General features: G+C 37.9%; 8 protein-coding genes and 1 long non-coding RNA gene across 20 annotated transcripts; 3 read left to right on the top strand and 6 right to left on the bottom strand.

Annotated features, from left to right (window-relative positions):
* Window positions 1-52,891: 52,891 nt before the first annotated feature.
* cbln2b (cerebellin 2b precursor) lies at window positions 52,892-60,198 on the bottom strand. 3 transcript variants are annotated; one of them, XM_077509730.1, is made up of 5 exons: window positions 60,064-60,198; window positions 59,439-59,602; window positions 55,061-55,560; window positions 54,056-54,175; window positions 52,892-53,945 (listed from the first exon to the last, which is right to left on the bottom strand). In XM_077509730.1, exons 3-5 carry the CDS (start codon window positions 55,337-55,339, stop codon window positions 53,748-53,750), a joined length of 597 nt encoding a protein of 198 aa, XP_077365856.1. In that variant the 5' UTR covers window positions 55,340-55,560; window positions 59,439-59,602; window positions 60,064-60,198; the 3' UTR covers window positions 52,892-53,747. The 3 variants fall into 3 exon arrangements, with proteins under 3 accessions (XP_077365856.1, XP_077365855.1, XP_077365854.1); XM_077509729.1 differs by lacking the exon at window positions 60,064-60,198 and adding an exon at window positions 59,670-60,038; XM_077509728.1 differs by lacking the exons at window positions 59,439-59,602; window positions 60,064-60,198 and adding an exon at window positions 55,787-56,680.
* Window positions 60,171-84,490, top strand: LOC144009834 (uncharacterized). 5 transcript variants are annotated; one of them, XM_077509725.1, is made up of 5 exons: window positions 60,171-60,379; window positions 60,706-60,775; window positions 63,626-63,709; window positions 79,552-79,667; window positions 81,603-84,490. In XM_077509725.1, the coding sequence occupies exons 4-5, from the start codon at window positions 79,598-79,600 to the stop codon at window positions 82,412-82,414; spliced, it is 882 nt and encodes a 293-aa protein (XP_077365851.1). In that variant the 5' UTR covers window positions 60,171-60,379; window positions 60,706-60,775; window positions 63,626-63,709; window positions 79,552-79,597; the 3' UTR covers window positions 82,415-84,490. The 5 variants fall into 5 exon arrangements, with proteins under 5 accessions (XP_077365851.1, XP_077365850.1, XP_077365848.1 ...); XM_077509724.1 differs by lacking the exon at window positions 60,706-60,775; XM_077509722.1 differs by lacking the exons at window positions 60,171-60,379; window positions 60,706-60,775; window positions 63,626-63,709 and adding an exon at window positions 77,859-78,478 and having other exon boundaries at window positions 79,555-79,667.
* LOC144009831 (uncharacterized) lies at window positions 64,983-73,792 on the bottom strand. The gene is made up of 4 exons (XM_077509719.1): window positions 71,933-73,792; window positions 69,842-71,201; window positions 68,466-68,581; window positions 64,983-66,930 (listed from the first exon to the last, which is right to left on the bottom strand). Exons 1-4 carry the CDS (start codon window positions 71,958-71,960, stop codon window positions 65,777-65,779), a joined length of 2,658 nt encoding a protein of 885 aa, XP_077365845.1. The 5' UTR covers window positions 71,961-73,792; the 3' UTR covers window positions 64,983-65,776.
* Window positions 84,491-87,259: 2,769 nt separating the features above from the next.
* Window positions 87,260-89,526, top strand: LOC144009835 (uncharacterized). The gene is made up of 3 exons (XM_077509727.1): window positions 87,260-87,386; window positions 88,545-88,817; window positions 89,066-89,526. The coding sequence occupies exons 1-3, from the start codon at window positions 87,384-87,386 to the stop codon at window positions 89,507-89,509; spliced, it is 720 nt and encodes a 239-aa protein (XP_077365853.1). The 5' UTR covers window positions 87,260-87,383; the 3' UTR covers window positions 89,510-89,526.
* Window positions 89,527-91,027: 1,501 nt separating this feature from the next.
* LOC144009832 (uncharacterized) lies at window positions 91,028-95,343 on the bottom strand. Its single transcript, XM_077509720.1, has 3 exons — window positions 94,838-95,343; window positions 93,742-93,848; window positions 91,028-93,649 (listed from the first exon to the last, which is right to left on the bottom strand). Exons 1-3 carry the CDS (start codon window positions 94,959-94,961, stop codon window positions 91,508-91,510), a joined length of 2,373 nt encoding a protein of 790 aa, XP_077365846.1. The 5' UTR covers window positions 94,962-95,343; the 3' UTR covers window positions 91,028-91,507.
* Window positions 95,344-99,107: 3,764 nt separating this feature from the next.
* On the bottom strand, window positions 99,108-110,468 carry LOC144009204 (serine/threonine-protein kinase 17A-like). The gene is made up of 7 exons (XM_077508797.1): window positions 110,007-110,468; window positions 104,814-105,026; window positions 101,721-101,868; window positions 101,522-101,648; window positions 101,399-101,447; window positions 101,144-101,320; window positions 99,108-100,607 (listed from the first exon to the last, which is right to left on the bottom strand). Exons 1-7 carry the CDS (start codon window positions 110,186-110,188, stop codon window positions 100,250-100,252), a joined length of 1,254 nt encoding a protein of 417 aa, XP_077364923.1. The 5' UTR covers window positions 110,189-110,468; the 3' UTR covers window positions 99,108-100,249.
* Window positions 110,469-110,834: 366 nt separating this feature from the next.
* On the bottom strand, window positions 110,835-203,989 carry reck (reversion-inducing-cysteine-rich protein with kazal motifs). 5 transcript variants are annotated; one of them, XM_077508794.1, is made up of 25 exons: window positions 203,719-203,989; window positions 191,011-191,123; window positions 149,903-150,060; window positions 148,026-148,146; window positions 147,688-147,850; window positions 129,976-130,037; window positions 127,444-127,518; window positions 127,028-127,064; window positions 126,827-126,912; window positions 126,691-126,738; window positions 125,987-126,020; window positions 125,203-125,400; window positions 124,865-125,129; window positions 123,450-123,623; window positions 122,951-123,163; window positions 121,878-122,014; window positions 121,603-121,746; window positions 121,339-121,527; window positions 120,219-120,341; window positions 118,887-119,058; window positions 116,666-116,855; window positions 116,368-116,578; window positions 114,378-114,451; window positions 114,011-114,166; window positions 110,835-113,920 (listed from the first exon to the last, which is right to left on the bottom strand). In XM_077508794.1, exons 3-25 carry the CDS (start codon window positions 150,034-150,036, stop codon window positions 113,699-113,701), a joined length of 3,228 nt encoding a protein of 1,075 aa, XP_077364920.1. In that variant the 5' UTR covers window positions 150,037-150,060; window positions 191,011-191,123; window positions 203,719-203,989; the 3' UTR covers window positions 110,835-113,698. The 5 variants fall into 5 exon arrangements, with proteins under 5 accessions (XP_077364920.1, XP_077364919.1, XP_077364921.1 ...); XM_077508793.1 differs by lacking the exons at window positions 191,011-191,123; window positions 203,719-203,989 and adding an exon at window positions 158,405-158,454; XM_077508795.1 differs by lacking the exons at window positions 191,011-191,123; window positions 203,719-203,989 and adding an exon at window positions 154,541-154,634.
* Window positions 203,990-228,760: 24,771 nt separating this feature from the next.
* On the bottom strand, window positions 228,761-230,360 carry LOC144008982 (uncharacterized). Its single transcript, XR_013280797.1, has 3 exons — window positions 230,109-230,360; window positions 229,714-229,763; window positions 228,761-229,304 (listed from the first exon to the last, which is right to left on the bottom strand). It is a non-coding gene; the product is annotated as an uncharacterized LOC144008982 (long non-coding RNA).
* A 1,981-nt stretch (window positions 230,361-232,341) lies between these two features.
* LOC144009451 (polypyrimidine tract-binding protein 2-like) lies at window positions 232,342-242,207 on the top strand. Of its 2 annotated transcripts, none has more exons than XM_077509191.1 (14): window positions 232,342-232,614; window positions 234,320-234,347; window positions 235,147-235,207; window positions 235,517-235,689; window positions 235,829-235,969; window positions 236,112-236,267; window positions 236,388-236,498; window positions 236,592-236,787; window positions 236,927-237,042; window positions 239,034-239,067; window positions 239,568-239,660; window positions 240,718-240,934; window positions 241,037-241,114; window positions 241,198-242,207. In XM_077509191.1, the coding sequence occupies exons 1-14, from the start codon at window positions 232,607-232,609 to the stop codon at window positions 241,325-241,327; spliced, it is 1,542 nt and encodes a 513-aa protein (XP_077365317.1). In that variant the 5' UTR covers window positions 232,342-232,606; the 3' UTR covers window positions 241,328-242,207. The 2 variants fall into 2 exon arrangements, with proteins under 2 accessions (XP_077365317.1, XP_077365316.1); XM_077509190.1 differs by having other exon boundaries at window positions 236,592-236,799.
* Window positions 242,208-243,803: the final 1,596 nt, after the last annotated feature.

Genomic DNA, 243,803 nt, shown 5'->3' with positions numbered 1-243,803 from the left:
ACTATGAACAATTTAGACTCGTTCAAGAACTAACAGAGGTGGGCGTCCATCAAGCCGTCAATGATGGACGGCCAATTTGTTGATGAATGGCGGGAAACTTTTGAAAAATTGACAGACGAAATGGCTCCGCAATATCCATCTGGTACCTCTCCACATTTTGTCGGGAAAGACGGGACATTGTGTACAATACTTCGAGCTGATTGGACGAGGCGTCATTCTACACGTTTGTTTTAACCAATCACGGCCATGGGTGAAAATGTTGTCTTGTTCTTGCCGAAGGGGGGAAAGCACGAACATATTACCAGCTAGAAATGCATGAAGCGCCTCTCGCTGTTCAACATTCAACAAGGAATCGGTGAGTAATTCTGCGAGAACAGAATTAATTGCAGCGTCCATTCGTCCATGTTAGGTTTGCTTGTTAGCTCCGGCGTCGGCGCTGGCTTCCTGGTTTCGTCACAGTTGTATATCCCGCCCCCCAAACACCATGTTGCTCTGTGATTGGTCCGAACTAACGACGGTTATCAGCGGGAGTGGTACAAGATGTATTCTCTGGGGTTTGTGAACTCACAAATAGCGAGAATTCATCTTTCGAGAGCAAGTTTCTATGGCAACATTAGTGAAGAAAAGAATAGTAACGTAAACAGTGTCTGTCATGGTTTGAGTTGGGTTTAAGTTGACATTTTGTCTTAGAGTCTTTCTAGTTAAGTTACGATCTGTTTATTCTGTTTATCTTATGTGTCCCGTAGTCTTGTCAAGCGTTGTCATGGCCACCTGTTAGCCTGCCCTTCTTCATGTGTCAACCAATCAGCACCCTCTGCCACTCGTGTCTTGCCCTGGTGTGTATCGTGTCAATTAGTGTGTGTGTATTTAGGTTCTTGTCTCCCCTCTGTCTGCGTCGATCCATTGTTGTTTCCCCCCCGTTATTCTGCGGGTTTTTCTGCCTAGTTGTTGCCGTTGTTTATCTACGTCTCGTCTCGCTTAACCTTTTTGGACTTTGTTGTTTTGGTTTCTTAGTTTGTACCTCATTTTTGCCTCCTCGTTTTTGTTTATTAAATATTTTGGACTCCATTCTCTGCCTCCTCGCCCTGCTTTTCTGCATTTGGGTGCACCACCACACCTCAAACCTGACGGTGTCAAGCAAAAAATAGTGGTGACAAAATGTTATTTAGCATGACGGTTAAATAGTGTTGACATGCGGCCATGAAATTTATTGTCAGTCCTTAAAATAGTGGTTGTAATTTAGCTTTTTTTTAAGTCTAGAAATGCACCTTTCCACTATTATAAGTCACTCAGAACTTTGATCTTTGTTAGGGTAGGTGGGTGGGAACTTGTGGGGGTTGTTTCCACAACTATTCATCATTCCACTTGTCAAGTGTCAGAATGTGTGTTTATTCCATGCCTCCTGTGCCATATTGTGGAAGTCAAGAGTACTGTGAAGTATAACTTCTGATTTTTTTGTCACTGAACGTGAATACTAAGGGAATTTTCTTGTTTGAAGCTCATCTCTGCAAAGAAAGAATGGAAAACTGTATTTTTAAGTTTAATGCAAAAAAAAATTCTAGAGTCCTAATTGAAATACATGTACATTTTATTTTTAAACGTACCGTACATATACGGATCTTGACATTTCTGTGAAATGAAATGTTTGTTACTTTTGTTAATGTTGGGTGGTTGGATAAAATAGAGAGCAATAACTTTTTATATTTGTGCTTTCTTTGCTATTTAACATACGGTATACTGTACATTACTTTTTTTTGTCCTGCTGCTGAATTGAATGAATCAACTTTGATGACCAAATATGGTTCCTTACATGCTAAAGCAGAGAGGCGGAAGCAAAATGAAGCTATATATACACAACCTATGGCCATAATTAATACATTGTCATACTGTCAATAGAAATGGAAGCTGTTTTGGAAATGCTCATTTACAGAAATGGGTTGCAGTGGTGGCTGGTCAGTGCACTATTAAGGCATTGGTTGTACGTGATTGACACTTATTAATCACACATAGAACATTACTGACATTTCATTACCTATGCTATGTTTTTAATCTGCTCATCTAAAAATACATATTTTTTGAAGGGCTAGTATTTATATAATAAAAGTTGTGCTGTCAAACAATTAACTCATTTGCTCCCAATAACGTGTAAATACGTTTGTTTGTTTTTTATGTTTTAAGTGTCCCAAAGACGTTTTTTGTTGTTTTGTTGTTTTTTTTTATGCTAGAGCATACAGAAGGCTTTGATGCAGCCTCTCAACTGCAAAGAACGGTTGCAGAAATGGTAGTTATTACACAAAAGGCCAGCAGGTGGCAGCAGAGCAAAGGAGATCAACCAGGGCCATGTAGAAAAAAAAGCTAAATTACTTGGAATTTTAAATAGATTTGTGAAAACTGATGAAACTTAGCTCTCTTCTAATGCTAATTGCTGCAAAACGGAAACAGATAGAAACATACTTTTTTTCTCCTGATGAAAGAAGAGACTTTAATCTTTCTTTCTTTTCCATGCTTTTATAGCAATAGAACACAATATTCTGTGGGCCATGCAAAATCAGTCAAAATTCAGTAAAACAGCCGGGAGCGAACCGGACTGCTTCTGTGAAAATGGCTGCGAGTGAATGAGTTAAGATAACTAAAATTTTAACTAATTAATCACACAATTTTTCATTATTAACCACGATTAATCATATTTTCTACTTCTGCTTCTACTTCCTTCTTCCAAGTTTTTAATTGATATTTACTTTAGGAAACGCTTTAATTTGGACAGCCCTCACAAAAATATATTTTTAATTTGTAACTAACGTAGCTTAACTGACTAAATCCTTATTGGCTTCATGGTCACTTGTGCTGTGTGTTCATGTGGGCAGACGGAGGATTGTTTGTGCTCGTAATTCAACAGGCGTGAGTGCGCCAGGGTCAGGGTCTGCAAACATCAGTGAAGTCGTGGGAGAAGGTTGTGTTTGTGTTCGAGGTGAAGGGTGTGTTGAGACAAGCTTTCCTCAAATCCTTTGACATTCTTCATCACACACTTGTTCATGGTGAGTGACAAATTCGGTATATCGTCACACAGTTTCTTAACTGTACGGCCACTCTGCCACACATCATCATCATCTTCTGAAACTTTATAGTGGTCACATGTTATTGAGAATTTTCTGAATTGTGTCCCTTTTACCAGGCGTCTTACTGCCAACTTGTGTCCAGCGCCTAACTCCCTGTGTATAAACATTAACCTCAGGACATCGTCAATTAGCAACAACTCACACTGACAAATTTGCATTTACAGCCATCTGGCAACTTTGGTAATGAGAACAAACGACCGATGTTTATTGATGCACATGCGAGCTCACGTAGTTATCATAACGGCTTTGGCGAGGCTGTAACGTGCTCATTTTTTTTAATTGCTTTTAAAGGTTTAATGTCATATCACAAAGTAGGTTAATTTGAATGTATAAGATTGTGAGATTACTGCTGATCATTTTTATTTTGAATTAAATGGTGTGGCAGCAACATACACCACTTAAGGCCAGATTTATTAAGATTTTGGCAGAGCTTGTAGCAGGCAACCTGAGCTCTGCAAGAAGAATGGCAGCTGTTGGTGAATCTTACTTGAACTGTTTTCTAACAACACTGCAGTCACCATTTTGCAACTGGACATGAATATAGACACCTCCCAGTGGAGGTTGTTCGACCAGATTTTCGGAATTAAAAACCATGTCAATATAATTTATCTGAAAATCAAATATACAATAATTTCTCACCAGGAACTATTTATTGAACAAATTTAATCGCTAGTCAATATGGTGACCGGCGGTTATGTTATTGCTTGAGCTAATGCTAAATGCTATCTTGGTTGCTTGGTTGACAGTAGTAAACAAGTCAATGTACTCGCCATTATCCAACATTTTTTGCTTGGTCCCGGCAGCTATTGGAAGCTGCCTGTGCCGTTTATTTACTTTGCGCCGGTCCTGCATGGTAATATTGGAAATATGCCACCAGAAAAGCTCAGTTCGCGTTGGGTCTGGCAAGTGACGGGCTAGCATGACTACATTTCCCATGAATCTTAGACACAGGAAGTAGTTCTATTTCCGTTATGATTAGAAACTTGTTTGTGACTGAATAGATGTAGTTAGGGTAGTTGTATGAATCACTGTGAGAACTGTGTGATTGACATTCATATGGCCCAAACAATTGGCTTGCTGACTGGACTAAAAAAAAAAAAATAAAATAAAAAATAAAATAAAAAAAATTTAAAAAAAAATAAAAAAAATAAAAAACTCAGGACCTGCATAAAAGCATGACAAAAAAAATGGGTCTGGCGAAACTCGAATTGGGACACAAGGCTCAAACGGGACCGTTCCGAATAAATCGAAACGTTTAAATTGAGACTGTCCCGTATAAAATGGACGTCTGGTCACCTTATAGCAGAGATGCTTAGCAGCCCAATCCTTGTATCTCGAAACTGTAGCTTAGAAGAGGAGAGCCATGGAGTCATGCTAGCTAAGCCATTTGGACACAAGCTGTGATTTAATCAGCCCCAGCTTGGTCACCAGGAGGAGGATGGTATGACGTCAAAAGATTTGGTTCACCCCAATGATTGTAGGAACATAACTGGAGATGTTTTCAGATGCGTTAGCAGATGTGTGTACAAAACAAAGCAACATATTGGTCGCTCATATCTGGGTGGTGAATTGTCATTCTAAATACATTGTAGGGGTTAAATCTTTGTGGCCCTTAGCCTGAGGCACTATAAAGATTATGAAACAAATTTTGTGATACCCAATTATAAATTCCTTCAAATCACGATTGTAAATCTGTAAAATGTAGGAAACGGTCACAGCACTAATTGTATCTGCACGGAAAAAAACCCAAAAACAAACACTGCTGTTGATGACGGTACATAACCAATAAATGTATTTAAAACAACATCGAAAACAAACTATTTCTCTGTGCACAGGACCACCTAATTGGACCACAGTGGTGCTGTATAATTTCACAAGAGACGGATCAATCGTTTTCCTGAAGAAATGATGCTCACCATCAGCGTGTGGTCAAAATGCTGCAACGCGCAGGCCTTGAATTGATCAGATCATAAATAATATCAGGACTTAGCGCTTAATGAGCCCCCGCTAGATAGTCAACCCTCTGTGTGCTTGAGGAATGGACTTTTCGGTCTAGACACGGTAAACTTTTATGATTCAACGTATAAAAATAAAAACCGGGTATAAATATTGCATGTTTGTATAGGTGGACGTGGTGAGAGAATAAGATTGTTTTACATTGTTTTAAGGCAGACTTTCTAGTCGGTGAGTTTGTTTACTCCATGAAGAAAATGACTTTTATTCCTTGCATTGTGGACTTGATGTCACGGTGTGTGGGAAGTTTTACGTTCTCCGCAGCGCCGGTGTTATACATTCGACGCTTCCTCCGTGATTAAAACACCCTCACCTGTCGTCCTCGCGGGGAAGAATGCACAACAATATGAGAAGAGAAAGCGAACGTTTCGGTGTAACACTTTTGTTGGTTTTAGTGCAGAAGCAGTAAAAACAATATGATTTTGGACAATTCGACACAGGTGCCTCATCTGTTAGGTCAAGGACAGAAGAAACAGTTGGGTGATTGATAAGAACCACAATACCTTTGCAGTTTTTTTTTTTTTTCCCCCCTCGTCTTCACATGCCATGGATTTCCAATATAGTGCTACAACATCCACATTCTGAAGAGAATTCATTTCATAGGTTCACTTGGCGGAAATTGATGTAGTCATACAACATGTGGATTGGAAATGGCGTCAAGCAAAGTGCACATGACAAAAGTGGAATTAGAAAAAGATTGATTGTGGTGAGGAGGAACGAAAAGTGTAAAGCAAGGTGGTACAGTTGTTTTTTGAGAGAAACAAAAGTTTGGAAAGCTCATTTATTTTTTCTTATTGGAATTCATTACTGGTGCAAGCTAAGGGCTTGATTATGCATCAAATATTGAGACACCGTTTGTCAATTAGATCATTACGTCCGCTAAGCTGGTTATATTATCATTGCCAAATGCTAGCTTTGATATTTGGACCGAGGATTTCAGTGTGGATAAGACATATTGTCAGAGTTTGACATGAACTTTTTTGCTAATGGTTCCTCAGGTAGCCGTTGGGCATTTTAAACTAGCCACACTTTTGTTGTTGGTCTAACAGGTTGAAGCGCTTTCTCCAGGTTTAGCTAACTGGCAAACACTTATGCCAGGAGGTATTCAGAGGTATTCAAATCACCATTTAAAATTTAAAAAGGTCAGCTTGAGAACATTTCTTAAGTGTCTATATATTATGATGTATATTTGAGTAGCTTGTAATCAATACCTCAATCAAATCAAATTAATTCAATACAATTCAAAAACCGTTGGATATTTATTAGTTAAATAACACTGAATTGAACTTTTATGCCTGTACGCTGACAAATCGTCACCCTCTTAAAATAATTCCTAAAGTTATTTTTTTTTCTTTGAAAAACAAACAAACAAAAAAATGCCAAAATCATCTCCTCGTGATGCAAATGGTTACATTTTTTTGCATTTCCTGAAAAAATGACTTAGGAGGCGTCGAAATATGATGTGTTTAATGATTGTACTTTTCCTAAATGCCATATAGAGTAGTTTCAGTTTAATTTAAATCACAATAAAATATTAAATTTATTTTGCCTGATTCTTCATTTTTTTCTCAGTTTTGTTTCGCAAATTGTTTGTTCAAAATTCCATAATCAAACTTACTTGTATGAGCACAAGTTTTCTCAATTGTGAAATATAAGTAAGGCTGAATTACCAAAGAGCAAGTAAATAAAAAGTGAAAAGTATACATGTTTAAATAAAGTGCTTAAATTCAGAAAAATAAAGAAGTACGCTTAAAAAGCTGTTCACACTTTACACCCTCCATTTAATAGTGGTTAAATTAAAGCGATACAAGACTTGTAACTCATTTTCCAGTATTGGATTAGGCAAAAATCTCTGGCATCTTATTCCCTCAATTTTCTTTTAAACCGATTAAGTATCAAATACTTCACACAAATACTTCAAAGCCATCTCAAGCCAAAGAGAAATACCGACTGTGATGCATGACGTGACGGCTTCCCCATCCCTCAAATCTATTGTTTTAAATGGGAGGTGCTTTCACACGATTCAATTATACAGTCAATATTGCAGCGCTTTGCTTTCTCCCGCGAAAAATATTTGACAGTATATGAGAACCTCGCGTGACCCATTTATTTTGATTTGGTGGGAAAACAATTGTATCTCATCCCTAATGTCGAGCGTGGGCTCGGGTTCATAAATCACTCAAGACTTGCGTAAGCGCGGGGCTGTAAATAGAGACAATATCTGAAACGTGGCTAATAAAAGGACGGTAGCAAAGCAGAAGCCAAGGAGTTGCATATAAAATGACGCTTTAAGATTTGATTTCTTGTGCATATATATTTTATAGGGAAAACATGGCATGAGGTGTGCCACCGCTAATACAGGTAGATCAAACCGACCCCATGCTACCAACTGCTACTTTCCCGGCCTATTGTCTTTTCTTACCATGAAAGAGAATGATTAAATAGACCTCCGCCACTGCTGCAAGAAAGCAAGTGAGAGGAAGTGTGGGTACACAGAAGGAGGAGATGTGTGTGTGTGTGTGTGTGGGGGGGGGGGGGGGGTGTAGAAATAGCGTTTATTGCTTGTGGGAGGGAGACTGATGGCGCAGCATAAAACCCCACCAAAGCGAGCAGATGGAGCCCGTGTGACAGTAAAAAACCCCAAACGTCCGCTGAAGTTTTGTTTGTTTTTTCCACCTTTTTTTTTTGGTCCCCCCCCCCACCGTTGACTTATGAAAGCTATCTGTCAAAACAAAGGCGAGACTTAGCGGGATGATATGCTAATGAAGCAGCATTTGTTCCGGTGACAAATTATGTTCAAAAAGTAAATAAGTACGAGAGCGAGGGGAGCGGCGGGATTATTGGTTCGGGAAGTGAGACAAGTGGTTCGGTGTAAAATGGAAACCATAAATTCATGTTTTTTTTTTCTCTCTCTCTGACAAAAAGGGTGTCTCTGTAAAATGGTTTCATAAATAACTGATAAATGTGTGGTGCCAAACTGCAAAATGATGACTTCCTCACTACATCCAGGATGAAAGTTTCTCTGATAGGGAAGCTCAAACTTTATTTTATTAAGTTACACTTTTTTTTTTCTTTTTACTGGTAGGCGAGAAGAGTAACAGAAGTTGATAACAGTTTTGGAGCCATATTTAAAGTAAAATGACCGTGAGGGAACAGCAGGTTACAGCGACCAGGCGGTCATTATGTCTCCGGCCAAAGCTCGCAAAAGGTAAAAAAAAAAAAAAAAAAGAAAAAAAAAAAAGGGCAAAGCGGCGGGAGGTTTTCATGACGGAGTTTCTGCCAGTGTTTTACATGCCAGGTGTCAACGGTGTCACAGATTAGCGACTCCGTGTTCTCAGCGAGGCTTCGACTCTGTAAACACACTTCAAACGTAGCTGCAGATGGCAAAAGAAAATATGACTGCACTCGGACACTTAATTGACCTGGAGTGTCTTACGAGATTTAATACAAGTTGTTAACGAGAAATGTTTTGTCATAGACTGTCACATTCATAACTTTACTTAATTCATGACAGGGATGGGCAACTGTGGGCCACACTCTGAGTGACCCCTTCCAAAAAACACTCCCAGCACTCTAACAACTGACATCATAAGGGACATAAGAACTGCATAGCGTCTACAAAATAAGACTGACTATACAAAATAAGAGTGACAACTATGCCATCATCATAAGAGACCTAGCAACTGTATAGCAACTACAAATAACATCACAAGGGACATAGTAACTACAAATATCATAAGAGACATAACAAATGCATTGCAACTACAAAAAATGACTGACTATACAAAATAAGAGTGACAAGTACATCATAATCATAAGAGAACTAGCAACTGTATAGCAACTACAAATACCATCACAAGGGACATAGTAACAACAAATATAAGAGACATAACAAATGCATTGCAACTACAAAAAAATAAGAGTGAATATACAAAATAAGAGTGACAAGTACATCATAATCACAAGAGACCTAGCAACTGTATAGCAACTACAAATACCAGCACAAGGGACATAGTAACAACAAATGTAAGAGACATAACAAATGCATTGCAACTACAAAAAAGAATGACTATACAAAATAAGAGTGACAAGTACATCATAATCATAAGAGAACTAGCAACTGTATAGCAACTACAAATACCATCACAAGGGACATAGTAACTACAAATACCATAAGAGACATAACAAATGCATTGCAACTACAAAAAATGACTGACTATACAAAATAAGAGTGACAAGTACATCATAATCATAAGAGAACTAGCAACTGTATAGCAACTACAAATACCATCACAAGGGACATAGTAACAACAAATATAAGAGATATAACAAATGCATTGCACCTACAAAAAAAAAAAGAGTGAATATACAAAATAAGAGTGACAAGTACATCATAATCACAAGAGACCTAGCAACTGCATAGCAACTACAAATACCATCACAAGGGACATAGTAACAACAAATGTAAGAGACATAACAAATGCATTGCAACTACAAAAAAGAATGACTATACAAAATAAGAGTGACAAATCCAACATCATCATCATAAAGGATATAGCAACTGCAGAACAACTACAAATAACACAAGGGACATAGCAACTACAAATGTCATCACAAGGGACATAGTAGGTGCATAAAAACTACAAAATAAGAGTGACTAAACAAAATAAGAGTGTCAAATACATCCTCTTCATAAGGTGCACAGCAACTGCATAGCAACTACAAATTCCAGCAACGGGGACATATCAACTACAAATAACATTACAAGGGACATAGCAACTACATAGCAATTACAAAATAAGAGTGACTAGACAAGATAACAGTACCAAATACATCATCATCATTACCTTCATAAAGGACATAGCAACTGCATAGGAACTACCAAATAAGAGTGTCTAGACAAAATAAGAGCGAAAAATACATCATCATCATCATCACGTGACATAGCACCTGCATCGCAACTACAAATACAATCGCAGGTAACATAGCACTACATAGGTCATCACAAGGGACATAGCAACTGCATAGCACCTGACAACATCAGCATCACCCAACCCAAAACAGAAAAGTGCATGGTCCTATGCGGCTCCCGAGTAGCACTGCTAAAAATTTTGCCCCACTGCAGCATTTTAGTTGCCCATCCCTGATATAAGATGGATGTTTTTGGAATGTGAGAGAAGATAATCCATGCAAACAGGGGAACAACATAATTTATGATTTAAATCTGTAACCTGGCAACTATGATACCGGCATGTTAACCATCAGGCTACCACTGGAGAAATGAACCTCACCAAATTTCAACATTATTGAATTATTTCTTGCGACAAGCGCCACATAGTTACGTGAATTTGTATGTGATTGTGTGCTACATTTTGAATGCGTGTCGAAAATAGCAAGCAGAAAAAAAATATTTGTTACAACGTGCACCAAAGTTTAATGATGCCTAATTCTTGCTACTAACATGCATCACTTTTTTTTTTTCCCATGTAAAAATGTCACTGATTGGATGTCATTCGATTGCGCAGGTGAAGCTCCTGAAAAAACTGAAAAATGAATTTGAGGAAGCAAATCTGCATAATAAGCAGTCTTTACCCAAATAGAAGAATGGGGTTATATTCAACGCCGCATGCACTCTTTAATTAGGATGAACTTCTCAAATATTCCATTATTAGCATGAGTGGCTCATAAAGTGAAAACAAAGACAGACTTGATTATTTGCCTCAACAATGCCTGTTCTTGACTTTGATTGTAGTCTGCTAAGAGTAGGTAAAATAGAAATAAGACGCTATTTCATGTCATTGCAACAGGGCTTGAATTATTAATGACTTGTGATCATGTGCAGGCATTGTGCGCAATGTGGACCAATTGCTATTCCAATTGTACGCCATGTTTTATGAATCACGAAGCTGAGACTGTCGCTGCTGGTGTTACATTTTCCATAAAAGAATCTTCTTTATACGCCGTATGCCGGCAAATTAGGAGCAAAGGCTTGATGCGTTAAAGGGAGGGTCTTCATTTATGCAGCAGCCAGCGTGGATGCGCCTTGAGATACACGATTTGCTGAGCCACAGCGGAGTGTTTGATTTCCAGCCATTTTTTTTTTTAAAGCTGATCATTATATTTTATTAACTCATTGACTCCCAGCCATTTTCAAAGAAGCAGTCCCGTTCGCCACCGGCTGTTTTACTGGATTTTGACTGATTTTGCGAGGCCCACAGAATATTGTGTTCTATTGCTATAAAAACATGGAACCTATCAAAAGAAATATCAAAGTCTCTTCTTTCATCAGGAAAAAAAGTCTGTTTCTATCTGTTTCCGTTTTGCAGCAATTAGCATTAGAAGAGAGCTAAGTTTCATCAGTTTTCACAAATTATTTAAAATTGTAAGTAATTGAGCTTTTTTTCTAGATGGCCCTAGTTGATCTCCTTTGCTCTGCTGCCACCTGCTGGCCGTTTGTGTAATAACTACCATTTCTGTAACCGTTCTTTGCAGTTGAGAGGGTGCATCAAAGCCTTCTGTATAGCATAAAAAAAAATAATAATAAAAAAACGTATAAATACGTCTTTGGGACACTTAGAACATAAAAAAACCGTATTTATACGTTATTGGGAGCAAATGAGTTAAAAGCAACACAGCTCATTAAGTAAAAGGCTGCAAACTGTGCAAGAGGAGGTGCGTATCAAAAAGCGGCAGAGAGGAGAAAAAGCCTTTCAACAAATGAAAGTGAGTGAAAGAGCCGCCAGTTATTGTCTCGTACCGCTCGGTTCGACTTGAGGCTTCTGGTGTGTTTTAGTGTTGTCCTGTGGGGGGTGCGCACCACTGGGGACACCACCATCCACACATCATTAATATTTAATTAGAATAACACAGCTGCAAATCACATCAGAGGAGACGCGTGCTAAATCATATTGTCTGATCCAATGGCGTGATCCTCCGCTGCTATCAATTACAACTTTGGCACCCAACTCATTTGTTTGAGGCTTGGATTGGTAATTTGATTTCTGGCTCGCTCACTTGATTTCCCTTACCCATTAATTTCATTTGCACTTGCCCATCAGTGCAAGCAGCACATGTTGAGTCACCCGTGTCCCACAGCTCATCTTAGCCCGCTTTTATTAATACCACCAGATGTGGCGAGCGCCAGGCCTGACGCTCATCCAGCATGCAGCTGCCACTCGCACTCGCAAGCCATCATTGCCGCCGTCTCTTCTTCAGTGGCTCGGAACCTCTCAAGCCGTCCACTCGGCGCCCTTGCCAGCCGCCTCTTGGATTTGGAATCACAGACCTCATGGGAGAGTCTATTTTTTTATTTTTTATTTTTTTTGCACATTTCCTGCCAAGTGCATGCGTACCTCTGCGGTCCAACGCCCAACGCGATCTGGGCCCGGTTGTTCGACTCGGTTATTTTAATCCCTAACCGCCGGTTAAATTCTTAACCCGCCGTTAACTCATTTGCTCCCAATAACGTGAAAATACGTTTTTTTTAATGTTCTAAGTGTCCCAAAGACGTATATACGTTTTAGTGTTTTTATTTTTTTATTTTATGCTAGAGCATACAGAAGGCTTTGATGCAGCCTCTCAACTGCAAAGAACGGTTGCAGAAATGGTAGTTATTACACAAACGGCCAGCAGGTGGCAGCACAGCAAAGGAGATCAACCAGGGCCATCTAGGAAAAACGCTAAATTACTTACAATTTTAAATAGATTTGTGAAAACTGATGGAACTTAGCTCTCTTCTAATGCTAATTGCTGCAAAACGGAAACAGATAGAAACATTTTTTTTTCCCTGATGAAAGAAGAGACTTTAATCTTTCTTTTGATGAGTTCCATGCTTTTATAGCAATTGAACACAATATTTTGTGGGCCTTGCAAAATCAGTCAAAATTCAGTAAAACAGCCGGGAGCGAACGGGATTGCTTCTGTGAAAATGGCTGGGAGTGAATGGGTTAACTAACCGGACATTAAATATACGTCGTTCAAAAGATGGTTAGTCACAGCGTTTGTTAACGGCACCGTCAAAGTTAACCGTGCCGTGTTCGTCACTGGTTAGCACCGATATATCCCACAATTCCTCTTTTTGTTTACTTCCGGGTCGGCAAAAGCAATGGAACAGATACTATACTTTTTTTTTTTTTTTTTTTTCCCCAAAACTTGGGATTATATTGTGGGTTTTCTTTTAACCCAACTTTTTGGTTTAAATGAATAACCAGAAAATGTGGCCGGTCCCTTTCCAACCCGATTTGTGTTTTTTTTTTAGCCTAACTGTTTTTAGAGTGATGTACATTAGTTCCTTAATGTTTGTGGTAGACCATTTTTTATTTGTTTTAATTAAGTAATTAAATAAATAATTAAGTAATATGTAGCAACCAAACTCATTGTGAGATTGTTTTTATTGTGCAATATGATGGCCCAAAACACACTGTCAAGCAACAAATGAGTTAATTTAAAAAAAAAAAAAAAACACAAAAAAAAAACTACACAATATTCATTTTACCTGCTACAAAGCAGACAAGTGGGTTAATTTTTTTAAATAGTAGTTTTTCTGTATTTTTTTAAGAGAAGGGTTAAGATAATCATATTATTATAAAGAGACTTTAAAATGCTAATCTTACTGGAAAATCAAATTCAGAGCAACCTGTGTAGACAATTAACCTTTTATCACACTGTCATCAGTGTAATTTAAGATGGTCTTTTTTTTTTCCTTAGAAATTTACCAGCAAATCCAATTTATTTTTGTCCCACTGTATTTGAAGCAAGGGTCTTGAAATGAATAATAGAATGAAGAAAAACACTACTTGAACATCTAAATGAATGAAAATCCCCTTTGTATTGACAAGCTAATTGAAGAGCTCCACGAGGAAGAGACTTGTGTTATTGCAATTTTAACCGGGATAAATGGGAACGACACAATGGCTCCCTCCCCCGCGGGGGAACATTACCAGCATGTCCCCGGTCATGATGCTTAAATGAAGTGAGCCGCTCTATATTTCATATTTCACACAGTGTCTTAGAGTGAATTAGAAAGGAAAGCCAAACAATTATGAGGCTTTAGTCGTGCCTCGGTGGCCGTGCTAATGCCTCGTCTGTGAGGGGAAGTGTTCTGTCTTAGTTAGCGGTGCTGTCACCTCAGGTCTTTGCGTCCATCTCTGCATGGGAACTTGAGCTGGCCATTTGTGACTCTTCTACCATAATACATATAGAGGGCAGCTAAATTGAATGTCGATTTTGCATGTTTTTGGAATGTGGGATGAAGTAACTGCTCATTTTGTAGAAAAGACTCAACCAAAATCGGTAATTTTATATAAAATAACCTCCACTAATTGGTTGTTGTGTATAAAAATATGTATAGGTTGGTCTATTGAATTAAAAAAAATAATAATACATAAAAAAAAAAGTTCACCCACACAATGGGCAATTTTGTATGGAATAAATCCCAAAAATTTGTCTTTTTTTATTTTATTTTTTTTTTAAATAAAACAGCCCCCCAAAATTTGTCATTTTGTATGGAATAAATCCCCAAAAATTGTTTTTTTTGTATTTTTTTATTTTTTATTTTTTATTTTTTTTTAAGTAAAACAGCCCCCCCCAAAAAAAAATTGTCATTTTGTATGGAATAAATCCCAAAAATTGGTCTTTATGTATTTATTTATTTTTTTTTTTAAATAAAACAGCCCCCCAAAATTGGTCATTTTCTATCCCCAAAATCTTTTTAGCTTTTGTACAAAACAACACCCAAATTTGGTCATTTGGAAGAAAAGAAAAAGGTTGTTTTGTACAAAACAACCCTCCAAAATTGATAATTTTCTTAAGAAAAAAAAAAGAAAAAATTGGTCATTTGTATTTAAAAAAGGAAAAAAAAAAGTGGCTTTGTTCTACACAAAACAACACAGTAGGTTGGGTTAATTTGACCCAAGTAGTAAATTGATCAATGTTTGACCCAAATTGGGTTATATTTGATTCTATTGTTAAAGTAAAGAGTCCGCAGTCACTCCCTATTGTCCCAAAGTCCAGAGTGAAACAGAGAGGGCCTCCAGTCTTTTGTCTCATATGACTCAGTGTTGTATTTGTGTTTTGCATTTTAAATTTTTGCTCAACAATACTTTTAGCTGTGGATTCGTCACACACGCCCAATGTTGGGTCGCCGACGAATGACCTGGCTCCAAGAGACCTCGATTCTCAACCCAGTGCACCATCATCCATCTAATTTGTGTCCATTTCATAAACAAGAATCAAATAAACCACATTTGCGACACATAATAAGTTGCCCTAATTAATATCATTGATTCACATCTGGAAGGAGCAACGCGATTACTCTCGTCATCTTTGAAAAGTTGACGCGAGCTACGAGGGGCCGTAACTTAGTTAGCGCGCTCCAGTGTGGCGAGATCAAGAGAGCCGCTCTTGCTTAGTGATTGATGAGAGAACGGCGGGCAAGCTATTAAAAAAAAAAAAAACAATAATAAAAAGAAAAGATGTGGCATAGTCCACACACAACAGCAATAAACATAGTAGGAGTGCTGGATTCATAATTACTTATTTAGGGGATTTTTTTTATTTATATTTTGTTTTTTTGTCGTTTCAAGCACCAGCTTTGAATTATTATGCCCCACGGCCATTTAAATAACTTACTAGTGCACATACATGACTACTACACCATAGAGATATGGGGGAATATTTCCATTTTACATGAAGCAAATATATTGTTTTAATATGAAATTACTACTTTAAAGTTTATGTTTGAACATGTCATTTCACGCCTTTGTTGTTGGTGGACCCAAATACAGGGAAGCAGGAGAAGCGAGGCAGAGGAGCAGGTATATTCCTCCAAAAAGTAATTATTCATCCTCAAAAAAAGCAAACAATGGTACGATGTCCACTGTGCAATAGAAATATACGGAATTAAAACTTTTTTTTAAAAATCATAAAAGAATGACAGGAGAAAAAAAAGAAGAAAGCTGTAATAAATAGGGATGTAACGATAAGGGCAATATCGTGATATTGTGATGTTAAAACTTCCACAATATCGTCGTCGTCATGTTCACAATATTTAAAAGGAACACATCTGTTAAAAAAAAAAGTCAGATTGATTTCCATTTGTGCAGTTCTAGCACCCCCTGGTGGCTAGTTTATTAGTGCAATTTAATTTTCATTAGTGATGTTTTGGCCTTCTATGTTTAAAATCTATACTAATTGTCAGATGAAGGGGAACCTAATTTGCTTGTGAAGCGATCAATGTGTGCTTGCATTAGCAAGTAAGTGCCTCAATATTGTTATTAGAGATTGTAGGTGGTTTATATGCATTGCTGCACAATATTGTGGGGTTTTTTTTTAGTATGAGCTCTTTTTATTTATTTATTTATTTTTTTACAATATTGTGATCTTATTTAAATATCGTCCCCCCCCCCCCCCCCCCACCCCACCCCCACACACACACACACAATATCGTGAGAATTATCGTATCGTGACCTTCATATTGTGATGTTTGGATATCGTTACATCCCTAGTATTAAATGGAGTCAGAAATTTAACCTTTACTTATGGGAGAAAAAAAAACAAAACAAGGTCATTGGCAGCCAGAATAATGTAGACATTCTAGTTTAATACAGAAATATAAAAAACACAAATTTGCAGCGCTTCAGCAACAAATCAGCAGGTCCAAATTCCCATTTTGATTGGAATGATTTGGCAGCCTTCTCAGACAGACAACCAATGTGGGAGTCTGAAAAGGTTATAATTAAAATAGTGATCAAAAGAAATATATTTGGAGGCTGTGCAGGTGATTTGCAGCCATTTTTTTTTATTTTTTATTTTTTTGCCATGAGGCAGCTGTAGTGGTGGACGGGAGAGAAAATCCCTACTGCAAATGGATAATTCATAAATGTGCTGAATCCCAGGAGAAGATGGAAAATTGGGCCGACATATATACCTGAAAATTTTGATTTGATGAGCATTTAATAGCAAAGTAATAGAGGTATGTTGCTTAACTATAGTTACAAGATGCTGAGGGGCTTTTCCCAGCTTATATTGTTGAGACCAAAATGTGGAAAACCAAACAGATGTGCAAGTATGAGAGGAAGTGTGCATGCAGATGTCGTACGAGTGCCGATAGTTGGTACAGGTGCTCCATTATTCAAAGTATCTCCTAGGGCTTTAAAGCTCTGTCAGAAAACTTGACAAGGTTTCTTCCTCTCCTCGCCACCCAACCCAGCCGGCAAAAAAAATATTACCGGGGCTCCCCTGGGGAGACGGGAAAAGGGAAACGTGATCTGGAAGAGCGGGCGAATCCACCACAACAACAGCTGTTTCCAAATCACAACAACCTGGGGAAGGGTTGGGGGTGATATTTTATGGGTGGAGAGGGACCACCGATGCTCATTTATTCATCTCCGCCATCAGTGTCAGTTATATGCACATGTGAGGGAGGATTCTCACCTCACCATAATGTGCTTAGACCTATAATGACCACATGCAAATGATAAAGTTTTCACAAAAAAAAAAAAAAAAAAAATATTAGGATCCTTAACTCTTTGACTGCCAAAAACGTTTAATGACGTTTAGTTAAATTACGACGTATGCCGCCATAAACGTTAAGTGACTACTTTTTTTTTTTTTTTTAATATATCAGTGGTCAGCGCAACGTCCAAGTGCAGCACAACCGGGTCAATGAGTTGTGAAATCAAAAACACCAACTAACCATGGCCAGCAGATGGTAGTGTTGGCTGCTCGGGCCCTAACTAGAGCTGCGAATTAAAATGAAACATGACGCAATCTGATTAAATAGAACGTTTTCAAGGCTGACGTGAATCATCAACGCCTTTGTAACATTAAACCTAATTTGATGGAGTGTCACTAAACAAAAAATATTTGTATCAAAGTCACTGTTGTGGAGAAAATATATCTTTTCTTTTCAATTTTCTCTCAGTGTCACTCAAATGACCTATTTTCAAATGGTGATTACTAAAGAACGGAATAAGGTAGAAACATACTTTTTTTTTCTAATGAAAGAATGGAATGCGATCTTTCATGTGGTACCCATGTTGTTTATGTAGCAAAAGAACACAATATTGTGTTTGCTTTGAAAAATTTGTTAAAATGTTCGAAATCTGCTGGCATTGGGGGTTGCTTTTTAATGGTCCACTTTTCCTTTCCTCGCTTAGCTAAACAGCAATTTCAACCATGCAAACAAATATCAATACCATATGGCCCACCAACAACCCACATATACGTACAAAATGTGGGAAGTGGCGGGGGAATCCTTTTCAAGTTTCATACTCGTGCTATTGTTTCAAATCTAAATTGCTCGCTTAACAAACATGGCATGCACGTGAATATTCACATGAACGCGAATTAGTCCAGTGCTGACACCAAAAGCACACATGCCTCTGCCGGGGGTAAATTGTGGGACGCGTGTCGGAGCTGAATACAAATACAATTATTAATAGTTGAAGAAGGCTAATATAGGGTAACAATCTTGGACCTCTGTTCACTCTGTCAATCAGTAAATAATTGTTTGGTTATCTGTCATTGGTGCATACCAAACTAATCATAAAAAAGTACAATTCGACATTCTTCATTGAAATATTTTGCACTTTAAAATGCACCACATATTGTCAATGGGATACAGGTCTGGACTGCTGGCAAGTCAGTCTCGTACTTACACTCTTGTACTACAAAAAGAAACATGTAACCTGCAAAAAGTGGCTTGGTGCTTGACTGCTCAAGGATGAAGGACACGACATCTATGATTGTCAAAAATAACTTGACATGTGGACTCGTCAGACCACAGCAGATCTGCAAATGTTTCAATATTTTATCTGATCTAATATGTAATTTATTTCAAAATATATAATAACTAATTAATCAAGAAGTGATTATTTTTCAGAAATGTTGTCAAATTCCCTTGTTTATTCATAAATTCACTCTAATGGAATTTCTTAATTGCTGTCCTGCTTATATTCTTCGACGTAGGTATCATAAAATATTATTGACAGAATGTCTAAAAGACAAAAGGTAGCAGGCATACTGAAACAAGCTGTTGTTCTGACGTCCTCGTGGAGTCATATTTAGCATTTAGATCAATTCCTCGCGCCATGTTTCCCAATTTGGATGATTCATCGCCACAGCCAATGGCAAGGCGAGGGATATGGTTTGGTCGCCATTTGTTGGATGATTTGTGAGTTAGTGGTAAAATGTAAAAGCCATAAGCAATTTCCACGAAACTTTGTGGAGGCGTGAAACATAGGCCGGAGAACAACGCTATAAATTTGAGTGCAAATTAGGAAAAAGCGGGACGAGGATGTTGCTATTTTCCCCATTTGATTCATAATAGAATGATTCCCTCTGCCCAAGATTGCAATTGGTCGAGTTTTGTCCACCAATTTCTGTCTTGTATCACTTCATTAGGCAGGAAACTGCTTGCAAAAAAAAAAAAAAAAAAATCACAACATAATTTGTTTTCTCTTTTCTTGAGAAACTTATTTTTTTTTCTTTTGTTGCCGCTTGGGTCACTTCATTCACAGAATCAATTACAATATGAACCTGTTATGTTTTGTAATTGTCCATTAACCGGGCGAACAAACAATTTAACAATTCATACAATTCACAAGTTTTTATTTTCGTTATTATGTACTAGTTGTATGTTGTTGTTTTTTTAATCATGATTCATATATTTTGAGAGGGTTCAAAAGAAATATTTTGTCTGTTAAACCTCATAAGGAGGTAAATTGTAATTCTATGCATATTACATGACAACAGGAAGTCAGTTTCCAGTATTTTAAGGAGTCATTTTCACACAAAAAAAATGGAAAAAAAATGATGAATCATTTTGTTCATTTTTGCTCCCAAAAATATCAGTGCCTGTTTTATTTTTGAAACATCTGTGACATATCTTTGCAACGTTTCACCGAAGGGACCTTTCTTATTTGTGAATTACGTTTTCTTATCTTTTTGTTGCGCTCCACCATCTGTCATGTACTTGTTAAACTAGTTTGCTCGTGGCCTCAACCTCACAGTTGGCACTCCAAACTCACTCCCCAAACCCACAAACAATATTCGAGTCGATGTGCACCTCCGAAGTTCTTTGATGCCAAACAATAGCACAGCAACGGATATCCACACTCTTGGCATTGTTAGGTGAAGACTGAAGACAAAGGCAGACACAGAGAAAATATCCCATCAATCTACAGGATATTAGCTTCAAGGCACCAGTTCATACTTGCCAATGATGCAAGCCGATTGGTGCCAGCATGAGCAAGTGCCACAATAAATGACTGCTTTTATCTGATCACGGCGCTCTGTGTGGGTTGTGTGATTTTTCGAGATGAAGATTGCGTTGCTGCGGTTGTTGTTGTTGCTGGATTCATTTGGTGTTTAGTGGGAGGTGAGGCTCTAGAAACAGAACGGATCACTTATGCTTTGCTTAAGATAATATTAAAGCTTGCCACTCTGGAGACACTTTTAAGTATCGTTCCTGTCCTTGTAGGCAGAGGTGGGGAGAGTAGTCAACAATCATACTCGAGTAAGAGTACTCTTACTTATATAAAAAAAAAAAAAAAAAAAAAAAAAAAAAAAACTCAAGTAGAAATAATAAGCAGTCCTATAATCAATTCCTGTCAAGTTTTATAATCAATTCAGTAAAAGTAAATATATGTAAAAAAAATATATGTATTCAAGCTTTTTTTTTTAACTCATTCACTCCCAAAAACGTATTTATACGTTTTTTTTAGGTTTTTGTTTGCTACAGTTTTTGTATGAAGGATTTGATGCAGTTTCTGACCTGAAGTGGTCACTTAAAGCGATGGTAGTTTGGAATAATGTTTAATGGTCTGATCTAAGTGACAGCACAGAATTAAACATAAGCAGCATATGCTGTAAATATATGCAAGATTTACTGTAGTATATACCCATTCACTGTAGACAATTACATTCGCAATTACAAGATTTCTTTTTATTTTTTAACACTTGTATCCATTCATTTTATCCACATTTGAAAAAAAAATACTTGATTTTGATCTGAGGATACCCAAATTCAACTATGCCACTTGAGCTACATGGTGTCGTAGTCAACTGTTAAATCCATTTGTAAATTCAACCAATGCATCATTTAAGCAATCCCTAGCAAAACATCTAAAATATGAATAATAGTGAATTATGGTTCTTTTTCTCCACCATTAAATGATGATGGTGCCTGCTTGACTTCTTGCCGTCTTTATCTGTTCCGTCCCTTCTAACATATTCAAACTTTTCTCACTCCATCAAATTCTACCATTGATACGAGAATATGTCGGTTACGCAATCAATGATTAATCAATGTGTATTAAGGGACTGCGAGACTGTAGGCGGTGGTGATGACTAAGACTGGTCATAATCAGTGAGGTGTTGTACAATATGCCAATCAGCCCAAAGGATCTTGGATGTTGTCTTTCAGTCTTCTCCATCTCACAGTTCAGCTTCAGAAAAAAGATGAGCTGTGATTGGTTGTTACATGAGCCCTGAGCAACTGTGATGTCATTTTCAGGTGACAACAAGTGGCAAAATGGCCGCCCCTGAGATTGGGGGGGGGGGGGGGGGGGGGGGGGGATTTTGCTGCTTCACTCATATTCCTCAAAACAATATGAATCAGAATACCGCACTACATATTGTAAATAAAATTTGGGTGTTGACTTCCAATTTAAAAGATGGGCAAGAACTATTTATTAATAAATATGGCTAATGTAACTTGCTGACTAGCATTAAAACAGATGTGATTTAACATGTAGAATCGTAACCACAGTTATTCACGATAAATACAACTGCACATACACGATGAGTGGCTACTTATTCTTAGTCTCCATGCCCCACTAACCTCTGATTTAACACCAGTCTCACATTATGGGAAGATAATTGAGAGAAAAAAAAAGCTTTGCAAACAGATGTTGGGCTAAATAATTAGATTAGTCATTAGCATTTGCTAATTTGCTGACTTGTAATGAGACAGTGACAAGAAGATACACATATAACTAGTGATGCACGATAATGCTATTTTCAACCGATACCGATAAACCAATAACTTAGAAAGTGCCAATGTCGATAACCGATAACTAAGCCGATAATTGTGTGCAAAATTTACTAGAATTATCTAGTTTATCTTTATGACACCAAATTGTTTGACAATTGCAGATAATTTTCGGCCAATTTGTCCATTATCTGGTTTATCTTTATGACACCAAATTGTTTGACAATTGCCAATAATTATTGGCGAATTTCTTTATGATCTGGTTTATCTGTTTGACGTCAAATTGTTTGATAATTGCCGATAATTTTCGGCAAATTTCTTTATTATCGGGTTTATCTGTATGAAATCAAATTGGTTGATAATTGTCGATAATTTTTGGCAAATTTATTTATTTTATGGTTTATCTGTATGACGCCAAATTGGTTAATAATTGCCGATAATTATGGGCGGATTTCTCTATTATCTGGTTTATCTGTTTGATGTCAAATTGGTTGATAATTGCCGATAATTATCGGCCACTAACCAACCAAAAATATTGCTGAAAACACGATTAGCAGAGCTTCCTTTATGCAGCTTGCATTATTATCAGATCGCCTATAGTTTGATCAGTATTATTATAATTAGACATTCAAAATTGTGCACTTCAATTTATGTTCTTGCCGCTGTGTCATCTGCAGCAACACCATGTTTACTGACCTGGCAACATGTCATATTGTGTCAAGTCCTTAGTCCTAAGAAGACTCGCTGAACAGAAAGGTCAGAAAAGCCTGCTTCTAAAGACATGTGGACAGCTTTTAGCCCGTGGCTTTGCTTTAATCAGAGCCACATGCAGTTGCAGTCAGAAAACACTTCGGATTTACTCATTCAACAGTGAACGTTGGCTCTGAGTAAGACCTGTAGGATTTGTGGCATTGAGGGCATTGACTAAGAAACAGCAACATTTTCTCCAGAGGTAAGATGCTCATGTTTGTGAGCGTTTGTGTGTGAGTGAGAGCGAGAGAGAGTGATAGTGAACGAGTTAAGGGAGTGAGTGCAGGTTGTCCTTGTGGCCAATCTGAGCCGTGGGCTGTTTTCCCCTCCATATTTTAGATGTCATCAACATGTGAGATGAAGCAAAGCACCTGTAAGTCATGGTGTTAAGTCACTGCTGATGTGCACTTCACAGTCCTTGGGCCAGTCCAAGGTTATTTTTTTTATATATCAAAACAAGATGCACTTTTAGATGAAAACTGCAAAACTGCGTATTTGGCATTTTTTTCTAATTGTGCAAAGACGGACAATTGTGGCTGCACTGCTTCTATGGCAACTAGTTTGTTGTATGTTCCTATAGTTGTTGTGATCAAGCATTTCATTGACCCGTTTGTAAACTGTTCCTCCATCACAATGAAAGACCGCCCACGCAGCCTCAAATTGCTGATGAGCTTATTTTTAGACGAGGGGCTGCCCCGGCGTCTGCTTTACATGCGGGATTGACAGGAAATGTAGAGCAGATTTCCAGGCTAATTCTTGTAAGCGCAGGACTTGCTGCTCTGTAATTAACCAATTAACAAGCAACATGGCCCACCAACACCACTCCTGATTCAGTTTGCAATCACGGATGCTCGTCTGCAAAGTTTTAATTGTGCCCGAGGCAATAACTTACTGTTTGTAATCACATTCTCTCTCTCCTCTATATTGCACCGCAGTGCGTTGGGGAGGTAGAAACTTACTAGCGCAAGCTAAATCTGCAAACCTCCACATTGGAGGTGAGCGCAGTGCACATTATCTGCAATGCTTAGGGTTTTGCTGAACAACACAATGTGAGTTAATAAGCTCGCCAAATTGTTTTATATCCTCTGATGAGAAGTGAGAGGTAGGCAGGGAGCACTCACTCAACTTGTCCCCCCCTCAGAGTGAGTATGGGCTGAAAATGAACAATGTTCCAAGATGGGGAAGGCTGGACTCAAGATGAATGAGGTTGAGCTAACCAGGAATAAAGAAAAGTCAAACGGAACGTGACGAAGGCTACGTTCAGACTGCAGGCAAATGCAGCCCAAATCGGATTTTTTTTTGCACCTTTTTTTTTGGGGGTGAAAATCTGAACGGCACAATTCCAATTTTTTTCAAATGCAATCTGGGAGACTTTCATACAAGAATCTATTCGGGCCACGTATTTATTAGAGCTGTCAAACGATTAAATGTTTTAATCAGATTAATCACATCTTACAATTTTGATTAATCATGATTAATTGCTTAACTCATTTGCTCCCAATAACGTGTAAATACGTTTTTTTTTTAATGTTCTAAGTGTCCCAAAACGTATTTATACGTTTTTTTGTTGTGTTTTTTTTATGCTAGAGCATCCAGAAGGCTTTGATGCAGCCTCTCAACTGCAAAGAATGGTTGCAGAAATGGTAGTTATTACACAAACGGCCAATTTTAAATAGATTTGTGAAAACTGATGAAACTTAGCTCTCTTCTAATGCTAATTGCTGCAGAACGGAAACAGATAGAAACATACTTTTTTTTCTGATGAAAGAAGAGACTTTAATCTTTCTTTTGATATGTTCTATGCTTTTAGAGCAATAGAACAATATTCAATATGGGCCTTGCAAAATCAGTCAAAATCCAGTAAAACAGCCGGGAGCGAACGGGATTGCTTCTGTGAAAATGGCTGGGAGTGAATGAGTGAATTCCTTTTCTCCATTATAATGTTTATTAGATTTGGTTTACTCACTGACTTCCCATGCAATTTTTGGAGCAGGAAGTAGCCCAAAACCGCAGCAAACCTTAGCCCCCCAGCCCCCTTTGCAGCAACCAAGCATCCCGAAACGTCTTTATAGCACCCGTTGATCCTAGAATCGCCACTTATGAGGACGTTTAACATTTTTTGATTGGCTGCACACGCTCACCCACCTCTTTTTCTAATCAGTTAATCACTTGCATAATTTAAAATGTGAAAAAAATGACCCCCATATTTTGACATGAACAAATATTCTGGATGTCATACACAAACATTTATTAAATGCTTTACTAGTAGTGTCGAATCTGCTATTTACCGTCATTCACTTGCATTTACCGAAAGTATGCTAGCTTCTGATTGGTTAGTGTGACCTCAAGAGACCAGAGGAAAGACTAAAGGAAGGAAGTATGGATAGATGAATCAGAGTGAGATCCACAAACACCAACCTCCACTGATTCAGTGACCGGCGGGAGAAGGAGAAGGGAAGAGAAGAAGTTTGGGCACAGGATGATGACATGAACCTAAAAGACTTTTGGTTGAGCTGCGACTGCAGACATATGGAGATCCTTCACAATGAGTTTCGGAACATAAAGGAGACAGCATCACTTCACAGGTCTTGACTGCGTAAGCTGCATGCTCTGCTAGCTCAGTGGAGTTGAGGCCCGTGCCAGAACTAATCATCACTCAGGAGGCTGACTTGCTGCTTGGACGACATGAATCACGCAGCTGCCATGTGTCTGTTGCACATCCTGACTGTCGGAAAGCAAATTGTAGGTGACTCGCTGTTCTTTTTTTTTTTTTCTCTCTCATTTCTGGTGGCCTGCCAGGCCATACACTGCGCTGAGAGGCAGAAATATGGTCTGTCGTATGGACGCTCTCACTAATTGGAAAACACCCATTTTCTTTCTGAGACTACTGTCCATTAAAAAAGAAAAAAAAAAGGAGAGAGAAAGAAAAGCACACAGATGACACCACTGGCTACTACAGACTTCAAGCAATTACAAGTGTGCATTCTAATATGGTAGACGCAGGGCAGACTAGGATTAGCTTTGCCAATTGATGTTACAAACACAGACCCAAGCTGCACAACACAAATAATCTAGGCCAGCTCTTCCAAATCCAATTGTTGTGAACATGTAGCCAGATAGTTTCAGGCAGTAGGCAGAGTTTGGCCCACACATACCAATTAGGCGCATTTCCAAAGCAATACTGCACAATGTTGCCCAGAGGACTGCAAACAGAACAAGACTTTGATTTCCTACAATGTGATCGTAATTTCATATTCCTCGGAAACGCAACATGGCGGCTGTGGCTAAAATCTCAAAAACACCATTGAGTCCACTTGTTTTGGTCATTTGTAACTCATTCTTAAATAAACAAACTGTCTCTGTTTTGGCACACGTTTGGTGTCAAGTCTTAGTTGTGCCAGGAAACGTCACGGCAGCCATGGAGGAGAGTTTGATAAGCGCCATGTTGTCGCTCGGCATGTAAACTCTTGATCAGTCATTGTCCAAAGCTTCTCCCACGAGTCAGACAATAAGACTTAAAAAAAAAAAAAAAAGAAGAGGGGTCGTCTCGCCACTACGCATTAGACATATCGACAGAGGGAGGAGGAGGCGTGTAACGAGAGCCCGGAGAATAACAACCGTATTTATAGAGAGTGTGAGATTGTTTAGCTTTTCTTGCATTTATGTGTGATAACCTGATATAAAGAACATACACTGTAGTATATACACAACAGTCTCTGGAGACACTTCTTAGTTTTTGTAGCTAATTTGCCAGTCACTGATAGACCACTTAGTTACCCTAAATTCTAAAAAGGGACACTTGACTCATTGAGCCATTTTCAGCAGTAAAAAGTGAATATTTTGTCTGTGATTAATGTGGTAATTTCATTATTTTTCATGTACAATTAATACCTTGAAAAAAAAAGATTTTTTTTTTTTTTTTACTTGCTGTCGACTAATGATGACATCACCTGCTCTGAGGAAGTAGGTAAAGGCCAATCATGGCTCAGTTTACTGACCAAACCCAGAAAACAGGTGACCCATGATTGGCCGTTACCTACTTCCACAGCACAGGTGATGTCATCATCAGTTGACAGCAAGTAGAAAATTTACTTTGTAAAGGTACAAATTGTACATAAAAAATAATGAAGTTAGCACATTAATTATAGACAAAATATTAACTTTTCACCCCTGAAAATTGTTCAATGAGTCAAGTGTCCCTATAATTTTATCTGCTATGGACTAACTTTCATTCTTACAAAATGAAGTCGAAAAAAAAATATTGAAAATAGGTAAACATTGCGTCTGTATGACGCAACCGTAAAATGTCAGTGTTTTCTCTGTCCATGGTAGCTTGAAGACGGACGGACGGACGGATATACACGGAAGTCCAGATTTCATGGGCCTCTTACGCAAAGTCAAGAATTTGAGCATACTTTGTATTTTGTTTCCACTTCCTGTTCTGTCATAATGGCTGCAGTTTACTTTCAATTGCCATTTAGTGGAATCAAACCTGCAGTTTTCATCATTTATTGGAATTTACTTGGGGGTCATTTTCATGATATAGTTATCTTCAGTGTCCTCATTCACTCCCTTGCATCATGACATGAAATACGGCCATTTTTTCCCCAGAGTGTTGGGAGTCATGGCGACAAGACAATCATCTTTATCGAGTAATACTCTCATATGAGATGATGAGCGGAGAGACTATTGTTAAAATAAATCTTAGCCCCCTTTCAGATGAATCGCCGGAATTTCTGGCTCATTTGTCACCAGGGAGGTGAAGAAGTAAAGTACCCCAAAGAGAGCAGCGGTGTTACTGTACGGAGGCGGACATATTAGCAGAGGTATTCTTCAGGATTACGTGGCCCCTTCAACCCCAGCCACGAATTTGTCAGCAAAAGTGCAGATATGGCTCTATCAATAATCCCTGGCATTGTGTATTTCCCAGCTGATGCCATTATACGACTGGGGGATGACAGCGTTCACCGGCTCCATCATCTTATCCACGGGGACCAGGATCTCATAAAGCGCTCTCAACATAGACATCTCATATAACGGGTAATAACTTCAGCCAGTTAATACAGAGGAATTATCAGGCAGAGGAGCAATGAACCTGGCAAAAAAAAAAAAAATCGCGTGGCCGCTGCTTTATTATCGGCACGGAGTGAACACGGAGCATGGAGGTAGGTGGAGAGTCGCGTAGTAGGAAATAGAGAGGGGCAATGAGCGTGCAAGATAAGGGCGACAGTTTGCCGAAGATAAGAAGAGGAAGGTTGAGACATACTGTAGGTAGCAGTAGAGGAGGCGGCATTCAGGTTAGAGGACACAAATGAGGGAATGATCATACAAGGTGCGTTCACTGAAGACTCATGAATGAACTGCTCACTCATAATCCCCCTAATCCAAATAAAAGATTCGTTACAAAATAAACGAATCTTTTACTTTACTTTTACTAATTACTTTTCTAGCTACAAGGAAGAAATCCTTTCTTGTGTTTGTCAGGGAGAGAAATGTGAAGTTTATTGACAGTAACAAGTAAAAGACAGGACGGGACGTGAGAGGACTGGTCGCCAAGACCTGACTGGACAAGGGGAACATGACTGGGACGAGATGCGTGAGGACCGGTTGCCATGACTGGACTGAACGAGAGAGAGTGAGACGGAATTTGGGCAACTTGGCAGAACGTGGACGACTGAACGTGATGAAGACGAGGGGGAACTTGACTGGAGACCAAGAACACAGTTCTTCCAACACTAAACTTGACTTGACCTGACTTGACTTGACCTGACTTGACTTGACTTGACTTGACCTGACCTGACCTGAATGACAGGAAAGCAATAGCAATGACACGAACCCGAGGACACCCTGGAGGACACCCAATGTAACAGATAATATCACAAGACTTCCTGTCCCTGAGAAATACTTTGATCCAACCCTCCATCATCACTTTTTTTAAGGAATTTTCTTCACAGGTCATGGCTAGCCTGCTAGCTTGCGTCTGCTCTACGACATGCTATCAATTTCGCCATCAAAACAGCATGTCAGTGCGTCTCAGCAAATTTCTGTCCACATCTTAAAAAAGTGGAGTTTATTAACTCACTCCCAAAAACGTATTTATACGTTTTTTGTTGTTGTTGTTGTTGTTTTTTTAATGGTAGAGCATACAGAAGATGATGCAGCTTCAGACCTGAAAAGGTCGCTTAAAGCAATGGTAGTTATTACACAAAACGGTCAGCAGGTGGCAACAGAGTATAAGAGAACAGCACGGACATGTTGCAACGAGCTCTTTTTCCCAGTGTTCTCAACAGGTTTGTGAAAAATGAATAAACAGGTATATTCTAATGCTAATTGCTGCAAGACAGAAACAGATAAAAATATACCTTTTTTTTCCTGATGAAAAAAAAGAGACTAAATCTTTCTTTTGGTAGGTTCCATGTTTTTATAGCAATAGAACACAATATCCTGTGGGCATTGCAAAATTAGTCAAAAAAACAATAAAACAGTGAAAACGCCTGGGAGTGAATGTGTTAACAATGTCAAAATGTTATTGAACGATACAGTCTCTGTGAGGCTTCGTCTAGTAATGACTCATGTTACACCCCGACAAGGCCACTGTAGCTTGCAGTCCCTTTGCTAGGCAAAGGAGGGGTGAATTGAGCGGTATCCAGGTGGTCGTAACCTCCCCACGGGATGCCACTAAGTCGTGCACACTGGTCCCTTTAAACGTGGGCGTGTGCCAAACACGGGCACTATTAGCAGGCAAAGGCACAGGAGGGGGAAAATAAATATATAAGCCACCGAGCAAAGATATCCAGTGTTTGCATTTCAGCAGACAATAAAGAGGGCCATCTGTTCCTGTCATTCCTGCTTTATTGTTTTCCTTGGCGGAGCCACTCACTTTGAAATGGCACATCAACCCCCCCGAACACATCTTGCACACACACTCTGCCCTCCAGAACCACCGACATACAAAAACTACATATTTTGTTTGACCACACACAAACGCACAGAGAAGAGCATCACAATTCGACTCATATACTGTAAGAAAAGGATGGGCTCAGACTGTATCTGTATAAAAAAAAATGACAAGATGCCCAAGGGGGCCATGACTTTGATTACATTCTCTGTCCATGTCCTTCATTTTGGCACCAAAAGCCACATTTGGCAAACAGTGCCAAATGTTTTTCTTTATTCCTGTCGCACTAACCATTTGGAAAGGAAAAGAGGGTTCAGCTCAAGCTGTATTTTTAACATTTCTATCCTATCCACTCACAGCTTTAATGTCCAACAAGCTTTTGGACTTTTTGGCACCATTTTTGGGGGGGGTATGCATGACATGAGTGGTATGTTACATACACTGCAATCCACTGAATAGTTGACATAAATTTGTTACTGCAAGAAGATGAGAGTTAAGGTTAATAAGATAACACACTCAGTCAGTACAGTACAGTACAGTACAAATGATGACGGCATGGCAGTTGCATCAGTAATACACATTTTTAACTCACACATTGGTTTCTTTAGATTTAATGTGTTCCGAAAATGTTGGTCAGATTACCAAATATGGTCGACTTTTGGGGTTCTTCTGCAATTTCAAGGAACTGAAACTGTGAATCTAAAGAGATTACTCACAATTTAATAAGCTTTTTTTAATGCAAATGTTTTTGTTAGAAAATACTGATATGCAAAGAATTTACAAAATTGACATAATAATATTTATACATTATGATGTAAATATATATATAAATAAATATAAATAAATATAAATATAAATATAAATATATATATATATATATATATATATATATATATATATATATATATATATTTTTTTTTTTTTTTTTTTTTTTATTCCTTTATGTGCAATACATTAAAAAATAGGTTTTACACGATTAGGATTTTTTGGCCGATAACGAGTTTGGGAAAAAAAGAAAACATAACCGATCACAGTCAATCAGAAGATGGAGGAATATATATATTTTAAAAAAACAATTACATTATTTATTTTTTTTATATATTTTTTTTTTTTTACTTTTACTTGCACTCTACAGTCAATTATCACGATTTGGGAGATATGAGCTGATTAAATCTTTCGATTGGGCAAACTACAGCCAATCACCGATTTTGCATATAAAAAAAAAAATATTGTCTGATCCTGATTCAACCGATCAGATCAGTGTAAAGTCTAATGTCAATATTGCGACAATAGATGACATCTGTTGGTAAATTTTGGGATGAATGAAAATTCTAATTTCGGTCCGGAGCTGAATAAGTCTGGCATCCTCTGACATAAAGCAATAATTGCGCCCTATCTCATTTACCAGGAGGAAAATCAAACGAATGCATGTTTTCTCATTTCTTCTCTCATTTTATTTTAACACCATGGCCTGCCTCCTAAACATTATTAATTGCGAAATGAAGCCGCTATGATTTATCCATAATATCCCACGGAACACTCACAGGCGGTGTTTCCTCACCACCAGTGACCTGACTGCTTGCAAGATTTGCAGGTGCTTTTCCATCACAGTCAGCAAGGTTAAACTCCAGAGAAATTAAACAAATTGCTCCTCTAATGCCGAATAAAACAAATGGAGAACTTTAGTGCACACGTGGAGCCCTCTTGGGTTCTAATTATGTAAAACTATAGACATCAGAAGGCACTGAATTCTTTAATGAGCACTTGAGAGAACAAAGGGAATTTAAGTGCATGTTAATAAGAGAGGCGAGACAATAGGAGGAGGCAAAATGCCACAGAAAGAATAGAAACACATAAAGTCATGCCCACCAATTCTATCATGAAATAAATCTTTATCTCGGGTAGTTTTTGGCAGCTTTATGAGCGTGCCGCTAATAGGTTCCCTGTGCATGCAACATGCAATCGATTGGGAAGAATCGAGTGTTCGGATTTGATTCACGTTGCAAAAATGGGAGAAGTTCGTTCCACAATTAGGACCGCTTCAAAAAGAAAACAGGCGCGACGCATTCCGGAAGCCGCGTTCCACATCGCCGCTTGGTACGCCGGCTAATTAGCATTGACAAAGACTCCCGTGGGTATAGGCAGGCAACAACGCCGCCCCGATCGAGCGTTTCTGTTCTGGAGCCAAAATGGATTGCACTGTGGGAGGTCCTTTAATCCTAAATGCTCCACTGAATCACGTTTGAAATCATGGAATGGTGGCGCTGGATAACATACAGCAGCCATATGTCTTGTTTACTGGTGTGTGCCAATTACATTGTGTGCAAGCTGTTTTTAACACACCTGGATACAAAGTAATTTCCATGCAAATGTACAGTGGATGCAGGCTTTTAGGTTATCTATATATTGTTAAACTATTCATGCCAACATTAATGCAAACGCATCATTAATTTTGGGTAGTATGTGAAGTGCCCAGGGCTAAACACTGCCCTGTGCTTGACTCCAGCTTGCTAGCTTACGTTAGCTAAAATGACTCAATAGCCTTGCAACAGATGTAACCAAACATCTTACCTCCTTTTTTTGTGTTATCATTGTCATCTTTTCATCAGTGTTGATTGGTGAAGCAAAGAAATGTGAATATATGTCATGAGGCAACAAAGTGTCGTGGTGTTAGTGAAGCCATCACATTTCAAACATTTACTTTTTAGGAATAGAGTAAAAACTGTTTTGTTTTTTTATGAACACGAACCTCTTACAGCGAACCCCATTTTAATATGTACAAAATTTCATAATTCAATTCAATTCACTGAAAGAATTTGAATTTGACTTGGTTCCACCCCACGGGATGTTGAATTGAATTTGAATTTTGATTAAAGGAAATGGAATTGAATTGACCGTAGTTAAGAAAAACTCATTGAGACGATGTATGTCACTAGCGTGCTTCAAAATGTCCAAAATTTTTGGCCATTCAAAAATGGACCGGCCATTCGGGAAACTCCCAAAAAGTCAGCTTTTCATGTTAATTAAAAAACAATTACTACACATTTTATTATAATTGTGTACATAAAGTCATTTACATTTATATTTGTATGAAATTCATGTTGTATATAGGCTCCTTCATTGGGAAATATACTTAAATTTTGCATCATGATTTTTCTGAATTCCAATTATACTTCCTGGAATTCAAATTTAAATTTGCAATTTGAATTGCTTCCTGTTTGCCACCTCCCAATAACGTATAAATATGTTTTTTTTATGTTCTAAGTGTACCAAAGACGTATTTATACGTTTGTTTGTTTTTTGTTCTTTTTATGCTAAAGCATACAGAAGGCTTTGTTGCAGCCTCTCACCTGTAAAGAACGGTTGCAGGAATGGTAGTTATTACACAAACGGCCAGCAGGTGGCAGCAGAGCAAAGGAGATCAACTAGGGCCATCTAGATAAAAAGCTCAATTACTTACAATTTTAAATAGATTTGTGAAAATTGATGAAACTTAGCTCTCTTCTAATGCTAGTTGCTGCAGAACGGAAACAGATAGAAACATACTTTTTTTTTCCTGATGAAAGAAGAGACTTTAATCTTTCTTTTGATAGGTTCATGCTTTTATAGCAATAGAACACAATATTCTGTGGGCCTTGCAAAATCAGTCAAAATCCAGTAAAACAGCTGCTTCTATGAAAATGGCTGGAAGTGAATGAGTTAAAAGTCAAATTTATTAAAATTTGTATTTAGGGCCCATTCTCCATTCAATGAATTTTGCCCAGCCCTGAAAAGTACCACACTTACCCACAATAGGTGAAAATTCAAATATTCAAATATAGAGAGACCACATGAAAAAAAACATTCTTTTTAAGCATGAGCATATATTTAAACACGAATAATTAATGACAGTGTAAAACATATACAGCATTATTTGTGCTTTTACCAGGCAGGCCCATGGGAGGTGTAATGTCACGTTGTTAAGTAGATAGTATGGTGGTACATCTGTTGACTGAGGGTTGCAATAGTAAAATATGTTGTATGTGTTTTGCTTTTGTTTCATTCAATCTGTGTGAATGATCAATCTGCCTTCTACGGTGAGCCGCATAGTCCAAACATGCCCTTCCCCCTTCTCTCTAATCATTTTCACCTCAAAATGCTTTGAAGTTTTTTGTTTTTTTTTATCTCCTCCCTTAACACCATTGTTTAAAAAAAAAAAAAAAAAAAAGCATTTCACCCAATTCTGTTCAAATTTCATAGCACCACCTTTGATATCCAAAGTCCAAAGGAAGTGATGCCGCAGGGCTGTGATGGACTGTCAGCCCTCCCCCGGGGGCAGGAACTGCACTCCTCAGCTCCCTAATGATGCGCCTGTCTTTGGAAGAGAGAAGCCCGTGCCATGGCCTATCACTTAGAGAGATTAAGTGAACGGGGGGGTGGCGGAATCGACGGGGAGACACCAGGACAGAAACGGAAGCAGACAGAGGTGGGACGGTGTCGGCTTTGGCTCCTGTCAGATGAAAGTTGTCCTTTTTTGGAATTTCGAGCAAGAAACGAGGCACGTTTAAAGCCTTGACGTGTACTGTAATGAACTGTGACTGTTGATGCTTCCAGGTCAAGAAGGCTGCCATTCACAAAAGGAAACCACGATCTGTGTCGGAATTAATGAGCGGCAGCTTTGTTCAATATTGCATGACGTGCTGTAATACAGATGTTGTCTTAGTGTTAAATTGGAAATATAATTTGAACATTCTCAACATGGAGAACTGTTTAAAACAGTGGTTCTTAACTCATTCTCTCCCAGCCATTTTCACAGAAGCAATCCCGTTCGCTCCCGGCTGTTTTACTGGATTTTGACTGATTTTGCAAGGCCCACAGAATATTGTGTTCTATTGCTATAAAAGCATGGAACCTACCAAAAGAAAGATTAAAGTCTCTTCTTTCATCAGGAAAAAAAAGTATGTTTCTATCTGTTTCCGTTTTGCAGCAATTAGCATTAGAAAAGAGAGCTAAGTTTCATCAGTTTTCACAAATCTACTTTAATTTGTAATTTAGTTTTTTTTCTACATGGCCCTGGTTGATCTCCTTTGCTCTGCTGCCACCTGCTGGCCGTTTGTGTAATAACTATAAATTCTGCAACCGTTCTTTGCAGTTGAGAGGCTACATCAAAGCCTTCTGTATGCTCTAGCATAAAACAAAACAAAAAAATGTATAAATACATCTTTGGGACACTTACAACATTAAAAAAAACGTATTTACACGTTATTGGGAGCAAATGAGCAATGTCGGAGGTTCTGAACCCCACTAATTTTCTATGAGCATTCTTTGAACCCTTCTTTACTGAAAGAAAAAAAAAAATACAACTTCAATAATTAACTTGCGATTAATCGCAAATATTATATCTGTTCTAAATATACAATTAAATGTAGAATACAATATTGTTTCTAAGTTTTCAAAAAAATTTAAACTAATAGAAATATAGATGCATCATGTAATTTCATAATAATTCATAAAATTGAGTGCTGTACGGTAAGAAAACGAGTGTGATATTGATTTGTGTTGAGGTTATTTATCTGCCACTAGATGGCATAATTGCATTTGTAAGATGTGACAGCTGAGTGCATTTTTCTGCATTTTTTTTTATCTCATCGTTAACATGAAGTAACTTGTGAAATTCTGCACATTTTTAAAATTTTAAAATACATAAATATCTCCATAAATCTCCATAAATATATACATTATTATTAAAGGGATACTTTACTTATTTAGCCATTTTTTGGCAGTCAAACATTCATATTTTGCCTATAATACATTTTATATTTTTAATATTTTTCACGTACAATTAGTACCTTTAAAAACACATTTTGCAACGTGCTGTCGACTGAAAATGACATCACAAGGGCTCAGGTAACCAATCACAGCTCACCTGTTTTCTAGGTTTGGTCATGTGACATTCACAAGCTGAGCTGTGATTGGTTACCTGCGCCCTTGTGATGTCATTTTTAGTCGACAGCAAGTTGCAAAATGTGTTTTTAAAGGTACTAATTGTACATGAAAAATAATGAAAGTATCAAATTGATCAGACAAAATATTAACTTTTTATTGCTATAATGGGCTAAATAAGTGAAGTTTTCCTTTAAATTTATTACTACAAATTTATTACTGCAATTTTTTTTACGTGGACATGTCTGCTGCGTTGTGACCGGAATTCCCCCAGTAATCTCTCGTTAAAAAAAATAAATAAAATAAAATAAAATAAATAAATAAAAAAAAACAGTGTTGTTAAAGGAAGTTTGAATTAACTCAAAATTAACGCAATAATTGTGACACGCCAATTCAAGTAATAGGGAATGAAGGGATTCAAATGATAAAGAAATCACACAACGTACCATCACAACAGTCACAAGTCGACTACTAAGTACAGTACACCAAATTCCGTGCCGACTCACCAAACCCAATTGAACTCAGGTTAACAACTGGTATAGAATCACTGCGTGTCCAATATATCCTCTGCCCTCTTGCTAAATGAGTACATGCAGCCATATTGCCCTAAATCATCCGGCATTTCACACTTGCATCACCCCAAAACAGGCCTTGGTTTCCTCCCTCACACCTCTTGTCTCCATGTCTATCACAAAAAAAAAATCTGACAGCTTCCTTCCACCTTTTGATTGATTCAAGCACTCCTGGAAGCCAATTTGGGCCGTGCGAATGTTCCTATAATCTTCAGATTTGATTCGGTGGGGGGGATTGTTGTACATGCCAGTACGTGTGAGAAGCGGAAAACAGAATTACACGGATGTCAACGAGGAAGCAGCTCAAGGGCGCGACGAGTTCTTCTTCGTTGTTACTTTTGCGAAATGATTAAAAACCGCGTCGAGGCACCCCGGACACGGAGCGGGAAAGGTGCAAAACGGTGCTTTTCGGACGAGAGAAGATGCTTGTATAGTCTGTGGCAAGGATTAACCGCAGCCCACGCTGTCAAGGACGAATCAAGCACTTTTTTTTTCTTGCCCACTGCTAACGGAGCAGATTTTCAGAGCTCGAAGAATCTGAAGGATTCGCCGCAAACCAGGCAGTTGTTTGATGTAGGACATGCTTTTTTTTTTTTTTTTTTAGGTTTATCATCCCTCTGTTCTTCTGCATATGCTGCTTTAAAGGAGCCTACAAGTGACTGAAGGACGGGCTTTTTTTTTTGATAGCCCAGTCCTGTATGTCTGCAGAGTTTGACAACTCTAGTGCGGCAGTCGACTAAGTTTTCCCCGTACGCTTCATAAAACCCAGTAAAAAAAAAATAAAAAAAAAATTCTAATATTTGTATATGCATAGTTGGTAAGAAAAACATTGACATCAACTACTGGGAGATGCAAAACAGAAGAGTAGGTGGAATAGGAAAGGAACAACGTGATTTGGGATAGAATGCACTTTGGGAGTCGAAAAGGCAAACTACCTTTGCATTTGAAAAAAAAAAAAAAAAAAAAAAAAAGCCTGCAAAAGTTTTCAGTATAACAGGCAGGTAGTAGAGAGATGGGACACAAAAGAATAATCACAATAAAAAGACTTTTTCTTTTTTCTTTATCCTTCCTTGTCTGCCTGGGTAGAGTCTTAGCACGTTGATGACAGTTTACTATGTGAAGATGAATTGGCAGGTGTTGACACAAACAGAGCTTGTGATGGCTGCTCGCAGTTATTCCGGAGAGATATGCGAGGGGGGGAGCAGACGCCCACCGCCCCTCCTCGCCCTCGCGGTTTTCTTGCTGACTCTCTTAACTGTGTTTACTCTTTCAACACTGACACCCAAAGATACCGAGAAAAGTCGACTGACAAATTTAACGATAACTAACCCGTAATATTTCACATCAGTTGCTTCACATTTGTTTAGGGCAGGGGTGTCCAGACTTTTTCATTTGAAGGCGACATACAGAAAATCTGAAGGACGCAAGGGCCACATAAAATGTTATGAAGAGAAATTGTGTTTTGTCCTAAAAATTGTACAAATAATTTATTTGTGCTTTTGCATATTTAGAAAAATGCTACAGTATATAAACCATTTTATTTGTAATATGGCAGTAGGGTTATTAGTTTTGGAATTTTTAATTTTAGTTAGTTTTTATTAGTTTTCAGGGTGGTTCTGTAAGTTTTTATTAGTTTTAGTTCTTTAATAAATGTTTAGTTTTAGTTTAGTTTTAGTTTCAGACTGTATTTTTTTTTTTAATGTGTATTACTTGTGCGCAATATTTAAAAAAACACCATGGGAGTGACATCATCTGAAGGTGCTTTTCTATTGGCTGCTGCTAGATGACGTCACTTCTGTGTGACATACTTTCACGTCCTTATTACGTCATTATATCAAAAATCTACTAAAAATCCCACCAAAGACTAAAACGAAGGACATTTTTGCTATAATTATAGTTTTAGTTAGTTTTCGTTTTTTAAAAAAAAGCATTTTCGTTTGTATTTTATTTCGTTAACAAAGTTGTTTTTTTGAATTTTAGTTTTAGTAATTTCGTTAGCTTTAGTTAACTAAAATAACCTTTAATAGCACCTGTGTTTTTTTGACACCCTTCCTTCTTACTTTGTTTGTTTGTGTTTTTGGGATTGGAACACTTGAAGATAACAGTTTGATCATATAAAGTATTGCACATTTTTCTGAACTCTTATATTAGCATGTATGCTAAGCAATGCAATTTATAACAATACGTGGGGGCACCGACTTTGTGATCCAGTGTTGCATTGCTACTTAGAATTCTTCCACTTAAGGAAAACGCTCAAGGAAAACGATCCATACTTCAGAGAAAACCAGACAGAAGAAATGTAAACGATAACCATCATCCCACTCTCTCATGTGGCTCATCGCCTTAAAAGTAGATAAAACAGCCTGTATAAGAAAATATAAAAATTAATAAGATTAACACATGGCCACCCCCAAAAAGCCCAAATTCAGAAGTGACACATCGACTGAGTTTTTATTATTATTATATATTTCTATCTGAATAATCTCAGCCCTATTTTAGGTGAAATCCAAAGCATGTTATAGCGTCTGCTCCCCTGGGTGGGTGAGCACTGTGATGCACTGTGCTAGCAATACTGGAGAAGCTGTGATCATGCCCAAGTCTCATGTGAAGTGTCTGAGCCGCCATCGCAGACACGACTTCAAGCGAAAAACCCACAAGAGCACAGAGCGCGGATGAGAGAGTTGGAAAAACAACTGATTTCCATCAAAACAGATTGTCAAACCAGATGGGGACTATGCCAGAACTGGGACAGGATAGATAGGGAGTCATTCTGATTGGGCAAATTTCAACATACACGCACACGAGGGTGCACTAGCGTCGGAACAAAATGGCTGTTCTAAGCATCCTGGTGCTGATAACACCATGTAATTCTAAATGGCACTAAATAATTCTGAAGGAAGTTTTTACTTGATAAATGAATTTCTTTGAAAAAAAAACTGCCAAGATTCATCTCTATTGTAGCTCGATCAACCACAGTTTAATGCGATGTGAATCTTGTTTGGGTTTTTTTGCGATTGGCTGGCAACCAGCTCAGGGTGTACCCCGCCTAGTGTCCGAGGCCAGCTGAGATAGGCTCCAGCACCCCCACGACCCTTGTGAGGAGCAAGCGGTTAACTCATTTGCTCCCAATTTTTAATGTTCTAAGTGTCCCAAAGACGTATTTATATGTTTTTGGGTTGTTGTTTTTTTATGCTAGAGCATACAGAAGGCTTTGATGCAGCCTCTCAACTGCAAAGAACGGTTGCAGAAATGGTAGTTATTACACAAACGGCCAGCAGGTGGCAGCAGAGCAAAGGAGATCAACCAGGGCCATCTAGAAAAAAAGCTCAATTACTTACAATTTTAAATAGATTTGTGAAAATTGATGAAACTTAGCTCTCTTCTAATGCTAATTGCTGCAAAACGGAAACAGATAGAAACACACTTTTTTTCCTGATGAAAGAAAGAGACTTTAATCTTTCTTTTGATAGGTTCCATGCTTTTATAGCAATCGAACACAATATTCTGTGGGCTTTGCAAAATGAGTCAAAATCCAGTTAAACAGCCGGGAGCGAACGGGATTGCTTCTGTGAAAATGGCTGGGAGTGAATGAGTTAAGAAAATGGATGGATTATTCTACTACCCGCATCCCTAATAATGACTAAGAAAAAAATGATTGTACATTGCTGATGCTCAATCTACCAATTAGCTAAAAAATTCTCTTCCACTGTATTTATTATTTGGACAGATGTGACGCCCTCGGCATTTGACATTTTAGCTTTGCAGTTTTCAAAAGCATATCATTCATTTGCCCACGGCTTGCCAATTGACAGGCCGACGTTGCAAAATTGCCGCCTCGCAAGAAGTTTTTCCCTGAATGCATTTCAGTGCCAGAAGCTTTATGTTCGTCACGCCGTTCCAACAGATAGTGGCGACATCTTGCGTCCAAAAGGAACACATCTGTTCAAAAAGTCAGGTTGATTTCCATTTGTGCAGTTCTTGCACCCTCTAGTGGTGATTTTATTAGTGCAATTTAATTTTCATTAGAGATGTTTTGGCCTTCCATGTTTAAAATCTATGCTAATTGTCATTAGCAAGTAAGTGCCTCAATATTGTTAGTAGCAATTGTAGGTGGTTTATATGCATTGCTGTTATGTATAAAAGCACAATATTGTGCTTTTTTTTTTTAGTATGAGCTCTTTTTTTTACAATACTGTGATCTTTTTTAACTCATTCAATCCCAAAAGCATGTAAACACGTTTTTTAATACTTTGTTCTTCACTCCCAAAAACGTGTTTACACGTTGTTGTTTTTTTAATGCAAGAGCATACAGAAGGCTTTGATGCAGCTTCTGACATCGAGAGGTGGCTTAAAGCATTGGTAGTTATTTAAAAAAAAAAAAAAACAGCGGAGGTGGTCAGGAACAGAAAAACTTTTGCATTGACCAAGCGAGCTATGATCGAGAAATGATAACGTCTGTTCCAATGATAAAACGAAACAGAAAAATGTGGCTAATGACTCACCATCTCTCTTAATCTATAAATAAATAACCATCCAGCATTGGTCGAGGTCTTCAATTCAGCTTCTTCTTTTTTTTTTTTAACTCAATTTCTGATATTTTTCTAAGCAGCAAAAATGACCTTCCTTCTTGTATCTTCCCTCCTTGACACTCTCCAATGAAGGTGATTATTGACAGCGAAATTAATATCTCAGCTCACCGCGGTGATCCATAACCAGAGCAGCCTCGGATCGTGCGCACCTGCTGAAAGGCTACACCTTATCGCCCTAAAAACATGCCTGTGGCGTTCCTCAAGGTTTCTTGTGTTGCCTGAGGCACGAAGACGCCATCTTATCATCGAACTTCCCTGTCCAGATCTTTAAGATGAGATGAACTTGACATATATATACTTGGGCTTATCTTATTTTCCATTGATGTACTGATTTAATCTGTGGCGGCACATATTGAATTGAATTGAATATTGAAATAGACATTTTTAATTGCCGGTGCTTAGGTGAAGAATGACATGAATTTGATTTCCCATGAAAGTCGCATAGCACTCAGCCTCTTGAAATATACATTTTCACCCCATAAAATGTCATTATTGAACCCATCCTATCAGGTGACATCCGCCTCTCTTGGGTACAGAGTGCTGTGCTGTTAAGCTGAAACTGTGCAAAAATCACAAAACGTGCCAATGAATGGGTTGTCGCATGACGCAAGCACATGTACGTGTTAACGAGTTCCATAATCTATTGTTTAAAATCTACATGCGGATGAATATGAATGAGAAGGTGACAATATTAAAAATGCAGTGTCTTCCGAGCAGATGTGTGAAAATGTGTTTCCGGTTCATTTGTGCTATCACGCTCAATGTTCACTCTGTTCATTTAAGGTATTGACAAGTATCTGTCAAACATCCAACCTTGCTGGATCTGTCATTTATATGTATTCATTATTTCCTTTTCATTAAAGTCGTTTGCACACATTAATAAAAAAATTTAAAAAAGAATGATCGAGACTCACTATCCTGTGTGGCGGGGTGTGTTTTTCCTCCCTTATTTTAAATGGTCAGGGCCAACAATCAGAAATATGAAACATGTTCAAGCTCTGAATGCAAACTGGCTTTACATAATCGGGATTTTTTTTTGGCTGATTACTGATCCGTTTAAAAAAAATAAATTAAATAAAAAATCACAGATTCGATCAGATAGCAAGATATTGAAACAAATGTTATATTTGATCTATATGTACTAATAAAATGATATAAAATGATAAATAAATAAATAAATAAATAAATAAATACCGTATTGTCCACACTATAAGGCGCACCGCATTATAAGGCGCACCTTCAATGAATGACATATTTTAAAACTTTTTCCATATATAAGGCGCTACAGTAGAGGCTGGAGTTACGTTATGCATCCATTAGATGGTGCTGCGCTAAAGGGAATGTCAACAAAACAGTCAGATAGGTCAGTCAAACTTTATTAATAGATTACAAACCAGCTTTCTGACAACTCCATTCACTCCCAAAATGAATAAACAGATGTTTTATTATTTTCTCTGACGTAAAGTATTAGTGTTAGCTGGCGAGCCAAGATGGCGGGATCTTCTGCGCACGCCTGGACTATTTTTTATTTTTTTTTCACTCATTTTGCCAATCGTCACCCTTCTGTACCCTCTGCATTTGAACGTACAATGTCGTTATGCATTGTTTACGTTTTTATATCCCGCCCCCATAAAGAGGTTTACGGTTGCCTTTAGCAATAATGACTAACGGCGCCGATGGTATGGAGGGGAATTACTTCTCGCGCATGCGCTGAAGATACGTAATAGTCAGGGTCCGTGCAACGAGTATTTACGTCATTTTTCTTGCCTTGTTCTTGTCAGTGGAGCTATCTGTACGAGCAGTCAGAACACAAGATTTTTTTTTTTTCTTTTCCTCGTGTGAGGTATTCACTAACCTTCTAAGAATCAGTTAAAAGTTAAGTCTGTGTGCGCAGCCCTCTTTACATTACAAACTTGGAGCCGCTAGAGTTGGTTCACCATGAGATTATGACATTCAAATAAAACCTTTGGGAAAAATAAGGATCTGAAGTCATGTAAAAATTTGTAGTTAAAAAAAAAAAAAAAACTAGACCTCCAGTGTTCATTAGTTTCAAATGTTAAAAAAAAAATAAAAAAAATAAAATAAAAATAAATCTAAAATAAATCTCACCAAATGGATGATGATGAAAATTGAGCAACAATTTAATAGGATCCACTGTAAGCATTATTGAGACAGAAAATGTATTTTCTAGACAGATGTTGAAATATTCATGTAGATTCTACTCAAGAAGGTTTGCATAATACAAAATGGTAAAAAAAACAAAAACAAACAAAAACAAAGCAGGCTTTCTTGGTGCCATAAATTAAGCAATGATCATAACATACTCTATTTAAAGCCAGCAATTTCAACTCAGAAACAAGAACATTACCATAAACATATTTAAGTTTTAATGTCATGAATTGTTTTATCACAACATGGTGTAAGTGAGACGGAATAATGCATTTGTTAGTCTGTTTATTTAAATTCAATATGTGGTTTGCTTCCTCATTATGTTAGGTGGTTGCCTTATTTAGGTACCCGAGGGGGACCAAACATTTAACCCACTTTAAGTATGATGCAGTGCAATTCAACACCACTGTAAAGTACAATTATAGTGACCGACATGGTTAATAAACGGAATCTGAACATTATTTTATTTCGCATCACATTTGAGTGTTTTTGTGTTTCAAACTCCACTCAGGCTTGCCGGATGGAATTTGGTTCCCCTCCCTGAACTTGCATGGGTTTTCTCCGGGTAGTCAGTAAGTGAAGACTCATTTGTGTGAATGTGAGAGTTTCTTATTCATACAGTATGTGCCTGACAACCGATCGGGTGTACCCTACCGTGTACCCAAAGTCAGCTTTGATCGGCGCTAGGGATGTCACGATAAGGGCAATATCGTGATATTAAAACTGTCATGTTCACAATATTTAAAAGGAACACATCTGTTAAAAAAGTCAGGTTGATTTCCATTTGTGCAGTTCTAGCACCCTCTAATGACTAGTTTATTAGTGCAATTTAATTTTCATTAGGGATGTTTTGGCCTTCTATGTTTAAAATCTATGCTAATTGTCAGATTAGCAAGTAAGTGCCTCAATATTGTTATTAGAGATTGTAGGTGGTTTATATGCATTTCTGTTATGTACAAAAGCACAATATTGTGCTATGTAGATATATTTTTTTTAGTATGAGCTCTCTTTTTTTTACAATATTGTGATCTTTTTTTTAAATATCGCCAATGCCCCCACAATATCGTGATAATATCATATCGTGATGTTTGGATATCGTTACATCCCTAATAGGCACCCTAATAAGGACAAACGGTAGAGAAAAAAACTGGATGGATTTATATCGTATTGGTTCCGATTGTGCAGGTGCACCTAAGATTGCAGTCGATGACTCATGGCGAACACCCACTGTCGTCGCAAGATAAACCACACAGCGTTTACAATGATGTTGTGACAAGTTCCAGTTCTGCCCTAAACCCACACGCCATTAAAGACAGCTCACTCTCAACATGAAGATAAATAAATATTGACTATGCATACATACTGGAATAGATCATATCTACTAAAAAAATGACTGAAGAAATCCAATTTCTATTTTGGTTTCTATTGGTAGTGTTGGCAGAACATGTAAAGAGGCGACACAAGGTTACCATCAATTACTACCAATTGTTATTTGGAGTGAGCAAGGGAGCGAGCAGCCCAGACAGCAGGAGCAGCGGAAGCGGCTAACAAGGGTGTCATGTCAAGTCAAATCAAGTTTATTTATATAGCCCTTAATCACAACAGAGTCTTCACATGTCCACAGTTGACAAATATTCACGACGGCCCCTGATCGGGTGGCTAGCAAGAACTAGCTAGAGTGGCTAACAAGAGTGGCTAGAGGGAGAAGCTAGCAAAAGCTAGCAAGGGCAAACGATAACCACCCGCAGGTCCCAAATGTGGAAGGTAAGCGGCGGTCGACCCATTGGGTCCGATATGAGCTGCAACTTCCACCAGGGGCCAACTACATTTGAGAATTTCTTACCCTTCGGGTATTCCTAGCAGAAAGATGGCGGCGAAACATGACAATAAGGCGCAGCTTAACCTATGTAATTTAATTAGCGATTACTAGGCCGATGATTATAAACACTTAAGTGAAAACACTTAAGTGTTTTCCTGGATTTTGACTGATTTTTCAAGGCCCGCGAAATATTATGTTCTATTGCTATAAAAATATGGAACATACCAAAAGAGAGATTAGAGTCTCTTCTTTTATCAGGGGAAAAAAAAAAAAAAAGTATATTCCTATCTATTTCCGCTGTGCAGGAATTAGCAATAGAACATAGCTAAGTTTCATCGTTTTTTACAATTCTGCTTAGAACTGTGGGGAAATCAGCTCGTTTTAACATGGCCTGGTTGATCTCTTATACTCTGCTGCCACTCAACCATTTTCTGCAGTAGAGAGACTGCATCAAAGCCTTCTCTATGCTCTGGCATAAAAACAAACCCAACAAAAAAAACGTATAAATACGTCTTTGGGACACTTAAAACATTTAAAATATGACGTATTTATACGTTTTTGGGAGCTAATGAGTTAATGGCAATTATCTGTTCTTGGTCATTTTTAGTTCCTGTCGGAAAAAGGTGACGAGAGTGGCCATTACCGGAACCTTGAAATAAGGCGTGGTGTTGTCGGTACTCGCCCATCCCTAGTTCTCTGGGCGGATCATAAAAAAAAACAAAAAAAAAAAAACGGCACCCCAGACGTCTTAGTCTTAAAGTTGCCAAAGGGAATTGACTGTTTTTTTTTGTGTGTTTTTTTTTGTCCCACCTCCACTGCGGCTGGTGATGTTCAAGTTCCACTCACATTGACAGGACCTTATTAAACCCAATGTTACATATTCCTTCCAAATGATCGATTGAATTACCATATCCAGACCTGTAATAGTGTTATGTGGATTTGCGCATGTGCCCGTCATCTGGTGGGATCAACAGCTCATAGTGTGAGTTTTGTCACCCAGCCAAACTATTTGCGTCTCTCCCCTCCCAATCATCATGAATGTTGTTAAAGTTGGTCGGGTGTAAGACGGGTCCGGAATTATGTCTCTCGGGCTTGCTGTGGCTGAATCTGATGTGCAGGCGGATGATGTTCTGGAACCATCACATCAATGCGTTGTGCAGATGAGCCTCTGTTGCCTTGCATAGTCTGCGCGGTTGGAGGGGGGGGGGAGCTTGGAAGGAGTCACATTTCCTTGAGGGAATTGTGTGTTTCAGTATGGATATTGCAAGCTGTGGCAGAGAGAATAAACAGACTTTGTCTAACACAGGGGATGGGCCTGTTCACAGAAGCGGTTCGGCGACTGATGTTTGTCTGCGTCTATGTATTTGTTTGCCAAACAAATGCATTATTAACAAAGCGCTGCCACATGTGATCCTTGCTGGGTTTTCAGCGTTTGTTTCAGTGTCTTTTTCCATCCTGGTGCGAATGAGCCAGGTCACTGCAGCACCTCCCCAATGTCAAAGGTAGCAAAATATAAGAATATGAGATTTTGACTCAGGTCTATGAATCCTTCTCTTCCCTCATTCATTGGCAATTTGGCACATATTGAAACACTGCATATCCCAAGGGAATTAGGGGAGAAGAGGGGGAAAAAAATGTTGGCAGGATTCTCACTTTATTCTCGGAAATGTAACTTTAATCTGATTTTAATCGCGGAATTTGGCCTTTAAAGTAGAAATGTCACGATAAGGGCAATATCGTGATATTGTGATATTAAAACTGCCACACTATCATCGTCGTCATGTTCACAATATTTAAAAGGAACACATTTGTTAAAAAAAAAAAAGTCATGTTGATTTCCATTTGTGCAGTTCTAGCACCCTCTAGTGGCTAGTTTATTAGTGCAATTTAATTTTCATTAGGGATGTTTTGGCCTTCTATGTTTAAAATCTATGGTAATTGTCAGATGAAGGGGAATCTAATTTGCTTGTGAGGCGATCATTCATTCCACACATTCATTGCCAGACAGCAAAAAATGCATCATTTGACGTCTTTTTCCGCCAATGGCAGTGAATGAGTTAATCAGAATACTATTGGGGCTTCAGAGCATATTATTGTAAAGAAGATTTTTGGTTATATCATTTAAAATGATGTGCAATTATTTCACAAAAATTAAAAGAGCAGATGCCACACTTAGGTTGTTTTACATATCATTTGCAGGTATGCATCGATACAGATGACGTTTATGAAGTGCTGCATATGCAGGCTGACATTCTATTTAAGCTAACTTGTATCACCTCAGTCAACTGCTGCTACAAATTGTGCACGACAACGAGGGACGCACGGAAGTTAAATGTGTAAGAAAAATGACCTTTTTTCCACCGCGGTGACGGAAGAGCTTTGCAGATTTGATGTGTCGTGTAGGTTATGCCTCCTTACCCTTCAGACAAAATGCCTCCATTACCCAGCCCATGAAATTAGCAGAGCTCATTTGGAAAGAAAGATGCTGAAAATGGCTTTCAAACATGATCGAAATGGGCTGGGCCTTTTAAAACCTGCGATAAATCCTGACATTCGCAATGTCTTTCCTCTTAACTTGCCGCCACATTAGATATTAGGCTGAGTAGGCCCCTGAGCATCATCGCATCTCCAAAAGGAAGTGCCTGTAGGTTTGCCGGGAAGTAGCTTGAATAAAAATAATGCTGTGAAAGGCTTATTCACACTCACAATTGCACTTAAGGCAATTCAGCCATCGCCGAGACCAGCAGCGGGAGAAAATGAGTCTATGGCAACAGACACCTTTTTCAAAAGTGTTTTTTCTTCCCTCGTGCATAACAATATATTAGAGAGCTCATCTGCAATCAGTAGGAAATGCTGTTCACTGAAGAATATGTTCATTTATATCATACTTTTTACAACATTTGTAAAGCGCGGCCAGCTTAAAACATTTATAAGTAATTATATGATAAAGGTTAGTCTGTTGTATGCATTCATATGATTTTTTTTTTTTTTATGTTATTTTGTCAAGCACAAAACTGAGAACTCCGAAACTAACGTTTACGATTCAATATGGGTCAAAAGCTTGGGCGCATTCGCTTTGACCTTTACTCTTGTGAACGCTGGCTGATTAGAATGAGATAAATATTTATTTAACATTTAACATTCATAAAACACACTTGAACGGCCATGTCAAGGTCACGGAGCCAATCAATAGTATAAGTGCTCCCGCACAAAAACAAGAATACCAATTGCATGGAGGGTTTCGCCTCAAACATCACTGAAGTCGTACATTTCAAAATGGTGCCGATTTCACAAAGAATGTGACTGTAAAGTGGGACAGTTCCGAAGTCATAAACAACGTCACGCGAGACGTCAGACTGTTGCATCAAACCGGATGTGCCACATGAGACCTCACTCAAATGTGCATCGGGATTACCTTTCTTGTGTTTTTGATATTTCTTTGCCTTTTGGGACTTTTATTTTTTTTAAAGTAATGGTGTAGGGTGTTAAGAGAAAAAGATTCAAAAAGCAGATTATAATGCAAAAATTATATAATAATCTTTAAAACTCACTTCTTTTTTTTTTCCTTCAATGTAAGCAAATCTGAAGTTGACCTTAAAACAGCCGAACAGCCTCCATCTTGATTTTTTTTTTTTTTAATAATTGCAAATCATTGTGAACTTGAAGTGTTTTTAGATTCTGAGAGTAAAAGTGGATTAACATATTAGGATGCATAAAGTGCACAATGATGCACATACTTTACTCTTTAAAAATAAATAAATAAATAAAATACATTGCCATATTGCAAATCCGTGTCCCAATAGTCATTGCTGGTCCTAAGTATGGATTAAATAAATATAGAAATATTAGGAGTGTCAAAATTAGTGCATTAATTTCAAGTTAATTTAAAGTTCCTTTAACGCCACTCATTTTTTTTAAACATGCGATTAATGACCTGCCCTTAATTGTCAAACCTGTGCTGGGGGAGTTCCAGTGCAACACAGCAGACACGTCCACGTTAATATTTAGCAGTAATATTGTATTTTACAATTTTAATAATGCGCAGAATTTCACGTTACTTCATGTTAAAGATTATATAGCTCTTAATATGAAAAATAAAATGCACTGAGCTGTCACTGTCTTACAAATGCAACTATGCCATCTAGTGGCGGAAAAATGAGCTCAACACAAATCAATATCACACTCGTTTTTTTATAGTACAGTACATCTTCATCCATCCATTTTCTTGACAGCTTATTCCTCACAAGGGTCGAGGGGGGTGCTGGAGCCTATCTCAGCTAGCTTTAGGCAGTAGGCCGGGTACACCCTGGATTTCTATTAGTTTAACATTTTTTTCCACTTTATGTTAAAAGTATGAAAACTTGGAAAAATATTTTATTCTGCATTTTATTGTACATTTAGAACAGATATAAAATTTGCGTTTAATCGTCAGTTAACTACTGAAGTCATGCGATTAATTACGATTAAAAATTTTAATTGCTAGACACCCCTAATAAATATATTTTTTTCTTTTTTTTAACTCATTCACTCCAAGCCATTTTCACTGAAGCAACCCCCTTTGCTCCGACCTTCTGTGGGCCTTGTAAAATCAGTCAAAATACAGTATATCAAAACATGGAACCCACAAAAAAAAAACATTAGTCTTTACTTTCATCAGGAAAAAAATATATTTGTGTCTGTTTCCGTTTTATAGCAATTAGCATTAGAATGCAGATTTCAGGTTTCATTGATATTCACATTGCAGGTGAAAACACTTATCAAAAAGAGCTTGTTGCAACATAGCCCTGGCTGATCCCACTCACGCTGCCGCCACCTGCTGGACATTTTTTGTAGTAACAACCATTGTTTTAAGCCACCTCTTCATGTCAGAAGCTGCACCAAAGCCTTCTGTATGCTCTTGCATTAAAAAAAAAAAAAAAAAAAAACGTATAAATACGTTTTTGGGAGTGAATGCGTTTTAATGGGTGTGTTGCATGAAGGACATATAGTGTGAAAACTGTGCCTAAGATATTGTGTGAGTGGCACTCACAGGCTCGAAAAAGGACTGAGCAGAGTGCAGACGCCCGCCAAGGCCAAACTGTTAACAAAATAACAAACATATTCATCGATCCATTTTCTAGTTAGCGGGCTGGCTGCCGTTTTGATTCGTTCCGTTTGTACCACTATGACTCAGACAGTGGAATCAATCAAAAACAAAGTCGTGATACCCCACCAACGTTCTATTATGACGTACTCCCCCCCCCCCCCCCCCGAGCAAGTTTCATGAAAATTGGTTTAGTAGTGTTCCCTGATAACAAACTTGAAACAAACTGGTGATCAGCACAATACAAAGTCTGTTTCATAATCCACTACACAATATTTCCATTGGTTTTGACAAAGACAAAGAATGTTTTGTAATGAGGAGAAAGTCAGTCATCTGAGGGATCTTGTGAACATGAAACATTTTGCAAATAGATGACACTTTACCTGCCAACTATCGTCCTCTCGCGAGGCAGCGTAATTAAATGTTTCCATGTTGCAAGATGGCTGAGATGAGCGGCGGTGAATGTCAATTAAAGCCGTCTTGATGTTCAGACGACGACGACGCGGATTCCGCTCCTCTGACTCAAACACTTCCAGTCTTGTTTTGTTTCAGATGTGTTAATAGACGGCGCGCGCGAACGCACCCGCTCGTACGCATGGAATAGAAATGCTCACATTTTGCGTGGGTGTTTATACACTAAAACAAGCTCACTAATGAGTTAGTGACATTGTGCATGGGAGTCCAGAGATGACATTACGTCATTTACATTGCAAAGCTGAAGCTGTCTTTTTTTTTTTGTAAACTTATATGTATATTGTATCATGGAACCATAAAACTCACACATTAATGCATCAATCCTCAAAGAGGCCTTTAACAGACAAGTAATACTCTTTAAAAATAACGAAAAATTCCATGAGTTCAGTGCTTTTTAATGGTACCTACAATTTTGTAATTATCTTTACGCAGCCTGCAGAGCGGAATAAAACGCCACCTGCGCTTCAGTAAAAATGCAGCCTATATTTAAAAAAATGAGTATCTGTAGCTTTTATACTGTATGATAATGTGGATGAGTCTGCATTTACTGTAATGAAAAAAAAAATACAATTCAGGCTTGCATATCATAAATCTTAATAATGGCAATGTGGTATCATTTGTACTCTATTGGGGGTGGATAAATCCTCATGGATCTTAATCCTTCCTGTAGTTTTAAACAACGCCATATATGGAAAGAAAGAAAAGTAAATCAACTGATAGTCAGCAATATACCAAAAAAAAAAAAAAAAAAAAAAGTGTTTGTTTTGAAGCGTGTGTGTCTGATGGTCCTAATAATCCAAATGCAGGGTATGGAACCGAAGGCCCATGAGCCATATTTAGCTTGCAATAGAATTTGTAAAAACTAATTAGGAGGGATTTGTTCAGGTACAATAACTGGAAATTGCCCCAATACTTCCAAAATGGCTCCTTCAGACTAACATGTCAGACTACCTTTATGTTATTTTTATATATATCTCATCAGCAGACACTCTGGTATCATTTTTGTGTCCCTGTAAACTGTCTTTCGTCACCCGAAATGACCAAAACATTTTGTAATTTCAAAAAGCTGAATATTAATTACGTGTTAAATGGCTCACATCCAGAGTTAGCGTAAACAGAGGGGCATTTCCTGTCTACACACAATTTTGCAACAGGTTATTAACGTCACATACAGCAAAGTATGAGTTAATGAGGTGGCCTGAACATTTTCATGTCCTGACACTCATGGATATGGAAAGTGAGCTCAAAATAATAGCAGGAAAAATAAAAATGTACTTTTTAATTGCATAAGTGTGCATACTGTTGAACCACCATTGTGACATTTAACAATAATTGTGCACACGTCTTAGCAAAAATGCTCCAGTATGAAGTACTACAAGGCCATCTCGAGCACAACCCCCCTTTTGCAATAGTATTTAGGTCTGGGCTCTGACTCTATCATTCCAAAAGTTTTCATTTTCTAATTTCTTCTGCTAGTTTGTTGTGGCACTGAAAGCTATGAGTTGTATTTTGGGATGTTCTTAAGGATTATAAAGCCCCGCAAAGCAGGCTTCTCCCTGCTATCATTTTACATCATGAAAAAATGTTTAAAACTATGTGTTCACTTTCTATAGTCACTGTCATTTTTTTCCTTCCTCCCATGTGAACTCAAAATAGTTATGTCATCAAAAGTGCATTCATCAGATATGTTGCTCTCTGCACAATAGGACTCCGATATCTATTTTGGATTATAAAATGACATTTTCAATTCCCGATTCAGAACATCAATGTTTACTCCCTAACTAAATCCTCGGAATAAAACGGGTTTAAGTGTAATTACAGCACTAAAAAGGTCACATACTAATAAGATCACCACTAACGAACATTAACGATTTTGTCCTTTTTGACCCAAAGGGCTCACATTAAGGTGAGATTAAAAGATCAGTTTCATCGACCAACAACAACACAACAGAGCCGATTGTAACTTCCATTTTGTGTTCACAATCTCTGACTTGCAACGTCTGACGCGAGCAAGCAAGCGATTTCAACTGGCGTTCAACAAGATGCCTTCTATTCATTTAAGTGCATCTCTTAACTTGATACAACAGGTTTCATTTGCTTGCGTTTGTGTGTGACAAGTGTATATGGGCCTTGGATTAAAATATTTACCATGCAGCAAGAACATTTCAAGTACCACAAAACTAAATAATTTTGTATGTTTTTTTTATTTTTTTTATTTGTATGTGCGTGCTGCGTAAACGCGCACTGCAGTTGCTATCTCAAGATACTTGTACACCAATTTATGACACCTGATATCATCTGGTGTTGATAATTTAGCTACAACTATGTGCCTTCAAACATCATCTGAATGATAAAGGCTGCTCGAAGAGTCTTAATTTCAGGATTGAAACTTGAGCTGGTCAGACTTCAGCACCATGGACAGTGACCACAGGCCTGTGCACAATACAAAGCGGCCATTTGAAGCTCATTTGAATAAAACATATGCACTTAGTCTATACAATACAATATAGTTTATTAAGCGGGACATATATAGGAATTCTTCTATTGTTTCCACATTTTACATTTAGTGAGCAACGTCACTGAACATTAAATCAATCAAAAGCTTATACGCAGATTCCGCAATGTAAAACACACTAATGTGAATAATACTTTAAAATTATAGAATCATTTTTTTTTCTTTTTCTTCGATAAAAGGGCTCTCCAAGTCAAGTCGTTTCCAGTGGCTTCTTCTTTTTCGTAAATATTTTGTCTTCTTGTGGCCCCAGTTTGGTTTGTTTTCACCATCCAAAGGTAAACACCATTGACAGCACAAAACATTTAAAAAAAAAAAAAAAAAAAAGTAAATAAATAAAAACTTCCATTCGTGCAAAAAGACGGCTTTGGGAGTGTAAGCACTTTTCTCTCAGCTTGTCCATAATTCCATATACTTCACTTGGATGGAAACCATATATTTTTTTAAGGCTATACAAAACTTAAAATAGAGCATTACACACTCGTCGCCTCTTCCATGTCATGTCCTGCCTTCCTTCAGTTTTGTCCTTTTTGCCAAAGTTTCCCAAGCCAGCGAAAATTCCAAACACCACGACGACGACGTCCTGCGTACAAGTTGATGGATGCGAGTATTTGAATCTCCAAGGTTCATATTGGACTAGATAGTAGACTGATGTGAGGAGGAGGAGGAGGATGAGGAGGAGATGGAGGGCAAGGGGGAGGAGGATGGAAGAGGTTGAGGACATTCAGGAGTTTCGTCGACTTCCTTGGCTGACAAGTTCTTCGAGTTTCAAATAAATTGCATGTTTTTTTTGTTGTTGTTGTTGTTGTTCCAAGCAGAGTCACATCCAAGGTCAGATTATAGAGGAAAGACCAGAAAGCCTGAGAAGGTGGAGTATTTCCATCCGCCCATAAGAGTGCCTCGCTCCAGCTTCAGATAGACGCGATCCTCTCGCTCCACCATCAGCAGTACTCCATTACTGGCCGCCTCCCTTGTCACATCCTGGTCCCCGGCAAAGGCTGATATGACTGGGTAATCATTTTGCATCAGGTTTACCTGCAGGGGAGGATGAAAGAAGAGGGCGGGGTGAGGTTTTTTTTTTTTTTTGTTTCCCCCCCATATGAGATTACATTTGTTCTTGCATGCAAAAATGCACAAATGCTCACCTGAATGGTTTGTCTGTTGTAGACTTTCACCACGTGGAAACTGAAACTGTAAATCCCCCGCCTTGGCGCTTGGAAAACACTCGCCTTCAGGTCGAAATGGTTGCCGATGTTCACTAAAACCTGTAAATATGGATATTTTATTATTTGAGAAAAAAAAAAAAAAAAAAAGTTGTCTGTGCCAATTGCTTCTGGCGTCATTCTGTGCGTCAGACGGGAGTGTGATTTGGTTCCAAACGTGTAACTCAGGACGACACAATATGCACCAAAAACACAAATTACAGATGGCTTGAAAACAATTACAAAGATAACAAATTCATCAACTTAAGGTGACTGTTTCGTATTATGGTTCGGAATTAATGAAGGAAAATCAATGCTTAAACAATTTGCACAAACATGAAGCGTCAGACTGAGCCTATAACGACACTTAAAAGGATTGATTTGGCCGCGCATCAACAAAAAAAAACACTCATTACGCACACATCAAACAGCTTTAAGGTGCGGCTGCCTCTTCAATTTCGAGTTCGATCAAAGAGAAAAGTGATAGATAATCAATGGGATATCATATTAAACAGAGGCATAAATAAGCCTCTAACTTTGCACGTAAAGTAAAGCAACAAACTAAAACAGCTTCCACTTATTAAAATGTTTGGTGAGATTAAATTGAATATGATATAAATAAATCTCAATAGTTAAGACACTAACGCAGCACGTAAAATAAAATTTTAGTTGCGCACCTTAAAAAAAAAAAATCATTTCTGCTTAACAGCGCTACTTGTGCTTCAAATCGAATAATTACTGAAAATAAAAAAGTCAGACATGACGTATGTATATTTTTTTTCACTCGTTAACGGGTCCCTTTTACGCAAAACATTCAATAAATCAATAGAAAAAACGTATAGCTTCATCTCAGCTTCTTTTTACGGTGAAAATTATTTTCAGCTTTAAAAAAAAAAAAAAAAAAAAAAAAAAAAACACGCCCAACGCTTATTTCGACGCTGTTGTCACCTGGTCAAAGTAGATCGTCATGGACGTGTTGCTCATCTCCGACGGCTCGTGGTTGGTTCCACGCACGGCCGAAAAAGCCACTTTGGCCCCGGCCGAGCGCACCGAGATGCCGAGAGAGGACGTGACCCCTCCGTCCGAGGAAGGGTTCGAGTCGCACACGACGAGACACTTGCCCTCCAGCACGATGGGCTCCGTGTCGTTCTGGCCGAGGCTCACGGCCACGGTGCACCCCAGGAGGAGGAAGAGGAGGGCCAGTCCCGGGCAGCGCGCTGGCACCATGGTCGCTGATCCTGTGTTCGAACCCGGCAGCCCCCGTGGAGGTTTGTTCGCACTCGATCACCTGCTCCACACTTTCCTCCCCTTCTCTCCTCCCTCTCTTTCCTCTAGCTCACTCTTAAAACACCCTCTGACTCCTCCGCGTCTCCCCTCCTTCCTGCGCACCTTACTTGGCTTATTTTTGCAAGGCAGCGTTCACAGTCACACTAAGGTTGTTGTACGTCCTGAGAAATAGAACAAAAAATGGTTTATGTTAGATAGAAGGTGTTGGAGGCGATTGTTGATTAGTTTGCATTCGGTTGTAACTCGATTTGCGCGCGTTGTTTGTGCGTAAAATTTCACATTTAACCTAATTCGTCAAAAGTAAACTTGTGCTTTACTTTCATCCAGGCTCATCTTTAAAAAAACAACAACACTTTTTAACGGCTACATATGTAATTTAAGACCTACCTGCGCACTCCATGTTGCTGGTTCCTCTGCCTCTCGCCGACTGATTTGCGCGCTCAAATGCTGGACCAAGAAGAGGAACGAAAAAAAAAAAAAAAAAAAAAGCCAAGGTCTCCGGGCTGTCTTTCAGTGGGCAACTCACGCCCATTCTTCGTGTAACTCCTCACAAGTGCTTCTCAAAGAAGAAGACGCGTGAACGGCGTCGTTTGTTCACCCAAGTTTTGGTGGCGCAACCAATTGGCTCGCTCTGTGTTGTCATTTATATGCTGCTGCCGTCTCGTGTCTGCGTCTGATTAATCCGAAATAAAAAGGGTGGGGTGGGCGAAATAACCTTGCTTGATGCGCACCATATTCAGTGTCCATGTACAGTTAGGACGCGAACAATTTGACACTCACGGCTCCAAGTCGAAATAGAGATGCTTTAGCGCCATCCAGTGGTCGTTTTGAGTTCTGCGCGCTGGACACTTTTTTTTTTTTTTTCTCTAAAATCTTCCTTGACAAAATAACAATGCAGAATTTTGACCTTAAAATGTTTGCCTTACAGCTTACAATGGAGATCCAACAATTGCGATGCATCCACATTGCTCAGTTTGAAGAAGAAGGAGGGGTGGGGGGTCATATTTCAGAGCAGTTCTACATACATTGTACAAAAAAAAAGTGTTTCTAACATGCTATCTCTAACCGTCATGACACACAAATGGCGTGTACATTTTGAATATTGCGGTTATAGCTTGCACTAAAATCATACTAAATATGTTACTGTCATCAGCACAAAACTCAAAACCAAAAACTCAAAACCAGAGATTTAGAAGTTTAGTCTCCCAATTATTGTTAGTGATATTTTAACCCTTATTGTTCTGACCCAGTTTTTTGGTTTAAATGCATAAAACCCAAAGAGCTGGGTCGGTCCCAAAAAATTGAGTTATGTGTTTTATTAATCTGACCCAATTTTTTGTTTGAAGCAAAACAAACCAAAACTTTGGGTCGGTCCCTTTTGTACCCAATTTGGGTTATTTTTGACCCAACTGTTTTTAGAGTGAATATTGCTCAATTAAAACATACATTTATTTTAGTTAAGGCTAGCCGAGTACCGATACCAGATTTCGGGATCGGGCCTATAACCGGTTTAATTTATTTCGAGATATTGAACTCACAATGGTGGCTGATATCTCTTGTGGCTGTTTTAGATCATGAACTATAAATTAGAAGGATAGAAAGCTGCCATTCATTTCATGATATTTTAAGGAAAAATTATGTGGGGTATATAGGTAGTGTTTTTTTTTTATTTTTTTTTATTAATGATATGTCATTGTATTGGGGGGAAATTACGGTTATCGCTCTTGGGAAAAAAAAAAAATGGTATCCCTATCGTAATATGAGGCTGAATATCTGTATACAGCTCCTGTATTGGATTTTACAAAGTCCTGTTGTAGGCTACCGAATGCTCTTGGATCTTGGAAAAAATAAAAAAAAAAATAAAAAAAAATAAAATAAAAAAAAAATCACATTTCTAAACAAATATATTCGACACTGACCAATATAATGTTAATAATGCCATAGTTGCCTGAAACGAGCAACACTTGTAATTACCAAAATCATTTTTATTTTACTAGCATCCCTGAACAGAACCTTCTGTTTTATTAGCTGAATTTTATCTGCTTTATTCATTTGTGACTACCCATTGAGCTGGCTCAAGGAAAATTCAATTTTGAAATTTAAAGAGTCCACACTAAAGTACTCCTTGATGCTCCCCTCTTGTTTTTAAGACAGGTGGTCTAATTAATTTGTTAACCCCAATGCAGGTGATACTGCAGTCAAGGCCTTTTAATGAGCGACCACTTCCTGCTTAGCCGCGCACAAGCTCACATGGGACTGTACAAGTGCAGTGTCATTTGTGTGTGTTTTAGTACTAATTTTAGGTTACTGGCTATTTGGACCATTTGGAAATGTGTGCATGGCCATCTTGTGGCGCGTGTATGTGGAAGAGCAAAGGAATCAAAGGGGATCAGATAAGCACAAAGCTGCAAGCAAGATTATAGCCGAGTGACTTTTTTTTTTTTTTTTTTTTTTTTTTAAGGAAGGGACTGCTTGAATATTTATAGATGTGCACATACTAGATGAAGAGCAATATGTAGTTCAGTCTGAACCATTTTCTAGCATAATTTTATTTTAATATTATTATTATATTTTTTTTTAATCCCTGCAAGGAAGAAAAAATTTCAATGTATCATTTTTTTTAAATAAAAATAAAAAAATAAAATAAAATAAATAAATAAATAAATAAATAAAAATCAATGTATCATTTCAATGGCGAGATGTGGTTTGTAGGTGTTTCTTTAACGCTGGTAAATGTATTGAGGGACACGTAAAAACGACACTTTTCTCATAAAGGTTTGGAGGAGCATGGCAAATCTTGATACACAAGCTGCACAATGTTCTGCTGCAAAGCTTCACGTGGCTTGCACTGCAAAGAAAAAGGAATTTTCGGCTCAATCACAGTACTCCTTCCCCCCTTTCTCGAGCCGATTTGACAAACATTGCACTGTCAGAGTCGACTGCCAATCCATGCGGAAGAGTGACATCAGGTATCCGAGAGCCACAACTGACCGCAGGCCTTCAAGAAGGACACGTAGCGACGGGAAAACATCAAATGTCAAGTAACAGGGGGACATGCAAGCAAAAAGGGATGTGGCCTATATGGCATTAACATACCAGGGGCAGCCGTTGCCCTAAAAGAAGGCCGCACGTCCTTCAGGAAAGCTGATTGGCCAGACTGACGACCACGTTACGATTATTTTCCCTGACAGCTCGCAGTGCCTACCATGATTGGTTTAGTGTTTCTATGTACACATTTTTTTTTTTTGTCATGCAATGAGTCCACATAGAGGTCAGATGTGGCTTCATGACTCATTATTCCCTCTGGGTTGTTTCGGACATATTGTCTGGTGTGTGTTAAATGCAATCAGATGCAATCAAAACATCACACATAAACAGGCATTACATCTAAACGGCGCGTTCACTTTAATGTTGTCACGCCCCTCCGCGTCCATCTGTCCTCCCGTCCATCTGTCAGCTATAAATATCTCTGTATGGTTGGACTATATTCACATTTTGAATTAGCCCAACTTGTCATTTTGGCCTGAAAGAAACCATTGAGTGACATGAAGAGTTATTGTGTCATGTGTCTTACTGTTACATCACTATGTGTGAGCTCGTTATGACATCGGCGTGACCACTTCCTCCCAGGGGCTTCAAAATTCAATTTGTGCCACTGTAGAGGTGACAAATTAATTGAGTCAGGCTTTCACACTCATATTATTGTGTGTCAAAATATTAGTCTTCCATTTGATTTTCCACCACCTTCGTTAATGACATCTCAAGCGTGGTTCATTGGAGATGATCACTACTTTAAATGTATTTGCTTAAGGCCAGTGACTTTGTAGTGGCTCTCATAACTGACTATTCTGCAGTCAATTCACATTCAAAACTTGAGTCCACTTTTCCAATCCACTTTGAGCCGCCCAATTACAACTCACAATTATTGTCAGCAACATGAGACAACGTAAACGTCGACAACCAGAACACGCTCTGTACATCCCAAAAAAATAAATGCAATTCTGCTTACCTTTTGCCTTTGACATAATTTTTCACTTACCTGCTCGCAGACTGCAAACAATGATGTTTGTGGAACGACATCGCTGGCTGCTTGCTTTATCATAGTTTTCCAAACAGTGTAGTCCAGCTACCAAACTGGCCAGATCTTGAAATTGACTCGCTGATCATGCAGTTGACTGAGAAACTCCGTGTATGGATGGTCACCTAAAGTAACAATAAAAGTAACAGTAACTATTAAGTAACAGTGGCATGGAGGTGCAGAGAGCCTCACCTTAACGTCACATTTTCTGAACGAGGCAGATAACAACTTCATACTTCATTGTGGGCAGGCACTCAAAAGCCCCAGCTACCTTAAAGTATTATTTATTTATTTGTTTGTTTAAAAATATAAATAAATACGGTGTCAGCTTTTTTTTCTTTTGTCTTATGAACAAACAAATCTAGGGTCTTCACAATTACCGTAGCCTAATTAAATACATTGGATTCACCTGTCCAACAGGTGACATTTCGAGCTTCGTTAATTATATCTGCTTTGTCACTCGAGGACGTTCAGTTGTCAACGTACTTACTGCCCTGCATAGTCTTTTTCATTCGAATAGGTTATGTTCTGTAATTGTGATATACCTAAGACATTAGCTAGTTCGTTAGTCATCACCATTTGTTACCTTTGGCTTTTCGTGTGTGACGTCAGGATCATGATACCGGAAATGACTCTCTCGCTGAACGCCGATGTTGCTATGGAAACGGGACGCTTGTGCTATGAAGCGTCAGTCTGTCTCTCTCACACGCTACTTCAAACTTCATAAAGTGGCTTGGTGAATGTTTTGAAGACTGTGTCCGACTAAATATTTCCGCACCGTCAGAGCCGTGTTTGTTTTCATATATGCACTGCTTCAAAGTAAGTGAAACATGTTAGCATTAAGAGCAACTCCAACGAGCTGACGAATTCTCTCGGGGATCATGTCAAAACTTTATTGACAGGTAACATGCACATATTTCTTAAATCTTTTTTTTTTTTTCTAACTGATTACGACTGCGAGCTCATGTGCCAATCATCAACTACTGTTCACTACAAAAATGCCAAGCTAATTTGTTGTGTTCAATAAAGTCCCACCAGAGTGTGCAATTGAAATGCTGATTTCCATTGCATTCACAGCGTGGAATTTTATTGTTGTGCTGTTCACTTTATCATTTCATGCAGTCGAGAAGATGAAAACTGGTTGTGTCGTACAAAAGAACAGCAGGAAGAACAGCAACTGGCTTAGAATAACTTCTTTTTTCCTTTTTTCTTTTTTTTTTTTTTGTAGACTGCCACATGAAATCCAGAATAAGATCCTATCTTACCTGAATTTTGGCACACTACTCTGCATGAGCCACGTTAGTAAGATCTTCTATCATCTTGCCAATTATGAGTCGGTACTCGTCACCACATATCACACCCACTGTGCATTAAAAGGCAACAATGTAACAAATCCACTCTGAAAAGGTTTCAAATGCAATCGTAAAAGCCTAGCAAGGAAAAAAGGCAGAGATCATTCGAATTCAACTCTGCAGCTTCCTTCAGATCATAATTTTGATGTAGGCTATTTCCATTATACGACATCAGTGTCGCGGCTAGTTTAGTGCCAATTTCAGATATAGAGCAGTTTGTTGGTTTTAGTGGAACATTCAAAACAAAGAACAAACAACAAACATACTATGTTCTTACCTCGACATCTTCAAAATAAGAATCGAATTGATTGCATTTTGTGTCGAGTGGAAATGAGGAGAAAGTGGAAAATAGGAGTGTTTTCTGTTACCTGCAATTGGCCAAAAAAATAAAAAAACATGGAGGTTTATATAACTCCAAGGTCCAATAAAACCCTGCATTGGATCCTTGTTAGTTTTAGGCTCCAGTATAACATTTTAACAGTCACTTACAGAGCATTCAATGGTCAGGCTTCTCAACATTTGGTGTCATTTTATTATCCTGTTAGGCCATCAAGGGGATCTGCTGACTGCCATTTACTTACTACGCCCAGACAAGATTAAAAACCATAGTGATAGTCTTGAAATCTGTTGCTCCCAAATTGTGGAATCCACTTGCATTTGGGCTAAGCACTTTGGCAATTATTAGAAAGCAGCCAATCACATATTTTGGCAGGCATTCCATAAAGATCTATATATATATATTTTTTTTCTTAACTGTATCATGACTGTATGCACCAATTTTAAATTGGAAGACAATATGAAATGACAGGCTCCACTTTATATGCTCAGAATAATAACTGAACAAAGCCTTTCATTGGATTCCACAAACTATCAATAGGTAGTAACAAGAATAGCATACAAACTGCATGTGATATTTTTGTCATTGCTGCATGCATGCAGGGCAAGCTCAAGGTTCGACACAACCGCCGGTTTAATTCCAATCTCGTCATTGAACAGATGATATCAAAATAAACATGTAACAAACACAACAAACATACGGAACAGCTGACCTGAGCCAACAACAGCCAACTCGACATTGTCATTCGCTGACTCACACGACATTCAACAGGTCAGGCCCCGCCTTCTAAAGCAATTTAATTAAAACAATTGTTTTCAATTGAAATTAAAGAAATGCATCTTTTCTACTAATGTGTATAGCATACAATGATTTAATTTTTTTTTTAATTAGATACACCTTTATCTTTAAGTATATTTTTTATTGATTTATTACACATTTATTTTATTTTTTTAGATAATATATTGTTTGAATTCATTAACAATTTGGACCAATGAATAATTACATTTTCAAAAAATGTCAGTCAAAATATGTAAGTTGTCGGGAAAAGAGAAATGGTAGATGAAAACATAAAAAAAAAAAAAAAAAAAAAACACTAAAAACGTCAAAAGTGACCATAAAATGTCAAAAAAATAAGAATAAAAAGCAGAAAATTACCATATAGTGTACACAAAATAGTAAAATTTGAAAAAAGGCAGAAAAGAAAACGTTCAAAAAAATACTTATAAAATGTCCAAAAACAAAAGAAGAAATTCCAAGTTAACATAAAATGTCCACAAAATTGCCAAATGTCAGAAAAAAAAATAGATTGCAAAAAGGCCAAAAAAAAGTGGGAAAAAATGTCCATAAAATGTCCCAAAAAAAAGGAAGAAGAGAGCAGAAAAATACCGTAATATGTACATAAAATTGCCAGAAAAAAACAGATGTAAAACGAAGTCTGATAAATTACAAATAATAATAATAATAATAAATTAAAAAAAAAAAATCCAAAAGCAGGAGATGAAAGGGAGATTAGAAAAGAGTTTTGTGGCTCCAGGCAGATTTTTTTGTAATTTATTTGGCTTAAAATTGGCTCATTGACAGTAAAGGTTGCTGACCCCTGGCCTAACTCGCCGAATGGGAGGGCGGGTTTTGCTTGGTCTGAATGGAGTGCCTGCTTGGAGGTATTCTCGCATCCATGATCGGAGGGAGGCTCCCAATAACTCTGATGGGTTTTTACAACCTCAGATTAGAAGCTGTGAGGCGCTTCATTTTGACTTCCATGCCGGTCGCTGTGGTACAGCGGGGAAGTAGAAACAAGTGTTTTCCTTGCGGAGGCTGTCTGAATTGTTGAAATAAATTACTTACTCACGCCCCCTCCCGACCTCTCATCTAGAGCATATACTTTCTCTCTCTTCTTTCCCCACCAAGTCAGACACTTCCCCGTAGGGGTTTGTCTGTTTGAGACGCTCAGGAGCGTGCGATTTACCTTGCTAATAAGCATTTCAGAAGACATCACACACACAGACAATGGCGGGCCAAATCCCCAGGGTCACCTCGGTCCTCACAGGCTGCTCCAGTTTTTTGCTTTTGTTCCTTCCTCGGCGAGACACGCTAAAAATCACAATAGGGACAGTCCTGAGCCTCCGTTTAGATGGAATGAGATCAGGAAATTCATCAGAACAGGTGCAGTTTTATGTCATTATTGTATTTTTATTCCATTAGCAACTTCACTCAAGTCCCTCCACTGCCGATAAAGCAAACAGAATAGCCATTAAACTTTGAGTTTGGTGAGTCTAAAAATGTATTAACACAATTCTGCAGTCAGATAAGGTCTGAGATGAGGTGTGACATAGCAAATAAATACTAGCCAGACAGTGAAAATTGCTTTCAATGCAATAAGACAAGTCAGTTTCTGCAATTATCCTAATAAAAGTCAAGACAATGAGAACTTAGCAATGCTGATTTCAATCTGTTCACAGCACATAAGCAGCGTTGCCTTTGTCACGTTCACCTTCCACTTGCATAGGCTGCTGGAGAGAAGTACCCAGGGATCCTCTCTTAAGGTAGGCGGCATCTTCTTTTCACGTTTTGAAATGGCAAATGCAAGTGACAGCGTTCATTCCCGAGGTGATCTGTCTTTGATGCTCTGCTTGGTGATGCGTCACCGGCACTTCCACTGCCACGGTGGTTGTTATCTTGTCAACATTGTGGCGTTTTCCCCTTTCTCTCATTTGTCCGCATCAACTTCGACTAAGCGGGGTAAATTTGTTGTTTTTCCCCCTTTCTGTCAGATGTCTGCATCAGTGACCACAAAGCTGTGAATTTTTGTGAAAGTTGGGTTTTGACAGATACATTTAAATGCATATATTAAAAATATATATATAATTGGTTGAAATCTGTAAACTGGATGAGGCCTTTTTGTTGGTACAAACAAATCCAATCTATATTTAAATTAAATGTTCATCCTTTAACAAAAAAAAAAACATCGTTAATTAAAAAAAATCAAATGTAAATAGCTCATAAGTGTGCATGTAGCCCCCTCTACTGCCTATATTTGAGAACACTTTTATAATCTTACTTTCCTTTTCACAGTCGCTATGTGAAGGCCGTGGTCAAAGCCCCATTTGATGATACTGACTCTGATTGTGGTCTCCATGGTTACCAGCTACATATAGTTATCCACGACACTGAAAATGAGATCATGTTTGGAAGTTTCTCTCAGTTATTCTGCCGAAAGGCTATTTATTTTTTATTTTTTTCCCAGATTCAATGATATGCATAACATAACTTTGGGTGTCATACTTCTGTTTTGGGATTAATTTCTTAGTACATAAATTCTCAATAATTTACTTCAATACCAGAAGCCTGCATGCAAACTTCCATCATATAGATTTATTTATTTTTAATCTTTTTTTTCTTGCATTCCACACTTGTTTTTTATTTATTATTATTTTTTTTTTTAATTTTAGTCTTGTTATTTTTGCTGTGGCATAGGGAGAGTTTGACATAGTTCAAAACAGAACACATTGAGGACCGCTCTCTCAGTTAAATAACATTTCTTTATGCATTTCATGCTGACATTGTCTGCGGTATGAAATAAATATGATATATATATATATATATATATATATATATATATATATATATATATACACACTTTTTTTTTTTTTCACTCTCACAAACCAACATGGTCTCCCAGGTGGGGAAGCGAACCCAATCAACCAGCACCGAAGGCAAGTGACGTTCCACTCCTCCACCCAGTCCTCTTCCATGGCATATATCCCATAAGACCCACATAATATCACAGAAGAAGTCAAAACAATGGGGTTAATTAATTTAATAATTATTTATCATGTATGTTACATTGGGCGTGAATCACACTTAAACTTTCTCACCTTTACATCAAAAGTCAGTTTCTTCACAGTCCATCGAATCAATCATCAACTTACTTCGTATGGACATCATTAAACATTCCCCAAAGCGCATGTGTTGCTTTGAGCACCAATGCTAATTCCAAACACTTGTACACACAGGAGGCAAATCGACTCCGTATCCCTCACGGATGACTGAGCTTCTCACCATTATCTCCCCAACACCACCACATCATCTGTAAAATGCAGAGATGCATGAGGCCACCAAATTGGACCCCCTCAACTGCGCCTAGAAATTTTGAAACCTCCTTGGTGGAGGTTCTCGTGCATGTCAGATCGACCATACCAGCATCGACTAAAATTCAAACAGAATGTGCTTCTCCCACTGGTCGCTGAATCAGTGGAGGCTGGTGTTTGTGGATCTCAGTCTGCTTCATCTATCCTTCCTTCCTTTAGTCTTTCCTCTGGTCTATTGAAGTCCCTAACCTGTTGGAATTTAGTTGGTGAAAGATTCTGGTTTTGTAACTGTGGATGGTAGGTGTTGTCTGGTTGGTGCTGGATTTCACTTTGTTCATCTTTCTTTCCTTTGATCCTTCCTCTGGTCTCCTGACAACTTCACGACTGGCGAGACTGAAGTATCCGGTTAAGATGAAGGGTTTGGGATTTGTAACAGGTTTCAGGTTAGTTAAAGAGCACAAACGCACACGCGCAAAAAAATAATTAAATCTGTCCATAAAGGTTAGTAACAGAATTCAACCCTCACTGGAAATGAACCTGACTTTCTGCTGGCAAAACCAACCAAACGCTGGTATCAGTTGTACAGGGACCAAACAGACTGATTGAGCGCGCAAAAGCCTCAGCGGAGTGGATTATTTTGTGCCTTTCTATGGTTTCCTTACGAGAGAATTTTTGGCCGCAACCTGAGCAGGTAAAAGGTTTTTCACCAGTGTGGGTTCTTGTGTGTATTTCTAAGGATCTTTTACGAGAGAATCTATGGCCACAAACTGAGCAAGTGAAAGGTTTTTCCCCCGTGTGGATTCTTCTGTGGAATTTTAAGGTTGTGTTATGAGAGAAATTTTGGCCACAAAATGAGCAGGTGTAAGGTTTCTCCCCAGTGTGGGTTCTCATATGACTTGTTAAGTGCTCCTTCAGATTGAATCTTTGGTCACAAACTGAGCAGGCAAAAGGTTTCTCCTGGCCGGTGTGGGTTCTTGTGTGTATGTTTAAACTTCGCCTCAGAGAGAAATTTTCACCACAAACTGAGCAGGAAAAGGGTTTCTCTCCAGTGTGGGTTCTTGCGTGAGTTTTTAAATCCTGCTTCCGCCTGAATCTTTTGCCACAAACTGAGCAGGCAAAAGGTTTCTCACCAGTATGTATAGTCATGTGTTGATTCAAATAGCTCTGACAAGCAAATGTTTTCCCACAATGAGAACATTTTGAGCGTTTGTTGTCAGTGTGACATGTCATATCGCCGGCAAACTCATGCTCATCATCATCATCATTATTGTGAGGCGGGTGTGGCAGCATGTTGTCACTATTTAATGGTGGAGCTAAGAGGCCTTCTGCTTGTGATCCTTCCGAGTGGTTTTCATCACCTTCTGTTGACATGCCTTGACAAGAATTGCTGCTGGGAGGCTCCACCCCTCTGCTTGTCTCACTTTGACCTTCATCTTCACTCTTCAATTGGACTCCAGTTGATAACTTAAAGATCTTCTCCTCCACCTCCTCTTCTTTGATGCATGGAGGATCTCCCTCCTCTTTCATGCAAGGGTACTCTGGTTCCTCTTTTTTAATATAAAGAGCCTGCTGCTCCTCTTCCTCTTTAAAGTGCGTGATCGCTTCAACTTCCTCTTCCTCTTTCACGTGAGGGCGCTCTGGCTGCTGCCTCTCAGGACGAACATCTTGGCTGATGTCTGCAAGACACACGAAAACCAATACACTTATTGTATTGTGGTTTGTAATGACAATGAAGGTTATGAGCAGAGACTGATGAGTTAAGATTACTAATAGGGCCCGACCGATATGCATTTTTTGAGGGCGATGCCGATCTTTGGCAGAAAAAATAAATAAATACATATTACCGATTAATCTGCCGATTATTTTCAAATATACAAAACTACATTTGGTAAAAGATTCAGGAACAGAATGATTGGGAACTGTGCTTCGGTCCCGAAAATATGACGGCTATGCAACTGTCAAAAACACGTTAAATATATAACCTGCCAGGCTGTCATGTGCACGCGCATCTACTAACGTCAGATTTCGAAACAGAAATGTTAACAAGTCCAATAAAGTGCTTCTGAATCGTTCCAGTGTGCTTGTATAGCTAATCCGTTTGAGCGACGTCACGTCGATGTATACGTCTGTGCGTGCGCCGCCAGCCGCCCTCCACGCTCATGAAGATGCTGATGCAAATAAAGTTGGTTGAACAACACTCAAGGATGAAGAAAAAATTAAGGTAAGCCAGACTCACAGCAGGGGAGGGGGAGCCACCCTGCTAGAAGAGACAACAGGACCCTCCAAGCTAACGGCAGTATGCATGACAGTACACGGGGCTGTGAGAAATCCAATTTCAAAATAAACCTTAACTTACCAAGGAGTGTAGCGCTTTTATTTTGTTGTTTCCGGAAGCATGTCGTTGCTGGATAGAATAGATGCTGACGACGTGCTCATCTGTTCAGAGTTTGTCAACAACGGCAATCTAAATTGATGCCCTAAACTGTTGCGACAGACGTCAATAACACAGCTTAGACCTGAAGTCACGTTCAAGCTCCAGGTAAGAGCGCTAAGACGTAATTATGCTGACATTGTGTTGTACGGCGCCTGTTGCCAGCGTTTAGCGATGACTGCTAACTAACAGCGAGCTAACAGCAGCAAGCTAGCCGCGCTAGTAATGTGCTCCATACTACTACTACCCTGTAGACAGCTGCGGTGTTACAGTAAGTGTAATGTAGTAACCTAATGCATGTGTAAGAAGTGTTTTACTGTCTGTACCGCGTACTGTACTTTTTTTGCGCATATCAGTGGTTTGAGGGGGAATTAACTGTTCCATATGACACTGTTTGTCGTGCTTCTCAATAAAGATTGGGCGAGCAGCATGCGCTTCAGTGCTTAAAGTCATCACACACAACTTTAAGGAGACCTTTAGCCATCGACCAAGGGGCGTTATGTAATCCAAGTACCATAATATTAATAAAGTAATGCAACTTGATTCATATTTATTATTTGGGGATTTATCCAATTCCAAACTTTTTCATTCATTAACAAAAGGACACCAACAATTTTGTCCATGTGTGTGTAAATAAAACTGACAGGCAACAGCAAATACTACTATTGACAATGTAAACCATTTCCTAAACAAAAGAAGACATGTTTTATCATAACTATCCCCAACCCCCTGGTTCAATATGAGGGGGAAAGTGAGAATAAGATAGTGAAGTGACCTAACCTGCTCCGTGAAGCACAATTCTTGGCTGCATGCTGCCAATGACGTCCAGTCGTTGACGTTGTCGTTCCTCGTCGTCTTTTGCTCCAAAAAGCTCCTCAGACTCTGTTGTTGTCATTCTGCGCACATTTTCACATGGCAATCACAAATCTTTATGCTCACACTTGATCTATGCTGAGCGATGTTCATCACCAAAGCGTCTTTGTTAGCAGCTAGCAAGCTAAACTAAGCTAGGCAGAGAAGATTCAACGTGCGCAGAGATCGAATTTAAGCAACTGAAAAATTGAACAAATTATGTTTTGGTCCAGTTAAGTGATAATGACATACTAAGTCGAGGTTTTTGTAGGTTGGTTACAAATTGAGCAAAATTTGTTAAGTGCATTTGTCCCACCTGGAGGCTCGTTCCTGTGTCGATTCTTTAGCTTCTTCTTCTTCTACTTTCTTTCAGCGGTTGGCAAATAACTTTTGGTACATTACTGCCACCTTCTGAATTGGAGTGTGGGTCTGAATACCCGTAATCTTATTTCACAACCAATTTAACTCTTGTCTTCCCAAAAATAAAAATAGGAATTTACCAGGGTATTTAAAAAAAAATATAATAATAATAATAATAATAATAATAATATTTATTGCTAATCTATTCCCACAGGTTAGTAATCTGTACTAACAGTTTACTAATCTGTGCTAATCCTTTATTTATTTATTTTTAGCAGTGCATATCCCTACCTATACAAAATCATAGTATACTTAACATACCACACCATACCAATACATGCTTACATCATGTAAGCCACACGTGGTCTCCCAGGCGGAGAAGTGAACCCACGCCAAACGACAAGTGACGGTTCCACTCCTCCACCTGTGTGGAGGCTGCAGTAAATTCAACACGAAATCGGAAAGAATAATTTAGCGTAGAGCTGGTTACCCGAGGAAAAAAGTGAACCGAAGTAGACGTGGGGCGGACCGCGGAAGTCCAGGCAGGACAGTCACAACCCTGCTTCGATATGATTTCTTCTTTTTTTCCACATTATTCAACATTTCTATAAACATACACTTGGGCGCCTAAACATGGCAACAAAATTTAAAAAAAATAAAATAAATAAAAACTAAAATGAAGCTAAAAAAACAAAAAAAGACTTACTGTTTCAGGATTTGAATTTATTCGGAATTGCTGTAGACAATGTCAGCTTCTTCAATTTGTTGAATCAGTCATTAAATTCACAAAGAGAACACTAACACTAAAAAGTGTACAAATTGCTTGAATAATTTTAATACTTCCTGTCTACAAGATGATTTTAAATTATATAAAGAATGAATTAGGATAAAAACAAGATACCTAGAATAAAATAATGCAGATTTTTGTTTCCTGTGTTTCTCACCGAGTACACTTGTGTTTCTTGGCCGCATCCTTCTGAGCGAATCCTTGGGCACAAACTGAGCAGGAAAAAGGTTTCTCACCAGTGTGTGTTCTTATGTGACTTTGTAAGCTTATTTTCTGAGAGAATCTTTGGCCACAAAGTAAGCAGGCAAAAGGTTTCTCATCAGTGTGTGTTCTTGTGTGTATTTTTAAGGTACCATTCGCAGCGAACGTTTGGCCACAAACTGAACACACGAAAGGTTTCTCACCAGTGTGGGTTCTTGTGTGACGTTTTAAGCTCGTTTTCTGAGAGAATCGTTGGCCACAAGTTGAGCAGGCAAAAGGTTTCTCACCAGTGTGCGTTCTTGTGTGTATTTTTAAGGTATCCTTCACAGCGAACTTTTGGCCACAAACTGAACAGACGAAAGGTTTCTCACCAGTGTGGGTTCTTGTGTGACGTTTTAAGCTCGTTTCCTGAGAGAATCTTTGGCCACAAGTTGAGCAGGCAAAAGGTTTCTCACCAGTGTGCGTTCTTGTGTGTATTTTTAAGGTAGCCTTCACAGCGAACTTTTGGCCACAAACTGAACAGACGAAAGGTTTCTCACCAGTGTGAGTTCTTATGTGTGTTTCTAAGTGTGCCTTCAGGGAGAATCTTTGCCCACAAACTGAGCAGCCAAAAGGTTTCTCACCAGTGTGGGTTCTTGTGTGTGTTTCTAAGTGTGCCTTCATAGAGAATCTTTGCCCACAAACTGAGCAGCCAAAAGGTTTCTCCCCAGTGTGGGTTTTTGTGTGATTGCTTAAGTATTCCTTTCGAGAGAATTTTTGGCCACAAACTGAGCAGGCGAAAGGTTTCTCTCCAGTGTGTATTCTCATGTGCTTTAAACGGCTTTCATATCCAAGAATTTTGCCACACTGAGAACATTCCCAGCGTTTTTTGTCAGTGCGACATGTCACATCACGTTCACCTTCTTGTTTTCTTCTCCGCCTCTTGTCCCCAATTTCTTCCACATCTGATAAACCTTGTGATCTTTCCCAGTGGTCTCCATCACTTTCTGTTGACATGTGGTGACATGAGCCGCTGCTTGAAGGCTCCGCCCCTCCGCTCACTTCACTTTGACTTTCATATTCACCTTTCAAAAGGACACCAGTCAATGGCAACTTGCAGATATCCGTCTCCTCCAACTCCTCTTTGATGAAAAGGGGCTCGTCCTCCTCTTTTGTGGAATGGAGCTCTGGCTCCTCCTCCTCCTCTCTTTTAATGTAAGGGGACTGTTGCCCCCCTTCCTCTTTCAAGTGGGAGACCTCTTTGTCCTCCTCTTCCTCTTTAATGTGAGGGGGCTCTGGCTTCTGCTGCTCAGGACCAACATCTTCATCACAGATGTCTGCAAGACACAAAAAGATGTTTACAATGAAGGTTGAGAGCCAGATTTAAAAAGATTACTACTGACTCTTTACCATTAGCTAATTCACTTTGCGAGTGTTTTTTGTGGGGAGTCTATCCTTGGTTATTTGCAGAAAGACTTGCACATGGTCCAATATTACACCTTTTGAGTGGTGGGCCTGTCAGAAGCAGTCATAATGTATTCATATGATGTAGTAAGTTTAAGTGATTATTTCACTTATTTTTTTATTTTTATTTTATTATTCTGCACTGAACAACAGCTAAATCTCATCTGCACATTCAGAAGTAAAAGAGCAAACTGCTGTAAGCTGACCAGTTCCCAAATAGTTTTTTGAGGGTTATTAATCCGCGAATCCGGCAGACAGCCCCTTTAAAAAGACAGTTTATTGGTTAATTTTCAGTTTTCTTTTTTCGTTTATGATTACTATTGTCAGAATCAAGTGGTTTCCGTAACCACTGTGGGTATTTCTTTTATTAACAGAGCAGTACTAACAATTTTGTCCACGTGTATACACTGAAATAAAAAGTCTGTTGGATTTATATTAAAAAATATATATATATATATATATATATATATATATGGAACAACTGTTGCACCAACATTCATACTTTTTAATGTTTTAATGTAAATTTAAACAAGACAGACAGATTTAAACATGCAATGTGGCTACTTCAGACTATTTCCTAAAGAAGAGTATTAAGTGACCCAACCTGCTCTGAGAAGAATTCTTGGTTTCATCCTGCCAACGGCGTCCAGTAGTTGTCTTTCGTTGTCCTTTATATGCGCTAACGTCCTCGTAAGAAGTGAAAGCAAGTCGCAATTGGGTTGAGGCTACCCGAGTAGTAATAAGATGCTGAAGAGCTGCTTTCGGCCACAACTCAACTCAGTCGCCAGACGTTCTGGCTTATATGTCCATTCTGCCCTTTCATCTGAGATGTTCCTTTCTTTCTTTGGTTGTCATCGTCAAAGACATCAAAGACAGACACGCTCACAAGAATGTGCCCTGTATGCCAGAAAATAAAATAAAATCACAGAAAAAAAAAAAAATACATTCAAGGGTTGAGGAACGATGCCACAACTTTCAATATGGAAGAAAGCCACTCTACCACTTGAGCTATGCCAGACTTATTGCTATAGTTTAAATGTTGCTGGTGTGTCCAAAATTAGACCAAAAATGAAGGGAAGAGGATTCCACCTGACACCTGCGAATATTGACACAGAGCAGGAGTGGCATGGTCAGTGGCTAGATTTTGTTGTTCCTCAACTCTTGAGTGTGTTTTTTTTTTCTTTCTTTTTTTTTTTGGAAGAATATTCAAGTCAATATAGCCTGCGTGCATTTTGGGGCGGGGTGTCATTCTGACTCTTTTGAAAGGACCCATCGCGATAATTTTTCATCTTCAAGTTTCATATTTCATAGCTCATTTTTTGTTCAAGTCATCACCTAAAATGGCAAAAAAAAAAGTGAAAAAATGTTTCGTGATATGCTACTTGCAGAGCAGGCAGAGTTCATTTGTGACGCGTCGCTGAAGCGGCGTGTAACAGCGTTGTATGAATGACAATTGGCAACATCGACAAGCGATCGAAACAATACATTACAATTGACAATACATTTCATGCGTGTTCCTGATGAGTCGCGGAATTGTGGCGTGCGCTTAAAGGAACACTTTACTTATTGATCCATTTTTAGCAGCAAAAAGTTGCTACTTTTTCAATAATTAATTTGGTGACGTGATTATTTTTTTATGTACATTTAATAACTTTTAAACCATTGTTAAAATGAATCGAACGCCGGCATGTTTGTTACACGTGACTAAATAACCCGGATGTTTACGTCACTAGTGTGTAAACGCTACACTATGGAAGCACTATGCAACGCAGCCGTGCATCTAGCGTCAAACCCGGAAGGATTAAACCTTATCGCTTCGAGCCAACACGACAAAATAACACTACCGAAGGAAAGTCTGCCTTGGATGTGAAAGTTGTGGCGCCAGATGGTCTTTTCGGGCACAAAATAAACTTTGACGAACGAGTGAATCAGGCGGGGGGTGAGTGGTGTTCGTGCGGGAGCTGCAGGAATGGACAATCCGCTAATGAATGTGTGCTGTCTGGAAATGAAAGAACTCGAGGATCGGTTCCTTGCGGACAATCTCAACTGCATCCTGGAACATCAGACATTCAACATGGCAATACTAAATAGACATTCTCAGGATAGCTTTGGTTGCGATGAAAGATGTGAAGAAGAAAAGTCTTGGAGGAGCAAATATCCAACAGGTAATGTGACACACAGTACGAGCAATGCAAAACGTGTGGAACTGACGAAATATTTCAGGAAAAAGAAAAAATAGTAAAATTAAATGTATCGTCGTTACAGCACCCAACCTCCCCTAGCTGTTTTTTTTTTTCTTTTTTTGCGGAGCGTCCCACTGCGGTCAGGCCAGCCGCCACTCGAAAAGACGAAGTCAAGCCAGCCGCCCCAACGATTGTTAATACTGTGCATTACGGTAACGTGCCGACGTGCCCCTGCGTTGGCCACCTTCAAATGAATTATGAAATAAAACAGTCCGTGCAGTATAATAACCAATGCCCCCCCAGCCCCGAAACATGCCTACCTTTCGCTTTAAATTTGCTTCGCTTCTCCGAGATCTTTCAGTGGCCGTAGTAAGACCTCGATTTGTGCCGGCTGTTGTGAGAGTGAAAGCTCCGTGTTGCTAGCAGTTGCGGCTCCTCCATCGGCTTGATTATTTCCCACGTCTGGTTCTTTAAAGATACTCGGTACTGCGTTGGGCTTTAGTATTAGGCGTGTGGCGTACCCCATCTCAAATTGTAACATATATTCGAAGTCCTCATGCCTGAAATGTTCGCTGCGCGCACGCCTGCTTGTCCTTCGGGAGGTTGACAGCACTTAGCAAACAAACCATTGTCTACTCAAGTAGCTTTTTTTTTTTTTTTTTTTTTTTTTGGGGGGGGGGGGGGGTCTCGCGGGTTTTTCCTTGCCGACGCCTTGCAAAATTTTGCAATACAGTAAGGCATAACTGACGTTTGTGTCTTCCTCGTTGTTATGTCTGCGTGAACTACTGTTCCCCAAGCGAGTATACACACTAGTGACGTCACCACTTTGGGGCGTTGCAACACGGAAGTACTTCTATGTTGAAAAAAGTTAAATAAATCAATATAGGAGTGTATTCTTCAGCTCTTATGCATGTTTCGTAGCTATACTAACTATTTACTGCCAATCAAGCCATACATGTAAAATTAAAGGAGCCTTCCTTTAAGATCGTGCACGTACTCGCATGCTACAGTTCCACTTTAGGCCAGAGGTGGCAGTCACGAGTAAAAACTTGACAAACGGCACAAAGATCCTTTAAAAGGTGGGATCTTAAGTTACGACCATTTCTGTTTGTAAACAAACAAAACAAACTGCTCCATGGCTCAACACCCCACCCACTCTTATCGTCAACATTGCATCTACCTTCAGCGACACCCTAGACTCATGAATATTAATTAAGTGTGGTGCCGTGTGTCATGCGGTTGCCCATTGGTTGGAAAGCACTCCATTTCATTGGACGACCAAACTGCAGGGGGAGAGCTCATTACCATTTATTATAATAAACATTTTATTCTTTTGTTTCCAAAAACAACTTATTGTCCTAAATGTGATTTCAATTATTACCAAATTAATCGTGATAAATATGTTCTCCTTAATCAATCAGCGCTACTGTGTCGGATGGATTAGCCAGACCCACTCCAGTTCAGAAGGTGGCGGTAATGTACCAAAAGTTATTGGCCAACCCCTAAAATAAAGTAGAAGAAAAGATGGAAGCCGACACCGCAACGAGGCACGAGGTAGCAGAAACGAGCGTCACCAAATTTCTCCAAATTTTAGGCCACCTTAAAAAAAATAACTAATTAAAAACTCAATGCCCATTATCACTTCACTGGACAAAAACATCATTTGTTTTTGTTGATTTATCGTGTTACTTAAATTCGTCTTGGTACATGTTGAAGTTTCTCGGCCTAGCCTAGCTTAGCCTTTTTAGCTGCGAACAAAGAGATGAGTTTGCATGATCAACACATCGCTGAGCATATATCAGTGGTGGGCAAATTCGGTCCTCGAGCGCCGGAGACGAGTCCTGCAGGTTTGGGCTGTTTTCCCTTCTCCAACGCAGCTGATTCCAATCAACAGGATCGTTATCAGGCTTATGCGGAGATTGCTGATGAGCTGATCATGTATTAGCTGTGTTGAAGAAGTGAAACATCCAAAAACCTGCAAGACTCCAGCCCTCGAGGAGAATCTGCTCTGGCATAGATCAAGTATGGGTGTAAAGTTTGTGATTGTCGTGTGAAAATCTGCAGAAGGACAGCAGAGGAGGAGGAATTTAGTGGCGCAAAAGAGGACACGGAGCGTATCACATAGTGACATGTCACCACAAACACCTCACAATAACGGCGGTGATGAAGTTGACGACTCTGTGAGTGATGAGACATGTCAGATTGGTAACCAAAGATGGAAATGTTGTCATTGTGGGAGTAGATTTGTTTTTGAGAGCAGTTTGAAGCGACACATGATAATACACACTGGTAAGGAGAAACCTTTTCCCTGCTCAGTATGTGGCCAAAGATACTCTAGAATGTCATTCTTAGAAACACACGCAAGAATTCATACGGGTGAGAAACCTTTTTCCTGCTCAATTTGTGGGCAAAGATTCACGTGGAAGTGTCACTTTAATCGTCACGTCGCAACCCATTCCAGTAAGGAACGTTTTTCGTGCTCAGTTTGTCGTAGAAAATTCACCGAAGAGGACAATTTAGCAATACATATGTTACATATAAATATACATATAAATAAAAATGTCGGCTTATATTTGGGGATTACGATAGCGGTTAACTATGCCCCCCATGATTGATTCAATTACTTCCTCACTCGATCGGTGGACTTCCTTGCTCTGATCACTCATATGAAGAATCAATGTACTCAAATCAAATTTAGTACCCTAACTTTTGTTTCAAAACATCCCATTGCCTCCCCCTGCTAATTTATTTCCGCATTTAAAGAGAATCTTTGACCGTTTTTTTGTGGAATAATTAGAAGGTGAAGGCTACGTTTAGCACACTTGTATTGCCCCGATCCATTATGGTATTACTGGGCAGCACAATTACAGACCCTGATGTAATATTTTACAGATAAATGTTCTTTACTCATACTCGGCAAAAGTTAGAATGCTAAAAAATAAGACAAAGAAACCTTTAACTAGACACAAAATTTTAAATTGGCATCAGGTCAAGAAATATTTCGGTAAATTGTCTTTGTCATACTTGTGCCCAAAATGGGATTTTTTTTTTTTTTTTTTTTTTTTTTTTTTTTTTCTTAAGGCAGAGCCATGACATTAGGATTTGGACTGAAATAGGCCTGAAGATATGTAATCAGAAGCTGTAATGTTTGTCATTTGATGATGGTTGCCAGATATGATATGCCACACAAACATTTATTTAAATATCTTCAGGTGAGAAACTGAATGAGATCAGTTCGATTTCAATGATGTCCATCTTGAAAATGGAAAAGAAAAATGATTGCTACATGGAAAGGGAATTATCTCCTAATTATATTTAGTATGTTAGAAGCTGAGTCTTCTGTACAGAAACTTAGAGGCCTATTGCAAGCGCGTGAAGTAATTGTATCGATTCCACGCTTGTCGTGTGCGTATTCTCCCAGAGACTTAAAGCATCTTTCCTCTTGCGCGATCAAGAAGTTGTACTCTAAGGACGAGCGTCTCTTGAAAGTGAAACATCATATTACGTGTTTAGACAACATTAACTCCTGTCATTGCTCCACTGATGACCGTGTGCGTCACGCCGAGCGGCTGCCAACTTCACATTTGAAGTGTAAAATACTTTTATGAAGGAGGACTATACAAACTAAACTTGATTAAAGAGCTGTCCACAAATTTACCTTTTGGAAAAGCTAAGTTAGAGACCATTTGTGTTTTGTTTTTATTTGATTTGATTTTTTAGTTTAGTTTTCTTGTAGCCTACTATTGTATTCAGGTGGTAATTTGTCATTTGCTGCGCCCTTTTGTGTGTATGCTATGTCATAGTTACCTAAGTTACAGCCAGTCTGAATGTGGGACAACAATTTTGATACTCTGGATATTTTCTGTTTTGTTTTGTAATAGAAAATGTATGTATTTTATCATATAAAAACAATTTGCTTACTGTGACTGCTTCAAGATGACCTCACTTGCCCACACACATCACTCCACATTACTTTGGATCGATCAGGTATATGCGATCTTTGGTTGCTCAGATCTGCGCGGAGGACAGCGTGCATAGCAGCTGCAGAAAAACACATCATGACATCAGATGCACAATAAACTTTTTTTTTTTTTTGCACGGTTCCTTGCTATTTTACTTCCTTTTGAGTTGACCTATAAAGAATTTTTTTTTTCAAAGAACAATTATTTTACCATATATATATATATACACATACATATCACGATATTGTTAAGAATAGATGCACAATATTGTGTTTTGTACATAACAGCAGTGACAAATAGGCTTGTCCATGTCATGTCATGTGCCCCAATTTGCTTAGCGGCGCAAAATTTGTCCAAAATGTGTGTTTGGCTGAAAAGGGTGAAAAAGTAATGTTTTTTTTTTTTTTTTTGACGTTGAAAAATATTTACTCGTATGATGACTGATATTACGACTTAAAATTAAACTACACTAATAAACAAGCCACTAGAGGGTGGTGGTATCGCACAAAAAAAGCGAAAAGTAAGGGAACACTAATTTTAATATGTAAAAACTCAAACAATGAACAAATACCTTTCTTTCTGAAGTGTTAAGTTAAACTGGGTGAGTTGTGTGCACACGAGCAGAACCTACAGTGAATTCTTCGACTTTCTTTCGAAGGTTGCAAACAACTTTTAGCGCATTACATTACCGCCTCCTTCTGAAATGGTCTGTGGGTCCGGTTAAAAAAACAAAACAAAAACTTGTCACCGGTCACGTGTTTCTTCATTTTCTTTTTTTTTTTCTTTTTTTTTACTGCCGAATCTGGGCTCCATTTGTCACGCCACTTTTGTAGATACACGCTCCCATACCTCGGCACATTTCCTCACAACTACGAAAAGGTTCATTTGAGTAGGCCAACACTCCAGTTCGGAATGTGGCGGTAATGCACCATAAAGTTATTCGCCAACCACCAAAAAGAAAGTCGAAGCAAAGATGGAAGCCGAAACGACACAACGAGACACGAGGTAGGACAAACGCGCTACGCCAAATGTCCTAATCCTTATATTTTTAGCCAATGTAAGAAAAAAAATCTCGACTCGGGACGTCCATTGTCACTTCACTCGACAAAAAACATAATTTGTTGATTTATCGTGTTGTTTAAATTCGTCTCGGTGCACGTTGAAGCTTCTCGGCCTATCCTAGCTTAGCTTGATGGCTTGCTAACAAATGCTAAATTACAATATCAAGAACAAGTTCTTGTGACAGTAAGTCCAGTCACACGAACGTACACAAGCACGCATATCTCGCTGGCGTATTTTCATAATTCACCGCAGTTATATTATGTGACTAAATTTCAAAGAATTGAATGATGTTTCATAATATGTTTGTACAACACACATTGGTTAAACACTTTACTTTACGTCCTTGTGATCTCGTGAAACGTCATCAATGGCTGCCCAAATTGTTCCAATCGAAAGTACACATAAGCTAAGGTTAATATTTTTTAACGTGTAAAGTACAACTTTATTAAATCTAGTCCCTTTTTTTTAACACGACTTAGTTTGACAACTTCAATTTACAATATATAAATATATAATAATATATAGTAATAAATATGATATACTATATATAAATATATACACACATACATTCAAAGATCATGTTTATAGATGTACCGCAATTCAGGAGAATCAGAACAAAACCTGCAACAAACATCAATGTCTTTCCAGAACCTTATTTTCAATATAATCCTAAATTGGATAAATCCCTTCTAAATTGGATAAATCCCATGTATAATTTTAAATGGCACGACTTGATTATATCACTCGAAATTATATAACATCTAGTCATCTGGTACACAGTTATTACAATGAATCAGAGCCAGGAAGCAGTAAGAACGACATCCGGGTGTTCCGTCCGTTCTTGTTTTTGCATACTGTACTTTCAGTTGGAACAACACTCGGGCCATGACTGATGACGTTTCACAAGAACGCATATTGAGAAATGGCTAAAGAGACGCCTTTGTGATCAACACGGCGTTCAGCATAGATCAAGTGTGGGCATAAAATTTGTAATTGTCGTGTGAAAATGTGCGCAGAAGGACAGCAGAGTACGAGGAGGAACTTAGTGGTGCAAAAGAGGACATGGAGCGAAAACGGCAACTGCTGGATGCCATTGGCAGGATGCAGCCAAGAATTGTGCTTCACAGAGCAGGTTGGGTCATTTCTTAGTTTACCGGTACTCAAGTTTACTGAGTCCTTTCGGTTTACCTAGAATTCACTTCCTGTTGCCATATAGACCTTTTGCACGTGATGCCACGCCCCTCATAGCCTATGAGGGCTGTGACATCACGTGCAAAATTATGGCGTAATTATTAACTATCAAAACAATGAACCAAGTTCAACTGACATTTCTTCGCCGCTGTTTTAATGCATATAACAACCGTGCGCCCATTTCTTCTACATGGTCTCAGCAAGGTTTTCTTTGGGTCAGGAGGTACCGAATCCGAATAAGAACTTGGACAATGTCACATGCTGGAGACAGTTCTGTGAGTTCCCTAATAAACCACCTGGAGACACTGGTCATCAAACACATTAAAGCCGCCCTACTGCCATCACTGGACCCGCACCAGTTTGCACTAGGGATGTAACGATAAGGGCAATATCGTGATATTAAAACTGCCACAATATCGTCGTCGTCATGTTCACAATATTTAAAAGGAACACATCTGTTAAAAAAGTCATGTTGATTTCCATTTGTGCAGTTCTAGCACCCTCTAGTGGCTAGTTTATTAGTGCAATTTAATTTTCATTAGGGATGTTTTGGCCTTTTATGTTAGAAATCTGTGCTAATTGTCAGATGAAGGGGAATTAATTTGCTTGTAAAGCGATCAATGTGTGCTTACATTACCAAGTAAGTGCCTCAATATTGTTATTAGAGATTGTAGGTGGTTTATATGCTTTGCTGTTATGTACAAAAGCACAATATTGTAAGTATGAGCTTCTTTTTTTACAATATTGTGATCTTTTTTAAATATCGCCAACGCCCCCACAATATCGTGATAATTATCGTATTGTGACCTTCATATTGTGATAATATCGTATCGTGATGTTTGGATCTCGTTACATCCCTAGTTTCCACTGAGGACGCCATTGCCACGGTGCTGCTTTGTGGACTATAGCTTGGCCTTTAACACCATCCGGCTGTTAAAGCTCCGGTCCACACTTCACCGAATGGGACTCAACACCACCGTAGTTTTACAGTTTTTCCGTATGTTTAATTTGGGTCATTTTAAGATTTATAAAATCATGTGTAGACACACATACGCACAGATGACTAACACAATGCGTGGATTACATAATCATATTAACTCATTCACTCCCAGCCATTTTCACAGAAGAAACCCCCTTTGCTCCCAGCTGTTACTGGATTTTGACTGATTTTACAAGGCCCACAGAATATTGTGTTCTATTGCAATCAAAACATGGAACCTACAAAAAGAAACAGTCTTTTCTTTCATCAGGAAAAAAAAATAGATTTGTGTCTGTTTCCGTTTTGTAGCAATTAGCATTAGAATACAGATAGGTTTCCTTGATATTCCCATTCCAAGTGAAAACATTATCAAAAAGAGCTTGTTGCAACATAGCCCTGGCTGATCTCACTCTACCGCCACCTGCTGGCCATTTTTTGTAGTAACTACCATTGTTTTAAGCCACCTCTTCATGTCAGAAGCTGCACCAAAGCCTTCTGTATGCTCTTGCATTGAAAATTTTTTTTTAAAAAAAACATAAAAAAAAACGTATAAATATGTTTTTGGGAGTGAATGAGTTAACTGATGGGTTGAGTGCGGTGTGACGGAATCAAAGTCGACTCACGTCTTATGACTTACCAAAGCGGTCACATCGCCGTTGTCACGTTCAACCTATATTTAATTGAATACAGTACACTAGTATTACAAGATATTTTATAGTTTATAGCAAATAATCATTAACTTGGAATTTTCTGGCTGCAACATATTCCACCTAAGGTGAAAAAAAACCTATTGCTTTCAATAATGCTAAATATTGTCGTAATATTAACTCACTTGGCTGTCTTAATAACCTTCATTCTATATAAACCATAACACGGTGTGTTTGTCTTGTTTTGCAGTGTTCCCCCATATTAAAGAGGAAGAGGAGGAGAAAGTGATCTCCCACTTTAAAGAGGAAGCAGCGCACCAGTCTCCTTTCACTATAAAAGAGGAGAATGTCGGCAATTTTCCATTGACCGACATCCTTTTGAAGGTTAAGGATGAAGACCAAAGTGAGGAGAGCAGAGGGGCGGACCCTCCCAGCAGCAGCTCTTGTCAACAACACACAACAAAAGGTGATGGAGACAAATGGAGAGGATCACAAGTAGATGGCCTCTTCGCTCCACTATCACAAAGTGACGACATGTCACTACGCACGCCTCATGACGGCGCTGATAAGACATGTCGCGCTGACAGGCAAAGATGGAAATGTACTCATTGTGGCAGTAGATTTGTTTATGAGAGCAGTTTGAAGCGACACATGAAAATACACACTGGTGAAGAAAAACCGTTTTCCTGCTCAGTTTGTGGCCGAAGATACTCTGCAAAGGGATACTTACAAACACACGCAAGAACTCATACGGGTGAGAAACCTTTTTCCTGCTCAATGTGTGAGCAGAGATTCATGTGGAGGTGTCACTTAAATCGTCACATCAGAACCCATTTTGTTGAGAAACCTTTTTGCTGCTTAGTGTGTGGCAAAAGATTCTCTCAGGAGGGAAACTTTATCATACACATAAGCTTCCACACTGGTATTAAACCTTTTGCCTGCTCTGTTTGCGACCAAAGATTCTCTCAGAGGGGAGACTTAACATTGCACATGAGAATCCACACACAGGTGAGAAAGTGTTTTCCTGCTCAGTTTGTGGTCAAAAATCCTGTCAAAAAATAGACTTAAAAAAACACTAACCTCCACAGGGGAGAAACCTTTTTCCTGCTCAGTTTGTTGCTGTAGATTCTCTCGGAAGGATACGGTCAAGAGGCACAGGTGTTCTCTAGTGAATAAACACAAAGATGTAAAAGCATTAGATGACAAAGTCAATGTTTAAAGGGAAACTTGATTGGTCTGAACATTGGCACTTATGTAAAAATGTCAGCTCAAATTTGTGGATTAAGATAGCTGTGGTGAACTATGCCCCGATGACCGATTTAATTACTTCCTCATTCGATCGATTTCCTTGCTCTGATCACTCATAGCAAGAATCAATGTTCTCAAATCATCCATAATGCCCAAACTTGTTTCAAAACATCCCATTACCATTTCATGGTAATTTATTTCCGTATTCAACGAGAATATTTGTCCGTTTTTTGTGGGATGATAGAAGGTCAAGGCTTTGCCTTTCACTCTTGTATTGGATCAATCCATTGTGTTACTATTGGGCAGCACAATTACGGAAAGCGTAAAGAAAAATGTCTTCAACTTATACTCGGCAAAAGTTGGAATTCTAAAAAATAAGATCATCTTTCCTCTTGCGCAATCAGGAGGCTGCAAAGAGTTAGCGTCGCTTGAAAGTATTCCACGTTTACGCCCAATTCACACCTACTGCGGAACGGACGCGGAGCGGCATCCGTACGGAAGCCGCAAGGTATACAAAGCATTTGAGTCTGTGTATCAATTCACACCAGCTGCGGTGCGGCTCGACTGCGGCCCTGCGGAAGGTTTCCGCAAGCTTTCTATTTCTTTCGGATTCCGCGTGCGGATTTTCATGAAGCAGTAGAAATTACACGAGCCGAACAGGAAGTCAATCATCTGCGTCAAGGTAGAGCCGGTATTTTTCAAAATAACTTTTTAATTACTTAATAATTTTTTTTAAAAAAAATTATGCAAGAAAGATTATTTTAGTTAACAAAAAGTACAAACAAATAAATAAATAAAAAATAAATACAATATTTTCCTTAATAAAAACCTAAAAACGATTTTTATGTTTTTCAAAACGGAACTAAAACTAACTATAGTTAGAGCGAAAATGTCCTTTGTTTTAGCCTTTGGTAATTCATTTAAGGCGTGAGCCTTTGGGGATGATTTCAAATGTGATTTTAAGTAGATTTATTTTCACTGTGGTGATTTTTAAATATTGCGCACAACTTAGTAAGACACTTTTTAAAACTAAAACTAATACTGAAACTAAGCATTTATTACATAACTCATAAAAACTAACAGAACGACCCTGAAAACTAATTAAAACTACATTTAAAAAACAAAACTCAAAATGAAATCAAAACTAACTAAAATTCCTAGACAATAATAACCCTGCACTCAAGTCAACTTCACTTTTGAAGTGTGAAATATATTCCAAATGGAACTCATCACTTTCATGGAGGAGGTCTAGTAAACCTCAAAGTTCATCAACAGGATTAAGGAACTAAAAGGCAAACAAACAGTCACTTATTTCAAAGTATTTGGGCTACATCTCTAAACTATCTTGAAAGTAGGTGTTAGTGGTCCTCTGCAGTTTCCTAAACTAATATTCTTTCCGTTGAGACTTCATATGGATCATCTGTATATATTTATGCGTATATTGATGTGTATTGTGCATTTGAGTTTTTTTAGATTTGACAAAATGGTGAACTACTGTGGGCTGACACTTGCTAAGTTAGACACCATTTGTGTTTTGTTTTAATGTTATTTTGTTTTGTTTGTTTTTGTTTTCATGTACTATTGCATTACTTGGTATTTGTCATTTGCTTTGCTCTGTTGTGTATGGTATGTCATAGTTGCCTAAGTTACAGCCAAGAGCTGTCTGAATGTGGGACAATAATTTTGATAACCTGGACATTTTTTTTTTTTTTTGTCATGAGAACTGTTGTTGATTGTATAGATTTATCATATCAAAAACACATTGCTTGCCTTGACTGCTTTAAGATGACCTCACTTTTGTTCATTGAAAACAAGACACTGCCCACATATCACTTGTATTGTGACTGCCTACTTTGTAATAAAAATCACAGAGGACGCTGATCTTTGGAAGACCGTAGTATTTCCCTCTTTTGTAAAAGACAAGTTCTGACTCTGATTGTGTTCCTTGCTTCCCGTCTCATTTGGTCCATAGTTTCTTTATTGGGAATAATATGTATTTGCAATTCTAACTAATAAAACATAAAAATCAGTCTTCGAGCCTGTGACCTCTAGATGCCTAAAAGAAGACTTATTTAAAACATGTCTTTACTTTTATCTAGCACATCAACTTTTGGAAATATTCCCTTTTTTGTTGTTGTTGTGAAGGTGGAGTCTGATGGATTTCCCTCAAAAATAAATCAAAGCTGGATGTATACAAATGAAATCCGTCTCAATCAACGCATCTGGACTTGTGTTAATGTGCGATGGTGAGTTTGTCCTGGACGACAATTGTCCCCACTAGGGATGTCACGATACCAGAAATTTAGTAGTCAATGCCGATACCACTGAAATTCCACGATTCGCGATGCCATTTCGATACCACGGTAAAAAATAGAAAATAAGCAATAAATTCTGTAGAAGTGAAGAAACAATGATCCTCTGTGCTTAAACAGAACAATTGACATGTAGCTTTAAAACATTAAATTAAAATACTGTGCATTAATGTATTAAACAATAGAGTGAATAATAAAATAAAAATACTGTGCATGTACTAGCCAAGTACAGTAATAGCACAAATAATGCATAGAGCTTACAACAATCTACTCTGCCATAGTATTCAGAAGCCATTTGAAATTAGAGAATCCTTATATGACATAAGTAGTACAAGTGTCTACAAAAAAATTTAATAAATAAATAAAAATAAGAAATATTAAGCAAAAGGTGTTCCTGTAAGAGGTGTTAATTTGTGCAATCATTTTGGTAATGACTTGAAAAGATGCAAGTCAATTGTTGAGTTTAAAAAAAAAATGTTTAAAAGTAAAGTTCAAAAGCATTATTGTAATGAAAGTGTAATGAAAATTGTATATGTGAGTATGAGGATGTATTATTGTGTATGCCTAAGAAATCCATGTACATACGCTACTAACTAATGTACGTATGTTAAAGTGTAATTGTCTACACGAGCAGGATTACACATTCTTTTATTGTAATGTATTAATTTACTGTATTTAACTCATTCACTGCCATTGACGGAAAAAGACGTCAAATGATTTTTTTTGCTGGGCTGGCAGTGAATGTGTTAATAATGAAATAAGTTAAAGATACAAAGAATAAGGAGTAGGACTAGATACATTTTTAACTTCTTCCTATTCCTTTGGCCATGTAAACCATCACAACTAATTACTACGAGTTTCTTCCTTAAATTATTATTTGCTACTTGTTTATGTTTATATATTATGTTTATATGTTCAATAAATAAACAAACAAACAATAAGTACTAAACACTAAAATACTGTAAAATGAAAAATGCATCACAGAGCATGTGGCATTAAAAAAAATAAAAATCTCATACTGTGCTTATTTACCAACCAGTTGCAGCACGCAAACAAACAAAATAACGAATAACGTTTGATATATTATTTGAGGGTTGTTTAATTAATGATACTTTAGGTGATTCAGTACATTAGCTGCCTGGCAACTTTACCTAACTTTATTATGCGGGACAGACGAGGCTGAACATAACGCTAACTCTAACGTTACTTCGCAAAGCAGCTCATTGAGTGTGGGGTCATCATACTAACGTTATTAGTTTAGACATGGACAACAATGATAAGAAGGGAATTCAAATGCACTTGCCTTGAATTCTTCGTACAAGTCTGGATGTCCATGTTTCGCTAAGTTGGATGTGTTCCCCTTTCGTCTGGAAACGGTTTCGGCATCTCAATCCCTGCGCATCAACCTCAAATCCAAAGTACTTCTATACGCGACTTTGGTGTTTTTTCCTCCTCAACTAATTGAGGGGCCGCTGCAGTTGAAGACGACGCAAATGTGCGGGCGAGTGTCATGTAGCACGCATGTTACTTTACTTCCTTGTTATTGTAGCAGTGGGAGGGTAGTCACGTGACGTCATTAGACGTAACGTGGGTTGCCAGATAAGCGCCCATATCCACCCAGTTTACATGATGTAAGCTTGTGTGAATGAGTGCGTGTGGGATTAAAAAAAATAATAAAATAAAAAATAAATAAAAAAACCAAAACAAAACAAAAGACGCGGCCAAATATGCCGCCTCGATACCAAACGGTACTTCGGGTACTGTAGAAAAGGCAGTACCGTCACATTTTCAGAATCTTGCCATCGACTTGGCACCGAATCGGTTCTTGTGACAAACCTATTCAAGAGCAAAAAATATTAACATAATATTATATTTACATGCAATGTTCCATTATGATCAATGAATAGTCCAAAAAGTTTAAAATATTTCTGGTTCAAAACAAAACTACTTTTAAAACAATATTTACATATAATTAAATGATACTGATTTCTATTAAAATCTGCATGCACTGTTACAAACTTGGACGATTAGCTAAACCTCTGAAATTGTATTTTGGAAGCTGGCAAGCAATCTTGCAGTATACCCGCTCTAACTTCCAGGTGAGTGCTAAATGGTTTAAACACAAGTCAAATCAAACCAGTAAGTAGGAAGACACTCCATAATGATCTTCAAAAAATTCATAAAACAAACTGAGGTATTGCGATGCAAAACCATCGCGATGAGGGGAATTCCGTGCTGGTTACAGCACCGCCACCTGGCGGTCGGGAGGGACGAAATAGAAACATCAACATGTTGATAAACAAAGTCACGCAACTTGGCCAATCAGCGTCTTGGCCACACCCCTTCAAAAAATATGACCTTTTTCATGTTCATTTCTCTTTGATTAACTGACGTGTGTACTATATGTGACTCTGCACCTGTCCTGTACACAGCCAGTAAGCGAGCACATAGAAAAGCGAGAGCACGTCAACATGGTAAGTCAAAGATATTTTTTATAAATTATACATTTGATTGGCTTCTTTCGATTTTTAAAAACATTATAATCGAAGAAAAACGGTTAACGTGTCGAACGAAAGTGTGCGCATTGAGATAGTTCCAATGTTGTGAAAGTACCCTGAATGTGCCACGTTATTTGTGCGTTGTTATTCTGCCTTCCCTGAGAGTGCTTTAAACTGTTTAAGGACACTCTAGTTGGAGTTGAGTGTAAAACTAAACCTCACGAAAAAGAATTGAAAATTGTATTGACTGTTTAAATATAAGACGTGCTTCGTTTTAAATACAACCGCCAAATGCTAAAGTCAATGGAAAGTCCCATTGCTAACGGCAAATTAGCATCGACTTCCGGGAGTGATATTCCTTCAAATAACGAATATTCACACAAAAGTGCTGTAGGAAGACATATTTACAGATAATATAGCAATACTCAACGGCAAACATTATCCCCAGTGTGAAAAACGAGTTGTATTATTTAATAAAGGTAAATCACAACTTACGTTTTCTACTCTCCTTGGTTCATTTTAACTGTGTACTCTATTCAATAACGGCACTATACTGCCCCCCAGAGGGCCAACGCGCGCACTGCAGGAACCGCTTATAGCGATAGCATTTTTTATGTACAGTACTGTACTGTATTAATTGAATTTAATTGTATTCTTATTTTACTTTTTTTTTCATTTATTTTCAGGTTGTTCTTTCAAGTTAGAAAGTTGCGTTTTCATGATGTATTCATTGTAAATACATGATATGGCACAAAATAGATACCCAAGGTCCCAGGTGAGCCCAGTAAGTCCCAAGACTTGTGAAAATAAAAATATAATTACAACATAAGATAAAATAAATAGAATTAAGCGTAAGTGAGATGTTTATTCAGTTTGAATTTAGTTGTGAGTATAGTTGAGTTTTGTCTGTTGAATCAATACAGAGTTTTGACATCTATAAATGTTTTTCATAATCGTGATTTCAATATCAATCAAAATAATCTTATTATGTTTCCACTACTGGTGGGTCAAAGGTTTTTCTATACAGTACATATCACGTGTTTATGGAATTATATTATATCTTATATGTATTACATATCTTATATATTATACTTATATTTTATCCTTCTAATGTCTATTTTGTTGTTTACTCAGGGTTTGAAACATCTTGAATACAGAAACACATCTTTTGAGGATGCGAGCGACTGGATCAGACACGAGCTGTACGTGGCCCAGCTGTACATCAGCATGGCCGCACAGCTCGAGGCGGAGCGACACAAGCACCTCAAGTGGGAGAAAAGAGCCGACGAGCTTGAGGTGCGTCTCGACGACTGGATGGAGCTCATGTTGGTCCAGCTGCAACTCCCCAACCGACACGACACCGAGAGCGCCGCCGAAGGCTTCGCGGGACAAATCGGCAGCTTAACGGTTAGTTCATCATCTCCTTTCTTCTATTGGTTGATTTATGGGCAGCACGGTGGGGTAGTGGTTAGTGGTCTGCCTCATAGATTCCTGAGTTTGGGCTTTCTTTGTGTAGCTTGTTTTCTGGGTTTGGTCATGTGATGTTCGCAGGTAGTGTGATGTCATTTCAAGTCGACAGCAGGTGGCAGTACAAATGAAATTTTTCATAGGATTGATGAATTGTTTAACTGACGGTGTCTCTTCTTCATTTTAAGAGCAACTGCAGAAAGACAGAGACAAACAAAAAGGAAGAGACATGGAGAAGGAGAGAAGAGAAAGAAGTGAACAAGAAGGAGCGTGCCGCCAAAGAGAAGAAAGAAAGGAAGGAAAAGAAGGAGCGTGAGGCCAAAGGGAAAAAAGAAAGGAAAGAGCACGAGAGGAAACTCAAGAAGGAAAAGAAGGAGCGTGAGGAGAAGGAGAAGAAAGACAGGAGGGAGCGAGAGAAGAAAGAAAAGCAGCAAAAGAAGGAGCGTGAGAAGAAGGAGAAAGAAGAAAAGAAGCAAGAGAGGAAAGTGAAGAAAGTCACACAAAATGTGTGTGAAAAGAAAGATGAAGAAAAACAAGAAGAGGAGGCTGAAACGAAAGAAGAGAAGAAAACTGTGACCTTCTCGGAGCAGGTGACCGTCTATACGTTCAGTCGGGTGACCAATCCCTGTTAGTGTCAATGACTTCATCCTTTTGCACTTTGTATTCATTTGTTTCATTAAATAGTTGTCTTTTTTGCTGATTATAAATAATAAAATATTGTTTAAATAAACAATTTTGCACTGTATTTATATTCAGAAAATCATAAAAATATTAGTAACATAAAAAATGTGCATTATTTTTTATTTAATAATCGGTTCTTATGTATTGCAAAAAAAAAAATTGTTTCAACATGGAGGAGAACTATTTAGTTCAATGATAAAGTGACAAGTAATATAAAATAAAAGATGATGGATGATATGTCAGTTAAGACACAGCAAAAATTAAACCCTAAAATAACATATTTGGCACTTAGTGAGTTATGTCAAAGTTGATGGACATGTAATTTAACTCTTTCATGAATTAAAAAAAAAATACTGTTGTTTCATCAAAAATAGATGAAAGGACAATTTAAGACTTTTTTTTCTTTTTTTTTTTTAATTAAATACACCTTAGTTTAACATGTTTCAACAGAGATCATAACGGTATGATCTACTGTATGTTTTTTTTTTTTTTTTTAGAACAGCCAAGTTACAAGCCCTGGATGTATAAATGGGCTAAACAAACAAAGCAAAAATAAACATTGCTTCACTCTTCTCGTGTGACGTCATATTTGTGTGCCGTACGCAAAGGCAGCCATGCTGGAGGACCGGCGGTCGACGCGAGTGAGTTTCAAGATGTCAGGACCAGCGTGATACACCTTTTATTTTGAAATTCTTTCCTGTCTCGAGTTCGATGGCATGTTGGATTCGGCACATGCTGTTCATCTGTTTTGAGGCAGGTTTGTTAAATCTCACACTAAAGAGCTGAACGCAAAGTACAGTTGACAAGTTTCACTGGCATGAGTCACAATTTTGTGAATATATTTTTTTCAAAGAAGCATTTTTTCCCATTATTGCTATTTATTTATTTTTTTTTAACTTTACAAAATCATCTCATCTCATCTCATCTCGGCGCCCGGAAAAAAAATAGAATGCTCGCGTAAGCCTTTCCGCACCGCACCGCAGCTGGTGTGAACTGACACGTAGACTTGAATGCATTCTATTCTTGCAGCGTCCGTACGGAAAACGCACCGCGTCCGTTCCACAGTCGTTGTGAATACATCATGGAGAGAAAGGCATTTGAAGAGCGGTATTTTATTCAGGATCATAATCAGGTACATAAGATAAACATTTTACAGTTTCTCCATAGTCAATTTCAATCAATCAATCAATCAATCATTTACAGGATATGAAGTATACAAACTTCACACAAAGAAAGGACAACATGGGAAATGTAATAAAATCATTTTCAACTCCATCTCATCAGGTTGATGTAACATTTTAACTCATTTGCTCCCAAAAGCGTATTAATATTTTCTATTTTAAATGTAACAAGTGTCCCTAAGTGTCCCAAAGACGGATTTATACGTTTTTGTTTTTTATACTACAGCTTACAGAAGGCTCTGATGCAGCCTAACAACTTCAGAGAACGGTTGAAAAAAAAACAATTAAAAAAATGGGAGTAATTACAAAAATGTCCAGCGGGTAGCAGCAAAGTATAATAGATCAACCATGGATATGATGAAAAGAAACTGTTTGCACACAATTCTAAGCAGATTTGTGAATAATTATGAAACAGCTATATTCTAATGCTAATTGCTGCAAAACAAAAACAGAGAAATATTTATTTTTTTTATCCTGTTGAAGAGATACTCTAATCTTTCTTTTGGTAGGTTCCATAGTTTTATAGCAATAGAACAATATTCTGTGGGCCTTGCAAAATCAGTCAAAATCCCGTAAAACAGCTATGAAAAAAGGGGGTTGCTTCAGCAAAAATGGCTGGGAGTAAATGAGTATACAAATTCAATTTAAAAAAAATACAAGACATCGAATACACAATACAGGGAAACAGACCATTTGTTCATTCAGCAGTAGCATTTCTGCAACATCTTTTCAGCGTAAATTCAAAAATTAAAATCATATCAAATTTCATTAATCACTGCTATTCTCACCAGTACACTTGTGCCGCTTAGCGTTCGACTCATTTGAGAATCTTTGACTACAAGCTGAGCACGCAAAAGGTTTCTCACCAGAGTGGGTTCTTGTGTGTCTCGTCAAGGATTCCTTCTGAGAGAATCCTCGGCCACAAATTGAGCAGGCGAAAGGTTTCTCACCAGTGTGGGTTCTTAGGTGTATTTTTAAGGTTCTATTTCGAGTGAATCTCCGGCCACAAACTGCGCATGAAAAAGCCCTCTCACCACTGTGTATTCTTGCGTGTTTTCTTAAGTTCTCCTTATGAGAGAATCTTTTGCCACAAACTGAGCATTTGAAAAGTTTCTCACCAGTGTGGGTTATTGTGTGATATCTTAAGCTCGCCCTCAGAGAGAATTTTTGGCCACAAAGTGAACAGGCGAAAGGTTTCTCACCAGTGTGGGTTTTTGCGTGCATTTTTAAGGATGCCTTCCAAGTGAACTTTTGGCCACAAACTGTGCAGGCGAAAGGTTTCTCACCAGTGTGGATTCTTGTGTGCTCTTTTAAGGTTTTATTCCGAGAGAAACTCCGGCCACAATCTGTGCAGGAAAAATGCTTCTCACTAATGTGTGTTTTTGTGTGTTTATTTAAGTTCCCCTTAAAAGAGAATCTTTGGCCACAAACTGAGCAGGCGAAAGGCTTCTCGCCAGTGTGGGTTCTAATGTGTATTTCTAACTGTTCCTTCTTTGAGAAAACCTGGCCACAAACTGAGCAGCCAAAAGGCTTCTCACCCGTGTGGGTTCTCATATGTTTTTTTATGTTCTGCTTATGAGAGAATCTTTGGCCACAAACTGGGCAGGCAAAAGGCTTCTCACCGGTGTGGGTTCTCATGTGTTGTTTTCTCTCCCCCTTAACAGGGAATCTTTTGCCACAAACGGAGCAGGCAAAAGGTTTGTCCCCAGTATGGGTATTTGTGTGTTTTACTAAATTTGATTTCAGAGTGAATCTATTGCCACAAACTGAGCAGGCAAAAGGCTTCTCACCAGTGTGGATTTGTGTGTGTCTTTTTAAGACTCCCTTCTGAGAGAATCTTTTGCCACAAATTGAGCAGGGAAAAGGCTTCTCACCAGTGTGGGTTCTCGTGTGTCTTTTTAAAACTCCCGTCTGAGAGAAACACTTGCCACAAACTGAGCACGCAAAAGGTTTCTCACCAGTGTGGGTTCTCGTGTGTTGTTTTAAGCTTCCCTTCTCAGAGAAACTTCGACCACAAACTGAGCAGGAAAAAGGCTTCTCGCCAGTGTGGGTTCTTGTGTGTATTTTTAAGACTCGCTGATATGAGAAACTCTTGCCACAAACTGAGCAGTCAAAATGTTTCTCTCCAGTGTGGCTTCTCATGTGTTTTGTTAAGCTTACCTTCTCAGCAAATTTTTGACCACAAACTGAGCAGGCGAAAGGCTTCTCGCCAGTGTGGGTTCTAATGTGTATTTCTAAATATCCCTTCTTTGAGAAAACCTGGCCACAAACTGAGCAGCCAAAAGGTTTTTCACCAGTGTGGGTTCTTGTGTGTCTTATTAAGACTACCTTCTGAGTGAAACTCTTGCCACAAACTGAACAGGCAAAAGGTTTCTCACCAGTGTGGATTCTTGTGTGTTTTCTTAAGTTTCCCTTATGAGCGAAACTTTGACCACAAACTGAGCACGCAAAAGGTTTCTCACCAGTGTGGGTTCTTGTGTGTTTTGTTAAGCATCCCTTCTCAGCAAATTTTTGACCACAAACTGAGCAGGCGAAAGGTTTCTCACCAGTGTGGGTTCTAGTGTGTCGTTTTAAGCTGCAATTCTCAGAGAAACTTCGACCACAAAATGAGCAGGGAAAAGCTTTCTTACCAGCGTGGCCAATCACATGTCTTTTCAATGTTTTCTTGCAGGCAATTTTTTTTCCACGTTTGCTGTCAGTGTGACTTGTCACATCCTCGTCTGACTGTTCATCGTCATCAGTGGGGGAAGAGTATGATGAGTCGTCACCATCTGACATTGGAGCCAATGAGCCGCCTGTTTGTGATCCTACACTGTGGTCTTCATCACCTTCTGTTGTCATTCGTTGTCTTGAGCTGCTGCTTGGAGGCTCCGCCCATTCGTTTTCTTCACAATGACCTTCACCTTCAGTCTTCAAACAGACACCAGTTACGGACAACTCTGTGAAATCCTCCTCTTTAATGTATGGTGGCGTGTTCTCTTTTTTTCTTTTCTTTTTTTTACCTGTGGAGAGTGTGGTTGCTCCTCTTCTTTTCCTCGATGAGGGTCCAAGTCCTCCTCCTCCTTTACACCCGGGAACTGCCACTCAAGACAGTATTTTTCACTGACGTCTGTGGGACACAAGACACAAGGTTTGGTTTGGAAAAGTGCTTTGATAAATGTTACAAATCGTCTGTATTTTACTTCAGAAATCATTCCTGCTATTTTTGCTCAAAATGCTTAAAAAAAAAAAAAAAAAAAAAGTACACCCAATGTTCTTTTCTGTAACCCCTGTAACAGTGGTTGTGTTACAGGCATTTTTTTTCTTTTAATCCAGCGCCTAATAATCCGATAATTTTTAGTCTATGGTATGATAATCCTATATTTCCCACCTGGCAACGCTGAAGGGGCACAGTGAATCACCAGAGGCATAGTGATTACTTTACATTTTCACATAAACATAAATTTGGGGGGTTAATTAATAGCAAACATGGATATTAAAATTTAGTCCCATCTCAAAATCATTTAAACCAATTTAGGAGTGAATACAGGAAAATAAAAAGTAATAAGTAACAACACCTCATAGTAGTTTTGAAACTGCTTTGTTGCTGCTGATTGTTCAGGAAAATGCTTTGCTCAGCATCTGCATCACACTAATCTCGGCCTGCTCTGAAATTGTTCAGTAGGTCCTAGTGATTATTTGTGGGAAGTTTTGTTTGTATCACATTATGAGCAATTCTATTTTCTATTTCTATATTCCATTGATCTATTTAGTTATTCATTCACTTACCTACTTCTTCTTATTAATTTGATTGAAATTATATTCACTTGTATACTTACTTAAAATCTTTGTTTTGTTCTTGTTTTATTTATTTTATTCTTTACTGCGTGACCGATTTCGGTTTCATGTACAGCGGTTTGTATACAGCAATGCTTGTTTTAAAGAGCTTTATGAATAAAGTTGTGTTGAGACTACAAGTAGTTCTGACAAATTCAATTCTGATTTGAGAAATGTACCGAGGAAAAACTGTAAAAGTGACGTCACACAGTGGCCGGATGAGGATTCCTTTCAAAATACATACAGACATATTGTTGAAAAAGTATTGATTTAGTGACAAACCTGCTCGATTCAACACAACTCGAGGCTGCTTGCAAACGGCGTCCAGCAGTTGACGTTGCCGCTCGTTCTCCTCCTGTGCTCCACGGAGCTCCTTTTCGTACTTGACTTTGAATCTTGTGCACATTTTACACGATATTCACGACACTTGACGTCTATTGACTGAGCCAACTTGTCGACAACACACGCGTCGATAGTTAAACTAAGCTAAGCTAAGCGTAGCTAAGCTAACGATAAGATAAGTTAAAAATGGTCGAGAAATCTTGACGAGCACTGTCTGAGACGAATTTAATCCGCCAAGAAATGTAGCAATGATGTCCGACTTCCATAAAGTAGCGACGGATGCACAGTCAGCGTCGATGATTAAGGTCGGATTCGGTAAGAATTATTTCACCAGTGAAGCATGCGTAAAAGCAGCCTGGAATGGCGTCTCTTCCGGGCACGTGACATCTACGGCAAAACCACTTGGACAAATCCTGTGCCTGGGGCGGGGTTTGCGGAAGGAGGGGGGATATATGATGGAGAATACAAAAAAAAATTATCAAAAAATTATCAAACTGCACGACGAATAAGAACCATGTTTAGTTCCTGTAGTGTTGTAAACGACATCTTCTGACAAAAAAAAAACAAACATTTTTTTTGTTTTTTCCCCCCCAATTGATTAATTATCTTATGCTTTCCCCTCAGTTTTGGAATGTATGGCGTGAATGTGTGTTTGAATGTGTTGTTTTGGTGGGGAATACCATTTATCTTTCGTTTACCTAATTTGGATGGAAATTTGTAGGACTTATTTTTGTTCTCGCTTTGCGAAAGCTGATGGTAACTTGTTTATTAACCTGTTGTGTGTGTTATCCCCCTTATTTGTACTCACTAAAAAATGAAAAACATCAATAAAAATATTTGACAAAAAAAAAAAACATTGTTCACAGCGCAGTGTCTCACGTTCATCTCTCTACACCCGGTGATGTACTACAAAATAAGAGTGTGGATTATAGAAAATAAATATTTTTGGACATATATATTCTTAAAAAAAATATTGAGGGGGTTTACTAAGAATATAAAGTTATATCAGTAATAATGGATGATATACTTTTTGAAAATGTATCTACATTAGTTGTAAATGTTTTAAAGTTATTGTGTATACATAGTTAATTGTCAACTATGTATTCAGTATTTCACTATCTGTTTGGAGCTGCAGCATTCAACCTAAGGACATCTGGAGTGCGGGAATGAAGAAATTCACACCAGGACAACAGACAGCTTTCAAGGATTAGTGATCAAAGGATGTTTCCTGTGTTTCTTTGCCATTTTGCACACTCTGGTCGTGATGGACAGAAATAATTAGCTACACGTAATAGAAATGGCTTAACTTGTGAATCCATTAACGCACAGGAAGTCAGCCATTTTAAGCTAATTTGAAAATTTCCACCTGTAGAGTGACAGACAATTAAGACAGCACGCATGTATGTAAATACTTGATTCTTTCCGTGTAATTGTGAATTTGCACAGCTTTGTTTACTGTGCTTTCTTCTTCCGGGTAGTAGAAAAGATAAACTTTAAAATACTTCAACGACTACGTTACCATACACGCCACTTAAAAGGCGTTTTCGGTGCAGTTTAACTATAGAAGCTTGCTGACAAACATTTAGGTAGCATATCAACACGATGCAAGCACGCCAAAAGTGCCACATGACTTTAGAAGTGAGCAAAAGCAGAGAGCTAAAAAAAAAAAAAAAAAAAAAAAGAATAATTATTAAAAGAGTTAACACTTACCTTGTCAAAGTGTTGGATGATCTTGTGGAAATGCGTGCGGAGCAGCAGGAGAACGACGCGATGCTGTCGCAGGTGAGAAAGACTTATTGGAACGTTTGTACCGACTTAAATGGGTTTCCGGTGATGTCACTCACGAAAAAAAAAAATGAAAAAGAAAACAAAACACAGAAACTAATAGAAAACGAGTTGTGTTTCGTTGGTAACAATAAATCGTTGGTAAAGCTTGAGTCAAATAAACGATGTAAGTGACACGCCAGGATTCGAAGTCGAGTTCTCAGCTTCAAAGACAATGTCGTTTACCACTCGACTAGAACTCCATATTGGGGTTTTTTTTATATTAAAAAAAAAATAAAAAATTAACCAAACAAAACGCAAACCATTGGCATCCAGAAACAAACAAAACAAAAATCTCCAAAAACACAAGTCAATGCTACAACTAAATCAGGAACACGACGAAGCAACCAACAAGATGTGCCACGGCCTGAAAACAAATACACCTGCACACTGATTGACTCAAGACACACAAGTGGCCGAGGGCACTGATTGGTCAACACACTGGGCATGGAACACACAGGTGGGCGTGGTTACACATGAGACAAGAAACACTAACCCGTATTAAAAAAAAAAAATAAAAATAAAAACTTAGAAAATACTGAAAAAAGTGGTTTTTGATTTCCAAATTACCGGCCCATCAAAGATTCTGCGTGTTCTTGAGCAGGTGTGTAGTACGGAGCCCCTTTCGTGCCCGGGTTTGATTTATTTTTGCTAATCTGCACACGTACGCAACATCCGAGTGTTGCTTGACAGCAGTATTAGCAGCGAACGGCTAATTAGCCTGTTTCCTTTCCATCCCTAGAGAAGTGGACAGTCACTTTTCATGACCATGCAAAAACATCTTTGAAGGATAAATCATTGAGGGAAAAACCCTTCAGTTGCTACTTGTGTAGCAAAATGTTTGTCAGTTAGGCTTCCGGATACTCATGACCAAAGAAACCATTTAGTTGTGTAGAGTGTGGTAAAACCTCTTATAAAGTATGGAATCACCCAGAGAAAAACCATTCGTTTGCTCTCTTTATAGAACCTAAAGGGAACACCCGGAATCACACGACTCAGGAAAAACCCTTCAGTTGCTACTTGTGTAGCAAAATGTTTGTCAATTAGGCTTCAGGATACTCATGACCAAACACGCATGACGAGAGAAACCATTTAGTTGTGTAGAGTGTGGTAAAACATCCAATATGTATGGAATCACCCAGAGAAAAACCAAACTTAGTTTGCGCTTTGTGTTTATAAATCCTAAAGGGGACACCTGGAAGCACATGACAGCAGAAAAAAATTAATAAAAAAATGTTTGCTTGCTGTAAAACGTTCTCTCAAGAAGGCACATCTCACACGTGAGAACTCAACGGAGAAAAACCCTTGAGCTGCTCATTGTGCGACAAAACGTTAAGCAAAATTGGAGTGCGCGCGTGAAAACCTTTATAGTTTTGCGACAAAACCTATCAAAATGGGCATTTCGAATCCCGACATACAGGAGCGGAAAAACCCTTAAGTTGTTCGGTTTGCGGTGGAAGCTATAAGCTCATTGCAGCAGTTTGGCTGCACAATAATGAATGTCTTACATTCTGGTTTGGATGAAGCCCTGTGCCCCCATTAAACACACCATTCTGATTAATATTGCGTTTCTGGAATACGAGTTAAGCAGCAAAAGCCATCATTTTGAAAAAACAAATAAAATAAAGTCACCAAAAGTTTTGGGAAAGTTACCAATTTGGCAAAACTGCTCAGGTGGCCGACCATTTGCCACTTGCTGTCGACTGAAAATGACATCACAGTTACTCAGGTTGGAATTTCCGGGAGTGCCGGAAGTGGATCCCACAGGCGCAGAGGCGCAAAGGGTGGATTCAAAATAATTTAGTTTACACAGCGAGGGAAAACACAAAATAAAGCGCTGGGTGAAACCAGGAGAAAAATAATTAAGACGCTTGCAAATTGCAAGGAAAACCAAAGTAACAAAAACACAGCCGAAGGCTAACAAAACCGCACGACACGGAAAAACTACGGAGTAAAAGGACTCACGTGAAGACTGGTAACAGGAAGCGAAGGTAGAAACAGGAATTTGGAGCACGAGACCAGCATGAAGCACTTGAACGAGGATACAGCAAGGATTGTCGGCAGTTCCTGTCCTTATATTGTGTTGATTGGCAATGGGAATCTGGTGTGGAGCAGGAGGACACGCCCCTCTGCTCAATCAGGCACCGGGACAGGGCTCTCGATGTAATACGATGTTTAGCCAGAAGGGGGAGACAGATTAATGTGGACATAAATTCAGACTGTTTCATGTTACAGAAGCCTTCAGTTACATTAGTTGTCCAATAGAAGTCTACCACTACATTACTTGCCAAACAGAATTCTTACTTTCCCGGTACAATGGAAGCAAAAATATTCATGACTTGTTTGTAGTCACCTTGCTTCACCTCTATCACACTAATCACACATGTAACTCCCAAAACACTGAAAATGTTTATTTGCAGTACATGCATGTACAAATGTTTTCCCACTGTTTCAAATGTGTCTTTTCCACAACCGGAAAGTCGAGAATGCTTACAGTCAATATGTACAACTCACAACGAATACTTATTAGGTTGCTTCAGGTTGTACCCAATACTGAATGTTAAACAAATATGTGACATGCATATTTAACAGAACTGTATTCTTAAATAAACCATCATGTACAAAAAAAAGAACATGAACAATAAAAAAAGAGGTTATTATAAATGTACAAAAAAACTAAATGACGTTCTTTAATCGTGGCACCAAAAAGAAACAAATACACCATGCGCCTGAATGTAAGTGCTTAGTTAGGAAGAGCTACTTAAAACAAAACAAAACAATTAGAACAACCAAATTATGGAAAAAAAAAAAAGTTTTCCGCTCAGTTTTTGCGTGAAAGCAAATCAGACGTGTACTGTACAGTGTATTTACATAAGTGCCATTTCAATCAAATGAAAACAGAACATTTTTATAGCTTGTGTTTTTACTCTTGTGGCATATTTGTGTTTGTCCCAAGTATTTGTCGGCAAATATTAAACACTCCTGAGCCCATCAAAAAGAACATGAACATTTTAGAAAGAAATTCTCATTATTGGACATTTTAATTCATCTTTTTTTTTTTTTTTTTTGTGATAAATAAATATACTTGACCACTAGAGGGTACTGTATTCAACTCATACAGCCACCGTAGTTCCTTCTTGAGCTTTCTATCATCTTTTCTTGAAAATTTGCTTCCCCCTTTTGGTCAAAAGGTTGCTTATAATTTTTCTTGAATGGCGTGATATGACTGAAATCTCGAAGGAAATAACAATCAACTTCTTGTTGCTGAGTCAAAAAAAAAAAAAAAAAAAGTCTGCATTGAGGTGAAGTTATATTTTTAGTCCTTTACAAGGAGCCACTTCAAAAACGCAAGTCAATACAATAAAACATTCTAAATATTACACATCCACGTGGAACATTAAGTTACAACGGATGGCGCAAAGTGTTTCTTATGACCTCGCCACCAACACCCTCAATAAAGTAACAACATGAACCACTTTTCATATTAACGTCTCAATCACCACCTCCCTGTCATGTGTGAGATTTCTTTCAATAGATTAACTCCCCATGGACCTCCTTCAGGACACTGAAGGGCTCCTCGAACTTGAAGCGTTTGGAGTTGGCCTTCTTGTCGGCGACCAGGGCGTCCTTCTCGGCGGCGGACAACTGGCGGCACTGGCCCAGGGTGTAGGCGGCCATGACGATCAGGTCCTCGGTCACCGGACCGTCATCTTCCGCTTCGACCCCGTTTGCGCAAGTTGTGGTGGCGGGATTTTCCGGGACAATGAGGTTGCTGGATGCATCCTGGATTTCCAGTGGGGGGTGTTCAGCGCACGTCTCCGTTTTCTGAGGATCTCTGGGCTGAAGCCACGGATGCTGGAGACACTGCTCGGCTGTAGCTCGAACCCTGAACTCAGAAAAGCGTTGGAAATGTGTTCAAGATCCCTCCTCTTAACTCATTCAGTCGCAGATATTTTCACTGAAGCAACCCCCTTCGCTCCCGGCTGGATTTTGACCGATTTTGCAGTTAGAATAGTTGCATCATTATTCACATTCCTGGTGAAAACGCTGGCAAAAAGAGCTTGTTGCAACATGGCCCTGACTGGTCTCTTATACTCCGCTGCCACCTGCTGGCTGTTTTTTTTTAATTATTATTTTTTTATAACTACCATTGATTTAAGCCACCTCTTCATGTCAGAAGCTGCATCAAAACCTTCTGTATACTCTTGCATAAAAAAATAAAAAAACTTAAAAAAAACGTATAAATACGTCCTTGGGAGTGAAGGACAAAGTATTAAAAAACATATATACACGTTTTTGGGTGTGAATGAATTAAGGTCATACATTTACACAATAAAAATTGTAACAAATCAAGCTGTTATATAAATCTCGCACAATAATTCAATAATGAGGAACAAAAAAAATAACTAAATAAATACTGACTGTGGCTGTTGACAGAGCAGAGTCCGGATGAAGGACACGGCCTGTTCCAGGTTCTGAAGCTCCTCCTCGTCGTAGCTAACGTTCATCTGGGAAATGTTGAGAAAGGTCTCCTGCTTGTCTTTGCCCAGAAAGGGAGACAAGCCTGTCAGCATCACGTAGGTCAAAACGCCGATACTCCTGAGTGAGACCATCAAGGAATCAAAAAAAATGAACAATTATGCCTGTCAATGCGTCATGTGTGATTTTCTTTCTTACCACATATCCGTTGCTGTGCTGATGGGCTCGTAATTTAGAATCTCTGGAGCTGTAAGAAGAGTAAAAATAAAGTTTTTATTATGACTAATCATATGATAGCATTGAGGAACACCTGTCACTCACCAACATACTCAGGAGTTCCCATAATCTCTCTAAGCTCCTGGTGGCTGCTGACGATACGAGACAGACCGAAATCCACAATCTTAATGTCACCCAGAGGGGAGGTGCTGGTCAGGAGGATGTTCTGAGGCTGATAAAAAAAAAAAATAATAATCATATGTTAGAGCCAGTCTTGTTCTAAATATGTCTTTTCTACACCAACCTTGAGGTCAAGATGGACGACATTCCTCTGATGTAAGAAGGAGACTCCTTGCAGGATCTGCCGCAAGAGCCTCTTGACATCATTCTCGGTGAAGGCCTCGTCCTCCTGCTCGGTCACACACTGGTTGAAGATTTCTCCTCCCGCGGCACTGGAAGCACAAAGAAATCACATCAGGTGAAATACATTTTCGATTCCGTGAAAAGGAAATAAGGGCAGGTTAGTCAGGAATAGACAAAGAATCCCCTCAGGGTGCTGTTGAAATAGTTTCCATCTCTGAGGGAGCTTTGAGGAAGACGAACGCACGTTTGGATTTGGTCAAGGTCGGAAGAAAAACTGGTGATGAAACGTGAAGTATTCTAGAAGCATTTCAAGTCATTTGGATTTTTTTTAAGGAGGGATGGACAGCACAGCACTCCTCATCAACTATGCAACCTCCCTGCCACAATTTTAAATAGGACCTCATTAATTCCTCAACTGGAAGGAATTTTCCCAATTAAGCATAATCAAAGCAGCAAATAACGCAAAACGTGCTGCATGCTCACTTTTTGTCAACAGGAGCAAAATGCTGAACTCTGAATTCAAAATGGATTCAACGCTGAATAAACAATAGAGGTCAGAGTCAGGAACAAAAGCAACAACAACAACAAAAAGCTGAGCGGCCCACTGCCTGCGTGTTGCTCCTGATGCCCCAACGAGGTCACGTTCATACGTTCAGAAGGCCCACAAAGTTTGATTGAAATGAAATTTGTACAATCGATTCCATTCAAAGGCGCAAAAATCCAAGTGAGGTCATGTGAATGCCTCTGTGCCCCACATCCTGCACTCATGCTTCTGTTTACATTATAGAAACACAAAGACCTTCATTTGCACTAGCCGGGCTGATTATCGGTGCCGAGATTTTGGCATTTTGACAATTTTCACACATTCAGACCATTTTTCCACTGCAAAGACCTTTTGAAATCTTTTATGACCTTTGACGAAAAACCCATATTAGCTTACATTTCCATGCATTTGTCACTCAATGAGATAAAGGAAACTTTTCATTTATGGATCTATTTAAATTTCGACTTTACAAAAAATGATGCTGACACTAGGAACTCAACACTTTTTTTTTTTCAAATAAAAAAAATAAATATATATATATATATGTTGATGAGACCGGGAAGCTCCTGGATGTTATATATATATATATATGTATATATATATATATATATATATATATATATATTTTTTTAATTTATTTTATTTTTTTTTTTAAATCTGTTAATTCTTTATATGTTTAATTCATTTTTATTCTGACACGAATATTTTCTCTTTTACTGCAAATGAATATCGGCTTAATATATCGATTGTCAGCTTCCTTGACTACTAATAATTTCAATCGGTATCGACGTTGTACCAAATCTGACACCCATATTGAGCCAATTGAAACTAATGTGTGCGCCAAACAGACACAATTGTTGTGTATTCATGTTTGGAAAAAAAATATTGAAAAAGTCTCCCCTCCCCGCCTTTTTTTTTTTTTTTTTTCACAAAAAGCTAGAATTCAAGAGGGGTGTGTAGACTTTTTTTTTATGAACCATATTTATGTCATCGTGCCCATCAAGTGTCCAGAAACGACTACAAATAAAATGTTTTGAATGTGTAAAGGTTGCACTAACTGAAGTGTTTGTTCGTCCATAAACCATAAAGTCATTTTGATTTTTTGGAATGATACTTTGGCTTGATGGTTAGCAAATATGCGCTGATCTCAATATCTAGGTCTGGGGACAAAGCGTACATCACAATATAGTTTAACAATAGTCAGTGGAAAACTATATTGACAAGTGGTTTTGTGTCAGGCCACTGTTTTTCCCCTCACGTGACCTCTCTGCCTCTGGGTGCGAGGGGCCATGCTTTTGCACGTCACGTGCGCTCATCTGCGTCAACTGTTATAATGAGAATTGGATTTTGGCCAGCGTGGATCTCAATTTCAACCTTTCTCGGTGCAGTTCTACCCTGAATTGACTCTTTCAGTTCCTGTTTGTTTATGTGAGTTTGTCCCTTCAGTCTCCTCCTCAGTAGCTAAAATGCATGCTCTATTGGGTTAAGTTCTAGTGATTGACTTGGCCAGTTTATGACCTTCCGCTGATCATGTTACATTTTTGTTTTTTGTGTCAGGAAAGACTGCTCTATACTGATATTATTTGAAACTCATTACATAGAGGTCACAACAAAACATATCCATTATAGGTCAATATCACCACCTAATTTAGGACGTGGTTGCCCTCAAGTGCTCTGAACGCCCTTCGACCCCAATTTGAGTCTGTGTGTATTGGTTACTGTCACAATACAAAGAGACATAATCAAAATGACATGAGAGGAGAGAGACAAAAAGAAAAAGTGAGACAGATCTGACACGGACACAAAATCAAACACACACTTGCTCTCGCTATGGGAACCAGGTCAAGCATGGCCCTGATATGTCCAGTGGGATGACATCATTGACAATTGCTGCATCTATTATACTCAGCAAGATGCACATGCTATGTGTGTGTCAGTGTGTTGATGGCTGGATGCAGGCCAGTCACATTGTTGAAATAGCTAGTGTTAGCCGGACCATTCAAATTTAGCCCACTTAGCATTGTTTCGATTTTTAAGTCCAAAACTCTCAAGCTAAAGTGTCCCTTCTTTTTTTTGTTCTCTTGCTCATTAAATTAACTTAAGTTCCTTGTGTCAACCAATCAGCTCACTCCAGCTACTCGGGTTTTGTCCTGGTGTACCTCATTGGCTCGTCAGTTTGCTTGTATTTAGTTCTTTGGTTCCTTTCTCTCAGTGTCTGTTCATTGTTGCCAGTCACATTCCCTGAGATTTATCTTGTTTCCTATTGTGATGAATTTAATCCTATTTTTTTTACTTCCCATTCACTGCCATTGACGGCTATACACGTCAAAAAATCAATATGAATTGACTGCCAGTAAATTAATTTAATTTAGGATTTTTGGATTATTCCAAAATGCCTCGTTTTCTTTTTTTTTCTTGCCCACACACTCCAGCGCGCAAACCTCAAAACATTCTTCTCCTTTATGTGCTGCGAGAGAATTGTATACTTACAACTCGAGGACCAGCACCATCTCCGAGGCCATCTCGTAGACCTGGTGAAGATTAACCACTCGTTGGCTGTCTGTCGCCAGCTCCAGCACCGCAATCTCGTGGATGATCTCCAAACGGCAGTCCCGCCCTTTTCGCCTCTTCCTCATGAACTTGGCGGCGTATTCTTGACCCGTGCATTTCTTCACGCACTTTCGGACCACGGCGAATTTGCCCCTGAAGACAAAAAAAGACAATTCAATTTTGCTATGTTCGACAAGTGTATGAGCAGTTTGATGGGGGTTTTTTGTTTTGTTTTTAAATAAATGGCGTGACTTCAATAACCACATGACTATCACAAGACTCTTTAGAATGCTTCAGGCTTGGCAATGTTCTACGTCAGATTTATCTGTATCTTAATGGAAGTCTTGTTTGAATTTATGTTTTTATTCTTGCTTATAATGCATGCGCTTTAGCGCACTTGGAATTGCCAACCCTGATGAAACTTTTTGATACTCCAATGCCAGTAAGTAGTACGGAAGCGTATTGCATTCACTTAGGGGGGAAACTCCTGTTTTTCTGACAAATTTTTTTGAGGGGGTTTGCTTTTTTTGAGGGTTTTTGTTCCTGAATATTTTGTTTCCTGTTTTACTGAATATTTTTTTTCTGTCATAAAAAATAATAATAATAATAATCAGAAAAACAGGGAAAAAAATATTCAGAAAAACAGAAAAAAAATACTCAGAAAAACAGGGGGGGAAATATTATTCAGAAAAACAGAAAAATAATTATTCCAAAAAACAGAGCACCAACTTCTGTTTTTCAGAGTATTTTATATTTTTTTTTTTTTAACCTCTGAACTCCAAGTGACCTGTTACAGACCACTGAGCTGTATATATGACTGGATAGCCGATAGCACATGCATGCCAGTGCAAGCCATTGAAGTCACAGGGCGGCCATCTTGTTGCTCCCACGTCACGAGCTGTACAAACTTTACAGTATACGTACAGATGAGACGTATACAGCTCGTAGGCATTTAGTATAAGGCCGGAGGCGGGGTGGGGGTTTTGTGTTGGGGTGGTCACTATTTTTTTAACAAGGAAAAAAAAACCCCCGGCACAAACCCCCAAACAAGATGGCCGCCCTGTGACTTCAACGGCTTGCACTGGCGTATATGGGCTATCGGCTATCAAGTCATATATATAGGTCAGTGGTCTGTAACAGGTCACTTGGAGTTCAGAGGTTAAAAAAAAAAATAAAAAAAATTCTGAAAAATAACTAGAAAAAAATAGAAGTTGGTGCTCTGTTTTTTTCTGTTTTTCTGATAAATTTTTTTCCCTGTTTTTTGGAATATTTTTTTTAATGACAGAAAAAATATTCAGTAAAACAGAAAAAAAATATTCAGAAAAACAGAAAAAAAATACTCAAAAAAAAATAAAATCAAAGCTCCCCAAAAAAAATGAGTCAGAAAAACAAGTTTTTTTTTTTTTTTTGTTTTTTGTTTTTTTTTTTTAAAATGCAATATGCTTCCGTAGTGGTGTGTTTTTGGCGTGGCTGAAGCTGGACAGGGCAGATACACACTTGCTGAGTGGTTTGGGAGACCAGGCCTGCGCTTTAGAAAGCGTACTGGATGACCACAGCCTGTTCTGAGGCCGTGTCAGCACATTTCTAAAGCCGGCAGCCTCACTAACAGGCTACACCCTGAAAACGATGGCTTTTGTCGTTATGTTCATGGAAGCTAAGCTGATATCAAATATGTTGCAGTAGCAAACGGGGGGGGAATTGTGCTTGCTGTTAATTTTTTCTCTAAAAAAACCCCCAAAAAACTGTTGTAATATTATTTCTTATATTACTGTGTTTGGGGCAGACAAGGTGCGGGCGCAATCACTCAAAAGCTTAATCTGGGTAGCGCACGAGCTAATGCGAGCGTAGCCCTCCTGCCACGCAGTCCCACCCAGGAAAAAGCTTTGTGTCTTAACCATATGGAATTCCAGTGTAGCCTCGCATTTGCAGACTCTACGGAATGAGCTTGGCCACGGGCCATCTGGGACGCCACTGCAGGGGCATATTGAGCGTATTATCTTAAACGGCATCCTCAAGCCCGGCTCGGTAGCCATCTGGTGAGGGGGTCATAAGGAAAGCTTTCGGATGCATGCAGGACGAGTGGTGGAAGCGCAAAATGTTTCTTGACAATAATATGTTCTTTGCAGCCCTACTACTCCAATACATGGTATTATTTTTCTGATTAATACTTGTGTTTGTGGAATAGAAGCAGCAAAATCCACCTGTTTTCATCCATCTCAGCGGGCGGCCATTTTGTCACTTGCACAGTTGCTCAGGGCTCAGGTAATGATCAATCACAGTTGGTCAGGTAATGACCAATCATGGCTCACCTGCTTACTGAAGCTCAGCCGTGATTGGTCGTTACCTGAGCAACTGCGATGTCATTTTCAGTCGACAGCAAGGGGCAAAATGGCCGCCCACTGAGATGCATAGAAGCAGGTGGACTTTGCTTCTTTAGTCATATTCCACAAATGCGATATTAATCCAGGTTTAGACTAGTTGGGGCACATGCAACATATGATTACCCTTACCCTTTTAATAAGTAATAGTAATGCTCACTAAAAATTGTGATTTTTTTCCTCCTTTATGTCTTTGTAGATTCTCATTCAAACAAGACATGACAATACCGCAAATGTTGAATCGATAAATTTGTTCTTTTTTTCCTTGTTTTCCAAATATTTTTAAAGGCTTTCGGCAATTATGTTACATCATGTTAACTTCCTTTAAAAATGTGAATGAATTGATAACATACAGTTGAAACCTTAGTTTTCGTGATTAATCCGTTTCAAAATATCTGACGACTTGTACAAAAATGAAATGAATATGAATATGAAAAAGAGCAAATTGTTGTAGAGTAATCCGCCATTTTACGTTCTGTCTTGATTTCTGATTCTCGTCTTTTTTAAGTTTACTTTATTTGGCCTCATTGTGGCTTACTGAACAGTCACAACCAAAACAAACTTTTAAACGCCTACACCAACAAATATGTAAAAAAAAAAAAAAATGCTTTTACAAATTCAGTGGTCTTCGGTGGGCTCAAATATGAAAACAAACTTGTGTCAGATGACTTCCTGACGACAATGCTGTAGTATGCAGCGTGATAATGGCAAAGCAGACCAATGTAACCTTTTGATGCTGATCTGGTCGCTAAGCTGAGTCACAACGTCAAATCATACAATGCAAAGCCACGCGCGCGCACGCACTCAAATCGGTCATACAGCGATTCAAGGAGGAGGCTGTTGGCCGATTTCACTTGGATTCAGCCAACAAATCTTATCTGAGGTTACACCGAGGTTAACAGACACTGCTGACAAAAGAGTCGATTCACACCAACATTGTGACTGATTATTCCTTATAAAAGAATATTCCATGCTAAACTGGGCGGGCCTCGTGACTTTATTAATGACCATTACTTACCCACAGCAACTGAATGTCACTTCACTTCAGCCTCACTAAACTGTAATCCAGAAGTCAGAGATTTTATTTTATTTTTTTAATGTGGAGACAGACCACCCAGAGTGAACAATGGAAACATAATGAAATCAATCAATACTTAACCCATTTTGAAGTGCAATGAGCACATTCGCTGAACGCACTGTTCAAGGGCAGAAAGGTGGAAAAAAAAAAAAGAACTGACGACTGATGCCAACCTGTAGTAAGTCTTGGAAATAGGGTGCTTCAACACATACAATCTCTTACATTCACGCCAAAGCCATTACATTTTTTTGTGGAGAAAAAAGTGGCTGGAAAAATCACCACAGGCCAGCAGATGCGTAAAGATCAGATAAATATGTTGCTTTCAGTGAGGGGTGACACGCGTGTGGGTTTGGCACGATTGTTGTTTTCCAGTGCTTGTACAGCTGTTGCACTTGTGGGAGACACGCATATACGCGTCACAAAATGATGGTAGCTATTAAAAAAGTAAATATCAATCAAATATTGAAAGAAACAGCAACAAGAAAGTGATACAAATCTTGCAGTGAGGCGCGAGAATTAATTATCAGATCACCGATTTTTTTTCTTTTTCCTCCAAACAATACATTTGAATATAACTACATTTATTTACAATGGAAAGTTCAATACAACGCATGCTGATCGTTTGTGTTTCAAAAGCATTTTTCTCAAATTAGATCTATTCAGTCAAACAAATTAGAATCAACAATGGTCAAGAATTAGAAATTTAAAAAAAGAGAAGAATAGAAAATTGCCATTAATTTAGCAATGTGACAGGATTTCCCCAAAAATTAAAATCTATCAAAATGAAAAGCAGCAAGAATTAAAAAAAATAAAATAAAAAAATAAAAAAAATAAATCAAACTAAGCTTTCCGAAATTGAGCTTTTTGCATGAGAAAAATAGCCTTTTGCGTGATATCGCCTTGAGAAAATCTGGTCAAAAATCACCTTCGAATTACAGTAAAATGGTACCATTTCATTTTTTCTCAAACGTTCCCCTAGATTCTTCCATTGATCCTCGATTGATCTATTTCGTTCATTTCAAACGCAGCCCTAAAAACTGGACTCAACTAGTGCAGGTGGAAGATTATGAAAAAGTAGTGAGGGCAGCAGAATAGCAGCACATAAGCTGTCCATAGTTTCAGAAAATTAGACATTTCCACATAGATGGAGGACCCCTTTTTGTAATGTATTTATTTATCGATTTATTTATTTATTTTTTTTGTTTATTTTTTAATTTTTTTATTATTATTATTATTATTTTATTTTATTTATTTATTTATTTATTTTTTTTGGGGGGGGGGGGGTTAACAGCCTCGCCTGACCATGATAAAATAAAAAAAATACTAGTGACGATGTATTTATTTATTTATCTATTTATTTATTTATTTATTTTGTTTATTTTTTAATTTTTTATTATTATTATTATTATTATTTTATTATTATTATTTTTTTTTTGGGGGGGGGGGGGGGTTAACAGCCTCGCCTGACCATGATAAAATAAAAATAATACTAGTGACGCCCCTGGTTGCGCCTATAATGAAACTCATCCCTATTTGCATGCTTCTACAAAGTAAAAAAAAAAAAAAAAAAAAAAAAGTGAACTAAAAAAGAGCCAAAAATGTACTTTTTTTTTACTCTAAACAGTATATTGCTGGGATGTCATATGCCCAGAGAGATACCCGTTGAAGCGGTCTCACCTTCCAAGTTCTTTGCCGGGTATAATGGTGTAGTGGTCGGTGAAAGGTTCGTTCTTGATGACGGTTGAAATTTCGCTCAACAAGCCTCCGACGACGCCACTCTGGTCCGGTTCGGCCGGCGGGTTGTGCTGGTATTTGGTCTTATCCGCCGTCTCCACGGCACGTGGACATTCAGGAATCATGGTGTCTTTTGAAAATCAAAACGTTAATATCAAAGAGGTTCCGTTTGAACTCGTCCAGTCCAGTGAAGTCCCTCGGTCGAAAGCTAACCTTGCTAAATAAACAAAACACGCGACAAAAGACTCGTAAACATTCGTCCAAAGGTAAATATGCCGGTTAGAAATGAAAATAATCGTAACCGTTTAGTCCAAAAAGGCGTTTGAGCAGCTCATGGTGCTAAAGTTATCAGTCCGTGTTTTCATTTGTCAGCGGTTCACTCTTGTCTCTCCTCAGGGCTGAGAGCTTGCAGTAACCATGGAAACGATTTGATTGACATGTTGACTAGCCAATCAGGTTAAGCGTAGAAGGCCGTACCAATACTTGTCAGTTATCTTGTCCAAATCAAAGAAACGGTAAATTTTTGGTTTGACCTCCACGCACACACACTCACGTGAAAAAAAAAAAAACTTAGAGATGTACTCTAAACAGTCTATTATGCACAAAAACATACAAGTAGAAAAAACAAACAAGTTTACTTGTCTTCATTTACATGTAAAATAGGCATTATGTTGAGTCCTCCATATTTCTTTAAATTATTGCGACTTTTACGGACTCAAATACTCTCAAAACAGGACAATCTAACGTATACAAAACAAGACACAAAGTAACCACCATTTTTTCCTCCTCTTTATTTGATTTTTACTTTAGACAGAGCCATGCTGTTCTGCCACATCATATTCATTTCAGTTTTCACATCTTAATTGCAACATTTTTAGTCTTTCAGTCCTGAAAATTCAACAAATTGTGGAAAGACTTTTAGATCTCCATATGTTGGAGGAAAACAAGGCATATACGAACTTTTTTTTTTTTTTTTTTGAAAAGGAACATAACCAATGTTGGAATGAAAAAAACAAAAAAAAACACATTCAGTTATAACAAACATGACATTAATAATAATGGATAGGTAGATGCACACACATACAATAATAGGAGCCAGGTGAGGTTTCCCTGTTTATGAAAGAGTATAAAAACATTTATATTATTATCAGAATTAATTGAAAATATTAGGACAATAAAGCCAAAATCTTGTGATAAATATGTCCTAATATTAGAAGACTAAAGTCAAAACATGGGATTTTTTTTTTCTCTAAAATTGATTTCACTCCCATAAGTTTACGACTTTTGACTGAATTCTCTCATAATGCGATTTAATAGTGGTATATATTTTTTTTTAAAGTAATTTGACTTTATTCTCCTCACTGTGGCCCTAATACTCATTTGTACCCTGAAAAAAAACTGCCTTGCACAGTAATACTGGTAAAGACTGGGACGTGTGTGCTGTACAGGCAGTCAGTTAGATATTACAAATAGATATACAACACAAATGGATTAAAATCACTTCATAACTACTGTCATCATGCACAAAAATAACATCTATTTAAAAACATGGCACACATGACATCGCAAACATTTTCATATATTTATCAAATATAGAGAACTTTCTTGACAAAAAAAAAGATATTGCATTAGTAATAATACTTCATAAGACACTATTATGCAAGGCATACAGTGGCAATCTTTACCCCGAGAGGAGTATAGGTAGCAAGAAGCTGATTGTCTTATTAGATGGCTTCGAGTTTATACTGTAAATGTACAGAGAGGTGAAATCCCTTTTAATACTTTAAACTTAAGAGCTACTGGCCTCACACAAAAAAAAGACGGGATGATTATCATGAAGTAATCACCAGTCATGATCACATTGTATGATGTCATCCTATACGGATGACATCATACATTTTTTTTTTCCATTTCTCAAACCACAACCTGATGTCTTTCATATCCCCAAACAAATCGTCTCAAGCCGTCTCGTGTCATCATCCCACACTAAAAGTCCTTATGTTTCAACTTTCAGTTCCTATTGGGGTCTGTGTGAGCAAAAATACTAATCAAATTTCTGGTATTAAAGCAATAAAACAAAAATGTTGCGCCCTACCTGAGTGATCCAAACAAATACAAGTTGGAAGATCAGCGATATGCACACAGAGTATCATTATTCTGCCGGAAAAAGAGGAATACAAAACTCTTATATACGTTACCGAGCCATCTTTTTGCTTTGTGGTTGGAAAATGGCAAACCAAATGGCACAAAACGAATACTGTATACACCGACAAAATGTGCGCTCTTTGGAATACATAATAATTAGTTGTGCCAAAATCAACCTTAACTTTTAAACCGGATTACTCTACCATCACAGAGGCCCTAAATAAAATCAGAAAACACATGGAACCTGAAGTCATCAAATGGTCGTGCATAACTGTTGAAAAATTACAGAATATTGCAATGTTTCATTGTATTGGAATTAACTCCAATTTATGAGAACACATTTTAGTAAATATTTTGTGAAACTACGGCAAACCGCATGCCCAAGAAGGCACATTTTCACAATGGGGTGTACTCGCTTTTGTTGCAAGCGCATTATAGAGTGTGGTAAAAATATACCTTAAAAAAAATGCATTAAAATAGGTAGGCACATATTGTCCATCAACTTGATTCTACCTCCGACATTAACTCATTCATTCCCAGAACATTTTCGCTGTTTTAGTGGATTTTGACTGATTTTGCAAGGCCCATAGAATATTGTATCCTATTGTTATAAAAACAAGGAATCTACCAAAAGAAAGATTAGAGCCTCTTCTTTCATCAAAAAAAGTCATATTTCTATCTGTTTTCATTTTGCATCAATTAGCATTAGAATATGGCTAAGTTTCATCATTATTCACAAATCTGTTTAAAATAGTGGGGAAAAGAGCTGTTTGATCTCTTATACTCTGCTGCCATCTGCTGGCCGATTTTGTAATAATTACCATTACTTCAAGCATCCTCTTCAGTTCAGAGGCTGCATCAAAGCCAAAACGTATAAATACATCTTTGGGACCATGGTAATATTTAAAATAGAACGCATTTATACGTTTTTGGGAGTAAATGAGTTAATTTACACTCCCATCCTTACAGATTGAGTTATTTGTGATCCACGCATCTCTTAGACTATCTTTGGTCATGAAAACGTGTGACGCATGTCACCACCGAAATATTGATCCATCCCTTTTCAACGCTGCATGAAAGTGAGCTACTCCACCAAAGGCACCTCGAAACAACACTGCTGAGGCTTGTGATTCACACGAGGTATACCTGACATTTTGATTGACAGCTGGCACTACGCTCCGGACGTATCAACAGCAACCAAGGCAACACACAATTGACACAAAAAAGGCTTACTAATAACAATTCTGACCAAACGGATGTCAGAGAAGAGCTTGCTGCTGGGATTTAACACTGAACATAACACATACTCACGCACACGCTGAAATAAAGTGAGCAACTCATCCGCTCATAATACTGTATGTACAAAGCTTTTCAAATTAAAAGTGTTTCCACCTTGATTGTTTTACACGCCGGCGAGTCAATTTTTATGATTGTCCGAAGGGGCCGCCACGGCTTCCTTCTGCAAGATGGCCGTGGAAATGCTAACATATTTACAGGTGCTGGGGGCTCGAGGTCGCAGCCGTCAAGAGAACCAGGAGAAAGCACACGGCGGGTGGCAGGGGCGGCAGTCGAGCTGCCCCGGAGGAGTTGACGGAAGACGTCTTGGTCTCGGAGGCGACGAGAGCGGAGAGGGGAATGTGCGACACGAGCGTCGGACTGGCGTAGTTGATGAGGGAATCGATCTTCTCGGCTTCCTTGCTGCAGGCTTCAATCTGGGAAAAATACAGACAGCCCAGTTATGTCTTTATTTAACTCTTCCAGTTGACCTTACGATAAAATGAGACGTATGAATCCAGTGTTACCTGCAGAGGCGTTGGATGCTGATCCACAGGCGCAATGAGGATCACCAGCTCGTGGTCAATACTGAGGTAGCCAAAGACGTCACACTGCGGGACGGACACGTGAAGTCGCAGGATTTGAAGGACATCGTGGACTGACACCGGCTGGTTCTTATTTAGCTGTAAAAACAAATATGAAGTCAAACAACAAAAAAATTGAGAATTATTGACGACCCCTCCCAGTGGAGTTTTTCATTTCACATAGCTGCCACAAGATGGTGGCAAAGTATTTAAAACAACTAAGCCATGATTCTAGCATGTATGCAATCATCATCTCATGTTACATAAAGATATGAAATGAAAAAAAAGAAGAAAAAATATTGCATCGAACCTTAGAGAACGTGTTCATTTGTTCTTTGTTCCAGAGGACCTGAAGCATACTGGCACAAATTGGGCAGCAGGCACCTGAAAAATGACAAGTTAAGGCTTGTTAGGATGCATCTGCAAACTTTTTTCATATACTGCACATAGTTATTATATTGTGGCTCATCATTGGAGCCCCTGCTCAGTCTTAAGCATTTTTTTAAATGGGTTTCACAATACACAAGCAACATATGACTGTTTGCTCTAATTAGTCATGTCTAGCTGTTGCTTAAATGTTTCATTTACTGTAAAATCGATGTACATTAGAAATGTGATGGTTTGGTTGAAAATGTTGGTGTTTAAATTAGGGATAGACCGATTATCGGCCGGGCCGATTATCGGTGCCGATATTTGGCAGTTTGACAAATATCGGTATCGGCCTTTTGACCAATCTGAAAGCCAATAAAGCGGGTATTTTGAACACATTCTGACAATTTGTTCACCTTCTGCAAAAATGAAACTTTTTATGAATCCTGATGAAAACCCCAAATTTGCTACGTTTGCGTTCATTTTTTTGCACAGTGAAATACAGGAACTTTTCATTTATGGATCTATTTCAATTTCCACTTTATAAATAAGGTTGCTGACACTGGGAATTCCCTACATGTTTTATTTTTAAGAATTAAAAAAAAAAGTTAAAAAAAAAAAAAAAAAAAAAAAAAGAAATGTTGAAACTCCCTGCAATTTTTTTTAAATATAATTTTTAAACAAAGCTGCCAATATCGTTTAAAATTGAAAAGAAAAAGTACTTTTTAATTTTTACACTAATATTTTCTCTTCTACAGCAAATAAATATCGGCTTGAAATATCGGTTATCGTTCTCCTTGACTACTAATAATCGGTATCAGTATCGGCCTTGAAAAAGCCATATCGGTCTATCACTAGTTTAAATGTACCTGAAGAATGTTTGATTCTCTTACTTTTATGTGTCAGTTTTACTGAAGTCAAAAAGTTTGTTATAGTATGCTTTGTCATATTTTAATATGCCAAACGATTACATTTTTTTAAACTAATTAATCACATAATTGTCTGTAATGAATAGCGATTAATCACATTCTCTTTAATTTTTTAACTCATTCAAACCCAAAAACGTATGATTTTTTTTTTTTAAATGCCAGAGCATACAGAAGGTTTTGATACAGCTTCTGACATGAAGAGGTCACATAAAGCAATGGTTGTTATTACAAAAACGGCCAGCAGGTGGCAGCAGAGTATAAGAGATCAACCAGGGCCATGTTGCAACAGGTGTGTGAATAATGATGAAACTTCGTTAATTGCTAATTGCTGCACAACTGAAACTGATACAAATATACACTTTTTCCTCTGATGAACAGAACTAAACCTGCAAGTGAGAAGTAGCTATTAGAACAGTCTTTGATGATAAATATACTTTCCATAGCTATAAATCATGGAACCTAACAAAAGAAAGATTAGACTCTCTTCTTTCAACAGGAAAAAATATATATATTTCTATCTGTTTCCTTTTGCAGCAATTAGCATTAGAATATAGCTAAGCTTCATCATTATTCACAAACCTGTTGAATATACTGGCAAAAAGAGCTTGTTGCACCATGGCCCTGGCTGATCTCTTATACTCTTCTGCCACCTGCTGGCCGTTTTTTTGTAATAACTACATTGCAGTAAGCCACCTCTTCAGATCAGAAGCTGCCTCAAAGCCTTCTGTATGCTTTAGTATAAATACATTTTTTAGGGTGTGAATTCCAAAGTGTTAAAAAAACGTATTTATACGTTTTTGGGTTTGAATGAGTTGAATGTGATTAATGTGTGTGGGATGGGTAAAAGCTACATTTTTTTTCATATGGTTTCTCTATAATGCAGATTTGCACTTACTGAGTCTGGAGTTGGACTGTAATCAATCTTTATTTACACTCATTTTGAATAAAGTCTCCCTTTGTCGTTTTTCAATAAAATCTTTGAGAAAGAGTTGAACGACTCACCTGGGGGCGTGACAGGCTGGCAGCCCGGAGGTGACAGACGTGGACAGGAAATGAGACTGCAGGCAGAGTCGGCTGCCGTGCCAGACACGGCCCCCACGGCTTGACAGTGCCCCTCGTAGTCGAGAGCCACGCGGTCCGAGTAGGCCTCACACACCGTATTATACGTCTCGCCGTTGTGGCCGCAAACTTGCTGCCGCTGCTTGCAGGCTTCCTAGAAACAAATAACTCAAATTAACTCACTGGCTGTAACATTATCTAAAACAAAACAAAAAAAATGAAAGTGTGATTCTTCCCTCACCTGACAGTGGCCCATATAGGCAAGCGTTTTCCCAGCTTGCTGTAGCTGGCACAAACTGGTGTGAATGAGGCCGTCAGTATCGCAGACCGGCTCCACACTGTTCTTGTCACAGGCCAACTGCCGGCCGACGCATTCGTACTGCAGGCAGTCCGACAAGTCGCTCAGGCAAACTTGATATTTCGGGATGCATCTAGAAACACAGTTGAATTTGATTTCAGCGATGCCAGGATTCATGTCGAGCCCTTTCAAGTAGGAACCGGCAGCTAATTTATGAGCAAGAGGTGTTTTTGCGGCTTCAGTGTTTACGCTGAGTAAAAGAAAACTGCTTAGAGCAGCGCATGTTTGTGACTTTCTTCAATCAAATCCATCCAATCACGCAGTGATGACTGCATGCATGTTCCTTTGATCACCGTGCCAGGAAAAAGAGTTGAGGGATTTTTTTTCCCTTTCTGGGGATCACAGACATCATGGGGTGTGAATGAAAGTGGTAAACCGGCATGAGGGTGTGCGAATTTGTATGAAGAATGTTTTCCAGACCGCATTGATGGTTTAAGTGAAAATCCTACAGCAATTTTCAGTGTTCTTTCTTTGTTTTATTTAATGGGCTTTTTGTACGTAATTCATTATTTAGTGCTGGCCTTTGTTTGTTTAAAATAAATGAATAAATAAATAAATAAATAAATCAATAAATAAATAAATAAATAAATAAATAAATATATATTTTTTTAGAATAAAGTTGAGTACTACAAAAAAAAAAATGGGACAAAACATCCCAAAAACAAAGTACCAGTGGTACCGCTACTTACGAAATCAATTGGTTCTGGAAGAAAGTTCTTAACTCATTCACTACCAAAAACATATTTATACGTTTTTTTTTTTTTAGGTTTTTGTATGCTAGAGGTTTTGTATGAAGGCTTTGATGCAGTTTCTGACCTGAAGCGGTTGCTTAAAGCGATGGTACTTATTACACACAAAAAAAAAAAAACGGCCAGCAGGTGGCAGCAAAGTATAAGAGATCAACCAGGTACATGTTGAAACAAGCTCTTTTTCCCAGTATTTTCAACAGGTTTGTGAATAATGATGAAACTTAGCTAAATCTAATGCTAATTGCTACAAAACATAAAAACAATAATATACCGTTCTTTTTTTTTTTCCTGTTGAAAGAAGAGACGCATTTTTCTTTTGGTAGATCCATGTTTGGATAGCAATAGAACATGAAAATGGCTGGGAGTGAATGAGTTAAGTAGAAAATTTTGCAAGTAGCGACGCATTTTCCATGTAAATGCCCTAATCCGTTCCAAGCCTTCCAAAATTCAGACATCAATGTTTTATAAACCATAAAAAAGCATCAAAACATGTCACCAATACATGGTACAATAAGATTATTGCACAATAAATGAGAGTTGTGCATAATGTAAAAAACAAAGAATAGAGTAAATAATAAAAAGGATGGTCATTTACCTTTTTAACTGCTGTCCTCTTCGTTTATTGCCCTCTTTGGTTCATGTTCTCTCTATGTTTTTGCCTGGTGTTTTGTAAAGAACTGATCCAATGTTTGTTTGTTTTTTAACAATCTTGTTTTTTTTGTTGTTTTTTTTAGTTATTGCTCACTCACTCACGCTTACATCATGTAAGCCGCACATCATCTCCAGAAGGCAAGTGACGGTTCCGCCCCTCCACCTGGAGCCCTTGTTTTTTTGTTTTTTTTTAACAATCCTTCGAAAATGTCCAAGGCAAACATCATCATAGTGAGTTTTTTGCACAAATTTGTCGGCCGTTAGTTAATACATTTACGTAAAATGACGAGGACGCTACATAAGACACATTCTATTCTGTATCTATGGTCACATACGGTACAGGTCCCTCTTAGCCAATGGGATGCCAGGAAGATGCCAGTCATAGCCAATGGCAGCATCTTCAACATATTTCGCAACAAGAGGCAATATTTTCCTATTGAGGAGTTTCGTAACTTGAAAATTTCATATGAAGGGACGTTCGTAAGTAGAGGAACCACTGTATATCAAAAAAGTGAACTTTAGAAAGGAATGACTTGCGTCAAATATGCTGCAGGCCTTTGCCCACATGAAACTCGAAAAATATTGAGCGGAAAATGCCATAGATGTCTTAATAATAGGTTTGTCCAGAACTATGAGGTTTCCTCTATTTGTCAATGTCACGACTTGCTGAGTTTGAGCTCAGAATAGACAGCAGCTGTACCAACCTCTGGTTTCTCTGGCAGGGTTTACTGGCGCAGGGATTAGTGAAACGGCACTGGCCAAACACAAACTGATGGTCCATGAAACCCATACAGCGAGCCACACAGGCACTTGGATACGTGCGGCCGTTGGAAGCGCACACAGGGACGAAGTGGTCTGGGCAGTTACATGGAAGACCTGAGGAAAGAAGCTAGTTAGCCTTGATTGGAAACTGTAGACTGGCTAAATGCTATTATCAGATTAGCTACTTCAATGACAATTAGGCAGTATATGTGCACATGGGCTAGCAGTTAGCTAGCTGCCTGACAACTCTGACGTTCGGGGTTTGAATTTCGTCTCTGGCCTTCCTGTGAGGAGTTAGCATGTTCTCCCTTTCCAAAAACATGTTAGCTTAATGGTTGTTTGGCTATTTGTGCCCTGAATATGGTTAGCAACAAGCAAATAAGCACTTTTGAAAATGGATGGATTAAGTCACAAGAATGGATAAATCTAAGGTTTGCTGAGGTTATTCGCATTCTAAAATTACGCATCGGCAAAATGTTATCATAGCTGTCTGAATAGATCATTTCAAGCCAGGCTTGGTTTGTTTTCCCAGATGCAAGTGTATTTACAGAATTGAGGGATAACTGTTGACCACAACGGGATGGTGGACAGAAGGCAAACATTTTTCTAGATGAGAACATTTTTGTTTTAGTATTTTTAGGACAGAATATCAACATTATGATACATCGTCGATACCGTCCCTCATCCAAGAATGTGACGATGAACACAAATTTGTTTTTGATGTGATTTTGGACTGTCTTTCTGTATGCACACTGAAGACAGCTGAAAGTATGTTGGTCAAAAAGGGACAAAAGGCCTGTTGGCAAAGCTTTTCAACATAAAACTCTTGATGAGTTACTGCATTTTCATTAAACGTATCTTCATCTGTTGCAGTGAGTGACAATTTGTAATCATGACTGTCTTGTGTAGTCTACAATGAACTGTGAATTATGGGGAAGACCTGATATCGATCTCATGTCAGCGCTTTGGACAGAAGAACTGGCTCGACATCAACCAAACTATGTTTATGATTGTGCGGGATATTAGAATACCTGATGTAAACCTACGCAAGCAGATGAAGAACAAACAAACTCCACAGAGAAATCTTGCACACAGATTCAAGCCTCAATACCTTCCTTGCTTTCTCTGTTGATTAAACTTTGTGCGGGTATTAAACAGATTTCTTTATGATAAATGATACTGAGGAAGACGATGACATGCAGATGTAGAACATTATGTACGGCAGGATAAATGTATGATTAAACATCTAGACACCCTCTCACACAAGCACATACCGGTAAAATGTAGGCGGTCGTCATCTGAGCTCTCAATGTTGAGACATTCTCTGTCAGAGCAGATGGGGTGGCCGGCGAAGCAGAAGCAGGTGTCACAGTCTAACCTATAAGATACCCCGTGATCTGGTGAAGACAGAAACAACACACAGATACCATGAAAAATTATAGAGCACGTGATGATGCTTACAATGGTGAACACAATGGAACATGATAAAATGACGACGCTGTGACATCAAAAACAAGTGAACCCTGATACAAGACAGGAAAGCAAACAACTTTCATTTAAAGCAAACATAAAACAATGGCTGTCATATAATAACTAAATCCAAAAACGGTAACCACAAACGTGCCGCAGACATTCTCTAAAAAACAACAACTTGGTTTTACCATGACAGTAGCACATTATTTTTAGAGCATATAAAAGAACAACTACTGGTAAACTGTCTCAATTCCCAACAACAAACACCCCTTGGCATCAGTTATTTCTGCTTAACTCATTTGCTCCCAATAATGTATAAATATGGTTTTTTTTTAATGTTCCCAAAGACGTATTTATACGGGTTTTTTTTTGTTTTGTTTTTTTATGCTAGATCATACAGAAGGCTTTGATGCAGCCTCTCAACTGCAAAGAACGGTTGCAGAAATGGTAGTTATTACACAAACGGCCAGCAGGTGGCAGCAGAGCAAAGGAGATCAACCAGGGCCATCTAGAAAAAAAAGCTAAATTACTTACAATTTTAAATAGATTTGTGAAAACTGATGAAACTTAGCTCTCTTCTAATGCTAATTGCTGCAAAATGGAAACAGATAGAAACATACTTTTTTTCCTGATGAAAGAAGAGACTTTAATCTTTCTTTTGCTTTTATAGCAATACAACACAATATTCTGTGGGCCTTGCAAAATCAGTCAAAATCCAGTAAAACAGCCGGGAGCGAACGGGATTGCTTCTGTGAAAATGGCTGGGAGTGAATGAGTTAAAAGTATGTCTAGAATTCAGAATACAGAATCTAGAAAGTGGAGCATTCAGTAGTATTTGTATATGTCCCCTAAGGCAAACTCTTGATATTGAAAAAAATAAAAATAAATTACCCCCACAAAAGATCATTGAGCAGTACTTACTCATCTTCTGCCCTCCAACAATGCAAGCCTTGTTAGTGTCCACGCAAGGCATCTCCACGCAGTTCTCCAGGCGCCCGCTGGCACCACAAGTGCAGACCTCGTAGCACCCGGCCGGGCCGGTGCGAGTCGGCACTTGTAAGCGAGCGTCCTGCTGCACCAGAAAGTCTGAAGCTTCGCCCAGTTTGCACCCTGGAAGCGGACAACAAACTCATCAATACGACGTTCCGGTGATTGTGTTCAGCGTTGGCGTGAATGTGGACCCACCTGGCACGCAGAGAAATGGCTGACAGTTGAGTTCATCAAGGCAACCCTTCCTGTTGACCTGGCATAAGTGGTTGCTTGGGCAAGGGTTAGGGTTGCATGGATGGATGACTTCTTCAACGATGCTGTTTCCCAGAGTACTTGGGGCTGATGGAGTAAACAAACAAGCTAATGATCGCGCAGTACTCAACATTTAAATGAATTTTTTTTCCTTTGGCATTTCAGATCAGATCAACAACTGTTTGTTTGGCTTTTTTTTTCTATACTATTTCACTCACTGAGGTATCTGTGGAGGGGAATGCAGCGTTCGGGGTCATCAATGGGCGACAGGAGCTCACATATCCTCTCAGGAGTTTGTCCCTCGTGGAAACGTTTTCTGTCCCCACACTGGGTCAGGATTTCCACACAATCCGATCTAAACCCAACAAAAAAATATGGTCAAGTGAAAATGTCAAATGTAAGTACGTACAGTAAATGTGTGTTGTAAAATTACAGAAAAGTCCACAAGATTTTTTTTTTTTGATACCGATGCATATTTTTGCTGATTAATCGGCCCATTCATTAAAAAAAACAAAATTATATATATATATATATATATATATATATATATATATATATATATATACATATATATACATACATATATATATATTTATTTATTTTTATTTATTTTTTTTAAGTAAAAAGTAAAGTAAAAGTGGGATTTCTATATTGCACAGTATTAATCGATTAATCGACGGGTAATCGATTATCAAATTGATTGACAACTATGTGTTTTTAATACACTAATGCAAAATTAAAATTAATCTGATTAGTCAACTAATCAATTGAATAATTGATAGATTAATCGATTCTAAAAACAGTCGATAGTAACAGCACTAGAATTATTCATGATGCACAAATTGGCTTATTCTGTTTAACTGTTTATGCTATTTTTTTTTTTTTTTTTAAATAAAGTACAGTATAACGTGATATTTTCTTATTAAAACTTGTCAAAATGTCTTGTGCTTTTTTTTTGGAACGGATTATTGGCATTTCCATTCATTTCAATGGCAAAAGCTGTTTTGAAGAAAGAGTGACATTCGAGACGAATTGCCCGTGGGGGTGGGGGTTGGGCCGTAAGTGCTAAAAAAAAATAAAAAATAAAATAAAAATACAAATAAAAAAGAAAAAAGAAAATCACGTCTTATTGTGGTCATCAATCATTCACCCCCAGTAAAAATCTATATTGACGTCTATTTACGTCAATGGCAGTAAATGAGTTAATTTTACTGTACACAACCCTAAAAAAAAGTTTGGACACAACATTTGAATCCAACAAACTACTTGTAAAAGACAGTAACCGACTTACTTGCATATGACGCTCCCTCTGGACTTGCTATGACAGGGTTTGATCTGCAGAGAGCAAGCAACTGCCTTCCACATATCCGGCAGACACTTCCTGATGTCCAGCACTGGAATGTTCATAAAAGGCATCTTGATTGTTCCATTGGACCACAGCTTGATGTCATTCATAGCTCCCTGGTCTGACTGCATGTTACAGCTGCGAAACAGCTCCGTCGGCCTGTGGACAGAGATAATAGGAGGCGTCCGTCGGTCTCAACAGAGTGAGCTAATTGGTGCTTCAAAGCAGGAGTAGCTTCTATTTAGACATTTTGGGTGTGTTCCGTCAAGCTTTGTTTATCTTGAGCAACCGTTTGCGCATTTGTGTGTTGACATGCATCGTGAACTTAATTGAAAAGAAATATACTCCAGTTTCCCGTTTAACCGGGGGACAGCAATCTTCTAATTTGGCAATTATGAAAAAGCCAATTACTGGTCAAATGTGTTCTTGTGCTAGTGAGTCTCACCTATTGTTGAAGTTGGTGCAATAGGAGAGATCCTTGCACCCCAACTGGCAGGGCTCTCTGACATCAGCCAGGCAGTTGATCAGTTCCGTCTCCACTGGGTTGTACTCGCACAGCTGGTCAAAGTCTTGCCATGTCTGGCTACCCCAGTTTGTGCTAATTTCTTGACACATGTCCCTGTCACAGCAAAGAGAAGGGAATTAAAACAAGGGAAGTGACACATGTTCCAGCCTTGTCCATAAAAGTATGACTTAGACTTAAACACCTCATTTATTTTGCTGCTACTTATCCTCTTTTTGCCCTGAGAAATTGATTGTCTCATTCTCATTTTTAAAATACAATGTAACTGACCAAATATGATTAACGGTAATTATTTGATGCCCTTTGTACGCAGGAAAACGGTTAGATGCCAACAATCATTAATATAAACAGCAATACCGGAAGCTTTTAAATATAACCAATTCGGTTAGCTGGTGGCTTAGCTAGCTAAGCTAGCGCTTTGGCTGGCTTCACAAATGAAAGCCAGCCAAAGCGCTAGTGTCTAAAGAGCTTGTCAACCAAGTCGTTCGCCACAATAAAAATGAAGAGTTACTAGAAAAGCTAAAACTTAGCCTAGCTTATTCTATTTAATCTTGTATTCTCTCTGTCTGCTACACTAGCTATGTGGCTAGCAGCTAGCTTCACAACTGGAGGGAAAAGTATTTGTAGAACTTAATCAACTCATTTGCCACAAAAAAAGAAAAAACTAATAAACAATAAAAGGAGATGTAATTTACTAGATATGCAAAAGGTTATCTTAACTTATTCTGTATTTTCTCTCAGTCTAGCTAAGCTATCTATATGGCTAGCTTCACAAATGGAGGAAAAAGACTGTTTGTAAAAGTTCAACCAAGTCATTCGCCAAATGAGGGCAATGTAGTTACTAGATAAGCTAAATAGTGTGCATTTTTCCTCAGTCTGGATACCTTGTGGCCCAATGTTGCCTCTCACAGGTTAAATTGGGTCCAATTGCTGACTCCTGGTATAAGAGTGATTGTCAGGAGATGTGTGTGTGTCGTGTACTGTGTCAATCCAGTTTTTAATTGTGACTTCAGATCATCGAAAATATACTAAAACCGAAAATGTTCATGCAAGTCAGCGTTTGACAATATTGTCATACAGTTGTCGCTATTTTTGGATCAAACAACATATTATAAAACCTTTAGGCAATCGACTCCCCAAGTGGAGAACAGCTTGTTTGTTTGTTAGCCATTAACTGCCTGCCATTACTACTGTTGGAATTATGCAACAGAGTCTGGTAAACATTAAGCAAATCGCAATATTAAGAAGAGCACAGGAGCAATTGTAGACATTAAATGTTTCAAGGTTGAAACAGTTTAATACGAAACGCGCATTATATAGTGAGAAGGCTGTGGTACCTGCAGAGTGAGGTGTTGGCCTTGGAGCAGCAGTGCAGTTTGGCGCAATCCATTTTGGCAGGATGTGGGACTTCTTTTTCAGTTGGGGACGGGGGATGGGCACTTCCCAGAAAGCACTGCCACATGGGATCTTGGGGGAGAGGCTGGGAACCGCACTCGTCAATCAAGCCCTCCATGATCTCATGCTCTGTGCTCAAGGTACGGAGGATTCGCCGGCAAGCCGCTTGGCAGTGGGGCGCCTCTGCTCGGTCACAGCAGTACAGACCTGGATTTGAGGGGATTGATTAGCTGCACAGTCACAATAAATTCATTCGGATGAAATAAAAGTCGGAACTTACTGTCTATAGGGCTGCGTATTGGGTAGGACTTGGTGAAATTGCTGACGCAGCTGAGCAGCTGAGCACTGTGGCTCTGACAGTACTCTTTGACGGCGTTGATTTGAGACACGGTGGGGGTCGAGTCTGTCCTGAAGATGGCCTGACAGTACTCCCTACAGGTGGTGTGACGCCCCGCATAGCTGCAACACGTGGAGCCCACTGGAGGGCCACAGGCAAACACAATGCATCGGCACATTTTCAAAATAGGTCATTTGAGTGACATTGAGCGAAAATTGAAAAGAAAAACTACACTTTTTTCTACAACAGTGACTTTGATACTAATATTTTTTGTTTAGTGACACTCCGTCAAATTAGGTTTAACGTTACAAAGGCTTTGATCATTCACGTCAGCCTTAAAAACGTTTTAGTTCATCAGTTTGCGTCATGTTTCATTGTAATTCGCAGCTCTAGTTAGGGCCCGAGCAGCTACCTCAGCGAGGTTAAATAAACTTGAGTTGAGTTGAGTAATTACATACACCGGCAGCCCATTGAAAAGAGATACAATGCTGCCATCTGCTGGCCATAGTTAGTGGGTATTTTTGAGTTCACAACTCATTGAGCCGGCTGCGCTGCACTTGGACGTTGCACTGACCGCTGATATATTAAAAAAATAAAGAAATAAAAGTAGTTGATGTCATTTAACGATTATGGTGGCATACATCATGATTTTATTAAACGTTTTTGGCAGTCAAAGAGTTAATAATGTTGGACTCGAGCCCTATTGTTAGTAGTGTAGTAAACTTACTTTCATTTTTGGTGATACAGCTGTGTAGAGGATTCTGGAAGAAAAAAAAATATTGTTTATATGTGCCGAAAGTTTCAGGTGTCAATATAGATGAAAAAAATCTAATAAAATAAATTCTGAGTAAGTTAACTCATTCACTCCCAGCCATTTTCACAGAAGCAATCCCGTTCGCTCCTGGCTGTTTTACTGAATTTTGGCTGATTTTGCCCACAGAAAATTGTGTTCAATTGCTATAAAAGCAACATATCAAAAGAAAGATTAAAGTCTCTTCTTTCATCAGGAAAAAAAAGTATGTTTCTATCTGTTTCCGGTTTGCAGCAATTAGCATTAGAAGAGAACTAAGTTTCATCAGTTTTCATAAATCTATTTAAAATTGTAAGTAATTGAGCTTTTTTCCTACATGGCCCTGGTTGATCTCCTTTGCTCTGCTGCCACCTGCTGGCCGTTTGTGTAATAACTACCATTTCTGCAACCGTTCTTTGCAGTTGAGAGGCTGCATCAAAGCCTTCTGTATGCTCTAGCATAAAAAAAACAAAACAAAAACAAAAACGTATAAATACGTCTTTGGGACACTTAAAACATTAAAAAAAACATATTTACACGTTATTGGGAGCAAATGAGTTAAGAAAGCACTCAAGCCCACCCCATTATGTGACTTTTATTTTTAAGTTGCTGACTTTCGCATACATTTTGTGTCAAATTACCTCTGTGACTTTTTTGCATACTTTTGTTAGGTCATTTTTGGATGATGCCTGTAAAATAAACCAAAAGCAGAAAGACAGGATAACATTGTATCTCGAAAACAAAGTTAAGACACGATTTATTTACAGTTCGACATACCTGTCTGCATTCCCTGCGGCACTCAGATGAGATAGCGAGCTCACAGCAACCAAGCCCTGCCCAGCTGTCTGACTTTCTCGAGACTCCTTTAGACCAATCAAAATACTTGGATCAAACCCCCAATTTTTTTTTTTTAGGGAAAAAAAAGTGGCAAAAGAATCTAAATATTGGCTCGACAATTTCTCTTCAATGCATTCTTACCTGGAAGTGTCGAGTTGATGCAAACCCAAAGCTCATTCTACAGAAAATACAAATAATAATAGCGTTGTAAAGTCATACAATAGAATGTTTTACCCGAGCTTAACACAGTTTGTCCATTGTGATGGACCACTTTAAGTTGTTGAAGGACATCTGATGTGTTGTGGCATGTGGTATTGCATTAGAGTCATCCGGAGCTTGTATAAACAGACTTAAGAATCATTCTTCTTCCTTGAGTCATGACCTACATCACCACCCATACTGTCGCCCTCATCAATCACGTTCCGGTTAAATGCTAAACATAAACTAATCTGTGCTAGCCAGGCAGCTCTGCTTACCTTAATGGCTTTGACATGTTTTTTTTTTTCTCTAGTGAACTCATCCAAAAATCAATTGATTGTTTTTTTGGTCATACTCACCATTGATTCTGGACAATAACTTGGCAACCTCTGCAGGAGATGCTTCAATCGAGACTCACTCTTTATAGTGGCGAGCTGCAGGAAAAGAAGAGTAATAAAAATATAATGTTTTCAAATGGCTTTATACGGATTGTGGCACAGAATTAGCATTAGCATCCAATCCAGGATAGCTTACTGTTTAGCTGTGCCACTTTCGAGAAAATAACTGGTAATATTCCACCCGCCATTGCATGAGCTGTCATGACAAATCTCTTAAAACACTTCGAATGAAAAAGACAGCTGTGTATATCAGCACAAGACACCTCATGAATGGCTCAGGAGAATTTTATTTGACAGTTTCCTTTACATAAACTGAAGGAATGGAAGTAAAGGACGTATAGTACACAAAGCATGTTTGTTATGAGATACACCATCGTGTGTTGCTTTTCTGCCTCACTAGAAGTGAAACACAATACCTAATATTTGGTTGTTGTTGTTGTTGTTTTTTTTTTTTAAACATTACTAGCTCTATAAAGTTCAAAAACCTATGTATATATCTAGCTCGCTAACTTTTTTGTAGATACCTCAATAGATACATATTGAGCTAGCTAGCTAGCTTGCTAGATACCTAGCTAGATCCCCAGCTAGCTGTTTTAAAATTTTACTTAAGCCACATTAATGTAAATCAACAGATGTGGAAAATAGTTAGCCCACAGATAAATTCATTTAATCATCAGTTTTGAATCCATGACAGCAGTGCACACATGGTGTTATGTGAAATATACAATGGAAAAGCTTGGAAGTATGCACGCACTGCCAAGTGTGATGTAAGTTTCACACCATCACATCATTTTGGGCATAAGCTAGTTCCTCTCCAGGAAGAGTAGTTATTAGAAATGACATGGAAATCAAACACCGCCTGTGGTGATAACGAATAGATAGGGGGGGGGGGGGGATGCTAGAAAATGATAATGTGATAATCATGTGTCACCCTTGTCGCTTTTTGAAAACATCTCAAAATGGCTGTTTTGATTTGGAAGTACATCTGACTGTCTGTAGCAGAAAATAGAAAATAGCCAAAAGGAAGAGGTGTGTTTTCTGTATTCAGAACATGTTTTAGCTATCACATTCTGCCGTCACAACACAGCAAATGTCCCCAAAAGCTAAAACAATGGCTGTATTTGGGCATTCATATAAGTTGAAAAAAACACTATTGCACTGATTTAAGACTACTTTTACAACAAAGGAAAAACAAAAACACCAAGCAGCACAGCGATGCCCTAGTTTATTATTAAAAACAGTGAACCAAGACGCCATTTCACTGAGGTACATTTCAAGACTGATGACTTATTTCATTATAGTGAATACTGACCCAGACACAGCGAACAGTGCATGTCTTAGGGGAGAAAAAAAATATTGAGACGATAATGCGACGTGCCATCAAAGGCTGGCAATCAGCAGGTTTTCATTTTCATCAAGTCAAAAAGAGTTGAGTCTGATGAGTTATTCCCTGTTCTTTTATTTGTTTCCAGCTAAATCAGACTCACTTGTTTCGGGGGCCTTTTAAACAAGACAATACTTGACAATACAAAGAGTAGATTTTAATACAGCACAATGTTTTTTCCCCAATTTCATTTCTTAGAGAAGTCTTCATTTGCATGTCAGACAGACAGTATTATTATAGTTATTCACAAATAGTTGATGAATGTTTCTTTCTAAAGTGGCCATTCGCTAGCTTAAAAAAACTATCAATAGTGCAGTCAGCCTCCGAGTAGACTTTCCTTCTCTAGAAGTTCAGTGTGTTGACAAACAGCCAAACTCAAACTGGTACTGAACAAGCTAGCTAGCTAGCTAGCTAAGGTTCAGTCCTAGTTTCAGCGAAACAGGAACCAAATTAGGATAAGCCCTTTGATTCATTCATTAGTGTAATTATGTTCTAAAAATAGCTAAAAGGGTGTAACCAGGCTAAAGGGATCTTTCATTTGATGTAAAATAGAACTGTTGATTAGAATGTGTGCCTGCCTGGCACGATGCCCCCCACCAGAACACACGACTACCCACACCACACCACTCCAACATTTTGAGGTGGCTGCACTTGTAAAAGACCATCGTCCCTCGTTCTTCATCTTTTTGATCCTCATCTATTTCTTCCTCCGTTTCCTCTTTTGTGGTGTTGGTTAAAACATGCAAGGAAAAACCTCCTCAACACTTCCACTCCAAGCACATGAATTGAACTCGGCCTGTTTGCTGGTTGCGTAAAAAAAAAAAAAAAAAAAAAAAAGCTTTCTTTGCGCTTCATTTCATCATGTCCTGTTTTGTTTGTTTTGTTAAGGAGGTCACGGTGGCGGATTCCGAATGGGACATTGTGTCACCTGCTCCTAATTGAAGCAGGGTGAGGGAGAACTTTTACTCTGTACTTCAAAGACTAAAAATGCACACACAAAAACAACTTTACACCACCACCCCTCCCCTTCAAAAGTTTCTATTCATGGGCCAACAAACGGGCTGAGGAATGGATTAGAGTGTGTGCGTGTGCTGCGCGCGGGTTCATACCTGATCACAAGCTTCTTTGCAAGGGGAGAACTCAGCGGCATGGTGGCAACAGGAGGGATCTGAAAGCAGAAACACAGATTTACTAGGGATAGACCGATAATTGGCCAGTCTGATATTCAATCAATCAATCAAACTTTATTTATATAGCACCTTTCAGACATACAAATGCAACTCAAAGTGCTGAACAAATAAAACATCCATAATACAATAAAAAGAAAAAGCCATCCCTCCCCCCCATATCCCCATGATCGTACCCACAGACGCACACGCTAACCACAACATGGCGGGGCACAGAAGAACCCTGTGAGGAAAGGCACCCAGGAGGAGTTCAGCCAAATAACGATATTGGGCAAATATAGGTATTTTTTAAAAATCTGATGGCAGAGAAAATGTAAATCTAAAACCATTTTAAACGCAGGAAACTATTTATTTAAAAAATTCAGTTTACTTTATAAAGATGCTACTGACCCTGGGAACCTTCTGAACCTTTTCTTTTTGTTCAACATTCAAACAAAGAAATGTGAAAGGTCAAAATTTCTGTTATTTTTAAATTTTGGAAAGAAAAATTACTGTAGAAAACTATGGAGCTCTGGTATTTATTTGTTTAAGTTTCCATTTAACCTTTTAAGACGTATTGATAACCTTGGGAACTCCCTGAACATTTTGATAGACCTTTTGGCTGTCTATTGTCTAAGATAAATAAATAAAAATCTACATTTTGAAAAGTCTGAAAAAATTTTCAATAAACATGCTGCAAGTCATTACAACAAAGTCAAGATTGGCATTTGTATTTAAAAGTTTTTTTTTTTTTGTTTTTTTTACCCCCACTCCCTTTTTTTCTTTCGAACCGAAAACGATTATCGGCTCCAAATATCATTTATTGGCCTCCTTGCCTATTTAGTATCGGCCTGAAAAAAACAAAAAAAAACATATCAATCCATCTCTAAACATTTACAATAAGAACATACTGACAATATAAAGCATTTCAGAGAGATTTTGGCCAAAACGGTGAATAAAAGAAGTTTTCAGTGAATACTGGAGATGTTGCACTGAAAACTGTTGTAGCTCAATAAAAAAAATTAAAAATACAGATGTTTTCCCAAAACCAAACGTCATAATTTTGATTACAATGTTGCGTTTTCAAAATAACTATTATATATAAACGGTGTATGTATAATTGCCTGACAGCTTGTTTTTAACATGTCACCCATTGCAGGACACCCGACATTTCAACACTGCGTTCATGTCATCTCTATAAAAAAAGAAAACAGAAAAAAAAACCTATTGACTCTCAAAATGCGAGAAACAAACACACAGAAGCAAGAGAGGGCGTGTTTTGTGGCAAGAGAGGTCCAAACCGCAGCACGGCCCAGGGTTCCAGTAAATGTCTTGGCTCCATTTGCTGCGGACAAACTTCAGCCGCCTGCTCTATGTGGCCAAACACTTTAACGCAGTAGTGATGTTGGACTCGACTTGACTCTTGCGCAGTTCCTCATGTTGACAGGTGAAACGCTACTAACAGACCAATTGACAAAATGAACCACCTGGGGTGTTTAGACTTTTTATATCACAATATGCTTTTCCATATAAGGTCTTTTATTTCCAAGTTCTAGCCGCCATCATTTGTTAGCGCCAAACCTTTTGTTACTGACCAATTGTGGCGGGCATTAAAAGACATAAAAGAAAGTGAGTGTACTTGACAGGCAAGACATTGGGAGAAAGAAACCATCACACCCACTTATCAGTGTGTCTACGTGGATGGATAAGCACACTTGTGGGTCCATTTATATTTGTTGGAGAGAGGGGAAAAATACTGTTGGTGTGTCCTCAGCTGCTTGACACGGGGGGATTCTGGATTCCATCAGCAGGTCCGGGCGTCTTTGATGCTATAAGGAGGAGCAGACTTCCACTGTATGTGATTTGTGTGTACAGTGTGTGATTTAGAGCGAAGGAGCACAGTGCCCATTCTAAACGGGCCTCTTTCAGAATTGGCTCGAAAGATGCTGGCCGCTGTTTCAAAGATAACGTTTGTACAATAAAAATGTGGTCAGAGGAGTTGTAGAGAGTGCTCAAAATAAATCTGATAACTCACGGTAAAAACTGTGACCATGTGACGTCACACCAGGTTGATTGTGGATCAAAAAAAGAAAAAAAGAAAAAGCTACTCCCAGCCATTTTAACACAAGCAATCCCGACTGTTTTACTGGATTTTGACTGATTTTGCAAGGCCCACAGAATATTGTGTTGTATTGCGATAAAAACATAGAACCAAAAAAGAGTGAAAGAAAGATTAAAGTCTCTTCTTTCATCAGGGAAAAAAAGTATGTTTCTATCTGTTTCCGTTCTGCAGCAATTAGCATTAGAAGAGAGCTAAGTTTCATCAGTTTTCACAAATCTATTTAAAATTGTAAGTAATTGAGCTTTTTTCAACATGGCCCTGGTTGATCTCCTTTGCTCTGCTGCCTCCTGCTGGCCGTTTGTGTAATAACTACCAATTCTTCAACCGTCCTATGCTGTTGAGAGGTTGCATCAAAGCCTTCTGTATGCTCTAGCATAAAAAAAAACAAAAAAACAAAAAAAACGTATAAATACGTCTTTGGGACACTTAAGACATTTAAAAAACGTATTTACACGTTATTGGGAGCAAATGAGTTACTAATGAAGGTAAAAAGACGAACTGTCTTTACCTGAAAGGTTTAACCCTCGTGTTATGTGGTGGGTCAAAATGACCCATTTGAAAGTTCAAGTAAACGTTGAAAGTATTAAGTCAGGATAGACTTCTTCTCTATAGACATTTTTTTGTTAAAGCATTTTTTTGACTTAAAAAAAAACCCTCTGAAGCGTTATATGGGAGAGGAAATATTAATTGAAATTGTTTTAAAGAGAGATTTTTAAGAAATGTTTGTCACAACTTTTTTTTGATAATTAAGCAAAACTCGGGTCAAAAAGACCCATTGCTGTTACTGATGAAAAGAAAAAAAAGAATCTCAAGAATGCAAATGCAGTCTTGGCTAATTAGTTAGTTAATCTGATACTTTTGGATAATTACACATGACCTCGGGTCAAAATGACCCATGATGTTATTACTTATCCAGAGAAACAAATGTAACACACAGGTTGAAATTAATTCTTGTGACTAATTAGCAAACACACAAAAAAGTTTTTGACACTTTAGATGATTAAAAAGCCTCCGGGTCATTTTGACCCAGAAACATTATTGCTGTTCCTAAGAAATTAACATAATGCAGTGGTTAAAATGAAGTATTGAGTTTGGATTATACACATTTCTGACACATCTGGATGACTAAACATACCCCGGGTCAAAGTGACCCCCTTTTTTCTTTTTTTCTTTTTTTTTTTTACTTTGCGTTAATGTAGATTAGTTGAGTAAGGCAAAAGTAAAACTTGTGATTCGGATGAAATTAAAATGTGAGGTTTTAAGGTACTACATGTTGTACGTCTAAAGTATATTTTTCAGAAATGTTACACATTAATTTATTTCATATTTGTCACACAAAACCACTTATGCTACTGTAAACGAATGTATTGACTCAGCACAGTTTGTGAGTTGAACAACTTCTGCTCTTTCAGTAACCCCAATTTCCGTCGGTGCCGTTTCTGAAACAAAATACGTTTTGGAGACCACAAACCGAGAGGACATAACTGCTCGTTCAAACAATGGCAAGTGACAATTATTGGATGATGGAGGCCATTCAATCATGTAAAATATGAGGCCTCTTGCTCGCTGCTAATGAGCACTGGCCCCATTTTAGAGTTCAGCATATAAGAACAAGTACTCCCCTTCAGCGACAGTTACATTCAGAAGGTCAAACTCTCACGGTAATGCCAACATTCATTTCAAATAAAACTAGTAACGCGTGAACTCTTATTGCTAACATCCATTTGCACAAAACAAAACTGCGTGGGGGGCCGAATCAACAACGACAGAAGATTTCACTCACAAGGAAAAAGCGACTTGGTTGCCATAAATCAACAATGTCTTTAAATTTCAGCATGAGAGTCACATTAAGATTATCTTTCGGCAACTGCTGCACAAATTGAGTTGAAGTGAGGACAAGCCAAACCACGATCTGCATGTTATGGTCTCTAAAATCACATCGAATTTAAACCGTATGTGACAAGTGATAGCAAATCCAAAATATGAATATCGATGAAACCAACATCAACGTTCACACAATACTGCCAGCAGCACCAGAGAGGCTATCCTAACATTCTGCTTCCTGCATTCCTAAGATCCGCAGCAGACTCTCGGGGGGGGAAGATTTTAATGGATGGGGGTCCAAGGTCACTTCCTGTGCATTGATTAATTATGAATGAATGGCCATAAGGAGATGGATATTATCTGGTCAACAGTTGTGGGTAACTGGGCGCAGAGTGCGGGTGCAGTTGTGGTGCAATATTTTGCGCTATTAGCGGACGCAGCGCATTCTTAGTGAATATACCCCCTTGTGTTGTAAAAGCGGATTAAATCATCCTCAATTCGGCAAACATCTTGAATGTTGTATGGAACATGGATTGATTTGTTACAAACATCACACATGGAGCTAGGATACAAGCCACATGTCTCAGTTTTTCATGTGGACTTTAAGACGATTGTGGAACTTGCTCAACACAGCAGCCACTCAGAAAGTATCTATGTATTAGGGGTGTGCTCAAAAAATCGATACGGCAATATATCGTTGCGAGCCTCATTACAATATATGTATCGATACGCAGGCGTCAGAATCGATAATTAGAGATAGACCGATATGTTTTTTTCAGGGCCGATACCGATGCCGATTATTAGTCGTCAATGACGCCGATAACCGATATTTGGAGCCGATATTAATTTTCACTATAAAGGGAAAATATTGGCATCAAAATTTGGAAAAAATACAAACTCCAGTTCTTTTTTTTATTTTAAAGTATATACTTATTGAGCAACTTTTAGGGTTAGTAAAATATTGGATTTTTTTTTTTTTTTTTTTTTTTAAATCTTAGTCAATAGACATCTTTGTTTTTAAAATCTAACAAGTCCCAGGATCTCCCTGGTGCAGTGGCATGTTTTCAAAAGTTAAATAAAAACAAACAATTTTTTTTTACACTAAACAAAGTATTTCAATAAATTTGAAGTATTTTATTTATTTTTTAAATTATCTTAGTTTTAATTTCAAACAAAAACAGATGGTGCAGAGAGTTCCCAGGGTCAGCAGCGCCTCTGAAAATTTAAATTGAAAAAAAAACAAAAACAAAAAAAAAAAACATTTAAATTAGTTCCTTGAAGTTTTTTGTTTGTTTTTTTGTTTTTAAATGGATCTATTATCGGCCATATGATTCTTCAAAATGGCCGATGCCGATATTCGTCGAAATGCTTAATATCGGTGCCGATAATCGTCCCAGCCGATTATCGGTCTATCCCTAGTTATAAAATGCAAGAAAAATAATGTCATATATCAGGATACGTATCGCCTTGAAGATCAAGTATTGGGATACATATGTATCGCGATACGTATCGTATCGTGACCCTGTATCGTGATACGTATCGTATCGTGGGTTTGGCGGCAATACCCAGCCCTACTATGTATTGATAATTATCTATGCAAATTGCTGCTTGCTTGAAAATGCTTCCTTCTGTTTTGCTTCCTTTTTCAATCAATTGAAAGGACTATACATTTCTTTTTCTAACTATGTGACTGCTATGTAAGCTTCGTGATACATCTTCGAATCTATTATTTCTCCCACCCTCTCACCAGACATGAGCTCATAGCCACAGCAAGGTGTATCGCAGGATAGAGAAGTAGTTGGGGAAAGGAAAAGAAGAGCTGAGGAGGGCAGCCACGGGGCATAGAATCAAGTTTTCTGTTTACTGTAACAACAGGCATCCAGAGTCAAGATTGATGTGCCACATATCACACCACCATGAATACGAGTCATCCTCTGACCACAGCCCATTCGTGCCACAGCATTACGTCAGTACTGCAGCAAAATAACCATCGATGACATGAAGCAATAGCTTTAAAACTGTGAAGATACAAAATATTATTCACAAAATTAACTGCTCTGTCAGTGTTGCTGCTTTTTTTTTTGTGGCCGAATTTCACATCCATTATCTCCTCAATAACAAAAACTTCAAAACAGATTACATTCTCGGTGGTTCTGTTTGGATCTGGACTCCAGTGAGTAACAACTAGTCAAGTCCAAGGCCAACCAGCTGTAGACAGTTAAAGATCAATAGAAAAGAAAGACTTGTCCGCAATAACAAGAGAATGGCATGTTTTCTATGAGAACAGCTGCTTGAAGATGCTGCGATAATATGTGATAATATGATAACAGCGTTTACAGGAAATTAGTAGAAGATACAATTATATCCAAACATTCGTTTTATAAAAGGTTTATGTTCAGATGATGCTACAACAGTGCTGCCAATTGTTTTGACTGATGACTTACTGTATGCAATTGCAGGCATAACACACGCGGGCATTTCCTTTGTTCTAGAATTATAGGAAATATAACAGTGGCAATCCGAAAACAATTTTCCATTTGCATGGTCCAAACCAAAGCTGCCATGAAAATGAACGGCCCACATTTTGAAAAAAATCTGTTCTCAGTTAAAAAAAAAAAAAAAAAAAAGGCCTCGTGTCAATGGCTAATGTAACATGTAAACTCCTAAAATGTGAATTTTGAAAAACATTTTTCTGTAATTACCATGGTTCACCAGCAACTTTGGTATCGTGTCTGATTTAAATCAAAATAAAAAGAATGCTGAGCCACTGTTAGCAGCACAAAAACAAAAGTCCCTTTATTTCCTTGTGTCTATAATTGATGCCAATTAGGGGTCAGAATCTTTGCCTGTCTCACAATTCAATTCCGATTTTTGGCTCTGCGATTCGATTTTGAACTGATTTTCGTTAGTGAACGATTTTTGATTCAAAATGATTTATTTAACAATGATTTATGCTTCAATTTATAGATGTGCAAAGAATCGTCATAATCTACTCCAGTCTGACTCGCTAACGCTAATTAGCGCGCTACTTGCGGCACTTTTATCACTCAAAAGAACGGATATTCATATAAAACGCTTCAGGAATGTATGCAGAGAAGCATGTTAACGTTATTCACCAACATTTACTCTTCCTATGCTGCAAAAATAAAACGTAAAAATATATATAGCTAAGTCCGTTAATTTGACCAGAAAAAATTGGTTCTGCCTCAAAACTAAAATTTATTAGGGATAGACCGATTATCGGCCGGGCCGATTATCGGTGCCGATATTTGACTTGTTGACAAATATCGGCATCGGCCATTTTACGAATTTGAAGGGCAATAAAGCTGGAATCAAGTTATGTCATTAAATAATTTAAAAAAAAAATGTTTAGAAATTATGTTGAAATTTTGGAAAACTTTATTTACCGTAGAAAACTATTTAGTTATTTATTTATTTGCTTGCTTAGTTTTGAATTAACACATGCTTAACATATGCTGATGACCCTGGAAGTTCCCTACATTTTCTACAATTTCTGTTAAAATTTTTAATTAAACAAAACTGTCTATTGTTTATATGTTTTAAAATTAAAAAGGTTTATTTTATTTTATTTACACAATTATTTGCTCTTTTACTGCAAATGATATAGGCTTGTAATATCGGTTATCGGTCTCCTTGACGACGAATAATCGGTATCGGCATCGGCCCTGAAAAAAACGTATCGGTCTATCACTAAAATTTATCATTTCAAAGCCATGTTTGTGGCATGCTCCAATTGATTAAATTCCAATGGAGTCAATTAAAAAAAAAGAAAAAAAAAAAAGAAAAAAAGAGGTTTGGGGTCACTTTAAAAAGGAGAAAAAGTTTTACGGAATTAAAGCAAAGCGGAGCTGACGGTGATTGGAGATGGCAACAGGGGCGACGAACTAGCCGCTGTTCAATTTGTTCTTAAGAATATACATAGCAAACAATTGTAGGGGCAATTACAGTATGACATAATAACATGATGTGGTTACTATATGGTACATGGTTTTCACATAACGGCCCTCTGAGGGAAACCATAAATGCTATGTGTCCCAAATAAGTTTGACACACCAACTTAAATATACGTGGAGAAAATGCAGAATCAACAAAAGCAAAAATAAATAATATATTTTTAAGAAACAAAACAAACAGGTGCAGGCGATGTTTACAGTCACATTACATTGGTCAAGTGCAGTATATCTTTTACTGGCGTGTTTATTTTTCCACCATCTTGGACTTTAGCTTTTGCTAAAAGCTAACGCATCCATTTTCTATACGTCCTCATTCGGTTCAAACGTAACCCAGGAATACACCTTGGACTGTTTGCCTGTCAATCACACGGCACATACAACCAACCATTCATACATTCACAGGTGTGAGCATACAGAGAAAACCACCACAAGCACAGGGAGAACATGCAAACTCCTCACAGGAGGGGAGCACGAGCAGAGATTGGAACCTCTCGCCTGGGAGGCAGACGTGCTAACCGCTAGGTCACCGTACTGCGCAAAAACAACATTTCATACTCAATTCAACAATCACTAAACTGAACGACGGGGGCCAAGAAACTCCACTTTAATCTAATGTTCTGAAAACTATCATTTTGTTTGCGGGATCGGTGCCCGTTCCTGATTACAGTGGACACGGAAAAGAAAAAAGGGCAGCCGTTCACGTCTGCGCTCCTTCCCCGCTTTTCCACCTCCTTCTCCGCCCCTTCTGCTTTGAGGAGTCAAATTGGTTCCAGATGCATTCTCTCACGGCTTGCCTCCACAACAAAATCACAACATGAAAGACATGACTGAGAAAAATTTCCGCCAAACTCAATCGGGACAAAAATGCAAGGAATTTTTGACGTAAAATGAGGAAGAGTGGCGACATGTGATCGCCTTTTGCAAAACTTGTTGATTATGTTACCATATTGTGATGTTAATTGTACCTTTTAGACCTCGTGGCGAGCTTCTGGACCTTCTTTTGCCTATTCCTCGGCCCCCTCTACATCGTAGACAATGTGCACCCCAAATGAGGATCTAAGAGCTGCTTTTTCTTTCATGTTTCGTGCAGATGTGTGAATGAAAAAAAAAAAAAGAGATTCAAAGTGATAGCCAGAGCAAATCCACATCCTTAACCCATGTGGACTTGCACTTCAAAGACCTACATGTTCTAATAATGTCGATGGGATGTTTGATTTCAAACTAGCATGCCGTTTTGAATCAAATGGCAACACACCTTCCCAAATGGCCGCAAATGTGCCAGCCATTGTAATGAATTAGGTTACAGCCCCAATCCACAGCTCAGTGTTTGTCTGTGTTGACAAGTACCAGATAATTAGCCTTGTAAAATACTTAAAAGGGTAGAATAGTCGGCAATTAAATTCAATTAGATAGTCATATATTTTTTTTATTTTGTTGACACTGGTATAAATTACAAAATGACACATTTTAAGGGGGTAATGCAGTGATGGAAAGGTTATTGAATTGAATTTTAATCTTTTTTTTTTATCCACTAAGTGGTTATGAAAGCTCCTTTCACTTTCTTCACAAGCCAGTTGTGCATAACTGTATGTGAGCTATTATGCAAACACGGGTAAAAATACTCTTCAACATAATGTAATAGAGCAGTCATGTGAATCTCAAACTGTGGTTACGACCAACAGGACAATGAAATCACTTGAATTACATTTTCAAACTGTGCATAATGTCTCAATGTCTTCAACTTTTTTTCTTGAGGCCACTGGGATGCAGTTGTATGTAATTTTAAATACAATAAATTTTCATCACAATTTTCTGCCGATCCTGATTTTTTTTTTCATAACCAACATCAGATACCTTCAATGTTCCAGTCTTGTTCTATTGTAAAACATCGAACAATACATGTGAAACAATAAAAACAGGTAGTTTTAACTGCACATGAAGCATTTCTCTTAAATCATAATAATAATAATAATAATAATAAAGCCAATTTGTCATCTCACACCAGAAGAGGGACAGTGGCTGACTTTTTCCTCTGTGGAGGGAGATGAGATGCTGTGGACAAAATCGGTTTTATTTTAAGGAATTGTCAATCGCCGATTCAGGAAAAATTAGGAAATTCGGGCTAATTTATTTATTTATTTATTCATTCATTTATTTATTTTACAATTTCACTTACATGTGATACATTGGAAATGAGTCTTTACGTAATTTTATTTTCTCACATTTTACACATAATGTTAACATTCAAACTGTGCATTATATCATACTATTTTTGGGGAATATTTGGGTAAATAAAAACGACATTTTCCCTATTAAACACAATATATATATTTTTTTTTAACAGAATAACAATGATATTAAAAATACTCTTTAGAAATAAAACATAACTTTTGCATGTGCCATACTGTATTTTAATATTTGTTATGTTGGAGAATATTGCTTATTATCAATAGTGTGTCAAATCTATTCTCTTTGAAATCGAACCTACTACTACTTGCTTCTAAATGCATTCTTAGAATAACATGTAACGCTCAGTTTTGGAGCTCAAACTACAACACCGGTTATGTCATGACGTCGTGAATTCTTCCAGTGTCGCGCCATAATCCAACATTAGCTATTTAAACGGTTCCGTTATTTCAGACTCGAGTCTCCCGAGAAGTTCTTAGAAACTTTTATAGAAACAAAAGTACTCTTCTATTCAACAAAATATGCTAGTCAGTCACCATTAATCCATACTCTTGAGATGAAATTTGATTGTAATAGCTAAAGCGAGGACATAACATACCGAACGGGCCAACAGGATGTCAGCTGTCACGAAATGCACAACAAACTTTGGAAAAAGAAGTTAACACTCGAGATGTATACATCTTTTCCCCCGCTTCGCTTCTGAATGTCAGGAAATAGGCGGAGAATGGGAATAAGTTGACAAATGACTTTTGTCGAGTTGTGCAGCACAAGTCATAAACGAGAACTCACCCTGAGCTTGGATCGGCGGGAGGTAAAAGTTTGCGGCGAAGAGGAAGCCGATTATCTGGCGACACACACGCATCTTATTGAAATCCTAAAGTGCATCGTGGACGAGAAGACATGGAGAACGCTGAAGATGTGACATGATGGGCCATGGAAGCTCTCTTTCGCTCGCTTGCTCTCCCTCTCGGACAGCCTTGCTCCCCCCACTGCGCCCCTCTCTCTCTTTTTGGGACATGCGCAGAAGAAAGTTTGGGCCACCCCGTTTCAGATATGGGGAAATATTTATTTTTATGTCAACCTTTAAAACAAATATGTCTTAAATTACCATTCGTAATGGACAGAGTAAGTCGAGTAGAAGTACAAAAACTGTAAATAAAATAAAATAAATAAACAAACTGATAAATGTAGAATACGTGCTATGTTAAAAAAAAATTATAATAAAAATGCAGACTGACATTTACTTACAGAAAAATAATCATCAGCAGTATATTACTTTCTGAAGTGAAAGATTACTGTCAGCCCCCCCCCCCCAAAAAAAAAAAAAATCACAGTATCACAGTATTCAAACTATAGCTCTAAACTTTACTTTTTTGGGGAATATTTGAGTAAATAAAACCAACATTTTCCCTATTAAACACAATATATATATTTTTAACAGAATAAATAATATTGGGTACATTAAGAAACATTACCATTTTAAGTAAATAAGTAAATAAATAAATAAATAAATAAATAAATAAATAAATAAGTCATTAATAAATAAATAAATAAATAAATAAATAAATAAATAAATAAATAAATAAATGTTAACCTTCTTCTGTTGTATTCTTAGTAAGTCACAGTGTCCCGTCACTGGTGAACTATTTTTAGAACAGACTTGAGGGCTACTCATGTTGTTCTTGGGGCTAACTAGTACAGGCTGGCGCCTACACACATATACATTTTTTTAAGCATTCCAACATAAAGTAAACGACATTTAAAATAAAACATGAACAGTAGAGTTGGCACTAGTTGGTCATTATTTTGTTCAAGAATTAGTGGTTTAGAGATCTTTTTTTTTTCTTTTTTTTTTTTCTTTTTTAATTCAAAATTACCCAAATCCTCCAAATTTGAGCCACTCAAATTTCTACTTTAAGCAAGTATTCTGATTTCTGGAGTCTTCCATGAAAGTAGATTATCTTTTGTGTTGAATTACAAAAAAAACATTGGCAAACATCTTGCTTTACTTTATGATCAAGATTTTTTGCCTGTTTTTTAACATGTTATGGACCAAACTAGTAATTGACATTGCAGTAGTTGTGGCAGTTTGACAACGCAAATTCATCATCTACGTCGGAGACTTGATGACATTTTATATATTAAAAGTAATTGATGCAATCTTCATGCTAAGATTGTTTGCCATGTTTATTTACAAATCTATTGCTATAATCTGAGCAAACAAACATTCGGATAATCCCAATATCATGATAGTGGACTGAATAGAAGACAATATTTAAGAGAGAAAGCGAGGTGGGGGGCCCGGCCTTCCAAGTGTGTCGCCTCATTGTCCCTCTTAATGCCCATGTCGGCTGAGCCGAGGGGCTTTTTTGTGCCACAGCAGGGAAATCTGTGTCCAATAAGACATCCCCTTTTGTAATGGGTCAAAGGTCGGCGTGAGGAGGATGTCAAGGGCTGGAGTCAGCACATTGGCGCCGTGTGAGGAGACTACATCATGTCAACAAGCATGAATAGTGAGAGGCCCGGGAAAATCGCTCATAGAGATGTCCGAAATCTGTGTGGGACTGATTGATTGAAAAAAAAAATATCAAGCGTATCCGTCACAAATTTTTCTGCAAATGATTAAAAATAGCTTCACCGCTAAAACCTGTTGAAGAGAGAGTCTCTTTGTTTGCTCTTGAATGTACAATACAAATCCTGAAGCCAGTTGCACCATCGCTCCCTTTCATAAAGGTTGATTGTCCTGGCAGATGTGCTCGGACAATATCATCGATTCAGTGTTGTTTTGTTTCTCCATTAGGCCTGTTGCTTAATCCACTAATGACATTTTACAATGATAAATATTAGCTTAGATAGGAATAAAATACAATATTTGCATCACAATTTAGCACAAATATCGCACTATATAGGGGTGTCAAACTCATTTTTATTATTATCTTATTGCAGACTGAGTAATCTGACATTTCTCAACAATTAGCCCAAAATTTTCTTAATTTTATCTTGACAAGTTCCTGAATTAGCATCGACCTAAAAATAGTTTGCTAGATTTGTTAAAATTATTGTTGTTCCGATACCGTTTTTTGGCTCCCGATACCGATACCCAGCTTTGCCGTATCGGCCGATACCGATACCATACCGATACTTAAGGTTTTTTTTCCCTCAACATGAAAAAGCTGTCCTGCTATTGGTTCAGAGCATTCAAGGGCCAATAGGATATCTTAGATCGGCATGCAGTGAACATGTCACATATGAATACGAATACGAATGTTGTGCACAAGCAAGACACAAGATGCTGCATCCAAAATCCTATATTTGCGTTGGAATTAATGGTATCGGCATGTTACTTGTGAGTAGTCACCGATACCGATACCAATGTTTTAATGCAGTATCGGCCCCGCTGCCGATACCAGTATCGGTATCGGAACAACACTCGTTAAAATACACGACGCTAAACTTGAATGTTGCCAGTGTGCAGCTGAAAGTCCTTCATGAGTTCAAACTGGCATTTTGTCACATCCTGGCTAGTAAAGGCTTGCTTGAGCAACGGAAACGTTACTCACAAGCTTTTCATGACAGACGCGGCATCTGACATGTTCCCATTCCTACATTGCAGCATTTTTTTATTTTTTTTGTTTATGTTCCACAGGCAGCAATTAATGGCCTTTCAGCATCTGTCAGAATGTGGGGGGGAGTTTCACACTCAAGACAGAATGCCAAAGCATGTAAATGGAAAAGCTGCATTTACCAAAGCAAACACCTGTCATGTACACGCTGGCTGTGCAGCAGTGTTGATGCGACTGGAGCTTTGCGCTTTACACACACTCAATCAGTTGGCATATCTGCCTCGCTTTTTGTTAGGGCGGGGGGACGACAGACATGGACAAAGAGGAGTCAGTCTGTCAGTGCTTGGGTGTCAAATAAGATGGATGACAAAGACGGAACATATGGTTTGCTGTTGTTTTCCTACTAAATCCTCCTTTTAGTGTGGAGCTGTTAGCTTCATTTCCAAGTGTTTGGGTTGAGATTGGGTTGACATGAGTGGGACAGAACATGACACATATTCTTACTCAATGTAGTATCATAGAAAACAATACCAGCCAACATAACATGCTGCTTTTATAACAATGCATATGGATATGGAAAGTCGTTCGAGCATTTAGTACATATCCACCACACTAGCATGCTAGTAGGAGAAGTTATTAAATTAATACTATTTTGTATTAGAAATTGAGTTCTAAATGTAAATCAGAAAATAGATGTTTTTGTACGCATGGGTACTTTTAATGGTGGGGGATTAAAAAGTAGTATTACTTGAGGTGGGGAGTATGGCTGTTTGGGTGGAGTGCACCTTGAGGCCATATGTGGACCAAATGTGCCCACAAATGGCATAAAAATAAATTCTCACGGAAGCATTGATATAGCCTGTAGGCAAAACTTAATATAGCCATATGTACTTTTGGTGAGAACATTCCAATTATTGAGTCAGTGTAATTGGACCGAGATCCAATTTCAATGCTAGCTAAGAAGTTCTTAGCTTGCGTTCAAAGCTAGCTCTTAGCTAGCTAAGAACTCAATTTTTTTTTTAAATTCTTTTTGGTGTGCAGGTGCTATCAATATTTATATTTTACTCAATAAAGTTATAACATGTTTTGTTTGAGTGACACGAGGAACGCGGTTGCTGAACGTCTTTTTTTTTTTTGTATTCCATGATTAGCCTATTAGCATAATAGCCCGCCATTTTGAACTTAATGTCACAATATCGATACAAAATACCAATTCTTGCTAAGACATGTCATTCCAACCACAACGTAATTAACCTTATTTTATTTGTTGAGGCAGTCATGCTTGAGAGCAAATCTGCTAGCAATGTAGCATTAGGCAACTCCTGACTGAATTTGAAAACAAAAGTAGCAAGCAGCTTGTAAATTGTGGCTAAATAATGTGCATCATCTGTGGAAAAACAGCCATTAAAAAAAGGCTTTTAAGACCATGCTTAACAACTCTGTGACTTGTTACTATGTTTAACCCGATACTGTACTGCAATCGTGGACAACACAGCTGGGACATATTTTAAACTAGGCAGTGTGTAACTTGTTGACAAGCGGCTTGTGTCACTTTGTTCCATGTGTTTTTCTCTTGGTTTTTATGTATGTTGTCATGACAGCCAGACACTGAAATGACACGGCTATAGATTACTGTAAATGACGCAATAGAATGTAAAATGTATTTACTTGCGCGAGGCGTGACACTTTTAACTCATTCACTGCCAATGACGACTATAGACGTCAAAAATCCAAGCAAACAGCCAGTGCAAATTTTGACAAGAAATTTGAATTTAATTTTAGTTATTCATTGTTTTCATTCATAGTTATTAATCATTGTCGTTATGAATAACAACGATGACAACAATTTCATTGCTAAGTGCTACCATCGTGCATAGAACGGATTCCTGTTACCCTACAACACGGGCGTTGATGTTCTTGTGATCGGTCTTGGTCTTACTGAGACCACATACTGGGTCTAGGCCTCCAAAAGTCAATTTTAGTCGACTAAAATTGCTCTTTATTTTTGTTGACTAAAATTGGATTAAAACTAGAATACAATCAGGTGACTGAGTTATGACTAAGGCTTTAATTAAATTTAGTCAGAAGACTATAACTAAAACTAAATTAATTTTTTTTATATTAAAATTTGAATTTTAAATTTAGTTTTTTTTTTTTTTTAATTAACACTGGCTGTTTGCTTGGATTTCGACGTCTATAGTTGTCATTGGCAGTGAATGAGTTAACATATAAAAAGTGAAATAAAAAGTATGTTGTCTTGCAACATTCAACTTTAGTTACAATTTTAAATGAAAACATGATCTGAACAACTTTAAAAACTTTTTTACATTCAAAAGATTAAAATAAGTCTTAATTTTGTTCCATTTTCACATCATAACATCCTTATTTCTATTGTTAGAATATACTTATACATAGCCAATATAGTATATATTATTTGGTCACCACTTCTGGGCTTGCCTTTTACTTGCCAATGTTTCTGTGTTGGTCTTGGCAAGGTAGCATGCAGTGGGCCTATACATAGCATTAGAGAACCAATACTACAGAGACTGTGGTCCCAGGGTTGCCAACCACTGACAGCAGCACAAGCTATAATTTTGAGTTAAACCTGGGATAATGACCACTGCAGAAAAAAAAAGCCCATTGTACATTCACATAGCAATTTAGTGTTCATTAATGTGTATCTTTTTTTTTTTTTTTTGCATGTTAGAATTTTATTGTAAGCATTGTATTATTTATGTATTTATTTTACTCTGTTCGTAATCCATTCTTTTTTTTTCTTTTTATCTGAACAGTTGTTTTTTTTTTTTTTTTTTTTTTACTGAGAGGTACTTTTTGGGGACTGATTAATGTGAATAATTTACACAGTGCTTTTGAGGTATCACTAGAGGGGGCCTGCGTGACACAATTTGAGAACTACTGCTGTTTATTATTCCTAAACTGTTTTATTTACAGTACACCGTTTATGATATGAAAATAACCGAAGAACTGTCATTCTGGAAGAATTGCACCGTTCACAACCTGCTCATACTGTATGGCTCCACCTGGTGGGCAGACCATGCTTATCCTCACTTGGTTGGAATTATTGAGGGGAACAAGACGTTTCTTTTTGAACAAGTTTTACAGCAAACTATTGACATAAAAACACTCTCCAGGGTAAATAGAAAAATAATCTCTAATATGTAGGGTATAGAATTCTCAATAAAGTCAATATTGCACTAATTGGCTTTTATTTGTATGAAAATATCCTGAAATGCATAATTACTACTATCAAAAAGATAAGAAAAGACATTTCAGAAATTCAAGAATTATATTTGCCGATGTATATTTTTACAATGCAAGGCTTTCCTCCAACAGAAGGTGGCGGTAATGTACCTAAACGCTTTTTGAGAGTCACACAAAGACGATGAATAAGAAGCTGGTCACGTTGTTACTGCGTAATGACGTCATTCCTTACGTCCTCGGACGTGCCCTCTTGTCGCGTAACTCAGTCGTGAGCTTCCCTGCTCGTTGACATTGGAACAGAAACGTGGACAGAACTACTTCAGTAAGTGGTTGTTTTGATATTTTGTTGTTACACTCCACGTTCTGTGTGAGTAACGCTTATAGACAGCGTTTGTCCGCTCTATATTTTTCGATGGAAATACAGATATTTGTTCATAAATTCGGTTAATATGTCGCTAGCTTGTCTGTGCGTTTAAGTAGCTGCTCAGCATCCAAACTATTTGATCATCGTAATTGATTACTGTATTGAATCTGCCAATAATCACTGTTTTGAATCTGTCAATAAAACGCAGGCAATGTTAGGTAAAAATTCACGTGTCGCTGTAAAATGCTAATCGTAACACAGATCATTGTTTAATTGTGTCCAGCTGTCATCTCATCATTATCACGTTATTTTTACGTTATATATACATAAGACTCATTATGACGCAAATACGTTCGTGTTAATTACCCTTGACGTTATACAATGTCTTTTCTTTCCCTGCGTGACGTAAACGCATTGGTAGGAAATACTTGTGTGCTGTAACCCGAGTCGATTTTTCAGGTATTTGTGCTTGTATCAGGCAGGATGGGAGCCTCCACTTCAACGCCTGCTGCTCCCACAGTTCGGGCAGAGGCAATGATTGCCACCCCTCCTCAAGGCTGTCCTATGCACAAAGAAAATCAGCCTGTTAAAGGTGATGATGCATAATTTAATATCATGTAAACTGTGGTAACATTATCTAATTAATGTGTCTTTATTTTATTTATTTTTTAAGTAGTATCTCCCCCATCAGAGTGTCCCATGCATCAAGCTCAGCCAGTTACAGGTATGTACAGTACCTTACTGTGTGCATTTAGTTGTGAAATTATCAATCTGGTGCTCCGGTCTGGTTGCAGTGTCGCCGCCTTCAGATTGTCCGATGCATCAAGCCGAAGCTGGTCCAGCTCACCAGGATCGGGCCTATGAATTTGTGGAGTGTCCCATAAAAGCTGCAGCCGGCTCGAATAATGACATTGACCCAGCAAATATGGTACAAGACTTTTTTTGTGTGTGCTTTTATTGGTTGAAATGGCAATGAGTGTTAGTTAGTTATATTGTGGAGTTGGACACTTTTTGTTTACTCGCAACTGCCACCTCTGTAGAGTTTGTGAACCTCATGCAAGACCTTCGTGTAAAATAACTTTTTTTAACTATTATTGTTTCATGACATTTCTTTCACGACCCTTGTCCGCAGATGCCACCACCTAACCAAACGCCCGCTCCAGACCAACCATTCAAGCTATCCGTCGCCAGAGAAGAATCAACCATTCCCCGCCATGGCAATGAAAAGCACTGGGTGTACCCATCTGAGCAGATGTTCTGGAACGCCATGTTGAGGAAGGGGTCAGTGTGTTTCAAACAACAAAGCACAAATTGGTTGTCGCATATACGGTAGCAACAATAGCAGTATGTGGTTAAGATTTAACACTCTTTTGTGGTGATGTACGCTCAGGTGGCGCTGGCGTGAGGATGACCTTGCTGCCGCCGACATGAGCAACATCATCAAAATCCACAACAAGAACAATGAGCAAGCCTGGCAGGAGATCCTGAAGTGGGAAGCCCTGCATGCAGGGTGAGTAGATGGCAATAGAATATTTTCCCGCCATATTTGTATCTAAATGAGTTTAATGCAAAATATTCCTGCAGTGAATGCCCGTGTGGTCCAACCTTGAAGAGGTTCGGTGGTAAAGCCAAAGAGTACTCGCCGAGGGCTCGCTTCCGCCATTGGATGGGGTAAGCTGATCTTCATTGGGATGGGAATACTGCATATTTGCGTTATATTGAATTTTACTTTATAATATTTTTCTTTAACTCATTCACTGCCAATGACGACTATAGACGTCAAAAATCCAAGCAAACAGCCAGTGCAAATTTTGACAAGAAATTTGAATTTAGTTTTTCATTGTTTTCATTCATAGTTATTAATCATTGTTGTTATGAATAAGAACGATGACAACAATTTCATTGCTAAGTGCTACCATCGTGCGTGGAACGGATTCCTGTTAGCCTACAACACGGGCGTTGACGTTCTTGTGATCGGTCTTGGTCTTACTGAGACCACATACTGGGTCTCGGCCTCCAAAAGCCAATTTTAGTCGACTAAAATTGCTCTTTATTTTTGTTGACTAAAATTGGATTAAAACTAAAATACAATTAGGTGACTGAGTTATGACTAAGGCTTTAATTAAATTTAGTCAGAAGACTATAACTAAAACTAAATTATTATTAGTTTTAATTAAAATTTTAATTTTAAATTTTCTTTTTTTTTTTTTTCAAAATTAACACTGGCTGTTTGCTTGGATTTTGACGTCTATAGTTGTCATTGGCAGTGAATGAGTTAAAGATTTTTTTGTATGATTGCATTAATTTCTGTTCTGTAGCACAGATAGAAAGTAGAACATTATTTTCTCTTGCAGCGTATAATGAGATCAAACACGAGCTGCATCTATTTTTTCATACTCATAAAATCATGCAAACAATTGGTTCATTATGTCGTGCTGGTTGAGAAATGACACTTAAGCTCTACAAGACAGCATATCGAGTGCCTCATTTGCCTCATTTCTCTCGCAGCTACGAACTGCCCTTTGACCGTCACGACTGGATCGTCGACCGCTGCGGAAAAGAGGTGCGCTACGTCATCGACTATTACGACGGAGAAATCAACAAAGACACCTACCAGTTCTCCATCCTGGACGTCCGCCCGGCCTTCGACTCTTTAGATGCCGTATGGGATCGCATGAAAGTCGCCTGGTGGCGATGGACCTCTTGAAGAACTTTCGCATGAACTTCAAGCACACAAATGTTGCTCATTTCAGCTCTTTGCAAGTTTTGGTGCTGTGTAAAGAGAATCATCTTTAATAATCATGGATTGTAAGAAACTCAACTTGCTGTGTAGTTCACTGTTATTTTTTTTTTCTAACAGTATATGCTGCTTAAGTCACGGCATTTTTTCTTGTTTTTTTTTTTCCCATTTACCTCAAAATATATCACATCAAATGTTCTGTAATAAACAAATTAGTTATTGACTGCTTAAGGTCAAAGTAACTCATAGCGTAAACGTATTGAGACCACTGATTAAAATGAATGAAAATACTGTATTACTGTAACTAAATAAATATATCTACAAATCTATTGAACACAAAATTAATGACTGTTATGGTAATCTAACATCTTCATGTCACTTTTTGTGTGTTGACTGGTATTGCTTTGAAATCTCAAACCTATTACCAAAGCTAACCGGCAGATTTTTAAAATTCTTGTATGATCTCTATATTGAATCGTTAATTTAAGATTCAACTGATTGAGACCGTTTACACCAGATTTATGGCTGCAGTTTCCAAGTGTGACCACAAGAGGGAGGTGTTTCATCAAAATAAATTTCTTGATTTGCAGTCAAGGGAATGCACAGTATATCACTACACCTGTAATGGCACCTATACATGAAACATTTATATACTATAGTGTGCACAGTTAAATTTAATGTACTAATTAAGCAGTGTTTACCATCAGAAAAGTATTATACATAGTTGTAGTAACTGCATTAATGTAAACTGAAATATTTTTAAATGATTTAGCATGATGTTGTGAAAGTTACTTTGAATTCCTATCAAAAAATAAAAAGGTGTTATTTTTAGAAACGCAAAATTGTTAATTTATGTCGCGTTGGGCTATACGAACATTATGGCCACGTGACTTTACAGTAAAAGACATTTTGTAGGTCCCCAAAAAGAGGACATACGGACTTCCGGCCATCTTAACCCGCCACTTACTGTGAAATTGTTTTGGTTCCTGCTTGTGTTGTTGACTATAAAAGGCCACGGGAATCCTGCCCATGAACGCCTGTGGCGGCGTCTATTGAGTTATACTTCTTTATTTGTGCAGACCACAACAAAATAAGATGTAATGTGCTCATTTGTGAGCCTTAGCGGTGCTGGCAGGCACGTTTTTATGACTTGAACCGAGCTAGCTACTAGCTGTGTTTACGGAACAAATGTCATAGCTGCGTAGAGTACACTCCATATAATGAAAGTGAAAATAAGCCAACATGTACTCTGCTCGTATGAAAAACTAGACAATTTATACAAAATTAGTACTCTTAGACGAGGGGTGTCCAAACTTTTTCATTTGAGGGCCACATACAGAAAATCAGAAGGACGCAAGGGCCACATAATGTTATGAAGAGGAATTGTGTTAGTCCTAAAAATTGTACAAATAATTTATTTGTGCTTTTGCATATTTACAGTAGTGCTACAGTATATAAACTAATTTATTTGTAATACGGCAGTAGGGTTATTATAGCTTTGGAATTTTTCATTTTAGTTAGTTTTTATTAGTTTTCAGGGTGGTTCTGTTAGTTTTTATTAGTTTACTTCTTTAAAAAAATGCTTAGTTTTAGTTTAGTTTGTTAGTTTCAGTATTAGTTTTAGCTTAGTTAAAAAAAAATGTATATTACTTGTGTGCGGTATTTAAAAAAAAAAAAACAGCATGGGAGCGACGTCATCTTTTGGTGCTTTTCTATTGGCTGCTGTGAGATGACGTCACTTCTGTGTGACATACTTTCAAACGTCATTATTCCGGTTTATATCAAAATAAATCTACTAAAAATCACATTTCAATCCCAAATCATCCCCAAAGGCTCATGCATTCAATTAATTACCAAAGACTAAAACGAAGGACGTTTGCTACAATTACAGTTTGTTTTAGTTAGTTTTGTAAACATAAAATGTAGTTTCAGTTAGTTTTCGATTTTTTTAAAAAGCATTTCCGTTTTTATTTTATTTCGGCAACAATAGTTTTTTAAATTTTATTTTTATTTTATTTTTATTTTTTAATTAGTTTTAGGTAACTAAAATAACCTTTAACTCATTCACTCCCAGCCATTTTCACAGAAGCAGTTCCATTCGCTCCCGTCTGTTTTACTGGATTTTGACTGATTTTGCAAGGCCCACAGAATATTGTGTTCTATTGCTATAAAAGCATGGAACCTACCAAAAGAAAGATTAAAGTCTCTTCTTTCATCAGGAAAAAAAAAATGTTTCTATCTGTTTCCGTTTTATAGCAATTAGCATTAGAAGAGAGCTATGTTTCATTAGTTTTCACAAATCTATTTAAAATTGTAAGTAATTTAGCTTTTTTTCTACATGGCCCTGGTTGATCTCCTTTGCTCTGCTGCCACCTGCTGGCCGTTTGTGTAATAACTACCATTTCTGCAACCGTTCTTTGCAGCTGAGAGGCTGCATCAAAGCCTTCTGTATGCTCCAGCATTAAAAAAACAAAAAACAAAACAAAACGTATAAATACGTCTTTGGGACACTTACAACATAAAAAAACAACAACGTATTTACACGTTATTGGGAGCAAATGAGTTAATGGCACCAGTTTTTCGATACCCTCCCTTCTTACTTTGACCATTTCCAAACATTGTTTGTTTTTATTTTATTTGAACTGAGTCAAATGCCATTTTTAGCATATGTCGCGGGCCACTGAAAAATAGACGGCGGGCCGCAAATGGCCCCCGGGCCGTAGTTTGGACACGCCTGTCTTAGACAATCAAATCCATACCACAAAGCTTGATTAGCAAACGTTGCATAGGATCCGTCTCGAAGGGATTCGAGGAGAAACTTGTTCACTCTGACACTTTGGGAAGATAGTTCAGAACACAAAGCAGGGAAACATAAACAAATGTAAATATTCTGTATTGAATCTCAAGACAATGTCCATGACAGACCAAAGAGGAGAAACCGAGCTGAAATCTTGAATCTTAAATGAGTTCCCTTAGAAAGCGGAACATGGTCATTTTCTTTGTGGTTATAAAAAGAGAGTTGTCTGCTTCACTGTATTTGGTCCTGATGTATTCATTTCTACTTAGTTAACTTTTCACTGCGTTGATGACTGCACATACCAATCTGCAAATAAAGTGAAGCACCTATCCGGACACGTCTCGCTTCACATTTTTGCAAATCTTCTGATTCCGTGATTATTTCTGCTTGAGGTTTATATTTTGTTATCCTCAAGTGGCTTTTGTGGAATAAATGCCACTGGGCACATATGGCCATGTTGAATTGATGATCAGCTATGGGTTACTTATGTAGGTGGGGAGAGCAGAAACCTAATACGCAGACGTAAAATGTCTTCAGGCTGTTGCGTCCGTGGAGAATCTGATTTTACTGCATGTGTGTCTGCTGTAATGGTGATTATCTTTTCGAAATCTAAAAGGCATAGTACACATTGCATAATAATGTTATGATGCTAATGATAAGAATACAGAAGATAAAATAATGCATCACAGCAGTCTTTTGCCTCCTACGTGTTGCCTTAAACACTGCATGCGTGATTTCCCACGTGTGCAGAGGCAGACCGCACAGATGCACAACACGGCAGATGTCCAAACCCTCCAGCATTCTCCACAAAAGTCAGATATTTTATAATATCCATTGTCTGTATTCCCGCCTATATTTCCACCCTAAAGACGAAAATTTGAAGCACTGTCCAACCCAATGCCCATGCTCGCTTTAGCTTAATCTAGTTTTATGAATTGTTTTATTAGCTAAAGTTATCTTCAAAGATGTCTTCGGTATAGATTTGACCCTGGTGGAGTGGCCTTTTATGGCACATTTTTACTTTAGGAGCTTATCCTCGTAGTTTACTGATGAATTAGCGTTTTTGTTGTTTTTGTGCTCAGTCCTAGTAGTGTATTGCCATCTGGTGGAGGGTCATTGAGTCAGGCCATAGCTGTGTCAAAATAACTTTTCGTTATTTGCTATCCTTTAGCAGGATGAATCTGTTCACAAATAAGAATCGACGTTGGTTGGGTTACCAAGGATGCTTCGGTTCACAGACAGAGCAGTGTTAAGATCGTTGCGGTATCTTCATTTATTTATTTTTTTGCCATAAATTAGACCTTAGTACCTTTATTTAGTGTTTTATTTGAAAAAAATTGCATAAAAAATAAATATGAGAATGATATTCATGTTTCTGATCTCACTACAGTATTTAGTGGCTGTTTGGCTACATCAGCACCAAAGGTAACAGAAGTTGACAGATTGGTCAAAGTTCACATTGAAGTGTCTAAAAAGTGGAAACTATTTCAATAGCCTGATTAATTTGTGCATATACGTACGCCGCCATCTCCTGAGATGCATTTCACTTAACGCCCCGTGGTCATATTTTGCTTGGAGGCTAAATTGTCGTATTGAAGCATGGCTATAAATGCCAAGAGAATATGTTCTTATTTAATTGATGCCTTCTTTTCACGTGCCCCGAGGCAATTTGCTTTTACTTCCTGCCTGAGGAGAGAAATCATACAGCGCCTCACCTGCTGGTGGAGAAGGTTCTGTTAGAATATTAATGAGGTCTGAGGATGACCAATACACAGTTGGTCAAGATTGTTTGCTTCGTTTCCGGGATTCTAAGTGGAACAGGAAAAGACCTTTTGGCCTGCATAAACATCAACAACGTAAAAAACGACTACCGGTATGTACGAAGATGAAATCAATTCCACGATTCTCAAGTGCAAATAAGAGTAAACTAAAAAACATGCTTATTTCCAATTTTAAGGCTCCGTGAAAGGATTTCCGCAAATGGAGCAACTGTAATGCCTTGGCATGTGGGTAAGGAGAGCCACAGTTGCCCATGTCCTTTCAGACACTTTGAATAAGACAAAAAGTCAAACACGCAGCTACAAAATTAGAACGTCAGAACCAACCAACCTGACTGCAGCCGCTGACATCATTCACTTGGCCACGCCCCTTAAAGGCAAACATCAACATTATGATTGGTTAAAAATTGTTTTTATATGTACAGTATATTCAACTTGATTCTTGTCCTTGGCCAGTAGGGCTCTGAGGTCAGGTCAATTAGTGGAGACCAAAGTTCCAATTCCAAACAAACATGGTGAAGCAGCATTTAGCTGTTATGCTGCATGCAAGCTGCCAATAGAAGTGTAGCCAGCCTCAAGTGCAGGTTAAAGACTGACGTGCCAGGAAAAAAAAAAAAAAAAATCAAAAACGACAAAAGGTCGACATGAATAAGATAGATTTTAGATATTATAAAAAAATTTGCGCTAACAAAATAACAGCAACTTTTATTCTTGTTATAAAACCTGCATTAAAAGTCTGTTGTTAGGATTAATTAGCTTCACACTTTAGCTAATACAGAACAGGAAAACTCACAAAGTAGTGCGAAAAGGTTTTCTTCAGACGGTGCCAAAGTTCTCTTTTTTCGACCTCGCACCACTTGGCAGTGATCGAGAACGCCTTTGACACCGAAGTCGACATCTCAATCAGGGCAGAGCGCTTCATCACATATCTCCTCGGGGATGTAATCAGTCCTTCTCCAATTTGGCATAAGCTGCTTATCGTTCTACCGGGAGCAATGACCAACGACTTTTATGGTGTGGGCCACTGACAAATGGAGAGATATTCCCCATCTGCCTACTAGTGTCTTTTCACGATTGTGCTGATAAACTATTGTGAGGATCATGGTTGAGGCCTTTTATAATTACTTCTCCAGCGATCATCCCATTTCACCTGGTATAAGGGATCAATATCACAAGACGGCGCCTTGATGACTTACAAAGGCGCTTAATCTCACTTGATACCGCCTCCAATGTGGAAGCGAGGTAGGAGGTCTTTGTACGGGAGAACAATGGGCCACAGAAACACACACTACACCTTCAGTGCCAGATGGAAATATTTCACTGCTTCTGGGCTCCTTGTGCTTTTAACTCATTTACTCCCAATAACGTGTAAATACGTTTTTTTAATGCTCTAAGTGTCCCAAAGACGTATTTATACGTTTTTTTAAAAAAATTTTATTTATTAATTTTTTTATGCTAGAGCATACAGAAGGCTTTGATGCAGCCTCTCAACTGCAAAGAACGGTTGCAGAAATGTTAGTTATTACACAAACGGCCAGCAGGTGGCAGCAGAGCAAAGGAGATCAACCAGGGCCATCTAGAAAAAAAACTAAATTTCTTACAATTTTAAGTAGATTTGTTAAAACTGATGAAACTTAGCTCTCTTCTAATGCTAATTGCTGCAAAACGGAAACAGAGAGAAACCTACTTTTTTTTCCGGATGAAAGAAGAGACTTTAATCTTTCTTTTGATCAGTTCCATGCTTTTATAGACATTGAACACAATATTCTTTGGGACTTGCGAAATCAGTCAAAATTCAGTAAAACAGCCGGGAGCAAACGGGACTGCTTCTGTGAAAATGGCTGGGAGTGAATGAGTTAAGTGTTGTCTTTGGAGGACTCAAATTTAGTAACTCATTCTAACAAACTGTTAACAGTTCTTTGTTTACTTTTAAGTGTTTTACTGCTACTTTGGTTGAAATTTTCATGGCTCATATTGTTTGCCCCATATTGATTCTTTAATCTGGCGATATAATACATGTATGCTGATGAGCAGTGACTTCACTTAGCGTCCATTCACGTCACTGTTAGCCATCGATTCCGCTCAACCAGAAACATGAGCACTAATTACGACTTTGATTAGGAGGCGAGCCAAAGAAAGAAATGGTGTTCTCAGTGAGGGTAACCCTCGACCCTGCCTCTTGTGTAAGGCAGGAAGATTCCAGTGTTTTGCATGTGTGGGCTTTTGTGGGTTTAATTGCATGACGGTACAATGTGGGTGGCGAGGTCCTTGTTGTTGTTATGAGACCATCTTTTTTTTTTTTTTTTTCTTAAAAAAAAAAAAAAAAAAAAAAAAAAAAAATTATGAGACCATCTAACACTCATTTATTAGTTTGGAATTTTTCTTTTTTTTTCCTTTTTTTTTGCTCAGCAATTAGTTATTGTGTTAGAAATTCTGGTGTTTTTCCAAAATCAATTTCGCAAGATGTGAGGGAGAGAAGAGAAGTGGCAGTAAAACAGGCTGAAATCTGGATGCATCGCCAATATCTGAGTGATTGATGACTACCGTAAAAAAGTTGAAAATTGTTGCTTTTATATTGTACGAAACAACAACAAAATTGCATGACAGATTGTCTACTGAATTGTATACTTGTTTAATTTTCCTCATTTATTATACCAATGAATGAATACATACAGGACTGTCTCAGAAAATTAGAATATTGTGGTAAAGTCCATTATTTTCTGTCATGCAATTAAATTAGCAAAAATGCCATACATTCTGGAATCATTACAAATCAACTGAAATATTGCAAGCCTTTTATTGTTTTAACTCATTAGCTCCCAAAAACGTATAAATACGTCATATTTTAAATGTTTCAAGTGTCCCAAAGACGTACTTATACGTTTTTTATGCCAGAGCATAGAGAAGGCTTTGATGCAGTCTCTCTACTGCAGAAAATGGTTGAGTGGCAGCAGAGTATAAGAGATCAACCAGGCCATGTTAAAACAAGCTGATTTCCCCACAGTTCCAAGCAGAAAACGATGAAACTTAGCTATGTTCTATTGCTAATTGTTGCACAGGGGAAACAGAAAGGATTATACTTTTTTTTTCCCCTGATAAAAGAAGCGACTCTAATCTCTCTTTTGGTATGTTCAATATTTTTATAGCAATAGAACATAATATTTCGCAGGCCTTGAAAAATCAGTCAACATCCAGGAAAACACTAAGTGAAAATGGTTGGGAGTGAATGAGTTAATATTGCTGATTATGGCATTTTTTTTACTTGGTCTGAAGAAATATTCTAATATTTTGAGATAGGATATTTGGCTGAAAATGCCATAATCAGCAATATTAAAACAATAAAAGGCTTGCAATATTTCCGTTGATTAGTAATGAATCCAGAATGTATGGCATTTTTTGCTTATTTAATTGCATTACAGAAAATAATGGACTTTACCACAATATTCTAATCTTCCGAGACAGTCCTGTATACAAAGCCACAGTAAAATTGAAGTAGCAATGAATGCGTTTCAGTTGAAAAACACAATTACTTTTTAAATCTTTGTAATCTACCTATGAATATTGTTTTAAAATTGAGCATGAAATTATATTTTCAATACAAAATGGCACACATACATCTAGCGTTCCACTATTTATATGCAGCCCTTTGGCTTTTATCTTGTCAGACCAGACTAGTGAACAATCAAGCCGCATTACCTTTTGAAAGTGTCTCGAAAGGACTGACAACAATAGCAAAATTCACCTCAATTTTACATGCTGCAAATATTCGATGATTCGCCACACCAACAAAGACAGACTCACCGCTGAGCGCATCCTCCAAAGTGCTTCAGGACATGAGAGGAAATGGCAGAAGCACTTGCCCCTTATGCTAATCAAAGTGGATCTATTTAGTATTCTCTCCAGGAGCTCACTAGATTCCCCCCCTCCTTAAATTCACAACAACACAAAAGAAACTCTGATTGTGCCCCCTATGCTAATTCTCTGAAAACTTTGAACTCCAAATGAAACCTTGCATCATCTACATCTATACAAATACAGAGATGGCAAAATATGTAGAATATTAGATTAGATGTTAGATTTCTTGCTTGGTTTTTCATTGAAAAAGTCATTATTTTTGTGAAAACACCATGTGGATATTAAGAGTTGAATAACACTAAACGTACCCCGCCGTCTAAAATTATACTATCCCAAATTTTTGATGTCCCGGTTTAAAATAAATAAATAGCATCGCTGACGGGCATCCACATTAGCATTCATTTCAATGTCGTTCCTTCAAGTCAACAAGTGTGAATTATTTTGTGATCAGCAATCTTGTTCCCAACTGGTTGCATTTTACTAGGCAATTAGTAAATACTGTTTGTGGTGGCGTACAACACACACAGCCCCCAGCTACTCAGTTGCGCAGTCATTAGCCTTTGAATAAAGACGTTATTTGACAATAATGGTGAAAATGGAATGAATCGAATACAGTGAAATAGAAGAATACTACAATACAATAACATACAATGTAATGCATATGTGTACACTTAAACACACTGTTTACATGTGCATACTGTATTCTATATTGGCTATTAATATTGACTTTAGCCACCGAATGACAGGATCAACTCGAATGCGTTACTCAATGTACTTTGGCCGTAAAACAGGTCAAGTCCAATTTGATCAAAATGGTATATGGATTGCACTTATATTGATCATATGTTCAAAAAGCCATATTCATTTACCGTATTTTCCGCACTATAAGGCGCACCTAAGAGCCTTCAATTTTTTCAAAAGATGACCATGCGCCTTATAATCCAGTGCGCCTTATATACGGATCAATATTGAGCCACAACAGGTCTCGCTGTCAAGACGCTATCGGTGACGCACATGCGCAGAAGATCCCGCCATCTTGAATCGCTAGCTAATACTAATACTTTACCTCAGAGAAAATAATAAAACAACTGTTTATTCATTTTGGGAGTGAATGGAGTTGTCAGAAAGCTGGTTTGTAATCTATTAATAAAGTTTGACTGACCTATCTGACTGTTTTGTTGACATTGCCTTTAGCGCAGCACCATCTAATGGATGCATAACGTAACCTCAGCCTCTACTGTAGCGCCTTATATATGGAAAAAGTTTCAAAATATGTCATTCATTGAAGGTGCGCCTTATAATGCGGTGCGCCTTATATATGGAAAAAGTTTTGAAATATGTTATTCATTGAAGATGCGTCTTATAATGAAATAACCTTTAATAGCAATAGTGTTTTTCAACACACTCCCTTCTTAATTTGACCATCTCCAACATTTTTGTTTTTATTTTATTTGAACTGAGTCAAATGCCATTTTTAGCATCGGTCACGGGCCATTAAAAAAATGGACTGCGGGTCGCAAACGGCCCCTGGGCCGTAGTTGGGACACCTATTGAGACTAAATTAATTGAGTCTCCATTCTGCCAGGTTTTAATAACCTCTCCTCTCATCGTACCACCACCGCACAGATTTAGAATTGCCGTGAACGTGACGAAACAGCGCAAGTTCATTTGAATGCACCGACAAGCACATCCCTCTGCCTCCTTTGCTGTGGAGGATGCTGTGAATCGGATGCATTTGCGGTCCTCGGCCAACTTCCAGTGGGGTCAATCAGAGTGGACCGACGCGGGGTCATGCTCGCACACGGCTCTCTCAGGCTTTCATTAATATTATTTTGCAGCCCGGCCGTGTCGCTGGCTTATTGCTCTCGTGCAACGCGTCACATTTCAATGAGGCTTACCTTTGTGCTTGAAGATATTTCATGACAAGGAATTATTCATTTTGGATGAAAGGCACATGAACGCCCGGGTGGAAAATGAATCTGGGCTGTTAGATGGCAATCGCAAGACGTGCGTTGTTGTATACCTGCAATATTAAGTAGGGATGCGGTTACAGTAGAGAGGCTAGTTCAGCTTCATTGTAAATTTAGCATTTATTAATTTACTCATTTTAACTTAACTCATTCACTCCCAGCCATTTTCACAGAAGCAGTCCCGTTCGCTCCCGGCTGTTTTACTGGATTTTGACTGATTTTGCAAGGCCCACAGAATATTGTGTTCTTTTGCTCTTCTCTTCTTTCGTCAGGAAAAAAAAGTATGTTTCTATCTGTTTCCGTTTTGCAGCAATTAGCATTAGAAGAGAGCTACGTTTCATCAGTTTTCACAAATCTTTTTAAAATTGTAAGTAATTGAGCTTTTTTTCTACATGGCCCTGGTTGATCTCCTTTGCTCTGCTGCCACCTACTGGCCGTTTGTGCAACCGTTCTTTGCAGTGAAGAGGCTGCATCAAAGCCTTCTGTATGCTCTAGCATAAAACAAAAAAAACAAAAAAAACGTATAAATACGTATTTGGGACACTTAGAACATTTAAAAAACGTATTAATACGTTATTGGGAGTAAATGAGTTAAGTTGAACCACCCTTTTAGATGAATAATTTTATGTTTGTGAAGCTACCTCACAATGGTTTCAGTTTAAAGTGTATAGGACGAATAAAACTGTATTAAAATGCTTTTCTATAAGGTCTCTCAATAAAAGAGATTTTCACCTATCACCTGTTGGCCTGCCACTCTACACTACATAAATATACACGCACTCCAAGTTATTTGTGTCTTCCTCCTTGACACCGCAACGTCCGAGCGAATCAGTATGGCCGGGGCCCAAATACCTTTTGACACAGTGCCAACATGTTTGACCCTCGATTCAAACAAAATCCAGGCCAATTAAAGTGACATGCAGCAACAGGAACTATAGATCCCTCCACTAGAGGTTGCTGTTGTACCGCGCTGCAGCTCTAATTGGCCGGCGAGTGTGAGAGGCGTGGGCGGTCTGTGCCTGACATTCTATAGAAACACAAGTTAATGAAAGCGGAAAGTGAGGGAGAGAGATTATGTGAGCATTGGATTTAATTGGACTTCTTTAAATAGCACCGGAACATACACAGATGTGCTTTGTGAATATTTTTCAATCTTGTGTTCTTGAACAGCGGTCTCACTCGGTAAAAATCCTCATTGATGTGGATTGGTAATCATCCTTTGTCAGATCACGTTATATACTGTGATTAAAAAATACTTCAAAAGTAATATGCAATGGAGCAGTTTTACTCATTGAGGAAGTCAACCCCAAAATATTATTTACAAAATGTGCCCCACTAAACAACATTTTGATTAATACCATGTTTGTGGAGTTAAGTAGCAAAATCCACCATTGCAAGGGCGACCATTTTGCCATTCGCTGTCAACTAAAAATGACATCTTATTCACTCAGAGCTCAGGTAAGGGCCAATCACGGCTCAGCTTCAGAAAACATGTGAGCTGTGATTGGTTGTTATCCGAGTCTCTGACTCTAGTCAACAGCAAGAGGCAAAATGGCCGCTGCCGAGTTGGATAAAAATGGGTGGATGTTGCTGTTAATTTATATTCCACAAACACAATATTAAATCATTTACTCCCAATAACGTATAAATACGTTTTTTTAATGTTCTAAGTGTCCCAAAGACGTATTTATGTTTTTTTTTTTGTTTTTTTGTTTTTTTGTTTTTTTTTTATGCTAGAGCATACAGAAGGCTTTGATGCACCCTCTCAACTGCAAAGAACGGTTGCAGAAATGGTAGTTATTACACAAACGGCCAGCAGGTGGCAGCAGAGCAAAGGAGATCAACCAGGGCTATGTAGAAAAAAAAGCTCAATTACTTACAATTTTAAATAGATTTGTGAAAACTGATGAAACTTAGCTCTCTTCTAATGCTAATTGCTGCAAAACGGAAACAGATAGAAACATACTTTTTTTCCTGATGAAAGAAGGGACTTTAATCTTTCTTATGATAGGATCCATGTTTTTATAGCAATTGAATACAATATTCTGTGGGCCTTGCAAAATCAGTCAAAATCCAGTAAAACAGCCGGGAGCGAACGGGATTGCTTCTGTGAAAATGGCTGGGAGTGAATGAGTTAACTCAATGACGTGTTTCGACTAGTAGTGGCGCATGCAACATAGTGTAAAGAAAATTTGGGGGTTGACTTCCTTTTTTAAAAACAACATTATTGCAAATACATATTCACAAACATAAAGATACGGGTGACCAAATGTCCTATTTTGAGAGGACATTTTGGAGAACAGACCATTTTCTTACGTCCTGTTTGGGCGTCCGGGGTTTTTAGAAATTTGTGAAAATGTCCGGTTGGCATTCCGTGACTAATAGGAGGCGAAGGATGCTGTGTAACTGCAACTGGTACCACAATTTCAAGGCTTTTTTTTTTTTGTAAATGGGAATATGGTCACCCTAATTAAGATTCTGTTACTGTTTTTTGTCGGTAACATGTCAGAAATAAGACAAAAAAAAACAAAAATGTTTGTTTTCCAAAGTAAAGCAGATAGATGTTCAGCTAATAATCTAATTTTGACGAAATTTGAGAATTTTTACTGCTGAGAATTTGGACAAACATAACCCAAACTACTGAAAATGATTATCAAATAGCAAATGTAGTTTTAAACAGTGCAGTTATCACCAGATTCCCAGACATTAATTTATACATTTTATATTCGATAAGGATAAAAGTTGTTATCATGAGCATTAATTGCAGTTATAACGCCTAAAAATGAGCCTTTTTAAACCTTGCAAATCCACTTTAAAGAGGACAATTTTCAGAGAATCATTTCAGTGCACTGCACATTGCAGCATGACTGTTGATTCTGCTTATTTTATCAGGTGGAAACGACACGCATACACAATAAAGGCGACCTTGCGCTTTTCTCTAATTTCTCCTCAATACAAAAGCAGCCTTGCTGTTGTGTCGTATCCGCACGTTTTCCACATCAATTTCGAGCGAGTGCATTTGCTGTGTTTGAAAGGCGACTCTTTCCATGGCCATTCGAGTGTGTGCGTGTGCGCGCGCGTGACTGGAAGTATATTGTGTTAGGTTTCTGCCATTTAGGAAGCAACGAGCGATGGCTTAAGGTCGATCAATTCTGTCTCTTCTTTTTCCTCTAATCAGAGGAAAGGCGTCGCTTTAATTGCAGCAGCCAAGAGGCCCTTGCGGTGGGTGGACATTTAATGTTGCTGGTCATCACAGTTGCTATCCATTTTATTTGTATTTTCTATATAATGTGCAAATTTTATGGCTGTTCATGTTGTGATTTGCACATGGCGATGCCAAATTAGCCCGAGGTTGCTCGCAAAAAAAAGGTGATTCAGGTTAAAAAGAAGCCTAATATCAAATAGGGATGTAACGATATCCAAACATCACGATACGATATCACGATATGAAGTTCGCGATACGATAATTATCATGATATTGTGGGGGGCGTTGGCGATATTTAAAGAAAAGGTCACAATATTGTAAAAAAGAGATCATACTAAAAAAAAAAAATAAAGCACAATATTGTGCTTTTGCACGTAACAGGAATGCATATAAACCTCCTACAATCTCTAATAACAATATTGAGGCACTTACTTGGTAATGCAAGCACACATTTATCAATCGCTTCACAAGCAAATTAGGTTCCCTTACATCTGACAATTCGCATAATTTTAAACATAGAAGGCCAAAACATTCCTAATGAAAATCAGATTGCACTAATAAACTAGCCACTAGAGGGTGCTAGAACTGCACAAATGGAAATCAACATGACTTTTTTTTTTTAACAGATGTTTTCCTTTGAAATATTGTGAACATGATGACGACGATATTGTGGCAGTTTTAATATCATGATATCACGATATTGCCCTTATCGTGACATCCCTAATATCAAATATGATGCCACAATTTTCTCTCACTAAATCTGGGAAGCAAGTGAAAAGCCCTCCCATAAACAACAACATATTATGTCTATCGGTATTGTGCATATGTGTACCTTGTACCTGACGATTCGATCCGCATCACGATTCATAGGTCACGATTCGATTCGATACCGATTAATCCCGATATGAATTTACAAGTCGATTGTTACGATTTTTTTTAACTCAAATTTAGAAAATACTATTCAGTAAACTTGTACATATACACTGTTAAGATTTGTATGAAAATGTATTATTTATTAAAAACAGTCACATTTCAGGAGAACCCCCAAAACGGCACGTTTGTTCAACCATTAACATTGCATCATCAAAGAGAGTAAACACTTTAGATTGGACAATAATTTGTAAAAATGACACCCACACGTGTGGAGTGTGTGGACTGACCAAAAGTATAGATTTTTGAAAAAATATATATAAAAAAAACTTGAGCTGAAACTCCTGACTCTTACTTAATTGAAGATTTAAAGTTTTTTTTGTCAGTACCAGCAGTATTAAAAGAGCGACATGTAGCATGTTCCTGGATTTAACCCCCCCCCCACACACACACACACTCTACACCTTACTTATCACTTATGATGGCAAAGAACTGATAGACTTCTCTTAATCCCGCTTCAGGCTTCAAGCCTTTCCGAGAAGCAGGAGAAAAGGATTTAATGTCGGCTGAAGCTATTTCCTTGAGGGCTCCTTACACTCTGAGGGGCATTTTGTTGGTGTCAAGTGCCTAACATCCAGTTAATGGAAGGAAAAAATACCCAACGGCTTTTCCCTGGGCCACGTAGGTGTTAATATTTTCTTCATATATGACACTCTTGTTGTATTATGGCTGATGATCCCAATGCACCAGTGATTTCATTTTATAAAGATGTTTTTGTTGTGACAGGTAATGTTTTCTGTCTTAGTAGTAGGACCTATTCACATAAGCAAATGGTCATAGCAGCAATGCGGATATTTGGGCTAGTAAGTCTGCTTCACTACAAGAATTACCGTATTTTCCGCACTATAAGGCGCACCTCATTGTAAGGCGCATCTTCAATGGATGACATATTTTAAAACTTTTTCCATATATAAGGCGCTACAGTACAGGCTGGGGTTCCGTTATGCATCCATTAGATGGTGCTGCGCTAAAGGGAATGTCAACAAAACAGTCAGATAGGTCAGTCAAACTTTATTAATAGATTACAAACCAGCTTTCTGACAACTCCATTCACTCCCAAAATGAATAAACAGATGTTTTATCATTTCCTCTGAGGTAAAGTATTAGTATTAGCTAGCGATTCAAGATGGCGGGATCTTCTGCGCATGCGTGTCACCGATCGTGTCACCTGTTGCGGCTCAATACTGATCCACATATAAGGCGCACTGGATTATAAGGCGCATGGTGAGCTTTTGAAAAAAATTGAAGGCTTTTAGGTGCGCCTTATAGTGCGGAAAATACGGTAAATAAAAATACACAACTGTTGTCTTTATGTACTATAACAACACAAACTAAAAACATGACTGGTGGGAACAAAATTAACAACAAAAATCAGAACATTTTAAGGTTAAGTAATGGTCGAGTCCATCAGGATTTCGGATCTGGATAGTCGTCTACCAGAAGGAGAAAATTGGAAATTGGACTTGACAAGACTCTGTTCTTCCCAAGTACTGTCAAGCTATGTCAGAAATAAAAGCATAAGTGGGGACAAAGGCAACGTGTCAATCTGAAACCTTCCCGCGATACCGTAAGATAACATTATCAACCATTTCGTTTCATTTGACCAATTCTCCCCACTAACCGCCCACACTCTTCGCGTCTTACTGAGGTGTTAATTCAGCCGATGTTACCGTCCGAGCCTGCAAAAGCACACCTCTTTCTACTTCCACTCCCATTACCTCCCATTAAGCCCAGAGAGTTCACAGGTTTCTCCGTGGGTTATTGATCAGCTTCACAGTATTTGTCGGCTACCGTTCCTGGAGAAAAGCGACGAATGGGCTCAGACGCTGTATTTTCATTAGAAGACTTCACAGACAAATAGAAAGGAAGAGGCAAAGGGCATCAAGTCCAACATTCAGAAAATCAAGCTTGATGGTTCTCTGCCAGCCTGTTCGCTGTCCTTCAACTTTGCTTTATTAGGGAGGCTGTTTGTTTGATTCTTGACAAGTTCAGCTTGGTTTCTAAGGCTCTTTCATAAGCTTCGAACTCTACTTTCGACCTCATTTCCAAGGATGTGGGTTTTAACATACATTTTTAGATCGTCTTGTGAATGTTTTTGAAATTCAGTCAGCTCTGCAATTGATTACAAGTCTGTACACTTTGTCAAGATGAATTAGGCAGCAGATCTTTGCAACCCCGCATCGTGAAGCGTTATCGGCAAGGGATGCATTGATTGATTGTTGGGATTGACCTGACTGGAATGGACAGAAGCAAGCCAATAAAGAATGACTCTTAACTCATTCACTCCCAGCCATTTTCACAGAAGCAGTCCCGTTCGCTCCCGGCTGTTTTACTGGATTTTGACTGATTTTGCAAGGCCCACAGAATATTGTGTTCTATTGCTATAAAAGCATGGAACCTATCAAAAGAAAGATTAAAGTCTCTTCTTTCGTCAGGAAAAAAAAAGTATGTTTCTATCTGTTTCCGTTTTGCACCAATTAGCATTAGAAGACAGCTAAGTTTCATCAGTTTTCACAAATCTATTCAAAATTGTAAGTAATTGATTTTTTTTTTCTACATGGCCCTGGTTGAACTCATTTGCTCTGCTGCCATCTGCTGGCCGTTTGTGTTATAACTACCATTTCTTTGCAGTTGAGAGGCTGCATCAAAGACTTCTGTATGCGGTAGCATAAAAACAAAACAAAAAAAACGTATAAATACGTCTTTGGAACACTTAGAACATAAAAAAAAAACTTATTTACACGTTATTGGGAGCAAATGAGTTAATGAGATCAGAGCCCTTTAGAAAAGCTGTCGCTGTGTCCCGTTTCTCATTTGCTCTGCTGCCATCTGCTGGCCGTTTGTGTTATAACTACCATTTCTTTGCAGTTGAGAGGCTGCATCAAAGCCTTCTGTATGCGGTAGCATATAAAAATAAATAAAAAATAACGTATAAATATGTCTTTGGAACACTTAGAACATAAAAAAAAAACGTATTTACACGTTATTGGGAGCAAATGAGTTAATGAGATCAGAGCCCTTTAGAAAAGCTGTCGCTGTGTCCCGTTTCTCATTTGCTCTGCTGCCATCTGCTGGCCGTTTGTGTTATAACTACCATTTCTTTGCAGTTGAGAGGCTGCATCAAAGCCTTCTGTATGCGGTAGCATTAAAAAAAATAAAAAATAACGTATAAATACGTCTTTGGAACACTTAGAACATTAAAAAAAACGTATTTACACGTTATTGGGAGCAAATGAGTTAATGAGATCAGAGCCCTTTAGAAAAGCTGTCGCTGTGTCCCGTTTCTTCACCTTCTCATGGCTTCTCTAACAAGCAGTCAACTACTGTACATTGTCAGTTGACCAGATGTGGCCATTCTGTCAGTACTGAAGGACTGTCTGTCAGTCTGTCATTGACGGGTCGGCCCAGTTTGTTGATGATTGATGGACTGACGTAAACCTGTAATAATACAAATGGTTTTGTCTGCCTTAATTCTGTAATGTCTTCAAATTGGGAATGAGGGTTGATCATTCCGGCCAGGATATAATCCATCGTGTATAGATTATTTTCACTGGAAATGTTTCCCAACATATGACACATTTCCAAAAATGAGCCCAGAGGCACATCCAAGAGAGGTGAGCGTCACAGTGATGTTGTTAGTGATCAGTTCCCAATACTTGGAATTCCTTTATCCTTCTTGCTCTTTGGCCATAATTGTCATGAATCGAGCCAAATCACAGCGGAGAGCAAGCAGCAGTTCTTTTGTTCGCAGAGTCGTCGGGCAAGCAAACAAATGATTCCTAGAAACTGCATTACTGTACTGGGAACTGGTTCTCAGAGAACCAAGTTTCAATTCCGACCAAAGTACGACCCTTTAACGCATTCACTACGCATAGCATCTCATTAATGCTACTTTAGTTCGACCAAAACTTTACACAAGGCTTTTATGAAGGTGAAAATGTGTCATAACTTACATTTGTCCGCTTGTAGAGAAGTGTGAACATAGGTGAGACTAGCTTAACTCATTCACTGCCAATGACGACTATAGGCTTCAAAAATCCAAGCAAACAGCCAGTGTAAATTTTGACAAGAAATTTTAACTTGATTTTGGTTTTTCATTGTTTTCATTCATAGTTATTAATCATTGTTGTTATGAATAACAACGATGACAACAATTTCATTGCTAAGTGCTACCATCGTGCGTAGAACGGATTCCTGTTACCCTACAAGACGGGCGTTGACGTTCTTGTGATCGTTCTTGGTCTTACTGAGACCACATACTGGGTCTCGGCCTCCAAAAGCCAATTTTAGTCGACTAAAATTGCTCTTTATTTTTGTTGACTAAAACTGGATTAAAACTAAAATACAATCAGGTGACTGAGTTATGACTAAGGCTTTAATTAAATTTAGTCAGAAGACTATAACTAAAACTAAATTCAAATTTCTTTTTTTATTATTATTAACATTTTTATTTTAAATTTTCTTTTTTTTTTCAAAATTAACACTGGCTGTTTGCTTGGATTTTTGACGTCTATAGTTGTCATTGGCAGTGAATGAGTTAAAAATGTAAACTGTAATACTCACACCCCCAACACATCTATCCATAAGGGTACATTGCGTTTTGCCGTTTCCCTGTTACTGCAGGGCTTAATCCTCCCTGTTGTCTCAATATCAAGTGGAGAAAGCATGAAATAATAGAGCAACGCGAGAGAAGGAGGAGGTGCAGTATGTCCCTGAAGAGCATCCTCCAGGGAAATAGCCCACCACCAACCCCTGTAAAACCCACAAGAAGATTATTAAAACCCACCCCTTATTCATATTGACCCCCTTCATTCCTCCTCCACTCGATACATTTACTTCCCATACATAATAGGGCTCATATACATAACAAAAGCCAAGGCACAAGACAAGTCCGAATGGTTAGTTAATAGCTACGCATTACATTTCACAGAAACAACACACTGCTACACGAAAAAACATTCGAGCTGGGCTGTCGTTTTCTTTCAGAAGATGGAATAAAGTGACGTAACTGCTGTTCTTCGCAGTATTCTACTTTACCGGTGCTATACAACTAATAAAATACGTAGTTAAGCTAAGCACACCTCAACATTGGGTTATGACAGAAATTTCGATTGTTCACATTGAATTAATTACAAGAAAGTGATGCAGTATCGTTTGCAGGTCACCAAGCCTCGAGGATAGCAAGTACAGGTCTGCTTACAATTAGGAACATGCTTTGCATGCAAATAAATAGGCCTCAGGGCTCACCGTTTGTTTATTTATGTCTAGATTTCAACAGAATGTGAGAGCAAATAGCAAATAAAACCACTGAGGGTGAGATTTAGATTCATTTAAGTGAATACCTGACTAACATCAAGCACCACTGAAGTATCCTCAAGGTATAGTGACCGGAGCATAATAAAACTGTGTATCCACCTGTTGCCGTTCATACAACAGAATAAGTTCTTGTGAGCTATGTGTTCAATTAACACAATGCTCATAAGACACCATTTTTGTTCGGTGTTGTGTCTTGACTCATTAACTCCCAATAACGTATAAATACGTTATTTTTTAATGTTCTAAGTGTCCCAAAGACGTATTTATACGTTTTTTAAAAAATTGTTTTTATGCTAGAGCATACAGAAGGCTTTGAGTCAGCCTCTCAACTGCTAAGAACGGTTGCAGAAATGGTAGTTATTACACAAACGGCCAGCAGGTGGCAGCAGAGCAAAGGAGATCAAACAGGGCCATCTCGAAAAAAACCTCGATTCCTTACAATTTTAAATAGATTTGTGAAAACTGATGAAACTTAGCTCTCTTCGAATGCTAATTGCTGCAAAACGGAAACAGATAGAAACATAGTTATTTTATCTGATGAAAGAAGAGACTTTAATCTTTCTTTTGATAGGTTCCATGGTTTTATAGCCATAAAACACAATATTCTGTGGGCCTTGCAAAATCAGTCAAAATCCAGTAAAACAGCGAACGGGATTGTTTCTGTGAAAATGGCTGGGAGTGAATTAGTTAAACACAATATGGTACAATACTACTACTACCAGTAAACAGTTCTACCTGATTTGATTGAGCTCTGCAGTGGTTTGCAGGTAAACAAGTTCTCTACCAAGGGTACTGCCCATATTCTTCATTTCTTTAAATTCTGCAAGAGCATGTTTCAGAGTGCTTTACAGTCATTAACCGTGACCTTCCCGGTTTGAACCTCTCCACGTTTTAGATTGCCGGAAAAGCCTCCAAGTCACAGCGTATCAGGAGGATTATTTTATGCTCCAGACTGATTTCATGCTAAAATGTATTTTTTTGGAGTGTTTCAGTTACAAATTTTCTGTATTGTTTTAATTTAACAGCTACATTCTGTGGACATATTAAATTTATGTTCATGTTGTCATTTCAAAATGGTTTAAAAAAAAAATAAAAAATTCTATTGGCAGTGTCACATTGCTGTCGTGATGTTCTCTCTTACAGCCCTGTCTTTTACATGCTGGTTGGTCTAGACAAACAAAAAAAGTTAAAAATAGGGATAATCATGACCACTTTCAGAGCGCATTTCCTGAAAATGCCTGTGTTGGAAAGTAATAGCAGTACCACCCACACACATTCTCATTTGCACACCTGGCAAATTGCTGTGTAAAGTACCGGTGACTATGGGATTGTTTTATACACAAATTGACGATAGAATTCTAGATTATGAAGAATACACGCATTTAAAGTTCAAACTCAGCTGAGATTGTGAAGAAAAGGTAGCACTTATAGTTCCTTTTCTTTTGGCTCATTAACTCATTTGCTCCCAATAATGTGTAAATACGTTTTTTTTTTTTATGTTCTAAGTGTCCCAAAGACGTATTTATAAGTTTTTTTGTTTTGTTTTTTGTTTTTTTATGCTAGAGCATACAGAAGGCTTTGATGCAGCCTCTCAACTGCAAAGAACGGTTGCAGAAATGGTAGTTATTACACAAACGGCCAGCAGGTGGCAGCAGGGCAAAGGAGATCAACTAGGGCCATCTTGAAAAAAAGCTCAATTACTTACAATTTTGAATAGATTTGTGAAAACTGATGAAACTTAGCTTAACTGTAGGCCTTGCAAAATCAGTCAAAATCCAGTAAAACAGCCGGGAGCGAACGGGATTGCTTCTGTGAAAATGGCTGGGAGTGAATGAGTTAACAACCCCTTAAAATTCGGATGGGTCTCTGGCGGGCAAACATTCTTAAAAAAAAAATATATAAACTATGCCGATACTCTAAATGGTTCAGGAACAGCTTCAAACGTACTTTGAATGCAACTTTTTTTTTAAAGCATTTTCGGCAAAATTGCTCGTATGATAAGGGGTTAACAGGCTTCTCTAGAAGTCAGGAATTAGCATTCAACAACTAAAACAAATGTTTCTGTTCAGGGTGGCAGCAATAAAATCTCCATTTCATAACTGACAAGGCGGCCAGAGTTTTGACGAGACAAAGGGCGCATTTTGTTTGCCCACTTTAACTGGCCCACTGCGATTTTCTGTTGCTCCCATGCTGTTGATCAGCGGTGGTCACTAGGTGCATTGGAGAAGAGCCACCATAGCAACAGAGCTATTTGAAATCAATGAGGTCATAACTGTGGCGTAAATAGACAGAAAATTGGGCTCCTCGCTTGAGGCCAGAGGATGCCGTGGCTTGCATCAATAGCTGCTACCCTTGAGTGGAAGATGCTGCACCCGCCAAGCTGGAGCTCCAAATTGAATTCCATGGAAAGATAGATGGGAAAATGAAAACATTGATAAACCTCAATGAGCTGAATGAAAGCTTCAATGTTTTTTTCCTCTAACAATCAATGGCATACAAGACATTTGAGTCTGCGTACCGTACACCGTGCTCTGCTTTCAAATGTAAGTGATGACAAACTGGCAGATAGAAGATGAAGGATCATTGCGGTTATGATTGGCAGCAGTAATTGTGTGTTCCCGGAGCGACTGGACAGCGTAGACTCAAAAGAACAGAAAAAAAGCTGGAACATGACATTATTGGTCACTCGCTGTTTTAATTAAGCTATGCCAATATTTGAAAGCATTTTTGATAGAATTATTTCTGTTGGTAAAACCAACACTTACAAAACAGAATGACGTTAGCTTTATGCTAAGGCAGAGTACGGAAAGTCATTGATGGGCTAACAGAAATGAATGAAAATTATTCTTATTAACTCATTCACTCCCAGCCATTTTCACAGAAGTTGTCCCGTTCGCTCCAGGCTGTTTTACTGGATTTTGACTGATTTTGCAAGGCCCACAGAATATTGTGTTTTATGGCTATAAAAGCATGGAACCTATCAAAAGAAAGATTAAAGTCTCTTCTTTCATCAGATAAAATAAGTATGTTTCTATCTGTTTCCGTTTTGCAGCAATTAGCATTCGAAGAGAGCTAAGTTTCATCAGTTTTCACAAATCTATTTAAAATTGTAAGTAATTGAGCTTTTTTTCAACATGGCCCTGGTTGATCTCCTTTGCTCTGCTGCCACCTGCTGGCCGTTTGTGTAATAACTACCATTTCGTTCTTTGCAGTTGAGAGGCTGACTCAAAGCCTTCTGTATGCTCTAGCATAAAAACAAACAAACAAACAAAAACAAAACGTATAAATACGTCTTTGGGACACTTAGAACATTAAAAAACGTATTTACACGTTATTGGGAGCAAATGAGTTAATTACGCAGCTGTAGCTGTTAAATTCCTATGTTTGCAGTTGTACAATAAGCTAATTCGTAGTTTGTGTTTTTCCAATCTCCATGCTGAGGACCCGTGGGCAGATTTTCCGGACGGCACCACACCTGCTTGCAATTAACATAGTATTTAAAAGGAACTAAGAGACAGACTGGCCATAACCTACAGTCAAAACGGGCTTTCATGCCATTGCATGTGTGTGAAATCATCCTTCCAGCATCCATATACCATATTGTTTCCTGCCATTAAATCCAGCAGTGTGAGCTTCAGGCTGCTTAATTATCGGCTATTGTTCTGTTTCTTGTCACAATTGAGGAATCCGTCGGGTAAACATATTGACATTGATTTGCAGTTTGTTGGCCCGGGGTGTTTACCAAGAGGATTTGAGAGGACAAAAATCACTCTTAACAAACCCCAATCCATTGGATAATCATTCAAGATAATCTTACAAAGACATTCATCGCAATGGGTGGGGAAATTTGGGACCATAGCTACAATAGAGGGACTATAGAATATTTGAATCATCAACACTTTTTGCGAGTAATCAACAGACTTTGAAACATATTTTATGACACTGTTTTTTATATACTGTATCCTACACAAGTCAGTAACCGACTTCAAGATAATTTTAATGTGTAAAACCGTCAATTCATTTCCTTTAGTGGGAAAAAAATGTCTACCATATTTTCCGCACTGAAAGGCGCACCGCATTATAAGGCGCACCTTCAATGAATGACATATTTTGAAACTTTTTCCATATATAAGGCGCTACAGTAGAGGCTGGGGTTACGTTATGCATCCATTAGATGGTGCTGCGCTAAAGGGAACGTCAACAAAACAGTCAGATAGGTCAGTCAAACTTTATTAATAGATTACAAACCAGCTTTTTGACAACTCCATTCACTCCCAAAATGAATAAACAGCCGTTTTATTATTTTCTCTGAGGTAAAGTATTAGTATTAGCTAGCGATCCAAGATGGTGGGATCTTCTGCGCATGCACGTCACCGATCGTGTCACCTGTTGTGGCTCAATACTGATCCATATATAAGGCGCACTGCATTATAAGGCACATGGTCAGCTTTTGAAAAAATTGAAGGCTTTTAGGTGCGCCTTATAGTGCGGAAAATACGGTAATTCCGTCTGCAGCAACTTAAGACAGAGCCTTTCTGTAAGCATTTCCATGGACTGCTTCTCTTCATTGTGCATTAGGTTCCAAATATCCACCCGAGGAATGGAAGTCAAGGTTGCCTCAGTTGTTTGAACCTCAGTGTCTTCCCTGCTTAAAACTCAATCTCCTGTCAGACGAGTTTTCTGAAGTGAATAACAAGGCTCAAATAGGTTTTTCAACACTCATTAAAATAACAGCCTACAAAAGACGAAAAACAAACAGGGACAACACAAAATACCCAACGGCCTGTATTTGAGGCAAGTGGGGTTACTTTACATCTGCCCATCCTAATTATACTGTCCAAACACTTTGAGCACACACGCACACCACACTAAACCCATCTTTAAACTGGGGGTGTCTGGTGTTCTGCAACTAGTTTTTTTTAGGAGCATCCAAATGTCAAGGTTTTCCTGTGATTCAAAATTTAAAACGCAGGTAATCGGTGTCGCAATGTTGTACATATAACAGCCAAATCAAAATTCCACATTAAGAGTAAACATGTGCCTCTAAAATGTTGCTTTTATCACTGGAATAGCACAAAAAATATATACAAAAGACTCTGGAAAAAAACAAAAACAAAACTTGAGTAAAAGACTTTTCAACACATTTAATTATCCATGTGACTTGTAGTAAAATACTTTCTTCCACAGTGTTTTGCGAGGTTGTAATTTCCTGCTGCCGAAATTTGTTCCACCATGAAAATAACTGCAAGAGAAGGCCATGCTCCAAAATGCGTCACCTTGCTGTACAGTCAAAGTTTAATTGGCATCAAAAAAAGAAAGTCTACACTTCCATTTGATCCAAAAACAAATTTCTGCCTTCCTATCAAAAGATAAAAAATACATCTAGGTCTGCTTTGCTTGTCAAAAGAAGTAGAGTGTGATAAAAATCTATTTTATACCAAACAGCATGCCTGACTTTTAGTGCATTTAGTGACCATGTAAGGCTTTTAGAATGAATTTGAGTTCATCTCAAAAGGTGTTTGATGGTTTCCACACAAAACTCATCCAGCCTTGTCTATATTGAACATGCTTTTTTTCTTCCCACAAGGGCATATTCATGTTGGAAAATCTTCTTCCGCTAATCTGGGGTCAGGTCGCAAGGGTAGCATCCTAAGAAGAGAACCTTTTCCCCACCTACTTTGTTTCGCTCGGGTCCCAAGTCCTTCCCTGGTGAGCTGAGATATCTCGGATTTTACAAGGGGTATCCTCCAACACTCCACCAGAAAGGCATCCTGGTAGCATCCTCATAACCAAATATCCACTTAACCAAGCGACAACAGACTGATGTCTACTTTCACTCGCATTTGACCTCTTCTAACTGGAGACAAAGGTTTCAGTTTTGGAGGTGCCGATTGTGCTCATCTCAACCACTTCACACTCAGCAATAAACCACTTCAAGAAGAGTTCAAGATTGTGGCTTGATGAAGCCAACACCAATTCCTCCAGACTCTCTGAACTCTGCCAAATGCTCTCCATAAACGTGATGAATAGAAATAGTGGCAAGGGCAGTCTTGGTGGATTCCAACCCTCACCGGAAATGAATTTCATTGACTGTTAACAATGTGGACGAAGTACTGAAACTGATTGTACCCAGACCAATGGACCTCCTGATGGGCACAGTCAATTGCCTTCTCCAAGTCGACACTGCACATGTAGATTGTTTGGCTAAACTCTCACAGCCCCTACTGATGATGATCTGGTTCACTGTTCACTGTTCTGTCAGATTGTATTTACTCCAGAACCACCTAAAAGATCTTACTAGGCAGGCTGAGGAGAGTGATCACCCTGTAGTTGGAAAACACATGCACAGAGTTGAGATTTGTCTTCTGACAGTTGCTATTTTTTTTTTCCCAGAAGTTCAAGTTCAATGCAAGTGTTAATGAGGGGTCTTCATGACTAGATAGATGCCGTTGTGTTGCTGTTATTTGTCCTTGCTTGGCGCCTTTCTATCTGTCTGCATTCTGACATACGTATCCAGTAAAAACCAGTTCAGGCCATCAGGCCACACATTCTCGCCCATGTGGGCGGGCGGCCTAGACAGTATAAGTGCAGGGACGATTCTGAATAGATCAGTTCCTCTTCCGCATACGAATAGCAGGTGTGTACTCTATCTTTCTGGCATCCAGTAAACAGTTCAACTGAGAAAATGCAGCCGTCTGGTTATTACTGTTAGTATAATATCGTGAGCATTAAGATACAAGAACCAGTGGAAGTTCCCACCCAGAATTTTACACAAGCGCAACCTTTCTTGTTATTGCCATTGTATGCCGCCACTGAAGAGGACCAGCAAAGAGCTTCATTTACACACAAATTGCCACACATACTGTATTGAAAATGTCATATGACAATTTACATACTACATAGTCCTTCCATAGGCTATTCTGGTCCCAGAGATGGACTAAATATGTTTGATGGAAAATGGATTGTCAGTCAGCAACTCCCTTTGATAATCTGATGACACATGACCTATAATTAGAGACAAAAACAGACCATTTTTACTCGAGTCCTTCAATTGGCTACATCTAATTTTCTGGCCAAACACTCATATGCTTTTCCATCTATCGTAAGAACTTCCTTCCAACAAACAGACCCTTTCCTCTCAAAATAAATTACAATCAAACCACACTGGGACACTAATGGATTATGGTCAAATGAGAAGATAGAAAAAAATATATCAACAACAGGTCTCATGGCATTACAGGAGGGATCCTGGCACCAGGACAGAAATATACAAGAGAATGTTGGCAGAGTGGAGGACAGGGAGCAATGGAAACAGCATAAGCGAGTGAGGGAGGACGCGAAGAGAGAGTTCGACAGTAATAAAGCAGGGTGACTCTGCAGCTAACACCAATAATAGCAGAGAATAACACGGAAATATTATAAGGGCATCACTCACTATCACCCTGAATATCTGCTGCCTCCATAACGCACACAAACGCACACATTCACAGCCCTGTGCCCTTTGCTACATTACAGAGGTCTCTGTAATCATGTTGACTGACAACCTTATTGCCAAGCAATGTACCCATCACTCTACATGTCAAAAGGTTATCCGTCTGACTTGACTGATGTGTTTTTAATGGATGTAGTTCATAAAGATGATGACCGTCTTCATTCATCTCTCAATGTTGTTTTATTTCTCTCCCTGAGCAGACTTTTGATACAATACGGGATTTTTAGAATGTTGTGTCGAAACTTTTGAATGGTGAAATCATTGGGCTGTGCAGGTGAAACCCTGAAACTCTGCTCAGGACTGAAATGACAGTCCAGGGTTGTGAAGTGGAAGTCTGGCATAGTGAACAGAAGGTCACAATTCCATTCTCAAAAAAACAACAACAACAAAAAAAAAACTACATCTTCCTATGAGGATAAGACATTCAAAAATAAGTGTTGTGCTCCTCTTCACATTTGCACTTTGCTTTATGCTTCCCTGACTCTGTCATTGTAATTGTCACAGTAGTGCTGGCAGGCAGCTAACAGCTAGCGGCAAACTTACCGCTAACAAATAAACTGTACCTGTGCCTGGGCTGGCAACCGATATGTCTGAAAATTGTATCATCAATCACACCCTGACAGTTTAGTTTTGCTTCAGAAATATTGTCAGTCTCATATGTATGCATACATTTCCAGAAGTATATTTTTCAAATTGGAAGGATTCCGGTCGGATTCCGGTCATGTAGCCATGAGGCAATTGGCATGACTTGCCTTGCTTGAGAGTTACCAGTTTGTTACAGAATAGGAAGCCTGATGGTTTGCGAGTTAGGGCCCCCAGTTTCTTAGATGTAGAAAAAGGAAACATAAGGAAAATTGTATTTGTACGTATAGTGTAGCCTAATCCTGATATAGAATACATAGATTCTGAAACCTGAAGGTCATTTAGTCAGATCATTTCGTCACGGATGGCCCACTTAGAATTTCGCCCCTACAGATTCAAAGATTCTGACGTCAACGTGTTTGTGTGCACGTTTTCCATGTAGCTATATAGGAGTAGAGTATCATGAAAGAGGAAAACTATGGTCATTTTGATCATATTTCTGAGCATCACCATAAGGCACATGTCAGATGGACTGTATTACATTAGAGACACAAACACATACAGTACACACATCACAATCGACACGTGCATAAAAACACACATGGGCTGTGTAAATGGCCCATACGCTGCAGTTCTGTCCTATGGGGTCCTTTTAAGTGGGTGATTATGTATAAATGGTCATGTAATGATGTGTTTCCTTACATAAATGTCCCTATCGAGCATTGGATGGCTTCAAGAGAGCTGCATCCCCGAAGACATCATAATGGACTAGCCTTCATTGGTCCTCGCAATCAGAAGGGTAATGTGAATGTGGCGCAGGAGGGGGTTGGCCAACCAATTATTTTTGATAAAACTAGTCTGAATAAGACACAAGATGGTTTAATCAAGCCAGTGGTTTGGTTTCCTTTTCTGGTTTTAATGACTGTTACATTTGTTACTGAGATTGAAATATTTCCAGCACTCTATATTACGGTGTACCGTATTTTCCGCACTATAAGGCGCACCTCATTATAAGGAGCACCTTCAATGAATGACATATTTTAAAACTTTTTCCATATATAATGCGCTACAGTAGAGGCTGGGGTTACGTTATGCATCCATTAGATGGTGCTGCGCTAAAGGGAATGTCAACAAAACAGTCAGATAGGTCAGTCAAACTTTATTAATAGATTACAAACCAGCTTTCTGACAACTCCATTCACTCCCAAAATGACTAAACAGTTGTTTTATTATTTTCTCTCAGGTAAAGTATTAGTATTAGCTAGCAATCCAAGATGGCGGGATCTTCTGCGCATGCGCGTCACCGATCGTGCAGGCTCACCGACAGCGAGACCTGTGGCGTCCCATTATTAATCCATATATAAGGCGCACTGGATTATAAGGCGCAGGGTCAGCTTTTGAAAAAAAAAAAATCTATATTCAAGATGTTTTATATTGTAACTTTTTAAATGTGTCGGTTATTTGAATAACCGTGTGATGCAATAGGTCTCCAACCTTTTCTGATGCCAAGTTTAGTCATTTGGGATTGACCTTTTGCCCACCTATGATGATGAGAGAAAAAGAAAGAAAAATAATCCAAAAACTTTGATTTCATATCCACTGAAGTTGGATTTAATTAAAATGCTTAACTAGAATTGAAATGTCAGTTTGCAACCTTGATCTTGACTTGTCCCACAAATTAAATGAAGCGTATTTATTGGAATCTCAGTCTCCCTATTTCTTGTTTTCATTACGATTTTTCCTCTAATGAGAGGAAGACAATATTTGTTCTGACCTCATCTTTTATGACTATAGTCTGCATACTGCTGCTTGCGTATATCGACAGACAAACTGAAAAATGTATTGAAGAACAGTCTTGTAAAATGTGGTTTCCTGCAGAACTGAACGTGGACTGAAATTTTGGTACCTGCCCATTCAAGAAAGAAAATCTTCAAAATCTCCCTTTGTTCTGTTCTGTACAGTTCCCATACCAAATATTGATAGCGTCCATAGTGCACTGTGACCGTAGGGCCTCCACCAGGAAATATAATCTTTTCATGTCGAAACAATACTGTACAAACAAACATGCAACAAAGAATACGAATGTTAAAACCGCAGCTTCTATCACCGATGACTCAAATTCAAATGGGTCAATTATTTCCCTCCGGTTTAGTGCTTTTGCTCACCAAAGACAAACATGTTGTAGCACCGTCATCACAAGAATCTTTTCTTCCCCCGTCTATAACTCCTGCTGCAGCTGAAGCCATTAATCTACTAGCAACAAAGTAAAGAGATGTGGGTGCAGCAGGATAATGCAGAGCCAAATCAGACCTTGGGTCAGCACTGCAGCTAAAATTCTTTCTTTTGAAGTAGAGTAAAAGTATGCTACATCAATAGAAGGTTTTTTTTTTTTTTATGGAGGAAACTTTTCAAGTCTGTTGACTATTAAAGTACAAAAATAGTTCACAGATAAAGGTCTATAGGCTAAGGAAAAAGAAAGCAAAAAAAAATATCAGTAAAGGTAGTGATTTTTTTTTCTTATACTTCTGGTGTAGAAGTTTTTCACAGAAATATTCAATGGTTAGTGATAGACTATGTTCTGTTCCAACTTTGGATCTGAGGATCGATCCCCTGTAGAAAATGTGAACCCTTTGAAGTGACCTGATGTCTGCAAAAATTGCGCAAATGTGTTCTGATCTTCATCTTGTTCCCTCCCCTAGATGCTTCTCTTTAAAAATGTCTTGATAAACTTAAGACTGCTATCATTGTCAGCAAAATCAACTCATTCACTCCCAGGACATTTTCGTTGTTTCACTGGATTTTGACTGATTTTGCAAGGCCCATAGAATATTGTGTCCTATTGCTATAAAAACATGGAATCTAACAAAAGAAAGATTAGAGCCTCTTCTTTCACCAGGAAAAAAAAATCACATTTATATCTGTTTCCATCAATTAGCATTTAGAATATGGCTAAGTTTCATCATTATTCACAAATCTGTTTAAAATAGTGGGAAAAAAAAAGAGCTTTTTGATCTCTTATATTCTGCTGCTATCTGCTGGCCGATTTTGCAATAACTACAATTACTTCAAGCATTCTCTTCAGTTCAGAGGCTGCACCAAAGCCAAAACGTATAAATACATCTTTGGGAGCATGGTAATATTTAAAATAGAACGTATTTATACGTTTTTGGGAGTAAATGAGTTAATTATGGACCATATACTCTGCTGCTATCTGCTGGCCGATTTTGTAATAACTACAATTACTTCAAGCATTCTCTTCAGTTCAGAGGCTGCATCAAAGCCAAAACGTATAAATACATCTTTGGGAGCATGGTAATATTTAAAATAGAACGTATTTATACGTTTTTGGGAGTAAATGAGTTAATTATGGACCATATACTCTACTGCTATCTGCTGGCCGATTTTGCAATAACTACAATTACTTCAAGCATTCTCTTCAGTTCAGAGGCTGCACCGAAGCCAAAACGTATATATACATCTTTGGGAGCATGGTAATATTTAAAATAGAACGTATTTATACGTTTTTGGGAGTAAATGAGTTAATTATGGACCATATACTCTTCTGCTATCTGCTGGCCGATTTTGCAATAACTACAATTACTTCAAGCATTCTCTTCAGTTCAGAGGCTGCATCAAAGCCAAAACGTATAAATACATCTTTGGGAGCATGGTAATATTTAAAATAGAACGTATTTATACGTTTTTGGGAGTAAATGAGTTAATTATGGACCATATACTCTACTGCTATCTGCTGGCCGATTTTGCAATAACTACAATTACTTCAAGCATTCTCTTCAGTTCAGAGGCTGCACCGAAGCCAAAACGTATATATACATCTTTGGGAGCATGGTAATATTTAAAATAGAACGTATTTATACGTTTTTGGGAGTAAATGAGTTAATTATGGACCATATACTCTTCTGCTATCTGCTGGCCGATTTTGCAATAACTACAATTACTTCAAGCATTCTCTTCAGTTCAGAGGCTGCATTGAAGCCAAAACGTATAAATACATCTTTGGGAGTATGATAATATTTAAAATAGAACGTATTTATACGTTTTTGGGAGTAAATGAGTTAATTATCGACCATGCGATAGAAAATAAATCAACCCCAAACCACGCAGCTCCCTTCAACGTGGTTTGAGATAGGTCAGTTTTGGTTTGGGGGAGGAGACTTACAATTGCCATTTTGCCATGTTTAAAACTGGCTATCACGTTTTAGTGCGCATACGTGTTTGTGTGTGTGACGTGCGGAAGCATGTAGATGGGGAAGTGAGCCAGAGCTGCCACCTGCGTGCGCGTCTCAGCCATATGGCTTCTGGTGTAGCTTGATGATCGGGCCAGCGAGTGCAGGTTACTGAAAGTTGCAGTGAGATCCAGAGATTAACTGGAACATGTGCAGTATGAGAGCCATCTGCTCATCGGTAACCAATCTCCGCCCCCTCGGTGTTTGCGCTGAGAAACAAACGAGATTCAGACTTTGCAGATGGTGCAAACAAATGGATTTGAATTCTTCTGTTAATTTTTTTTTTTCCCCCTCCACTACGTTTATGTTTGGTTTATGCCAAGACTGGTAAAAATATGTTAGAGAGACAAAATTTGTATTTTTTTATCTTGCTGCAGATAAATTTTATTTGCGTCCGTCTGGGTCTGGTTCCATATTACTGCCACAAATGAACGCAAAAAAGGCTTTTCATTATTTGTATATGAATTTGAGTGATCTCATAAAGAAGAAGGTAAATATATATGCTGGGGGAGAAAAAAGAATAAATGAAAACTTCTGAACTTTGTTTCCTTCTTGTAGGTTAAATTGTATCGGTGTCTAAAATCCGTTCTTTACCCTCAAACCTGTCTCAACATTGTGTAAAAGACATCAGTCACAAAGGAAATCTTTATCAAGCAAACGGAAAGTTCAGAGTCATTCATAACCAAACCATGCCCTTCACGCTGGTTATGTAGCTTCTCTTTTCTGTGATGGTTTGCTCCACCTCTCTCCTTGAACCTCATCGCTCTTAATTTTCATTTTCTTCTCTCACTGTGCAAAGGTGCAGATATAACACATTCTTCAATACAATTTAAAATCCATGACTGGCTTTTGATTGGAGGAACTTCTTTTTTTTTTTCCCCTTTCAACGCCAAACGTGACTGAAATGACATTATTATTCATCAAGGTTGATCTTTAATTGGGATGTTAGATGCTGAAAAAGAAATGTTCCGTTCATACATTTCTGACACTGTAAGCTTTTGCAGCAGTCTTACATTTGTCAAAGGTGAAAAATCACCGACAAAAACGATTTAATTGCAAATTGCTGGTGTGCAACTCTCACAACCTTGAAATACTTGTACGTTTAATTTAATTACCCTCAGATAGTTTTGATATAAGTGACATCTTCCAGCTTTCGTTTCGATCATGTTTCTTGATCACGAGCCGTTATGCACTCTACCTTGTGCTTATTTCGGTCTGGAAGGTAAACAACTACATGTTGATCGTTTATAATCCATGATAATCCTAATCATGATAAATCTGAATAATAAAAAGAACTCAAGCGACTTCTCAACAATGTCAAGCAAAACCCTTTCCAAACACAAAATCCTCAACAAAAGCACGTGGGCAATTGGCGACGCTCCCTAAAATCGACTTAAAACAGAGTTTGTAATGCCTCATTTAGGAAATTGAAAGCCTGTCTAATCCAACCTCTTGAGTAAATACACACAAGCGGTTTAGCGCATGAGCTATCAGTCATTTTGATACGATACACATTCACTGACAAACTAAGTGGCAGGGCACAGCCTGATCCAGACATATACACTCACATCAACACATACTTACAGACTACATCGTAATCCACCCCTGATCCATCTGCTTAACTGGCTTCGAACACGGTGAATGAATTTTGATTCGTTGACCGGCTGTACACCATCTGACGTCTCTTTCTCCCTTTCATACACACCATCGCAAAATGCTAACATGAATGAATGTAATAAGTGATGATTGGAGTTCATATATACACCAAATTAGTTACACAATGTTTGCTTTGGGATAGGTTGTGACTGGTCTAGGACATGCAGACCATTCAAAACTGCGGTGACAGTAGTGCTTTTCTTGCACTAGGAGTTGAATGAAGACATTTGACAGAGTAGAGTTTCCATTGAATGCATTTACTGACTAGTTTAAACAATGAGGGACGACTACGAAGAAATAAATATATTTACATGAAGCCCTTTTGTAAATAATTAGTGCTGCCAAACATACGAGACACGCAATGATCACACCTTTCCACTGAAGGCATTTCCTGACTCGGACCTGAGAGAAACCACAAGCTGCCTTCTACTGCCTGTATGGATTTCCAAGTATTTCCTGACTCAAACTGTTTATATCTGTATATGTTCAACATAAATTAGGCAACATATAGTAATTAATACAAAAATAAAAATAAATAAAAAACAAACATTAATAGAGTGATCTTTCATATTTAAGCAAAAATTATTGTTCGGTGAAAATTACTATTTATCCCGCACTTAGAGTATAGAAATGTGCGGTTTGTTTTTTTGAAGATTATCAGTGTTGTTACAGTTACCCTAAAAAGTTAACTTACACACTTACTGATTACTTGCTTTAAAAAGTAACTTAATTACTTTACTGACTACTTATTTTAAGAGCAACTAAATTAGATTTTAAATTACTTTAATAGTTACATTCAAAATAATACAGACATGAAACCCTGCTTAATTAAATTCAATAATAGGGCCATATTTTTTTTACTTAAAAAATGTAACTATTAATGTATAACTCATTTGCTCCCAATAACATGTAAATACGTTTTTTTTATGTTATAAGTGTCCCAAAGACGTATTTATACGTTTTTTTAATTATTTTTTTTTTAATGCTAGAGCATACAGAAGGCTTTGATTCAGCCTCTCAACTGCAACTGCAGGGCCATGTAGAAAAAAAGCTCAATTACTGACAATTTTAAATAGATTTGCGAAAACTGATGAAACTTAGCTCTCTTCTAATGCTAATTGCTGCAAAACGGAAACAGATAGAAACATACTTTTTTTTCCTGATGAAAGAAGAGACTTTAATCTTTCTTTTGATAGGTTCCATGCTTTTATAACCATAAAACACAATATTCTGTGGGCCTTGCAAAATCTGTCAAAATCTAGTAAAACAGCCGGGAGCGAACGGGATTGCTTCTGTGTTAAGTGTTGCTGTCTGTGGTGCTGAAAGATGCCACTCTCTCAAATATTGCTTCACATGGAACCCAACATATTACACATATACATATAAGTATGGTATTAGTAGAGTAACTTTAGTCTGATTATTTGATCAGAAAGAGTAACGACATAATGTATAATAGTTACTGTAACTGGATACAACCCAGGTGTGCGTTACAAGTTCACCAAACGTCCCATAAAAACGTCCAACTTTTATCAAGATTTACCAGACATGCCGATACGTGATGAGCCAAAGTCAAGAGTTCATATCTTGGGAGCTTCTTTCCGTCAGCTCATTACAAGCCAGTGAGACACAACCATCGCCAAGCGAGTAAGTAAAGCACATACTACTCGCCTGCCAATGTCAATGTGTGTTGTCAAAGCCCATTGGGAGGAGAGTGTAAACATCGTTTCATCAAGAAAAGCTTACAGCAGGTTTTTGTTCCTCTTTTAATCAAGAAGTTGTGTCTACCGCTAATAAAACTGCTGCTATTGCAAAACCCACACTAATCTCTTCGGGGGCTCCGATAGCTTAGCACAATTAAGTCTTACTCCGTTGACATGGTTAGTCTCTTCATTATTTGACCAGCCACAGTCTCATATTATACTTTTGAGTAAATACAAAGCCAGCTGCATCCCAAGATGACTAATTTTGCTATACAGTCAAAGGACCACAATACAATTTTTATATCTTGCCAGCGCAAACTATTAACCTATTCACTGCCATTGACGTGTATATCCGTCAATGGCAGTGAATGAGTTAAGTCAATCCCGTTCCATTGACATGTATATACGTCAATGGCAGTAAATGAGTTAAGTTGCACATTAGCCTAATACGTATCTCCCACATGCTAGGTACTTGATCGTTCATGCCCGTGCTATATTGCAGAATTTGACAGAGGTACAAGATCATTAAGAGGAAGAAACAGAAACGGTCTCCAAGCTCCGGTAACAGTCTTTTTTGTTTGACGGTTTCTCGTTACTGTAACCATGCTAATGTCCATTAGCTCGTCTTTAGCCATTTCACATTATAAGGAAATGGGTACATTAGCATTAAGCTAGCGGACTTTTGCTAGGCGAGATAACATGGTCCACATTTGTGTGGAACGAATCCTTAGTGATAAACGGTGGGTTTCCATCGTCAAGGGAATACATTGTTTACATAATATTTGCATAATATAGCGTATTTGACATTTGAAGCAGGTATAGAAAAACAGTATATACTAGGGGTGTGAATTGCCTAGTACCTGACGATTCGATTCGTATCACGATTCACAGGTCACGATTCGATTCGATACCGATTAATCCCGATACGAATGGTCACGATTCGATACCGATTAATCCCGATACGAATTTATAAGTCGATTGTTGCGATTTTTTTCCATTCAAATTTAGAAAATACTATCAGTAAATTTGTACATGTACACTGTAAGATTTGTATGAATATATTCATCTAAAACTTGAGGCTTATAACCGTGAGCTACTGTACACAAACAGTTTGCAATCTGTTTCACATTTGAACAGCATTAAAATAAAAATATTAAGGCTTAATGTGCCGTTCATATAACATTCTTCCATGCTCAAGGTGTGAATCCTAAAAAAAAAAAAAAAAAAAAAAAAAAAAAAAAAAAAAAATTCGATTCTGCCGATTATTGAATCGATTCGAGAATCGCGCGATGTAGTATCGCGATATATCGCCGAATCGATTTTTTTTAACACCCCTAGTATATACATAGCCAGCAACCAGTATACACATTGGAAGAGCTTTATCAGATAACGCCAATTTTCAAAATACATCCTTGCTGTCATCCATCATCATTATCATCATCTAGGAATGTCACGATAAGGGCAATATCGTGATATTAAAACTGCCACAATATCGTCGTCGTCATGTTCACAATATTTAAAAGGAACACATCTGTTAAAAAAAGTCAGGTTGATTTCCATTTGTGCATTTCTAGCAGCCTCTAGTAGCGATTTTATTAGTGCAATTTAGTTTTCATTAGGGATGTTTTGGCCTTCTATGTTTAAAATCTATGCTAATTGTCGAATGAAGGGGAACCTAATTTGCTTGTGAAGCGATCAATGTGTGCTTGCATTAGCAAGTAAGAGCCTCAATATTGTTATTAGAGATTGTAGGTGGTTTATATGCATTGCTGTTATACACAAAAGTACAATATTGTGCTTTTTTTTTTAGTATGACGTCTTTTTTACAATATTGTGATGTTTATTAAATATCGCTAACGCCCCCACAATATCGTGATAATTATCGTGCCGTGACCTTCATATTGTGATAATATCGTATCGTGATGTTTGGATATCGTTACATCCCTATTATCATCACAGTCTTACATTTATGTCACTACTGGACATATTCTGATTTTGTCTTCATATACGTGTTGGCATTCTGAAACTCCAAAAACTAAAACCTCCGAATTCCTCTTTTTAAGGCTTCAAGATTCAGACCTTTTCCAAACGCGCACACTTTTGTCATCGAGGTGAGAAGCCACGTTGAAGTAGGCGGCAGAAAAGAGGCTGAATTTATTAAACCCACGCAAAAGCATTTAAAGTGCGTCAGCAAGTAATGAATCGTCAACGAGCAATAAATAACCTTTGTGTGTTTTGAGTTTCAGGCAGAATTATCAGTTGCGGGGGTGGGAGGAGGTACTGATGAGACAAGGAGGAAGACAGAAACACTAAAGTGAGTCTTAATGGGAATCTTATTTGTTTGGGAGGATTCAGCACATCTCCACTGTGATACTAATTAACACATCGAAGCTAACCTTAAACCAAAGTTAGAGGCTGATGACAGCGGTTTTAAATAGTCAACCCATCTTTAAAAATAATACCACAAACATCTAAATCTAACTTTGCTCATCAAAAAAACGTCCTCCAGTAGGTCAAAGGTTTTGCTCGTCTTAGAATATTCCAGACTTAATCGCTCACTGGATTTCGATTAAATTGAACATTTAATTTGAATTTTTTTTTTGTATAAAATATGCTACATAGAATGCATCCTCGAAGTAATAGCTGACAATCTTTGCATAGTAGTTGCAGTCTACAGTGTTGACGAATGGTCTCGAGTCATCCCTCAGCTCTTTGCACTGTGCAATTTAGCGCTGAATGAGTTTGAGCAATTTCTGGAGATGATGACAGACCACAGTGATAGTGAAACGTGAGCTAATAAACTGCAAGAGCCACACGTATGCTCTTCACCAACTACACGCCGTTCTGAGCACCTGAATTGAAATCGCGGACCCGGAGGGGGAACATCAGCAGAAAGTGTTTGAGACTTCTGTCAGGATGACAGATGAAATCTTCATTTTCATGATCTACCAGATATTCAACTATGACAAAAAGCATGTTTAAATTTAACATCTTGAAGTGGTCACACCTTTTTTGTAGAGCGTTTGAATTATGCCAGGATACATATCTAGTGTATTATAATTGTTTGTATACAGTAAGTCAGTACAGTCCTAGACCTCACAAAACGGAGGCATACCAGGTGCTAAAATCCCCATTCAAACCAATGGTTGGCGTTCCAAGGGCGGAGGCTCCATTTCATTACAATTTCATTGCAACAGCTCTACACCCTTGTTATAAGGTACTGGGAGTTTATCCAATCAGTCCACATGTGGTTTGCGAACTTGGAAAAGGCATTCAACCATGTTCTCTGGTGGTGCTCCAGCAGTTTGGTTTCTGGCAGCCACTACCACAGGCCATATGGTCCCTTTACAATCGGAGTAGCAGATTGGCTAAAATTGCCAGCAGTTAAGTCTGACTTATTCTCAATGGATGTTGGAGTCCCAAGGCTGCCCTTCTACACCAATTGGATGAATTTTTGGTCCATCCAAGAGGTAGATGATGTCCAATTTGGTAGCCTGAAGATCTCATCTAAAAAAAATTGTAGATGATGTAGATCTGGTTTTGGCCTTTGACATTTACGTTTGAGTTCTAAGCAGCAGTTCGAAAATGAAATTCCATTTTCTTCTCTGGGCCATCGATTCTTAATGAACAGAGCTACTGTCCCCCAATTAAAAATATCTATTTTATAATAGAGGGACGTGTGTCACCATTTTAAAAATAATGGCAGACCACAGTGCTGTTGTACCATTTGTACTAAACTGTATACTAAACACTCAACAGGATGCTGTTGAATAACTATACTAATTGGGGGTGGGAACCTCTGGCTACCTCACGATACGATAACGATATGCGATGCAAGACTCACGATTATCTCACGATATGACGATACCGCGATTATCGATGTATTGCTCAGGTAACAAATCCACAATAATCTATGCTAAAACTAATCATAAAATAATAATAATAATAAAAATAACAATAATAATAATAGTAATAACAATAACAATAATAATAATGATGATGTAAATTAAATCACAATAAAATAAATATCAATAAATAATTTAAAAAAAATATATAAATAAATATAAATACATAATATAACAAATGTCTACAATATGTAATAATAATAATAATAATAATAATAATAATAATAAATAAAAATAAATAATATATATAATAATAATAATTTAAAAAATTAAGCTTATGAGTCTTCTTCGCCTGAAGACTTCTGTCCAATTTCCTACCACTCTTATGAGGCACTCCCCCTAGTGGCCCGCCCAGTAATTGGTCAAAAAGTCATGAAGAATGGAGCCGTTATAGTGGCTGGTTATTAACTCCAAATATCGCGATACTTGGCGTAGACGTATCGATAATCTATCAGGAGACAAAGTATCACGATTTATCACGATATTGATATATCGTCACGCTCCTAATACTAATTATTCTCATCTTGTCATATCCTTCTAAAAATCAGACCTCCAAATGCTTTGACTTTTTGTCACAACTCTCAAAATAGAAAAAGGCATATTGTTGCTTTTTGGAAGTTGTTATAAGACCATCCCTAATTTAACAGGACTAAAAAAAAAAATGATGAAAAAGAGGAACATGCGGAGGCTTTCAAGGCCTGTGGTATCTGTCCATCAAACAGCAGGTATTCCCAGCAGGTGTTGGCCGGTGCATCAGCCATGTTATCATCTGTTATCTTGTCGTAACAGCAGTACAACTGCTGGGCTTAGGAGGGTGCGGGGGTGTTATCTCCGTTGAAAGGAACAAACACCACCCCCCTCTAAGCAGGACATAGTGGATCCGGCATCACTACAAGGCACTAGACCTACTGCAGTTAGACATGGCCCATGGTTGGTGGCAGAAGGACTTAATTACCTATTAGTGATTCATTTGGGACTCACTGCAGAGTGTTGGCATATAGAAAGCCGAGAGAGAAGAGAGAGAGAGAGCAGCTGAACAGAAAGCTGGGGGATGGGTCGAGGATTAGCTTAACCATTACACAGTCGAGAATATCATAAGCACAGCACATTTCACAAGGTATGAAAGCCTTCCATACGAAGTGTACTGTGAAGCCCTGTTCATTGCAGGGGGTAGGGCCCATACACTAGTTGTGTGAGATAGGTCTTGGTCTGGAGACGATTTTTAAGGGTCTCGGTCTTGTCTTGGAATCAAAGGCATTTTGATCAAGAACGGTCGAGACCAGGCCAGTACTACAGTGATCAGTGAGAAATGAGGTGAAACAACAAATTTGCTTAGATTTGAGATTAGTTTCATTGTACTGTTTCAAAAACCCCATGACAGAATTTGATTTTCTTGCAAACATAGTGAAAACAATAAGAGTATGAGAGAGGTAACCTCAAACCATGTTGTGTTACAGAAAATGTGATGCATCATGATCTCAGCCATTTGTTTGGCTGACGGCAACTGAGGCAAGGCAATGAGATGCAACATTCAAGACGGTAGTTTTACCTTGGAAGAATCGGAGTCACGTAATGAAGTCCACAGAAATATCTGACCAGGGTCCGCTGGGATGTGGCGCGAAAGCAAAAGTTCTTCTAGGTGATCTGGATGGAGTCTCAATCCTGGAACAAACAGAACAGGCTGCAACATATTTTTCCTTGGACAGTCACCAGAATCTCGGTGCGCTTCACCAGAGATGTTCAATCCGGGTCCAGAAAATAAAAGCCCTGCCACAGTTTGGGTTTAGTTTCTACTCAACTGGCAGGTAGACGAAAGCGCAGAAACACCTGTGACCAAAGCCAAACTGTGGCAAGGTTTTTACCTTCTGGACCTGGATTTGACCCCTCTGCGCTTCACCGTGGAATGAAATACAAAGACACAACCATACACACATAGAGAATACACAAGTGGCTGGAGTGAGTTGATTGGTTGATACCCAGAGAGCAGGGATGACGAGAATAGGTGGAGAAAAATGCATAAAACCATGCAAGAACAAAAAACTTCCAGTTAAACCCAAATCCAAAAATAAATTACTGTATTTTCCGCACTATAAGGCGCACCTAAAAGCCTTCAATTTTTTCAAAAGCTGACCATGCGCCTTATAATCCAGTGCGCCTTAGATATGGATCAATATTGAGCCGCAACAGGTCTCGCTGTCAAGACGCTATCGGTGACCCTGCACGATCGGTGACGCGCATGCGCAGAAGATCCCGCCATCTTGGATCGCAAGCTAATACTAATACTTTACCTCAGAGAAAATAATAAAACAGATGTTTATTCATTTTGGGAGTGAATGGAGTTGTCAGAAAGCTGGTTTGTGAACTATTCATAAAGTTTGACTGACCTATCTGACTGTTGACATTCCCTTTAGCGCAGTACCATCTAATGGATGCATAAAGTAACCCCAGCCTCTACTGTAGCGCCTTATATATGGAAAAAGTTTGAAAATATGTCATACATTGAAGGTGTGCCTTATAATGAGGTGCGCCTTATAGTGCGGAAAATACGGTTTGTTACAGAGTAAAACAATAACACAGATCATGACATTTCATGTGAGGTGGGCATTCCATCAATATTGAATGCAGGTTCGTCAATCCGTCAATGACGGACGCCCATTTCGTTGATGGTTGACTTGACTTACAAAGCATTATCGGAACAGGTTTTCCGTCTGTCAATGTAATCATCAATCCGTCAATGACGGCATACCCATTTTGCTGATGACAAACACATTAACGGTTGCCTACTTCGAATGACAAACATTGACAGATACCCATTTCCGATGCAGTTCGGCTTGAAATATTAATCGATTGATGATGACGGAAGGATGTCCCCGACTGTTGATGATTGCTGAATGATGGATGCTCAAAATTTATTGATGCACCCTTCCTCTGGTGATAAATGGCATGGAAGATGGATGGATGGATGGATGGATTATGCCTCACCCTAAAAATACGATCATACCCTTCAACCCTATCCAACCAAACTTGTAACCCCACAAATCCTTCCTGTGGCCCTAAAGACTTTTTTCTTTTGCGGACATGATTTTTGTATTTAAAACTACAGTTTAACCTTCTTCCACCAAAGGCCTACTTTGTCTCTCTGACCACACATCCATTCAAACTGAAATGAAGGACAAAAAGGCAGCGTTTACTTGACCTCCAGTTATTCGGGGCCTCGACTGATCAGACCGAAAGAGAAATTGGAATTAATAATGTAGACTGACTCTAATATGTTTACTCAACTCCAATGATGGCTTCAATAAAATATGAAGAGTACAGTACGCTATTAGGATATGTATTGCTCGAGACGTACCATTCCCCACTTACTCTATTTGCCAGCCAAATCAATTCAAGGCTGTTGGCTGTGGTGGCTTTCCGGTCACCTCTGACCAAATAGAGAAAGCGGTTTGGGCCGCAGCATCTATCATTTCTATTTGGAAAAGGTTTCACCTTCTCTTGACATCTAGACTAAGAACAAACCAAATGGATTTGGTTCAACAAAGTGGCAAATGAATGATGAAAGTGTAATAAGATATGCGGGTTATAACCTGTGTGCCTGGGACAATGCATAACCTTTCATGATTATTTCCTTTTGGTCCATTGTTGGGCCATCTCAATCTTAATTTCTATGTTAAGGTCTCATTTGGAAGCACCAATTTTTGGAAGATGAAAATTAGAGTTTTGCAATCAGGTTGACCAAAGCATAGTTTCTAGCAACAGATGTAGAAGACACATAACCTATGTCCATATGAATGGACAGATGTTCCGCGGTATTTTACAATATCGTCTTTTACAATATCTCGTTTTAAACATCGCAATACGCGTCTGAGGAAAAGCAAGGATCAATCTGATGAAAAAGGACAGTCACTCTGATTGATGAGTCTGATTAACAGCTGATTGGATGTGTAAATCTTCGCAAAGGTCACGTCTTACCTGCTCGCATGTGGCCTTTAAGTACTCCGCGCTCAATCACAGTTAGAGTAACTCGGCTGTGCTGTTTCATTACACTTACACCATCCGTAATTATGGAGGCCATTAACACATTTTGAAAAACAAAAACATGAATTAAATAAAAGAAAATTGTTTTATGCAAAGTACAGTGGCGTATTGAGATATGGAGGACCCAGATTAATGAATGAAAAAAAATAAAAATAAAAAATTTAAAAAAAAAACTTGGCATTGATTATCAATTTTATCAAAATTCCGACAGGGAACGGGTTTTTTTCCTCCAATTTTGGTGCGATACCCCTGTTGACAAACATTTATTATACAGATAAGTCCTGTCTAAAATATATTTAATACAATTATTTGGAGAACAACCACAGTTTTTATTGCCCTACCATAAAATAAGTACATGAATCAATAAAGAAAATCATCTATGCGAAGGCAATCAAGGCAGAGTAGATGTAAAATGTAGCTTCAAAACATGCTAATTATCAACTCGCTTTAAAACCACTTATGTGCTTATAATTGCTTTTTCTTGCTTTGTACAATAACTGAAGGTATTTAATTTGCATCAGATGTGATGGTGAGAAAGAAACAATATTCAACCCACCTCCTCTATATGTTGTAAATATGTACTGCAGTGAGCACCAGTGCAATAGCTGAAGGTTATGACACCGATAAAGGAGAAAATGGCTGTTTTGTTTTTCTTTTTGAAAGGCACAAACAACATAGAGACACAATAATAGGGTCTTTTGATTTCATCAATCAATCTGTAATGCCTGCCATATAGATGTTAGAAAGGAAATGGCTGCTAGATTGGTTCAGCTGGATTTGCACAGAGAGTGATGGTGACGCTAAACTTTTATGCTACTGTAAGCAATAAATTAAAGTCATTGTACTATGTTTTGGAGACAGTAAAATAAGCATTTACCAGTTTGCAAAGCAGTTTTTCAGACCGTTGCAAGACATCGTATGTGAACCCTTGAACCAACATTTATGTTTCCTTATTTTCTTGAACCGAACACAACATTTAAGTGGTGTATGTGAACCTTTGGATTCACTGATTGACCCTGCTTTGGCAGCAATAACCTCAACCAAACGTTTCCTGTCGTTGCAGATCAGACCTGCAAAATGCTCCGGAGGAATTTCGGATCGTTCCTCTTTGCAAAGCTGTTTCACTTGCGCAATATTCTTTGGATGTCTGGCGTGAACCGCTCTCTTGAGGTCTCGCCACAGCATCTCAATCGGGTTGAGGTTGAGACTTTGACTGGGCCACTCCCGAAGGCGTTTTTTTTTTTTTTTTTTTTTCTGTTGTTGATTTTAATTCTGTCCTGTTGCATAACCCGCACTGTGTTGACCTTCAACTGGCAAGTTCTCCGACAAAATGCCTTGATGAATTTAGGAATTAAGTTCTTAGTGTTCCTTCCGCAGAACTCAATTTCTGTCCACACAAAAACATTTCTAGTAGTGGTACATTCAGCTGCTCATCAACAAATCCTATTGTCTCATAATCAAAAACCTCAAAACCGCACTTGGAAAAAACAGCCAGAGGCCTCTTAATCCAGGTTATATCTATATAGCCATACGCTATGTGTGTGACATTCCGTCTGACATTTGTAACTGCTATCTTGCCATTCAAGGAATGTTATCTCGCATTGGTCTGAGAATAGTCAAGAGTTATCCGCTTAATGTGACCCAGGCACAGGGACATATTGTACAGATAACTCAGATTAACAAAGTAGATTACGTTTGTACTCTGCCGCATCTTTCTTGAGCTATCAACAACTATAGCACGTTTGTCCAATCTCCAACTTGTGGCACTACAACACAATAGGTAGGTAGATAGTAGCAGATGGCTCATCTTCAGTTCGTAACAAAAAATAACCGAATTGGGTCAACGCTTTTGGATTTTTTCCATCCATCCATCCATTTTCTGAACCGCTTGTTCCTCACAAGTGTTGCTGGAGCCTATCTCAGCTAGCTATGGGCAGTAGGCGGGGTACACTCTGAACTGGTTGCCAGCCAATCGCAGGGCACACACAGACAAACAACCATCCACACTCACAAGAACACCTAAGGACAATTCGGAGCGCCCAATTAACCTGCCATGCATGTCTTTTGGAATGCGGGAGGAGAATGTACCCGGAGAAGACCCACGCGGGCACGGGGAGAACATGCAAACTCCACCCAGGAAGGCCGGAGCGTGGACTCGAACCCGAGTCCTCAGAACTGGGAGGCGGACGTGCTAACCAGTAATCGGACGTTTGCATTTTTATTTTATTTTATTTCATTTTATTTTATTTTATTTGGAATAACTGATCTCCAATAAACTAAACCAAACTTTGAAAATATTTAATATTTTAGGATTTTTATTTTTGCATCAAAGTTTTTTTTGTTTTTTTTTGCGATGTCATGTCAAATTTCTCTCTTTTTTTTATTTATTTTATTTTTTATTTTTTGTCAGAAACGAAAGTTTTTGGTGAAACCAACCCATGTTTTACTGCCACAGAAGGTGGAAGCTTTTAAAAAGGACTCAAAACCTTCCTTTAAAAAAATAAATAAATCTTTTCCTGATTGATTTCTATTTTGAGTTTTGATTTTATTCTGGACTTATTTTTAACTGATATTTTATTGACTGTTTTGAACTGTGTGCTTTTATTGGTGCCTGTGCACTTTGATATTTATTTTATCAATGAACTGTGTTACAAACAAAATTTAGTGTTATTATTTGCTCTCTACAAAAGTATAAAAAATGTAGAAAGGAACTATTTTTCTGGCAAAAGGTCTGCTCTTAGGTTATCATACAATATTTGTGGGTCTTTCTTACCATATCAGTCAAATTGCTATATAGGGAACTCTGCATTGAAAATGGGTTGCAGGAAATGAGTTAAGAATCTCGCACGCGAGAGAACCGTGAAGCGCATGTGTGACTTATCAAATGGTGTGTGTGAGATGGGTAAGGCACTCGTGCGAATTACTAAGTTGAGCTTGCACGTGAGTGACAAAAAAAACAAACACATTCCTGTCTAAAGCTTTTTACCATCTTTCATGTAAAATATGGAGCGTTCGCGGATAGAAGGAAATCCTGATGGCTCAAGCAAACAAAACAAAACATGAAAAGAAAAACAAAACAAAGGAAAGGAAGCAACTATATGGTTATAATTGTGATTCTTGTTCTGCCAACTCTGTTTTACGATGCAGTCCCAGGGAAATGTAGCTAATGTGTTGCTGAATAATTTAAGAGCAATTGTGCTTGAGGACATATTGGTTCATACGTCTTATCATGGCCTACGCTTCACCCTGACGGTATTACCAAACCCCTGTGGATTTTTTTTTTAAAGGCCTCTCACTTCTCCTTACCTCATTGTGGCGGCTAGACAACATGTGAACCTGAGCAAAGTTGTTATTTGCTTCTACTGTGATTTATGAATGTAGTGCATTTGACAGCAAAATTTATATAAGTTTACTATGCCCAGAAGCCACTTATCCGACCCGCGAGAGAGGGCAAGTTGACTACGGTGCATCTTTGCACACGGTGCTCACAAGTACACAAAACAATCAACATATATCAAGACACTTCCTTTTGCTGCTGTGCATTTACTTTTATTCACATTTCCCACAGGACACACATCGTGCTCTAACATTCCTGCATTCCCTGGTGAGCTGTCAATGTCAAACACATTTTGGACTTTCCATATCTAATTGCAAGCTCGAACTGAAATCTAAATCATAAGAAAGGTAGCTTGTATTTTGAGATGAGAGATCGATCAAAAGCAAACACATGAACAGTATTGGCATCGGGATGATCCTGGACTAGTTGACCTACATCATTTAGAAAATTGAACATTTCTGTTGTGATTGAAGAGGCAATTTTACTTGCTTGTGGGATCCCCCACGGATCAGTTTTGGGCCCTCTCCTACTGTATAAACAAAAGTAAATGTGATTAAATGAATTACAAAAAATCTGACATTGTTAAAAATAACGGAAATTTTAACAGAAATCACGATTATTCAAATGATTATTTATTTTTTGGTACAAAACGAGAAAATGTTTAAGCATTTAAAAATATTATGACCAATAAAACATATTCATGTTCATGCATAGGACGATCCTTTTTTTGGTACAAAACAAGAAAATGTTTAAAGGTAAAAACCAAATTAAAAAAATATTAAGACAAATAACATTCTCTAAAAAAAAACAAAAAAAAAACTATAATTATGTAAGTTCCTTTTGGATGAAACTAAACCTATTAATTTAGTTATTTTAAAATAAAAAAAAAGTGCAAATGTATAAATGTAAACAACTAAAAAATAGTATTTTAATAATCTTTTTTATGATTATGTTGATTTTGTAATTGTGGAGCGTAATAATTGAAATTGTAATTGAATTTCGATTAATTGAACACCCTATTTGTGTATGTTTGGCACTCCAGACATTATATGTCTAAATATTTATATACTAGCAATTTAAAAAGTCACTTTTCCATAATGCATCCCCTTTAAATAATATTATTAAGGCCAATGAAAATATATTAGTGCATAAGCAGAAAGTCTGAGCTGCTGACTTTATGGTTCTCGTGGAGTCATTAGCTTTCATTACTGTGGCAGTTTAGATACATATGGAGCCATTCTCCAATTTTAGCTGATCTATTATCTTGACCTCACCTTGCAATGAAGACAGGATGTACTGCCTCCAAAAAGTCTGCTTAACTCATTAAAAACCATTGAATGTATAATTAATGCCCAATTATGCAAATGTTATTACATTTTCATATCCCTTACTGAGTAAAATTAAATACATCATATTGAAACTTGAATTATTTACAAGGCACCGGGTGTAGTTTCACAATCAGGACGAAAAGAGATGCACTGAGAGAAATGCAAGGGTGTGGGGTGTACTATGGTACATTTCATCTTAACCAAACTGTTCAGGTCATTAAGACGACAATATTACATTGCATGCGGACTAGCATGTTGAAAGATGAATACATTTTCTATTCAGTCACTTGTCTTTTGCATGTCTTACATTACAAATGTGTAAATAGACTCCACAGTTAAAATGTTTTTCTATAGTTTAATGTACATCCCAAATTAATTTCCCGAACTCTTTAAATACATTATTCTCTTGTTCAAGTACAGGGCTAACCTTTAAACCACAGCGATCCATGAATATCCAGAATGAAGAGAACACAATTTTACACTAATTTGAGAAGTGTGACATGGCTTCCATTCTGTCAATTTGTGCGAAAATCACTGACTGGGTCACGATGCCCCGTGTTAGTTCATCTACATCTATTTAACACTGGTCTCCGAAATGACATTTTGCTGTCAGTCACATTTCGGGGATATTATTTCTCTATATAAATGCAGAAACATAGATTTCATGGGATAGTGAACACAAGGTGACCAAGATTGGCGAGATCAAGGGTCAAACTAGTTCACTTTCATTCTCAGTATTTTTTTTTTATTATTCACAATTTTACAGTTATCTTTAAGCTATTTTTTTCCCTCTGTGAAATGAAGATGGGAAAGATCATTTTCAATACGTTTTTCCATTGGAGATTGTGTCTATACTGTAACTTTATGCGGTTTTATCAACCTATTTTTATGGCCGATTTATCTGACTTCGTCATGTCCCAACCCTACTGTCAGACAACTTACAAAAGATGCCATTAAAATATAAGGTAATACCTAACCCGTTGTTGGATATTTATAGTAACTGCTAAAGTGACTGGGTGACCCTACGAGGGGCATAAAGCCCTGAGAATTTCGATCTTAGTATCGTAGAAAAACATAAAGCCCTTCACCAAAAAGTAGCCATATTGTTTGTGTTTCAGTAATAAATATTGGATATAGTTTTGGGGCACTAATTAGCGAACCGTCAGGCTTCCTGTTACTTTTGGACGGTTTGTGACTCTGACGACAAAATTCCTTGTGCGTTTTTACATAACTGGCCAAAAAATCTGATTCTGATATTTTCTTCAATCATTGTGGGAATGTTATTGTGATTTTTATTCTCCACACTTTTTTGCTGCTTAAAACTCATTCACTGCCAGTCATTTTAGAAAATTTTAAAATTTTCAATACTCGCGTGATATTACATTCAATAATTATATGTAAACCGAATCTACCAAATAACAGAATAGACTCCCTACTTTTTGCCCCATCCCGTTCTTTTATAATTGACAGTAGAAAAATTTAGGTTTGCCAAAATATAGCCACTTCTCCCATGGACTCTGAAACTGTATTTATTTCGTATAAAATGGGGTAATGATGTCATCTACCGGTGGCTGGGCATCATTAAAGTTGCTTTCAAGTTTGATTTTTACAGTGGAGCATAATCAGATTCCACCAGATAGCACCGCTCTAAAAAATACAATTGACAAGTATACTTGTCAAAGGCAGTGAATGAGTTAACTATTAGCATTCAGGTTTCAGCATTCCCACGCAATTTCTCCAGAAATTGCACTTAGTCTAGTTATTATAGCATTGTATTCTCCTCACTTTTTTGCCGTCAAACTACTCCCACATAATACTTCCAATTTACACTGTTCAAATTTCAACTAGCTGCAAAAATTTGACCTCTCCCGGGGTATATATCGTCTGATTCCAAATTACTTACAGTACTCGCACAATTTGACGTTAAAGTACAACTTTTCCCCCATTCATTTTCAATGGGACAGACATTGAACTTTTCATGCCCACTTCCATACACATAACTTATCATCATTATCAGGTGTCTGACTCTGCTCGGTGGCATAGTTAGTAAAATGCATTGTCTAGTAACCAGGAGATCATAATTTCATAATTTATCTCTCAATTGACTTCATAAGCATTCCACATGCATTCAAATCTTAGCATTCAGCATTCCCACGCAATTTATCCAGAAATTGCACTTAGTCTAGTTATTATAGCATTGTATTCTCCTCACTTTTTTGCCGTCAAACTACTCCCACATAATACTTCCAATTTACACTGTTCAAATTTCAACTAGCTGCAAAAATTGACGGATCCCGGGGTATATATCGTCGATTCCAAATTACTTACAGTACTCGCACAATTTAACGTTAAAGATCAACTTTTCCCCCCATTCATTTTCAATGGGACAGACATTGAACTTTTTCTAAGTATCACTTTTCACACCCACTTCCATACATATAACTTATCATTACCAGGTGTCTGATACTGCTCGGTGGCATAGTTGGTAAAGTGCATTGTCCAGTAACCAGGAGATCATAATTTCATAATTTATCTCTCACTTGACTTCATAAGCATTCCACATGCATTCAAATCTTCGCATTCAGCATTCCCACGCAATTTCTACAGAAATTGCACTTATTTCATACAGTAGTTCGACCTGCCGTAACAACTACGCTAATGAGTGTCTTTCATTTAGGAGCAGACACATCTTCAGGCTGATTAAAGAACTCTTCGGGCATGTTGTCTTTATAACCCAGTGATATAAACACAATACCGTTTTCTCCCTCAGCCCCACAAACCCTGGAAGAATCGACCACCCGTCACCATGGCAACTGATAGAAAGTGTAACACGATCCATCAGATCCAATTAAGAGAATGGGATCAGATTAGATTTTAATAGATTTGATTGCATTCAGGATAGATTAGGTTGATTGCATTATTAGCTTTAGAAGGACAGGACGATCGCGTGGCAGACAATTGGCGCGACTCATCTTGTCATCTTGAAAGCAGAGAAAAGGAGCAGTGGATAGAATGCAACAATTTTTTAATAACAATGAATAAAGAGATCAAATACAGTATATGTTCCTGTGTTAGACATGTATTATACTGCCTAGCTGACGTTGGGCGAAAAGCAGACAACACCTACCCGTCAGTCAATTATATGGCACATATAAATTCACATTCACAAATAAATTGCCATCAAGAACGTTTCAGAAATCCAACCAGAAAACACTTCCATCAATACATTATTTTAAAATTCAATTCATGGATTTTACAATGATGGAATCTAGCGGTGTTAAAAAAAAAAAATCGATTCGGCAATATATCGCGACACTACAGCACGCAATTCTCGAATCGATTCAATAGGCAGCCGAATCGATTTTTTTAACATCCATTTTTGATGGAAAAATGTAAATTTCACACCTTAACTCATTTACTCCCAATAACGTATAAATACGTTTTGTTATGCTCTAAGTGTCCCAAAGACGTATTTATACGTTTTTTTGTTTTTGTTTTTTTAATGCTAGAGCATACAGAAGGCTTTGATGCAGCCTCTCAACTGCAAAGAACGGTTGCAGAAATGCTAGTTATTACACAAACGGCCAGCAGGTGGCAGCAGAGCAAAGGAGATCAACCAGGGCCATCTAGAAAAAAAGCTCAATTATTTACAATTTTAAATAGATTTGCGAAAACTGATGAAACTTAGCTCTCTTCTAATGCTAATTGCTGCAAAACAGAAACAGATAGAAAGGTACTTTTTTTCCTGATGAAAGAAGAGACTCTAATCTTTCTTTTGATAGATTCCATGCTTTTATAGCAATAGAACACAATATTCTGTGGGCCTTGCAAAATCAGTCAAAATCCAGTAAAACAGCCGGGAGCGAACGGGACTGCTTCTGTGAAAATGGCTGGGAGTGAATGAGTTAAGCATGAAAGAATGTTATATTAATATATATTAAGCCTTAATATTTTATTTCAACACTGTTCAAACATGAAAAATGTTACAACCTGTTTGTTAAATACAGTGACTCACAGTTATAAGACTGAAGTTTCAGATCAATACATAATACATTTTCATACAAATCTTACAGTGTACATGTACAAGTTTACTGAATATTTTCTAAATTTGAGTAAAAAAATCGCCTTGTAAATTCATATCGGGATTAATCGGTATCGAATCAAATCATGACCTATGAATCGTGATACGGATCGAATCGTCAGGTACTGGGCAATTCACACCCCTAATAGAATCCCTTTTTACAGTATCCTTCTGTAAACAACTCCTGCCCATATTTTCACTTATTCCTGCAGTTCACAAATGCTAACAGCTTGGTAACTATCCTAATTGAGCGGAACTGCTTGAACTGGCTGCCTGCTCCACCTTGATAGTGAGTCATCACCTTTCACCTCACATCCTGACACCCACCATGATAAAGCTCACTGGCACCCATTAAGACAGGGGGCTGTAATTGTCTAATGTTCACCTGAGAGCGCGCACGCACACAGGACAAATTACTGGCCACAATGAACCGCTAAATGGCTTTGATGGATAGGTGTGGGAGAGTCGTCTCATTTTCTCTTGTGGAGCATAAAGGGCTTCAGCGGCCCACCAGGTCAAAAAGCTATCTATCCCACCTTCACACTGCTATTAATCTGACTGATCTTTCACTTGCCTCCTCTTCCTTGTTCTATACGTTTGTCTGCCGAATGTCACAGTCTATTTTCACGCTTCCTTATATTCTACCTGCATGTTTAAAAGGTATGAAAGAAAACCAAACGATTACAATAAATCAATAGACAATCGTAAACTTAAGTGTTTTCACCTTCAGGTTTAATCAGGAGCTCTGTACATGTATTTTATATCAGGATCTCTTTTATGGAGGTGCCTCTGGGAAAAACATGTATGAGAAGGTTTTGGTTCGGTTTCATTGTCTGTCATAATTTATTGGCTAAAAACACAATGTTGAAGTTAATGAGTTTGGAATCACACAAATAATGAATAACTGTTTAAAGAGATGGATAAAGATGATTAGTGGTATTTATTTCACTATTTCTTATTGAGCATGTTTTTTTTAATTAGGAAACTAAAGTATTATTAGTTTTGTCGATGTGCTCACAAAAATATATTTCTATTCGTCTATCGATCAAGCTCAACTTGTTGGAATCAAATTATCTTCAGTTCAATTTACTTTGAATGTTTAGGTGGTTGTTGTTGTTTTTTTCATGGGTACCACACTAGCTGAATTAGCTGCTATGCTAACTGGTTTAGAACAAACTTAGATATAGCCTACATTGAAAGAAAACAAACAAACAAACAAACATTGATATTGTCTTTTTGAAAATATATATATATATATAATACGGTTAAAAGTTCTATTACCACACCCTGCGCAAATATTTTTCACCTACACTGGTTGATTGCTCACCTACCTCAATGAATTGGAATCAAATTGTCCTCAGTTCAGTTTAGCTTTGAGTTATACATACAGTACCTCATATGTTGGACATATTTATTGAAGCATTAGAAAAACGAGTTGTGGAACTGTTGCTGATGGCGGAGTGGTTCACTCACCTTTTAGCTTTCAAATAAACTTGAATTGGCTGCAGCTCCTCGTGGCCGTGAACACAGCAGATGGAAAGTGTTTATGCAATTTCTGAGCTAAAAATCTTCATACTTTTGGACTCTAATTATGTCAAGCAAAATATCCTCTTCCTAGACACAGGACTTATTTGAAACAAACGTTTGGCTATGACAACATAGATATTAAGCCAGGTGTGACACAGCATATGTCTGAAATGACTTGATGACTAATTTAATTTTAGTAGCACTCTAATGGGCTAAATCCACTACTTCCTGAACTCAACACCACTCCTTCATTTCCTGTCTTTCATGAGTGGACAATCTGATTAATCCAGGTGTGCCTGATCTCAGTAACTACAACAACATTGGCCAGACACACCTGGACCAATCAGTTTGTCCACTCATGAACGACAGGAAACAAAGGTGTGGTATTCAGTTCAGGAAGTAGTCGAGCTGTGCAAGGAGTCCATTTACATTAACAGTCAGAATATTAAGCAACAGGGCGGCAAATCAATGTTAATATTAGAGTACTTTCTTAGGTACATGCTCGCTCTATTAGCTGTTTTGCTAACTGGTAAAAACAACTCAACAAACAAACAAACAAACGGAGTTAGCTGCTATGCTAACTGGCAAAGAGCAAACCTAGCTTTAGCCTACAATGAGAAAAACTTTGCTACTGTCTTTCTGTAATATAACAAGGTTGACAAGTTCTAATATTTGTCACCTACTGCTGGTTGACAGGGAAAAAAAACAAAAACATGTCTTGTCTTCAAACCTTCAGTCCCAAAGTCCCCAATGTGAGTCAAGCCTTGATACCACATAATCCATTCAGGAGCAGGATTCATTAGACCCTCCATGTTGTGAAAGTGTCTGGAGTGTCTAACTCTCCCCACCCACATTCATAACGCGCCTTCTCTTATATTTGTTTAGAATTTCTGGGGATTCTCATCTGTATTCTCTCACGTAGCACCGCACTGAAAAATACATTTCATATTAGAAACATGGGAGCAACCTCACTTCCATTATGCTATTAGAGCAGGTGCTTTAAAAGTAGAAAGCGTTCAGATTAATGATCAGTTTCAGCACACTAATGCCAGAAAAATGCTGAAATATAATTCAATGTATTATTTCTTTTAGTCAAATATTTTATAAAGCAATTGTTCCTTCAAATCCTAATTAACACAATATCTTACAAGACAGCAAACCTAGATATTTATTTAGACCGTATGAGTGGTATAAATTTGGAGTAATTCAAACAACTTTCTTGTAATTTATAAATAAAATATAAAGTGACTTGGTTAGTCGGTATCAAAAAAAGCGGTTTTGTATGGACGAGTGACATACGATACATACGAGCAACCGTTCATTTCAGAACACATAATAAAGGAGAACTATATCGGCTACAACATGATTGATTGATTCACATTATGGGGACTTAAAAGGGATGCGGGGGGGAAAGGGACAGCAGTAAGATGGGTAAGATGAAGGAAAATGAACCAGGAATCATTAACAATTAACTTCAGTAAGATTCTGAGATGTGAAATATTTCCCATCCCTGACCTTATTTGCCACAATTATTAAGTGTTTTTTTTTCCAGCTAGCAACTTCTGGTGTTCAAAAATAAAGAAATGAAAAATTCTATATATATATATATATATATATATATATATATATATATATATATATATATATTTTTTTTTTTTTTTTTTTTTAATTTTAATTTTTTTTTTTAATTTATTTCTTAGTTGTGCTAAGCTAATTTAGTACTTTTATCACAGTTGTTGTTTTTTTTTTTTTTTTTTTAAATACATGTATCTGTACTTGGAGGACTTTCGCCCTCCCTGTTTTATATCGCTGGAGATTTGGTGTGGTTGCAGCAGTTACAGTAAACTGCAGCAGAGGGAGCTGTGACTGTAGCAACAGCTGGCCCTCCAGCGGTGCGTTTCTGCAAATTTAATTGTCGGAATCTACAAGCATGCCTACTTCAGCATGCATGTGTGCACGCTCACGTGTGCATGACTGTATGGAAATGTTGAGTCGGAATTGTGTGTGTGTGTGCGCGTGTGTTTGTGTGAGAGAGCCTGCTTTATACTTGTACTAGCCAGTTTCCATGACGATAACCATCACGATTCCGCTTAGATGTCCCTGCGTGTGTTCGTATATTCATACAGGTTATACCCATTAGCGCAAATAAAGTTGGGCAATAAAGTATAATTTTATGCTCTGCTCACTGTGTGATGCAGGCCGGAAACTACATTTTGTATTGTGTGCACGGTATGTGGTAGTCTATTGCTTTGCAGAACACATACCCAAGAGAGCCCTTGTGTGTTTAAAGCCAGTAAAGATTGTTTGAAATCATAAAAATGCCTCATTATTGGAATGCAATGACACTTGTTAAAGATGCATGCTTAACATAAGGCATCAATCGCAATTATACTGTAAATAATATATCACGTGGGAATTTGTTTCATGTTTTTTATGTGATAGTGACATATTGAAGACAAGGTGTTCATTATTTACATTTGATATATATTGACAATGATTTATTGCCAGTCATGTAAATGTAATTTTTTTTTAATCCTAAGTAATATATCTGAATTTTTTTTACACAAGCACCTATCGAGTGATTTTACTGTCAAGATGAGTTAATACTCATGCAACACCAGGAACCATCAGTCAGGCTTTTCTTCCGTGACTTAATAATAGGCCGCCTTCAAACTATGTCATCCAGTCATACAACGCAATCTGTTAATTGTTTTAATTGTCTTACCTTGACTGAGAGAGTAATTAAAAAAAAAAAAAAAAAAAAAAAGTAGGCCCCACGTTTATACATCAAATGACAGCTTTTCCTCTTGGTGACTCTATGTTGGCTGGTGCAGCTTCACATTTAACCTGTGAGCTACTTGACATAACCTTTTTACATATATTTTTTTGTATAAAATGTTCTTACTTAGCTACAAATAAAAAGCCTTATTTTTGCGTACATCCTTTCTAATTCAATGTGTATACAGTTATTAAAAAAAAAAAAAAGGGGGGTGGGACATGTACAATACTTACAATGCATAAATATTTGTCATAAAAAAAAAAATATATATATATATATATATATATATATATATTAGTGCTGTCAAACGATTAACATTTTTAATCGTTTTAATCTCATTAATCACACTTTTTAATTTTGATTAATCACGATCAGCTAATTTTTTTTTTTTTTTTTTTTACATTACTTGTATTATATATATATATATATATATATATATATATATATATATATATATATATATATATATATATATATATATATATATATATATATATATATATATATATATATATATATACACACACTTTTGGCCACCTCGCCATATTACGGATTTTGTTTCGTGCAATTTTGCATGCTTTTTTTTTTTTTTTTTTTTTTTTTACAGTAATGTGGTTATTTTATAAAATTTCTGAAGGTTTGAACATTGAGAATATTTAAATAAGAGAGAAATGTGAGAAAATGTAATGCCTCAATGCGAAAAGTGTATAAACTGCGTGGTGAGGGGATTTAAAACATTTATAATAAATGTAAAACATAAAGCTATCTATTTTTTGGAATCTAATCCAAGCGGAAAACGAGGGAACACTGAATTATGTTAGAACTTTGAAGGTTTCCAATTATTATGACATGTATGCTGGCTTTTTGCACAATTTTTAGCATTGGAATTTCTTTCTTTCTTTCTTTCTTTCTTTCTTTCTTTCTTTCTTTCTTTCTTTCTTTCTTTCTTTCTAATAACTCTTTTAGTATTTCAGTGTTCAAATATCCAATCTTCATTTTACAGTAAACGTCTTAGAGTGACAAATCAGCAGCTTGGCAATCTTATTTCTTATTAATTATATTTCCTCAATCTGTTGTGACGCTCCCATTTCTTGATAGTTGACGACAGGTGGCAAGGAATGCGAGTTTTACGTGATTTGAGTTTTAAATTCACCAATTGCGACAGTAAGTGCATAAAGTTGTATATGTAAAATAGTACATTTGTTATTCATGCAGCCAATTAAAAGGCATGTTTGAACAACGTCTAAACTGGATTTATGCTTTTGCCCAAATTTTCACAACATTTTTGACTGTAACAATGGGACGATTAGGACACAAAGGGCTGCATTTGAAGCTGGTCTCACATTGCTTCTCCCAAATATCAGACATAAAGCTTGCTGACATCCTGCATGATTGAAGCAGCATATGTTTAGCCTCATGCTTGACAAGCAAACTGAAGAAAAAAAAAAAAAGACAACTGCCAATAACAACACGTGTGTGTGTCGCTGCATGCATATCCACAAAAGAAACACGAACAGGAAAAGATGTTAAAAGTGTGGAAATATTCCAAGTGTCACGCACACACACGAGCGCGCAGTGGCAGCCAAGGTCTTGCAGCACATCACAGGGTCAGCAGCACACATCGGCATGGATTATCACACTGTCACACTCCGCCTCACGCTAACGGATAACAAGCTGCAGAAAGATGTCCACCGGGGGAGGAGGGGCGGAGGCAGCTAAAAAGAAGTGTGGAGGAGTGGAGGACCAAAAGCAAAAAAAAAAAAAAAGATGCACACTGCATACATTCACACTCCCAGTTTTTTTTTTGTTTTTTTGTTTTTTCTTAGATTTTTTTTTTTTAAATATATTATTTAAATCAGGGGTGTCAAACATACGGCCCGCGGGCCGGATCAGGCCCGCAAAGGGGTTCAATCCGGCCCGTGAGACGACTTTATAAAGTGAAAACAAAATTGTAATGTCGGACCAATTAATCAGCCAGCCGCAATCAAATATATAAATTTGTAATTTCACAAGCAGTCCTCATATGAGTACTGTAACTTGTACACGGAATCACCCTGTGAGTCATTATTTTACACACAACTTAAAGTTATGGTTTGTTTAAAAAAAGTTTGTTGTTTTTTGCATCGTAGACCAACATAAACGTGTTAAATACGACACATTCAATTACTGCTAACACAAATACATATGACAAGGATTAACGTCCTTATAAATTCATTAACTGTGCCACACAATGCATTCTGGGAACTATATATTTGCAAAACAGGTAGATTTAACACGTGCGGAACTCATACAGGCAAAGTGTTGCCGCATTTCACTTGCTTTTGTGTTATTTTTTTAAACAATAGATTACAGTTAAGCTCCGTAATTTAGGGATGGCCCAAAAATAACAAAAATCTGTGTATAATTGACGGCAATTGTTTTTAAGTTATATACTAGGGCTGCACAATATATCGAAAAAATATCGATATCGCTATATTGGCCCTTGCAATATGCATATCGCAAAGGCATGCAATAAGTTTTATATGAAATTTTATGCTTTTTATATGAATTTGACCAGTCAGATGCTAACTAAAATGTGCATGGCCATTCAATAGTTGAAAATTATCAAGACATAATTACACTTAATTAACTAAGATTACATTAAGGTTGCTTATTTTGCCACATGAAAAATGTTTTTCTTTCATTCGGTAATAAAAATGTAATTTCTTTAGGTACATGTTAAATATCGCAATAATATCAATATCGCTATGTTCAGCAAGTATATCGCATATCGCATGTTTTTCCAATATCGTGCATCCCTATTTTATACCATTATTTTACCGATTCGGCCCACTTAGTAATATATTTTCCTTCATGCGGCCCCTGAGCTAATATGAGTTTGACACCCCTGATTTAAATGTTACCAGGCTTTACATGATCAGGATTTTTCGGACAATCACCAATCAGGGATCAACAAATTTTTGGGGAAAAACAAACAAATAAACAAACCAATAACCGATCATTGATAGCAATATATCTATTAAAAAATAAAAATAAAATAAAAACTTTTATATTTACTACTCTACAGTTGACTGCCTGACTCACGAAAAGCGAAAACCCCAAATTCTTCAAAAATTGCAGATAAACATTAAATATACGAAGTAACAAATACCACCAGCACTTTTGATACATTTTTTTTATGATTAACCCAAGATAGATCATTTTAAGGAAAGATCACTTATTTCTGATAAAAAGCACAACAGTCACCTGCAATGCAAAAATTATATACAAAATAAAACGCAAACAATCCATTCTGATTTAGGAGTGATTTGTTATAAAATTAACAAAATTGCATCAAATAAATAAATATAATCGATAACAAGGAATCTGACAGCTCCCTGAGTTTTAGTCTTTAGAATAAATTGAAGTGTAAAATAATACAGGTTAATTGTTAACTGTTATGCATAATATTACAAAGTTGGAAAACAGGTCTGGGCGATAAAGTAGTAGAAAGTAATAACTGGAATAATGTCAAAGGTTTATGAGAAATCATATTACGAGAAAATTAGTTTTTACAAGAATGAAGCCATAATAGCCAGAATGAAGTCATAATATTACTCAGAAAAAAAAAGTACCAGGAGCATTTTTTTTTTTTAGACGACCATTTATAGAAATTACAAGAAATAATTTCATTTAATGAGTTAAAATAAAATTCAGAGAATAAAGTCAAAGATCCTGAAAATAGTTTGATATTATGAGACGGTCGCAATATTACAGATTAAATTTGGAATAATACAACTAAAGTCAAAGTTTATGAAAAGGAAGTTAAATTGCAAGAAAATATCATAATGTGCTGTTTAAAAAAAAAATATTGTTTCGAGAATAAAAGTGGTAATTTTACAAGAAAAGTTGTAACACTGAAATTGTTCAAGCCAATATTGCTCAATATTGATTTTCTTAAATATTCAAATTAAGAAAATATGAAAGGGATTAAAAGATAAAAGAATAAAATACAACAATCCAGTGATAAAATACTATCCAAATTACACATTATAGTTACAAATACAAAAAAGTCGGCAACAGGTGAATAGAGCACGCTGTACAACACAATATAATGCTAATCAAAACTATATGCTCTTTCGCTGCTCTAATAAACATGTTCAGCAACATATGCAAATATTCAAAGGTTAACATCACAGGAACCCGTCAGCATACGATAAAACGCCCCTTTCACAATGCAGTAGCACATGTTAATGCTAACACAAAAAACACACACACAGATATTTGGAAAATTTCGTCACTCTACATACTCATTAACTCATTCAAACCCAACGACGTATAAATACGTTTTTCAATACTATGTTCTTCACTCCCAAAAACATGTTTATAAGTTTTTTCTTTCTTTTTTTTTTTTTTAATGCTAAAGCATAAAGATAGAGCTTCTGACATGAAGAGGTCGATTAAAGCAATGGTAGTTATTGCAACAAATGGCCAGCAGGTGGCAGAAGAGTATAAGAGATCCGCCAGGGACATTTGCAACAAGCTCTTTTTGCCAGTGTTTTCAACAGGTTTGTGAATAATGATGAAAAATTGAAACAGACAGGAGCAAAAGGGGTTGCTTCTGTGAAAATGGTTGGGAATGAAAGAGTTAATCATGCACTTACTGAACACACCACACACGCAGCCTTAGAATTCATCAAGTAAATAATAATGTTGCCAGATGTGGCGCTTGAATGCGAACTCATGGGACCGAAGCGCCACCTGATGTGGATGTTACTGCGGTACTGTACGCAGGATTACAATCCATAGACTTGCACGTACCCGTGTCAAAAATTTCATCGAATTTCGTACATTGTTGGAATTCTACTGTGACAAATTCACCTTGAGAATCTAACTTTAATTTTCCTCTTGATAACTCAAACATCATCTTACATCAGAAGGTCAAATATAATCTGGCTACTGAAGAATAAGTCACCAGGAACAGTTATTACCAGCTGCATCTGCTGGTTGCCGGGCAACCTCACCGTGACAACAAGACTTCTCCATAGCTGCTCACCAGTGACCATGACTGTCGATTCGTAACCTCATTGAGGGGAGAACTGTTGCGTAGAAAACGGGCGCTTTGGTCTTTTGGTTCTTTTATTGTTATGACGTGGTTGTGTGTAATCGAGATTAAACCGTGAAAGGATCGGTTGTTCTACAAAGGCAGAGCAGATGGTGAGAGTGAGCAAGTGGATCATTTGGAAATCAACAGCACAAAGGAGGCGGTGTATCTCTACGGAGGCTTGTAGCACAAATACACAAACACTCACGTGCGCAATTACAACCAATGTGTCCAAAATACCAAAGAGACACAACAGATGAACCGCCGCGAAAAATACAAATAAAACGATTCAGTTCTGCCTTTTGCACCTGCGTGCACTCAAGGCCAACAATGAGGCACTTTAAAGAGGTGATACCAGCGTTGCAATTTGTGCTGTATAATGCAAATGAGTGCACTCAAGTCACAAGGAGCCATTTTAGCCACGCCCAAAACATCAGGGAAAAACAAAATGGCGGAAAACAGTTTCACGCTATATTTCCACAATTGAGTATTGCACACTTAAAGAAGATCTTTCAATAAAGATATATCAACATTATAATTATAAAATTATGTAAAATACAATATATGAAATTAAAGCAGATATTTGGAGATCAAAAGTTTGAATTACTGCTGAATAGGGGTGTGAATTTCCTAGTACCTGACGATTCGATTCGTATCGCGATTCATAGGTCACGATTCGATTCAATACCGATTAATCCCGATACGAATTTGTCGATTGTGATTTTAATTTTTTTTTTTTTTTTTTTCATTTATTTTTTTAAATTTAGAAAATACTTATTGGTTATCTGAAACTTCAGTCTTATAACTGTGAGCCACTGTATTTAATCAGTTTCATGTTTGAACAGCCTTGAAATAAAATATTAGGGCTTAATGTTCCATTAATATAATATTCTTCCATGCTTAATTAAGGTTTGAACTCTAAGTAAGGCATTTTGTTGAATATTTTTCGATCAAAATGGATGTTTAAAAATCGATTCAGCTGCCTATTGAATCGATCCGATCATTGCGCGCTGTAATATCGCGATATAAGGCCAAATCGATTTTTTTTTAACACCCCTACTGCTGAATCAATTTCACTCAACCAATCTGTCCACCAAGTACTTCATACTCATTTTTTTCAAGTCTGATTAGAATATGGTAGACAAGAGCTGCGAGAGTGATAACAACACATTTTTAAGGCAGATATGTCACAATTGAAGCGTCAAAAGGCTTTGAGGCTGAAAGTGAGCAGCAAGATGGATCAATCTTATACCAGCCTGCAGGGGAGCAAGCTGATTGGTGTCAGCCCAAAGCAAGTACTCTGTCGATGTACTGGTTGAGCAATATTGTCATGTCAGCTGTAACAAGCCATTTTAGCACAAAAAAATACAGTACTTTTGATTACTGTTCTGTTTATTGTGTAAGAGGGTGAATATGTTATGCTAAAGTCATTGCTGATTAGTGCTGTAACAGTAAACCAATACCTAAAATCGGTGTTGCCAATTTGGCGACTTTCTCGCTAAATCTGGCTACTTTCCAAAGCCTTTTGAAGATTTTTTTTTTTTTCATCAAAACGCGATTAGCGAGTTTTACTGGTTTTATTTAGCATTCCTTTCTCCTACAGAGTCCGTTACTATTACAGTACATGCACATGCAAATTGCCAATTATGCAAATTAGGCAATGACGTCATTTTTATTTTTTTATTTTATTTTTTTTTACTTGTAGCGACTTTTAGGACAGCCAATAGCCACTTTCCTTACTGGGGAGTTTCCAGCACTGCTTAAAATCAAGGTCAAAGTTCAATTCATACTAGTGCAATATGGGAACGAAGTGGAAAACATAAAATGGTAACATAAATCATTTTTTGTTGGTTGGTTCATTTTATTTGATCAGTCTCAATCAACAGAAATACAGATGAAAAAAAAGACCTTTTTTTTTCCCCTGGGCAAACAAGCCAACCGAAAAGGGGTAAGGTGAAGAATTAATAAAATAAAAATCATAATTGAAATTTTTTGGATTTGTTGGTTCTATGTATTTAGCTCGATTAAGAATTCTTATAGTTCTATTCTGTAACTTAGAAATAAGCTAAGTATTTGTCTTATACTGTACAATAGGCTATTCCGTCATATAGCGACGTCTTCTTAAAATAATCGCCTAAGTCGCTTTTTTTTTTTTTTTTTTTCAAGAAACACAAAAATTTGAATCATTTGCATCACGAGGAGATGATTTGGGCAAAAAAAAATATTTTTGGTCATTTTTTTTTTTTTTTCAAATTTTTCAAGAAACACAAAAATTTTAACCATTTGCATGATGAAGAGATGATATGGGCAAAAAATAATAATTTTTGCAAAAAAAATTACTTATTCAATTATTTTAAGATAGACGGTAATGATATGGAAGTAATAGCAAGTAAAAAATTTTTAAACAGATTTAATAACATTAAAGAATATAAAAACTCTGCAAACTGTAAAAGTAAACTCTCCAATAAGTGAAAGATTTTAAAACAAAATATAGTGTGTACAAAATAAAATATATTTTCTAAGTCAATGCTAATATGATGGAATTCAAATGTTGATGAAGACATGTGACTTGCTTGTATACTGTAAAAATATTTTAAAAAATTATTGCTCAAAAAACAATGTACCATAATATTACATGGGAACACTGTACTGTATAACAAATATAAAAAAAACTAAAAAAACAACTCACACATGGTCAAATGTAATTGTTTGGATAGCAAGTTTTCGAAATTGGTCAACAACAGCGACTGCTTCCAGACTTAGAGTAGAACAGCGAGTCAATTTCTCCGCTAAATGGAATTTAGGGGTTTTCTGGAGATTTTTTAGTTTGTTTATGATTCCTCTTCAAGTACAAAATCCCTCTTTATCTTTCTGCTATTATGGAATGCAATGCTGAGTCAGCTTAATCACATTTGGCCATTTGTTTTACATACATCTCTCTCCATGTTGCGCAGCACAATATAACTAACTATAGCTAATTACCTTGACGAAAATAACGCTTATGAATGGATTCAAAAAGTATTTACTTGTAATTGTTTTTTATTTTGAAGAAATCGTAATGGAATATAATAAAATTACAATAAAGAAGCATGAAAAACAATCCTGCACAATTCACCTACATTTACTTATAAGAAATAAAACCGTTTATTGGCTGCCACTGGGGAAGTGGCACAATTGGTGAATAAAACATGCAAAAATGAGTTAAAACCCAGAGGAGCTTTCGTTGCTGTGTTATCAACCCACCTCTGTGTATTGAATAACAAGCAGCATTTGGGCTTGAAATTAAAACCGCGGCTGAGCGAAAGAATCGCTGACATGATCAGCAGACTAGATTCAAATTAGGAAATCGTAATTGCAAATGATTCATCTTCAGCAATTGCCTCTGAATGGTACTTGATTGTATTTATGGCAAGCTCCGAGCTATTTTGTCTGTCGATGAATTTAAGTGAAAATACAATGTGAAGGGCTGAACAATAGAAAAACACACTTTAGCTGTGAGACCTTTTTTTTGTGCTGTTTTCAAATGAGCTCCAGCTGAGCAGCCATCATTGCATGCAATAACAAACAAAGTCGAAGCTTTTGAGTTCAACATGTCACTTGAATAAATTAACAACCAAGCCATGAGGAGACAGACGAAGAGGCTGCCTGACATGTTGCCGTAATTTAATCATAAAATGGTGATCCAGAGAGGGATGTGTCGAGGGGGGGAAAATAAGTAAAGGACATCCTTAATTAGTTTGCCGTTTCTTTCACTGAAGGTGTGATGACTTGATTGGAGGTCAGTGACACGGATTTATTCCTTCTGATACATGTTTGTGAGAACAATCCACTATCGTTACTAAATTACCAATTATAAGTCGCAGTTTTTTTTCATAGTTTGGCCGGGGGTGCGATTTATACTCTGGTGCGACTTATGTGTGAAATTAACACATTATTATAGCACTCCACATGTTATTTTCATATTAAACCGCAAGAGGGCGCTCTAGGCCTGTGTTGATAAGTTCAACATTGCCGGTAGAAGAGCATCGTCTACCTCCCGAGTTGGGGGAGTTGTTTAAAAGTGACACCGAGGATGAAGATTTCATTGGATTTCGTGATTTGGAGTGAAACTGATAGTTTGGTAAACTTGTTAGCATGTTTCTTATGCTAGAGTTATATGAATAGTGATGGGAACATAATTCACTCACGGAACGTGGGAAGGTTTTGTTATGTGGAAAAGGGGAGTTAGCCTGTTAGCTTCTAGCTAAGTGGGGAGTTGCTGTTAAGACCTCAGAAGCTGATGTCAATAATACGCCAACCTTTGGCTCCGTGCTTCAACGCTCCGCCTCCGACTCCCGTCACCGACTCCCTCTTAATATGTTACGTCGTTACTGACATTACCAGACATGTTAGTCATGTAACGTTAGCATACCGTACACTTATTCAGCCTGTTGTTCTCTCTTTTATTTTTATTTTAAAGATGACATGTATGTTTTTGGTGTTGGATTTTACCAAATAAATTTCCCCCAAAAATGCGACTTATACTCCAGTGCGACTTATACATGTTTTTTCCTTCTTAATTATATTTTTTGGCTGGTTCGATCCGGAGCGACGTATAATCCGAAAAATACGGTAGTTACAGTGTCTGCAATGTCTTAATGGATTCATATTAAAATAACTTTCATGATATAAAATAACTTACCTAAAGGAACATGATTGATTGATTGCCTTTGCCACCAAATCAGCGTAATGCTCCACTCCCTTCAGATGAGTTCAAGTTAAAAGTGTACTCGTGATAGGTTCAGCCTTAACCTTTGGCAACAAAGCAACACTTTGTGTTTCCAGTCCCCCAGGTGCAAGGTAATGGGATTTCACACAGAAATCACATTATTCCACAGAGCTATATTCCTCTGCTGCCATTTCCATCAAACAGTGGAGCTCAGTCTTCTCGTGGGGTTACAACTAAAGAAAACAATAAAATGCTGCGCAAAATATTCATATAGTTCACTTTGGATCCAAGTGCAATACATTGTGCTCTCAAAATATTTAATCAAATGCGCGGTTCGATCCTGTTTATGGTTTCAGAGTCTGTTAGTTAGACAACTGTACTTTGGAGTCAGTATGTATTGTTAACACAACAAAAGAGAGATTTGAGTCTCTTCTTTTATCAGGAAAAAAAAAAAGTATATTCCTATTTGTTTCCACTGTGCAGCAATTATCAATAGAACATAGCTAAGTTTCATCATTATTCCCAATTCTGCTTAGGACTGTGGAGAAATCAGCTTGTTTTAACATGGCCTGGTTGATCTCTTATACTCTGCTGCCACTCAAACATTTTCTGCAGTAGAGAGACTGCATCAAAGGCTTCTCTATGCTCTGGCATAAAAAAAAACAACCACAACAAAAAACGTATAAATACGTCTTTGGGACACTTAAAACATTTAAAATATGACGCAATTATACGTTTTTGGGAGCTATTGAGTTCAACAGATATACTCGTCATCCATCCATCTATTACTATTCTTATATAGTCATCCATTCATTTTCTAATTTGGCGAGCTGGAGCCTATCGCAGCTCAGCAAGAGTCGGGTACACCAATAGCCAAAAGAATAAACTAAAATTAATCAAAATGAATATATATGATCAAATTAGAGATACACAACAGGGTCAGAAAAGGGATGATTTACTGTATTTTTTTCTCTCTCATGGAATCAGGTTTATAGTGACAATTATAACAATCATCTTTTTTTATTACTGTAAATTTCCTATTTACGCAACAATACATATAATTTTGAATATCACATTCTTGAAAATTATCAAAGCATTTTTTTGTGTTTTTCCAACAGCTACATTTCAAAATCCTGCATATTACACGCACCCGTATATAATACCCCCCCGCCCCTTTTTACTTATGATACGGTACTCTGATTTTGCTTTATTATGAGAAGGAATAATATAAATGAATAAAGACTCACAACATACAAATAAAGTTTTAAAGGGTTAAATCCAGATTATAAAAATACTATGCTAATTCCTCATACCTATGATTGAAGTATTTTTAAAGTCATATTTTATAAAATGTTCTTGCACACATGCATTTTTCATAATTAATTTATTAATTATTAATTAATTTAGTAATTAGTAAGCTAATATTATTTCTTTACTTTGCTTTAAAATGCATTTAATCAGTGATTCTCTCTCTTTTTGGTACTAGTAAACATTAGGGATGTAACAATATGCAAACATCACAATACGATATCCTGATATGAAGGTCACGATACGATAATTATCACGATATTGTGGGGAGGTTAACGATACAAAAAAGGTCACAATATTGTAAAAAAAAAAGAGCTCATACTTAATATTGAGGCACTTATTTGCTAATGTGTTCCTCCACATATTGACTCATTTCAAAAGTATATTACGTTCCCATTTGCCTGACCATTAACGTGGAATTTAAACATGTAAGGGCCAAAACATGCCTTGTGAAAATTAAACTGCACAAATATACTAGCTAGAACTGCACAAATGGAAATCAACCTGATTTTATTTATTTTTTTTAACAGATGTGCTGCTTTTAATATCGTGACATGACGACGACGATATATTGTGGCAGTTATCGTTGCATCTCTAGTAAAAATCTAAACAATGTGAAAAAAAATCACTTCTGATTAAGACCTCTGTATAATACCCCCCCTCGATTTGGGATTTTTTTTAAAATGAGTTTTATTGAAATTGTATAGTATTTTGTATTTGTTTATCAATATGAATAATAAATCCCATTTCCCTCAGATTACCCTCATTGGCTTTGTTGTAGTTTGTGTGCATATGTGCGAGCGAGTCAGAGCTCATTTCCAAGAGGTAACAGCTGTGATGTCAGGAGAGAGACATTGAGAACGAGATAGGAAGAGGAAGAGAGTCGGGAACAGATGACTCCCAGAGGTGCCTCTGGATGCCTAATAGTCTGAAAGATGCTGTCACAAAATATTGCTCCCTCTGTTCTACAGGGGAGCTTTAGGGAGATTGTGTGGGTGGAAAAAAAGATGAGGTGGGGCGAGGATGGTGATATAAAGGTTTGAGTGCCATTTTCCCTTTGTGACTCACAGTACCCTCCTGGACCAACGAGGCTGAGTAAGAGCTTAACATCCCATGTAAGGTCCTCTCTAAGGAGACAAGATCCCCGCTGTCACACCACACATTGTTTTGGGACACTTCTTCCGTGCTCTTAGCGTACGCTAGTCTCATTTATCTTCTGTTAGAGTGAATGCTTGAGAGGCCGTGGCTTCTTTTCAATTATGCAGGATACGGTGCCAAATGTGCTGCATAATTTTAGTTTATAGGAGGGAAGAAAACACATTGAAATGCAGTCGGTGAATTGGAAGCTGACGCCCACAAAGACAGACAAATACCCACTTGTCCCTGACAACGTGTCCACCTTTGTCTTCATCTTTATTTCGACGATGTTTGAAGACTTCATTAGCACATTATTTCTGTTGAATGGACACCTGGTCGGGTTCCGTTGGACAGGTGTGAGCACGACAAATGCCCAAATGCACCAGTCAGTCTTTTGCATTTGATGTGATGGCCATTCGTTGGAAAGGCAAAGATTGTATTATTAGCATTCTAGTAAAATATTTTCTCTCCTGTATGACATTCCTCTACTCAACTTTATTTATAAGAAACTTTTACACAATACGATGGCTGGATTTCAGACAGCTCTGTGTTAATTTCTTCAAGTGAAGATACTTGACTCATTGAGCCATTTTCAGCAGTAAAAAGTTAATATTTTGTCTATAATTAATATGCTAACTTCATTATTTTTTTATGTACAATTTGTACCTTTAAAAAGTAAATTTTCTACTTGCTGTCAACTGATGATGACATCACCTGTGTTGAGGAAGTAGGTAACAACCAATCATGGCTCAGTTTACTGACCAAACCCAGAAAACAGGTGAACCATGATTGGCCGTTACCTACTTCCTCAGCACAGGTGATGTCATCATCAGTTGACATCAAGTATAAAAATTACTTTTTAAATGTATTCATTTTACATGAAAAATAATGAAGTTATCAAATTCATTCTGAACAAAACATTAACGTTTCACTGCTGAAAATTGTTCAATGAGTCAAGTATCCCTTTAAACAGTTCTTGACAATAATATGATATATGTGACCTCAGTAGTCGAAACAGGACATTCTGATTAATGTTACATTTGTGGAATATGAGTTATGGAGCAAAATCCTGTCGTTTTTATCCATCTCAGGGGGCAGCCATTTTGATTACATCAATGTTGCTCAGGGTTCTAATCACAGCTCACCTGTCTTCTGAAACTGCGCTGTGATTGGTTGTTACTTGAAACATGAGCAACATTGATGTCATCTTCAGTCAACAGCAAGCAAGATGAGATGGATTAAAAACAGATGGATTTTGCTGCTTAACTCATATTCTACTAACGCAATATTAAACAGAATAACATATTTAGAATAGGGGTGCTGCATAGAAAATATTATTGTCATAAAAAAATATTTGGTTTGACTTCTCCTTTGAATCACTTCCAGCCCAGTTAAAATGGATCTTTGACGTCTATATTCGTCAGTGGTAGTGAATGAGTTAATATTAATACACTACAGAGTCAGCATTCCCATAACTCCCTAGTATAGAAATTGCTCCCTAGCAAAAATCCGAGTCTAAAAACATGCCATTAAGGCCCAAAGTAAGTCAGGCAAACAGATCTTCAATCAAGTTGCCAAGACTGATCATTAAACCTTTCAGTGAAACTCGGCTGACTGTTAGACACAGTTCCATCCATTGTGTTCTCTATCAGTATGACTCCATTCTCATTGCAGTGGAGGACATGACTCCCACTGCAGCTGCTACAAATGGCCTGCATCAATAGTTTATGAAAGTTAACACTGTATTGGGTCTTTTGATGGCAGAAATGGTAATTGGAGAGCTACAATGTCTCAACACCTCTCTCCGGAGTGTCTGGCCTGCTATTTGTAGGGTTCAATCTTTTCTGAACAGCAAAAGAAATAATGATGCTTTCCAGAGCCTTTTTGAGACGGCGTGTATTATTGTGAAGTCAGACTTGGAACCCATTACAATGCCGAATATTTAATGACCACCCAAGAGCGATTGGTTTCATGCCTGGGACTCCCATGGAACACTTCGGAGTTATGGACTCTTGTTGTACATATTAGTCCTCCATTCCACCAGGTGGCACTGTGAGGGTTACTGTTACATGTTCGGTAGGGTGAACAGATTTTCAAAATTAATATTATTGTTATGGTCTGTCAGATCAAATTTGAGTAAGGTTGCTCCTGGTTGTACTAATCGCAACCTGAGGCAGAAAGGAGGTTTTAATACATACAACAATATCCAGCAAAATAAATTGTTCATGGATAGCCAGCGTGCTTTTCTTTTGTACAAAAATGTAAACTGATGATTGGCACCTGTGTATTACATTCATAATATGAATTGGTTGCCCTTACAAACATTTTTCCGTAGGCCCCAACGGACAAAAACAAACAAACAAACAAACAAAAAGTCGACCGAATGAACAATTCTGAGCTCTCAAAAGAAAAAAAAAAAAAAAGAAAAAAAAAAAGTCAATGTACCATATAGATAGTCCTATTGCTTTACAATAATTTGAAAAAAGAATTAATCATCCAGTCATCTTGATGAAAACAAAACAAAACAAGGAAAGTCACAGTAACATTGACAAAAACAACAAGCAACAAAATGTACGCAAAAATATTTTCTATAAATGCAAAATATTCTATAATTTTATTTTTTTTCCCGGTATATCATGAGCTATACAAAGACATAGATTTTACATAATTCCCTTGTTTGAGATTTTTAGTTTTCCGATGTGGACACAGCATTTTTACCCGTGACATTTTACTTAAGTCTACCAGATTGCTCATGAAAGACATTTAATAATTTGCAAGTACCAGACGTAAATCCATCGCAAGTGCTCTCTCCATCTCCATTGGAAGAAACTGGCTGTTATTGCTGCGGGTTATTATTGGGCAGCGGGCTGCTCTGTGGATGCAATGTGACAAACTGGCTATGTGTGCTTCCTGCTGGGTGATTGATACATGTTGCTCGGGCAAGATAGAAGGAAATTGCTGTTGTCCATCTAATTTGCACTCATTGATCTCTGGGAAGGCCAGGACAGGAATACATGGAAAGAGAGTGAGAAATTGCTAATGCCACTGGGTGCCAGGTGCTTGCCTGCAGCAGATTACAGTTGCTTTACTTACCTTCTTGTATATCCACTTGCGCAGCATGTAAGAATTCTCTCCTGCTCCTGCTGCATTTAACTCATTGACTGCCATTGACGGAAAAAGACGTCAAATAATGCATTTTTGCTGGGCTGGCAGTGAATGTGTTAAACACAATGTGCCAATATATTTTGTGATTATATTGCAGCATCCTTTTTTCCTTTTTTCTTTTTTGAAGGCAAATTTTGCTTAAAAATCCGTCAATTTTGGTTACATCTCATTTTAACTCATTGACTGCCATTGACGGAAAAAGACGTCAAATAATGCATTTTTACTGGGCTGGCAGTGAATGTGTTAATTTAAATGTAGAAAACGGATTTACAGGTGATGTTGAATTCACAAACTAAACTAATCGATCTGATCCATCTGTTTTTTGTAACGAGGGATGTTTCAAACAACTCTGTGAGACACTCAAGCAGCTGTCAGATATTTTTCAAGATACTGTATCTTCTTGCAGGTGTGACCAATTGCGGCTAATCTCACATGACTCCAGGGCTCGCCTCTCTTGAGCCAGAGCCACCTTGAGGGTTTTTGTGCCGCTTCTGTGATATCGCCAATGGCTCTTTTGCTCATGCCGCAACTGCCGAGGGCTCTGGAGAGCAGTCAGGGTCTTATTTTTCTCCAGCAACTCAACCTTTTTGATGATCTCTGGCACAAGGATGATGTCTGGACACTTGGGTTGTAGTGGTTGAAGGTCTACTAACAGCTGCCAATCCCTCAAAGGTCAGGAGAGTTCTGCCTGTGGGTCGAGGCTTCTTTCTCTCCATCTTTAACTAATATGGCAATGGTCTACTTGGAAGAACAGCAGACATTGACAATGACCTTTCGTACTTGATCATTGGTGTATTGTGTCCTTCAGAGCATTCATACAGCCATGGGGTCAGAAAGCTTTCCTGTCAAAAGAGCCATTTCAGGCCAAATAAACAACAACAAATCTGTCTGGAGCCGCAAAACATTTGAAGATTGTGATGAAGGAAACAGTGTGTTAGTTTTAGTCTAATGTACTGAGGGCCCAAGATGTAATTACAGCTACAACATTATGCAGCATCCAATACCTTGACATTCATTTTCTTCTACCTTTCGTCTTTCGCGTTTGAATTTTTTTGTATTTTTTTTTTTTTAATACTTTGTTTTTCAAACATTTTTAGATCTTTCTACCTTTCTGTCAAATTTCTGCCATTTATGGCAATTTTATGGACATATGGTCATTTTCTGTCTCTCTTCTTCCTTTTTTGGACATTTAATTGCTATTTTTGGACATTCTTGTGGTCATTTTATGGCAATTTTTGTGATTTCTTCATTGTTTTTGGACAATTAATAGTTTTTGAATGTTTTATTTTCTACCTTTATTATTATTATTATCATCATCATCATCATCATCATCATCATTATTATTATTATTATTATTATTATTATTATTATTATTATTAGTATTATTATTATGAATCATTATTATTATTATTATTATTATTATTAGTAGTAGTAGTAGTATTAACATTATTATATTTTCTGACATTTTTTGCAATTCCAAAAATCTTTTATGGTAATTTTCTGCCTTTCTTTTGTTTTAGGACATTTTAGGTTAGTTTTTGAACATTTTCTTTTCTGCCTTTTTCATTCGATTCTCTGACATTTTTTGCTATTTTATGGTAAATTTTTGCTTTTCCTCTTTACTTTTGGTCATTTTATGGCAATTTTTGTGATTTCTTCATTGTTTTTGGACAATTAATAGTTTTTGAATGGTTTATTTTCTACCTTTATTATTATTATCATCATCATCATCATCATCATTATTATTATTATTATTACTATTATTATTATTAATAATATTATTATGAATCATTATTATTATTATTATTATTATTATTATTATTATTATTATTAGTAGTAGTAGTAGTAGTAGTAGTAGTAGTAGTAGTAGTATTAACATTATTATATTTTCTAACATTTTTTGCAATTCCAAAAATCTTTTATGGTAATTTTCTGCCTTTCTTTTGTTTTAGGACATTTTAGGTTAGTTTTTGAACATTTTCTTTTCTGCCTTTTTCATTCGATTCATTCGATTTTTTTGCAATTTTATGTACATTTTATGGTAAATTTTTGCTTTTCCTCTTTACTTTTGGGCATTTTATGGTCACTTTTTGGCTTTTTATTTTTTTAAACCTTGTTCATCTTTTTCCAACAACTAAAAAAAAAAAATAAAAAATAAAAATCTCTTAATAAAGTGTTTACTGTGCTGTAAATGTATTTACATAATTAGTACACCAGCTGCAACCAGGACTTGAGATGAAGATCGGGAAACTCACAATGTCAAGATGTAGCGCGAAACTGAACTGTATATGGCAGTGAACAAGCTGAGGAAATGTTCCAGGGCTCTTCGCTAAGAACACAGCGGGCATGCTGATGATTCCACTTTTACTCATAAATGTATATTAGATGGTCTTGAACGCACACTGTTGGGATGAGGAATGTGATGATGTCAATCTTGTCCAAGACGCGAGCGGATTCTCATCTCATCTACTGATGTTCATGCCTCCTCCAGGTGGCACAATTCCTTCATTCTGATAGAATTTGTTTTGGGAGAGGAAAAAGATCCCGGCCTGGCACATCCCTGTGTGCAGTAATTAATCCCACCAGCCTCCAAAGCTGAACCCTTGATTCTGCTTCCAGAACCGCATCTTCAGTTCTTCGCATACTGCCAGTCTTTACTTGGATTCTGCACTCGCCATCATTGTATCACTGGAGTCTTTGTACTACATCAGTGGTTCTAATATAAATGTGGAAAATATAGAAAATGCTCTTTGTGTGAGAGGTGGTGATAACTAAGAGGATGATATCTGATTTGCATAAATAGCCACCATTATCTATATGTATAAGCTGTTACAGCCCCATATCATATACAGTGCATTATAAAGATATAAAGGGCAGAGTGGGTCACATACAGTCTAGATATTTTTATATGATTGATCACATTGGATAAAAGGGAAACAGAAGGCTCTGTTTGGAGTTCAACCAAAGGTCTGGCATATCCCGCTGCCACATCCATACATTTATTGTACGATGCCTGCCGGTTATTTGTGCATTACAGGGCCACTTTGAGTGATACCATTCACAGTTTAATGTGGAAAGGGTGGTAGGAGGCAAGCCATTCATCATAAGCTCCTAAAAGTCACAAAGTGAGAAATGACAGAGCGCTCACAGAACATTGTTCAAACCTCTGGAAAGGCCAACCTCTCCATAACTGTTCTAAAAAAAAAAAAAAAAAAAAGTTAGTGAGGCTAGTAACCTGAAGCCTTTCACTGCAGCTGTCTTTCTGACAGAAATTAGATGGTTAGATAAAAACACATACACTGAGTACTGACATTTTATAAAACTGTAAAAAAAGAAGGGCACTGAGGCCCATCTAAAAGGCCACTCTGGTGAATAAGAGTTTGTTGATTCAACTGCATGCGCCCGTATTTGTATGACAATAATTTAAAAAAAAGGTCAGCGTGTGCAGTGCAGATACAAAAATGTTTAAAAAAAATCTTAGCAATTCATCAATATGATATAAACACATCATTTTTATTTTGCTCCAAATTGCCATTCATTTTAATTAGAAAATAATTATGAAAATGGAAGGCTTGCATAGTCAAACACAATCCGTTCTGCGACACTTGTGAAAAGTGAAAAACTTCGGTGGGAGAGCAACAGTTGCTGTTCGCTAATTGAATGTCAATGGCATGAAAACACTGGCAAGCAGCATTCAATAGACACTAACACTGTACTAGCCACGTGATAAACTGCAAACCTGCTCTCTTTGTTTACTAGGCCACTCCCCTTAAATGACAAATGTCAACACACAAACAAACATCCAAGTTACTTAATTATGTTATTTGCTTTATATTTTACGCTAAAGTGCAATTAATCTTTAACAAAACTAAAGAGCAAACAAAAAAATGTCTTTTTTTTTATGTACTGTACATTTTCTTCATTAGTACGTTTGCGTACTGCAAAATTTCCAGCTGAACAACCCTAACCCTAACCCTGTCAATTTTTGTGCCACTGTAGAGCCCTAATTAATTTCGCCTATGTGACGGTAAACTCTCCACCAAGTGAGAGAGATCAAGAACTTAAATTTGGGGGGGGGGGAAAGACGTTTACATAAATATATTTGTCCCAATAAAAGACCACTTCTTCATTGGACGCTAAACTACATATGGGCATTTTTTTAAGGACGAATGGAGGCAGATAAACACACAACAAATAAAAACATATTCTTTGGCCCCTCCCCTTATGTAGTTATAGTGCCAGTTTTTCAAAGCAGAGTTCCACAGATAGAGCTTTTTTTTTTTAGCATTTCGAGTGATATTTCATCGTCACAAAAAAAAAACAACTAAAATAATAAATAAATAAATAAATAAATAAAAACGTTTGTTTCTAGCTTTTTTATTCTTTCGTAATCAGTAGTAAAACATGGATAACACGTGTTATGGACCACAAAGCAGAGAAAACGACTTCTTTTTAAAAAAAAATAATAATAATATAAAGTCGAGTATAGAACAGCGTTTTTGGCACTAATATTTTTTGACTGAGAAAGAGCTTTTGATGACAAAATAGTAATTGATTTACAGATATACAACCCATGTTTTTTTCCCATATTTCCTAAATGTGTCCGTAATCTAAGGGACAAACCAAGATTCACCCCATCGTAATTATCTTCTACTCAAAAGCTGTTCTGATCGCCAAACCAAAGTGATGCAATCCCGCCATTCACATACCTGAATTTCGCAAACAAACTGGCTGCGACCATCTTCTCTGCCTATCTGTTGAAAAATGACATATGCACTGGTGGCAGTTAACGGTTGGATTCCAATTGACTAATATTAACGACCAAGGCGAGATTACACATTTCACAATGGCAGTTAATTGTGATTCTCGTCTTAATCTGCATATTTATGTCCCATCTGACAGACCTTACGTGAAGAAAAATACCTTGTTTTAGTAACAATTGCATTTGTGTACGTCGTTTCATTCAAATATTCACCCGATTCACAACAATCGATGACAGTTGTTGAGCACGAAGCATCCCAGCACGGTCCAATAAGGTTTAGTTTACTCAAGTAATAAACACTAGAGCGACAACCGTTGAGGCTTTTCTATCTGCCAGCTGATTAGGTAGTGCGGCCCCATTAATCACAAACAACAGCTTTGGTGAAGGCTAATCTATTCTAATCAAATCAAAACAAATTGGTCCTATTGTTTGGAGAGGAGTGTGACTGCTTGGCAGTGAGAGAAATTACATGGCTTCAGAATGAGCTCTGCCTTGGAAAGCTCTAATTGAGAAATTGGAGTCATCTCATCCCAGCAGATTGGCTGAAGGAAGTAAGAGATCACTGGCGCCAAAGAGTGGGCTTTTGCATCAAGCCGCTTCCACTTTGATGGGAAGTTAGTCATGGAGGTGCCAGAGAGTGCTAACGCGCGCTAAGCCAACTTGGCTCGAATGGCAGCATGCTTTAAAGCCAAAAAGCTCAATAAGCTCATGTTTCTGGCCACGTAGCACTGTAACACCAGCATCTTCAATTCCATCCTCAAACACGACACATCATACAACAAGCACTGAACGTCTACGTTGGGTCAGCGTAATTTTGTTTTATGCGGAAAAAAACTGCCTTTTCTTGGATTTCATCCTTCACTTAGAGAAGTAGTTAGAAATGGGAGACTTATATTTCCCTGCAGTACAATATAACCTTTATCTTCCTTTTTAAATTGCACACAAACATTGCTTCCTGAAAAGCGACGGAAATTTCTCTCAATATGCAAAACTGTGTTCACAGACCCCTTTCCGGGTTTCCTGTGATGTATATTTGAGATATGCAAATATGACATTTCTCTTCTTGTGATTGCTTCTTCAATCCCTGCTCCGCTTCCCACTCTTTCTATCGTTCGCTCTCAGTCAGTAAAAGGTGAAACGTCACCCGTTCATTTACTCAAAACTGAACAGCAGGTTAAAAGAATGGTGGGATTTGTTCATTTTAACTTTTATTCATTCGGTTAATTAAAGATATATTTAGATTTTACAGATCCCGACCTGTGCTTTTGTTGACTTGATTGTATTAGTTTTAGTTTTGTTACATATTAAGTCTTGTTTTCCTATCTTCCATATCTTTTTTTTCTTGTTTAGTTTCTGTAAAACGTACAAACTGGGCAACAATGATCAATTTTCAATACAAATGAACAATAACTGCCAACAGTAGTTCACAATTTTTTTTAAACAAAAATCAAATGTGCAATGTTCACATACAGTTGTAAATTATATACATAAGAAAAGTAAAATAAAATACATTTCTTCAAAATATTATATATGAGTTTATGGCTTGTCTTGCTCGTTATTTTTTCATTTACACCTGTTCTCGTTAGCCCTGTTACTTGTGCCAACTAATCAACTCCCTCCAGACATGCAGGTCTTGTCCAGGTGCGCTTCGTTATCTCGTCAAACCCGTATAAATATGGAAAGAATGACGTGAAAGAGAAGAGATAAAAAGCCTACTTTACATTGCTTACTTTATTTGTGTATTTGTGAAGCTGTGGGATATATTTGAGCAAAAAAAAAAAAAAAGCTTCGTTGCTGTCTCACTGTTATGTTTCCTGGCGAAATGTCATTGGCCAATAATACCGTGTTGTGGGTCCTGAAGTGGAAGCTTGGCTTGGGCGGCTTGATGCTGCGAAAAAGCCTGAAAACAGATGCTATTCAGCAAAACGTGTGAGACTTTTTAAGCCATGTTCATTTATTTTGTCAGGAAAGCACATGCTACTCTGGGATTAGCTGCCAGGAAGCAGCTAGCTGAGATTGCAACATTGTGGTGTAATATAATTAAATAAGAGTGATGTTTGTAATATTTATTTGTAGAAAAAAAATTAAATGTAGAAGCACAGTGGCTTGAGGTTATCAAACGCCCGCTCCCCACACTGAAGAGGCTCGGAGCCAGAATTCATACTAATAATGTATGTTAGATTTAGTCTGTAGAATAAGGTTGAGGACGTTGCTAAGAGGAATATAAAGTCACTCGTCTCGCTCTTGAGTGTCTTCATTGAGTTTCAATCTCTTCAACACATCTTGAAACTGATTTGAGATGACCAAAATTCAATAAACATGGCACTCAGTGCAAACTACTTAACAGCTGTGGCTTTTGTGAAGCCAAACTAGTTTCAAGGCAAAACTCTGTCGTGAATGGGCACACTGACTCTTGTAATGAGCTGCAGGTGTTAAGTGTTTTCAAGTCCAAGTTTGCTTTTGCTAAGTGCATTTGCGGCAGTAGAGCGATAGGAACGGCAGTCATGTTGATGGCACTGCGCCACAAGGGTGCTTCGTTTTGCCGTGGTGGGGTTTAGGTGTGCTTCCTTCAAATTCAGATGAAGCATCCCTAAAAAAAAAACAAAAAACACCTGGCTGAGTAACAAAAAGAAGAAGAAAAAACATCACCCTTGGGTGGAGATGTAAATTAAATTGGGTAGGCTTAGATGCTTTGCAATTGAAGGGGCTGATTCTATCTATACCCTTCAGGTACTTGATAGGAAAACAACAACAGACACAAACTCTCTTTGTGAGTGTGAGGCTGACTTCATAACATTTCCTCTTAAATTGAATTACATCAAAGCAATTTTTTGTAAATAGGCAATGAAGAATCATTTTCGGTATTGGGGGAAATGTTTCAACTCTCCCATCGCCTCCGCACCACTCGTCCAATGCTGCTGCAATTATTTTTGGCACTATTCAGTTTTTACCCTTCACGTTTCATTAATGTGTGGCACTGCAAGCTGCAGAATTCAAACCTTCAATTAGTGGTTGCAGTGATGATTTCTCAATTGGCATTTGGAAGCACCTGCAAGAAAGCACACGGAAACACTTTTAATGTTTATAAATGAGCTCTGAGTATATAAATGAGTGTGTGCGTGTGCGCGCATGCCCCCTTGTGTTGATCATGGTGAGGTAGGAGCTCATCCCCAGACTAGTACCTATATTTGAGAGTGCCAATTGAGTGGAAGAATGCTGATCTAAAGAAAAGCTTGCTCAGACAATGTCTAATCTAAGTGCTAGTGCAAGGTAGACAGCTGGTCTAACGTAATATATACACTCTAATTCATGCATCAAACTTTGACCACAGCTCTCCCACAGATCCACTAGCCTTTGCTCATCTGCGAAAATACCAACACTGGATTTAACCTACCTCCATGTAGAATTCTGCCGTTCGTGAAAATAGAGTCCCCAGAGTTTTAGGAACTCTGGCAGTCCGGTGGTTGCCGTGATGTTTTTGTTTTGACTGTTTACTCATTTTGATTAGTTTGACTGGTTCTTTTCGTGTCATGTTTCTGGTTAGGTTTGTGATATTCCTGTGGGTGCATGCTGTTGTCAATCAGGAGTTTCAGCCAGTCTCATTAGCTTCCTACTTCCCCTCCTGTGTCATAGCATTTAGTTCCTTCCCTTGTCTTGAGTCTTCCCCTGCTGTGTCTTTTCTGTTAATTAGTCAGAGCGTATTTAGCGCCCCTCCGCCTGTACCGTGCTTATTAGTTTATTGTTTTGTTGCGCTGCGTCTTGTCATGCCTTGTTATGTCATGTCAAGTCATGTCAACTGATAGAAGATACAATGGTCTTAGTTGTCATGTTTATTGCCGCTTCATGAGTTACTCTTGAATATTTTAGAACAATTAAGCCCCCTAGCAAAAGGCCATAAGCCACAAAGGCTCTTTCTTCTGAATTCAGCTAAATGGAACACGTCGGCTTCCCTCAAAGAGAGCAAACAAATTTCCACAGAATCCTTATTATTAGAATTCTATATGTGCTCTCGTGCACAGTAGCCTCCCTTTTAAAACAAGTGGAATGCATAAAACCATCTCATTGTGATAAATATATGGTTTATGCTATGAATACAGGCAATTATAATACATTTTAGGGGAGCATCAAATATTCAGGCTTGGACCCTTTCTCCTGTGAATAGCAGGTGTCCACTGTACTTTAAAATAAATACAATGCAACTGTTGTACCACAATGCGTAGACTAGAATATAATTTTTTTTAGTCAAGTGCGAGAATGATGGGATTTCTATCAATACCTTAAGGTGCCTTGGATGTGGAGTACCATGTATCAGAAGCTTTTTCATCAGTGATAAAATACTGTTTGTTTGTGGTGACTCAGAAGCTTATTCCTGAAACAAATTCCCTCTGCTATTCTAACCACATTGTTTGTTTGCATATCACATTTGATAGGCTTGTTTCGTCCCCTTTTATTGTTATTTATGCCATACAGGGTTTCAGTCCACTGTTATTTCCTGAACAGCGAGCAGGACTGATAAACGGCAGTGATTTGCCGTTTGACAGAGTGTTTGACAGTTTTCTTATTTCCCTAGCTCAGAGGGCCCCTCATCAGCTAATTTCAACATGGCAGCCTCAGAAGCTGAAGTCTTCAGGGAAATGTCATTTTTAATTAAATCCCAGGTCCTTTAAGATAAGCAGTTGGGCGTTAATTTCACCCAGGGCGTGACGTTGTCAGGAGCCCAGGAGCATGACGTCTGTCTGTCAACATTAATCATCATGTGTAAACTGTCCGTTTTTACCCGTCTTCTTTTCCCAGTAAACAGGAGTTCCTTGTTTGCCTGCCAACAAAACCAGGCCATATTTCTAACCTAATGACATGAACGACAAGGGGATTATCAATCCATCCATTTTGTGAATCACGTATCCTCACTAGAGACTTGCTGGAGCCTTAATTTACCAGTTGCAGGTGACAAGGGGAATGTGATTAATGGCAACACAGTAGCCTATGCACTGTAGGCTATATGTTTACAGTAGCCTATTTGTTGAATGCTTTTCCAAATTGGTGACTTTTAAGACTCTTTTGAGGATTGAAATATGCTAATAGAGTGTAGCACAAAACTAGTGACTTTTTCTGGTCTTTTGAAGACTTGGTAAAGAGGTGGAAGCATGTAATAGGCTTCAATCTTTATAAACATGTTTTTATGCAAGAAAAATAGCACTGTATTGTATAAACAACTTAAAAAAAAACAATGAACAAAAATGTTAAGAAAAAGTGATCACATGCATAACATAGGCCTACAATGAACGGTCTATTAGGGGTTTAGCATATTTCATTAGCCGTCTGTTATATTACACGGCTTTTCCCACTGCACTAATAGAGCACAGCTATGCCCTTTCACTGTCTCGCTCTCTTCAGTTACATATTGTTGCCTGTCTTTCCCCCAAATATATTAGTGTGTATATGAATGGATGAGTGGGGTAAACTTAATGAAGTTGAGTCTTGCATTAGTTTATGAGGCCGAGGTAACACATTCAATATGGCGGATCCGATGACGTATCCCAATGAGGGAAGATCCGCTCATGGCTCTATTCAAAATGGTCACGTCCCCCATGTGACACGATTCACCAATCGAATTCAGATACTTTTGGGGGGCAAGCAAGAGTCCAAAACGTCTTTGTACTTCAACTGAGTTTTTATAGGATTTTGTAAAATTAGTTTTTCTGTCCGTCCTCAAAGGGCGTGCTTGAGTTACACGCACTCAACATCTTCGTGTATTTTCGTACATTTCCGTTTAACTTCGTCACGGCTGGAACAAACACCGCCTCCATTTTGGTCTCGTGTGTATGTTTGTGCACCGTTGATGTAAACTGGAGGTACAACAGGACCGAACGCAGAGGCACTATATATACAGAAATGGACGGGTAATGTTTTGTTATATTCGTACTAAATTCCACTGGGTGAGCGAATGCGTAGTTAATTGGATTAAGTTAGTAATTCCAGCGTTAACGGGTTTCCATAGCCACGCGCTGACTGCCTTACTGGGAACGTGCCTATCATTATAACCTCACAGAACTGTAGTAGCTTTGTTATTATTTATATTTATTTCAATTATGAGTTTACGCTGGCCGCATTAAATACAGTCGAATAATAGTGACGTTGAGCCACCTTTTTATTTCGCCAATGAAAGGAACGTTACATCGGTCACCCTTTGTGTTTAGCTTGTATATAAGGTTAGCTCACAAAGCATTGACTGGACCTGCATGTTCACTTCGACTCTATTTAGTTTAGTTCATTCTCCAATATCATTTAACAAAGTATTAATATCGTTATAACCTGGAACTATAGCAGCGGTATCCAAACTATGGCCTGAGTGCCATTTGTGCCCCGCCGTCCATTTATAAGTGGCCCCAAAATGACATTTGCCCCCAAAGCATTTCTAAATATTCAAAGAAGCTACTTACAATTCAACAACTAACAACATCTCTCCTCATAACATTAACACTGAAACAATTTTTTTACAAGCGAAAATGGCTTCCTCCATTCTGTTCTGTGTCAAGGCGCAATTTATGAGGTATCATCATAGGATTGTTCTGCACAGTTCAGTGAATGGGGATATTTTCTGGTTACAGGGGTTCGGCCACCCCAGAATCTTGTAAAATCATAAACTATTTGACTTTTTGCAATCGGTTGATTGACTGATTTTGGTGTGTTTGATAGATTAAAGTAAATATGAATGAATGAATAAATGTCAACGTGGCCCTTGCATCCTTCGATTGTTCTGTACATAGCCCTCAGAGGAAAACAAATTGTGCACACCCCTGCCTTAAAGTAAAACGTCAAGTGGAAACCCATCATTAAACATTGTCGATATATGTCATAACCACCCAATTGAAAGCTTCACTGCACGGTGATGTAAACCCAGTCTAATTTTAAATAACGTATAGCTTTTACAAGCTATAAATATGATTAAATGTACACCATCTCGTGTATGGATATTGCAATTTCAGCATCATAGCTATTAATTTCATCCTAACCTTTAAGTTACTCAAGTGGGTGATTTCAGTTGCATGTATTGCCATTAAAATGAACATATCTCAACTATGGCAAAGCTGTTCCTAAGCAATATATACAGTCAGGTCCATAAATGTTTTTGGCATTGACACAATTATCATATGTTTTTGGCTGTAAACATCACGACAATGGAAGTAAAAGGAACAAGATGTGCTTAACTGCATACTTTCAGATTTAATTTGACCAGTGATGGACTTACTAAACTTCTACAAACTATTCCTCATATGCTTGCTACTTTATAAGGGGGCAATGGGACAAATTAACAATCGTAAACCGAACGGTCACTTTTTATTACTTAATACGTACTTTTTAATACTTTGTCCGGCGACTGTGGCTCAAAACCTCTGTTTTGGGGAAAAGATTAGTTACAGTGATTTTAACAAATTACTCATGTCTACTTAGCATAACCCTTCACGTTTTTGCATTATATTTAATATAATATTTTATTACTGTTATTTCTTTGCATGGGACAGCTGTCACAACACTACAGTAGAGAGTTGACATAGTAGTCTTTTGAAAGTCTTTTGACTTAATGAGATATTATTTATTTTTCAGCATCAGCGATGTTGCAGTTGGAGTGAAGGTGAGTAATCTTGTTTCCTGCACCTCATGATCATTTTTGGACAGTGTACCTTGACCCCCCCCCAAAAAAAAACAACAACTACATTTTTACCATATTTATTAATATTTCTGCATCACACAACCTAAAAAAAAAATCCACAATTTAATAGTTAAACCGTATTAGATATGGTGATCGCTTGCCAATTTAAATTGTTTGTTGCGTCTTGAATCAATGCATGAGGATTTATTGCATTGATGCAATGTTTTCTCAGCTATATCCACTTCCATTATATTTTATTAAAACAAAATGCATGCATAAACATTTGCCAGCCAATGTTGTTTCTCAGCATATCAAAAAATCAGCAATGGTGCAGAGTTGGTATCTCAGTGTCATCACAGGCGAAATCAATCCACACATCAGTCATATCAATAACAAAGCCGGCATCCCGCGGTCATTCTCGCTCCATGATGTGATGTGCAAGGTGGTCACATTTTTCAGAGCGGGTACAAACAGGACAACCTAGAGATAAATGTCATCATATTTTATGAGTTAGCTGGTTTGGGTTTTGAATTATGTATGTCTTTGAGTTGTCTTCATGTTCTTTTTATCAAGTGCTCTTGTTATTTGTCTTATGTAACAGACATCTTCAAAAAGAAGTCTTGGGAATTATATTTTTATTTGTTTTTTTAATGTTATTTTTTTCATTTTAAATTATTTTGTAATCACAATTATTATTTTAATTATTTATTGTTTTTCTTAAAATAATTTTTCAATTATAATGCTTTAATCTGACTGTATTTGTCCCGTTTTTCTGTTTTAGAGAGGATCAGAAGAGCTGAGTATGTACAACAGTCCCAACTCTGGCATGAGCAGTATGAGTGGTGAGTTTTTGCTGACTGCTAGTGAAAAACACTAAATGAAGCACCTAAAATAGCAATAGTCAGGTATTACCTAACTTGCAAGAGGTATTACATGCTGCATGTTGTATGTCCAGGTCACCCCATTAAAAAAAAAAAGTTTGGAGTCCATCCATCCGCCATTTTGTTCTGTCACATATGTGACAAATGATGTCAGATAAGACATATATATATATATATATATATATATATATATATATATATATATATATATATATATATATATATATACAATTTTCCCTAATAACTATATATTTGTAATATTCTGTTCAGATGGGAGTTCTAGTGGCAGCGAGAGTAAAAAGCTGAGGGTGGAGGAGGCGCCACCATCTCGTGTGCTTCACATCAGGAAGTTGCCCAACGAAGCCTCAGAGACAGAAATCATTGCTCTCGGCTTACCTTTTGGGAAAGTCACTAATATCCTGACACTTAAGGGAAAGAACCAAGTGAGTGCAAAATATTATTTGATACCATTTCATCAAATAAATTTGACATTTTTTTTTAATTTAATCTGCCAATGAAAGGCCATTAAGTATTATTATTGCCATTAAATATTAATTTACTTTTATACCCTCGACCTTCCAGGCTTTTTTGGAGATGGGCACCGAGGATGCTGCCATCACGATGGTGAACTATTACACCACCATAAATCCTCATATCCGCAACGTCCCCGTCTTTATTCAATACTCAAATCACAAGGAGCTCAAAACTGATGCTGGCAATCAGGTTAGTGCTGTCGGGGTAATTCATTGGACTGATAAATTAGTCAGAATCAAATGTTGTACATGCATAGGAAATTGATTGCTTGACCTCTTGGCGGGGGACAGTCTCTTCTAAATGAGTGACACTTTTTGTCTTTTGCCTGCAGCGGACTCAGGCGGTGCTGCAGGCGGTTTCAGCGGTTCAGTCTGGGGGGTCACCTGCCTCTGATGTGCAGGAAATACTTGCTACCGCCTCAAGTCCAGTGCTGCGGATCATCATTGACAATATGTTCTACCCTGTAACACTGGATGTGCTACAACAGGTAGAAATGAAGTTTGTTTTTGTTGTAGAGTGTAGTATTTGTTATATTAGCACCGTTTTGCAATACTGTTCAGAATTAGACCCCATTAAGGTTTAAGGTTGTAGTTAATTTTGTTCCCAGATTTTTTCCAAGTTTGGTACCGTCATGAAGATAATCACATTTACCAAGAACAACCAGTTCCAGGCCCTTTTGCAATTCAGCGAACCTGTCAATGCACAGCAGGCTAAACTGGTAAGAAATTAAATAGCCCTCTTTTGTTAAAATCCAAATATTTTGTGTGGACCACATATAGTAATGTCAGTCACTGAGCCTTTGCCCTGTTAGGCACTTGACGGTCAGAATATCTACAATGCGTGCTGCACACTGCGGATTGACTTCTCCAAGCTTGTCAACTTAAATGTCAAGTATAATAACGATAAGAGTCGTGATTACACGCGGCCCGAGCTGCCGGCTGGTGATGGCCAACCCAGCATGGATCCTGCAGTCGCTGTAGCACTCAGCAAAGACAACTCCCTCCTCGGTAAGATTCCAGGTAGATACAACTTTTCTCTACTTCCGCAATACAATTCAAAGCCACTTTTTTTTTTTTTTTTTTTAATTCAGCTAGCTTGGTTTTATTTGATTTACTATTTTTTTTTTTTTTATTAATTTCCTGTCAGGAGCCCTGAACCCACTCAGTGCAGCAGCGGTAGCTGCTGCTGCTGCTGGACGGGTGGCGCTAGCGGGACAGACGGCGTCCTGTGGGGTGCTGTTGGTCAGCAATCTGAATGAAGAGGTCAGTAACACGCAGCCCTGACACACACCAGCTCCAGCAAGGAACTAACTATTAACACTGACACATTTACCCATCACCTAATCATGCAGCTTGTTGGTTAATCTGAACTATTTTATGAGTGTTGCCATTTCCAGCCACACTGCCTATTATTGTAGGCAGTTAAACACTGAACGTAATAAAAAGTCAACATGACTATTAAAGGGGAACTTAAAAATAGTTCTTTACAATATTATGTTTTTTGTTGCCCCCCTCATGTCAACACGGTATTGTGATTAATATTGTGTTTGTGGAATATGAAAAAGCAGCAATATTTTATCCATCTCAGGGGTGGCCATTTTGCCACTGAAAATGACATCACAGTTTCTCAGGTGATAACCCATCCAATGTCATGTGGTCAGACTAACAAGAAAACAGGTGAGCTGTGATTGGCCGTTATCAGAGTCCTTGGGCAACTGTGATGTTACTTTCAGTCGACAGCATTTGACAAAATGGCTGCCCCTGAGATGGATAAAAATGGGTGGATTAGGGCTGTGCAATTAATCGAAATTCAGTTAGAATTGCAATGATTACGCACCACAATTACAAAATCAGCATCATCAGAAAAAATTAATACATAAAAATTGTTTTGTTTAAATGTATACATTTGCACCTTTTTTAAATTTTAAAATAGCTAATTGAATAAATTTTGTTTCATCCAAAAGGAACTTGCAGAATTATAGTGTCTCAAAGAATTTTATACTTTTTATTGTTTTTTACGTTTAAACATTTTCTTGTTTTGTACCAAAAAAAAAAAAAAAAGTCCTACTGCACAGTGCACAAGCTGCACTCCAACTTCAAGTTAAATAAATAAATAAATAAATGTTAATGTAAATTCTGTTCGGTCCAAAAGGAACTTACATAATTACAGTGTGGATTATGATTTTGCTGCTTAATTCATATTCCACAAACGCAATATTAAGTGTGGCTACATAGAACATATAATTGTAAAGAAGAAAGTAGAGTCAATTCCTGTCATCGTCCTGTTTCTTATTGTTTACAAATTACCTCCCTCACTAGAAGGCTCTGTCTTTTACTTCACCTTTATGTTCCATTATATTGGAAAAAGTTTTCTGACTTGATTATCAACATCAAATCTGGCCGTCTAATGGCCATCAGCCTGTCATCTCTGCGTATGAGTGGTTGTGTCATCCTAATTCTATAACAGTATCATACTGAACTTGTGAAGTTATGATACTGCGCTTCAGTGTCATTGTAGCCTGCAGGACTTATGTGAATGCCACATTTGGCTCATCGGGCCTTCACATCAACTCGAGCATGTCCAACAGAATTTGAATTGCATGCTCGGCATTGCTCGCAAAGGCAAATGTTGGCACTTGTATCGTTTGCACTAATGTTCTCCCTCACTGTGCAATTGTATCTTTTCAGATTGCTGCATGTTGTTTGTTATCCCACGCTCACGACTCGATTTGTTAATTTTATTATTTTTTATTTTTATGTGAATGTATTTATTACCCTTTGCTTTTCCAGGGTGAAATACATTTTGTTGCAATTATTGCTGAAAACATTGATCCAAGCCATGATCGCTGACCTGCATTCAGTGTACTGACCTATATTTTTTTGTCCCCCCCCCCCTCACATTTTTTTTTCCCCACCCAATTTACATTTACCTTTCATTTCCCAACTGTTCCCCGTCCTCCTTTCTCTTCTCCATGTAACCCCTCTTTGTGTTGGTGGGGGGTGTTTAACCTCTCGAAACCAACACTTCCTCCCCTTCAATATGACCCTGCACCCCTTCGAAACCTCTTCACGCCTTTTCTCTCCTCCTGCATGACCACCATGTCCATCACTCTCCGGGGGGAGAACAAAAAACACCATTCCTTCTACCTACCTCCGTTCTGGATCGATCTGTCCATCTCTACCTCCGCTCCGCTCCGACTCTTCTACCTCTCTACCTGTCTCACGCTGCTTGTTGCTCTTCTCTCCCTCTAAAGATGGTTACGCCCCAAAGTCTGTTTACCCTCTTCGGTATGTTATCGTTGGCTCTTGCTCTCCTCTCTTTTCTGCTATCTACTCTTTATTTTTCTATTTTCATCCTCTTTATATTCTCATTACAATTGTTTAGTCGTTTTTAATATCACAAGTGTGCTTAGTATGTATTTGCGCACAACAGCTTTTTAAGTAACCACGTAATTTAAAAGCTAATTGGTTTGGGTTAATGTTTATAATCTGTCAGGATTTCACTATAGGATAGGATAATGCATGGTTAAGCAATGTTTTTTGCATGTTTTTGTTTCTTGCCATATGACCAACAGTAACCTAATAACCAATTTAAGAGGCTGTTGTTTCTCTTTTTAAATATCTTTACCACACACCTCTCTCTGAAATCTTCTATAAATTCCATCTGTGTGCTCTCTTCTTCTCTCTTCTTTGATTCTCGTCTAAGATATCCTTGTGCGCTTTTTGTTTTAGTTTCCTAACTTGTCTGCGTTTTGTGTCCACTCGCACGTGTCCTGGCTCTCATGTAGGCGTCTACGGTGATGTCCAGAGGGTGAAAATTCTTTACAATAAGAAAGACAGCGCTCTCATTCAGATGTCAGACGCCAACCAGGCTCAGTTAGGTGAGTGGTGGTTCAAATGGAAATCCTTGTCTTCAAATTATGTGGTTGTGAAATTGTGAAGTACTCAAAATTAATCAGCGTAAATGTTAAAAGAAACTGGGAGCAGTTTCAAGTCAATCCAATTTGTAAATGGTGACAAAAATCATCCTGGTATTCGCACTTATGTGTGCAAAGGAGAGGCAGAGGAGGAGCAGTTACAGTTTTTTGCACAAGAAGAAAATGCCTGTTTAATATTCGATGTTAGCCTAATGGCAAAGATACTACTTAACTTTTTAACTAGGGATGGGTGAGTTCCAATACCAGGTAGGTACCAGGGTGGTGTGCTCAAAAAATCTGAATGGGAATATATCATTGCGGGTCTCTTTACAATACATGTATTATTGATACGGAAGCATACATTTGACTATTTTCATAAAATTTATGTAAAGTAATGTGAAATATCAGGATACATATCACCATAATATATTACAAATATTCATCCTTTTTTTTTTTTTTTGAAATTCCAAATAGTCACGCCTTACCCACAATTCCCGATTTTGTACCCTATTTTTCCCCATTCATTCTTAATGGCAGATTCAACATTTCATATTTCCATCATTTCAAAGTAACATTCAAAACATTTAAGTCTTCCTTTCACTTTAGGGATGATTATTAGTCCATTCCATACTTGATTCTTCAAACCTTACTCATTGTCCTTCCTGATTCTTCAAACCTTACCCTATTCTCCAATTGATTCTTTATCACTTGCATCCGATTTTCGTGATTCCAATTTTAATCAATTCCACATATTCACATCACGATTGGATCCATTTCTTTTATTCCAAATATTCACATGGGCATGTGTCATGTGTATCACGATACATATCATATCATGAACTGTATCGTGAGGAGCTAGAACTTGGATTTAATAATCTGAAGATTTTTTTAGGTTTGCTACAGTAGATAGACAAACAGAATAATAGAAAGAGAAAGGAGGATCCCTTTTTGGATTCCAAGGGGAATTCACTCTGTTTTTTTTTTGTTTTTTTTTTAATTGTTTCCATCTACCTGTCTGAAGCCATGAGCCACTTGAATGGCCAAAAGATGTACGGGAAAATTATCAGGGCAACGCTGTCCAAACACCAAACGGTGGCACTTCCTCGCGATGGCCTGGACGACCAGGGCCTGACCAAGGACTATGCCAACTCTCCCCTTCATCGCTTCAAGAAACCTGGATCCAAGAACTTCCAGAACATTTTCCCACCGTCTGCCACACTCCATCTCTCCAACATCCCGTAAGTGCCACTGATCGGTTCTGTTGGTCATGTTTTTGGCAATGTGTGGTCTATTTAACGGGGTGTGAGTGAAATTGCTGTCATGTCATACCTTCTTTTCAGGCAAGATGTATCAGAGGATGACCTGCGACTGCTTTTCTCAAACTCCGGAGGCACTGTGAAAGCGTTTAAATTTTTCCAGTATGTACTTCTTTTTGACATCTCCAGAAGTGATTGACAACAGGGAAGGACGCTTCTGTTTACACTAGTTTCCTATTTTCCAGGGATCGCAAAATGGCATTGATCCAGATGTCAACCGTCGAAGAGTCTGTCCAAGCTTTGATTGACCTTCACAACTACAACATGGGATGCAACCAACACCTAAGAGTTTCATTCTCAAAGTCCACCATTTAATCTGTGAGATGTGAATTTGCTCAGTTTTCAGAAGCTGTCATTTGAGATAAACGTGACCTTTGTCATGTTCTTCAAAAAATGAGGATATTGCAGTTGACTCTCCCTGGCCAGCTGCTGTTAATACCTCCGGAAAATATTGACGTTGATTGTCATCCCGTATGCTAGTTTGATGTACATCAGCATTTATTTCTTAATGTAGACAAAAATATACATGTGCCTTATTTGATATCAGCTGTCCACAGGACACGCATTTGTTAAGAACCCCCATATGCTGGATTGTGTGTATTATGGATTGTGTAGTTTCCATTTTGAGTCACACCAGATAGACATTTCTGAAATGTACTTTAATGGCAGTCCGTAGCCAACAGGAGAATTTGAAAGTATAATGTGGCTTGCATATTTTTTTTTTTTTTTTTAATTGCTGGTTTTCAAACATTTCCATAGCAGTATGATGTAATTGTCAATAGCATTTGATTTGAAACAATGAATGGTTACAATACAGGTTGCTTGAGACTTATACTCAGTTGGACCAAAGTTTCTGTGCCTTAAGTATTCCTGTAATTAACGAAAAAAAAAAAAAGTTTGCATTTGCAGAAGACTGTCCTTATTTTAAAGTGTTCCTAAATTTCCCCTTATTATTTGTAAGATCAAAAATAACTATTGCATGAAATGGTAAATGAAAAATGGTTATGTATACTTTTTGCTTTCAGATTATTTGTTGTTTCTCAAATATGTAAGGTTCTTTCTTAATTAAAATATGTATTGTTTTCTAATTGAAAAGTCGTTTTCCAAGAATTTGAGTGCTGATTTGAGTCTGATGTATTCTGCATTTCTTCTGTAGCATGCTTAATAAAACATTTCTGAAATAGTTCTTCCTTCATCTCTCTCCCTTTTCTGTCTTGTTCTTAGTTTTGCTAGAAATGAAGCCAACATTGTATTTTTCGTGGCATTTTGAAAAGTCTTTCATTTCCTTGTAAAAGTGAAATGAATGCTTGTAATACTGACATAAAAGTGAAGACAGGAAGTTCAAAATTTGCTGCTTAAGAAAGAAAAAAAGCCTCACAAAATGTACTTCGCTCATTCAATTGACTTTATTCGCAACCTCTGCCAGTACTCGTTTAGTTTGGGCAGAGCTGGCTGTACCCTGATGTCCTCCCACACTCCAAAAATGACTCAAAATTGGCCGTAGTTGTGAGTGCTTGTCCATCCCCATGTATGCTCGTGCCCTGTGATTGATGGCAATTACTCCAGCTTTTATCCTTCCTCCCACCTGAGGTCAGCGAGTGATCGACTCCTGCTTTCTGACGACCCTGACCATGATAAACGGAATAAAAAATATGAATAATTGAAAATATAATCACAACGTCATGGCTCATTTTCTAATAATGGACCTCGTGTTTAAATGGTAGCGCTCTAGAATTTAATTTGACTATGTCATTGCAAATTCGTATGTGGTCTTGGTTCCATAAATCCTTTAAAATGAAAATCATGCCGAGTTTGACTTTTCTGGCACGGTGTCAAAAAATACATTAATAATAGGATGCATCACCGCTGCCATTTCAAATGCAGAGATGCCCGGAGGTCTTTCATGTCAGGAGGCGCGATGATGACAGCTCAGTTCAATTATGAAGCAGGCATGTTCTTTATCATCATGGTATGCACAATTACAACATAATTAACTCTGCTCATGTATGTGCGTGTGTGTGTGTGTGTGTGTGGTGGTGGTTACCATAGCAACAAGCCTCCCTCTTTGAGCTATGGTCAGTTTTCAGCTGTGCTACCACCAGTCAGTCTCCCACGACGACAACCTGTAAGATCTGTGTGGAAGCATCCTGTATTTATGCATTATTTAACTCCAACTTTATTGACAAATGCCAAGAAGCCTAATGAGCCAATGTTCTACTTTAATGCATGAAATCACATTTCCAGTCCTCGACTCTGCTGCATAATGAGTAGGCGTGGCCAAATCAATTTAGCTCCACCATCATTTTTACAGCCAACTCACAAGTGCGTTTAAGAACTCTTAGTTTCATAATGCATGCTCCCACATTTAAAAAAAAAAAAAAAAAAAAGAGAGAGTACCAATGACCCTGAGCCACAGTGCTTTATCTAATCCCTCATCTAGAACTGGTTTGCTTGGGTGACCCTACCAGAGACATTAAAGAGCCCGAAACAACATCACTGGGACATACAAAGCACTCCACCATGATAAAGTGACAGCTCAAGTAGTAGTAAGCAAGAGATTAGAGTTTAAGTAGCAAAGGCGCTGGTGTAAACCTGCAAGGGAATAAGACATATGAAATACATCTTAAACCTGTTGACTAGGAGCACAATGATGGAAAACAGGATCACAGACTCCTTTCCCTTGTGATGTAAAAGTCAGACGAGCTATTGATTAGTTATAGCCTTCTGTCTTGATACATTATGTCTTGTGCTTGGATAGAGGGATCCAGGATCAAGGCATTCTATTGAAATC

This window comes from Festucalex cinctus, chromosome 20, assembly GCF_051991245.1.
Source record: "Festucalex cinctus isolate MCC-2025b chromosome 20, RoL_Fcin_1.0, whole genome shotgun sequence".
NCBI classification, from domain to species: Eukaryota; Metazoa; Chordata; class Actinopteri; order Syngnathiformes; family Syngnathidae; genus Festucalex; species Festucalex cinctus.
Note: the sequence above shows the minus strand (reverse complement) of the source record. Positions and strands in the feature narration are given on the sequence as shown.

Bases quoted from the DNA above. Each gene is read 5' to 3' on its own strand.
- LOC144009204 (XM_077508797.1), bottom strand. From the start codon at position 110,188: ATGATTCCTGAATGTCCACGTGCCGTGGAGACGGCGGATAAGACCAAA. The intron at 105,027-110,006 runs GTGAGACCGCTT...TTTTGTCTTCAG, and splicing joins CCCGGCAAAGAACTTGGAAG to GGGCAAATTCGCCGTGGTCC. The intron at 101,869-104,813 runs GTAAGTATACAA...TTGTGCTTCCAG, and splicing joins ATGGTGCTGGTCCTCGAGTT to TGCCGCGGGAGGAGAAATCT.
- LOC144009834 (XM_077509721.1), top strand. From the start codon at position 78,447: ATGGAAGCCGAAACGACACAACGAGACACGAG. The intron at 78,479-79,551 runs GTAGGACAAACG...AAATGTGCGCAG, and splicing joins ACGACACAACGAGACACGAG to AAGGACAGCAGAGTACGAGG. The intron at 79,668-81,602 runs GTTGGGTCATTT...CTTGTTTTGCAG, and splicing joins AATTGTGCTTCACAGAGCAG to TGTTCCCCCATATTAAAGAG.
- LOC144009831 (XM_077509719.1), bottom strand. From the start codon at position 71,960: ATGAAACCAAGAATTCTTCTCAGAGCAG. The intron at 71,202-71,932 runs GTTGGGTCACTT...TGTGTCTTGCAG, and splicing joins AAGAATTCTTCTCAGAGCAG to ACATCTGTGATGAAGATGTT. The intron at 68,582-69,841 runs GTGAGAAACACA...AAATGTGCGCAG, and splicing joins AAGAAACACAAGTGTACTCG to AATGACAACAACAGAGTCTG.
- LOC144009451 (XM_077509190.1), top strand. The intron at 235,208-235,516 runs GTGAGTTTTTGC...TATTCTGTTCAG, and splicing joins TGGCATGAGCAGTATGAGTG to ATGGGAGTTCTAGTGGCAGC. The intron at 235,970-236,111 runs GTTAGTGCTGTC...TTTTGCCTGCAG, and splicing joins AAACTGATGCTGGCAATCAG to CGGACTCAGGCGGTGCTGCA.
- reck (XM_077508792.1), bottom strand. From the start codon at position 150,078: ATGATTCTCTTTACACAGCACCAAAACTTGCAAAGAGCTGAAATGAGC. The intron at 114,452-116,367 runs GTGAGTCGTTCA...GTCATTTTTCAG, and splicing joins CCAGCCTGTCACGCCCCCAG to GTGCCTGCTGCCCAATTTGT. The intron at 113,921-114,010 runs GTAACACTGGAT...TATTTTTCCCAG, and splicing joins AGCATCCAACGCCTCTGCAG to ATTGAAGCCTGCAGCAAGGA.
- LOC144009835 (XM_077509727.1), top strand. The intron at 88,818-89,065 runs GTTAGTTCATCA...CTTCATTTTAAG, and splicing joins GACAAATCGGCAGCTTAACG to AGCAACTGCAGAAAGACAGA.
- cbln2b (XM_077509730.1), bottom strand. From the start codon at position 55,339: ATGGTGCCAGCGCGCTGCCCGGGACTGGCCCTCCTCTTCCTCCTCCTG. The intron at 54,176-55,060 runs GTGACAACAGCG...CCATATTTACAG, and splicing joins TGACGATCTACTTTGACCAG to GTTTTAGTGAACATCGGCAA. The intron at 53,946-54,055 runs GTGAGCATTTGT...CCTCCCCTGCAG, and splicing joins ACAACAGACAAACCATTCAG to GTAAACCTGATGCAAAATGA.
- LOC144009832 (XM_077509720.1), bottom strand. From the start codon at position 94,961: ATGTGCACAAGATTCAAAGTCAAGTACGAAAAGGAGCTCCGTGGAGCA. The intron at 93,849-94,837 runs GTTTGTCACTAA...TGTGTCCCACAG, and splicing joins AGTTGTGTTGAATCGAGCAG to ACGTCAGTGAAAAATACTGT. The intron at 93,650-93,741 runs GTAAAAAAAAGA...GTCTGTTTGAAG, and splicing joins AGCAACCACACTCTCCACAG to ACTGAAGGTGAAGGTCATTG.